The 288358-nt window shown below is 46.6% G+C and overlaps 1 protein-coding gene across 1 annotated transcript; it reads right to left on the bottom strand.

Annotated features, from left to right (window-relative positions):
• Positions 1-92934: 92934 nt before the first annotated feature.
• Positions 92935-258186, bottom strand: NPTXR (neuronal pentraxin receptor). The gene is made up of 6 exons (XM_069652957.1): positions 256911-258186; positions 162925-163000; positions 153952-154110; positions 145347-145591; positions 144919-145098; positions 92935-103518 (listed from the first exon to the last, which is right to left on the bottom strand). The coding sequence occupies exons 1-6, from the start codon at positions 257517-257519 to the stop codon at positions 103294-103296; spliced, it is 1494 nt and encodes a 497-aa protein (XP_069509058.1). The 5' UTR covers positions 257520-258186; the 3' UTR covers positions 92935-103293.
• Between the last annotated feature and the right edge of the window lie 30172 nt (positions 258187-288358).

Here is a 288358-nt window from a genome sequence, read left to right as displayed (position 1 = left end):
ACATCTACCGCTGGCATTACAAATAACTGTGGAAACAGAGGATTTTTGACAAGCACAAAGTGGCTGTGACCATCCTGGTTTCCTGAATGATTTGCCAAATGGCTTTCCAAACAGCATTTTAAGTGAAACACAGTTCTGAGGATTAAAATCTCCAATATAAAGTGACATAACACTATGATTGATCGCAAAATTCATTATGGAATGAGCACCAGTGGAAAATGACAGACAAAGAGGCTTTGAGGACAGCGCAAGCCACATCAACATTTGATGAACAGATGTCAACATTAAGAAACAAAAAAAATTACTACAGTAACTGGTGATGCTAATAAAAACAAAAAGATGAAACAAAAAATGTTGGCACTAGAAAAAACTGCACAAACAGGAAAGATGTAAATGGTGGGAGGCAACATCGCCACAGAACTATATAGATATGCGTAGGATTCCAGGAGGCTTGAGGATTCGGACCATTCCGTCATATGAGATACCTGACCCAGAAATGCTAGCAGAATGGGCAAAAACGACTAATGATTGCTCATTCATATTCTTGGAAATGCTAGTGAGGTATGCCAAAAAGGTTCGGGAAAAGATATTTCATCAAATAAAAGATATAGAGGAAACCATTTATACAGGGCAACAAGGAAAAGAAGCACAGATGCTAAAAATACAGATGGAAACGAACCCACAGGCATATGAAAAGGAAATCAAGGAACATAAACAAAGAACCTTTTTACGTGATAAAGATGATTATGAATTGGGCCGAATACATTCGCAAAAAAGTATGATCAAGCACGTAAAAAGAGAGCTGGAACTAAGCAAAACAAAATAACATCAGAATCTCGGAAGATCCATCAAGCTTGTCGGCAGCCACATTGGAAAATGATGAGGAACAAACTCCCATACGCCTGTATTTTTTAGAGGAAATGAGACTATTATACCTGGAGGTAAAAAAACCGACAGCTCGTGTACCCAAACAAACCAGTTGGAAATCGAGGGACAAAACAACAAAAACAAGGCAAAGCAGGAACAAAAGAACAACAACCAAGGGATATAAAACTACAAGGGCGACAAACTTGCTATGGGAAAAAGAGGGACAATTGGAATTAATGGAAGAAGAACTGCAAGTAATCAATCTATCAAACAGACCCTTGAACATTCGCGAAAAAGCAGTCCTGTCGAAAGGTCTGAGCTACTGCCCAAAGTCTGGCCTGAACTATGCACAAAGACACATTGACCTATGTAAATGTATATGCAAACTTAAGGTTGATAAAATATCATGCAACCCATGATAAAAGTATTGAAAAGGACATAAGAACTGTAAGGCCATCATTACTAATGATCAAAGATGTTCCAGCTCTCAAAGTATTGCAGGATCTAGCAACACTAGAGGAAGCAGAACTCAACCTAAAAGACAAAGAAGACATGTGGGATGATGTCTATGTAGCACCATGTGGAATTAATACATATCTTGCGAAAGATAGTTGGTTTAAACCACAGTCAAGATTCAATCCAATAATCACCAACAATGCCAACATAGAGATTTTTAATGATCTTGTTGTCGATGATTTTAAAGGATTGGCAACACGGACCCAACCACTGATCCACAACAAAAGACGCATCAATCAATTATTGACTTCCCAAAATCTCAGAAATGACAACAACATAATAATAAAGCCCTACGACAAAAGGGACGACATTGTAGTAATGAATCTAGAAGGCTACACCCATGAGATATCAATTACACAGCACTACCCACTATCTGAAATTAACAGAAGATCCCATGAGACACTACAAGGAACTGATTGATGAAAAACTAAAAGAATGGCACGAAATGGGACTCCTGAAATGGGTGGAGAAACAATACCTTACTATTAAATACCCAGTAATTCCCACAATATATTTTGTGCCTAAAGTACATAAATGATTAATCAAACGCTGTGCAGACCTATTGTGGCATCCATAGGATCACTTTTGGAAAAAACGTCATGCTTCATTGATAGATTTCTGTCACCGTTTGTACAAGCCCTACCATCATATGTACAAGACACAACTGGTATTCTACGCAAAGTGGTTAACAACCCATGGGAAGATACATATTTGCTTACCACGTTGGATGTGTTTTCTCTGTATACAAACATAGAACACAAAGGGGGAATCCAAGCCATTAAATCATAGTTATCCACTAAATCTCGAAGTTACAGAGAACACTCTAGAATGCTTGTGGAGATGCTAATATTCTGTCTTGAACATGTTTTTCTGTTTGACTGGACCTTTTTCCTAGAAACTTGTAGAACTGCAATGGATACAACATTTGCCCATCATACGTGAATTTGACAATGGGAATGTGGAAACAGGAAATGCTGCACACTGAAGAATTTGAGGAATATGTCAACAAAATAGTCTCCCGGAATCGCTATATAGACAATTTATTTATAATCTGGAATGGAAATGCCCAAGAATGGCTGATCTTTGTAGAAGCAATCAATCAAAACCAACACAACATCAATTTTACGGAACATCACGACAGAAAACAAATCATCTATTTAGATGTGCAAATCTATGTGGTAAATTGACAACTAGAAAGTACCATATACAGGAAACCTACGAGTACCAATTCTGTGTTACATGCGAGTAGCTGCCATCCAAATAATCGCATTAGCAGCATACCATATGGCGGAATGATCAGAACTCGCAGGAATTTCTCTACAGAAATAGTTCCAGAAACATGCCAGATTAACTGCACAATGATTTGAGGAATGTGGCTATCCGAGACCAGCAATAGAACAGGCATGTGAAAAGGCAAAAGCTAAAAATCGGGAAGATCTTTTACAGCACAAACAGCTCAGATTCATCACCATATATCGTGGGCAAGCAACAAGTGTCAAGAAAAATACTAGATGCACATTGGAACATTTTGAAAACGGATCCAGACAATGCATCCCTTCTGAAAGAGAGAGCACAAATAACATTTTGTAAACCTCCATCCATACAAGCGCAAATAGTATCCTCGTTTTTTCAGAGAGATGGGACCAAAACCACTAAACAATGGCTCATGGGACCTTTTGCAGGTTTCTTTGTCAACCAATGGACAAGGGAAATGGTGTCAATCAAAAAGCACTTGACATGTGAAAGCCCTTTCTCCATATATGTCATACAATGTGGTTGCGAAACACGGTATGTAGGGAGCACAAAACACATGGCCAAAATGTGCATCCTACAGCACATCCGAGCCATCAATAATAAAGATTACGCATGCACCCTGGCCAAGTATTTTCAAGAGGTACATCATGGAGTTATATCCACTCTACGTTACTTTGTCATAGACACAATTGACAATCATCCACGAGGAGGGGATAGAGAGAGAAGATTACGCCAGCGGGAGTCTCAGTTTATTGTGGACTTGGATACAAAAGCTCCCAATGGACATAATATGGATGAAGAGATGTATATTTTTCTAGGGGACTCATGACCATCTTTATGTTATGTTATGGCTCTCCAGTACATTTTGACCTAGAACATTTACAAGAAGAATCACAATAGGTTAATTAGGCTTCCAAGTCCTCAGACATGTATGAAATAACAGCCCGGAGAGGTTCACCTATTGATATGAAAGATACTAGGTTATTTAAACATGATCATCTTCTAGTTGACAAGGGCTCACGATATACATAGGACACATGTAATAATACATTTTAAAGGTGATTGGTGTTTTAGGTGTTTGAATTAGAAGCATGTCACGCATTTTTGTACCTAATGACACAAACTTGTAAGTACTTTGAATGTTATTTGATACTTAGTGCCTCACTTAATGAGAAAAGTTGGGGATGCGCAAGTGCATATTCTGAACATTCTTTCAGAGAAAAATCTTTTCTCCCATGCAATATATTTTCCGACATACTTTTAACCATGACAATTTTGCACTGAATGTAAAAGATGCTGCTTATGCACCGTCACACTTTATTTATATGATGCTGCTAACATATTGTTCACCTGATTGAGACAAACATTGAGATATGTGTATATCGATTTTAACAAAGTCATTACGGCACATATGCACTTTACATGAGAATTCAAGTACACGATGCTAAATTATGCTGTTAATGCACCATGAAACCAAAGTCATTTTGAAATGTATATAATGGCTGCACATCGAACTCAATGGATTAGCCATTTCCATAGATGTATCAAATATAATATAAGAAAATGTGTGTATGTGTATATTGATTTTAACGAAGTAATTACTCCACATACGCACTTTAGAGGAGGATTTAAGTGTCATGCATGCTGGACGTGGTTCTAATGCTGGACGTGGTTCTACCTCTTACGCTCATAGAACAGCTAGACCGTTCTATTCCAAATGGCGGTTGTTCGATGCATTGCCGGGAAAACGACGTCTGCACTTTTCACGTCGCTAAATTCATGTGAATTCTGCTTCGTCACGTGAACTACGGCATTACGTATATAAGTAGCGTGGAAACTTCACTCGCTGCTTCTGATCGAATCATTTGGCGTTGTGTAGCTGAACCTCCGATCTGCGTCCTTGCAGTTTTCCTCAGCTGCTTCTTGGGCCTTCTATAGCGTGTTTTCCGCCACACGCTGATTCCTGGAGCTGTTTGTTCGCGTGTAATTCCACACGCGCACGTTGTCTTCAAACGCGGCTGTCCTGGGCTGCGTGTATTCTGTTAGCGTGCAAATCCACAAGCGCACGTTGTCTTCAAGCGCGGCGGACCTGGGCTGCGTGAATCCTGTTCGCGTGTAATTCCACACGCACACGTTGTCTTCAAACGCTGCTGTCCTGGGCTGCGTGTATCCTGTTCGCGTGCAAATCCACAAGCGCACGCTGTCTTCAAGCGCGGCTGGCCTGGACTGCGTGAATCCTGTTCGCATGTAATTCCACACGCACACGTTGTCTTCAAGCGCTGCTGGCCTGGGCTGCGTGAATCCTGTTCGCGTGCAAATCCACAAGCGCACGCTGTCTTCAAGCGCGGCTGGCCTGAACTGCGTGAATCCTGTTTGCGTGTAATTCCACACGCACACGTTGTCTTCAAGCGCTGCAGGCCTGGGCTGCGTGAATCCTGTTCGAGTATAATTCCACAAGCGCACGCTGTCTTCAGGCGCGGCTGGCCTGGATTTCGTGAATCCTGTTCGCGTGTAATTCCATACGCACACGTTGTCTTCAAGCCTGCTTCCAAGACTGCGTGAATCCTATTCTCGTGTAATTCCACACGCGCACACTATTTTCTTCGCGGCTGTTCAGAACCGCATGTACTTTGTTTATTCCACAAAAGGGCGCTATTTCCAACTCCTGCACCTGTGAAATTAACAGGTGGATTTATTCATTTCTATACTTTTCTCTACGTGGGAAGGAAGCTTTTCAAGGACTTTTGGAAGGTGATAGTGAACAGTAGTTTGGACGCTATCCTGTGGTGCATCAACCCGGTATCTAGCGTGAGCCTCGTTCCGTTCGGGATAAGTCTCCCTTACTAATCTTCCCTTCCTTCTCATTTGTTCTACTTCTGGATTTTCCTCAAGAGACTTATGCTGGATTCTTCTACCCTAGTCATAAGGTCAGTGTGTGAATTAATTCCAAATACTGTTCTATCATAGAGAGCCGATTTGGGGCAGTTTCTTATGATACTTTATTTTGTTCTAGGCTGACTTCCTATACTTTACCCACGCCCTTTCCAGTGATCCATCTCTCTGCCTGTTTCATCAGTCAGAGAGTTGTATCATTTGGAAGGTCTAAACTTGACTTCACAACTATCAAATCGTGTGACCAGGGATCCGGAAGACCCTACCATCTGTATCCTTTTGAGTACCGTATCCTTTTCAGTCAATACTTTGGTGCTTTATGACAGAATCAGAAGCCATGGAGGGTACGGATCCTTTAACTGTTTTGACTCAGTTGATCAGCGATTTGAGAAATGAAATGGTTACGGCACAGGACATGTTACGGCACCGTATGGACGTTATGCAAGACGCCATGCACGCTAGTCCTCAGGGAGCACAGGTTCCAATGGCCACTGCATCTGGATCTGGGACTATGACACCCCCACAGGAAACTATTCATGTGGTTATGCCCACTCAGTTTCCCTTGGCTCCCCCGGAACGGTTCACAGGTGACCCCAAAACCTATCGAACCTTCGTTAATGAGTGCCGACTCCATTTTCTTTGTCGTCCCACATCATTTCCTGACCTAACCACAAAAGCAGCATTTGTGCTTTCCCATTTAGGGGGTACAGCTGCTGCTTGGGCTAACCCTTTGTTGGAAACAAATATCCCTTTGTTATACGACTGTGATGATCTTGTGGCTGCTATGAGTAAAGTCTTTGACATGCGTTATGCTACTCAAGCCATGGATCTGGAGTTACTTAATCAACAACAAGGCAGTCAACCTCTTTTGCCTTACATTGCCCGATTCAATCAACTAACAGCCGAAACTCAATGGCCTGAAGGCAAGAAAACGGCTGTTTTCTAGAAGGGTCTTTCAGAAGAACTGAAAGATGCCATATCTACGGTTCCGGTGGTTCCTACGGGATTCACAGATTTGCTCGATTTGGTTCTACAAATCGATGCCCGAAGAAATGCTCGGAAAGGAGAGAAAAAAACATTCTTACAAGCATCGGTTCGTTCGGAGGCACCGGCAGTTCCCTCGAACGACCCTGAACCAATGCAGATTGGCGCTGTGAGAGGCCGGTTGTCCAATGCAGAAAGAGAGAACCAAAGAAAGAACAATTTATTTATGTATTGCGGTTCATCCGAGCATTTATTAGCGACATGTCCTAAGAAACCAGTCAAGCGTTCGGGAAACGCCAAAACTCGACAGTAGCAGGAGTCCCTGTGTCGAGTGTTTCATCGGACTCCAGTACCATTCCTAATCACGCACCTATAGCTGTCGAGGTGACGTTACGTTGTGCTGACCAAGAATTGGTTTCCAAGGCCATGGTTGATTTCGGAGCCACTAACAATTACATAGACATCACATATGCCAAGAATTGTTCCATACCCCTTGTAAACAAGAACAAACCTGAAAAAGGTTAACACCGTGGACGGATCTGTTTTGACTTCTGGTATGGTAACCCAGGAGACGGTACCTGTTCAGATGACATTATCGAATAGTCATTCGGAAGAAATCGTCTTCGATGTCATAGCTGCTCCGCAGTACAAAATAATACTTGGTGTTGCCTGGTTAACCCTTCATAATCCCGCCATCGACTGGGTTTCGGGATTGCTCCAGTATCCTTCAATTTTTTGCAATGAACATTGCTTTACCAGTCAGGAGGTGTCAAACAATTCACATATATTGGCCTCTATGGGGGGAGCTTCAACTATTAGTGTGGTACATCAAAGCGATACTACCATACCATGCGAATACACTGAGTACGCTGATGTTTTTGATAAAGGCCAGGCAGAACAATTGCCTCCACATCAACAGTATGACTGTCCGATTGAATTGATTCCTGGAGCTAAAATTCCTACAGGTCGTTTATATTCATTGACTCCAAAAGAAGACGTTGGGTTGAAAGAATACATCGATAAAGCTCTAGCGATGGGATTCATACGGCCATCGCAATCACCTGCTGCGTCTCCTCTATTCTTTGTTCCGAAGAAAGAGGGAGATCTAAGGCCTTGCATTGATTACAGGGCACTTAACAACATCAACATAAAAAATCAGTATCCTTTACCGCTGATAAACGTTCTATTGGATCAATTAGGTACTTCCAGGTACTTCACTAAATTGGACTTGCGAGGAGCATACAATTTAGTTCGCATTCGTGAGGGCGATGAATGGAAGACCGCTTTCAAGACGCGGTATGGTCTTTACGAATATTTGGTGATGCCTTTTGGTCTGTGCAACGCTCCCGCTACTTTTCAGTTCTTCATGAACGATATTTTCAGGGATATAATGGACCAGTTCGTGGTGATTTATTTGGATGATATTCTGATTTATTCATCGTCTTTTTCGGAACACGTCAAACACGTTTCTACAGTCTTACAAAGACTCAGGGAGAACCTTCTTTTTGTGAAAACCGAGAAATGCGTCTTTCATTCACAGGAAGTGGAATTCCTGGGTTACGACATTACCAATCTAGGTGCTCGAAAGAGTCGTTCCAAAGTGAAGGCCATATTGAATTGGCCTATTCCGCACAATGTCAAGTCATTACAGTCTTTCCTAGGCTTTGCGAATTTTTATCGCAGGTTTATTCGTTCCTTCTCCAAAACAGTAGCTCCTTTGACGGCTTTAACTAGTTCCAAAGTTCCTTTCTGTTGGACCCAGAATGCACAAGCATCATTCGAGATGTTAAAGGAAGCATTTACCACCGCACCCGTGCTTCAACATCCAGATCCAGATCGCCAGTTTATCGTTGAAGCGGATGCATCCAGTGTCGCTACTGGAGCGGTGCTCTCACAAGTTTGCACAGAAACCAAGGAGGAGCACCCAGTGGCTTTCTTCTCTCGCAAACTTACCCCATATGAACGAAATTACACCGTCACTGAGCGGGAATTACTGGCTATCAAGGATGCTTTCCGAGAATGGCGACATCATCTTCTTGGGGCCAAACATCAGGTGTTGGTGTACTCTGACCATAGAAATCTTCAAGCATTCAAATCTATGAAATGTCTTACAGCTCGACAGGCCAGATGGCATGTCTTTTTTGCTCAATACGATTTCCAGGTCACATATCGTCCTGCCAGAGAACACGTTAAGTCGGACGCTTTGTCTCTTATTGGTGAGGAGGCTAAGGAAGAAGCACAGGTGCAAAATCAGTTGTTGGCAGATCATGTAATATGTAGTTGTTCTGTTCAACCATCCTTAAAAAACGAAGTACAGGAGTGGGTGAAAAATCATCCACAAGTTATCCAGGATATGAATCTGGACCTACATAACGGTTTACCTTTCACACAAGGAGTGCTCTACTTACCAACGTTTTCGACGCGGAATAAGGCCCTCTAGTGGAATCATGATTCCTTGATCGCAGCCCATCCTGGACAGAAGAAAACACTAGAGCTGCTTAAAAGATGGTGTTGGTGGCCATCCATGACAAATGATGTCATAAATCATGTATCAACATGTTCTGTATGCATCCAATGCAAAAACACTCCTGGTAAACCAGTGGGCTTACTCCAGTCCCTACCTGTCCCTAACAAACCATGGGACATGATATCTATGGACTTTGTGGTAGAACTCCCACAAAACCAGGAATACGATACCATATGGGTTGTAGTGGATTACTTCACTAAATTGGCTCTTTATATTCCCTGTATTGGTTTACCAACAGCTGCTGTTCTGGCTGACCTATTCATTCGACATATATTCCGTTTCTTTGGTCTACCATCAGTAATCATTACGGACAGGGGCTCACAATTTGCGTCACGCTTTTGGAGAGCACTAACTTCAGCATTACTGATTGATGACAGAATGTCCAGTGCTTATCACCCTCAAACTGATGGACAGACCGAAAGAGTCAATAGCACTATGGAACAATATCTGCAGTGTTTGTGTCTGCAGTTTCAATCAGATTGGCTCAAGGTCCTGCCGGTAGCAGAATTCGCCTACAACAACTCCTATCATAGTGCCATAGGCACTTCACCTTTCTATGCTCTTTATGGACAACACCCCGATCAATACCTTTGGATTCCAGTTTGTCTTTGGATACTCCTGCCGCAGGCCATACTTTTCGTGACCTTAAGAATCTACAGAGGAAAGTGAAGCAGCAATTGGAGCACGCTAAAAGACGCGACAAGTTCTATGCCAATGCTCATAGAGTACCTGCACCTGTCTACAAGGCTGGTATGAAAGTATGGTTGTCCACTAAGAACTTGAGGATACCAGGCAAAAAGAAATTGTTGCCTAAATACATTGGTCCGTATGCAGTACTCCAAGTAATTAATCCGGCTGCTGTCCGTCTGGCTTTACCACAACGATGGCGAGTGCATCCTGTATTCCACGTGTCACTCATTAAGCCGTGTTCTGAAGCTACCAGATTGCCTGTACGGCCTGTTGCTATTTCTGTGAGGGGTTCAGATGAATACGAGGTACAGGACATACTGTATATGAGGCTACGTTCTGGTAGGCCGTATTATCTGGTGGATTGGAAGGGCTATGGTCCCGAAGATAGGTCCTGGGAACCTCTTTCCAATATACATGCTCCTGCTTTATTGAAGCGTTTTCACTCGAAAAGGGGAGAGGTTGCCCCTTTGGGGGATGGCACTGTCATGCATGCTGGACGTGGTTCTAATGCTGGACGTGGTTCTACCTCTTACGCTCATAGAACAGCTAGACCGTTCTATTCCAAATGGCGGTTGTTCGATGCATTGCCGGGAAAACGACGTCTGCACTTTTCACGTCGCTAAATTCACGTGAATTCTGCTTCATCACGTGAACTACGGCATTACGTATATAAGTAGCGTGGAAACTTCACTCGCTGCTTCTGATCGAATCATTTGGCGTTGTGTAGCTGAACCTCCGCTCTGCGTCCTTGCAGTTTTCCTCAGCTGCTTCTTGGGCCTTCTATAGCGTGTTTTCCGCCACACGCTGATTCCTGGAGCTGTTTGTTCGTGTGTAATTCCACACGCGCATGTTGTCTTCAAACGCTGCTGTCCTGGGCTGCGTGTATCCTGTTCGCGTGCAAATCCACAAGCGCACGCTGTCTTCAAGCGCGGCTGGCCTGGACTGCGTGAATCCTGTTCGCGTGTAATTCCACACGCACACGTTGTCTTCAAGCGCTGCTGGCCTGGGCTGCGTGAATCCTGTTCGCGTGCAAATCCACAAGCGCACGCTGTCTTCAAGCGCGGCTGGCCTGAACTGCGTGAATCCTGTTCACGTGTAATTCCACACGCACACGTTGTCTTCAAGCGCTACTGGCCTGGGCTGCGTGAATCCTGTTCGCGTGCAATTCCACAAGCGCACGCTGTCTTCAAGCGCGGCTGGCCTGGATTGCGTGAATCCTGTTAGCGTGTAATTCCATACGCACACGTTGTCTTCAAGCCTGCTTCCAAGACTGCGTGAATCCTATTCACGTGTAATTCCACACGCGCACACTATTTTCTTCGCGGCTGTTCAGAACCACGTGTACTTTGTTTATTCCACAAAGGGGCGCTATTTCCAACTCCTGCACCTGTGAAATTAACAGGTGGATTTATTCATTTCTATACTTTTCTCTACGTGGGAAGGAAGCTTTTCAAGGACTGTTGGAAGGTGATAGTGAACAGTACTTTGGACGCTATCCTGTGGTGCATCAACCCGGTATCTAGCGTGAGCCTCGTTCCGTTCGGGATAAGTCTCCCTTACTAATCTTCCCTTCCTTGTCGTTTGTTCTACTTCTGGATTTTCCTCAAGAGACTTATGCTGGATTCTTCTACCCTAGTCATAAGGTCAGTGTGTGAATTAATGCCAAATACTGTTCTATCATAGAGAGCCGATTTGGGGCAGTTTCTTATGATACTTTATTTTGTTCTAGGCTGACTTCCTATACTTTACCCACGCCCTTTCCAGTGATCCATCTCTCTGCCTGATTCATCAGTCAGAGAGTTGTATCATTTGGAAGGTCTAAACTTGACTTCACAACTATCAAATCATGTGAACAGGGATCCGGAAGACCCTACCATCTGTATCCTTTTGAGTACCGTATCCTTTTCAGTCAATACTTTGGTGCTTTATGACATTAAGAACATGCTGTATACTTATGCTGCTAAGGTACGATGGGACTTTAGATGACATCTAATTCATTATGAAATGTATACAATTGATGTACATTGAGCTCAATGGGTTAGCCATTTTCACAGTGGTATCAAACTTAATATAAGAAATATTAAGGCCATGCTCTAAAATCAGGCTGCTTATGTACGGTTGCACCTCCATAGAAAACGAGGTCCACATATGCCTAGAAACATATACTGATGAGCTCACATTGATTGCAATACACATACTGCACCAATAATGAAGTAAATAGAGCTGCTTAGCACAAGTGCACTTTAATTGGAACGTGTATAATAGACCACTAGGGAGATCATTGCTTTAACTCAGACGTATCTCTGGCAGGAAATAAAACTGCAAAACATTGTTCAATTTTTATTAGGCACATGAGCCAAATATTTGGGGGCAGGAAGAATGGCTAAACCATCACAAAGGGGTAACTAAACATCTTCTGTGTATACATGAATATGGGAAAAACATAAATTGAGCGCACTGAGATCTATTAGGATAAAACAAATGAAGTGCATAGACCATATAGGCAGCCAAGACACTAGGCTAAGATGATGCTATGTTTTTAGGCAACCTTCACATAGGAATATACTGGGCAACATATGGGAAAGCATAAAGGGACAACAACACATCCCCACAGAAATACTATAAAATATGTCTTCTTATTCACACCATCAACTATGGTGAAGCCTTGCAAAATGCGTTGGTTGACTCAGTCTCTTTGTGTCACCTCACTGGTGTTTTTTGATATTTTAAAATTAGGAGTTTATCCAAAGAAAAGCACAATATATATTTTTAAACTCATCAGGGGTTTTTGCCGTTTGTTTTGGATTTCACATTGTGAACGTTCTCGAATGGAGGAGAGAGAGAGGAGGGGTCATTGTGAGTGTGGAGGCAAAACAGGGAGTCGTCCCTGGAGTATTCTATCATGTAGGTATATTACTGAACCTTATTTATGTAAAGAAGCTGTGTTATCACCTAACATAGTGTGTGGACATTCCTTTATGGGGGATTGGGGACTCACTGTACTTAAGAACCAGCCTGCATCACCTCCTGTGTGCTTAGGCCTTGCTTGCTCATGCAAGCTACCATATAGAGAACCTTGGCTGGGTGCTCTTTGCCTTTGTCCCAACCATATAGAGGGCAGAAGTACAGATGTCACCTCCAGTCTTTACAGGTGAATTACCGGCTTTTTGTGGCGTGTGTTGGTTCTCCTGCGTCAAGCCTGCAGCGGCTCTTCGGCGTCCCGCTCTCTTTCTCAGAGTTCACCACCTCTGCTCTGTGGCTTCTGTGCACCTTGCGGTTCCCACTTGCCTGCTTTTAGGCTTTTCCATGCTTAAGTAGTGTGGAGGCTGCCTATAGGTACCTGTGAACGCTCGGAAGCCGTCCTTCTTCTGGAGCCCTCGCAGTGTGCTATCCCCCTCAGTCTGCTCTTCTCTGCTTCTTCCGCAAGCTGGTTGGCTCCACGGACCTCGCACCAGCCCAGCAGTCCCTCGGTCGACACAGAGAGGACAAGACTTTTCCAGCCAGCGTCTCCCTCTTGTCAGATGGTCGACTGGTTTAAATCTCCCGGCATCAAGTATGCTCTCGCAACAATTAGAGCACAGCTTGTGCTCTTGGTCTTCATTGATCTTCATTACTCGGCTCAGCTTCCTTGATACAGTACTTTTGTATTGAGGGCAGGGGAAGTGTGTTCTTGATGACTTGTATGCAGAGTTTGGGAAAGTATTTTCAGTAGTCTTGACAGGCAAGTCAGTTCTTGATTACTTGTATGCAGAGTTTGGGAAAATATTTTGAATAGTCTTAAAAGGCAAGGCAGTTTTTGATGGCTTGTTTACGGAGTATGGAAAAGTATTCTCAGTAACCCACATAGGTGTGTGAGGGGAGTTATGACAATATGCCATTGAGGCCTGGGGAATGCATGGGGTATCCTCAAAAGAAAAAGGGGACACAATGTCCTGTCCAATGATGTCCGGTCACTCCCCTGAGGGTTTCCTCCGCCCATGCAATCCTCTCTCATATAGCCGCCCCAAGGGTCAGGATCATGTAGCGGCTGCTGTTCCCTGGCCACATGGGGGGAGGTCACCGCTGGGAAAGGAGTGATGACACCATCATATTCATCACAATAACTATACATTGGACGAGGCAGTATCTCCTGACTCAGTGGGAATGGCTAAATATGGCTCATGAGATCTATGAAATGGAAAGTGTGACGACAATGCTCTCTGAAACGCATAATCACACAGACAAAGAATGGCTTCCGTTCATTTATTTATTTTTATTTATTTGCATTTTTAAAGTGCTCACACAGCCCGCGGGCATCGAGGCGCTGTTACAGGAATTGTTTTTGTTTTTTAGTTGCGTAATTGTTTTTTTTTGTCTTAGTTGCATATTTATAATGCGCTTCAATACCCAGAGGTTTCTAAGCGCGGTCTCAGGGATCGAACATGTGTTGCTTCGTGTCGTCTTGCTTCCAAGGCGAACACGTTGCCGCTGAGCTATCATTCCCTCATGTCACATTACAACAGGCTAACCTCATAGGTGGAAAGGTCTCTACAACACACATTATCTCAGACAGCAGGTATGGTCGCATATTCACAACGATCATTTCATTTTCAGGCGTTAGAGACGCCAGCACTGGCAGGGTTTGCTTAAAGTCTGTCACCATTTTTACAGGCTCCTAGTCCAATTGTATTTTAGTCAGATTAGTTCCCTGTAAAGAATTGAGGTGGCGCAGTGAATTAGAGGTGGGGGTAGATTGGGAAAAAGGAGTTGTTGGTATATGTTAATGGATGTGGATGGTTCGTAGTGGGGGTATTGGACGATTTTCTTGAGACGCCAATCTACTAATGTTTGTCTATCTAAAACTATGTCACCCTATTTGCTGTAATATTAGCTCCTTAAAACTTTTAATATATTGCGTTTTCAAGAGACCTAAAAAAAACATGAATCTACGCTATTATCTATATGAGCATAAAAATAATGTTACCTTGGATACTTTAAATAGAGCATCGTCAATCTATTTGCATTTTACTATATTTGTTTTTTTATTGTAGACACAAAGATACAACTGTGTGACTTCCACCGTGAAAAGGCTTAGAGGAACAAAAAATATCATGCCGTATTTGCCAGCAGAAGCATGGTTTTAAAAATGCTTTGCAATGTGGCACATGCTGCAACCATGGAGGATCACAAAACGGCTATAAAGAAACTTACAGTAGCCCAATATGGAAGACATGGAATTAGTTTAGACCATAGTTCTCTCACAAGTGAATGCCTAAAGTTAAGGTAATATTTAATGAAGACTTCTTAAAGATTTCTGATCAATATTTCTATGAGATGTAATATAATAGATTACCTACATAGTGCTTCCTGAAAGGAAAGGACAGGCTCCAAGCTTTCTGAAAAACATGGCAACTACATTATCGACACCCATGACCTTCTCTATAGAAATAGATAAGGCTTTTAGAAGAGGGGCTTTCCATGAAGTCCAGCTGGAAAGTATCCCTCAAAGTCGAAGGGAAGACCAAACCTAATCAATGAACAGCCCTCTCACCACCAATCGCTCTTACGATTGAACATAAGATCCTCAGTGGCTAATACCAGTCGAAATCCTTTAGGTACAGTCAAGTGACTGAGCAAGACATTGAAGGGAGGAAAGAATTTGAAGTTAATCTACTCTTAGTAGAGCACAATTTTTTAATATTCCGGGAAATATATTTGTTTGAATAAGTACATAAATGAATTGATTTGTTGTGTCTAATACCTATATACCCGTATCTTTTTATTCTACACTCCCATTTTATTATTTAAATAAATGTGTGTTCTAAAACAAATCCTATGCCATTTTTCTAAGCAGTTTTTAGCTGCAGTCTTCAAAGATAAGCAGACCTTGAGCTAGTGTCACCTTTTTATGAAGTGAGCACATTCTTTTTTTAATCTTTATTTATCATTTTACCAAAGCATAACATAATAAACAAGACAGTCAATCCCACGTATGCACCACCCATCTGTCATGATGCCCGCTCCCGGGGAGCCGGTTCAAGCCCTGCGTCCCCGAAAGCGGACATCCAGTCCCCAAGGAAGGACCCAGCAACCCCATATAGGGGCCCTTTGGACAGTGTCCTGGCGCCTATGGCGCCAGGCTCATAAAAGACATCAGTCCTGGCGCCATAGGTGCCAGGCTCATTATGGGAGTGCTTGGGCGCACTTACCTGATGCAGACCATGCTGCAGGATCCCGGCCTCCTTGAGGCCTGAAAGGAACTACTTAACCTGTGGGACTAATTTACCATCCGGGCGTGGTCGGGGAAGGATACATACCTGATTGGAGGAAGGATACATACCTGGAACTTCTTCCAAGGCTATTTAAACCCCACCCGAACAGCCTCACGTGCTTTGCGTTGTTCTGCATCTAGCAGCTGGACGCTCACCGTGTCTGCTCCTGCATCCTGACTTCTGCCACGCCTGCAAGCATCCTGGATCACCTGCAAAGGACGAGAAGAAGAGAACAGAAGAAGGAAAAGTCCTTACCTGCTAAATTCCGCATCCCGGAGACATCTCGCCGACAATCCTAAAAAAGGAAGACTTTTATTTAAAAGCTCATCGTGTCGATCGCTGCAGCGCCGCATTCCACGCACCTTTACAGGGTGCCTCCATGTTTAGCAGCGATCATCCGGATTCGCAGTCACGCCCCAACGCCTATGGAGAAAAAGACCAGAACAAAAGGTGAGAGAGAGAAGGGAATAAGGAAAGCTAAATCTCCATGTTAAGACTTACCTGTTGATTCATTCCCTCTTCATTTCGGGTCCGCGCCGCATCCAGGCATTTCTGGACCCCGGCCCCTAAGGGGAAAAAAAGACATCAGCTTTAATGAGCGAATGAAAAGACATTACCAAAAAAACGCTCATTAAAGACTTACCTGATTTCTACAAGGATTTCACCTCTCATCTCGGGTCGGTGCCTGTTCCCCAGCATTCCGTACCCCGGCCCCTATGGGGAAAAAGACCCTAGCATTAGTACATTAATGCATGGACACAAGGGGAACCTCTTATAAAAAAAAAACTTACCTGGAAGCCAAGCAAGTTTGGTTCTCACCAATCCGAAAATCCAGTGAAGTAACTGGATACCAACGCGCCCCTGCATCAGAAGCAGGATGGAAAGCTCGTCCTTCCAGACCCTAAGGTGAGACGCTACGAGGAATCACAGAAGGGTTTCGAGGAGGGTTAGAGGGGAAAGTGGGAGGCTGATTGCATTACCCTGCAGACAGTTAATCCCCTATTTTCGCCTACAGAAGGAAACTTCTGCGAGCCAGACAAGCCAGATTTGGGGGCCCGGTCCAGTCCGTCTTCCGAACCCTGCGCATCACCTTAGAAGAGGTCACAGCAGCATGAATCAGGCCATCACCTCCGTGGGAGTCAGGTGAGCGTTACACCATCCTGCTCCCGCCCACAGTCCAACCTACTACTCCATCTCGCTCCAGTTACCCGAACAGCATTTATATCGGGCCGAACCCCATATACACAGTCTTGAGTCCACTCTGCATATGCCAGAAACATTAGAAGAGGAACAGCAGCTGCCACAATGGTTCCCCCTCCCGCCACTAAAAGTCCCCATCTATACTCTGATTAGGACTATCAGTTCCAACCGGTGACCTCAACAGATAACCTCTGTGTGCCCCAAATATCTTTCGGTCAGCATCGGTGTGACAACATGCTTCCATACTGGGTTTCATATGCCAAATGCTGCAAGCATTTTTGTGAAGTAGGAAGCCACCTACCATGCACCCACAGCCAAGGTTCTCGCTGAGATGGAGGCCATGTTCAGAAAACGTCCCATACATATACTTGTTTTTATCAAATGGGCCCAATAACCATATTTGTGGGAACTAAGGAATTGAAATATCTTTCATGTCATGAGTCAACGTAATTATTTGAGCCAGAAATTCCCGCACTGCAAGGCAATTCCATGCTAAATGTATACAATCGACATCTTCCTTGTTGCATCTATCACACTGAGTCAATGTCTTCCGATAGATTTTCTCTAGTTTGGCCGGAGTGTAATAGGTTTGGTGGAGATATTTGTAGTGCATTTATCTAAATTTACTATTCAGGGCCGCTGTTTTAGTAAGTGTGTATGTCTGTTTCCATTGCTCATCCCCACCCCCTCTAGTCCCCTGTGATGTTCCCTTGTGTCCCCCCCTTCTCGCACAAAGGTGTTGCCTGTTTTGCTTGATTCTTCTACCCTGCTCCCCCTCAAACTCCTCCAGCGTACTTCTGCAGGAGTCTGTCCTGATACATTCTGGTTTCACCATCACCGTCTTGTGGCCAATGCTGGATTTGACTTTTACGGACTTCATTCATTCACGATGCATCACTCTTTCTCAACTCTCATACTGGACTTCCTTTGTATCTTGTACTCATGGTGGCCCTGAATCATGCTGTTCCCATCTTCATCTTGTATCCTGGCTTGCAACATTATGTGTTACTACTGACTTCTGCAATTGTATTCGCTCTCCACTCTTGCTTCTCCACTCCTTTTGACTGCTTACTTTCTGTTCTCTCCTCCTTTCCCTTCTCCCTTTTCCTATCTCCTCCCCTTACTGTATTCTATGCACTTACTCTATCAGAATTGCCCCTGGACCTAATATGATAGCAACCTTGTCTGTTTCCTCCACCCTCCCATTACTGTTTTTTTCCTCCCCAACCCCCCCTCCAGCACTATCTGAAATGTCGTCAGGCCTAGTATGATAGTCGCTTGTTTTGTTCCTCCCCTCCCTTTCTGCACCCCTCCACCTCACCTTTTGTTTTTCTCCAGCTCTACCAGAAATGTCGTCAGGCCTAGTACGGTAGTCGACTGTCTGTTTCCATTTCCTTCCCACTCTCCCCCTCCCTTCCTTATCTATGTCTTAGCTCCTGCACTATCTGAAATGTTGTCAGGCCAAGTACGATAGTTAATTTCACATCCTTACTGTTCATGGCCTATCAGAATGTCATTGTATTTTCCCTTGTTCCCTCCCTTGACTTGTAGCGCTTTGAAACACATTATGTATAGACGCTATATAAATAAACTATCATATCTTAACTATCATATCCGTGAGCGGTCCTCAAAGAGAGGTCTCCCATCTCACTATAACCTTTAATCGGGGCCTACTAGTGCCAGCATTAACATTCTGTAGATAGTTGAAACCAGCCTAGTGTACCGGGGAGGTGAGGTATATGCCCTGCAGTAGGAGAGAACAGAGGGGCATCTGGGGATCTATGGATGTTTCCCTACTGTGTGCTTAAGTTGCATGTATAGGTAAATTGCGAGGTCATTCACTGGGCCCTTCTCTCTCAGCTGCTGCAGTGTTAGCAGTTGGCCATCCGGGTATAGGTCCCCCAACGTGTGTAGCCCCAGCTGTTTAAACTTCTGTCTGAATAATTTCTCTTGGTTTAGGGGTATCCCTTCGACATTACAGAGCTAGAATGCAGTGGAATATAGGCCACCCACCTAATTTGTTTGCCTTTTTCCTCCAAGCCATTTGTGTCATGGTGACAGTTTGTATTGTGGCCCTCTGTGGGGTACAGGAATCCTGCAAGGCGGCCCTCAGGTTTAGGGGTGTGCAATTGCCATCTCGATACTGTGAGAAACCAGAGGGTGTCTCACCGTCTTGTACCCGGGGATCACTTGCTCAGGTGGCCAGGGCACGCTCATCGAATTTGTATCCAGACCCTGGGTGTGGACCAGTGCTGGAGGATCACCTGGGTGAGGGGTTGTTGGGTAGTGGGGATGAGATACCTTCAATTTTCAACACCTTTACCCCATCATATTTTTTAGGATATTCTGATTTTCCAACCCCCTCCTCCTTTCCTGCACAAACACTGAGCCGAGGAAGAGAGCGAAGAAAGACTAACATTCAAACATTACACTGAACATGTCCCGTTAGCACGGTTAGGCAGAGTCAGGGAATTGACCAAAATTGCATACACCTGATACCTATTGACTTTCCCCAAATGATAAAAGGTGGAGCACTGGGACACACTCTGAACAAGACAAGACACGAGAAGGAGCAGCTCTTCCGGGGCAGCAGCAAAGCAGGTGGAGCAGGATGGCAGGGCGAGAAGCAGAATCAAGGAGAGGAGAGACGTTCAGCATCCTAGCGAATGATCGTTACCTCCATAGAATCTTGAAGGCTGCACAAGTGACCCCGACGAAAGAGAAACGTAAATCCGGCATTGTATGCAAAAGATACCAGCAACCCTCCCGGGTGAGCGACTGAGTTGGGGAGGTGAAGCAGCAACTGTGGTATCAACCTTGGCTCCTAGATCAAAGATGCGAGCACAGTAACCAGCACAGCCTTTGAGTTAAAGAAAGCAGTGAAAGGCCGGTCTGTGTGGAAGTTAACATTTACAAGTGGAAACAGTGTATCACGAGAATGAAGGTTTGCGTGTATATTGAGAAGACGCGAGTGAAAGTAAAATGTGATTAAGCCGCCAAAGTATTGCTGAACTGTGAAATGAACATGGGAAACATGGAAAGATAACAGAGTGGTCCGGCATAGCGAATGTGCCCAATCAAAGGTCTGTGTTTAAATGTGCATCCTGTTGCAAGCTGAAAGGTGAAAAGCAGAGAAACCCATGAATGACAAATTTATCTGACATCAGCGAAAAAATGAATAGGAAAAGTGAACTGTAATCGAAGTGGACATGCTGAGGTATTCGTAAAACCCTGCACACCTTCGAAAGTCTTTGATGAGAAAAATAAATGGTGAGCAATTGTGATTTGGATTGTCCGAACCCGACAGAGGGAGACATGTAGCCAACTGTGAGAAAGTGTGATTGGAAAGTCTGAGCCCGACAGAGGGAGAGCTGTAACAAACTGTGAGAAAGTGTGACCTATGTGAACTATAAAGCCTGAAGTTTGTGAACTATGAATCTTGGAGGTAAGGAACTTTTGTTTTGTTGAACGAACCCAAGGCATCCTGCGAATAAGAAACTTTGTGCGAACAAAAGACTTTGTGCGATCAAGAGATTTCTTTTCATGGAAGGCCCTGGTCTGCTTCCTGAGCTGCATCCTTGAGTCTAAAGCCAGAGTGTGTTCTAAGACCCCAGTGTGCCATCTTATCCGGTGCTAAAAACGTGGGGAAGGGAATTTTGCTCAGTTACCATGAAATATTGGTTTGAACACTGCTTATTCCATTACATATACATCTGTCCCTATACACATTTATTATAGTAGTGTAAGGGCAGGCAATAGGTTTTTAGTATAGGCTATTTTGTTTTGACTGACAAATGACTAAAACTGTGTTTTTTTACTATGATGGTTGAGAGTACTCCCATCTTTATCTATAGCGCAAGATAGGAGTTTTTAAACCCCCCACTTTCAAGTTACTATAAAGGTTTTTGAACTTGCCGATCTTGTGTCTGTGTCTACTTGTGATACCATGTCTCCCTTACATATGGTGTCAGAAGTGGGGTGTGACTCAATTGAAACAAGTTGGGGAACCCTACAATTTCAGGAATGTAGCCACCGAGCCTCAGACTCTATTATCACTGAGGAACCCATTGCCTTTGATATTTGTAGCAGTAGCAAAGCTACCATCCCTCCTGGTAAGAGAGGATTAATTCCCACTGATTTAGTACTAATTCCCCCATCGGGGTGCTATATCAGGTTAGCCCCAAAATCTGGTTTTGCCTCGGAAATTTTGTCTGGATGTCCTGGGAGGAGTTATAGATCCAGACTTTAGGGGAGGCATAAAAATACTACAAAATCATGGAGAAAACCCTTTTGCAATATGACTTTGGGATGCAATTGCCCAGGGAATTCTTGAGAAGGCCCTATTTCCCCGTCTCGAGGAGGAAATTGAATCTGAGGAAACTAAGAGAGGCGACTTAGGTTTTGGAGAGGCTGACAAGGAGCCAAACATCAACGCCAAAAAGGATGACGAGCCCACCATCCTTCCTGATTTAGCCTTTGCCCAACAAAATGATCCAGTACTCGCAGAAGCCTTTATACAAACTATTCCTGAAGAGGAACTCCTATATAGGAAAGAAATGTCTGGGGAAGGCCTAGTCAAAACCCAATTGGTAATACCTAAAACGCATAGAAAAATAGTATTGGAAATTGACAGGGGGACATTTAGGACAATCTAAAACCCAAGCCCATATCAGCGGAAAATCTTATTTGCTTGTATACATGCAGATATAAAAACCTATATTCAAACATGCAAAATATGTCAAAAGGCAAGTGCACATATTTCTTTACCCACTCCGTTAAATCTGCTATCCATAATAGAAATTAACTTCTCTATAATAGGGATGGATATTATCAGACCCTTGGAAACCTCTAAATTGTGCAACAAATGTATTCTTGTAATTGTAGATTATGCCACCAGGTACCCAGAAGCCTTCGCCATGAGAAATAGCACCACTCGGCAAATCTTAAAGCATTTGTTACCCTTCTTTTCTAGGGTTGGATTCCCCAAGGAAATTCTATCTCCTGGTTGAAATAAAGGAATTACTTGTAGTGAAATACAAAGTGCCATATTTGCATATTAGGGCCTTAGATGGCTGCATTAACAGCTGAGACTAATAGCTTATTCAAAGTATGTGCTAAATGCCGAAAGTAATGAGTTGGTAGTGCCTACATTATGCATTAGTGAGCTACAAGGAATATGCAGGCCTAGGAGGGGTGGAAGGTTACATTATGCATTGTGCATAGAGAGGCCCCAGTTTAGTAGCTAATAGAGACCTGTATTTGAGTGTTTGGAGCATTATAGCACCTATATAGCACTTAGATAGCCAGTCTTTGAAGCACTATAGACACTAGCTAGCAGAGTGCAGCCCTGGTAAAGCTTGCTCACTAGAGGTTAATAGCAATACATATTATTTGAGCTCCTCTCTTTGCCACAGTGGGTCTGCCATGCTTTGTAAACATACCCTCTTTCCTGAGAAGGCCTGGTACGGCCTTGCACACACTGATAAGACATTCCTGTGCTTTCGCGGACAGGGCTCCAAGTAGGGAGGGGTGAGAGCAAGGAGCATCTCAGAGAGAGTTGGGTTTTTCCATCGGTAAACATATTTTGCACGTAGAAGGTTCTGGCGCTGTGCGTCATGTTGATTGACGGCACGAGAGCACAAAAGGTGCAAGCACCCAGAACTGGGTGGGAGATTCATCCGCGGACCGAGTGTGCCCGGAACCTGATGAGGCCTTGTGCGGCACCTTGCAGCGCTGTTATCTCAAGGGGCTGACAGGAGCTCGCTTAAGACAACCAGGGTCTCCTAGCGCTGAAGATACCATCTAAGGGGCGTAAGACTGTGTTTCTCTAAGTTTTGTGATTTCTCTAACTGACATTTCCATCATTGCTAAATTGCTGCTATATTTACTGTTATGTTCTATTATGCTATTTGCCCAATAAATGCTAAATTTATACTGAAGGTGTCATTTCTCACGCATGAGTTCATTGCTCAGCACGAGTGGACCTGTATGTGGGTAATTTATGCTAATAAGGGCTGGTCCCGGGAGCAATTACCCCTTTTCAAGATATTACTCCACATTACTACCTTGAGAACCTCAGTTTATCACCCCCAGATCGACGGATTAGTGGAAAGATTTAATAAAACCCTCAAGACGATTTTGAGAAAGTTAGTAGATAAGGATGGAAACTATTGGGATTTCATGGTCCCATGGGCCCTGTTTGCATTGAGGAAAACCCCCCAAGCATCTACCGGATTCTCATCCGTTGAATTACTGTACGGTAAGGAGCTGAGAGATGTCTTAGACATGCTCAGGGAGACATGGGAAGAAAGAGAAGAAGCACCAATACTGTTGTCACATACAGCTACCTGATTGCGAGAACACATGAAGCTAGTTACAACTCTAGTTCATACTCATATGGAACAAGCTCAAGCCTAACAAAAACAGGCCTATGATAAGAGAGTGAACCTTAGATCATTTTCAGTAGGTCAGACAGTGTTAGTCCTTTTACCCACCTCTGAAAATAAACTTGTTTCAAAATGGCAAGTGCCCTATGAGATACTAGAACAAACAGGAACCTGTACCTATAGAGTAGCCCAACTTCATAAAAGACAAAAAACCCATCTGTATCATATAAATCTCCCGAAGGAGTGGAAAGAAAACCCAGCTTCCGCCAACTCTTCCATATTATCCTGTCTAGTTACTGGAGAGATGGATATATTGGACCTAATTCCACAAGAGATATCTAAGGTTAAACAGAGAGATTTAAATAACCTTGTTAGTACTTTCCCTGATGTATTTAATGAAAAACCTGGACCGGCACAGGGTACTTATCACTACATCAGGACCCCAAGAGGGAAGGTAGTACATCCGAAACCATACAGACTCCCAGATGCACAATAGAAAATAGTGGTTGAGAAGGTTGAGAATTTGCTAAAAGCCAATGTCATTGACCCCTCTTCAAGCCTGTGGTCCTCCCTATCGTTTTTGGTAACCAAACCTGATCAATTTTGGCGGTTTTGCATAGATCTCAGGGAGGTCAACGCCCTCTCTGCCTTTGACACCTATGCCATGCTTCGTATCGATGATTTGATAGATAAGCTGGGAAGTGCAGTATTTTTGTCAACCCTGGATATAACAAATGTATATTGGCAGGTCCCAGGACATGACGTGATCCGGAAAAGGCAGCTTTTTCGACCCAATAGGGCTATTCCAATTTATGTCCTCCCTTTAGCCTACATGGGGCCGCAGCAACTTTTCAAAGGCTTATGGATAGGATACTCCAACCCTACTCCGATTTCTGTGGGGCCTACATTGACAATATCGTCATATATAGCAAAACATGGGAAGACCATCTCTCCATCATTGCACTAATCTGAGGATACTCCAACAAGCCAGATTGACGGCCCACCCAAAGAAATGCAAATTAGCTTAATTGGCAGTAAACTATCTTGTTGGGATTGGTAGTGTTCAGCCGCAGCAAGAAAATGTAAAAGCTGTTCACTCTCCCACACCCAAGACCAAGAGAGATTTTGGGCATTCTTGAGTTTGATTGGATATTATCATAGGTTTATCCCAAGGGTCTCCGACAAAACATCAAGGTTGACTGACAAAGTAAAAAACGCAGCACCTCAGAAAGTTCACTGGACTGAAGAAGATGATACCTAAAACAGACCCTATGCCAGAACCCCATACTAAAAGTGGCAGACTTCTCCAAAGAATTTACATTACAAACCGATGCCTCCTTGACAGAGTAAGGAGCGGTATTATCCCAGGTACTGATGGTCTGGAACATCCCATCCTATTTGCTTGTCGTAAACTATTCCCCAGAGAAAAATAACTTTTCTGTATTAGAATTAGAGGCCATGGCTATCAAATGGGCATTCCTCTATGTTCAATACTATGTACTGGGTGGAAAATGTACACTTGTCACTAACCACTCACCCTTAGTATGGGTAAGTCAGAGGAAGGAGTCTAACCCTACCCTATTGGACCCACAACCCTACTGTTTCATTGTGGAAAACCGTAAAGGTAAAGATCAAGGGAATGTTGACTTCCTTTCCCGGTTCCCTTGTGAAACAGATGCATCCACATCACATAGGGGAAGGGCATGTGAGAAACCAGAGGGTGTCTCACAGTCTAGTGCCGGGGACTCTTGCTCAGGTGTCCAGGGCACGACCATCTTCTTTGGGTCCAGACCCCAGGGGTTGGCCAGTGTGGGAGGATCACCTGGGTGAGGGGTCCTTGAGGAATGGGGGTGAGATACCCAATGGTGAGACGCAGTATCCCTCCCTTTTCAACACCTTTACCCCATCCTATTTTTTAGGATATTCCGATTTTCCAACCCCCACCACCTGTAGTGCACAAACACTACCTGATATCCTTGCCCCTGTCATGAGAATCCGCCTGAAGCCCAAAGCCAAATCTAACTCCTGGTATGATTCGGATCTCGTCACCCTAAAACGCAAGTGCAAGGTGGCAGAGAGGAAATGGCGTGCTTCTTGTTCATCCTCTGACAAACTGGCCTGCCGCCTGCTCCAAAGGCAATACCGTCTCTCCGTTCTCACCAAGAAGAGAGCCCTTATCCAAGCCCGCATCTCTGCGGCATCTAACAATTCGGCCAAACTCTTTAAAATCTGCAAGGAGCTTGCCACCCCTGCTGCAGTCTCTACCTCTCCTGTCCCCTCCCATGCCCTCTATACTGCACTGGCCTCTCACTTCATCTCTAAAACTCAGGACATCCTGTCCTCACTCTCCTCCTATCACCTCCCTCCCTCGCTTCCCTGCTCTTCCTCCGGCCCTTCTGCAGCCACCCCTCCTCCCTCCTTCTCTGCCTTTCCCCTTTTCTCTGCTGACGAAGTTTCCAGACAAGTCCGATCTATGAAAGTCTCGTCTAAACAGGTTCACCCCTGTTCCTCCAAAACTATCAAGGACCACATCGACTCCCTGGCTCCTGCCGTGGCTGACTTCTGCAACCTCTCTTTCGCCTCTGGAGTCTTCCCATCCCCCCTCAAGCACACCGTTGTGCACCCTCTTCTTAAGAAACCCTCTGCCGACCCCTCCTGCCCGGCTAACTATCGCCCAATCTCCATCACTCCCTTCTTGGGCAAGCTCCTGGAGAAACTGGCCATCTCCCAGCTTAACCTCCATGCTGAAGCTGTTGGTGGTCTTCATAACCACCAATCCGGCTTCAGAGCGGCCAGAAGCACGGAAACGGCTCTCCTGAACATCCGTGATGACCTGCTCTTGAACCTCGACTCCAACACTCCGTGTGTTCTCATTCTGCTCGATCTCTCTTCTGCCTTTGACACTGTCAACCATGCCATCCTGCTCAACCGTCTCCGCGATAACCTGGGTATCACTGGTCAGGCTCTGGCGTGGCTGACCTCTTTCCTTTCCAATCGACCCTCCCAGGTCCAACTTGGGTCCTTCCTCTCTGACATCTTTTTCTTCACCTGTGGTGTTCCCCAGGGATCTAATCTCTCTCCCTGGCTTTTCAACCAGTATCTGGCACTTCTTGCCCACCGCATCGCCGCCCTCTGCCCCAACTTTCAGTGCTATGCGGACGATACCCAGCTCATTTTCAGGCTACCCTCGGCCTCCTCCTCTCCTGCCCTCATCTCTGACTGTCTGTCTGCTATCCAGGAATGGTGTGCTGCCAACGACCTCTGCCTTAATGCTAGTAAAACTGAGATTCTACTCATCGGCACACCCACTCCCTCCTTCCCTGCAGCTCTCTGGCCAGCCTCTCTTGGGCCTCTTCCTGCTCCTATCTGCAAGGCAAAAAACCTCGGGGTCATCTTTGACTCCACACTCTCCTTCTCTCCTCATATATCTGACGTCTCTAAGAAGTCACACTACCAGCTGCACCTCCTTAGAGGTATTCTTCCCTTCCTCTCCTTCCCCCAGAAGCTCACTGTCTCCCGAGCCCTGGTTCTCTCGAAGCTAGACTACTGTAACAGTCTCTATCTTAATCTGCCTGCCTCCACTCTCCGCCGTCTGCAACTCATCCAGAACAGAACTGCGAGACTTGTCCTTGGTCTCAAGCCCAGGGACCGCATCTCTCCAGGACTGAAATCTCTACACTGGCTCCCAGTGGCTGCGAGGATTAAGTTCAAAACCCTCTGCATTGTTCACAAGGCCTTCTGGGGCCTGGGGCCTAAATACCTGCAACTCTCTCTTCCTAAATATCTTCCTTCCCGAGCCCTTCGCTCATCCGTCTCCAACTCCCTCAGGGTCAGCCGCTTCTCGAAGCAACGAGCTGGGGGTAGATCTCTCTCCGCGGCAGGAGCCTCCCTCTGGAATAGCCTTCCTGCCTCCCTGAAACTTGAGGAGAACCATCTCCGGTTCGGAAGCACCTCAAAACCTTCCTCTTTGCTTCTGCTTTCTCTCTCCCTCTCCCCTGCTAATTCTTCACTAAATTCTGCGCTAAATCTGAAACCTGGCTAATCTCAATGACCTCGGTCCTGGGCCCAGCCACTCTCCACTTGCACTGCCTCCCTGGCAACCCCTGCACTGCGGGACTGTTCTCTGTATCCCTACAGCCCCCCCTTCCCAGCACTTGTCTGCACTTACCTTGCACTTGCCACCAGCTGGCCCTATTTATTTATTTATCTATTTATTTCTATTCTACTTACCTTGTACTGCACTTTTCCCTTCCCCCTACCCCTGCACTTGCGCGGTCTGAATGACACCTGGCCTAGTAGGATCGTTGTCTGTCCTCTCCCTGTTCCCCCCTTCCTGCCTCGTTGCGCCTTGAAACACTTGTGTATAGGCGCGTTACAAATGCCATATCATATCATATCATAACACTAAGCAGAGGAAGAGGAGGTCAGAGTGAAGAAAGACTAACACTCAAACATTACACCGGACATGTCCCGTTAGTACGGTCAGGCAGAGTCAGGCAATTGACCACATTTGCATACACCTGATTCCTATTGATTTTCCCCACACAAATAAAAGGTGGAGCACTGGGACACACGCTGAGCAAGGCAAGGCACGAGAATGAGCAGTTCTTCCGGGCCAGCAGCGAAGACGGTAGTGCAGGGCAGCAGGCCGAGAAGCAGAAACAAGGAGAGGAGAGACCTTGGGCGTCCCGGCGAACAATCGCTACTTCCAAAGAATCTTGAAGGCTGCACAAGTAACCCAGATGAAAGAGAACCGTGAATCTGGCATTTATTTATTTATTCATTTATTTATTTATTTATTACATTTGTTACACACCCAGAACCTTGGGTATCACTGCGAGGTTACAGACAGCTAGTATATAATTCAGTGGGGAACATTTACAGAAAAATTACAGTCAGAATAGTCATAGCAAAGTGTTTACATACAATGAAAAATAGAAGCGTCACAGAGTATTTACAGGTGCTGAGGTAGTGGCATTATTCGTATTGGTTGAATAGCCAAGTTTTGAGTGACTTTTTGAAGCCCATGAGGGATTCCTCTTTTTTAATGCTGAGTGGAAGGGAGTTCCAGTGTTTTGGAGCTAGGCATACGAAGCTGCTGCCCCCCCTCTAGATTTTCTGAAGCGAGGTGTGACAAGAAGTAATAGATTATTGGATATTAGAGATCTGGTGACTTCTTTTTTTGCAAGAACCTTGTTGAGGTAGGATGGACCTTTGTATTGATTACATTTAAATGTGATGTATAGTGTTTTGAAGATGATTCTTGCTGCTATGGGCAGCCAATGGTGATCTCTTCTGGTTTTGGAAATGTGATCTGATTTTCTAATTCCTAGGGCAGCCGTTAAGGCTTTATTTTGTATCAATTGGAGTTTTTTTTAGATTGGTGCTGGAAGTGCCTAGCAGAAGGACATTGCAATAGTCTAATTTAGACAGTATCGGGGATCTGGCCAATGTGATGCAGTTAGCAGGGGAGAGGAATTGCCTGCTAAGGGTTATTAGTTTAGCTGTGTAGGCAGTGAATGAAGAGAGGTTACTGATGTGTTTAGTCATTGTGAGATTTGCGTCCAAGTAGACTCCTAGAGTTTTGACTTGCCTCAGTACTGGTATCATGGAGCCGTCAATGTTAATGAAGGCGTAGTCAGGATGTAGGGCTCCTATTTTAGATTTTGACCCCACAATGAGAATCTGTCTTCTCATCATTAAGGCATAGACTATTTAGTGCCATCCAGTTTTGGCTAATGGCGTAGATTTTGTTGATCGTTTCTATGTCTTGGAGATAGTTCCCTGAGAGTGGAATGAGGATCTGGGTGTCATCTGCAAAATTTGTGTAGATGACACCCATATCATCTGGGGTAGAGAATAGAAGTTTAGTGTAGGCATTATATAAGGTAGGGGATAGGCAAGAGCAGTGCTCCAGATAAGATTTTGAGGTGGGAGTATTTTACTCTCTATTTTTAAACTTTGAGAGTAAATGTGATTTTAAGAGAGTAAAAATGACTTTTCTCCTTCGCAAGGGAGTAAAATGTTTGCGACATCCAGCCGACGTGTGAAAGAACTGTATGGAAATCATTACTATGCTGCAGCTTTCTGCATTGTGACAGAATACACCTTTCATTATTTCTGGCCATTTGAGCTCTCCTGTATATATATTTAAATGTTGAAATCACTAAAACCTAGCCAATTATATAGTAAAGCATACATGAATTTGTATTGTGTGTTTTGAGATTCGATAACAGAATTGTCTTTTGATGTTTAATGAAAGTCCTAATTTCCTGGAGCTATTACTACCTAATGGTATGCCAATGTTATGATACAACGGTGCAGGGAGGCAAGGACTCCATGCTAAATTCTATATCTAATCTAGTGGTCAAATGGATATATATATATATATATATGTATATATATATATATATATATATATATATATATATATATATATATATATATATATATATAGCTCTTTTGGCAAAGTGCTATACATAGAACATATTTATTTTATCACAATTAACACCAAACCAAAGTCGGTACTATGCAGCAGCGAGCGCTCAAGCGGCTTAGCTATCTTATTGGCTAACATCCTTCAGAGGTTGGTTAACCTAGTATCGACTGAGTTATAATGATCACAGTACCTAGATGTATGACTAACCATTCATGAAGCACTACATAAAGTTAAATACCTATCGGGATTATCACATGGACAGGTTTTGCTGAGTTTCTAGTTCAATTACCAATGTAATTTTCATTTGTTTGTTTTTGAACAACGCTTGCACTTTCTTGACAGTCAGGTTTTGGATGTTTTATTTGTAGTTTTGAGGATTTGAGAGGGTAGAACACCTGCGATCAGTGTAATGACAATTACTCACCCTTGAGCAAAGACTCTTCTGCCACTGATCATTTATAGTCATGTACCCCATTGACTGCAAGGTTGAATGGATGTAAACTAGACTGTGCATAGTCGTCATTTTACACACTGTTTTTATAATTCCACTGTAAATTAAATTAGAAGTGTAGAAATGATCTGCCTCTGCATGATTATGCACACAGAACCGGAACTCTGAAAAATACAATTGTGCAATACTGGTTTGCTTTCATAGGAAAAAAAGCATAACGTGTTAAACAAAAAAAAACAATTCTCAATTGCAACTTAGTTTTCCATCTTATTACTTATACAATCCTAAAATTCTAGGAAAATATGCACAGTGCTTCTGAAGCTGAATGGAAAGAAACCATTCCTTTTATCAGTGTGCAGTTTATTTTTTTGAAAGGCTTCAGAGAAATACATTCTGTTTCAGAGGTCGCTTGCAATTACATCCATGTAGATAAAAATCACAAGAAGCCTTCTGGTTTCTATCAAGTAACCTGACCTTTGCACTGCCCTCTGCTCTAAACCTGTGTGTAAATGTACCCAGGAAAATAATAAAGCTTGCGTATTTACAGGATTTTCATGCGTACAAAGGCCTGGTACTTGCCTTATCTGGAGCCCTGGGCAAGAGCCTTGAGGTACTCGAATAGGGATTGGAATGGGGTCAGCGGCTTCTTTGCCTATAGCGACTCTAGAGATTTGTTCATCTAGGAACGATTTGATCCACATGGTGGCGTTGGTGGAGAAGTTGAAATCTTTAGCTAGGGTGGAGCAGAGTTTGTCGTGGTCAACAAGGTCGAACGCTGCAGACAGGTCTAATAGTAGGAGTATGCAAAGTTGACATGAATCCCTGATAGCGTCCATCTGAATTTTTACGGGCCAGTAGGGCGGTTTCGGTGCTATGGTTAGGCCTGAAGCCAGATTGTCTGGACCCTAGGAGTTGATTTTGTTCCAGGTGTGTTTGGACTTGATTGTATGCTATTTTATCGAGGCTTTTCAGAAGGAAGGGGACTGTTGTTATTGGACGGTAATTGGTGGGTATCGTGGGATCTAGAGTGTTTTTTTTTTTTTTTTTTTAGTAGGGGAGTGACCCAGGCTTAATAAAATTGGTAATAATGGGTGTGAGAGAGTGGACACATGATTTGAATATTTGGGCAGGGGCGGTATCTCCTTTGCAATTAGATGCTTTGAGTTTGGAGATGGTGTCCAAGACTTGGTCTAGACTGGAGCTAGGTTATCATTGGGTAGTTTGGTGGCTAGTAGTTGCTTTTTTATTGATATTTTGGTTTGTAGGAGATTAATTTTGGTGGCTAGGGCGTCTTGAATAGTGGTGTACCATTCTTTACTGGTATTTATGGCGGATGAGCTCGGTATGGGGTTTTCCAGTTCTCTCAAAATTGAAAAGAGCTCTTTGGAGTCAGAGGTAGAGTTACTGATTCGGGCATTATAAGCCTTGGCTTTGCAGCTGATGATGGCTGTTTTGTAGTTTTTGTTTGCTAATTGAAAAGTGCTTTCAGTCTCTATGGTGGGGTGTTTTCTGTGTGCATGTTCGAGGGCGAGTTTCTTTCTCCTCATTGCAACAAGTTCTTTGTTAAACCAGAAACATGACCACTTCTCCGAGCGTTTGCTTTTGGTGGTTAGAGGGGCTACCGCATTAATGGTAGAGGAGAGGCATTTTTGGTGTCTGCTAGAAGACATGGGTTGTTACTGGTAATAGACAAGGAGTCTAATGTTTTACTAATGATAGGGTTGAGATATTCAGGGGTGAGCTTTCGAAGGTTTCTAGCTTCATATGTATTTGGGGCATTGAGTTTAGTGCATGTGGGTGTGTCAGAGATGATGGCGAATTGGACATTGTGGTGATCTGTCCAATCTAATGGACAGATGGAGTCAATAGTGTCTGGGGTATTGAGAGTGAGGATCCAATCTAGGGTTCTTCCCTTAATATGGGTGGGAGTGTTCACTAGCTGAACGAAGCTCATGTCCTTAAGGGAAGAGTGTAGGACTTCAGCTTTGTAGTTTAGGCTGTCATTAAATCCTAAGTTAACATCACCGAGGATCATACATTTGGTGTTGGGTTTGATGAGTGGGGTTAGCACTAGAGGTATGGCTATTTCGGAGTGGCTATTGGGGTTGGGTGCTCTGTAGATCACTGTGAGGTTTATAGTTATTTTGGCATCCATGGCTAGTTTAGCTAGAAGAAGTTCATAGCCTGTGATGTTTTCAATGGGGCAGGGTCTCAGCAGGAGTTTAGTTTTGGCTATAATGGCTACTCCGCCTCCCTGCGAGTGCGTTCTGTCGGTTCTGAAGATGGTATAGTCAGGTGGAATAGCAAGTAGAAGGTTAGTACTTGGTTTCAGCAGGGGCGTGACTGTTACCGTGGAGGTCTCATGGCATGAAATAGTGGGATTGATTTTGGGTGTGGGTTTGGTGAGCGGTGGGTCACAGCAAATGGTGACTGCTCCGAGGATGTGGGGTGTGGTTTTGCTGCATAGGAGCGGAGAAATGTACGTGATCTAAGGCGCAAACGTTTGGTCCTACCTGTGACCGGACGGGGAAGATTGTCTTCCATATTGCTGTGATTGGTAATATGCTCTGAGGTATGTGCCTGAGTGAAGGTTTTGGTATCAAATGTGGTGACATTAGGGCTAGTGGTGGTAGGCTGGTTGGGGATGGGTGGGAAGGGAGGAAGAGCTGGCAAGAACGGTATGCGGCAGGGGATGGGGTGGTGCTGGGGGCAGGCCGCTTTGGAGGGTCAATTTTTGTGACTTACATAGCAGCCTCCTAGGCAGGGCACACTGTCATGGATGATGCAGAAGGGGACCATGAGGACGATCATAAAGCTTAGCATAGCGAAAGGACACTCTACATAGGCTATGAGAGGCTAACACAGTTTGAAATCCTAGCGTATAGAGGCGTCGAGATAACAATGGCCATGAACAAAACACAAACCAAAAGAAGCTGATTGCGGCTATCTGTTACTCTCATAAGTGAACATAAGCATTTGATTAAGGCAACATACAAATACTTTGGCTATATACCCCGTGTCGCTAAGTGAGACTGATTGCAACAAAGACCAAGTGGGTTGGGTGCCTTAATAGCGATATAGACTCTGGGACATTTGTTCAGGTGTACAAAGAGTGCTAGTGGGGTTCGTTTCTGCTAGACAGATATACACATTTATGCTTTAGGACAGTAAGCTGTTGTGCAAAGTGAGACATGGACAAAATGGAGGAGGCGAAGAGAAACTTGGCAGAGCGTGGCAGTCTCACGTTCAGCATAGGCATAGGGGAGCACTTTCTTTCGCTGTGCGAGTCACCGTGTGTGAAGAGTAGCTGAATTAGTTTTGCAAGAGTCTGAGGTGTGCTGAAACGCAACGTTCGCATTGTGTGTGAAAGATACCAGCAGCCCTCCCAGGTGAGTGACCGAGTTGGGGAGGTGAAGCAGCAGATGTGGTATCAACCTTGTCTCCTGTATCTGACATCAGTGGAAAAATGAATACAATAAGTGAACTGTAAAGGAAGTGGTCATGCTGAGGTATTCGTAATTCCCCTCACACATTCGAAAGTCTTCGATGAGAAAAGCAAACTGTAAGCAATTGTGATTTGGAGGGTCCGAGCCCGACCGAGGGTGACCTATGTGAATTATAAAGCCTGATGTTTACGAACTATGAATCCTGGAGGAAAGGAACGTTTGTTTTGTTGAATGAACCCAAGGTATCATGCGAATAAGAAACTTTGTGCTAACAAAAGGCTTTGTGCGACCATGAGACTTTTTTTCATGGAAGGCGCTGGTCCACTTCCTAAGCTGCACCCTTGTTTGTAAAGCCAGAGTGTGTTCTAAGACCCAAGTGTGCCACCTTATCCTGTGCTAAAAATGTGGGGATGGGAATTTTACTCAGTTACCTTGACATATTGTTTTGAACACTGCTTTTTCCTTTAGATATACAGCTTTCCCTATACACATCTATTGTAGTAGAGTAAGGGCAGGCAGTAGGTTTTTTAGTATAGGCCATTTTGTTTTGAACGACAAATGATTAGGAATGTGTTTTTTTACTTTGATGGTTGAGAGTACTCCCATCTTTAGCTATAGGGCAAACTAGGTGTTTTTCAAACCCCCTTTTCAAGTTACAATAAAGGTTTTTGAACTTGCCAATCTTGTGTCTGTGTCTACTTGTGATACCATGCCTCGCTTATATATGGTGTCAGAGTGGGATGCGACTCAATTAAAACAAGTTGGGGAACCCTAAAATGTCAGAAACTTAGCCACTGAGCCTCAGACTCTTCTATTACCACTAAGGAATCCATTGGCTTTGATATATGTAGCAGTAGATAAGCTACCATCCCTCCTGGGAACAGAGGATTCATTCCCAATGACTTAGTCCTAATTCCTCCATCAGGGTGCTATATCAGGATAGCCTCAAAATCTGGTTTAGCCTCGAAGATTTGGTCTGAATGTCCTCACTGGAGCTCAAGAGATACAAACGTGGAGGAAACCCTTTTGAAATATGACCTGGGGATAAAATTGCCCAGGGAACTCTTGAGAGGGCCCCATTTCCCCATCTTGAGGAGGAAATTGAATATGAGGAAACTGAGAGAGACGACTTAGGTTTTGGAGAGGCTGAGAAGGAGCCTAACATCAACGTCAAAAGGGATGACGAACCCACCATCCTTCCTGACTTAGCCTTTGCCCAACGAAATGATCCAGTGTTCACAGAAGCCTTCTTACAAACTATCCCTGAAGAAGAAGGCCAGGAAAAAGGCAGCCCCTTTTTTTTCTGATACTGGGACTCCTATATATGAGAGAAATGTCTGGGGAAACCCTAGTCAAAACCCAATTGGTAATACCTAAAACTCATCGAAAAATAGTATTGGAAATTGTACATTGTCATTTGACAGGGGGACACAATAGGACAATCTAAAACCCAAGCCCATATCAGCGGAAGATGTTTATTGCCGGGTGTACATGCAGATATAAAAAATCTTTATTCAAACATGTGAAATATGTCAAAAGACCAGTGCACACATTCCTTTACCCGCTCCGTTAAATACGCTACTCATAATAGAAATTCCCTTCTCGGGAATAGGGATGGATATTATCGGACCCTTGGAAACCTCTAAATTGGGCAACAAATGTATTCTTGTAATTGCAGATTATGCCACCAGGTACCCAGAAGCCTCCCTAGGAGAAATAGCACTACTCGGCAAATCTTAAAGCATTTGTTACCCTTCTTTTCTAAAGTTGGATTCCCCAAGGAAATTCTATCTGCCCTGGGAACGAATTTCACGGGTAAGCTCCTGGTGGAAATAAAGGAATTACTCCACATTACTACCTTGAGAACCTGAGTTTACCACCCCCAGATAGATGAGATTTAATAAGACCCTCAAGATGATTTGAAGAAAGTTAGTAGATAAGGATGGAAAGGATTGCCATTGCATGATCCCATGGGCCCTGTTTGCAGTGAGGAACCCCGCTCCTCCCCCAATCATCTACCAGATTCTCCCCCTTCGAATTACTGTACAGTAGGGAGCCGAGAGATGTCTTTGACATGCTCAGGCTTATGATAAGAGAGTGAACCTTAGATCATTTTCAGTAGGTCAGACAGTGTTAGTCCTTCTACACACCTATGAAAATAAACTTGTTTCCAAATGGCATGGGCCCTATGAGATACTAGAACAAACTGGGACCTGTACCTATAGGTTAGCCCAACCTAATAAAAGACAACCTATCCTTATCATATAAATCTTCTAAAAGAGTGGAAAGAAAACCTATCTGCCTCCAACGCTTCCATATTATACTGTCTGGTTTTTCAATTCTTTGAATCTGTTTGTTTCCCCTTCGCTCTCACCTGATGAGGTTGCTGAATCAGACTAGTTGGAATCCTCAGCAGTGGGGTCCTTTGAACGTCGCAAAGGATTTCCCTTCTTTCGAAGAGGTAGGGTCTGTTCCTAGAGGACGCCAGACTTTCCTATGTTATAGACAAAAGGAATGAATGGATACAGCCCAAAATCAGAGAGGCTGTTGTTGGAGCATGCCCAGTGAACAGACATTATCAGTGTCTGCTTTGATGGCCTGAAGCGTGTCATCAACCTTTTTACCGAAAAGGTCCTCCCCATCAAAGGGCATATCCACTACCTTTGACTCAACTTCTTGGCGGAAATGAGTGGCCTCGACCCATCCTTGTCGCCGGAGAATTGTGCGGTTTCCCATCTGTCCGAAGCCAGTGTCCGCAACAGCTACAGAAACTGCACAGTCTGAAACGACCTCCAGTTCTCGAAGGAGGGCGAAACTAACATCCTTTTGCCAACCAGAAGAAAAACCAATACAGGGCCCAATTCATACTATAATTACCTGTCATAGTAGCACAAACATTTGCCCAATTTGGCCAAGTGAGGGCTTGTTGGCTCGTGTGCCAATGCCTCCCCAGAGAGAAAAGCTGTAACGCAGCCCAGCCAGAGATCTAGGACGGTCGGGGCTGCTGCCCCTGGCCTTGGGCACCTGTCTCCCATGTTGGGTGACCGTCCCAAAGTCCAGCATCAGTCCCAAGGAGCCCCAGCAGGGTCCCCGTCCTTTCCCGGAAGGAAAAGCTGTAACGCAGCTGAGCCAGAGCTCCGGGACGGCCGGCTGTGCTGTGTTCGTCCTTTGATGCCTGTCTCCCATGTTGGGCGACCATCCTCAAGTTCAGTGCCGGTCCCAGGGAGCCGTGACAGGGTCCCCATCCCTCCCTGGAGGTAAAACCTGTAACGGAGGCCAGCCAGAACTCCTGTATAGTCGGAGGTGATGTGCCCAGCCTTTGGTGCCTGTCTCCCATGTTAGGTGACGATCCCCAATTTGAGTGCTGGTCCCCATGCCGCCCTGGAGGGAAAAGCTGTAAAGCAGGCCAGCCAGAGCTCTAGGACGGCCGGGGTGCTGTCTCCCGGCTTGGGCACCTGTCTCCTTTGTTGGTCGACCATCACCCAGTACAGCGGTGGTCCCAGGGAGCCCTGGCAGTGGCCAAGTAAGGGCTTGTTGGCTCGTGTGACAATGCCTCCCCAGAGGGGAAGGCTGTAACACAGCCCAGCCAGAGCTCCAGGAAGGTCAGGGATGCTTCCCCTGGCCTTGGCACCTGTCTTCCATGTTGGGCGACCATCCCCAAGTCCAGCGGCAGTCCCAGTGAGCCCTGGCAGGGTGCTCATCCCTTTACGGAGGGAAATGCTGTAACGCAGGTCAGCTAGGGCTCCGGGACAGCTGGCGGTGCTGCCTCAGGGCTTGGGCACCTGTCTCCCTTGGTGGTTGACTAGCCCCAAGTTCAGCGACGGTCCCAGGGAGCCCGCCAGGGTCCCCATCTCCCCGTAGGGGGAAAACCTGTAACGTAGACTAGCCAGAACTCCTGGATGGTCAGGGGTGATGTGTCCGGCCTTTGACGCCTGTCTCCCATGTTGGGTGATCATCCCCAAGTTCAGCTTTGGTCCCAGGGAGCCCTGGCAGGGTCCCCATCTCTCCCTGGAGGGAAAAGCTGTTACGCAGACCAGCCAGAGCACCGAGACGGCCGGGGGTACTTCCTCTGGCCTTTAGCACCTGTCTCGCATGTCGGCCGACCGTGCCCAAGTTCAGCAGCAGTCCCAGGGAGCCCTGGCAGTGTGCCAATGCATCCCTGGAGAGAAAAGCTGTAACACAGACCAGCCAGAGCTCCAGGACGGTCAGGGATGCTGCCCCTAGCCGTGGGCACCTGTCTCCCACGTTGGGCCACCGTCCCCAAGTCCAGCGGCAGTCCCAGTGAGCCCCAGCAGGGTGCTCAATCCTTCTTGGTGGGAAATGCTGTAACGCAGGCCAGCCAGAGCTCTGAGATGACCGGCAGTGCTACCTCCAGACTTGGGCCCCTGTGTCCCATGTTGCTCCACCGTTTCCAAGTCCAGCGGCAGTCCCAGGGAGCCTATGCCTAGCTCCAGCCGGGTACCCATCCTTTCCCAGAGGGAAAAGCTGTAACGCAGCCAAGCCAGAGCTTTGCGACGGCGAGGGGTGCTGCCTCCGAGTTTGGGAGCATGTTACCCATGTTGGGCGACCATCCCCAAGTCCAGCGGTGGTCCTATTGAGCCCCAGCAGGCTCCCCAGACCTCCCTGGAAGGAAAATCTGTAACGCAGGCCAGCCAGAACTCCAGAATGGTTGGGGTTTACGTCTCTGGCGTCTACAGACTACTTCTTGCTGTCTTCGTTTTTATACTCCAAGCTTACCGTGCTCTTGTTGGGTGCATCAATGATGTGATCACTTTTGTCCAAGATCCTAAAAATGGACCGGCGATTAGACGATTATTGGCAGCAATTATAGAACAAATCAGACAGCTACATGAGCATTTAACGAGATTGCCTGATTAAAGATGCTTTTACTTCATTAAAAGCAATTACAGGCATAATGTGGTCTATTGAACATATTGCAATTCCATAGAGTGAGCAGAGTCAACAACGTGTGGAAGGACACCGATGGTGGGGTCTAATGTATTGGTGCATAATATATGCCTGTTCAGCATCTATTATCGTTCTTTCTATTTCTATTGATCCACACTGTTTACTTTAATGCTCCAAAAAGGAAAGAAGTTCAGTTCATCCTTCCCACACTAGTCACCTTTGCGGAACTAGACAGTGTAAGAAGGCCAAGGCCACATGGTATTACTCCTACACCAGTAGTACATGTGAAGGCACCGATTTCTCTGCCAAGTGTCCCTATGATTCCCCCAGAAGGAAGAATGTATACTGATGTATTTCATGAGTTGCTTGTAGAAGCTCATTTGACAAGAAAGAGACCTAAGAGAAGTGCAAGGGAGGATGATTACAAATTAAATGACTATTTTGGACAGTACTGCGCATTTGGGGAACAACATGTGGTATCAGCACATGAAAGACGTGGGCAAAAGCACTTCTAAGGAGGATTGCTATGTATGTTCTCTCCTGGCTTATGCTATGGGAAAGTCTAAGATATTCAAGCTGTTAAGATAGATGTCCAAACAGCTCATTGCCGACTCATCTTGCACTCTGTCATACAAGAGGTCAATTCCAGGGTTGAACAGTATCCTTGGTATGGGCAACAGAATGGTCCGCTCCAGAAGAAGATGACTATGTCCAGGATTTGAAGACGGGGCAAAGAGTACACACCAGAGATTGTGTGATAAGATATGAACAGCCTGGCATGAAGGGAGCTGGAATTAGATGGGAGATAAACAGTAAACTCAACTGCCAAGGAAAGACTGATGAAGAAGTTTGAAGCTGCAAGGAAAGAGGCCAGATGCAAATCTGGGGAACAGTACTGTCTCCAGATGGTTGGGAAGAAAGCATAGTCATATGCAGAGCTGTGGCAGTACCTGGTCATACAAGCCAGTTATCAAACGAGTGGAAAAATTATGCAAACCTATCTGGCCGAGGCTTGCAAAGCTTCTAACGTGGGTCGAAGACAAAGCAGGCCCTTTGCAGATAGTGCCTTTGGCTAGTGCAGAGCTATGCTGCAGAAACAATGGTACGAGAAAGGTTGGAGAGAATCAGCAGGCGGTTGAATTTTCATTGTGCCAGGAATGAAAGATGGGACACAGGTGATAATGGATCACTACTGGGCCTGTGGAGCCAGAGGTTACATGAAGCTGCCCAGAGATTGGGGAGGACTGTGCTCTATGGTGATTGTTCATGTTCCAGCGTTGATGATTCCAAAGAGTGACCTGAACATTGGCGAGTTTCCAAAAGCAGATGCTTACCTGAGGAAGAAGAGATGTGCTGAACTCCTTAATCGAATGACGAGAGAGAACTGTTTCTCAGACAAATCGATAGAAGCCTTTGTTGCTATTCCACATGAACACAGATTGTTCAGCAAGACTGCTTCAGTTTTTACCATTATTTATATGCCTGGGATCCAGGCGATGGCGAATGCCAAGTGGTTGCAGATCACCAGATGGGAGCTTGTGCAGACGATTAACACCACTATAAAGGGATTCAATTCTATCAAGGAGGAACTAAGAGCCATACGCCCGATGACTCTTCAGAACAGACATTTCTTGGATATGATTACAGCTATGGATGGAGGTGTTTGTGCCAAAATCGGAGAATCATGTTGCACATTCATACCTTCTCACGATGACGAGAATGGCGCCTTAACGATGCTGACAAACTTGTATGTCAAGATGGAAGACGAAGTGGAAGACATTGCTGATGACATATGGTTTGCATCAATCTTCTCATGCGTTCCATAATGGATGGTGAACATTTTCAAGTTCCTTGGAGCCTTGTTAGTGATGATCATGTTTGGATTCTGTGTGATTAGGAGTATAATCACACAATGCAAGAACACTGCAAAGAAAACAGTAGGAATGAAGATTGTGATTGATGTCGAATCAGGATTCAAACCTAAAGAGTTAACAGATGAAGAAATCTGAGACTACGTAAAGGCCAGTATTCATGCACCTGAGCGAACAAAGGTCTTGTATCCGAAGAACCACAAGAAGTATGTGGGAAGATGGATATACTGCAGTCCAAATAGACAATGTAGCCTTATGACCTGGAGTGTTGATGAACATGTGAAATCAGCAGGATACCTGAAAGGAGTCATAAAGATATGGACTCCAAAGAAGCACTTCTTCAGACGCGGATGTCTCGATGTAAAGATTGATGAGAGAGTGGTCGATGAATCGCCCAAAGGGGGAGTGTAGAGGAATAGCCAAATACCCCTACCAGAAGCTCCTCCACCATGTTGCCTATATGTTGGGAACCGATAATTGCGACATGCGCAGTATCAGTGAGGATGCCTATACCACAAACAATTCTTGAGACAAGGTATCCATTGAGAAAACCCTATATGTATTCACAAAGAAGTAATGGTTTTCTGGAAAAAGTCCCAGAAGAAGTATGAAAATGAATAAGAAAGAAGACTGGAGACGTCACATGAAGCAGAATTGACACACCCAGAATAGACACAAATGAAGAAGGAATATAGTCATTCTATAGGAACTGAGGATGAGGTATCAAAGAAAAGCAACATTTCGGGATCGAAATGAAGATTGCTTGTGCAAAGAAACCCTGAAGAAAATGCAATGTCATTTTACAATTGAACAGATGCTGTAACGCAAGTAGACAAAGTAATCCTAAGGCTGGCTACACTGTGAATAGATTGCGGCAATGCGCCAAAGTATGTACATAGGAATATATAGACTCTGGATGTTGCACAATGCAAACTTGATCCCTGTGAATGGAAGTGTGGCGCAGTTGAAAATAGCTGATGGCGAAGGAGAATGCAAGAAAGGCTGGCTGGCCTAGCACCAAGAGTTGAGGCCACTGTGAGCCTGGTTGTCTGTCAAGAAGCTACATGAACATGAGAAAGAAGCAAACTTCTGTTTGAGGTGTAATGGAAAAACACTGAAGGTGCCAAGAGTTCATCATTTAATACTATTTTATGCAATGAAGAGCTCGAAAACGTGGACTCCGGTCACATGGTCAGATAGAAATAGACTGTGGGTCGAGCTACACTGAAACCATAAGATAAGACCATGCCACACTCCCTTTTATTCTCAGGCACAGTGACCCTCTACAAAGCCAAGTTCAAAGCCTAATTGAATGACAGACCACAGGAGTGATGATAGATGCTGTGCTAATTGGGTGGGGAGGTATGACCAGGCCAATCCTCCCAGGTCCTGGGGTAACCAGCTTGTGTGCTGCTAGCAAGTGGAATATTCCAGAGGGGTACAAGAGTGCCAACCAATTATAGAGGGCCACGTATTAAAGAGCAATATAGCTTGTATAACCAATAGAGTGTCGATTATTAGTACGACACAGAAGATGACTGGCACTTGGGATGGGCTTAGTTGTCCACTTGATCTTAGAGACCCAATCACAACCCCCGTTAGTATGGAATGTATACCTAGATGTTCCCTTTAAGCCTATCACATCCCCTAGTAGGTTTTCTTAGTTTGCCACGTAGGATGACGTCAGTAGTGACACATTTTTAGTATAAGAATGTTGTTTTTACATATGATGCTTTGAGAGAAATCGAGCGAATGTCTGTTGATGTCCGTTGTAACTCCCTGTTTTAGATAGTTGTTAATAAAACAGTACTGAGTTTTGCCAAATACCTCGTCTTAAAGGGCGCCAGGTCCTGGGGTTCACATGTTCATATCACCCATGTCTGTTCCGTTCTTCAGCACCTAAGAGAGAATCAGTTGTATGTAAAAGCAGAGAAATGTGTGTTTAACTCTACGGAGGTCGTGTTTTTGGACTATGACCTTACCAACCAAGGCGTTCGGATGAATAAATTCAAAGTCAAAGCCGTCCTTGATTGGCCTACCTTGAGTACCTACCTCTACGAAATTGTTGCAGTCGTTCCTTGGCTTTGCCAATTTCTATTGGGTTTTCATACATTCATACTACTCCGTCGCCGCCCCTTTGATGGCAGTTCTAAGAGGACCTTTTGTTGGAACACAGAAGTGCAAATGGCGTTTGATGCCCTTAAGTCAGCTTTCACTTCTGCCCCAGTCTTGCAGCACTCTAACCCTGAACTCCACTTTTTCGTGGAGGCCAATGCCTCCAGTGTCGCGGTGGGGGCCATACGTTCTCAACAGTGCCCCGATTTGGGTGAAATCCATCCGGTAGCCTACTTTTCCTGTAAAATCACACCCGACAAGCAAAACTACACCATTACGGAACGCAAGCTTCTAGCAGTCAAAGAGACGTTTGCGGAATGGAGACACCACTTACTGGGTGCAAAAAATACTGGACCACCTTATAAGTTTCCCGGTCTGGTAACAACGGTACCGGTAAGCTTGACCGTACCATTGTTACTGGACCAGCAAACTATGAGCTGTGCTCGTGGGTACCTTCCCGCCCGCCAAGCCTGACCTTCACCCACGAACAGAGCATGTCGGATGCAATGGCACCATTCTGAATGGTGCTGGTGCATCCAACCTCCCCATTCCAATTGAGCCCTATGGGTCTCAAATGGGAACGGGGAGCATTTTTTTCCTGCGCCCGCAAATGGGCAATTACCGGGTCCAGCGGGGCTGTAATGACCCAGTAATTGCCCATTCGCGGGCGACGGAAAAAAAATGATACCTGCGACAGCCGTGTCTGTTATACCGGCACATCTACCGCCGGTATTGTAATGACCCCCATTGTCAATGTGTACTCTGATCATAGCAATCTCTTGGCCTTCAAAACCATGACATGCATAACTGCCAGGCAAGCACGTTGGCATGCCTTTTTCTCCCAGTTTGACTTCTCTATTACCTTCCGCCCTGCACGGCTACATAACAAAGCAGACGCTCTCTCCCGTCTGTATGGCGATCCACCTCCAGGACCCGCAACCCCTCCTCTTGTCCCACCCAAATCGGTTGTGTGCGTTTGCACACCACAACCTACATTCCGATCTCATCAACCCTGTTGCTGTATGGCTGAGGTCCCCTCCCATTGGCGGGTGCACCCTGTTTTTCACTTTTCGCTTCTCAAACCTTGTTCTCCGGTCGCTTGTTTGCCAATTCACCCGCCGTCAGTGGATGTTCAGGGCTCTGAAGAATATTAGGTGCATGTGCTACTGGACTTGAAGATGCAGGCGGGCGTGCCCTACTACCTGGTGGAGTGGAAGGGACGGCTCTGAGGAAAGGACTTGGGAACCTCTGGAGAACATTCATGCCCCTTTGCTGCTGGAAATGTTTCACGCCTCCAGGGGTGTGTCAGTGCCCTTGGGGGAATATACTGCCACTGCTGTCCCAGCGATTCCTTCTTCGCTTACCGATGCCTCCACTCCACCCTCTTCTTTGTAAAATAGAGAATCACGCTCCCCCTGGCTTCGGGCCTCCCCGAGCCTGCAATGTTGGAAGTTGCCATGGCGATTGGGACACGGGCGCCATCGGGCTGTTCTGCGTTCCTTTTCTGCTGGCTTGCATTTCACATGCCATGTGACCCTGCGTTGCTCCGCGATGTAAGCTCCACCTACTACCCTTCCCATAAGACGCTCATACTTTGGAAAGCAATTGCTTCTGATTGAAATTAGCGTCTTTACTTCTGGGTTAATGTTTGCTCCGATTCTGTTCTATATTACCTCACTCCTGCTTGCCTAGTGTTTCTGCCCGTGTTTATGATCCTGCCGACGTCAAACCTTCTGCTTGCCTTACGGACTGCCGCTGCTGTAGCTAGCTGTACTGATTTGGTCCTCGCTCTTTGGAACTCCCGGTAAACGAACCCATGCGTGTGTAACAGACTGCTCGAGTTCTTGTCCCTCATTCTGTTGCCACTTCTGAGTTCATGGTTTTCTTCTGCCTTCCAATTTTCACCCTGCCCGCCTTTTCTCTGTACCCTTGGGTCCAATCATTCTCTTCCACGTGGAACTACCATTACATGCATGGAATTTTCATGGATGATATGCAGCTTTGTGCACTAACCCGTTGCTAGTGCGTCCCTCATGCTGCTCGGGTTTAGCTCCATACTAACCCTTCCTTTCTTGCCGTTGTCTTCTCTGGAAGTATTACCTTGGCACCTCGCCCCAAGTGGGGACCTGGACATCGTTTCTCTCATCATCCTACAACGTGTTTCCTCTATCCAAGTAGGTAGACCCTGTGCTGTTCTCCTTATTTTCTCTAAACCCTCACTGCACCATTTTTTGGTGTTAAAATCTTGGTCCTTCATTCGTAGGGGCATCACCAAACGGGAAAAGATGAATCAAGCCAACCTTCAGGGGACCTTCCCCTCAAGCGACTACCCACATAAGGTTAGTGGTAATAAAATGTTTTGTTTTTCTTGCTGGTTCCACGGATTACATCTAAATTACGCCCCCTTCCCTTTTTCATATGCTTCCTTGTAGACTTACAGAAGTTTGGGTGCTATCATTGCTCTGTATTTTTTGTAGAACTGTCCCCAGAAGTCCGTCTGGGCCCGGGTCTTGGCCGTTGCTATTACTGTTTCCAGTTCCTCTATTGTTAGAGGGGCTTCGAAGGCTGCTGCATGTTCTTCAGTCAGTTTTGGCAATCCAATTTGAGTCAAGGCCTCTGATACCTCCCCATCCTCCGTACTCAGGTTATGGGAGTATAATTCTTCATAGTAATGGGAAAAAACTTTGTTGATTACTTTTTGGGTCCTAATAATCTCCCCTTCTTAGTTTCGTATTGCACTAATCGGGTCTCTCTGTGCCTCTCTTTTAGTATGCCAGGCGAGTAGTCTACTCAGCGTGCAAATTCTGTGTATATTTTGTGTAATCTAGTTTCCCTAGCTTTTCCCAGGTGGTGGTACATTTTAATCTTACTAGCTCAGCTGGTTCTACTCCCGTTTGTCCTGCTTCCCTTTCTGCCTTCGCTATGTTCTCTTCTATATCTGATATTTCCTTCTGCATACTCTTTTTGAGGCCTCCCATTTTTTACTTCTCAGCGCCTCGTACCACCACCTTGAAAGCATCCTATCTACACTTCCTGTGTTCAGCCGGAAGTACTCCTCTATAGCGTCTGACATTTGGCTATGGAATTCCTGCTTTAACAGTGCCTCTGTGCGTAGTCGCCATGTTGGTATGGGGGGTGTTGTGTCAGTGTGCCTCCATGTCGCCATTAGCGGGGCGTGGTCTAAAAGGGATTGTGCCTTAATTTCTATTTCTGTCAATTCTCCTAGGATCTCAGTTCTTGTGAACACGTAATCTATTCGCGTATGTGTACCATGAGGTGCGCTGAAGTGGGAGTAGCCACGCTTTTCGCCATGTTTGTATCTCCAGAAATCAGATAGGCTAAGGTGACTCAGTAGGGTGTTTTCACTGGTGGGCCTGGCTTCCTGAATATGGTGTCTGATCTGTCTAGTAGTTAGTTAAATGTGCAATTGAAATCTCCGCCCCAGATATATGTCGCACCCCTTTATGGTGAGATTTGGGGACCCAAGGATCTAAAAAAAAACAGTGGTGTCATGATTGGTTACGTACCTATTTACCAGGCCATGTACTATCACCAGCCTTCCCTCGCTGTCCTTATTGGCTTCTAAAAATTGGAAGGGGACATTGGGAGCTACCCACGTCAAAACTCCTCTGGCGTAGGTGGAGTAGGTTGTTCCATATATTTTACCCCCAACCCCTTATTTTCTCGCTCATGTGGACTGTTTTTCGCTGGTCAAGTGTGTTTCTTGTAGCAGTGCAACTTTCACTTTCATCTTTTTCAACCATGTGTACACTCTTAATCGTTTAACATAGTTATTTAGTCCTCTTACGTTTCACGTAACTATGTTTACACCGTCAAAAGGTGTCACTACGATCTGTCCAGGGGCCTGCATTTTCCCATGGGTCTGCCAGGTCCCTTCTTTTCGCTGTCTGCTTTGTTGCTCCTAGTGATTCACAGTGTGTTTGTCTGCCCCTCTTTGGAGCTGTGATTTTAGGATTTATCTCCATGTGTCCCAGAGTTGCATAGTGCAGTGCTGGATGGGTTTGACCCGCTCCTTGGCCGTCATGAAGGCTTCCCTTGTTCTTGTTTTTTAGACATTTCTTTTGCTGTGCTACCCATATCTGCTCTTTGTGGAGGATGTATTCCCCCGCCTCAACTTCAACTGTCAACCACCAAACTTCAACTTTAAGCAAACGCGCAGCTACCCTCCCTCCGCTCAGGGTCTGCTGATTTCCCTGCGCAGTTCCATCTTCCTGAAAGAGGCTAGCAGCAGCGTGATGCCTTGTAACTGGCATCTAAACATTGTCCAACGTTTTGGGTTCCTTTCTCCATCTCCAGCTGCTTAGTCACTTCAGTCCTTCCATCTAGATTATGGTAAGGGTTCATTGTTTCGTCTGGGGCTCTCTGGCGCTTATCATCTTGTTTTATTACTCAGGTGCTTTATCGTTGTTGTGCCTTCCTTCCGCATCTTCGGCTCTATGTTCTAGGGTCTGTATTTTCCCAAGCATATTCGAGATTTGGGTTTGTGTACTGGTAATGTTGGTGTCATTTTCCTGTACTTGATGTTCCGCTGTACCCATTCTGTCTGCCAGAGCCTGCACGTCTTGGCGTAGTAGGCCCACATCCACGATTACTGCATCCATTTTATGCTCAAGTGCCGATTTCAACGCTGCAATCGCCTTTAGGATGGGGCCATTTTCTAGGCGCTGCGGGTCTGTCAGCGTTACATTGGTGTCTGTGGAGGTGTGCGGGCCACTTTTGCCTCTTGTGCGCGTAGGAGTCCATGCTGGTCTGTTTGCCTTTACTTCCTCTCTGCTTATCCAGCATTTTGGCTCTGGTGGGTTAATAGGTTGCCATGCCAATGGCTGCTCGAAGGAGGGTAGGGCGCCTCCTGTGTTCAGGCTGTCAAGGGTTTTGTCCTTTTCGCTGGCGTTTTGGAGCTGTTATGAGTTCCGGTTTGTCCGGTGCGCTGCTCTGTTGCTTGGCCCTGGAGCGGTGATGCAGCGTATTGCCCTGTATAGCTTGTGGTGGTGGGTTTGCTTTCCAGGTAGCCCTTCTGTCTACCACAGGGCTTAGTTGTGACGGTTCTGAGTGGGGCGCCAGGCAGTGTACTTGCTTTTGCAGGGTGTGCGCTGTTTGTTCAACTTCTTGAAAGGAGGAGTTGCAGTTCACTATGCGCGTTCGCCGAGCTTTCTAATTACTGGTGCCTGTTTTCCCCATGTGTCCGTGTGGATTCAGGATTTTGTTGTCAGATCCTGTCAGCCCACATGTTGATGGTTTTAGGGCCCTGTCTTCAGCATTACTGTTCATCCTTCAGTGAGGCTGGGGCGCATTATGCTGTGGTCGCGTGTCGACCTGTGTGGCTGGGGCAGAGCTATAGGGCTGTGCTTAACTAGCACCAGTACTGCTGCGGGCACTATCGTTGTTTCTGGCGAGGAGCGTAAGCTGCATAAAGGCATACAGACTTCCCTGGACTTTTGCGCTTTTTCCACAGGGGGGGGCTGGTACCTGCAGTGTACTTGCAACTATTAGCTCCAGTTGTAGCTCCGTCCGACCCTGGGCGGGCCTGCCGTGTGGCGTGGATTCTGTCTCCTCAGTACTGGCCGTGGGGAGAGGCGGCTCTGGAGTGTGCTGAGCTGCGGCACTCATTGCAGGGGGCTGCACAGCCAACGCGGTCTGCTGATATCCTGCTGCGCCGGGGTTCCTGCTTGCAGTCCCTACAGTCTCCCTCATCTGGTAGCTCTCTCGTCACTGGGCCATCCTGCTTGCCTTACGGCTGTCACACCGTGCTGGTGCTCCCTACAAGCTGGTCAGCGCTCTGCCGCCATCTTGCCTCTCCTCTTCTCCGCGATGCTGGCACTTTTCTCTCCTCTAGCAAAACAGAAACAAGATGGCTGGAAGGTTTTGAATGAATCATAACCACGGGCAAAGCTCTAGGCAACCCTCCAGACCATCGTTTTTCAGCCTGCCAAGCCATTACAGAAGGGGAAAATCCATATGCAAATCAGGCTTGGTCCTACCTCAAAAGGAGCAGTCCAGCCCGAACTGCTAGGTCACATCCATTCTGCATGAGACCACAAGCATCCCCAGACATGTTTCAGCCTTGTTGGGCGTCATCAGTGAGGAGTAGCTTGGATCTCTAGGCCCGGCAGACTCGGGACCCACGTCTGGGCATACCCGTCCCACTCGGGGTGACTTTAGCAAAACAGAAACATGATGGCTGGAAGGTTTTGAATGAATCATAACAACGGGCAAAGCTCTGGGCAACCCTCCAGACCATTGTTTTTCAGCCTGCCAAGCCATTACAGAAGGGGAAAATCCATATGCAAATCAGGCTTGGTCCTACCCCAAAAGGAGCAGTCCAGCCCGAACTGCTAGGTCACATCCATTCTGCATGAGACCACAAGCATCCCCAGACATGTTTCAGCCTTGTTGGGCGTCATCAGTGAGGAGTAGCTTGGGTCTCTAGGCCCGGCAGACTCGGGACCCACGTCTGGGCATACCCGTCCCACTCGGGGTGACTTTAGCAAAACAGAAACATGATGGCTGGAAGGTTTTGAATGAATCATAACCACGGGCAAAGCTCTGGGCAACCCTCCAGACCATCGTTTTTCAGCCTGCCAAGCCATTACAGAAGGGGAAAATCCATATGCAAATCAGGCTTGGTCCTACCCCAAAAGGAGCAGTCCAGCCCGAACTGCTAGGTCACATCCATTCTGCATGAGACCACAAGCATCCCCAGACATGTTTCAACCTTGTTGGGCGTCATCAGTGAGGAGTAGCTTGGCTCTCTTGCCCCGGCAGACTCGGGACCCACGTCTGGGCATACCCGTCCCACTCGGGGTGACTTTAGCAAAACAGAAACATGATGGCTGGAAGGTTTTGAATGAATCATAACCACGGGCAAAGCTCTGGGCAACCCTCCAGACCATCGTTTTTCAGCCTGCCAAGCCATTACAGAAGGGGAAAATCCATATGCAAATCAGGCTTGGTCCTACACCAAAAGGAGCAGTCCAGCCCGAACTGCTAGGTCACATCCATTCTGCATGCGACCACAAGCATCCCCAGACATGTTTCAGCCTTGTTGGGCAGTCTAAAGCTTCCAGCCATCACCCCTTTGTTTTTGCTTTGTCACCCCGAGTGGGACGGGTATGCTCAGACGTGGGTCCCGTGCCTGCTGGGCCTAGAGACCCAAGCTACTCCTCACTCCTCACTGATGAGCCCCAACAAGGGTGAAACATGTTTGGGGATGCTTGTGGTCTCGTGCAGAAGGGATGTGACCTAACAGTTTGGGCTGGACTGCCCCTTTTGGGGTGGGGCCATGCCTGATTTGCATATGGTCTTTCCCCTTCTGTAATGGCTTGGCAGGCGAAGAACGATGGTCTGGAGGGTTGCCCCGAGCAATGTCAGTGGTTAAGATTCAGTCTAAACCTTCCAGCCATCACCCCTTTGTTTTTGCTTTGTCACCCCGAGTGGGACGGGTATGCCCAGACGTGGGTCCCGTGCCTGCTGGGCCTAGAGACCCAAGCTACTCCTCACTGATGAGCCCCAACAAGGGTGAAACATGTTTGGGGATGCTTGTGGTCTCGTGCAGAAGGGATGTGACCTAACAGTTTGGGCTGGACTGCCCCTTTTGGGGCGGGGCCATACCTGATTTGCATATGGTCTTTCCCCTTCTGTAATGGCTTGGCAGGCGAAAAAATATGGTCTGGAGGGTTGCCCCGAGCAATGCCAGTGGTTAAGATTCAGTCTAAACCTTCCAGCCATCACCCCTTTGTTTTTGCTTTGTCACCCTGAGTGGGACGGGTATGCTCAGACGTGGGTCCCGTGCCTGCTGGGCCTAGAGACCCAAGCTACTCCTCACTGATGAGCCCCAACAAGGGTGAAACATGTTTGGGGATGCTTGTGGTCTCGTGCAGAAGGGATGTGACCTAACAGTTTGGGCTGGACTGCCCCTTTTGGGGTGGGGCCATGCCTGATTTGCATATGGTCTTTCCCCTTCTGTAATGGCTTGGCAGGCGAAGAACGATGGTCTGGAGGGTTGCCCCGAGCAATGCCAGTGGTTAAGATTCAGTCTAAACCTTCCAGCCATCACCCCTTTGTTTTTGCTTTGTCACCCCGAGTGGGACAGGTATGCCCAGACGTGGGTCCCGTGCCTCCTGGGCCTAGAGACCCAAGCTACTCCTCACTGATGAGCCCCAACAAGGGTGAAACATGTTTGGGGATGCTTGTGGTCTCGTGCAGAAGGGATGTGACCTAATAGTTTGGGCTGGACTGCCCCTTTTGGGTTGGGGCCATGCCTGATTTGCATATGGTCTTTCCCCTTCTGTAATGGCTTGGCAGGCAAAGAACGATGGTCTGGAGGGTTGCCCCGAGCAATGCCAGTGGTTAAGATTCAGTCTAAACCTTCCAGCCATCACCCCTTTGTTTTTGCTTTGTCACCCCGAGTGGGACGGGTATGCCCAGACGTGGGTCCCGTGCCTGCTGGGCCTACACACCCAAGCTACTCCTCACTGATGAGCCCCAACAAGGGTGAAACATGTTTGGGGATGCTTGTGGTCTTGTGCAGAAGGGATGTGACCTAACAGTTTGGGCTGGACTGCCCCTTTTGGGGTGGGGCCATGCCTGATTTGCATATGGTCTTTCCCCTTCTGTAATGGCTTGGCAGGCGAAGAACAATGGTCTGGAGGGTTGCCCCGAGCAATGCCAGTGGTTAAGATTCAGTCTAAACCTTCCAGCCATCACCCCATTGTTTTTGCTGTGTCACCCCGAATGGGACGGGTATGCCCAGACGTGGGTCCCGTGCCTGCTGGGCCTAGAGACCCAAGCTACTCCTCACTGATGAGCCCCAACAAGGGTGAAACATGTTTGGGGATGCTTGTGGTCTCGTGCAGAAGGGATGTGACCTAACAGTTTGGGCTGGACTGCCCCTTTTGGGGTGGGGCCATGCCTGATTTGCATATGGTCTTTCCCCTTCTGTAATTGCTTGGCAGGCGAAGAACGATGGTCTGGAGGGTTGCCCCGAGCAATGCCAGTGGTTAAGATTCAGTCTAAACCTTCCAGCCATCACCCCTTTGTTTTTACTTCTCTCTCCTCTCACAGGTGACCTGCTTCTCTATTCGCCACAGCTTTCGGGATACTTGCTCTTGGAGTATTGCAGTACTGTGTCTGTGAATCTCTGATAAAAACGGACTGGTATTTACGGATCTAACGGGAGCTCGCAGGTTTTGCTGCCTCACTGCATGGCTGCTGGCCACGCCCCCTTCTTTGCACCTAGTTATTCATGGCCATAAAAAGATACCGTTTTTCATCTTCCCATCAGGCCGTAATAATAGTAATTTCTTCCTGTGGCACTATGTTCACTACTGGCCCAAACATACCCATGGAGCTTTGAGGGTGAAAGCTATTTTTTGTTGGGAGTATTTTGACTCCCTTTTTTATTTTTTGAGAGTATTTGCCTATTTTTAGGGAGAAAAAGTGGCTGATACGCCCCTCATCTGTAGGGCTGACTGTAGGTCAGATTTTGGGGTACAATGTGTGATGCTTATTGCAGATATCCAGGGTTAAATCTCTCTCTGGATAATAAGTGGTTGTCATCATCATTGATGCATGGTCCCAATAAAAAACATGAAAGATGGGGTCCAAGGTGGTGAATTGGTGTAGGGCAGGGATTTTAACTTGATATTAACCTCTGTCTTGGACATCACAATCAGCTATTACAAACACATCACCCAAATCAACATTACTAGTCAAAGACATTTCCGATTTGAAACTCATTGATAGCTGTCATTATAGAAACCCATGGCAAAAGTTCTTATTCTCACATACATAAGTGTGACTCTAGGTTGGGTGTTTTCTCATTTATAGACCCCCCGATCCACCGTGTAGCTCAACTGAATTGTTTTGCAGAGCTCTCTCAGATGATTCCCTGGTCTCACTGGTGGCAGATTCTAATTTAGGCTTATGCTGAATTAGGCATTTCCCTTAAAAGCTAGACTTGGAGAATGTGTGGAAAATACTTTACCTGATGTTTCTTGAATAACGTTGCCTTCTCTCCATGGCTAGAGGATGCCCACTTAAAATCTTGGACACATGGAGGCTTACACAAGTTGGTATAACTTTATGCCCAAAGTGACTCCATTGACTTTAAGACATGTAAACAAACATCCCACCTCATGGAGATGGATATGCTCAGTTACTTTTAACTCAGTCCCCAGATCTCTCAACTGCTGGTTAGGAAGGAGGGAATGAGAGAGACAACCAAAATCGGAGACCTTTTTTCGGAGGTCCCACCTAGGAGAAGAATCTACTTGCTCGTGTCTATCTTTGATATAAATAATGGGACACCTTTGCATCCCTACCTGGTAAGATGTGAGGCTGACCTGTGGACCTCTTCTTCCAACTCCTCCTGATTCAATATATTGTCTAAGCCAACCAAAACGTTCTCCTGTTTGCAAATAAAAGCAAACGTCTATAAACTTACCTTTATGTGGTACCTTACTCCAGCACATCTACAGAGAGTCAATTCCCTGGCCTCGCCTTTTTGTGGACGTTGTTTGCTCACCAATGTTTCCTTTTTTTAAATGTGGTGGGGTTGTTTCATGGTTTTACCAGATAAAGGCAGAGTTGCAAATGATTTGTCACAAAGCTGCTGTTGTTCTGTCTGTCCCTCAGCAAGAACTGTTTCCTTTTAATAGGGAAAGTATCACTAGGGCAGCAATGGTGTGCCGCCTATCTAAAAGGGATAGTTAAATAAAGAAACACCCTATCACTATCCCAGCAGAGGTGCGGGGCTTATTCAGTTGCAATGTGGAATAATATGAAAATAATTATCTACTCCAATTTAGATCCACAGAGAGGATTGAAGACAATAAAAAAAAGTGTTAAAACCTAAGTAGACTCACAATGCTACATTCAATCAGGGATTATTACTTATTATACAATCACTGGAGTGTGTAATTAGTCAAACTTCCACCAGAAAGCAATATTCTTTGCAGCAATGTCAAATTTCTTTCACTCATCTTACACCTTAATTGATATCCGTAGTTAACGAGGTCGACCAGTTTCAGCGACTTTTTGAAGTGCTATTGCTTTCATCAGGATCGAACGTCTACTTGCCACATATTTATACTGGGGTCTGAGGAGCATATTTTTCCTCTACTGTCTGTGTCTCTCTACAGCTAAAGACTGAAAATGAGGATTGCATGGTGTGTGTGAAATTACCTTTTAATTGGCTAACTCTGTCTTGGCACAAAAGGGAAAATTCATGCATGGTAGTGGTATTAAGTACCTTTGTGGTTTAAACCAAATTGCGTGCTGGGATGAGTTGAGCGCCATATGTGCTTTGCTTTCCCCTCTCTATTTAGAATCAAAAGAATTGTGTCGTGTACTATATTACTAAATTGCATAGGCCACTTGACTTTCTAAATTAATCAAAGTAGTGGGGCTGTAGTGAGCCCAGGATCTCCATGCACGTTATCAGTGCCTGCCTGCTTGCTTACCTGAAATTCCAATGAGCCATACCTCGTCGTATTTGTGTTTGGCACTTTTCAGGAACTAAATTCACTCTGACCTATGTATTCATTGGGCTCCATCGCGTCAAGGGACTAAGTATCACATGAGCTCTGTGTCTCAACGTAACATGTCTCGATACGACAAAGCAGTTCTGATCATGATCAACGGTATGAAAGACTCCCGTGAATTTAAGCGCCATCTTGAAATGACATAATGTCATGCAATGGAAATGTATGACGGTTGATTCTGCTGAGTTTCTATGCTCAGTGTAGTATGTTTCACTGCATCATTTAAGTCCAGCTATTTATTTATTTATTTGATTGTTTTTATTACATTTTGGCAGGTTTAAACATAAGAAGAACTTCCCTCCCCAGTCTTGCCCCACCCCCTCAAACGCCCTCACCCCAGGTTACATCAGAGGTTTTAAGAAGTACAGATTCCACAACAGCAAGCATCGCCAAGGCAGTTTTACAGAATATCAAAAATTCTGCATTTGTGAGGACACCATTGAATCATATAATCACTTCAAAGAAAAGAGAGAATGAGTCCCCAGTCCTTCTTAAACGCAGTGTAGGTAACCCATTCCATCGTCAAGAAATGCCAAACCTTTTCAAGCCAATCAAATTATGTTGGTGGTTCCTTTTGTTTCCACATTTGGGCAATAACTAGCCAGGCAGCTATAAGGAGAATCATAAACTTTCCTATGTGCTTTAAATGATAATTTGATTTCCGGCACCGCAAGCCCCAACATCCATCCTCTTGTGTCTTCCCCCTTATTGAAGGGGAATAGGTCACCTAGCTGTGCGGTAATGCTGTCCCAAAAGGACTTTAGCACTGGGCAACCCCACCACACATGTACCCAATTCTCTCTCTCCGTGCACCCCCTTCAACAAAGCGGCGACACATTTGGATAAATATTATGTAAGACTTCAAGAGTGTAGTGCCATTGCAACATCATTTTGTACTATGCCTCCCCAGCTGTATCGACCAAGTTAATTTAGGTACATTACCCCACATGTGTTCTCAATGATCCCCCTGAATCTCTCTCTAACTCTAACGACACCTCCCATTTTCTCAAGTATGCCCATTATGTTGGCGGGCCCCCTCCACAAGTAATATATATAGGGAAGATATTAATTTTTTCTCTCTGGTTTGTGTCGTAATAAACTTCTCAAATAGAGTCAGCTCTCAGGAAGCTGTCGCTTTCAGCTTTGGCTCCGAAAGCCAATGTCTAAGCTGCGAATACCACAACCTTTCTCCCTCCTTCACCCCAAAGCTCTGTTTACAATCTTCAAACGTTTTGACCTTAGTTCCCTTCATCATATCCCTTAGTTTAAGGCATCCCGCCCTCTGTCACTGTCTGAATGCCACATATTCCATTCCTGGGGAGAACTGGGGATTGATTTGATCTGAAGCATTTATAAGCGTGCGCATAACAAACTAAATCATATAAAGGTGCAGCTGGTATACATGGGAGACAGAAATAGAACTGACAGACAGTGCCAGCGACCATTCTGTGGATGAGCCGATACTAAGCCCCTAAAAAGCTCCTATCTGCCCTTTATTCGAAGAGGAAGGGTTTGAGAGCTCTCTGAAACTGATACATGGATTCAAGAGCTCTAATTTCTCGAGGGAGGCTGTTCCACAGTTTTTGCCCACAGATAGCAAACCTCTGTCCCCCCTTAAGATACAACAAGAAGACGGGATTGTCAACACCAGTTGATCCCCTGAACACAACATCCTAGTTGGTTGATACCAACTAGGTTTATCCCATAGATAGGGGTCAGCAAGACCCTTCAGGCTCTTGAAGATCATTCAGGCCACCTTAAAGTTAATTCTGTCTTCCACCGCCAACCAGTGTAGTGTCTGGCGAGAGGCCGAGACATGGGAAAACCTCCCCAATCAACAGACCAGTCTTACAGCAGCGTTTTGTGCCCTTCGCAGTCTCTTTGCAATCTCTGATGCTGTTTGACCAGAATCCAACCGAAAAGGCTGTTGGAGTAGTTCAAGTGTCAATTCGATCATCGTCTGGAATAAACAGCAGAATTTGTTGTAACATACGCAGAGAGTGAAACACTGCGTGACCCTTGGCACTAACCTGGCCTTCACTACCGAGACTATCCTGCCAGATGCACCCGAGGTATTTAATTTTGGAGGCAAACTTTAGCTCAGCCCCCAAAAAGCAAGGAGTATGGGGACACTTCCCTGCCGCAAGAAGATGTTTCCGTCCAAACAGAGCAAACTCTGTGTTAGTCGGATTGAGTTGCAACTGATTTTCCAACATCCAAAGACTCACTTCATCAAGGCAATGTTTGACCCTGACAAATATTTTCTGAACATTCCCCATTTTAATGAAAACCTGGGTATCATTATGAAAGAGTGGAAATTAGTCCCATGAATCCTCAGGATATCCATTAATGGCCGAAGGTAAAGATTAAAAGAGCAGGGGCGACAGAGAAGATTCCTGTAGTACTCCCAGGGAAATCGGATTCCCAAATAAATGGATGAAAACAGCCAGATGTGTTGGGAGTGCCCCCTGAATTAATAATGAAGACCATGCATCAATGCACCGCAAGAGAAGTCCTCGCCACGGCCCTTTTCATTTTTGCCCAACTTTTGGACTGATGCCCTGATAACCATTCCCTGTTGTGTTATGTTAATTGCTTTATAAAGCGCATGCTCGGCGAAGCATCTTGGCGCTAGAAGAAAACCGAACTGAATGGAAAACTAGATTGATAATCCAGAAAGGAATTAGAACAGATACGTTTTTAATAGCTGGCGAAAGGCCAAAAGATTGTTGTTCGCTCTCAGCTGAAATGGTAGCGAATCCCACAGTTTGGCGGCTGCCACCCAAAAGGAGCGGCCCCCCACCCGCTCAAACTGATAGCGAGGAACAAAAAGAAGACAGGAGCCCTTCAACTGCAGTTCATGAGCGGGCACATAAGATTGAAATTTTTCTTGGAGATATTCAGCACCTGAGCCATAAAATGCCTGGTGTACAATCATCAGTGATTTGAAGCGAACCCGCTGAAGAACCGGGAGCCAAAGCAAGGATCGGAGAATGGGAGAAATGTGGGCACCATATGGCGTACCAATGCATATGCGTGCAGCATAGTTTTGGAGAAGCTGCAGGCGATGAAGGAGATACAGGGGCTGAGCCAAAAATAAAGAGTTACAATAATCCAGCCAACCTAAAACTATGGAGGCCGTAACTAGCGGCCTCAGTCGGACAGGAACAAATGATAAGATCGTCCGGAGCACACAAAGTTGAAAGAAACATGCCTTACAAATGGCCCCAACTTGATCCTCCATAGACAGCGAAGCAGAAAAGATTACTCCCAAATTCTTAACCTCTGAGGCTGGGGGAGGACATGCTCCAAGTTCTTTCGGCCAAAAGGCCGAAGACCAAGTCGACGCAGGAGCAGAGCCAACCGCCGAGGGCCATGCCGGGGGTACACCACCAGACTCTCGGTCTTGTCCCCGTTCGATTTCAGCCAATTACTGCCCATCCACTCACTCACGGCCAACAGGCAACTCCTAAGCTGAGATGCGAGGCCCGGCTGGGTAGAATCCAGCTGGACGATGATTTGCGTATCATCAGCGTAGGAGTAACACCTGAAGCCGAAGGAGCAGATGAGCAAAATAAGAGGCTGAATATAGATGTTAAACAAGGCAGGGGACAAGGACGAGCCCTGGGGGACCGCGCACAGCAAAACCGCATCGGCTGAAAAGAAGGAGGCAAGCGTCAGAGTCTTGCTGTGGTCGGCCAAGAAGGAGGCAAACCACGCCAGAACCAGGCCCGACAGGCCAGCTGCTGCTAGCCGATCCGGTAGTACCCAATGGTCCACTGTATGGAACGCCACGGATAAGTCCAATAGAATAAGGGCTCCTGTTCCACCTCCATCGGCGAACAGCCGCGGGTCATCGTACACTGAGACCAGGACGCTTTCCGTCCCTCGTCCCGGCCGAAACCCTGATTGGAACAGACTCAAGAAGGAAGAATGCTCTAAGAACCACATAAATAATGGGGAGACCAGAGATTCCATCACTTTCATAAAAAAGGTAAGCCAGGAAATGGGCAGGAAATTCGCCGGCAAAGAGGAATCCAATGAGGTCTTCAGAAGCGGAATGACAGTAGCTTATTTCAGCTCTGGTGTAATAGATCCAGATTGACAGGAGTCATTGACTGCTTCCGTCAGCCATCTAGAGATACGGGGGATAATCTATTTCAAGCTTCTTAAAGGGATGGCATCCAAGGGTGAAGCAGATTTTAGTTTATCAATCGCCAACTCCACCTCCTGTCCTGGGCTGAGAAAGTTGGAAATACCGACCAACTAAGGTCCAAAGAGCAGGAGGAAGGCTGCTGCTCAGGAGCAGGGAAAGCAGCTAAACGAATTTGATCCTGTATCAATTTAACTTTATTGATAAAAAATGCTTGTGAGCGGTCAACCTGTGCGGCAGTATCTGGAGAAGAAGAAAGCAACCGGACTACAGAGAATAACTCACGCGGTTGTTTCAAGGTATTTTCAACTTTGTCAGTATAAACATTGGCTTCTGGATGGCAATGTGGTGGTTCACCCATAACTGAGCAGCTTCATAGTATTTCATACAATTTGGCAGGCCCAGGCCTCCTTTGGTTCAGGGGGCCATTCATGTTTTGATTGCTATAGAAGGTGACTTATTCCGCCAAAGTAATGTCATCAGGATCTTGTTTAATGACTTGAAAAAGGAATTGTGGATTGGTATAGCAAGGGCCTGAAAATAGTAAAGGACTCTAGGCAGACCACCAATATTTATTGTAGCTATCTGACCTAACCAGGAAATGGTGAGAGGGTTCAATTTTCGCTATAGAATTTAGTAAAGATGGAAAATGTGTCTCATATAACTGATTGAGTATTTGAGTGACGTTCACTCCAAAATATCTAATTGCTCCTTTAGCCCATTTGAGGTGGGAGCTCTGCTTAACCATAAACTTTGTGCTTTGCCCTAATGCAAGATTGAGAATCTCTGTCTTTTGCATATTTATTTTTACCCCGCTATCTCCCGAAATCCCCCAGTTCATTAGTGCCTTAAGGGAATGGCTTCTAGCATGTCGCCTGCAAACGCTAACACTTTATGTTCTTCTCCTCCAAATTCAATCCCCCTGATGGCCCTAGAGATCTGTATTTTAGCCAACAAAGGTTCCAAATATATAGCAAAAAGTGAGGGGGACAACAGACATCCCTGTTTTGTACCGAGCGTAAGAGGTATTTGTTAGACAGTTGTCCATTAATCAACAGTCTGATTGAAGTAGCCCTATAATTCGCCCAGACGATGTTAAGAAAATTGGCACCAAATCTCGTATGCTCAAGCATCTGGAAGAGGAAAGACCACTCCACCCGTCCAAATGCTATTTCAGCGTCTGAAGATAACAAAATGGCCAGAGTCTCCATAATGATGATTTTCCCATAAGATTACACACTTGTCGTATATTGTCAAATGTTTGCCAGTCTGGAATGAACCCAGATTGATCTGGTGCAATCATTTCAGAAAGAAGCAGGGTCTGGCGTGTCGCTAGAACTTTAGTATGCAGTTTGGCGCCTATATTTATTAAGGCTATGGGTCTATTAGACCCACAGCATGTCAAATTCGACGAGGGCTTTGGAAATATTACCCCCTTTGCCTCCTCCATAGAAGGAGTAATTATCCCCTCTGCTTTAAACAAATTAAATAATTTAGTCAACCAAGGGGTTAGTCTAGAATTATATTTTTTTATAAAACCAAGCCAGAAAACCGACCAGGCCAGGGGCCTTTTTAAATGGGAGAGAATCTATTGCTGTCTCTATTTCCTCCTCTGGATTGCAGTTTCTAATATATCACTACCCTTAACTCTGGCAGGGGTATGCTATTGAGGTTTTTAATTTGTGCGGGAGTCAGCTGGGCATCCGATGTGCATAGGGCCTCATAATGTTATTAAAAAGTGTTCTCGATGGCCCCTGAGCCCGAGACTGTAGCCTCCAACTATTGATGACTTTGAGTCATCTTTGGGCTGCAGTTTGTTCTCTCAGCTGCCTCGCTAAAAGACGACTTGCCTTATTTGCACTAATATAATATCTGTGTTTCGCAAAGAGCAGGGAGGTCTCCATCTGAGGTGTGCAAATAAGATCTAATTGTCCTTTGATATGCCTTTGAGACTTCTGTAGCAGTTTTGAATGTTTCTTAGTAAAGGCTTCCATGATCTCCCTCAACTGCTCTTCCAGATCCTTTTCGAATTTCTCCCCCATTGTACCCCAGAGATTTGAGAGCAATTAATTTTCCCCTAATGACTACCTCAAAAGGTATCCCACTGAATTTCTGGTGAGTCATCATCCACAAAGTATGTTTCTATTTTTTCTCCAATATCCTTGGCGATTGCTGGGTCCTTCAATATCTCATAAAGAAATCTCCATTTTCAGAGGCCGTTTCCCATATGTGTCACAGGTTTCCCCCTTTCTCATCTGTTTTCGTTGCCTGATGACTTCCTTAGGAGGAGTCTTCTTTCGTATGGTTCGAGTCTTATACAAGCCCGCTCGGCCGTCCTCGGCTTCCAGTGTTCGTTCAGCTTCGATGCCCGGGATCAAGGGGAAACTCCAGGAGACTCAAGAAAGGGATAAGAAGCATGCAGAGGCGGTGAAGGATTCCGGGAAGGCTGGATAAGAAGGAGGAAGGTAGGTTGGAAGAAGGGTTTCCTGGAACCAGTAAACAACAGAATAATACAAGGAAGAGTACAGAGCACACGTCTGGTCACAGCTAGCAGCAGCGTTGAGACGCGCAGGGCCGCGGGGGAGTGGCCTCTTTATAGAGCACGCTGTATAGAACGCGAAGACTGGTGAGCGGCGTTCTGGGCTTGCCGCCATGTTGGAAGTATTATGGAGTGTAGCCCCTGACGTGGGACCAGGAGGCCCAGAAAGGGCAAGTTCGATGGTTCATGACAGCATGCCTCCTCCGAAAACCCGTCGGTTGCCCGGGTGTATGAGATGGAACCTTCTGAGTAACCTGGGGGTATTTAAGTTTGAGATAGGTTCCCAAGTGCGTTCACTGGGGGGATATCCCTTCCATTCCACCAGGTACTGGAGTTGGCCACGTCTATATCTGGAATCACAAATTCTGGAGACCTCATACTCCAGTTGGTCATTGATGAGTACTGGATTAGGCCGGAGGTTAGTTCGAGAGGTCTGGGCATAGGGCTTCATTAAGGATGTATGGAAGACTGGGTGGATTTTCTTCCAGGAGTCTGGTAATTTGAGTCGAAAGGCCACTGGGTTGATGATTTCCTTTAAAGGGAATGACCCATAATACCGGGGAGCCAATTTATTTGGCCGCAGATGCCGTGGCAGCAGCTTCGAGGATAGCCATACCTTATCCCCTATTGAGTAGGAAGGGCTCAGCCTTCTTTTGGAGTCCGCATACAGCTTGGTCTGGGTCCTGGCCTTCTCTAATTGTTCTTTGGCTTCTCTTTGTACATTAATGAGTGTTTCAATCCAGGAGTCGACTGTTGGAACTGGTGTAGGATGTGGAAGGACAGTAGGTAGAACCGAAGGGTGGAATCCATGGCTACAGAAAAAAGAGCTGGTCTTAACGGCCGAGTGATCCGAGTTGTTATAAGCGAATTCAGCCACTGGTATTAAAAGGGACCAATTGTCCTGGACCTTGGTAGAGAAGCAATGAAGATATTGTCACAGGGTTTGATTTACTCGCTCAGTAGCTCCATTGGTTTGGGGATGGTAGCCTGAGGAGAGGGCACGTTGAATTCCTAGTATCCGGCAAAGGTGTTTCCAGAACTGAGAAATGTATTGAGGCCCTCTGTCCGATATGATCTTGGAAGGGAGTCCAAGTCCATGTAGTAGAAAAATGTGTTCTAGGAAAATTCCAGCAAGTTCTGACGAGGATGGAAATTTATACAGGGGTGTAAAATGAGCCATATGAGTGAACAAGTCAATGGTGACCATGATGGTTGTGTATCCCCTGGAAGGCGGTAATTCCACAATGAAGTCTGTGCCATGACCCACAGAACGCGCCCCTTCTGGACTTCCTGGTCCTTGTCACGGCGGGGCTTGCATTCATTGGTTCTCCCAACATGGCCGTATCACGTGACACGCCTCGCACCAGCCTTCATGGCGGACGTAGTACGTTCCATAAATATGCCACGCCCCCGCGCGTCTCAATGCTATTGCGAAGTAGCGACCAGACGTGTGCTCCGCAGCTCCCGGTATTGTTTCCCTTGCTTCTTCCACTCTAACCCAATTCTAGTCCCTTTCCTTCCTTTCTTGATTCCTGGACTCGTGTGCTAGTTGCGCACCCTGTTATTTCCTGGATTCCTGGACCCCTGCATCCCGGTACTTGAACGCACGCTGGAGTCGGAAGAGACTCGTTCAGCCTTATTCAAGACTCGAGCAGTACGCAAGAAGGCATCGATCAAGAAATCCATCAAAGATCGAACTCCGGTGAGAAGGGGGGAACTCCTTGACAGTTTGAGACACCAACCGACCGAACCCGATATGGACATGGAAGCGGCCGTCCAGTACCTGATGCGTGGCATGCAAGAGCCATCAACCGAGGTGCAGAATCTAAAGGCGGAAAACGCCGCTCTCAAACATCTAGTTCTATCCCGCGATTCTGCCACAAAAGAAAGTGTATTGCTGGGCGGTATAGTGGACAAATATGATGGCTCACCAAAAACCCTTCGAGGATTCCTGGATTCATGTTTGGTTCACTTTACTTTTAAGCCCTACTACTTTTCAACTCCCAGGGCTAAAGTGGGCTTCATAATTTCCCACCTTTCAGGAAACGCCTTAACCTGGGCCACGCCCCTCGTTAATTCCGGCGACGTTCTTCTAGTTGACTATGATGGCTTCATACAAGCCCTTAAAACCATGTTTGACCGTCCAGAACAGTTCTATAGTGCCCAGGAACGCCTGTTAGACTTTCAGCAAGGATCCCAGGATATGCTCACCTATGTTACCTGATTCAAGCAGTTAGTCAAGGAAGCTGATTGGTCCCCGGAGGCGAGTTTTACCCTTTTCAGGAGAGGACTGAATGAGGAGATTAAGGATGAGTTGGCCAGAGTGGCTCGCCCAAACTCATTCCAGGCACTAATGGACCTTGCCATGCAAATAGATTTTCGTATCCAGGAAAGAAAGGCAGAGAAGAAGAAATCCAAAGCTAATCCTCCGAAGCCGTCCTTTGAGAACACCTAGTTAGGTAGTGTCCTCTGGCCCCTCCTCGGCGTTCGGGAAACGCCAGCTCCCGATCCTAGATGGAGCAGAGCTTCGGGAGAGAGATGTTTGCTCCACATCAATTCCATCCTTGAACTCTCCTGGACAAAACAATTTGGTGATACTACAAGCCTTCCTGTCGCCCTCCAAGAATAAGACCTATCCCATTCTGGCCTTGGTGGACTGCGGAGCTATGGGAATTTTCATTGATCAAGACTGGGTTGTTAGTCATCATATTCCGTACGAGACACAAAGCACTATGCAGCCGGTGGAAGCAGTCGACAGAAGACCCCTCTCTTCAGGACCCATAAGCCTGCAGACAAAAGAGATCCAACTTTCCATAAACCATCACCAAGAGCGGATTACATTCGACATCATTAAGTCAGCCCATTACCCCATGGTATTGGGTATGCCCTGGTTACAGAAGCACAATCCGTATATGAATTGGACAGCAGGATCACTATTCCTAGGCTCAGAGTTTTGTATGTCCCACTGTCTAATCCTGGATCCCTCCTCGACACCCCTTAAAGAACCACCAAGAGACCTGAAAACACCACTCATGGTTTCTAACATCATACAAATCCCAGTGGCCTATCAGGGATATGCTGATGTATTTTCAACTGCCATAGTTCAGGCCTTACCCCCTCACAGACCCGAAGACTGTGCCATAGATACAGATCCCTCAGCAGTGATTCCTTTTGGCAGAAAGTGCATTCTTTCCGAACCTGAGAAAAAGGCCCTCAGAGAATACCTGGATGCCAACCTTGAAAACAGCACCGTAAGACCCTCAAAATCTCCAGTGGGTGCTTCATTGTTCTTTGTTCCCAAGAAGGACACCAAGGAACTCAGACCTTGCCTCGACTATCGTGGCTTAAATCAATGCACCCTCAAAGATCGGTACCCACTACCCCTGATCTCGGATATCCTGGAAGCTGTGAGAGGCGCCGTAGTATTCACAAAGTTGGATCTCTGGGGTGCCTATCATTTGATCCGTGTCCGGGAAGGAGACGAATGGAAAACAGCCTTTAGAACACCATTTGGTCACTATGAATATCTAGTCATGCCCTTTGGACTAGCTAATGCCCCAGGGGCTTTTCAACGTTTTATGGACAGGGTGTTTTCTGACATGTTATTTCTTTTTGTCACTGTCTATCTGGATGACATATTTATCTTTTCCAAGGATCCTCTAAAGCATGAAGAGCATGTAAAGGCAGTACTGCAACGACTCCGTGAACACAAACCTTTAGCCAAACCCGAAAAATGCTTGTTTCACGTTACTTCTGTTCACTACCTGGGATTCATCCTTAGCCCAGAAGGTATTGGTATGGACCCTTCAAAGGTAAAGGCCATACTGGCATGGCCTGCTCCCACCTTCGTGAAACAAGTTCAATCCTTCCTGGGGCTTGCCAACTTCTAACGGAAGTTCATTTCTACCTTTTCCGAGATTGTCCAGCCGATTGTTGCTCTCTTGAAGAAAGACACTTCCTTTATCTGGTCTACACCGCAAGACAAAGCATTCCAACAATTGAGGACAGAGTTCACGCAAGCCCCCATTCTGGCCCAACCAGACATAAATCGCACATTCCTGGTGGAAACAGATGCCTCTAACTACGCCATAGGAGTGGTCTTGAAACAGGAACTTGAGGATAAACTGGAACACCCCATTGCTTACCTCTCACGAACCCTGACTCCCAGTGAGACACACTATTCCGTCCTGGAAAAGGAACTGTTAGCCATCCGCCAGGCCTTCACTGAATGGCGACATCTACTTCTGGGTGCTAGATATCCAGTTCAGGTTCGCACGAACCATCGGAATCTTCAAATTCTACAATCATTGGAGTGCAGGAACAGTCGTCAGGCACGTTGGGCCTACTTCTTTGCCCAACACCAATTCCAAATCACTCATGTTCCCGGATCACAAAACATGATTGCTGATGCCTTATTGTCATGCATGCTGGACATATCTCTGGACCTGGAACAACCTCTCCATGCAGAATGAGTTACGCCCATAGAACCGCTAGACCGTTCTATTCTAAATGGAGGTTGTTTGATGCATTGCCGGGAAAACGACGTCTGCATTTTTCACGTCGTTAAATTCACGTGACTTAGTTCCATCACGTGTGTTACGGCAGTACGTACATAAGCAGCGTGGAAACATCACTCACTGCTTCTGATTGAATCATTTTGGCGTTTTGTAGCTGAACTCTTGACCTGCGTTCTCGCATTCCCTTCAGCTTCTTCTTGGGCCTTTTGTAGCGTGTTTTCCTCCACACGCTAATTCCTGGAGCCGTGTATCCTGTTCGTGTTCATATCCACACGCGAACGCTGTCTCCAAGCGCGGCTGTCCTGGGCTGCGTGTATCCTGTTTGTGTGCCAAATCTCCACGTGGACGCTGTCTTCAAGCGCGGCTGTCTTGGGCTGCGTGTATTTAGTTCGCGGGCGGGGAAAATCCACGCGAATTCTGGAACTCTGCTCTAACTGCGTGAACTTCTATCATTTACACGCTGTTTCCTGTATCTACACGCGCGGCTGCCCCGGCTGCGTGAACCTTGTCGCGTGCACTCCTGCATGTGGATTTCTGAACTATTTAAACGTTTATTCGACTAGCAAGGACTGTTTTCCTTTGGAGTGAACCTCTGGCACCTGTGATAGTTAACAGGTGAACTTTCTATTTTCTGTTCTTCGTGGGAAAGGAAGTATTTCATTAACTATTGGAAGGTGATTGTGCACAGTACTTTGGACGCTATCCTGTGGTGCACCAACCCGGTATCTAGCGTGAGCCTCGTGCCGTTCGGGATAAGTCTCCCTTACTAATCTTCCCTCCTTTTTCGTTGGTTCAACTCCTGGAATTTTTCAAGAGACTTTTGTTGGATACTTCAGTTCTAGCCATAAGGTCAGTGTTTTGAATAATGCTAATACTGTGCTATCATAGTGAGTTGAGTTGGGGCAGTTTCTTATGATACTTTATTTATCCTAGGCTGACTTCCTATACAATACCCACGCCCTTTCCAGTGATCCATCTCTCTGCCTGTTTCATCTGTCAGAGAGTTGTATCATTTGGAAGGTCTAATTTGACTTCACTACTGTCAAGTCATGTGAACAAGGATCCGGAAGAGCCCTACCAACTGTATCCTTTTTTGGTTACCGTATCCTTTTCAATTGATACATTGGTGATTTATGACAGAATCAGAAGCCATGGAGGGTACGGATCCTTTAACTGTTTTGACTCAGTTAATCACCGACTTGAGAAATGAAATGATTACGGCACAGGACATGTTACGGCATCGAATGGATGTTATGCAAGATGCCATGCATGCCACTCCTCATGGAGCACAGGTTCCAGTAGCCACTGCATCTGGATCTGGGACTACGGCACCATCACTATCACAGGAAACTCTTAAAGTGGTTATGCCAACACAGTTTCCCTTGGCTCCCCCGGAAAGGTTCACAGGTGATCCTAAAACCTATAGAACTTTTGTTAATCAGTGCCGACTCCATTTCCTTTGCCGGCCTAATTCGTTTCACGACCTAACTACTAAAGCAGCATTCGTGGTTTCCCATTTGGGGGGTACAGCTGCTGCTTGGGCTAATCCTTTATTGGAATCAAATAGCCCCTTGTTGTACGATTGTGATGATCTTCTGACTGCTATGAGTAAAGTCTTTGATATGCGCTACGCTACTCAAGCCACAGATCTGCAGTTGCTGAGTCTACAACAAGGCAGTCAACCTCTGTTGGCTTACATCGCCCGATTCAACCAATTAACAGCCGAAACCCAATGGCCTGAAGACAAGAAGACGGCTGTTTTCTACAAGGGTCTTTCAGAAGAACTCAAAGACGCTTTGTCCACGGTCCCAGTGGTTCCTACAGGTTTCTCAGAATTTCTCGATTTGATTCTACAAATTGATGCCCGAAGAAATGCTTGCAAAGGAGAGAGAAAACCTTTCCTGCAGGCACCTGTTCGTTCTGAGGCACCGGCAGCTTCTTCGAATGATCCTGAACCAATGCAAATTGGTGCTGCGAGAGGCTGGTTGTCTAGAGCAGAAAGAGAGAACCGAAGAAAAAACAATTTATGTATGTATTGCGGTTCATCCGAGCATTTACTGGCGGCATGTCCTAAGAAACCAGTTAAGCCTTCGGGAAACGCCAAAACGCGACAGTAGCAGGCGTCCCTGTGTCGAGTGTTACATCGGACTCCTATACCATTCCAGCGCACGCACCTATAGCTGTTGAGGTGACTTTACGTTTTGATGATCAAGAATTGGTTTCCAAGGCTATGGTTGATTCTGGAGCTGCTAATAATTACATCGATATCACATATGCCAAGAAATGTTCTATACCCCTTGTAAACAAGAACAAACCTGAAACAGTTAATACTGTGGATGGATCGTTCTTGATTTCCGGTATGGTAACCCAGGAGACTGTACCTATTCAGATGACTTTATTAAATGGTCATTCGGAGGAAATTGTCTTTGCTGTCATTGCGGCTCCGCAGTACAAAATATTACTTGGGCTTGCTTGGTTGACTCTTCATAATCCCGCCATTGACTGGGTTACGGGATTGATCCAATATCCTTCCGTTTTTTGCAATGAACATTGCTTTGCCAGTCAGGAGGTGTCAAATAAATCACATATTTTGGCCTCTATGGAGGGAATTTCCACTATTAGTGTGGTACATCAGAGAGGTACACATATACCAAGTGAATATACAGATTTTGCTGATGTTTTTGACAAAGGCCAGGCAGAACAGCTGCCTCCACATCGGCAGTATGATTGTCCAATTGAACTAATTCCTGGAGCTAAAATCCCTACTGGTTGAGTTTATTCTTTAACTCCCAAAGAAGATGTTGTCTTGAACGAATACATCGATAAAGCTCTTGATATGGGATTTATACGGCCATCTCAATCGCCTGCTGCCTCTCCTTTATTCTTTGTTCCGAAGAAAGAAGGAAAGGAGATCTAAGGCCCTGCATTGATTACAGGGCTCTTAACGACATCACCATAAAGAATCAGTACCCTTTACCACTGATAAATGTTCTGTTCGATCAATTAGGAACTTCCAGGTACTTCTCTAAATTGGACTTGCGCTGAGCTTTCAATCTGGTTCGCATTCGTGAGGGCGATGAATGGAAGACCACTTTTAAGACGCGGTACGGCCTTTATGAATATTTAGTGATGCCTTTTGGTCTTTGTAACGCTCCCGCCACATTTCAGTTCTTCATGAACGATATCTTCAGAGATATGATGGACCAATTTGTGGTGATTTACTTAGATGACATTTTGATATATTCATCGTCTTTTCCAGAACATGTTAAACACGTGTTAGCTGTCCTACAAAGACTCAGAGAGAACAAGCTCTTTGTTAAAGCCGAGAAATGTGTCTTTCATACACAAGAAGTGGAATTTCTGGGTTACGACATTACCAATCAAGGTGTTCGAATGAGTTGTTCCAAAGTGAAGGCCATATTGAATTGGCCCATTCCACACAATGTCAAGTCATTACAGTCATTCCTAGGTTTTGCGAATTTCTATCGCAGATTTATTTGTTCTTTCTCCAAAACAGTGGCCCCATTGACAGCTTTAACTAGTTCCAAAGTTCCATTCTGTTGGAACCAGAATGCTCAAGCATCTTTTGAGATGATAAAGGAAGCATTTACCACTGCACCTGTACTTCAACATCCTGATCCGGATTGTCAGTTTATTGTTGAAGCAGATGCTTCCAGTGTCGCTACAGGAGCTGTACTTTCGCAAGTTTGCGCAGAAACCATGGAGGAGCATCCAGTTGCTTTCTTCTCTTGTAAGCTTACCCGATATGAACAGAACTATACTGTCACTGAGCGGGAATTACTTGCGATCAAGGATGCTTTCCGAGAATGGCGACATCATCTTCTTGGGGCCAAACATCAGGTGCTGGTGTACTCGGATCATAGAAATCTTCAAGCATTCAAAACTATGAAATGTTTTACAGCTAGACAGGCCAGATGGCATGTCGTTTTTGCTCAATACAATTTCCAGATTACTTATCGCCCTGCCAGACAACATGTCAAGTCGGATGCTTTGTCTCGCATCGGTGAAGAGGTGAAGGAAGAACCATCGGTGCAAAATAAGTTGTTGGCAGATCACGTGATATGTAGTTCTTCTGCACAACCTTCCCTAAAAAACGAGTTACAGGAGTGGGTGAATCAAAATCCACAATTGATTCAGTGATTGAATCTTGATATACACAATGGTTTGGCTTTCACACAAGGAGTGCTTTATCTACCAACTGATACCACTCGGAACAAGGCCCTCAGTTGGGGTCATGATTCCTTGATTGCAACCCGTCCTGGACAGAAGAAGACCCTAGAGCTGCTTAAAAGATGGTGTTGGTGGCCGTCCATAACACAAGATGTTATAAATTATGTTTCAACATGTTCTGTATGCATTCAATGCAAGAACACTCCTGGCAAACCAGTGGGTTTACTCCAGCCCCTACCTGTTCCTCAAAAACCATGGGACATGATATCAATGGATTTTGTGGTAGAACTTCCAAGAAATAATGGCTACGATACCATATGGGTTGTGGTGGACTACTTTACAAAATTGGCTCTTTTTGTCCCCTGTATTGGTTTACCAACAGCTTCTGTTCTGGCTGATTAATTCATCCGGCATATATTCCGTTTTTTTGGTCTACCTTCAGTGATAATTACTGACAGGGGCTCACAATGTGCGTCACGTTTTTGGAGAGCACTAAATTCGGCATTACTAATTGATGGCAGGATGTCTAGTGCTTATCACCCTCAAATGGACGGACAGACTGAGAGAGTCAATAGCACTATGGAACAATATCTGCGATGTTTGTGCCTGCAGTTTCAGTCAGATTGGCTCAATGTCCTGCCGGCAGCAGAATTTGCCTATAATAATTCCTACCATAGTGCCATAGGTACTTTGCCTTTCTATGCTCTGTATGGGCAACACCCCCGATCCATTCCTTTGGATTCCAGTTTGTCTTTGGATACTCCTGCAGCAGGACGTAATATTAGAGATCTAAAGAGTCTATAGACGAAAGTTAAGCAGCAATTGGAGCAAGCTAAAAAACGAGATAAGACCTATGCTGATGCTCATAAAATCCCTGTACTTGTCTACAAAGCAGGTATGAAGGTATGGCTGTCCACTAAAAACTTGAGGATACCCGGTAAAAAGAAATTGTTGCCTAAGTACATCGGGCCATATGAAGTGCTCCACGTTATTAATCCGGCTGCTGTCCGTCTGGCATTGCCACAACGATGGTGAGTGCATCCTGTATTCCACGTGTCACTCATCAAACCGTGCTCTGATGCTACTAGATTGCCTATACAGCCTGTTGCTATTTCTGTGAAAGGTTCAGACGAATATGAGGTACAGGACATACTGGACATCTGGTAGGCCGTATTATCTGGTGGATTGGAAAAGGCTATGGTCCCGAGGATAGATCCTGGGAACCTCTGTCCAACATTCATGCTCCTGCTTTATTAAGGCGATTCCACTCGAAAAGGGGAGAGGTTGCTCCTTTGGGGGGTGGCACTGTCATGCATGCTGGACATATCTCTGGACCTGGAACAACCTTTCCATGCAGAATGAGTTACGCCCATAGAACCGCTAGACCGTTCTATTCTAAATGGAGGTTGTTTGATGCATTGCCGGGAAAACGACGTCTGCATTTTTCACGTCGTTAAATTCACGTGACTTAGTTCCGTCACGTGTGTTACGGCAGTACGTACATAAGCAGCGTGGAAAAGTCGCTCGCTGCTTCTGATTGAATCATTTTGGCGTTTTGTAGCTGAACTCTTGACCTGCGACCTCGCATTCCCTTCAACTACTTCTTTGCCTTTTGTAGCGTGTTTTCCTCCACACGCTAATTCCTGGAGCCGTGTATCCTGTTCGTGTTCATATCCACACGCGAACGCTGCTCCAAGCGCGACTGTCTCTGGGCTGCATGTATCCTGTTCGCGTGCCAAATCTCCATGTGGACGCTGTCCCCAAGCGCGGCTGTCCTAGGCTGTGTGTACTCTGTTCGCGTGCAAAATCCACACGCGGACGCTGTCTTCAAGCGCGGCTGTCTTGGGCTGCGTGTATTTAGTTCACGGGAGGGGAAAATCCACGCGAATTCTGGAACTCTGCTCTAACTGCGTGAACTTCTATCATTTACACGCTTTTTCCTGAATCTACATGCGCGGCTGCCCCGGCTGCGTGAACCTTGTCGCGTGCGCGCCTGCATGTGGATTTCTGAACTATTTAAATGTATATTCGACTAGCAAGGACTTTTTTGCTTTGGAGTGAACCTCTGGCACCTGTGATAGTTAACAGGTGAACTTTCTATTTTCTATTCTTCGTGGGAAAGGAAGTATTTCATTAACTATTGGAAGGTGATTGTGCACAGTACTTTGGACGCTATCCTGTGGTGCACCAACCCGGTATCTAGCGTGAGCCTCGTGGCGTTCGGGATAAGTCTCCCTTACTAATCTTCCCCTCCTTTGTCGTTGGTTCAACTCCTGGAATTCTTCAAGAGACTTTTGTTGGATACTTCAGTTCTAGCCATAAGGGCAGTGTTTTGAATTAATGCTAATACTGTGCTATCATAGTGAGTTGAGTTGGGGCAGTTTCTTATGATACTTTATTTATCCTAGGCTGACTTCCTATACAATACCCATGCCCTTTCCAGTGATCCATCTCTCTGCCTGTTTCATCTGTCAGAGAGTTGTATCATTTGGAAGGTCTAATTTGACTTCACTACTATCAAGTCGTGTGAACAAGGATCCGGAAGAGCCCTACCAACTGTATCCTTTTTTGGTTACCGTATCCTTTTCAATTGATACATTGGTGATTTATGACACTTATCTCGACGGCCTGACTATGTAACTACTGAACTAGCAAAAAAAGGGTTGTAGGGGTGCACTCGTATCCATTAAATTCAAAATTAGTATATTACTCAATTCAATAGATAAATAACAATTTCTTGGTGCCAACCTATTAGGCCTGTGCCACCAGGTCTATAACAAATGAAAAACAAAAAATTAATATTGCTCAAAATGTTCCTCGAATTAATTACTCATAGGTTATTTTCACACACGTAAATCAAAAAATAAATGAGAACTTTTATGTTATTTAGCAAATCGATAACAATTCATCACACAAAGTGTCAACTCAATTGATCATTACAGATTCATATCACAGTGTCAATTACAATAATAATTTCGCAAAACAACAATAAGATTCACATAACGTAAATTGTTTACAGTCGCAGGTAACTGCATTCATTCAACAAAATCAAAATTAACTGAATTTCTGTTCATTAGCTAAACTCAATATTCATAATACGATATCTTGACCAGGGGCCTGTTATTGATGTTAAGTTTGACCAACTCCTCTCAGTCTATTAATACTATGCGTTTCGGGCTAAGTGCACTTCTTCAGGTATAATATCGTGTTCAATTTCATAAAAATAAATAAAATAATACAAGATGTCAGGATCTATTTCCATGCTAATATAATATTAAGGTTTACAATCAATTCATAAAGATCTAAACTAAAAAGAATCCTACTCAAGTTCAATACACTAACCTGTGTCTCATACACCCATCTGCTGGACAGGTACATCAATATCTGGCAAGTTTCTGGCTTGTTTCACCGAAATCAAATCAAAGTGATCTGATTATTACCCTATAATTAATTCCTAGTTCAAGTAAGCCAACTTTGTCAACCAGCGGTTCTGAGGCGGGACATTTTGCTTAATGCCGCGGTGTCCCGCACAATAAACAGAACCACTGTAATATGTTAACTTACTATAGTTATTAGCATACATGCCGTCATAAATCCATCATGGACTCACCTATGAGTCGATGTTGCGCCCTCAAAGGGATGTGTTCTAGTGATTTTCTGTTGTTTCATGGACAGCCTTTTTCTATTGGTCGAAGACCTTTCCAGCTGTAAATAAGATATATATATATATATATATATATATATATATATATATATATATATATATATATATAATTTTTCTGTTTCAATGTGTAACTCGGTTGCTTAAAGCTAACCATGAAGCGGCATACCCTCTGGTGACTGGAATCAATACTGTAGATGCGGGCATCAGTGATTGGCAGTCTGATATATACGATTTCACTCAATTGTGAATTACCTATACATATTCAAATAGAAGAAAGCGAATATCGCTATTCAGTTTTGAGTCAAAAAAATGAATAGACATTCTCTATAGGCATAGTTCGATTTGGATCTGAGAATAAGTATATACCTGTTGTTCGTTTCTGTTTCCCCACTAAGTTCTCGCTTCCGTGTCATGAGGCCGTACTCTCACGCCGTCCAATTATTAATTACCCCAGCTGCAGTCGTCAGATGTTATGTTACCGACTAGCGCCATGGCAGCAACTCATCTTCGGTTCCACATCCCGTAAACAAACTCGTTCTCTACTACTCTTCAATGTATCGGAACTAAGCGTATGTTAGTTTCTCCAGCATTGGATCTTTCATGGATTCACATGCTTAGAATATTCCCCGTCGTCAGGCTGGGAATCCTCGGTAAGTTATATAGACATTTTCCATAGGAAAAATTCCGACACTTTTGTGTCCTATCTACGCCGTTTTGGGCCGCGCACGCCGGCGCCACTAGAACGTAGGGGTATATATAGATCCGCCCCCGCGGCTCCCTCAGATTTCAACCGTCTTCCAAAGTGGTGGGATTACCTCGCGTATCTGCTATTTGGTTAGGTTGTACTTTCTACTTCTGCGACTGTTTGTTCTTCTCAAGAGAATGTCTGGAAAGGCGTTGTTTCGTCCGTGTGCTACGTGCGGTCTTAAGAAGGTGTACGAAGGGGATGGTCATATGGACTGCATTTACTGCCTTCATCCTCACCACATGGCAGACACTTGTGAAATCTGTCAGGGTTTCTCCCAGAAAACCCTCAAAGATCGAAAAAGACGCCTGGTCGATTGGCTCAATGACGGAGCGGGTGCGTACCCGCCATCGGAGGTGGGCTCCACGGCCTCAAAAAGTAAGTCGGAACCCCCGACGAAGAAGGCACATGCTGCCGAAAAACGACCCTCGGAGAAACATTCAGAGAAACATTCGAAGGCCTCCTCTTCACACAAGACGCCGTCTTCTTCCTCCTCATCTAAAAAGGAGAGAAAAGAACCATCTAAATCCTCCTCAGGAGACCATCATAAGTCTACCTTGAGTTGAGAGGCCGCGGCCAGCAAGTCGGCCCCAAAAGCGGTGGGAACACCTGAAGGCCCTGCGCCACTGGCTTCGTCGACGACCCGCTCGTCGACGCCTGCGTCATCGGCGGCTCCTCCCACATGTCAGACTGCGGCGGTAGGAAACATATCGTCGACGGTGGTCCCGTCGATGGGATGGCAACCGGAGGTTTTCGATCATGTTCCGCCGGAGGCCCTGCTTCAACCAGAGGCGACTTTCTCCATCTCGGCTGGCGAGGAACGCAACACGGTCGCGCGCCCAACCGATCTGGGGCTGCAGCCGACCAGCGCGATGTCGCTCTTGGGTGTGGGTACCATCACTACAAACTCGTCATTACGGAACCCCCAGGCGGTTCTGTCCTTGGAGGTGCTAAATACGCTACAGAAGCTATTACAGTGTTTGGACACACAAATACCCCAGCCTAGGGCCCCGACACAGATACAGTCTACGCCATTCGTCGACGAGCCGGGCCCGGCTCCTCGCTCGGCGACCAGGATTACGGCCGCTTCCCACGTGCCGGAAGATTGCCCTATCCTGCAAGAAGAAGGAGAACTACAGGACTCTGACCGTGAAGGATCAGGTTCAGACATCTCACTATCCCCCTCAAGGGACCCAACTTGGGACTCCGAAGCAGAGATGGAAGCTCCGAGAAGCACAGCACAGCCATCGCCACCTGACGACGTGGGTGCATTCCATGCCATGATGAGTAAGGCGTGTTCGGAGTTTGGCCTAGTCCCTGAAGAGGAGAAACAGGATCGTTTTCTTTTTGATCATATGGGCAAGAGAAGGAAATCCATATTCGCCATCCCGATTTTGGATCATGTTTGGCAAGATGGCCTGAAGACCATGCGGCACCCGTTCTCTGAACCGGCAGTGAAAGGTCGTTTGGAGAAAAAGTTCAAGGCTCCGGAATCGACTCCCGAGTGCCTGACGTCTCAACCTTCGCCAGAGTCGGTGGTATCTGCGGCGGCGGCTAGAAAGGCCAGGTCTCAACATAAATGCACAACCCCTCCAGACAACGAGGCCAGGAGACAGGACGCTTTCGGCAAGAATGTGCTGTCCGTCGGCGCGACTACAGTTAAAGCGGCCAACTCCTTGGCGATTATGTCTAGGTATGACAGGGAAATGTGGCACCGACTGGCTCCTATCTTGGAGCATTTTCCCGAGGAACATAGAAAGTCCACCATGTTGCTAGTGCGGGAAGGAGAGGAGGCCTCCAACCATGCTATAAACATTGCCGTCGACCTAGCCGAGTCCGGTTTTAAGCAAATCAATAATGGCGTAGTTCTACGTAGACAAGCCTGGCTCAAGTGCACTACGTTCAGACCGGAGGTGCAGTATAAAGTCTTGGATATGCGGTGTGAAGGGGAGCAACTGTTCGGTGCAAAAGTTGATGAGGCCTTGAAGGGCATGAAAGAGGATACTGACTGCGCTGGTCGGTTGCAGCCCCAGATCGGTTGGGCGCGCGACCGTGTTGCGTTCCTCGTCAGCCGACGAGATGGAGAAAGTCACCTCTGGTTGAAGCAGGGCCTCCGGCGGAACGGGATCGAAAACCTCTGGTTGCCATCCCATCGACGGGACCACCGTCGACGATATGTTTCCTACCGCCGCAGTCTGACATGTGGGAGGAGCCGCCGATGACGCAGGCGTCGACGAGCGGGTCGTTGACGAAGCCAGTGGCGCAGGGCCTTGAGTTGTTCCCGCCACTTTTGGGGCCGACTTGCTGGCCGCGGCCTCTCGACTCAAGGTAGACTTATGATGGTCTCCTGAGGAGGATTTAGATGGTTCTTTTCTCTCCTTTTTAGATGAGGAGAAAGAAGACGGCGTCTTGTGTGAAGTGGAGGAGGAGGCTTTCGAATGTTTCTCCGAGGGTCGTTTTTTGGCAGACTCCGCGGTCACTCGGAGCCCTCCAGAGTGGTAGGAATTTTCGTTCCTTACGTCCTTTCAGAGGAGCCTCTGGTAACTCCTGGTTTGGGACATCTAGAGACCGAGGTTTCAGCAGACCCTCCTACTCGTCCCAAGGCTATAGGCATGCGGCCCAATCTTCTCAGAGAGGCAGAGATTACCAAACCTCCAGAGGGCGGGGTGCCTACCCTTCATCGACGAAAGATAAACAAACCAAGAACCAACAATGACATGTTTCAGGACGTCCTGGGGAGCCGAGTGTCTCGTCGCATCGACGAGTGGGAGCGCATAACAACAGACCGATGGGTTTTGGACACGATTCATCTGGGCCACTCTCTACAGTTCAAGGGCAAGCCACCACACATTCCACCGGTGTTCTCGGCCCAGCCCCACCTTCAAATACTACTACAGGAGGTGGCGCTTATGCTGCAGAAAGGGACTATGGAACTGGTCCCGGTGGCAGAAAAAGGACAGGGAGTGTACTCCCGGTACTTTGTTGACAAGAAACCAAATGGAAAATGGCATCCCATTCTGGATCTACGAGCGCTCAACAAACTGCTCAAGAATTTAAAATTCAAAATGCTGACGCTTCAGGAGGTGATCCGATCGATACAACCCGGAGATTATTTGTCGTTGCTAGACCTTCAGGACGCATACTTCCATATCCTGATGCGTCGACGGCACAAAAGATTTCTGCGGTTCGTCGTCGGACGAACCCACTATCAGTTCAAGGTCCTCCCGTTCGGCCAAAAATCGTCCCCCAGGACGTTCACCAAATGTCTGGCTCCAATAGCAGCCTGGTTAAGAAAGGAAGGTCACCATGTGTACCCTTATTTGGACGATTGGCTAGTGAGGGGACTGTCTCTGGAAAGGGCACAAGAAAGCCTAGATGCCACCCTGTCCCTCCTGCAACGTTTGGGCTTCGCAGTGAACTTCGACAAGTCCTTGTTAAAGCCTTCAAGGACCTTGGTCTTTTTGGGGACAGAGTTCCACACACAGTTGGGGCTGGTGAAGCCATCCCTCGAAAGGATTCACAGACTGCAACAAAAGGCATCGGACTGGGAGGTCGACACCAGAGTGTCAGTACGAAGGTACATGTCCCTGCTGGGGACCATGTTGTCCTGCATACCCTTGATAGACAATTGTCGCCTCTTCATGAGGCCTCTTCAGGAATTCTTGGCGGATCGATGGGCACAAAGTCGAGGACGCTGGTCGGACAAGTTGACCATCAACGGCCAGCTCGTGCAGGCGCTTCAATGGTGGAGAATCTCCCGACACCCAACGAAGGGAATGCCTTTACTGGAACCTGCGTTCCAGAAGACAGTGGTTACGGATGCTTCTCTAACTGGGTGGGGAGCTCATCTGGACTCCTTACAGGTTCAGGGTCGTTGGTCATCGGAAGAGTCCTCCCTCCACATCAACCTGCTAGAGTTGAGGGCGGTGCGTTGGGCCCTAAAATCCTTTCTGCCACAGATAAAGGGCTCAGTGGTGAGAATCATGACAGACAACACGACAACAATCTTTAATCTACAAAAGCAGGGAGGAACTAGCTCCAGGAGCCTGTCGACGGAAGCCCAGGAGATCTGGCATTGGGCCCTACAACACGACATACATCTGTTGGCGTTCCACTTACGAGGAGTAAAAAATGTGCAAGCAGACGCTCTCAGCAGGGAGATGAATTGTCTACACGAATGGGAACTGAAGATCAACAACTGCACCATGTCTTCGCGGAATGGGGTCATCCGGCCCTCGATCTCTTTGCGACGAGAGACAACAAGAAATGCTCCCAATACGCGAGCAGGTGGCCACAACAAGACTCGCTAGGAGACACGTTCTCCTTCCCATGGACGGGCAAGTTTCTGTATGCCTTCCCCCCGTTCCCTCTCATCCGTCGGACTCTGCAATGGATCCACAGATATCCTTGTCAGGTGATCCTGGTGGTCCCGTAGTGGGCCAGACAAGTGTGGTTCTCCGATCTACTTCACCTCTCAGCGGCAGAACCAATGAGGTTCCAGAGGATCCCCAACCTTCTGTCTCAGGAGAAAGGGACCGTTTGGCATCACGACCCGGACAACCTCAGTCTGACGGCCTGGCTCCTGGTTTCGCCGAGTTTGGCGCGTTAGCGATTCCAGCGGATTGTCGTCGTATTTTGCAAGCTGCAAGGGCACCTTCCACGAACACTTCATACACATACAAATGGAAAAGGTTCTGCATATGGTGCGCAGGTCAACCAGGTCTGGTCCCGCGGGCGATCACACCGGAACAACTCCTACCATACTTGTTGCTCTTGACAAATAACGGTTTATCTGTTTCATCCATAAAGGTGCATCTAGCTGCCATCTCGATATTTACTCGGAAGAGACATTCCACTCCATTGTTCAGTGACCGCCTAGTTAACCACTTCCTTAAAGGGTTGTTTCGAACCTTTCCTCCCAAGAAGAAGTTTCCTCCGATCTGGAGTCTGAACCTGGTCCTGGCAGCCCTGATGAAACCCCCTTTTGAACCAATGTCGTCGACATCATTAAAAATTTTGTCTTGGAAATTGGCTTTCCTGGTGGCCATTACTTCTGCTCGTCGCCTGTCGGAAATACAAGCTCTAGTGGTCGACCCTCCGTATTTGAGGTTTTTCAGTAATAAAGTTTTGCTAGCCACTAACCCGCATTTCATACCTAAAGTACCTTCCATGTTCCATAAGCACGCTTCTATAGTGTTGCCTACATTCTTTCCAACACCGTCTTCAGTGGCAGAGAAGACTCTCCATACATTGGACGTGAAAAGAGCTTTAAAATTTTATCTCCATCGCACTCAAAGTTTCAGAGACACGAGACAACTCTTCGTACCTTATGGTCCTGCGGCTAGGGGTAAAGCGATTTCAAAACAAGGACTATCCAGATGGGTGTCTTCGGCCATTTCTTATTGTTATTCCAAGGCCGGAAAGCTGCTAGAAAAGCGTCCAAGGGTCCATTCGACGAGATCTACATCGTCATCGACGGCTTTGTGGTCCGGAATTCCGCTGGGGGATATCTGCCAGGCGGCTTCCTGGTCGGTACCACACACGTTTACTCAACATTACTGTCTTGCACAGCAACATGCTGAGGATACACAGATGGGGCGGGCAGTACTACGTCACCTGTTCCAATGAGGTAAACCCCACGTGGGGTTGCATCCTTCGGCAACTATGCTTTAAAGTGTTGTGTCTTTTACGGTTAACATGCTATAATGTAATGTGTTGCCATAGTAAGTGGGCACTGTGATTATTGTGATGTTGGTTTGCATACACGCCTCCAATGTTGGGGGATACTGCTATACAATCTATTCTAAGCATGTGAATCCATGAAAGATCCAATGCTGGAGAAGGGAATAGTTTCTTACCTGTAACTCCATTTCTCCAGCATTGGTATCTTTCATGGATTCACATGCGCCCGCCGGCCTACCCTAGGCATGCAAACCAGAGATCCCCCCATACTACTTTGGGGGCTGAAATCTGAGGGAGCCGCGGGGGCGGAGCTATATATACCCCTACGTCCTAGTGGCGCCGGCGTGCGCGGCCCAAAACAACGTAGATAGGACACAAAAGTGTCGGAATTTTTACTATGGAAAATGTCTATATAATTTACCGAGGATTCCCAGCCTGACGACGGGGAATATTCTAAGCATGTGAATCCATGAAAGATACCAATGCTGGAGAAATGGAGATACAGGTAAGAAACTATTCCCTTCCTTCGAGTATATCTCAGGAGTAAAGAAAGACTAAACCTATTCACAACGATTTTCCGGGCGCCATCTTGCTAGAAAAAATGGCGTCCAATTCCTCGTAAGCATCGAATTCATCTACATAGTCATGGCCATCTTCAATGGTCAGAAACCTTACAGGTTAAACCCGTATCCCTCTAATATCGCTGCACACCTATATCTTATCGGCCGTGGCAGTACCTATATATAGTTTTAGGCAGATATTCGTTTAAGCCGTGACAGTTTCAACATCAGACAAGATGTAATCTACCTCCGTTAGACCATTAACTGTTATTCTATGTCCTTTTTTAATTTCTACAGGATCTTTTATCTTACGGGCTATCCCAACTGTTCGCCGCTTATATCAAGTGAACGCATAATTGTTTACAATCACAGTCAGCTGTTAATGACAACATTGACTTTTCTATCCACAACTAGAATCAACATCCTTATATCGCGTTGGTAATGTATGCCAATACTTGATCAACTTAATCACTGGAATTTTTGGGTGTATATACATTTACGCTATCCACTATATACTCAATCGGAAAAAGATGTTCATGGGAGAAAACATGCTGTATTACAAATTTTGAAGAACAGGTTACCTACTTCTTTCTATAAAAAACAAAATATAACAACCAGTTCACAAATGAAATAAAAAAAAACAACTTATAAAAATTATAAAAATTATAAAAACATAATAAAAAGCATGTCGAAAATTAAAGGAAACAATATATATCCCATTCCAAATTCATACCCCTTGAGAACATTGAGTCAAGATGTTTGATCCAATATGTCTCTCTCTGTTGCAGAAGTTTCTGTAAGTTCCTTCCCCGTCTAGGTAATACCACATGCTCAAGGATAACAAATTGCATCTGTGCTACAGTGTGTTTATGGTCTTTAAAGTGTTGTGCTACTGGTGACTTTATCGAACCTGTCCTTACATTAGACTTGTGTTCTACCCATCTTTTTTTTGCTTTTCTGCCCGTAAGGCCTACATAATACAGTCCACACGGGCATCTTATGCCGTATATGACACTCTTAGTGTCACATGTTGATGTGTGCCGTAGCAAGATTTTATTTCCTTTATGTGGGTGATGGACGTAATTGCCTTTAATGATGTTATGACAACAGTTACAGTTGTTACAGGGTAGAGTACCTCTGAATAACGTCATCTTATCCTTTTGGTACCCAAAGTCTGATTTGGTCAAATGATCCTTAATGGACTTGCTCTTATTGTATGCAAACAGTGGTGTTGTCGGAAACAATTGCTGTAGTTTTGGATCCAATGATAAAGTTTCCCAGTTCTTCTTAATAATTTTCTTGATTTGGTAACTCTGTTGTGAGTATGTAGTTACAAAAACCAATTTCTCCTCCTCACTTCTACTCTTTGTCTGCAACATGTCAGACCTCGATTTCTCCTTTACTTTTGCAAGATCTCGTTGTACTTGAACCGGATCATATCCCCTCAGCAGGAATTTAGTGGTTAATTCCTTCGCCTTCTTGTCAAACTCATCTTCTTCAGATACTATCCTCCTGTATCTCATTAACTGACTCAATGGTATACTCTCCACTGTTCTCTTTGGATGGAAACTCGAAGCTAGGAGTAAGCTATTCCTGTCAGTCTGTTTTGTGTAGATGGTAGTTGATAATTAGTTTTCTTCAACATACACTAAAACATCCAAGAATTCTAGTGATGTAGTACTGGTCTTGTATGTAAATTGTATCCTGGGTGCCAAGTTATTTATATATTCGAAGAAGATTCTCAATTCCTCCTCCGTTCCCGACCAGATTCCAAATAGGTCATCAATATATCTCACATAGAATTTCAGGTTTTTACTCCATGTATCATTGTTCAGTACCTTTGTCTCTTCCAGATACCTTATATACACATTCGCGTAACTTGGGGCCATTGCCGCACCCATTGAGGTACCAGAGATTTGAATAAAGTAACGATCCTCAAACATGAAGAAGTTATTATTAAGTACAATTGTGAGTAGCTGTATCACAAACAATTTGTTGCTGCCTATTTTGTCATTAGTATTCAACAGTGCCCATTCTATTGCTTCAATTCCTGATTGATGTCTAATATTTGTGTACAAACTGGTCACATCCATTGAAAAAAGGATATCCATATGTGATGCATAGTCAATTGTTGGAAGTTTAGTTAGAAAGTGATTCGTGTCTTTAACATATGAAGTGGCTTTTTGGGCTAGTGGTTGAAAATTTTTATCCAAATACTGCGCCAGAGGTTCCAATAGACTGTTGGTAGCTGCTATTATAGGACGTCCCGGTGGGTTTTGTAAATTCTTATGTATCTTAGGAAGCACATATATCACCGGCATGATTGGATGTAAATTGGGCAGGAAAGCTTTGGTCTTATAAGAGATATATTCTTCAGTTTCCGCATCATCTAAGACCTTCTTTATAATGACCTGAACCTGTTCAGTAGGGTCATTACAAACTTCCAAATATGTGTCTCCATCATTTAATTGTCTGACAACTTGCGTCATTCATTGCGTTTAGTGTGCACCTATTTGTGTCTCAGTGTGTTTATGTAACTACTGAAGACAAGGCCTATCCTAAGATGTTTCCCCAGACGATCTTTGTAGCTCAAGCAGTCAACCTCCTGGAAGAAATTCGAGTACAAACCCAATCCTCTGACCTCTGGAAGGATATTTCAAGGAAGAATCCATGGAACCTAAGACTTAAGGAAGTATACTTATTCAAGGACAATGCACTGGTCATTCCTACACAGAAATTACAACAAAGAATGATAAACCTCTGTCATGATACCCTTCACTCCGGACATCGTGGCATAACCAACACCCTCCGTCTTATACAAAGACAGTTCTGGTGGCCTGGAATGAAGACCGACGTACAGCAGTACCTCAAAGCTTGTGCTGTCTGCAGTCAAAACAAACATGATAACAAGAGACCGGCGGGTCTTCTAATGCAACCATCACTGCCAACAAGGCCATGGGAATTCATTGCTACAGACTTCATTGAAGAATTACCACCTTCCCCAGGGTACACGACCATCATGGTTACCATAGATTTGTTCATATGGCTCATTTTACACCCCTGTGTAAGTTACCATCCTCGTCCGATCTTGCTGGAATCTTCCTGGAACACATATTTCGTTTACATGGACTCCCTTCCAAGATCATATCTGATCGAGGACCTCAGTACGTCTCTCAATGCTGGAAACATCTCTGTCGCATTCTGGGAATCTAACACACCCTCTCATCTGGTTATCATCCCCAGACCAACGGGGCCACAGAACGTGCTAATCAGACCCTGGAACAGTATCTTTGATGTTTCGCCACCAAGGTTCAGGATGACTGGTCGCTCCTGATACCCGTGGCTGAATCCGCCTACAACAATTCTGACCATTCAGCAATTAAGACCAGCCCCTTTTATTGTATCCAAGGTTTCCATCCATCAGTTCTACCCTCTGTTCTCCCTCATCCTACACCAGTACCTACTGTCGACTCCTGGATTGAAACCCTCATCAACGTACACCAAGAGGCCAAAGAAAATTTAGAGAAGGCCAGAACACAGACTAAGAGGTATGCAGATTTAAAAAGGAGACCAAGTCCTTCTTATGCAATCGGTGATCAAGGCTGATTGTCCTCGAAATTACTACCCCGGCATCTACGGCCAAACAAGTTGGCCCCTCGGTAATATGGTCCATTTCTCATCAAGGAAATTATCAACCAAGTTTCATACCGGATTAGTCTACCAGACTCTTGGAAGAAAATTCACCCAGTATTCCACATATCCTTATTAAAACCCTACCACCAATCCTCCCGGAAATCCCACCAACCTCCTCCTCTACTGGTCGACAACCAATTGGAATATGAAGTATCTCGAATATGTGACTCCAGGTATAAACAGGGTCAGCTTCAATACCTGGTTGAATGGAAAGGATATCCTCCTAGTGAAAGAACCTGGGAACCACTTTCTAATCTCAAGACCCCTCGACTACTCAGAAGATTTCACCTTATAATCCCGGGCAAACCTGGTGGAACAGGTTTTCGGAGGAGGCATGCTGTCATGACCCACAGAACGCGTCCCTTCTGGACTTCCTGGTCCTTGTCACGGCGGGGCTTGCATTCATTGTTTGTCCCAACATGGCCGTATCACGTGACACGCCTCGCACCAGCCTTCACGGCGGACGTTGTACGTTCCATAAATATGCCACGCCCCCGCGGCCCCGCGCGTCTCAATGCTATTGCGAAGTAGCGACCAGACGTGTGCTCCGTAGCTCCCGATATTGTTTCCCTTGCTTCTTCCACTCTAACCCAATTCTAGTCCCTTTCCTTCCTTTCTTGATTCCTGGACTTGTGTGCTAGTTGCGCACCCTGTTATTTCCTAGATTCCTGGACCCCTGCATCCCGATACTTGAACACACGCTGGAGTCGGAAGAGACTCGTGCAGCCTTATTCAAGACTCGAGCAGTATGCAAGAAGGCATCGCTCAAGAAATCCAGCAAAGATCGAACTCAGGTGAGAAGGGGGGAACTCCTTGACAGTCTGTTGCTATGAATTCCCAAGGCCTTGTTAGTAGTGGAGGTTGCTGTAGTAGACCCGCCGGTCTTTTGTTGTCGTGTTTGTTTTGATTACAGACAGAGCATGCCTGAACGTACAGTTGTACGTCAGCTTTCATTCTGGGCCACCAAAATTGCCTTCGTATTAGTCGGAGGGTATTGGTAATAACACGATGTCCGGAGTAAAGGGTATCGTGACAGAGGTTTATTATCCTTTGTTGTAGTTTTTGTGTTGGAATAACCAGGGCGTTATCTTTGAACAGGTATCCATGCTTAGTCTTCAAATTCCACTGGTTCTTGCCCGAGATGTCCTTCCAGAAATCAGAGGATTGAGCTTGCATGCAGACTTCATCTAGGAGACTAGTTGCCTGAGCTACAAATATTGTATGGGGAAACATCTTAGGAAATGTTCGGTCTTCAGGAGGTTCATAGTCCGGATGCCGAGACAGGGCATCAGCGATTATATTTTGTGTTCCAGGAACATGGTGAATCTGGAACTGGTATTGGGCAAAGAAGAAGGCCCAACGGGCCTGACGGCTGTTCCTGCATTCCAGGGCTTGTAATACTTGGAGATTTCGATGGTCCGTGCGAACCTGGACAGGATGTTTAGCTCCTAGAAGTAAATGACGCCACTCGGTGAAGGCTTGACGGATGGCTAGCAGTTCCTTTTCTAAAACTGAGTAATGGGTTTCACTGGGGGTCAATGTTCGTGAAAGATAGGCAATAGGGTGTTCCAGTCCGTCATCGAGTTCCTGTTTCAGAACTGCTCCGATGGCATAGTTAGAGGCATCTGTTTCCACTAGGAAGGGTCGATTTATATCAGGTTGAGCCAGGATGGGGGCTTGTGTAAATTCTGTTTTCAAGCGTTGAAAGGCCTTCTCCTGGGCAGATGTCCAATGAAAGGGAGTATCTTTCTTCAACAAGGCAATTATCGGGTGAACAATCTCGGAGAAGGATGGTATGAACTTTCGATAGAAATTAGCTAGGCCCAGGAAAGACTGGATCTGTTTTACAGTGGTCGGAGTTGGCCAGGATAGTATGGCTTTAACCTTCGACTGATCCATTCCTATGCCGTCTGGGCTAAGGACAAATCCTAGATAATGGACAGTGGAAACATGAAAAAGGCACTTCTCCGGTTTTGCTAGAAGCTTGTGCTCACGTAGTCGTTGTAATACTGCCTTAACATGTCCTTCATGCTTGAGAGGGTCCTTAGAGAATACCAGAATATCGTCCAGGTAGACGAAGATAAACAGCATATCTGAAAACACCTGATCCATAAAGCGTTGGAAGATCGCCGGGGCATTAGCGATTCCAAAGGACATGACCAAATATTCATAGTGACCAAAGGGTGTTCTGAAGGCTGTCTTCCATTCGTCTCCTTCCCTAATGTGGATCAGATGGTAGGCACCCCTGAGATCCAATTTGGTGAATATTACGGCTCCTCTTACGGCTTCCAGGATGTCTGAGATCAGGGGTAACGGATAACAATCCTTAAGGGTGCACTGATTTAGACCTCGATAATCAAGGCAAGGTCTGAGCTCTTTGGTATCTTTCTTAGGAACAAAAAATAGTGAAGCTCTGGCTGGAGATTTGGATGGGCGTATGATTCCGTTTTCTAGATTAGTATCTAGGTATTCACGAAGGGCCCTTTTCTCGGGTTCAGACAGAATAAACATCCTTCCAAAGGGAATCACAGCTGAAGGTTCGGTTTCAATAGCACAGTCTTCTGGCCTATGGGGTGGTAAGGCTTGAACAATAGCAGAAGAGAACACATCGCTGTACTCCTGGTAGGCTTTAGGAACCTGGACGATGTTGGAAACCGTGAGAGGACTTTGCTGGGTTGTTGAACGTTCTTCCGATAGTGTTGGAGAAGGATCCAGGAGTAGACAATGAGACATGCAAAATTCAGAACCTAGGAACAAGGAACCTGCTGTCCAATTGATGAATGGATTGTGTTTTTGTAGCCAGGGCATTCCCAATACCATTGGGTAATGGGCAGATTTTATGATGTCATACTTTATCTTCTCTCGATGATGGTTTATGTCATGACCCATAGAACTTGCCCCTTCTGGATCTCCTGGTCCTTATCGCGCCGGGGCTTGTATTCCTTGTTACTCCCAACATGGCTGCAACAAGCGACTAGCCTCACACCAGCTTTCACGACGCACACGGCACGTCCTATAAATTGACTACGCCCCGCGGCCCCGCGCATCTCAACGCTATCATTAGGTAGTGACTCGACGTGTGTGTGTTTTTGCGGCGAATCTCATATCCAAGATCCTGGTTCCCTTCCTCCTTCCTTCTTCCTTTCCCTCTACTCGACTCCTGGAATCCCCATTCTTAGCGACGGCTACCTACTTCCCTGGACATCCTGGAACAACGGCCTTCCCGGAACTCTGAACGCGCTCAGCAGCCGGACGAGACTCGAGCGAGTCTATACAAGACCCGATCCGTCCACAAGAGGAATCCTCCCGTGGAACAGAGCAAGAAGCGATCCCAGGTGAGACAGGGGGAGATTTATGACAGTTTATTGCAAGCTCAATTTCCTTGGTCTGAAGGGTTATAGGTCCAGAAGAGAGAGGCCTGCCATCAATTGCTTCTACGGGTTGCAAGATTGTCCGGGATTCGTAGGGAATATGATGTTTAAGGACCCATTCTTGATCTATGAATATTCCCATAGCCCCACAGTCCACTAATGCCAGAATGGGGTAGGTTTCCTTCTTGGATGGTGATAGAAAGGCCTGTAAGATTACCAGAGAGTTTTGTCCAGGAGAGTTCAAGGATGGTATAGATGTGGAGCCTACATCTCTCTCCCGAAACTGAGCTCCATCTAGGATCGGGAGCTGGCATTTCCCGAACGCCGCGGAGGGGCTATTGGACATTCACTGACTAGATGCTTGTCCGAGGCACAGTACATGCATAAGCCAGTTTGGATCCTTCGCAACCTTTCTTGGGGGGATATGGGTCCACGGAAGGCCCCTAGTTGCATGGGTTCAGGTTCGTTTGTGGGGACAGAAGAATCTTCGGATTTCGAGGAGGTCTCTAAGGGGTTCTTTTGGAAGGGTGACTTGGTCTTCCTTTTCCCTGCCTTCCTTTCCTGGATGCGAAAATCAATCTGTAGAACAAGATCCATAAGTGCCTGATAAGAACTTGGACGTGCCACGCTGGCTAATTCATCCTTGATATCTTCATTTAGCCCTCTTCGAAAGAGAGTGAAGCAAGCTTCAGAAGGCCAACCCGCTTCTTTAGCCAGTTGAATCGAGTCACATAAGTGAGCATGTCCTGAGAGCCTTGCGGGAAATAGAGTAAATGTTCTTGAGCACTATAGACCTGTTCTGGGCGGTCAAACATGGTTTTAAGTGCTTGGATGAATCCGTCATAATCATCCAAAAGGGCATCTCCGGAATTAACCAATGGTGTGGCCCAGGCTAATGCGTTCCCGGAAAGGTGTGAAATAATAAAGCCCACTTTAGCCCTGGGGGTAGAAAAATAATAAGGTTTAAAGGTAAAGTGGACCAAACAAGAATCCAGGAATCCACGGAGGGTTTTTGCAGAGCCATCATATTTGTCGACAATGCCGCCCAATAGCACACCTTTGTGGCAGAGTCGCGGGATAGTACCAATTGTTTTAACGCGGCGTTCTCATCTTTCAGGTTTTGTACTTCGGTGGTTAGTTCTTGCATGCCGCGCATAAGATCCTGGATGGCTGCCTCCATGTCTATATCGACTTTGGTCAGGTGGCGTCTCAATCTGTCTTTCCCCCTTTCTCACCTGTTTTCGTTGCCTGATGACTTCCTTAGGAGGAGTCTTCTTTCGTATGGTTCGGGTCTTATACAGGCCCGCTAGCCGTCCTCGGCTTCCAGTGTTTGTTCAGCTTCGATGCCCGGGATCAAGGGGAAACTCCAGGAGACTAAAGAAAGGGATAAGAAGCACGCGGAGGCGGTGCAAGGATTCCGGGAAGGCTGGATAAGAAGGAGGAAGGTAGGTTGGAAGAAGGGTTTCCTGGAACCAGGGAACAACAGAATAATACAAGGAAGAGTACAGAGCACACGTCTGGTCACAGCTAGCAGCAGCGTTGAGACGCGCGGGGCAGCGGCCTCTTTATAGAGCACGTTGTATAGAACGCGAAGACTGGTGAGCGGCGTTCTGGGCTTGCCGCCATGTTGGAAGTATTATGGAGTGTAGCCCCCAACGTGTCAGGGACGAGGAGGCCCAGAAAGGGCGAGTTCGATGGTTCATGACAATATGAGGTGTCACTATTGCGACCAGAATAGGTGTGCATGATGTGATAAGGAGACGGAACCATGGTCCAATGCTCCTAACCTGCCCATCAAAGTGGCCGAGACCCAAATGTAGTCTATTCTTGACATAGACCTAAGGACATGTGAAAGTTACGTGAATCCCCTGTCATATCCCCTTCAGAACTTTCCATGAGATTGAATTTCTGTTGCAAGCGGGCCGATGGACCTGGCATGCCTCGCTGCTCCCCCTTGCTCTTGTCATCCTGTGGGACACATGCCATGTTGAAGTCCCCTGCTAGCACAATTTCCGCAGTTGCAAAGGTTTCTAAATATGACAGGACCCCCTGTAAGAAACCATCTTGGACCGTGTTTGGCACATAGACAGACACCATGGTATAGGGAGATTGATCTATGCAGATGTTTACCATTAGGTATCGACCCTTAGGATCACTTAGTGTTTTCTGAATTTGAACATTTAGTTTATTTTTCAAAGCTGTAAGAACTCCCTTTTTTTTTCAAGCGCATTAGCTTGGAGAGTCTGAGCATAGGATTTCAACGTATTCAAGTGTCTATCTTTCTTTATAATATAGGTTTCTTGCTGTAGCAACACATCCACATGTTCCCGCTTCAGGAACGCCTCCAATTTCTTCCTCTTAATGAGTCTTAAGAGTTCATACCTCGAAAATGTTATGTAATACATTTGAATGCTGAGTTTAATTGAGATGTATCTACCAATCACCCCCTTTTGCTTGAGATGCTGCAGAAAAACCATAACATCCTCTGAATATAACCACCCTGACCCAAGACGAACCTCAATGTCCCTCCTCCTATCCAACAACCCGGGTCGGATCATAGTTCCTAGCGAGCCTGAAGATATCCCAGCCCCAGCAATTACCCTTTTCCAACCCTGAGTAAGGCTCCCACGGGGAGCCCAAGAGCCCCAAATGGGAAATCAGCTGCAGGTAGAAACACTACGCGGCATGTAAACATAACCGCGTTGTGTTTCTGCCTGCTGTGGCTTTCACTTTGGGTCTCAGGTGGGAGCACCGGAGACCCAAAGTGATAGCCACAGCAGGCAGAAACACACGCGGTTGTGTTTGAAAACGCTGCGGTTTTTCTTTCGGAGTTTCTCAGGCTCCTCCGAGCCGGAGGAGCCTGAGAAACTTGGAAAGAAAAACCCCAGCGTTTTCCAACACAATAACGTTATATTTATGTTTGCGATCGCTTCAAAAGCGACCGCAAACATAAATACAACGTTTTTAAAGCTGCGGTTTTATTTCTCAGTTTTACGGGCTCCTCCAGCCCGGAAAACGTAGAAAAAAAACCGCAGCTAGTCCTTATTTTTAAAAAATAAATAAATAGCACTTACCGAGATTCAGCTGCAGCTTTCCTGCTCTGGTCTCCGGTCCCCGTCCTCTGCCTACAGTACTAATGAAGTGAAAGCCACCCAGCGGTAGCTTTTGTTTACTACAGCTGGCCGGCTTTTCCTTCATTAGTGCCGCAAAAGCAAAAGCCAGCACAGGCGGGCCATCCATTTCACAAAATGGATGCGCCCATGTGCTTGCTTTTGCGAATTTTGAGCTTGAATAGCTCAAAATTTTACATAGGAAGTTTTAAAACGGAGAATGCTAGTATTTTTTTTTATGTTGCCTATCTATTTTTTAAATAAAATTGTTTACTAGACCATCCCTTTAACCTTTTGCATTTAGGCTGAAGCTGGCTCTGAAAATGGGTTCTACGTGATTCGATCGCAGCCGGGAAGTTCACATGAGAATGGTGCAAACCACCAAAGGTTTGCACCTTTCTTATGCAAACACAGGTACATACCCACACCCTCACCCACAACACACTCATGACACACACCCCACCCACACTCTCAACACACACCACACACACCCCCAACATAAACAAACCTCACCTTTTTCTTCACGCTGAGTCCCTGCGGCGCCAGTTCCCTTTCACTTCCGTGATCGGGAACCGGTGCCTTTTCTTTTCTTTTTTTCTTTTACGGGAGCTGCAGGGGTTTCCCCCACAACCCCCCACTCACTATACTATAAAGTATATTGAGTGGGATGTTGCGGGGACACCCCCGCAGCCCCCATTTTTTTTTCCGCGGTTGTGCTGCAGGGTTGTCCCTCTGCAACACCCTGCTCAATATACCACACAGTATAGTGAGCGGGGTGTTGCGGCGGACACCCAGGCAGCCCCCCTTATTTTTCTTATTTTTTTTTCGCTGATCTGCTGCAGGGGAGTCCCCCGCAACACCCCGCTCACTATACCACACAGTGCCCCCGCAGTCTTTTTTTATTTTTTACTTACCTGCAATGCTATCACCAAAGGTTCGAACTTTTGGTGTTCGAACCTTTGGTGGTAGCATTTGTAGAACTTTTTGTCCTTGCGAACCTTTATAGTCGGTAAAAAAGTAGAATCCCCTAAAAGTGTACCTGTTTTTAAGGCTTGAGGATGCCTTAGGCCGTGCTGGTAGGGAGGAGGTTCCCTCATGTCTTGGGTTGTCAGTTTTGCTGGTGTAGGAGGCACAGCTTCTGAGGCTTTGACCTGATTGCCTCCAAAATGTCCCATGCCTCACAAGGGGCCAAAGCTGGACAATTTACTGCAGACCTTCATGGTGTTATCAGGTTTGAATAGGTCATCTGGTACTACAAAGTCTCTGGACCTGTAATTTTGAGCTTTGCCTACATGAGGTTCTAGTGTACGTGGGGGTACCCTGGGGGGTTGTCCCTTAATCTGGTGTTTGAGGCGCCCAAAGTGAATTTTTACATCTTTCAGATAAGCTTCAGTGCTGCGGCTGGTACTGAACCCTCAATCTAGTTAAGACAACTTGTAACCCTTCACAGAGTTGACTGTTTTCTCTGGTGCCCTTCCTAGACATGAACTGAAGGCGCACCCTCAGAGACCTTGGCGCCAACCCACAAAAAAGGCACAAGTTGGATGAAATTCACTGAGACATATCACATGTGCTTGGTGCGGGTCAGTCTCAGAGTAATGTCTGCTAGAACCGATTCATCTCATGAAGAAGGCCACATGTATAGCATGCGTGAAATGAGACAGTGGATAGTCAAATACATTTTTGAAGGATTAATTGGAAAAAAGAATGAAACTTTTCCCCAGGCAACCAAACACCTCAAGGTCACAAAAAGGTGTAAGCAAAGAAATTTCTGTCCTCACTGTATGCAAAATAGACAAGAATAAGGTATGGTCTAGGGTGATATTCTACTAGTAGGGGTGAAGTCTCATGCAGGAGTATTTATCAAGCAGAGCCCTATTCTAAAATAAATTAAGTGACAGTGATCTTTAGACATGCTTTCCGGGCCTGCTTTCAGTCCAGGTCGTTCCCAACCGCTTCTGAAAGAGCAGGGCAAACAAAAATGTTGAATACTTTACATTGATGCATTGACTACCAAGTTACTACATTTAAAGGCCAGGATTAATAGTATTGGACTACTATCTGTGAAATTGATCGCTACTGCAAAAGAACTAAATCAATAAAAAGTTAGCAAAACTGAGAAGAATACAATAACATATTCTGCAAAGACCTTGTAGTGTGGGGCGTGCTTTTGTTCCTTTGAGTTTTCCCAGTGTATGAAGGGGGGACCTGGGCCAATAACTGCTGAAGCAGGGTCATGCAGCAAGACTTTGACCCCTCCCATCACATATCCATTCCCAAATGTGTTCTTTATTAAAGTCTTAAGCAGTAGAAACGTTGGAAAAACACTTCAAGCATATTTTTTCCAAAAATCAGACACAACATCATCTTTATTTTCAACACTGAAATTTACAAAAAAGGACACATTTCACAGATGTACAAAATCAGAGAAATAGGTGGCGGGAAGAGAAGGAAAGAAAGCGAAAGAGGTGTATTCGCGGATGCACTGAGGGAGCTGGTGTTACTGAAATGGTGCTGATTACTGGGGAAATAGAAGGTGAGAACATTGCACTTTGAAAGGGTGCTCTACATTGTTTTCCATCCCAGTCCTGTCACCCAGCCAAAAGGGCTTTGCCCTAAATCGCCTTTTAATACGGCCCAACCTTCCAGCTGAGAGGCTTCAACTTGCTCACCTGCACTATACCTTGCTAGGGATGATGCCGCACCACACTCTCCATCAATTCACCTTGACAGCTGAGAGGAGCCCCCACCTCACTCCCTTGTGCTCTACTTGCCAGCTGGGCGACCTTCACTCTTAAGCACTTTGCTTCTTAGCAAAAAAGCCACACTCACCCGACTCAACAGAACTCAACCTTGTAGGCTGTGAGGACCCCGCCACACTTCCCTGCACTCCACCGTACTGGCTGTGAGGACCCCGCCTCACTTCCCTGCACTCCACCGTACTGGCTGAGAGGACCCCACCTCACTTCCATGCACCAACTCACCAGCTGGGAGGCCTCATCTCACTCTTATGCACTTTGCTTCTTAGCAGAAAGACCACACTCACCCTCCCTCACAGAACTCAACCATGTCGGTTGTGAGGACCCCGCCTCACTGCCCAGCCCTCCACCATGCCAGCTAAAAGGGTACCCACCTCTTGATTTCCATGCACTGTACTCGCCTGCTGGGAATCCTCCTCTCACTGTCCTGCACTCTACCTTCAAGTTGAGAGTATTCACCTAAGGTGCCTGCACTCTGCTCCGCTTCCCAGTGGAAAGGTCTCACTCACCTCACTCTGCTGAACTCTTGCTCTCAGATGTAGGCCTCACCTCACACCTTTGTGCATTTCCCGTTTACCCACACTGGGTTTAACTTCACTCCCTTGCATGCTGCCTTCCAGCTAAGAGGCCTTGCCTCACTCTCATGCACTGTACCTCCTAGACAAAAGACCACCACTTGCCTCCTGCTGCCGCTATGGTCACTATTTCTTCCAGCTTCCTATAATAGAGGCCAGCCTTTACAACATTGAAATTGTTCCCAGCTGTATCCCCCTGCCTCCTTCTTCTGCACATTTAGCTAATTACTCATAAAAATACACGTTAGGTGTACCAGGATCGGAGACCCTCAGGTCTTACACAGTGAAAGAGTGGTGGGGAGTCTGCACACCAGGTAGCGGAAAAACACATATCAAAAGCAGAGGTGAGCATTAAAGTACAGTAGGGGAAGGCACCAGATTTAGAGAGCGAGAAATCAGAAGAGGCCAGTGGGCTCTGTAAGGCCCTTAGGAGGATGTGGGGGACATATGAAGGTTTAATGGAAAGTTTTATGTAGAAATTTGGCTATGCGATCTGATTGGCTGAGTTGCAGGCACTGCAGAAGGAATAAGACCCAACATGAGCCTTCATCATGCACAACCAGCTCAAGAGGGTTTTTGGGGGATATTTTTTAGGCGTGTGTGGAGGTTAAGAGAGACTGAAGTGTAACTGTCTCTGCTCTGGCCCTGCAGATTTTTCAGAGTCATCCCTCTGCTATGGGGAATCTCCCACTCTCCCTACTTACATGGGGGGCCTGTTCACCCCTGGAGTCTTCCAAGCATAAGCCACCCCTCTTTGGGGTCTCAAATGATATAGGGTATACAGAGTCGGCAGGAGGCGGCAGTGTATCAGTGCAAATGCAAGGCATGTTCTATGGTGGTTCATCATTTTTCCTATGGCACCTTGGGTAACACCTTGTAGGTGCATTTGGCAACTTCACAAAGGCATTAGAGGTTGAATTGGAATCACCCGCCCATCTGACCACCATTATTTACCACTCTCATACAAGGAGCAGACATCGAGCTGATTGGCTGAGAGGTTTGACTCAGTAGAGCTGATGTGAAGGCAGAAGTTTGCGATAATGTCATTGTTTTTGCGTTTGGGCAGGGATACATTGAAAGATAACCTTATCCACTTGTCATTGATGTCACTGTGCGCCGTGGGGACTTCAGTGTGTTGCGTTTAGTGGCTGACAACTTACTTAGGCACACTAACTATGCTGAGTGATGTGTTCGCCAAAGGGTGTTGCCCTGCCTTTAATTCCAGGATTAACCCTTATAATGACCAAATCTCACAACCTAAGGTCGACGGAACAGAATTACTAGTTGCTCCTCAAACTAATTACACATATTTCACCGGTTTATGCCTCGGGCAGCAAAAAATCATGACGATGCCCTTTTCATCCCCTTCTAATTTTCCTATTTGTATTCCAAAACTGGAGACCACAGATAGCTGAAGCACCAGGATGAGCAAAGGGGGCTTCAAAGGGCATCATCTACTCCTCAAACAATATGGCAACAACATCAATGCAAATTTAAATGAAAATCGTACCAGAGAAGGCGGATGGGATTATGTGCTTTTGAGGCAAAATCTAGGGCCTAGGTGCTGAAGAAACCCTATTGTTTGCCCGGAGCACCGCTTCTGGTAACAATTTATGGGTCACCCGATCAATTCAACCAGCTTCTCTGACATCAAAAGACAGTCTAGTGCAACAGATCACCTAGTAGACGATGCGTAAAAGGAACACTAAACCCATACCAAAAGGATCCCTTAATAAGAGGAGTGGGTGATGAACTGGAACCCCTAAGACTAAATGAAGTTATGATCCTAGTGGCCAACTCTACACAAAGAAGTCGAGAAAAAGCTGCATTGATTCTGCAAAGCCTTAAGCCCATAGCTTTGCCCGCCATCTCCAATTCAACAAACCAATCGACAGCATACTTCCACGCCCAGGTATCCTCATGTAAGAAAGGCTTTTATTTAAGGCCAAAGCAACTTTCATCCACTCAGTACTATTCGATTGAAAGGTACTGCGATACTATCAGAAATATGCTGGAAGTTCAAATAATTCGTGACCCCCTTATTTTCCACTGCCCCGCATTCAGGCCTTATAGGAACAAATGTAGTCAATGAATTGGTTATAAGAGCCATCCAACAAATGCTGACAGTATTTTTTTTTTAACAAGTGTGACCAGTTCACTGCTGAAGCATGCGTGGTGCATAACAAATGCTAAACAGATTAAGCCACTAAACCGAAAACAGAATTGCAGCAATTGCGCAAATTAGAATCCAAGTGAAGCCTTAAAAGAACTTTAAAACATTTGAGGCTTGGAAGTGGGTGAAATGATTGAATCCATCAGAGTAATACAAACCGTCATTCCGTTGTATTGCTCTTGCTACCCTCTCTCCAGCCTCTGCAGTGTCTTTCCCACCCTATCTCCCTTGTCTTCCCTCCTCCTTGCTCAGATCTCTCGCGCTCTCTCTCTCTTTTACACACACGCCCCAGTGAAAAAGAAAATTTTTATAAAGAGTTGAGGTTACTAACACAAAAAGGTATAGTCCCCTCAGACTGGGGATGCAAAGTTAAGGTGCAAACACTTAAATATTTCCAGAACTGAAACAAAGCCCATCACATTACAAATGAAACCTTAACTCGTACTACACCACTACTTCACAACATTCACTACAGCATTGATTTCAGCTACCTAATATTTAAACTGACACACACTCTTACACACACATGCAGTGTGCACTATCCTAGTGGGGTGTGGTGACCTTGGGGTGAGGGCTGAAAATGTGAGGCAGAAACCGTCATTTTCTTTTGAAACATAGTTGAATTTGGACATATGGTGCCAGACCTTGCATTTGGTTGAGGTAAATGGACACATATAGTTACATCGGAACATGTGAGGCCGAATCTGGCATTTAACAGTGGGGTCATGCCTGTGTGTTGCACCTGTGTGGCAGCCCATGCTGTAAGGTTCTGCATTATAGAGTTTGGTATCTGGATCAATATTGTGCCCGCAGGTTGGGACGCTGTTGGGACACCAGGACTTTCTAGAATGGCACTTAAAGCATTGTTAATAGAATATTGTTCCTCAGGGGATCAGGACCATCATGATGGTGTGGGGTTCCAATGGTATTTTGTCATCGGTGGTGTTGGTTTGCATTTGTGGCTTCACAGGAAATTAGTGCCTGGTAGATGGTGTGTGCATAGTTGTGCTAATAGGAGGCCATGTTTTTTTTTGCTTTGCAACATTGTTCACCACTTGAGCATTCTAACACCATTCTGTTATGGCCCATCTGGTGAAATCCCTCAGACCCTCCTTGTATGTTGCATCAGGCCTCTTCTTGGTATATGACCAATGTAGAGCACTAAGCAGCAGGATGGAGGTGTGTTGAAAGCATTTCTTGAACTTGTCCTTGAAACTCTCCCCAGACTCTACCTATGCTCCAAGTGAATTTTTCACCTTTGACTTTTCCCACAGAGGAATCCTATTCCAGTGGGCATTCTGTTCCTCAGTGTTTGATCATAAGAGTATGACAGGCAACGGTTTTCCTAGTCTAAGAACCAAAAGGGAAAGGGGGATGCTGGTTTGTCCAGGTCTGACAGGTGAGCAGGGCACATATGCCTATAACTGGACTTGAGAAGGTGATACATGGCCATTTATGGTTGAACCCAGAGGAGGCAAGCTGATCCTGCCATTTGCTGGTGGTACATGACTGGACCTGGACTTGCGTGGCGAAACCTGCCATTTGATCATGGCAGATGGGCACATGTGGCTGGGCCCGGACATGAGGTTGATCATGGCATTTTCTGGTCATTAATTGGCATTTAAAGTTAAACCTAGACATGTGAGACTGAACCAGGCATTTGCTTGTGGTACATGGATTCAAAAGACTGACTGCCGACATATGAGGTTCAATCTCACATTTGTTGGAGGTAGATTGGCAAATGTAGATGAACCTGAACATGAGAGTCAGAACCAGCCATTTAGTGGTCCTACATGGGCATATATGAATTAACGTGGACATATGAGGCTGACCCGGGCATTTGACGGTAGTAGAATGATATAAAAGCCAGATCCCGGGCATGTGCATTTGGCATATGAGACTGTTCCTGGACGTACGATGTTTGAACAAGGTTATATGATGTTTTGCACAGGTATTTGAAGTTGTATGTGCCAATGTTGGGCACTAGTAAATCGGTAATTAATGAAAATGGAAATCTTTGATTTAGGGACAAACTTGTTTATTTAATAAAAAATAAAATGCTGGCCTTTGGAGAGTGAATTAATGTATGGTTTGTGAAATTAAACGCTGAGGTTTGAGGACAAAATTGTTTTTTTTGCTTAAAAGGAAAACTGGTATTTGGGTCAAGATGAGTGAATATTTAGAAATTGATAATCAAATGTCTGAGGATAAAATTAGTTTAATTCCAAACAATAATTACCTGATGATCTTGGTCAAAATTAGTCTCTGTTCTACAATAAAAAAAAGATTGTAATTGGAGAATAAATCAGTGTATTTTGAGAACATTGTGAAATGTTGTTTTGGGGCACAAATGTGTTTATGCACTCAAAATTAAAAGATGGTAATTGAGTGATCATTTAAAAAAAATTGGGAATACATTATAGCAGTTGTTAAGGTGTTCATTGATTAACTGGGGGTATGTTAGAGTGTGCATCTGTGTTGCTGTTCATCTCTTCATCTTGTCCCTTCCAGGTAGGCTAGTGCCAACCTTCACGCTATGAACACTTCATTTGCAAATTGCAGCCGAGAAATGATTTAATTAGCTCAAGAATTTCGTGAATGACCCATCTTCGGGAGCAATGATTTCCGCCAATTCAAAATAGAGACATGCAAACCTGATTTGTAAAGTTTAATCAAAGACGTACGTTTATAATACATCACAGCTTACCTTCTCTAGTGAAAATGTCTCCCATTGCATGCACCTGTGGCATACTGAGAGTCACATAACTCATGGGGCTTTTCCTATTCTAGTCTAACATAAAACTAGAGAAAATATTCATTATGTAATTGCTCCACATACTGGGACCACTAATCCCTTGCAATGTAACCCATTCATTGGTTTTGGCAAAAGAAAAGTCGCCATTATCTTAATTATGAAATGTAGCTGAGAAAATGCCAAAACAACAAACTGTAAGCTAACTATGTTAAGACATCATTTTTGGCCCACTTGTTTGAGAGTTCCCGACCCGACACAGATTTTCTGCGCACACACAGAAAGGCCAATGGAGGGGATTCTCTTCTGATATAAGTTCCAGGAGCTAGAGACTCACACACTGTCCATGTCTTAAATGTGTATGTAGTGATATGGTTTAGAGCTAGGGACTTCGACCTGTGACCCTCCAGATGTTTTGTATTTGAACTCCGATGATCTCTCGCCATTGACTATGTGGACTACAGCTGATGGAAGTAGTAGTTTAAAACAGCAAGAGAGCCAAAAGTTGCAGACCCGTGGTTTAGAGCATGCCTCTCTCTAGTGGTTGAGATGCACAATATGGTCTCAGAATAATCTGGGGGGAAAAGAGAAAACATAAACATAGGTTGCGCTTAATTTGATAATGCAAAGGAAATTACTAAGAACAAAAGGACCAGAGTTTATAAATAACCTGACATACTAAATTCTGAGGGTCTTCTTTCATCCCCAGTTCCAACATTTAGAGGGTTGAAACAGGGGTGCATTTTAGCATCCGCCCTGTTCAATTTTTTTATTAATGATGTACGCTGGATCTTTAGCAAAATAACAACTGATGCTCCTAAACTGAACGGTGTAAAAATGCGTGCCTTGTGGTATGCGGATGATCTTGTTTTAGTGTCTAAAACTCCCAGTGGTTTACTTAATCTTTTGTCAGCACTATGCTCCTATTTTAAAGAAAATGAACTAGTAGTAAACACTGGGAAAACGCAAATTGTCACGTATGTTCCTAAAGGTTTACGTAAACACTTGATAGAATGGCAAATTGAGGGAATACCCATAAAGATGGTCCCAAATTATGTTTACTTGGGCCTAATTTTCGATGGTTGTCCAACGTTAGACTTGCACCTGAACAAAATTAAACAAATGCTAGTCGCAGCAATTTGTCAAACACGAGTAATTGTTTCCAAATATTGCAAATTCTCTATCAAAGCTGCCATCACATATTGGAACCAGAATGTTGTAGCATCCATCCTTTATGGTTTAGAAACGTTAATTGTTCCCCCAGGTTTTCTCAATTTATTAGAAGCTAAGTTTTGGCGTCCAACTTTACATCTTCCACAGTGTATTCCTGGTGTGCTGATACACTATGAATTGGGATTAACCTCTTTAACTGCCTTATACAAGTGCCGTCTATGTGCCCTATTTCGCAAATGTTTGTTATCCTCATGTGATAATTCCACACTATCTTCCATCCCTAGCTATTTGCTTAGCTCCGTAGAAAAATTTCCGAGACATTGGTCTACAAAAATGTTATCAATCATGGTGAACGCTGACATATCACTTGAGCTTCTTGTATTTCATCTGGAGCAAGCAAAGAAGAAGGTATATAGGATGGACTGGATTGACACTAGAACTCAGTGTTTAACCTACAAAGACTTTGACTCTACAATCTTTGGACCCAAGCGTTATAAAGACACTGCTGCTTATTTACGCTTGGCACCATCTGCTGCTATAAGAACGGCCATTCTTCGTTTGCGGTTCAACATCTGGCCCAGCCGTGAGGTTAAAACAAGAAGAAAGCAAATCCCCTCTGACCTCAACTGGTGTAGGTTTTGCAAAAATATAACGATTGTCGAAACTCTACAACACTAATTATTGAACTGTCCTGCACTATCCACTTTAAGAAAATTGCACTTTGTTAACCACTTTGCGTATTTTGCACAAATTGATCCTAGAAATAGATGGATCGCCTTGGCAGCCACTGAATGTATGAGCATAAGAATTGCAACCATCAATTTTTTAAAAGCCTTGAATATGGAATGAAGTTAAGAGTCTTTTGCCTATCTCTTTCCGATAAATTGTATGATGATATTTTAGCATTTTGTAAACTTTTATGAATCTTTTTTCTACTTGGATTTGATGTTTATGGATTTTTCTATTTCTTATAAATTGAAAAAGTTGATGTAATTTCAACTATATTCAATAAAAAAAAAAAAGAAATAACCTGACAACCAAACAGAGTTTTCAGTGTTCTTTAGTACTTTTGTTTTTTTAGTTTCATCAATGTATTTTGTGTCATTACTCTAATTGAATGTCCGGGTTAACTCCAGTCAGAAAACTGGGGTCCCACCATTTTGTTAAGAGTGATGTACACTATCTGGTAGGTTAAAGCGATTGTGCACGGTCAGTCAGCAGAATTCTCTCTCAGATTATTTGGGCTAGTTTATAGGGTTATACTTCAGATAACAAAGCTATGTCTTAGGTGACACTGATTGTATGCACTTGGTTGGGCCACGGTGAGCATAGCTATTTGTCAGAGTACAGGTTCATGCATCAGATTATCATTCACGTTACACAGCTAATAAAGGTTACACATATATTGAGTAGCTCAGATGACACAGCAATCTCCCAGGTTGCACAAATCTCCAAACCTCAGCCTTCAGAAATCTCCCTCTGCTGACACAGATCTCAAACGGGTTAGGCCTCGGACAGCAGAGCTATTTCTCCTGTTGCACAGAGCGCACAACCTTCACTCTTGGACGTCAGAGCTATCCATCAAATTAGACTAATATTACAGGCTCAGCCTTCAAGCAGCAAAGTTGTCCCTTGGTTTACACAGGTGCCAAAGCCTCATGCCTTAGGCAACAGTTATCCCCCAAGTTATAGAGATCTCAAAGGGTCAGGCAGAAAAGCTATATATCCGGTTGCACAGATCGAGGAAATATCAGCATGATGATCTCATATCGAGCAGATCTTACAGCCTCAGGTATCATGCATTATAGCTACCAGCAGGTTACTTTGATCATGCAGGAACAAAAAGTAGAACTATACACTAATGCTACAAACTTGTACTCCAGAGCTATCCCTCGGGTTAGGCCAGTTCACATGCTCAGATAACAGGACTCCTTCATTTACTCCGCTGTAACAGAAGTTCCAAAAACATAGGAAAGAAATATATTCTATAAATAGAGCTGGCTTTTCTAAATATGGAAACGTTAACAGGCTGGTGTTTCAAAAAGGCAAGTAGGAATGTGGATGGCCAACTCTGTCCTGTCTCTTACTCATCCAGCGGCTGGAAATATCAGGATATTCAGACCTCGTAACCTGTTGACACGCCAAAGAAAGTAACCATAGATGTTTTCATAAGGGATTCCATTGAAATCAATGGAGATGAGAATTGTTTCGTTCGGTGGTGAAGTTCTGACAGGGGGTTGATAGCCCTGGGGTGTATTGAAGCACTTGGCTTTTTAGGCGGATGGCAACACGCCCTAATGAGGGTGATCTGTGAGTTATTCATGTTCCTAGTAAAAGGGACAATGTAGGAGGGTGTGATACATTTAGGGCAGTGTGCTCTGAAGAGGAAGTGTAGAATAAAGCAAAGCAATTAAGATGGCATCCCTTCGACATTCAGGCAAGGCAGAGATTCATTGATTTCTGAAAAAGCACACCCCAATCCACATCATCTATGAATAAACGCCAAAATTCGTGACTAGCTCCCCAAAGGAAACACTTTGAAACAACTTCTTCAGTATCATACCCACGTCATCAATTCTTGATGGATGGTGATGGGGCTTCTGAAATGAGAGATCACTCCAGTAGCGAGTTGACCACTGTGACAAGACAAAGGATTGTGGAGTGGGGCCAGGACGGTGATCAGAATGTTTTGGAGAAAAAAATATGATTTGGTATGACTGGGAGGAGAAGGCAGCAGTGTCAGAAATGTTAGGAGTGAACTTTGCGCTTAAACCCTAAACCCAAAAGAGGCAAAGGAAGCGGAACAAATTACCACTCCCCTTAGCCAACGCAAGTCAAGTAGTGGGTGCATTTAAAGATGGCCACTGACCTTCAAATGGAATTTCACATAGTAAGATGCTCCGCCTTAATGATGTTGCAGTTTACTACTTGGGAAAAGTTCAATGAGGTCGTTGGCGGGTTCCTGTCTCGGTGGCAGATGGGGCAGGCCTAGGGTTGAAACATTTCTTTAGGTCTTGTCGCAAAGATAAATAGACAAAGTTTGTTACTGGTGCTGGCCGGGAATGTGAGTGCATGGCTGAGCCCTTAAATCAGAAACTTTACAGAGGAAAAAGAAGTTGAAAGAAGAACCCCAACCCCTCCCGTGCAACCCACGTGACACAACAACAACGAAGGCCTGGCGCATAAAGGCGACTGCCATTACTCCCCATGGGAATATTGATTGGCGAGAGGAGGGCCAAGGCGTGATAGGGGTGGAATGCTACGCCACTCCCGGTCGCTCAGGGCTTGAGCCGCTCCTCGCAGCTCTCCAGGACTCCCTTGGCAACGCCGCCGAAAACCTCCACAGTCTTATCTTCCCACTGGATCACATTGCCTGACAGATGGTTGGTGCAGTTGGCAAGGCCCTGGATTTCAGCGGGTGACAGCACGCGGTCCCACATGTTGAACTGGGCGATCTCACCTACGAAGGCCTGAGTGGCATCAAATCGCCCTCCCAGGTTGTCCTGCACACAGTCGGAGAATGGTAAAAAGAGGGAATAAAAAAGAAAGTGTGAGGAGGAGGGTTTATGGAGGGGGAGAGAATAAAAGAGAAACATGAGAAATGTGAATTACATGAAATTAGTTCTCTCTGCATGTGCTGTTCATATGCGAGGGAGGCACAAGACATCTACTGTACAAAGGAGACTGGACAGCCAGTCTAACACTCATCCTGATACAGGAGGCTGAACAAGGCTGCATTGACAGAGAGTTATACAGGCAACAAGATACACAAATATACATATAGACAGCATGGACACACACACACACACGTGACACAGAGACAGAAACACACTTGTGCGTACACAGTGTCAGAATACATCTGCCCAAGCCCTTCTGAGATATTTACATTTTTAATTCCATCGTGGAATTGTGACTTTCCTCTTAGTGTTGCAGGCAGCCTTTCATTTTTTTGACCAAACAGTATCCCTTGAGACTAACACGGCCATCCTGAAACAGCCATAGCTCATTACAAGATATGAATTTCCACGTGTTGTGTCTTCATCTGTGTAGTTTATTGAGCTCCTACCCTCACCTATAGACTTACCTCCGGACTTCCCCTTTTTCCCCCTAAGACTCCCAACCTTGGGGCTCTGTTCAACAGCAATCTAAAGGTCTACCAGTTCATCCCCTCTGCTACCGCCACCAGACTCAAACCAATGAACATCTGCAACATGTACCCCCTTCTCAGGTACCACTCAACAAAAATTCTCAACTCTATCCTTGTGCTTATTCACCTCAACTATTGCTCCAGCCCCCTCCTGGACCTTCCTCCCAACTTTGCAACTTGCACTATATACAATTTTACGTGCTTTTCTCCACCTCTTCCTGCCGGTTCCACACAGTCTGGCTCTGCTGCAATGTGAAATTCATACTGCTCGTCTTTACATCCCAGCAGGGACTAGCGACCCTCCCCCATTCTTACTACTCTTTATCACCTCCTATGCTTCAGAGTTCTCTTCAATCTGTGATGTGCCCCACCCACCCTGTGTGTGTTCCTGCTTTCACTCATTCTTCCTCTTGGCACCTGATTACTGGAGCTTCTTCTCCCAAATATCAAACACACCACCAACACCCTCCCCTTCAGGGTGACCCTTAAGTACCAACTCCTCCACTGAAAGGGTCCCCTGCACTGCCCAGCAAATCTTCCCCTCCACATGAGCCACCCCTGCTTCCCACACCCTATTACAATCCACTCACCCCTCTAAATATCTAAATAGCCTTCAAAGTTCCCCCGCTTATCTGTCAAGTCCTCATTTCCGGTCCCACCCGTTTTGCAACACTCATTTGGTTCATGTTTACCTGCAAACCATTGTGTGTAAAAGAGCTGCTGTGGGATTGCTCTGAACTCTGTAGTATGCTACCCGCCCTCCCAATTAATAATTACACACAAAGGTCTCCTGTTTAGTGTGGTCTCTTACACAAGGGCAGAGAATCAGGTACCCTGCCCATAATTCACTCCAGCGTTCCTAATACCCTTAACGAGGCAGTCAATTGCTATCTTTCTTGGGCTGGAGAAACAGCCTGCACCGTGGATATGAACAGCAAAGGCTTTAGATGAGAGCAAGTGGTTGATTACTAGAATGTTCTGCACTAGAGAAAGATATGGCCACTTGGAGGAGTTTGTATTTTTATGAATTTCTTCTGTAAGGTTTTCACTGATGTGTTGGGAAGTAGTGGGGAGTGGAGAACATCTCAGGGGCACAGATGGGCAGTTGAGGTGGCACTGTTAAGTGGCAGTAGTTGTCAGCATCATATCAGTTGATGTTTTTTTCGGCCATAATGCTCCACTCACACTGCTTAGTGCTTGCACATACGTCCAGCCACTGTTACGCTCCTCACACAGGACAGACATACCATGCACCACTCTCTCCCATCCCGTAGCCAACCTACCACATTAGGAGATCAGTGAATCTCTGAAAACGTGCATATCTCCATGGAAAGGACCCCTTTGCGAGGCTCCTCCCCAGAGTTCCGCGTTCCTGCAGGTAACCCTCATTTTCTGTCTCCTTTATATTTCGCCTGCTCCTGCAAAGATCCTGTGCCACCACCCAAGTCCAGGAAAACCATCTATGAGATCAAAAAAGGCTGCGGAAACATTCTTTCTCGGGGATAGGAGGAGGACAGGATCTCCCACAGAAAAAACTGTGCACCCAGCACAGTTCCGCTTTCAGCAGAATCACCATGATTCCAGTCCATGGCTCCATCAGTGGCGTGCATGTATGTCCTCGAGGACTTCACCCTCCACCTGGCCACCTGTGCCCAGTCCCTTGGGTCCGACATCAACAGACACCTCTCCTTCAAACAGCACATAGCAAGGAAGACACAAACCGCTTGGTAACAACTTTCTCGCCTGCGGAAAATTAAGCCCTCCATCCCAAAAAAACAACTTCTCAACTGTTTTCCAAGCCTTGGACCTCTCCCACCTGGATGGTGCAATGCCTTTTTGGAAGGCCTTCCTACATGCTGCAGCCCGACTCTTCAAATGACTCTGCAAGTCCAGTTCATCTTCCGTCCGGCTGCATCATCTACAAGGCTGTTACCCTGAAGTCCTCAAGCTACCTCACTGAGAAACTCAGCATCTCTGGGGGCCTGCAATCCACCAGGAGTAAAGACATGTGAAGACTTCAACTCTGCCGGTGCAGGAATTGATATTGATATTCATATTTTATTTGTATCACACTCGTACACAAGTGTTTAAGGAAGGAAAGAACCAGAAGACAGGCCTTCTCTGTCTACTCCCCAAGACTGTGGAATCTCCTCCCCATTAACATCGGACTCGCCCCCTGGCTTCTACAGTTCAGGACGAAGCTCAATACCCTCCACTTCAAGGAATGGCTCCTACCTCACATCAAGGTCCACTCCCCTCAACTCCCCACCCTACCGGAGACTGGGTTAACTGATCCCCACTGTTTTCTCCAGTGGTTGCTTGTTGACAAATTGCCCACCTTCACGCTCCCCTGTTGCTAGCACTCCTCACCCTGGTCTCTCTGTGCCCCTCACCACATTGTTCCCAGTATGATTTGAAAGCACTTTGTTGCTTCTCAAAGCTAGGTCTGCACTCCATAAATACCATAATAATAATAATAATAATAATAATAATAATGTCCACAATGAATCCACAGGCATTGGGACAGACCACTGCCACTCTGCAGCAATTAGAGAATCGGCTGTGGCATGTCTGGGAGGGGGGACAGGATCTCCCGGGGAAAATCACACAGCCATGACGGATCGGTTCTAAACAGAATCATCAGGATTCCAGTCTGTGGTGCTGTCAGTGGTGTGCAGCCGTGTCCACACTGAATCTAAGGGCATGGGGACAAACCACTGCCACTGTGTTCCAATGAGACAATCGGCGATGCAAGAGAAAAGTGGAGAGGGCAGAGGGGGCGTTTCTGCATTATTCCCCTAAGAGAAAGTAGGAGAGACTTGCTTGGTACTTCATGCAGCTACAAGCACAGACGTCAGAATTAATACCATAGTTGATAGATGGTTTTGAGAATTAAGTACTGATGGCACAACTTTAAATGCAATTACTTAAATCATATTTCAAAACATTTATTTTCACCGAAATAGTTGTATTTTGTTGTGATGGTGGTAAATGTTTAATATTAATTAAAACGATGGATTGCAATGCAGCGTTCGGGTGGAAGCATCAATAAATCACTGGTCTCCTATGTAGATGATTTTTCGTGTACTCAGACGTCCACAATTTCACAGAATCTTACATTTCCTGAGCCATTTTTACCCAACAAAACCAGTGAGAAAAGATTTCAATTCTGCTCTCTTCATTGCGACAATAGGGACTTTAGTGTGTGACTCGGTCTAAATTATGCACTTAGTTTGCTAGACTGACTTCTAGGACAAAATGTGACCACTAAGCCTACAGGTTTACACATTTAATGACCCCAGAATACACCAGATTATGATCCACTTTCACCCAGGATTATTTAAGAAGGAGGTTCCATATATCTCAAGTATTCAGTTGTGGCGCTGACGCGTCAAATGGTGGGGGAGACGACTTCCAGATACTTTGTGTGGGCTTGTCAAACGTACTTGTATGTGGCCTCCTTTCCGTTCTACCAGCAAAGTGTTTGTGGGAGCTACTGCCAAATTAGCAGCAAATGGTGCAATTTAAAGAGCACTGGGCCAGTGACATTATCCAAAACATGATAGAATTGTAAGCACAAGTTGTACCTTTTTAAGGGTACCTGCCAGCCTGGTGATGCCATAGTTGTGATGTGGTGCTTGATTGTCTTTTTTCAGTTGCAAGTTATTGGTGCATGTCCAGCTGCTTTTTACCATAATCCCATGTAAGACTTAGTGGTGTTACAATTGGAGTCTCCTTGAGGTGTCAGTTGGCAGTCAGAAAGGAGATCCTGAGCAACTGACTAGAAACTGTGGGCCCTGAATTGGTGCATAGCCTAACATGAGCTAATATGCCAGAATATGGCACAAAAGCAGGAGAAACATGTTTTGCATGGATAGAACCAAATAAATGTGACTAACTGTGATGTTTCCAAAGTGAAAACGTTGCACACAGCTGTTATTGGTTGGCCTGTAGGGCAGGGTGTTGTAACAATAATCACTTCAAAATCAATCTACCTCCCACTGTAACTGACAACACATATTGAAACACAACTCCATCACCGAAAAACAACACAGGCTACCCAATGGAACATAGAACACACACACACACACACACACACACATGTCTACACAAAATTTCCCCAAACACATCACTAACCCACCACAGATACACCAACACAACTCTCCACACTTCTTAAACATCACTCTGACAAACACCACAAGCAATTTGTATAGCAATGAGGAGTGCACATTAGCCATTGCTACAGACAACTAAAAAAATTGCTAAATATTTCACACCAGAGAGAGCACAACCTGTTCTGATCTACATGCATCAAAATTGCAGCTGTGCCCTAGTCCCTCTGCTCCTACGCTAGTAGCTTAACCCACCTCTTGCAGATCCTGAAGCTCCAAAAAACGGTAAATATGGACGAAAGTGCTATGAAACACTCAATAACATAGCATAACTAGTGTTGACCTAGACATATTACCCTATACTTTTTTCTCCTTATTAACTAGAATCCACCTCGGTTGGTTTGGATTGCACCCCGTAAGTAGGATGTTAGCCATAGGTCACTAGTCATTTTCTGTCACACCATGAGATGCCGCTTGGCAGAAGGTCACAGGGGTTAAGGGCGCGGGACTTCGACACCATTCTCTGTGATCCAGCTAACGTTCGGGGGAAGCTGATGTTGGGGCCACGCTGCCTTTTCCACAAGAGCTACGGCCTCTCCCCGCAGGGTGAAGCCCACAGGGGTAAGGGCGCAGAAGCTCGGCGCCATTCTCTGTGATCCAGCTAATGTCCGGGGGAATCTGCGGATGGGGCCACACCCCCTTTTTTGCAAGAGGCCCGGCCTCCCCCACAGGGGTAAGGGCGCAGGAGTTCAGCGCCATTCAGTGTGATCCAGCTAACGCCCGAGGGAAGCTGCTGTTGGGGTCATGCCCCCTTTTCCACAAGAGTCCCGGCCTCCCCCCCGCAGGTTGAAGCCCGCGGGGCATGGGCACAGGAGTTTGACGAACTCGGCGGTCGTAGGACGCAGAGGTCTCTTTTCCTCAAATAGCAGAGGCCAACGGGAGACCCCAGGTGAGGGACTGCAAAACTGCAATATTGTACCATCTTTGCCAGGTCTGATGGAATTTTGCCTTTCTGCAATAATATCAATATGGGGGATGACACAGAAACAGTCAGGTGACAGCAGATGGCCCTGTTACACCCAGGTTCTGGCAACCCTTTTAAGAAGAAACCACCACAGAACTCCACAAATCCAAGAAATTAATCAGTTTCTGAGCATAAGCCATAAAACTGATGCGACCAAGACCCAGGGTAGCAAGACAAGAGAGAATCTGCGTATGCCCACCACCACATGCAATAATGTGGAGGCCAGTAATTTAGAGCAGCACATGAGACTGTGGAAAAGATTGTAGACCCATCCCTAAATTCCAATGATAAATTGTGATGTCACGGCTGTGGGGCGGGTGGGTTGGTGGGGCGGAACCAGTTTTGCAGTTATCCGACCCGCCCTAATCTCTGAGGCCCTAATCACTGATACACTGGCCAAAACTAGCCCTGAATTTTCGGGTACTTTTTTTTTAGCTAACAAACATTATGAGGGGCCAGTAGGTGGTATTGTCGGAGCTGAAACAATCCCGGCCCCCAAAGTGCTGCTGACTAAGGAGTCGCCTGCAACTAGCTATGCTTCCATCTCCACTAACACTCATCTTAATAGCCCTGTTGGGGTCCCTAGAAATGTTCCCCCATGTCTGGTTGTAACTTGTGGCTGCGGACCGGAATTTGCTGTTGCCTGTGAGTGTTGAGGTGTCACTCAAGAAAACTGTAATGAATGATCAAAGTGAATTGGAGCCCCCAAAGGTTGAGGATTTGATGGCTCAAACACTGGGGAGTTTTAATATAAACCTGAACCCACTGGAACACTGCCGAGATTTGGAGAGGGGTCCAAGTCCAATCGATGTAACGGTCCCTGAAGAGGCAGAGGCTACCCAGTATTTGGTCAATGACATTGTGCCTGTTACTAACCCTTCCTGGATGGAACAAGCAACTTCGGTGACTGGCAGCAACAGGGGAGGCCATTAATGTTGGTTCTGCTGCATTCCCCTTGCTGTACTAGAATTTCCGGTGCACTGGCTGGCCGGCAAGAGTGTATATCTGCCTGCCATATCAAGTGATATGGGACTGAGGGATAATTAGTGCAACAAAAAAAGAGATGGCTAAAAGTAAGTGGCAAAAATGTGACCAGTCTCCTACGCCCTTGATAGCATTGCAGCAGATCAAATAAAAGACAATTGGGCCTCATTACGAGTTTGGGGGTAGCCATGCCCTTAATAAGGGCATGGCTACCCCCAAACTCGGGTCCAGGTCCCGCAAAAGGGGATTTACAGGGCCATTCTGACCTTGGAGGGCCCGGTAATTCCCTTTCGCGGGACCCGAAGCCAGTACGTCCCCATTCCCATTTGAGCCCCCAATGGGAATGGGGAGGATGGTAGCAGCGGTACCATTCATAACGGTACCGTTGCTACCATCCTGGATTGCTCGCGGGTGCCGCTCTGCACGCCTGGTCTGAACAGGCGTGCAGAGTGGCCCCCGCGAGCAATCTCGTAATGTTGTGGCATGGACACAACGGCGCCGGTAGCACTACCGGTGGCGTTGTTGCCTTACTGCAACAGTTGTAATGAGGCCCAATGTCCGAGGTTGCTGCTCTATCTGAATGAAGTTGCAGAAACTATCTGAGGGGCAAGGGCTCTTCCATCAAGCAAACAAAGTTGGCCAGGTATCCCATTTGCTAAATAAAAACCTGAAGTGCACACTTGCAATTTATCTAACAAGACCTTATCTAACTACCCCTGTAGTACAATGCTCCCAATTTTGGGTGAGGTGGTTGAATGGTGTGTCATTGGCCAGCTGCTACAGATGATGGCAGAACAGGCTTCATTGGAAATCTATGAATCAAATTCTAGTCCCAGCTGTAGAACCGAGGCTGTCTCTCAACTGGTGCCGTACGAATGTCTCTGTGCCCTGGCCGGCAGAGACCCCTGTTTTGACATCTCAGCAAATGGCCAACGGACGGATTAAAGGGTTTTCATTTCCACGTTCATAGTCAGAATTTGCTTTGGCAGTAAGGGCTTGGATTGATTTGTCCACTCCCTGGAAAATAGGTTTAAACAGTTAAGAATAAAGGTTAGCGAGCTGAAACCAACCCACATCCCATGTGTCCTTTGTTCAATTGGTTTGGTGTCTCGTGTGAAACTCTATTTAATATGATGCAAAGTGGTTGTATATTGGGGATGGCATTCAGTCATATATGAAGTAATCCCCGGCAACCTTGTATAAATGTAATCTCTGCAAATATTTGCATGCCGCTCCACCAGAAATTTAAGAACCAACTCCTGGTGGGATTAAGCATTCTGTTTGAACCCACCAATTCCTCTACACCAGCAGCAAATATTGACCAATACTATGTCTACAGCAAAGGTGGGAGGGCTTTTAAAAACCAAATGACACAACAAGCTCACTGGCCCCCAACCACTGGCATGTTTTAAAAGCTTACCAAAGTCAGTGATAGAAAGTGGTATCCTTTCAGTGTCTATGCGCATCTCAGCCCTACGTTGGCCTAAGAGTGTGGCACTGAGGTTGCTAAAGCTAATGACCAAAAAGGGTCCAGCACATCTTACTCGAAATTTAAAACAAAAAAACCTTCTGATTTGGCAACAGATGGCACATGAATGTTAAACCGTCTTCTAAATCTTCAGTATTGACATTGGCACTAGAGATTTCTTCTGCTCGCAGTCCTCCCAAGCATCACAAAAAGCAGAGAAGATAAAAAGAAAGAAAGAGGCTCAAAACGTTCTTCCAATGAGTTCCAGGAAAAACAAGAAATTCTTGCCTGGCACCAACTGATGTATAGAGTCGACAGAATCTAGACGATGGTTCGACTGAATCATTTTCTGTATGGAAAGGTGATACTCACCTTGTACCACTGGAAGCAAACAAACTTTGAACAGTTACAGTATGTTTCTGTATTACCTGGTCAGCCATTTAGTGTGCTTGTACTGGGCACATCAACTCAATCATTGTGGGATTCCACACCAGACGTAATATTGTCGTCTCTGGAGGACCTGCCTTTCTTCAGGCCTTTCCTTCCACTTCCCTTGCTCCTCCCCACCGCTACCTACCTTGGCAGCATCTGCTCTTTATGAATATTCAGTTTCTAAGGCAAACAGGGCCTATTTAAGTGTTTTTTACACAAAGTCACACAATACCTAATGTGCCTTTGGAAGTACCTGAACTGGTAGGCAATGGAGCATGTCCCATTCACATTATGGACAGTCTAATGTGCTGGCAGTACATCCTGAGAAATGTGTTGAGAGGGCGACACAAAAGGTTTTACAAGGCATCATGTTAGATCAGCTTCTGGATCATTTGAGAGATTGAGTTTGGGGCCATCCTGTTCTTGAGAATCGACAGGTGTCATCTCCACATTGGGTCTCCCTTCTCTTGCATCTACTCTGGTGAGCGTGTTGCCAAAGCATGTGTACCAGTCACTGAACTGCTAACTCGTTCCTCTTCCACAGACCCCCAACGGAATCGAATATCTTTGAAAAGATATCTACATCTGACACTGGTCCAAATTCAGATAATGATCAGATGTTTTCAAACTCTTGGCATCCAACCAGGCCTTATGACATGGCTGTTGGATAGGCTATGAAATCTTTCAACATTTTGCCACCAGAAAGACCTCTTTCTTGTGCTCTCCTCCCTCGTTTGGCTCCATCAAGAGATGAGAAACATGTCATGGATTCTTGCTCTTTTGCAATCCCTGATGATTTGGCAAATGTCACATTAAATTACCTACACCTTCGAACCTATGGACCACAAATATAACGCCATTCCAAAGGATTAATCGTTTGTGGTAGTGGGACACTTGCCAGTGCAGTCTGTAAGGGTTTGAACTGCTTTTTGCAACGCTTCTGCTCCACAACCCTCATCAGACCTTAACAAAGAGGAAAGAGACTAAAGGAAAGAAAAGTAATTCCATACTGTTGTCTTTGTGCCAGCTTAATGCTGCCACTGTAATGTCATGATAGTCAATCTTCAAAATTGGGACAACTTCCCCAACTCTACAGACGCTCTCCATCCTTTGCATTTTTGGCTCTGTCAGTGTAGAAAAAACAGCTCTCCAACTGCTGCAAATTAATACGACTTTTTGGATACAAGTCTGAGAGCTGGAAATTTGGTTGTAGGTGTCAAGACTAACAACTTCCCCTTTCTTTGTGCCCAACTCCTCCTCACCTGAATCTCCAGTGGATCCCGTAGAAGTCGACCAATCCTGTCTTCTTCGATACCTTTTCGATTCCGTCTTCTCCTTGGTCTTCTTTTGACGTAAATAAGGACGTGGCTCCTCGGAGGCCACCCTGACCGGATGGGAACCAAGTCCGGTGATCCCCCAGGAGCCAGTCCCAAAACTTCAGGGAAAAAGCCGTCTGGCAAAAAACCCTGTGTAGCAGGTCTTCTCTCCTGTCAGAAGGAGTATCCTATCTCTTATTTGTGAATTCCGCTGTGGCGAAAAAGGTCTTTAAAGGTGGATATATTCTGAAAACTTTGAGGCAATCAAAGGACAAGACCAGATATGTAGTATGGAGAAACTACAAGTTCCAGCAGGCACCACAGGAGACAGGCAACCTTTTGAAGAGTACTGATACCCAGAAGACGCCGTAGAAGGCAGGCGTTGTCTGGGGAAACCGCAAGATCCTAACGGCACCGCAGAAGGTAGAAGATGCGGAGGATCAGTGGCTCCGTGGAGGCTGCGGTAACCGGGGCTTCGGCACAGAACTATAATTATAGCGGTGAAAGAGAGCAGCGGAAAAAAAAGAACTGGAAGTATCAGACAGGCGAGAAGGAAGCAGAAAAAGTTTAAGGTAGGAACAGACAACCGAAGAAAACTAGAAAAGAAACTCCTGTGAACTTACCAGAGTAAACCGCTATTGAGTATACACCTGAGAGGGGTATCACCACGAGTGAAAGCAGAAGGGTAGAAAAAGGCTAAGGCAAGGATAAGGAGGTAAGATCCTTCTGTAAAACAGAGTAGTACTAGCAAGGGGCAATGAACAAAGTTAGAATTCAACGATGATACAACGCACCGTTGTTATTGTGCGTGATACGTATATACGCTCCAGCCGCCATCTTGGTGGGAGGCTAGACCGTTACGTAGACATAGTAGGCTACCATGTTAGGTGTATCTCCACCTATACCATAACTTCCATGGCTGGTGCATAACAGTATGCCCCCTTTTATGCCGGAACCCTCCCGGCTTACCGGGAAACAATCTGTGGAACTTCTTGAGTAGTTCGGGGGCATGTAGATGCGATCTAGGTTCCCAGGTTCTTTCAGAATCTGGGTAACCCTTCCAATGGACCAGATATTGCAATGTTCCCTGTTTGTAACGTGAATCCATCAATCTGGCTACCTCATACTCTTCAGGAATCAGAGACGTCTTGATGTCCTTCTTCCTAGTTCTTCTGTGAAAAGGATCCTCAACATGTTCTTTCAACAAGGAAGTGTGGAATACTGGGTGTATTCTACTGAAACGAGCAGGTAGCTTTAGTTTGTATGCCACAGGATTGATCTTAGTCTCTATCTGAAAAGGACCTATATATCTTGGGGTGAATTTGCCTAGCCTCGCCCACCTGGGTAAGTACCTGGTGGATAGCCAGACTAACGACCCTGGACCCCATTGAGGAACTGGTCTTCTCTTCTTGTCCGTGTACCTCTTGGAGTTTTTTCTGCTCTCTTCCAAGTTATGTAGAGCAGAGGTATGTATTTGTTGGATCTCAGCCAAGGCTTTATCCACAGACGGTGCCTTGGTATCGATAAATCCGATCTTGGGGAAGGAGTGAGGGTGATAGCCGTAGGTACACAAAAACGGACTCATACCGATAGAGGTGTGATAAGTATTGTTGTAAACAAACTCTGCCATGGGGATCAAGGAATTCCAATCGTCCTGTTCCTTATTACAGAAACAACGTAGGTACTCTTCAAGAGTGGCATTGAGTCTCTCCGTCTGTCCATTTGACTGCGGGTGATAACCCGATGACATAGCTCTATGAATTCCTAGCTCCTTACAAAGTATGGACCAAAATTTTGAAGTGAACTGTACGCCCCTATCGGAAATGATCACTCGAGGGAGTCCATGTAGTCTTACTATATCTCTAAGAAACACCGAGGCAGTTTCTGCTGCCGAGGGTACTCCTTTCAGAGAAGAGAAATGGGCTTGTTTGGAAAACGAATCAATCGTTACCATTACTGCTGTTCTTCCCTGAGAAGGAGGTAGGTCCACAATAAAATCCATAGAGATGTTTTCCCAGGGGCGAGTGGGAAGCTCGGGTTGTTGTAGTAAACCGATGGGTTTCTGCCTAGATACCTTTGCACTGGCACAAACTGAACAAGACCGGACATATGACTTGACGTCAGAATTCACCGAAGGCCACCAAAAACTTCGAGTAAGTAGCTCATGTGTGGCCTTTTGTCCTCTATGTCCAGCCAGAGGAAGATCATGACATAAACTGAGTGCTTGTCGTTGAAGCTCTGGAGAAGGTAGAAAAAGGAATGACTTGTAGAACCATAACCCTTTTATCTCTTGTAGATCCTTGGAAGAGGGTGTCTGTTTAGTGCATGTTTTATAACCCTCCTGTACCTTTTGGAGATAAAGATTGACCATGGCTATGAATCGTTGATTGGGTAACAACTTCTCTGCATTGGCCAACGCCGTCCTTTCCTGTCCGGATTCAGGCCAGCTTCTGGAAAGAGCATCAGCCACTCCGTTCAATGAACCTGGTATGTAAGTAATCTGGAAATCAAAAGTTGAAAAGTAATAGGCCCAGCGAGCATGACGTGAGTTATGGCATTCCATTTGCTGGAGAACCTTTAGATTTCTATGGTCGGTACGTATGAGGAATGGATTGGTTGCTCCTTGTAAGAGGTGTCTCCACTCTTCACAAGCCATTCTCATGGCCAACAACTCTCGCTCGAGCACAGAATAATTTCGCTCACTGATGGTAAGTGTTCGTGAATAGTAGGCGATAGGGTGTTCCTGTCCTTCCTTGTCTTCCTGTAAGAGTACCGCTCCCAGAGCGCCACCAGAGGCATCAGTCTCAACTATGAAAGGCTTCGACTGGTCGGGTTGTATTAGAACAGGTGCTGTGGTAAACAGTTCCTTTAGTGTGGCAAATGCCTTCTGGACAGCTGGATTCCAGGAAAAAAGAACACCCTTCTTAAGGAGTGAGGTAAGGGGTAACACTATCTCAGAAAAATGTGGTATAAAGCGGCGATAGAAATTCGCCAGACCGAGAAAGCGTTGAACCTCCTTGACAGATGATAGATCGGGCCATCTGAGAATGGCCTTAACCTTATCTGGATCCATCCGTATACCTGTAGATGAGATTATGAATCCAAGATAAGGTATCTCTGTAACTTCAAATGAACACTTCTCAGGTTTGGCGAACAGATCGTTCTCTCTTAGCCTGCGAAGAACCTCTTTAACCTGGGTACGGTGTTCATATAGTGAGCTGGAGAATACCAGGATATCATCCAGATAAACTACAACAGATATGTTCAGCATGTCTGAAAATACCCGATCCATGAATCTCTGGAACACCGCTGGGGCATTAACAAGACCAAAAGGCATCACGCAATACTCGAACAACCCCAACGGTGTTCGAAAGGCGGTCTTCCATTCATCGCCATGACGTATCCTTAGCAAATGATAGGCTCCTGGTAAGTCAATCTTAGTGAAGATTTGGGAGTCTTTAACAGCCTCTAGGATATCCCTAATGAGTGGCATAGGGTATCTGTCCCGAACTGTAATACTGTTCAATCCACGATAATCGATACAGGGACGGAGCTCTTTGGTACCCTTCTTAGCTACAAAAAACAAAGATGCACCGCCTGAAGACTTTGACCGTCTTATCAATCCGTTGCTGAGGTTGGATACGAGATATTCCTTAAGTGCAGTCCGTTCCAGTTGGGACAATGGATACATTCTTCCAAAGGGCAAGGGTACGTCTTCCTTCAGTTCGATGCTGCAGTCCTCAGGGCGATGAGGTGGGAGGAGTTTAGGCAGTACGTCTTCAAATACATCCTCGTATTCCTTGTATTGCATCGGAATAGCTGATATCGTCAACTGAGGTTGAATTACCAGGCTGGCGGATTGTACCTCTGGGTACGGAACCTTGATACAGTCTTTGCTGCAGAATTCGGAATCGAAACTCAGTCGGTTGGTACTCCAGTTGATGCACGGATTGTGAAGTCTCAACCAAGGTATTCCCAGTATGAGAGGAAAGTGTGCTGCTCTAATCACATCGAAAGTAATCTCTTCGTGATGATTACCCATAGAAACTCGCATGGGTAGCGTTTCCATGGTTATAGGTCCAGAGGATAAAGGACAGCCATCAACTCCCTCTACTGGTATTGCCTTCTCCTTGGGTTGGAGGATGATCATATTGTTCTTAGCCCAGGTTATGTCAATAAAGTTGCCTGCTGCTCCGCAGTCCAACATGGCTAGAACCGAAATACAACTTCCAGTTGTTGTGGTTAGTGATACTTGGAAAATCATTAGACTGTTGTTCTCTACTCCTTTCCCAGATCCTGTGGGGTTGCAAGGACTTGTGCTACTCTCCCCGTTACCTCCCTTGCAGAGGGACGAGGCTGAGCGTTTCCCGAACGTCGGGAAGGAGTCTCGGTACAATCCTTCAATTGATGTTTGGGAGAACCACAGTACATACATAAGTTCAGTTCTCGCCTGCGTCTTCTTTCGTCTGATGTCAAAGGTCCACGAGTAGCACCTATCTGCATTGGTTCCTCGGTGGAGGATCTTTCCCTTGAAATCGTAGGAGGGTTATAGTTCAGCTGGCCTCCTCGTGCTCTCTTCCTCTCATGGCGTCTCTCATTAATTCTGTATTCGATCCGTAGAACCAAGGTTACTAGTTCCGCAAAAGTCTCTGGTCTGGCTACTCGAGCTAATTCATCCTTTATCTCATCTTGGAGACCTCTACGGAATAATGTCTGCTGAGCCGTTTCCGGCCATCCAGCCAAGGTAGCCAACCCTTGGAATTGAGATACGTAGGATTGTACATCTTGATTTCCTTGTCTTATATCCAACAGTGCCTCATACGTTGAGTACTGGACCTCTGGTCTCTCAAAACGTGTCTGTAAATTGCGAACAAATAAGGCATAGTCGTTCACTGACGGATCGTCAGCCGTCACCAAAGGTGTTGCCCATCTTAAGGCATTGCCTGTCAGGTTGGAAATCAAGAACCCTACCCGGGCTCTTCCGGACTCGAAGGTTCTTCTTCTAAAAGAAAAGTACACAAAGCAAGAATCCAGGAAATCCTTTAAGCCCTTTGGGTTTCCGTCATACTTAGGCATGGAAAAAGGCATTGCCGGTAATTCACCTCTTCCTTCATCCCTGATTGCGGCTTGGTTACGCAATGTTTGGTTTTCCGCCTGGAGTGCTTGCATATCGACTCGTAGGTTTTGGATGGCATTACACATCTCCTGTATCTGTTCTGGAGTAGCCATCTGGGTACTTTCTTGGCGTTGTATACTGTCAAGACTAACAACTTCCCCTTTCTTTGTGCCCAACTCCTCCTCACCTGAATCTCCAGTGGATCCCGTAGAAGTCGACCAATCCTGTCTTCTTCGATACCTTTTCGATTCCGTCTTCTCCTTGGTCTTCTTTTGACGTAAATAAGGACGTGGCTCCTCGGAGGCCACCCTGACCGGATGGGAACCAAGTCCGGTGATCCCCCAGGAGCCAGTCCCAAAACTTCAGGGAAAAAGCCGTCTGGCAAAAAACCCTGTGTAGCAGGTCTTCTCTCCTGTCAGAAGGAGTATCCTATCTCTTATTTGTGAATTCCGCTGTGGCGAAAAAGGTCTTTAAAGGTGGATATATTCTGAAAACTTTGAGGCAATCAAAGGACAAGACCAGATATGTAGTATGGAGAAACTACAAGTTCCAGCAGGCACCACAGGAGACAGGCAACCTTTTGAAGAGTACTGATACCCAGAAGACGCCGTAGAAGGCAGGCGTTGTCTGGGAAAACCGCAAGATCCTAACGGCACCGCAGAAGGTAGAAGATGCGGAGGATCAGTGGCTCCGTGGAGGCTGCGGTAACCGGGGCTTCCGCACAGAACTATAATTATAGCGGTGAAAGAGAGCAGCGGAAAAAAAAGAACTGGAAGTATCAGACAGGCGAGAAGGAAGCAGAAAAAGTTTAAGGTAGGAACAGACAACCGAAGAAAACTAGAAAAGAAACTCCTGTGAACTTACCAGAGTAAACCGCTATTGAGTATACACCTGAGAGGGGTATCACCACGAGTGAAAGCAGAAGGGTAGAAAAAGGCTAAGGCAAGGATAAGGAGGTAAGATCCTTCTGTAAAACAGAGTAGTACTAGCAAGGGGCAATGAACAAAGTTAGAATTCAACGATGATACAACGCACCGTTGTTATTGTGCGTGATACTTATATACGCTCCAGCCGCCATCTTGGTGGGAGGCTAGACCGTTACGTAGACATAGTAGGCTACCATGTTAGGTGTATCTCCACCTATACCATAACTTCCATGGCTGGTGCATAACAGTAGGCCTGAGAGGTCATGTGTTGCCTGGCATGTCGTCCTTGGACATGGATATTTAAGACAGGTTGCCCGACTTGCCGTTCAATGGTATTCCGCTCTTTGTTTTTTATTGCCAAGATTGAGGTCCTTCAACAATGCATTACTGGTGCAGTAACTGTCAAGTCCTAACATGCAATCTCTGTCCTTTCTGCTGAAACCCCCATATCATTCTTTCCAGCCTTCAAAGCTAGACAATTGGTGTTGAAGGGCATCTCCCTGGAAACTATGTTCAATGCTTCATGAGCCTCTAAGCAGACTTTAGCTTCCCTCTGTGTCCTCCCATCACGTCGAGCAGCTGTCGTCGAGCTGCCAAAGCACAAATCTTAGGAGGGGATATGGCATGTCAGAAAACATCATATCACTATATTTTGAATATATGGAATGTCCACAGTGAGTTAGCAAAAATTATAGTTTACCTTTGTTGTAGGCAAGTGCGAAATAAATATGTGCAGTAGTAGATAAGTAAATTCACTGTAGAACCTAAAATGTTTGGTACTAGCCTTGCGGACAACCACAAGTAGTGACATATCTTTACATCTGTGCATTTACATTGGTGCAATTACACCTGCAGAGAAACAGTTATGGTATGCTCCGGCAGTGGAGGCAGTGAACCAAAAGGCAGAACCGCAACTGCCAGAAATGGGGGCAGGCAGCAGAAACCCTAATCAGAGTGGCACAGTAGCAGTTGGCCTAACAGGTGAGCAGAGGGCTATGGTGCAGGGGGCCTGGAACGGGGTGAGCAAAGTGGGTTGAGCTGAGCAGAGGATGTCAGATCAGTATAGCCGTAAAGAGATGGACCTGGCAAGCAGCAACACACGGATTGAACGGGGTACCCCCAACTGGGTCAGAGAAGGCAGTGGGACCAGGACATTTTTTGGAGGTGGGCCCACTCCCCTCAAGTGCAACACAGCCGATGTGAAGGGCCCAGCGAGGAACATAAACACGAAGTAAAGATGCCAAAAGGAAGACTGATGTGCTCCTGCATGCCAGCAGAAGGCCCTGAAACCCCACAAACACAAGGTACAATGTTATTAGTAGAAAACCACAGTTCTCCTACGAGGACTTAGATTAAAACCAATACAAGTTAGCTTCAGTTTAGCTTTGCAATTCCCCAAAGTCCCTGTATTCCTCTGATTGATTCATTGTATCAAGCACTTTAATCAAGTGTCCTATTTGCTGTAATTCAGAATCTTGTGGGCTGCATTTCTATATGGTCTGCCGTTTACTCGTTCAAACGTATCTGCAGTCTTTGCTGAAGGTTTTCCTTTTCACTACATTTCTACAGGTGGGCCAATTCTTCTAAACAGACACAGCACTCCCTTTGAACTCGCAGTGTGGCTTTCTTTGAAATGTAGCAGTGGCAGTATTCCGATGAATGACAAGCACTACAAGCACTTATGCTCCAGAAAAGGCCCTTTGCTAATTTTCAGAACCTTGCAGCCTGGTTTTCCTTATAAATCCCCTCAGGGCCAGTCATCTAGACAGTTCTAGTCAACCCAGTAGCAAAGATGTGTTTGTAAATCCATCAGGGGTTTCTCTCAGTACCCCTGGATAGTGTAGTGGTCTTCAGAGTCTCTGATTGCAGAACAGCAAAGAAGTGTGCCGCAGGGATGAAGCAGAAGCTGGGAGATAAACCCCCTGGGTGGTGGGCGGGCAGGTAGTTGGACTTGGACAGCTTCTAACAGGTTGCTTGTACCGCCACAGGTGGCAGACACTGCAGGCTGTGAGTAGTCTTGATCGTCCTGCGTCATTGCCCTCTCTGATCAGTATACACACAGTGATCACATTCTGGCCTCTTAATGAGGGGTTCTTTCAGGCTTGTGTCTTGACTGATCTTATTAAATTAAGGGAAGAAGACACTAGTGCTGGTACTTCTCTGGCTGCTTAAAGAAGTCGTGTGTCCACAGACACAGGCCTACCTTTGGTCTGGCGGCACTTTGTCATGATTCACCTTAAGCTTGGTCTCTTCCTCAGATTTGTGGAACTCGTCCGTTGATTCAATCAGGCATGGGTGCAGAAGGCGGACTGCAGGCTTTGTGTAGATATGGTGGTTGAGGTAGGAGGGTACATCATTGTATATGCAACGTTGAGTAATTGACTGAATATTCAACTCAATGCGTACTTCAATAGGTAGCCAGTGGGCTTCTAGTCTGGCTAGATAGATATGATCCAATCGTTTTAGGCCATTCGCTGCTCTAAGAGCCTTGTTTTACAGAAGTTGAAGTTTGAAGAGGTTCTTAGTAGATGTGCCCATGAATAGGGCATTCCATTAATGAAGTTTCTGATGCTTGTGAATCTGCTTAGAATCACATGATGTGCATATAGTCTTACATCCAGTGGAAATTACGGAGTATTGAATCTTTCTTTCGAAGATCGAAAGGTGACGTCGACATGGGTGTGACTGTAACACTATCCCTACCGTGACGTGTAGTGTACCCGAAATCCCTCACACATCGAGGCCCCTCAGATTGTTTTTTCCGCCAACCACGTTGGTTGCCTATGCGGAACTCGCAAGAGTTTTATATTGCTAACTTTGTCCAATGACCTTTGGTCATAATCTTCTTGACGACTGCCTTGTGGGTTTTCTGCCACCGAAGACATCTACACCTGCTCAGCGACTGTTCAACTGTTCGACAACTGTCGACCGCGTGGCATCGGCCCTCCTGCTAGGCCCTTATAGTAGCGAGAGTGGGGCCCTGGGTTTATTCTTCTCTGAGAATGTATTTCCTTTACCCCTCTCTTTCTCTTCTTGGTCTGGCTGCCCCTACCCTCTGCTATGGAGAGGACACCCTTTAACTTTTGCCCGTCGTGTAACAGCAAGTTTCCTTGGAAGGACCCCCATCGCCCATGCAATCGGTGTCTTCCTCGAGACCACGACGAGCGCTCATACAAGTCCTGTAAGCTCTTTTGACCGAAAACATTGAAAGACAGGCATACTAAACGGTGAGCGGCCTACACTATGCAGGCCCGAAATCCATTCCCCGTTGGCGCCGTAGCTTCGGACGATGAGGAATCTGTCATCAGCCTTGATGCTCAGAATTGGAAGCCATCAACGTCTCAGCAAAGCCTTCAGGCTCCCAGATCCCCGTCCTCTGTTATGGGGAGTTCACACCCCGGTGACAAGGGCACCCACGCACCACAGATACAAAAACACACAATCCCTTAGGCCTCTTAGACGAAGCGCACAACGCCAACAGGGCCACCGAAAACTTTGACGGCACCCTCCCAACCTCACGGTTCGGCGCCCTCCAGGCAACCACTTTCGCGGCATGCAACTGGGCATTCCTCTGGAAGGGCATTCACCCTAAAAAACATACCATTGTCGACACACCGTCCAAGGGTGCACATGCACCTAAAGCCTTGGTGGAGTCAATGACCGTGACATTGCTGTTAGGCGCGTCGAGACCTTTGATTCAACTGCCGAAAATCTGTGAAAGCCTTGCAGCTATCATTTTGGCAGCCACAGAGCACAAGGGCACCCCCCTCTGGTCGGGAGGAGTATTCTGAAGCCCCCAACCTTCTCTCTAAGGCCTTATTGGGAGAATATCCCTCTTCTGGGCAACATTTTCCACCTCCAGACTCTTTTGCCTCTTCCCTACGGACTAGGGAGAGATTTGAACAATACATGGACAAAATGGCCCAGTTTATTAACTTTTCTGAAAGGTACATTACCCCCAAAAGGCCCAGTGACGAGGACTCCTGCCCCATTCCTTACAAAATGCAGACATTTCCCCATCTCTGCACAGGGCCACCAGGAGGATAACTTGGATGTCCCAGAGGACCCAACACAGGAAGATACCTATGAGGACATGAATCCCTTTGCACAAGACACAGCTGATCAGGACCCAGACTGGGATCAAGATCAGGCGGGTGATCGGGGCCCTTGGCTATCAACTACACATACCCCTGACCCGCACATCATCTGTCTAGATCTCCCTTCTTCGCCTCCACAGAGGGATTCATCACCTGTTGACGACCGGATGTTGTTCATTGCTATTTTAAAAAGAGCAGCTTTTCATTTCCAGATTGCAACACATGAGGCCGCTCCATATTCAGACTTTGTTGAGGATATCCTGAAGGAGAAGCTTCCGAATAGTCAACCCATCTCCTCACTGCACTCTATAAAGAGGAACCTGGCCTATTCCTTACTGTTGCCGTCTCTCACACGGGCGGTCAACCCTGGGTTGAACAAATATTCCGCCCATCACCTTCCGACCCACTCTATATAAGGGGTCATGCTACACTGGACTCCCTGGTGGTTACTACCACTTGAACAAGGGAGGGGGTTCAACTGTCCTTGGCGGAAGCCCCTCCGAACAAAGACTGTAAAAGGCTTTATGCTCTGGGTTAAAGGGTCACAGCCTCTGTCGCCTACTCTACTATGATCGCGAACAATACCACTCTCCTGACAAGTTACAGCAATGTCCAATGGGGCCTAGTCCAGGATGGCCTTCAAGAAGTCCCAGAGCACACCCGATCACACCTGCTGGAGGTCGTGGCTGAGGGCTGACAGGTTGCCCGTAACATATTGAAGAACTCTCTGGTGAGACCGCTGGACACACTCTAGCCCAGGGGACCTTACTTAAAAGACACGCCTCGTTAAAGAACTCCGGCTTTAAACCCGAAACTCAGGCCTCTCTTATCAACAAACCAGTTGAGGACTCCAACCTTTTTGGAAAGGCTGTTGATGACCCTCTATAGACTGTGAAAAAAGAACACAAAACACCCACTGCTGTGCATAGGCCGACATCTAGTGGAAGCTGTGGAGTATTACAGTTGTTGTTTTCGAAACTCGAAAAGGGACGTCGACAGGGCGTGCCAGTAAAACTATATCCCTAGTGTGACGTCCACTGTACCCATGATCCCTCACGCGTCGAGGTCCCTCAGATTGTTTTTTTCCGCCATGCAAGACGAACGTGTGTAGCGGAGTTCCTTTGGCGATAAGCCATTGACTTTTACATAATTACAATAGTATTTCTTTCTATCCTTTCTTCAATTGCCGAAACACCATGCCGGTGAAGAAAGAAAACTGCCCTTCAGAGACTACCGTGACAGACCGCTCGGCCGCCCCGGGCCTCGGCCCAGACAGTAGGGAGAGAGGGCGGAGACCATTTTAGAATGCATATTCTCCCCTTCCTACACTTGGTTCGCCAGCTGCCATTTCCATAAACCATAATTGTGGAAAATACGCCATTTAAATTCTGCCCTAAGTGTAACCGTAAATTCCCCTGGGTGGACAAACACTTAGTTTGTAATTTGTGTCTCCCAAGAGACCACGTCCAAATGTCTTGTCGAGTATGCAGGCTCTTCAAGCCTAAGACATTAAAGGACCGCTCCACAAAACGCTGGGCCCACTACGCCTTGCAACTCGAGGCCATGGAGGTAGAGGGAACCATTAGCGATGGCAGCAACAACGTACTTTCAGATGACGAGGGCAACGGAGTGGCTTCTGCTACTCAAGCACAGACCCCCGAGCCCGTAGGACAGGCCAACGGCCATGTTGTGTTGTGGGGACTACACCCGGCAGCACTACAAAAGCACACACCACCAAGCACACAAGCCCCAGTCAACATTCGACAGATGAGTCGAATACTCGACAACGTTCGACACCCCGAGAAAGGTCCACCGAGTCCCGGTCCTCTGGGCAACCTCGATGAAGATCGCCACACTGCAGGGTTCAACCGTCGAATGGCGGCAAGGGTGTCGCTTGAAAAACTCCTTCTGAAGGCCGATCGTCTGCGGACAAAGCCTCTGCTCCCACATCCGAAGTTCGACGTTCATCGTCAGATAAAGCGGCAGGCCCCAAGAAGTCTATGAAACACTCGTCTGGGCCCCAGGGTGGAGAAAAACATCATACAAAGGCCTCTCAGACCCCTCATAGGGACAAGAGCCCTCCTAAGAAGAAGACATCACAAAAGGGAATATTATCCAAGCCCATAGAGAAACCTAAGGACTCTAGACCTAAGACTATACCTCCCACTGATGAGGACTTGGGTATTTCCTCTCAATCTATTGTGATCCCAAGCTCAAAGGAATGGTCATCACAAGATATTGATAAGGTAATGCGGAGAATGACTTTCATGGATAATTTTTATGAAAAAAACACCAGATTACTTTCAAAGTTTCCACGCCACTCCTCCCACCTCAGCCCCTGCGGCTCCCAAGCCTCTGCCTTACCCACTCAACCCCCTTCTAAGAGATCTCACTCTAATGTCCCCTTACAAAGTACGGTTATAGATCTATATGACCCCGAATTAGAATCAGAAGACCAGGAGGGTCTCTCTTTTGTGGAAACATCTGACCCTCAACTTAATGAAGAGGATAGATGAACTTTATTATGGGGATGATGAGGATCCAGAGGCAGACCAGGAGGCTAACATGTACTCCATAGATTCCCCTCTTAATCAGGACACTCCAGTGGTCGATTCCCCTGTCGATAATCAACCCCTCCTCAATGAAGTCTCAGTATTTGAAAGACCTGAATCTATTTAATTTGTGGAAAACTCTATTTGGTATCCCATTGGAATGATCTTACTGGTCCAATGTGACAGTTTGCCATACGCCTGGGAAAAGCGGCACTTCATTTGAGAGTGTTGAATACCACCCTTTCCTGCTGGTCTATATCATTTGTTGAAACCCTGATGAAAGAAGTCTGACAAAAACTTAATGGCCTTGGTATAATTGCAGGTATCTTGGTTTTCTTTCTGAATGATGACAGGTGTTTGTAATGTTTCAGTGCTCTACAGTGTTTCTTGTAGCTGGTTCCCAGTGTATCCCTTTAACAGGGTAACTTGCAAATAGCCTTGTTCTGGGAAGCACCCGTTTAACATTCCTAGAGTCAATATGTTCCCATGGTGATACTGATGACACCATCGGCATCTAGGAAGGTCTGACTCCATTGATTGCCAAGTCAGTCTAGAGCTCATCTTGCTGGTGCATCATTTCAGTATAAGCGCCCAATCCGTACCCTCTTCAGTTATGGTATACAGTTTATGAATGTCTGGTAACACTGGTTTTGATATGACGAAAGATAGATGAGCCCCAGCTTAATTCATCTTTATGGCTGATTTTATCTTTTTATTCACTGGGTCCCTTAATGAGACATCATCTGAAGACATTTCAGAGCACCCCTTTTTCCAAAGCCCCCTGAAAGCTGCAACATGTTGGTGTGCTGCCCTAAGTAGTCCAAAAGCCTAACAGGGCCCAGTTCTGTCCCTCTGAAAAGGTTTCCTCACCCAGAAAATGTGTTTTGCGTCATAGGATGGTGGCAGAGCTGTATACTTTATTTTTTGCTGTACCATTGCGTAGACATTTTACTGCTTTGGTAGTGTTGGAATGCAAGTGCAGTGTCCCAGCATGGCCAAAAGATTCAGACTAAGGAAAATCAGAAATGGAAGGTGCACAGCAGCAGGCATAGTGATTGTAGTTGAGAGCTGGCCATATGATAGATTTGCATGTGAAAATATGCAGTAGGCAACAAATGTATCTTTAAGTTAGTTATAGAGACTTAGGTAGGCCCAGGTATAGGGCACGGGTGGTATTGTGTAGCAGTAGTGAAATTACATTTATAGTAGAGGTGATAATGTGTAACATTGGTGGTGCAGACACGGGGTCAAGGTAAGGGAAATACTGAAGCACAGCCAAATCGAAAGTGAGGCCTAGCATTTTGTATTCCCTGTTGTAAGTGCAGTAGTGTGGCATAATGAAGATTTTGAATTATTTCCCTTTCCCAAAACCCAGTAGTAAAGCTGAGAACAGTGGCATTCATGCCGAATAGATAACGGTTTAATTGTATCCAGCTGCAGGCCCTTGGCGGACCAAGATTGGAATGCGAACGGCAGAACAAGGGTAGGGCTCTGGCCTTTTCAAAGGACAAATCAATGGGAGTCAGGTTAGAGGTCTTGAAATGCCAACATGTTAGGTTTAAATTTAGGACGCTAGCGCCCCATCAGAAAATTCATAAGAATTTGGCTGATTCGTGTGGTCCTCGTGAAAGGGGGGTGTACCGCGGCTGGGCAACAGATATGGGGGAGCGAGGATCAGAACATCCCGAACACAGGAGGTGACGCCAAAAAATCTAGTTCAGTGATGTGGTGGCATTGCTGGGGCGCCTGCGTGTCTGGTATCAAGAAGAGCGTTGGCCTTAGAGTTGTCCACTGAGCGCACACTAATGACCAGGTACACACCATGTGACTCGGCCGATGGGGTGGCTAACATCCCAGGTAACTTGCCAATCCAGTAGCTGGGAACCCAGGTAACGGACTATGTGGACCACGTGTTAAAGGGTAGGGAAAGATTAGGCTGGGGCCAAACGATCAAGGGACTATAGAGGGCTGTTAGTATGTATATAGGTGGTAGCCAATAAGGGTGGTGGGATAACACTATATACATATTTACCATCTGTGAAAGGTACAGTGAGCAAAAAGCAGATGGCTGCGAACTCTCATAGTGGGGAAAAAACCACTGAACAGGTTATCATGCTGTGTTCTTTCTGGAAAGCGGCGCCTGCTACCATTTTTGAAAAATGTAACACTGTATATTGTTCACGTCATGAATGACGATCTCCTTCCTTAAAATCCATGTACCTGCTTTGAACTAACTCTGTGTCAGTTTGGTTCTATGGGACCTTCTGATACTTTTTCCTTTTTGTATACAAAATAAACCTTGCTTTCCTTGCAAAGCGGTGCACCACGCCTTTTTTCTTAGAGGAGTGTTTTTAGTGTCTGGTTGTCTGGAGGTCTTGCCTTACAGTAGCCACTTGCTCCCTGCACAGGAGCAAAATGACTACCAATGCATGTTTGAGTCCTGTGAAGTGACACCATGTATACCATTTACTGCTGGAACAGCAATTTTGGCCATTCTCCTCGGTGAGCTCTGGCCAGATCTCTCAAAGGCTACTATGTGCGACACCTCAATCGTGCCACACACACAAGAGTGGATTTTGGTCAGCCATTCCTGATTGGATGGCGACCAAAACTTTGAATTGTGAACAGATTGTGATTTGAGTGTTGGGATGGCTCCCGACCCTCTGTGTGTATATCTGTGGTATTCCGAACCATCTACTGGCATCTACCTTCAACTAGGTCCTTTGTAACTGACGCTGTAGACTTTGTTGTGGCTGTGCTGGTCACTCATGAGCCTCGAGGGGTGAAGCTCTGATTCTCTTACATCCAAGGGAATCTTGATTCAAGCTCCTCCTCATCTTGATCAAGTGGGAACAGCAAGGTACTCCTGCAATGAAGCCCTGCATGCAGCCCTAGAAGCTGCTGGACCTGGCTGTTCAGCTAGAAAAGGAGTGTGCACCCATATTGCCTATGCAGGAAACCAAATGACTTGCAGCTGTTCTCACATGCCCACTCCTTTGTGGGACATCCTGCCTTGGAACTCTGCAACTGTCCTTCCTCACGGGACCCTCTTGCATAATGCCATGTAGCCATCTGGTGTCCTGTCATCCACCACCATGAGCATCATCTTTAGGGAGCCAGCTGACCCTGCTTGCATTGCTGGAGCGTCCTTCTGTGCCCAGGGGATTTCTGTGTGGTTCTTGGTTAGCCAGGAGGATAGCTCAGGGGCAATACGCTCAACTTGGAAACAAGACTATATTAAGCTGCACAGGTTCAATACCTAGTCCTGTGCTTAGAGGCTAGAATCTGACAAGAAGCGTGATAGAAAGAAACCAGTTTAATTATTATTTTTTTGGATCAGGAACCAGAACTGCAAACTGCAGAAAACCCAACGGTCGAACTCACATACGCACCCCCGAGCTGCACGCCGTTCCTTCAGTGCTCATCAGCGTTTTCCACATCTTTGAGGTCTTTGGTCCTCAAATCCATCACTAGTGCTCATCTTTAGTGCCTGGGGTTCCAGTCTGCAGAGCTGCTTCAAAGGCTCTGCCACCACGACTCTGCCTGCTTCTTATCTTGTGGTTCGCTTGTGAATACTTCCTTTTCGGGGCCTCTAGTCATCGAATCTGGGCCTTCAACATGTCTGGTGGAGTCCTCCTTCCTCCTTGGACCAAATAATGCCTTTTCTGCAGATCTCCTGGAACTATGGTGACAAGTACCTGTATTTTGACTTTGTCCTTTTAAAGTCTATGGACACCTTTTTTTAAAACTTTGGGCCTTGTGTTCCTAAAATGAATAATTTAGAGGCAGAAAGCTTTTACGTTAACACTATAATGTAATCAGCTCCCTACTGCTAAATTGTCATCATTTGCACTGCAGGGTGCAAGTGTAAAGGATAAAAGGCGGTGTACAAGGTGTGGGCCGCCTTTTGCCCTTCACATTTGCACTACACAGTGCAAAGTGAGTAAATGCTGCCTGGCATGCTGGCAGCGTTTACTTTTCATTGTGAGCGCCGTTTGCCATTAGAGAGGGTTTCATTTCAATTGGGAACACTGCGCGCATGGTAAGCAGTGTTCCCAAATTAAATGAAACGCTCCATGCATGTCAGTGAGGGTTTAGTTGCAATTGCATACACTCCCTGCCATGCTCACATGGCAGGGGGGGTGTACAATGGATCCCTATGGGGTGCACCCGCTTTACCCATAGGAATCCCCAGCATTTGCACCAGCATGAAAATCCATGCCTGGAGTATTTGTATGGTGGATAAAATGGGAGCGGCAGAAACGCAAGGTGCGTTCCGACGCTCCTCTCCACCATACAAATAACTGACAATGATCCGTGGCATGAATGCAAGGCATTAAATGTGTGTTCACGCTACGCCTTTTCTTTTTTCTAAACCGAAGTGCTGACACCTGCAGGCAGCAGGTGTAACCGTACCGTCTGGGCTGCCTGATGTCTATGCACTCGAAACAGGAGGAGGGCTGGACTGCCCAGCTCTCCTTTTGTTTCAGAGTAAATAGTAATCACCCAGCATGAAGCCTTTTCTTCATGCTGGGTGATGACTATTTACTCTGAAACAAAAGGAGAGAATGGGTCTTCCAGCCCTCCTCCTGTTTCAAGTCCAGATACACCATCAGCAGGCAGAGCTTTCATTTAAGGCGCCTGTGGTTAAAGCAGGCTCCTTGAATGAAAGGGCTGCCTGCTGCGTGCGAGCCGGGGCATACGGGTGTCACAACTTTTGGTGCGCGCAGCCACTTCTTTTGTTTAAAGGAGGGGCTGGGCGCATTAAAGGTAATAATGCCAGTGTGACCGGGCTCCACTTCTTTTCCCAGTCACTCCTCTCCCGGCCTTAATTGAGGGGGGCTCTCATTAGGGGGCATGTCCTTAGGCCACACCCCGTAACGAGCGCACCCCCCCCCTCGATTTCCAATCCCACTTAAAGCACTGGGTGTGTCTTGGGGGAAGGGCCGCTCAGCACTATAAAAAGTGCCAAGCAGAGGCAGAGGTTACTTGTCGACATTGGGGCATTCATATCTCCCACATTCCCACCGTGAAGTTGGTCCTGTAAATAGTTATGCAGTAACGTTGTTATTTCTTTATACAACTTCTAACAATGCGGTTCCATGTTTTCATTGCTTCTTAGGGCTGTCGCATCAGTGTTACATGGTGCATCCAATAAGAAATTACTGTCAAGACCCACAAGGGTAAAGCACAGCCACTAGTTTAATCATGTAACTTTGGGGTGCTAGACCTCTGTGAAGCCACTGGATGTTGAGGAGCGAGGCTATAGCGTGAAAGGGAAGTTAAGCAGAAGTGTCAAAGAAAAAAACGTGAGATTAACCAAGTAAAATGACAGTGGAAAGTCGAGGTGAAAGTTGAAATAATGGGAGGTCAATGAAGTGATGCATAGAGAGGGATGTTGAGGGAGTTTTAGATCGGGGAGACCCTTCTCGGGGAATAGGAACCTATTCTTTACTCTGTGCAGTTAGTACACCAGCTCAGCATAGAACCACAGACGCTGTCACATTAAGTTACGGGTCACATGTAAGGTAACGCCTGCTTAACAAAGCATTTTCTCACTCTAATATTTTGTATTTGTGTTATTTCATGGGTGGGGCACGAGCTTGTTAAAGTTTCATTCATGTATTAAGTGTGGCCGAAGGTCAAGTGTGGGCTGTCACTGCTATGCTTTCTTCCGGGGTTCGACCATTCGTACCTTTCTGGGGTTCGACCATTCGTGCCTTTCTCTTGTGATTCTTGAACAGCTTAATCCTTTTAAAGGTCATCAGAATGCCTGCGAGAGGATAGAGCTGAGGAAGAGGAAGGCTCTAATGCTTGTGCCATGCCTCCGCTGTCCCCCTTTTCGTGTAGAGCCTCTCTCACTCGCCCCTCTGAGACTTGGCAGGAGCTTGTTTTGTGTTTCTTCCCCCTTCTGGGGAGAAATATGATATGCTATGATAAGTCATTTATAACGCGCCTGCGCACACATGTTTCTAGGAGCGACAAGACAAGGAAGGGAGGACAGAAAGACAAAAGAATGATCTTACTAGGCCTTGTGTCATTCAGATTGTGCAAGTGCGGGGGGTGGAGGGGAGAAAGGGTGGAGAAGTGCCAGGGGGAGGGGGGAATGGGTGAGGCGGGAGGGGAGAGTGCAGAGTAACTAGTAAGTGCAGCCGGGAGGTGGCTCACAAGTGCAGAGAGTCAGATGTGATGATGAAGAGGAGGAATAATCAGATGGAACATTCCTTTCATGTGTCCTCTTTGAAGTTCATTTTCTTGTGACGCTCACCATGAAGCCACCGCTCCCGTTCAAGTCTTGGTACAAAGGAACAGACCAACCTGTGAGCAGCTTGAAATATATCTCTGATGCGGGGGAACATGCGCGGTGCGCCCAGTGAGGTTGACGCTCCACTATGCACATAGTAGACACAGAGAAATCACTGGATAAAAAGGCAGCGTGAGGATGTATTGTTCCCCCTGGAAGGAGCTACCAACTCACCAGCCTTTTTTTGGGGGTGGGGGTATATGCAAGCTACGAAGCCAGACATTCCGGTGCAGCTCTTTCGGTGCAGGCCGTTTCTGCGCATCACCTTGGGCACAGGTCCCTTTTAGGCACACCCTGTTATTTGCAGGCAATGCCCATTGATATTAAACAATGTGCCATGGAGCGCACACCTTTGTAAAACAGTGTATCTGAAATCCTTTCACACAAACTTCCAGTTTGTTGTTAGGCATTGTGTTAAGAAAATTTGAATTTCGAATGGATTGTGTCCTCCCTCATATTCCTCATCTTTGATATCTCCAATATCAAGCTTCAGCTGCTTCAGCAAAACATTTCGTCAGTGGGCGTTGTGCGTCGATGCAGTCGACTCAATGTCCCTCGAGGATCTCCATCTCGAGGATGATGTCATTGAAGACATATAGAGCATGTGCTGCGCCCGTTGGCTTCTGTTCTGTTTTTCTGAGTAAGCTTATGCTTCGTGAACTATGGCGTGTTTCAGAAATTTCTTCGAGAAATATCAGAAAATGTCTTCGTCCTCAGCACCGACAACTCCGAAGACCGGGTTTAAAAAGTGGCAAGACTGCAATGCCAAGATGTCGCTGACAGACCTGCATCAAGTATGCTTGTGGTGTCTTGGTGTGTAGTACAAGACCTTGGTCTGTTCAAAGTGTCAGCCGATGACCGGAAAAGCTCTGAAGCAGCGTAAGGGGAAATTAGAGGTAGGTAGACTCTCTTAGAAATCCCTTTCGACTACCCCGTTGAAAAAGCTTTCTTCCGACGAAGCGAGAGGCGACTCCGTGATGGAAAAAGGCAAAAATGTCAAGGTCACAAAGTGGCTCCCACCACTCCTCATCGTTGTCGAGGAAGTCGAAGAAAAGACATCCCAAATCACCTACTTCGACGTCCTCGTCTGACTCCTCTCTTGAGAGGACTATATCTTGTCCCACTGAGGCCTCTACTTTGGCTGAATGGGAATCATTCAGGCTGGAAATAATTAACATTTTTGAGAGCCAGAAACCCTAGGCCATGCTCCAACTGTGCCTTCTGAAGCAGGTAAGGAAAGGGCTTGAGCCAAATCCTGCACACCCTCAAGCCTGGGAACGAAGGACAGATTCTCATTGAGAGCCGTCTAGGCCTCGTCACGATAAAAAGTAATCAAGGAATTATTTGAGCCATAAGTCAAAAGACAAGTCGATGTCAAAGTTGTCGACGCCAGCTGCGCCATCAACGACATTGATGCCATCGAAGCCACCGGTGGCATCAATTCAAAAACGTCTTCATCGAAGACATCGACAACTCCATGGGCATCTGGCTCGAAGCCTTCAAAGCCATCGACACCTTTACCTTAGATACAGAAAACCTTTACTCTTTTACCAAGGAAGGGTTTCTTTAAATCTCTCACTTCTAGTCCAGGTTGAGAGACCTGCATGAAAAGGTACAGACAGCCAGTGGAGTGGACACTTCACCGGAATTGGAATTTGGAAAGCCTGAATCAGTTGAGCACGCAGATGCCTCTTACAGGCAACTAATGACCAGGGTAGTGGATTATCTGGGATGGAGCAGACCTGCTCTCCCATTCGAACGGGATGACCTCACAGATATCCTGGACAAAGGTCCTCAAAGGGATCCTATTCTACCCTTTCATATCGCTCTTCAGAAGAGAGTAAGTGCTAACAAGGAATCACCGGAGTCAAGTCCAGCAGTAAATAAGAACCTGACCATGAAATACTGACCATCAAGCAGTGACCCAAGTTACTTGTTGAAACACCCTACCCCAGAAAGTCTTGTGGTGCAGGCAGCAACCGCTACCCCTGAGCATGCTGCTTATCCGACCATCCCACCGGATCGGGATGATAAAAGGGTAGATGCATGGTCAAGAAAAGTCTTTTCTGCTGGGAGCATGGCTCTTAAATCAGCCAACTCTGCATGTGCCCTTGCGAAATTCACTTACACTCTATGGGACTGTATTACCATGGCGACTGAGCATATTCCCAAAGGGGAAGAAAGAGACGGTTTCTTGGCCATTGTAAAAGATGGCAAAGATGCCATGTGCGAGTCGGTGAGCCCGTAAATGCAGGTTTGCGTGGTTAAGGAAGTCTGGATTTGTAATGGACGTGCAGTCTAGACTCCTTAACATGCCTTTTTATGGGTCTCATCTTTTTGGCAGCAAAGCTGCAGACCTCAAAGGCAGAAGCCAAAACTTTAGGTGCCGCTATTAGGCAGCCTCGGCCTTTTCACTCCAGTGGAACATTTTGGAGAGGTAGATCTGTTCGCTACTACTCCTCAGTTGGGAGAGCGAGAGGAATGGCCAGTCAAAGAGGCCAAAGAAAATTCCCTCGTAGTGTGCGAGAGGGAGGTGCCTAGCCCGCCCAAGCAGCTGCATCTTTACTAACAGCCACTGCTTCAGCCACCTCAAAACCTCTTTGACTGTCTAAGCATCTGAAAGAATGGTGAGACATTTCTTCGGATGCTTGGGCACTACAAACCATAGCCCAAGGTTACTGCCTCCCCTTCATTCAGAGACTTCACAACCATCCACCGGGGAGCCATTCTTTGAAGGTTCCAGATCTGTTCCTTGTGCAGGAAATGTTGACACTGCTAGTGAAAGGTGCTATAGAGACAGTACCTGTAACAAAGAGGAACAAAGGATGGTATTCTCCATATTTCCTAATCCCCAAGAAGGACGGAGGACTGAGACCCATCTTGGACTTGAGATACTTGAACAAGTTCCTCAGGAAGGACAGGTTCAAAATGGTCACATTTTCTCAGCTCCTTCAGGCCCTCCAGCTCCAAGATTGGGAGATGTCATTGGACCTTTAGGATTCTTATTTTCATGTGCCAATCTATATCAAGCACAGAATGTACCTGAGGTTCGCTGTTGGCAGTCATTATCAGTTTCGAGTTCTGCCATTCGGGCTGACCTCTGCCCAAGGGTATTCACCAAGTTGATGGTGGTTGTGATCGTGAGTATCATGAGAGGGGGGATTCACCTCTACCCCTACCTGGACGATTGGCTGGTCAGGGCGTGTTCTCTCCCGAACAAGTCATGGATCATTTCAGCGTCACCTGCCACTCCCTCCACAGACTGGCCTTCTCCCTCAATTACAAGAAGTCCCACAAGATACCTTCTCAAAAGTTCCAGTTCATCAGGGCTGTACTGGATACATCATTGGGAAAGACCTTGCCACCCGAGGTGAGGGCTCAAGACATTCGGCAGATGATCATCAAATTTCAGAGTGCCCAGCATCTTCCGGCCTTCTGCTCGCTTTCATGGCATCCTACATTTTTCTGGTGCCAAAGGCTCACCTTAGAATGAGATCCCTTGAATGGACTCTCAGGACACATTGGTCTCAGTTCTTGGGCAACATGTCAGACCTACTTTAGGTTCAAAGCAGGGTCGCACAGGATCTCCTGTGGTGGGCCTGCCAAGGACAATATTCTGAAGGGAGAACCTGTTTGGCAACCATGGCCGGAGAGAACAGTATTGACGGACGCCTCACTCACGGAGTGCAAAGCCCACTCCAACGATCTGACAATCGGCGGTCGCTGGTCTCCATCGGAGTCCAAACTACACATCAATCTTTTGGAGCTGAGAGCAATCAGACTTGCGCTGAAGGCTTTTCTGCCCTCTGTACAGGGAAAGAATGTCTTGATAATGATGGGCAACACAGTGGCCATGCACAACCTCAACAAGAGCGAAGGTGTAAGGTCACTACCACTGTGCAGAGAGGCAATGCAGCTCTGGTTCTGGGCAATACAAGAAGGAATCTCTCTATCAGCAGTACACCCAGCCGGAGAAGAGAAAACAGGGGCAAATGCTCTGAGCAGGCAGAGCACAGTCTCCCACGAGTGGGAACTAGCTCAGGAAGTCCTTCAAGAGATCTTCACCCTTTGGGGAACCCCTCAAGTGAATCTGTTCGTGACCAGTGTCACCAGAAGTGCGAACTGTACTGCTTCAAGGAATTTCCCCCAAGAGGAGCTCTAGTAGATACGTTTGTGGTGGACTGGAAGATCCCAATCCTGTACGCATTCCCTCCAATCCCCGTCATTCCTCACATGATCAGGAGGTTGAGATTCAAAGTTCAGGAATTCAATGATCCTATGCTCCAGATTGGGCCCGGAGGATGTGGTACCCGGACCTTCTGGACGTGTCCATCTGCCCTGTAATAAGTCTTCCACAAAGAGCGGAACTTCTCTGGTGAGACAAGAATCTGGTTCTCCATCCAGAGGTCAAGACACTCAGCCTTCACGCATGGTTTATGAGAGGCTCTACAAAGATTGGGACCTCCAGGATGACAAAATGGAGATTTTGCTTTCGGCCATAAGGCCAGCATCGAAGTCCTTGTAATGCTGCCATTGGAACAAATTCTGAAGCTGGTGCAGGGACAAGAATGTGGACCCTTTGCTATGCAAAACACTGGAGGTGTTATGTTTTCTGCTGTACTTGGCCAATCTGGGGATCCAGGTTCGGACCATTAAAGGTTATTTGGCGGCGCTTTCCATCTTAAGTGCTCGTCTGAGAAAACTTCATATTTTAAGATACCTTTGGTGATACCATTTCTGAAGGGACTCACTAATGTGGTCCCTCCATCTCCTTTTCAGGTTCCTGTTTGAGACTTTAATCTTGTTTTAAAGTTCCCGATGTGTGCACCATTTGAACCACTCCATTCATGTCCCTTGAGACTACTAGCAATCAAGACCATCTTGTAGGTAGCGCCAACATCAGCCGGTAGAGTGAGTGAGTTGCAGGCACTATCCTCTAAACCACTGCTTACAATATTTCATAAGGACAAGGTCGTCCTGAGGGTCAAAACTTCACTCCTACCTAAGGTATCAGACTTTCATTTAGGACAAAAGATAGTGTTACCCACTTTCTACTCTCAACCTCATCCTGGCAAGGAGGAGAGGTTACACAGACTCGACCCGCAAAGGACTCTGAGTTTCTACATTTCAAGGTTGTCAAAACTTTGTCTGGATGACCAACTATTCATAGGATACATGGGCCATAGACTGGGACAGGCTGTGACAAAACAGACCATATCCAGATGGATTAATTTAGCTATTTCCGAATGCTACAGGCTGGCGGGCAAAGATCCCCCAGAAGGCCTGAGAGCCCATTCTACTAGGGCTATGGCTACTTCTTCTGCTCTGCTGAGAGATGTTACTATTAAAAACATTTGTGAAGCAGCCACTTTGTCTACAATTCACACTTTTACTAAGCATTACTGCCTTGATTCCACCTTAAGTCAGGAAGAATCTTTGGGAAGGCAGTCCTTGATTCAGTTCTTGGAAACAATTAATGACAAAATTCATAATTCCTCCTCCAAAACAAACACTGCTTTCGGAGTCTATCAAAGATGAGGAATACGTGGGGGGGAACATCCAGCCACAAGAACGTTACCAGGGGTAAGTAACTTGTTCATCTATATTAAATGAACTAGCAGATATCATAGCTGTAAACTAAGCTTTCGAAGGGAAGTTTTATTATTGCTCGCTCTCATTGCAAAATAATGAATTTGATAGGTAACTGGAGGTGTGAGTGAGTTTTCAGTTGAAAACGTTCCATCACAACTCCAATTACTTAAACATCTACATATTAGAATAGGCGCTGCTAATAAGTAAGAAACATCTTTAAAAAGCAATTTCCCAGGCTTTCCAAATCAATCCCTGCTCCATCAAAGGACACCAATTGTAATAGCGAAGTATAGTTCTGCACCTAGTGTGCTGAGAGCAGAGTTAATGCATGTTTGTCTCTCCTTTTGTTGTGGAGGGTGGGTCATAGGCCCTAAAGGAGACATTATGGTCTCTGCGAGTGGCTGAGAGAGAAGGAGGGAGGGGGCACTGCTTTCCCCAGCAAAGACTGCAGAAGCGTAGTCCTTTAAGTTGCGATAAAGTGAAATGAAACGCTTTCATTTACAACTCACAAAATAGTTGAGTGCCGTTACTATTTTTCAGGCTTTAAGAAGTGCATGTACTCAAATGTAAAAGAATAAGAAGTGCAGGTGAAACACTATGAAGGGCCACGAGACCATTCTACAACACATACCTGGCGCTGCTCCATTCACCCTCCTCTGGGACACATACATGCTTGCTACACTGGTGTTGCCATGGTCCATTTGCCTCACCTACCACACGTGATCGGTGAATCTTCTCCCATGCTGCCGCCAGCTCCCATTTTTGTTGTTGTTGCTCATGACAAACTTGTGACCTAACAGGTGTTAGTTCACCAATGAAAATCTCCCTATTTGTACCTCCACTTCAGAGGTGCATGCAAACATTTTAAAAGGTGCTCAGTACTTTTATAAAGTCTGTTTCCTGTACAGGAGGGTAGTGCAAGCATTTCCCTGCAATACAGGGAAAACATTTTAAATGGTAACATTGCAAGGGGGTTGGAAAATGGACATCTCTGAGACCTATTGCCCACCCTCTCACCACCTTATCCATGTAATGCAGAAAATGGTAAGCAATTACACTTTTTTTGCGCATTAGTAAAAACGTACAGAACTGGTCGCACTACTGTACAATATCCATTTACAACCGTAGAATTACAAAATAAATGCCAAGTGTATTTTCTGGAATACCACTGGTAATATTCCCGTGAAACCACTACCCTTACCACTGCACCAGTGTTAGTGCTCTAATTAGGGTTCTATGGCCTTTGAGCGCCCCCTAGCCCACTGCTCGAAAGTCACTCCCCCAGGGCAGCCTCTCTGTCACTGGAGACATCATTCCTATTACTGATCTGATAATAGCTCTTCATGTTTTTCCTTCCTTTCAGGCCTCTTTTCCCAGTGCAAAACCTCATCCGGCAGCTCCTTCACATCGCTCCATGAATCCATCGCCCAGGACCCTCCTGCACAACCTCCAGTCCCCCTTGCCCCTTACCCGGTATTTTCTGCCTCCTCCCTCCGTGCCATTGCAATCATCGTGTATCTCCCATGGATCTGTCCCACGTATGCATGTGTGCCCTTCTTCTGTGTGTGCGCCCTTCGTGCTGTGCTCATGCGACATTTGGAAGCACCTTACAAGATGGGCGGGTGCGGCCATTATTGTGAATAGCGCGTGTCTCACACGCTTTTCACCTGAATGAGTAGTTGGGACTGACTACTCGGATAACCAGTGGTGATAGTGCGATTTCCCTACTGCTGGTTTTCTGCAGGAAATACTTCAGAAGCTGCAATGAGGTCCTAATGTGCACATGAGAGGCGATGTCAGAGCATGCAGACTTTTCTATGAAGAAAACTACATTTTTGATACCGAGGAATGCAGTTATTGAGGCTGGCATCGGAAAACCTCTGACACTGGCTTTGTGATGCTCACGTGTACGTTAGCCACTTCAGATAAACCGACTGCTGCCACTGCTGGAAATGGGACAAATGTACTGAAAGAACCCTCTCATCCTTGGAGGGGCGGGCCGTGGGGGCAAGGGGGCGGGGCCGACGGGCGTGGTCCCAGGCAAAGTCAAGTAATACAGTATATCTTCTTAGAACCTAATCCTGGCGGTTTGCATAAAAACAAAGAGCATCATGGGAACATAAGTATGTCCAGAATTTTAACTTTGAAACATGTCTTATAGTGATTCAGTATGCAACTCTTTTGAGCAAATAACGAAAGTGCAGTTTTAATTGGTCACACTACTCACCATAAGAAAAAAAATGCTCTACATTGCAGGACATAGAAATGAGTCTTAGCAGGTACCGCAGTTATATGAGGCTTTGACTGCTACTGTTTATGTATCCAGTTGAGTCTATTGAAAATGTCTGTTGAAACATGATTTGCTAGTCCGTGCTGAGATATCACACGCACAAGCAACCCCTGTTTCTGAAGACTCGGCTGTGCTGCAGGGTCTTCTGAAAAGACCTCTGCTTGTAGAAGTGCAGGTGTGAGAGTTGTAGGCAAGCCTCTGGGTAGGACAGGGCGGCAAGACGTGTTTTGCCAGAGCCCCGCTGGGTCGTGTTCCAACCTATTTCCTCCGTTGACTGTTGCACAATGGTGCAGTGACGCCGAACTGACACCAGCGCAGAATCTTTCCATCAGTTGAGATAGGCTATCACTGCTTCCTAAATGCAGTGATGGGGCAGGAGGCTTAGTAAACAGACCACACAATATGGCAAACTTCTAGAGCATACGTGAACGCTGTGGTTTCTTTCATTTTCGCCTCTGTTAACACTTTGCTAACAACCATGTAATACACGGTTTGAATGTAATAGCCTCCATCATGTCATATGTCTAGCTCACTGAATCAAACTAGACATGGGCACCCACAAAATGGCCTTTCTGTTTTCACCAGTCTCTAAGGGGGCGCAAATGGACGATCCCCGAGAAGTCTGGCAGGCGCGGAGGGGGGCTTGTGTATCAGTTATATGGTATGGACTTGGGTATGCAGCTGGTGCTTTTGCCTTACTCGGTGGTGTTGCCCATGAGAGTCAAAATGAAAAAGAACTCAACCCACACATTTTCAAAGTGCACCTCGTTCACTACCACGAAACTCCAAAGCTCCCACTGTTTTGCCCCCTCCCCCCTTGTCCATGGCATTGAATTGTGCTATATGAAACGAAAAATACAAATGTGTGAAACAAATAATGATGGTGTTCAGGGCACACTTTTTCTTGATTAAATTGCATTATTTTATTTTATTTTTTTATTTACACTTGTATCCAGCTTTCGCCATACTCAGAGCATCTCGAAGCACTTTGCAAAGTTCAAAAGGGATGAGTTGAAAATGAAGTTACAATATTTTCAGAATAGGATGGGAAGATTAGGATAGACAGGTAGGGGAGGTGGTCTAGCTGGGCAAAGGGGTCATTTTTGAGGCTTTTTCATAAGGTAATGATGCAAGGTGTCATATAGATGAGGAGTACGAGGGCATGTCAGGCTCTAGGTGCCCTTTTGGGCGAAGGCTTGTTTTTGTTTGCAGGTTAGCTTGCAGAATGGAATGTGCTGGAGATTTTGGCTTGCTTACCTGGTCTTTGTGTGGATGAGAGATTCAATTCTGTTCTGGAGGTAATGATCGACTTTACAGGTGGATAGCCCTGTATAGAATTCAGATGGACTAGGGTGATGGTGGGCGAGTCAAGCCTGGATTGCATTTCTGGAGTCCATCTTGCAGAGAAATAGTGCCTTGTCTGAGGGATGGTAGTCGTCAAGGGGTAAGGTTGAGTTATGTGTAGGAGGTGTAGCTGTTGGTAACAGGTTTTGGTGATGGCAGTTATGTGATCCATAAAGGGTAGGTGGGGGTTGATGGTGAAGCCTAGGAATTTTACTGGTATGTACTGGTGGGAGATGTGTGGGTTATGAGTAGTCAGAACTTTGATCCAGGAGATGAGATGGGGTTTGTGCCGGGGCGGGGGAGGGAGGGCAGATGAGGAGATATTGCATTTTGGATGGACTGAGTTTAAGGTAGGGGGTGGCTATCCAGGTAGTGCTGGCGAGAATATTCTTTGAGGGGTAGGAGATTTTGAAGCATATTTATTGGTGAAAGTGGATATTGAAGTTGCTAAGAGTCTGTCAACGTGTAGGTTAGGTTCTATGTGAAAATATCTCATTTTAAAGGTCTCAAGAGAAAGACTGATTTATGATGCCAGATTTTCTTTTGATCATAAAAACAGCACTGTAGAGGTCTTTTTCTCTTGAGACCTTTAAAATGCGTTAAAAAATATATATATTCGGGGGGTTTCACCCCCGTGTCCCTATTGTTCCTCAACCACCCCCTCCCCTCTTCTCTCGTGGGATTTCAGCCCTAGCCCCCAGCCTCCACCCCCTCCCACTCCACGCCCAAAGGAAAACACATACATACACACAACACGCACACACACACCCACACACATACCCGTTCTCCTCACCCTCTGCTTCTGTGTCCCACAGCACCTGTCAGCCCATGCGCGCAATCGTGTGCGGCAGGGGCGTGACTGTTTGATTTAGAAAGACTGCTTTGTGCGGTCACAGAGTAGTCTTTCTAAATCGATCTTTCAGTGAAAAGATCTTTATAAAAAAGATCTTTTCATTTAGGACCGTAGGTTAATCAGCAGAGGAGATAGAGGACATCCTTGTGGATCCTGTATTTGGCTGGGGTGGAATCTTTTTGATAGGTTGCATGAAGACAAAGTGTGTCCTGTCAGTTAAGAAGGTAGTGAACCAGTTGAGAATAGTGCTTGAGTGTTTTATCCTGTGGAACACAATGTTTAGGAGAATGGTGTGGTTGATGGTGTTAAAAGCTGTGGAGCGGCCAAGGAGGACTAGAAGAGCTCTTTGTCTTTTGTCAGTCATGTTGTGCAGGCCATTTAACATGTGAAGGGATGTGTGGCAGTCTCAGCACTTTGGCGATAACCTGATTGGGAGGGTGGAGGAGATTGATTGTAGTGATGTGCTGTTGGACTTAGCTTATGAAAAAGCATTCCATGATTTTGGTGAGGCAGGGCATTATGATGATGGGACAGTAATTTTCAGGGACTGTGAGGTTGAGGGATGGTTTCTTGAGAGAGGAGATTTGTATTGTTTTGTACCTGGAAGGGATTGTGCCCTGTGAGAGACAGGAGTTGATTTTGTTGCCCAAGTGTGGAGCAGTAGGGTGATGCAGTATTATGCAGCCTCAGGTATGTTTGCACTATGCAGGAAGCATGCTGCTTTTTTTTGGTTGTGAGGGTAATGACAGTGTCTTGGTCGGTGGGGTGGAATGTGTCCTATGTGTTTGGGTGGGGGGTAGTAGAGGGATTGTGTTTGTATATTTCGAAGTTGAAGTTGTCCATTAGGGACTTCTTAAGTGTATTTTATCTTCCCTAATTATCGCATGCATGTTTTTAGTCAATTAGTGCAATAAAAAAATGTACATAAAGGGTTTGGTTGGGAGAACTATCACCTCAAATCCTCATAAACATCTATGCGGCTCCTCCCTGGCTCGTCCCCACTCAGCAAATCTCACTCCCTTAAATAAAGCGCTTCCTGCTTTTGTCTGCTAATCTAATTAGCGGCAAGGGTCTCACACAAACACAGATATATTTTAAAAAACACACACACACGCATAATGATACACCGTTATACATACACACAAACTCTATCATGATATAGATGTGAACACACAGACATATACAGACACACACACATGCACACACTCATACATAAATACAGTTACATACAGAGAAACGCATTAATAGAGGCAGAAACACACATATTATCCAGACCAATACATGTAGACATTTTAGAAGCTGCTATTTTCTCCCAGGAGCTCAGTACCTTCCCCAGCCTCTGACGTTGCCCCTAGTGGGGGCCACACATATGCCCGAGACTCTGCCAAAGTCCCCAAGTGGCACTCTACTACCACCCTCCTTCAAACCCTTCCTAAACACATTCATTGTCCCAGGGAACTATTCACCTGCACCAGAACGGGCTTTTGCCCTGCCCTACTGTAATTATTTTGCACCTAGGGCCCCTTGACCTTCCCCATAGTATTCTTCTTGTCCCAGGTTGCACATCACTACTTTGGACTGTTGGCTTTGGCCCCACTGATGCAAAGCCACCAGCCCTTGCTTTTTGTCCCCAGGTAGCCCTATACTTTTCCCATAATCTTTGCCTATAATCCAGTGGGCATTGTACATGCCTTACGTGCGCATAAAGGTCCTCACCTTTATTCTTTGAGGAGCTGTGCCTGGCCCCAACTCTCCTACTTTTCACCCAAAGAACTCAGCACATATTCCAACCACATGCCTTTTGTCCTCCATGTGTCAGTTACCTACCACAGACCTTCAGGGAAACACCTTCTGCCCGCTCCTTTCCTCTGGCCTCTGTGCAGCCTGTATATACCTCACACCCTTCCCTTTGCTCGAAGGTGCCCCAGATCTGCCCCAGACCTGTCTTCAACTAATGGGCCCCATACCTTCTCCACACCTACCGGCTTTAGATGTGCCTCAGCCTTCCCTCATGTCTCCAAGGGTCCTACCCCTTTTCCCAGATGCTTGTGTTTGACCCAACAGGATCACTTAATTTCCCTACACACTGCTCTTGATCCTCATGGGTCAAGAGCAGTGTGCAGGAAAACCAGATGGTCATATCTAGTCCAGAATGGGCCATTTGGCCATACATGATCTGTGCATGCACCATGCTCTACTGTTTGGACGTTTGATCTTGTACTTGTATATCATAATAGTTGGCAAGGTGGCCTGGTGGCCTGGTGCATGTGCCAAACAACACTTTTGTTTCTGTGAGTCCTCTCCCTGCCACAGACCACATCTCTTTGGGCCAATGGCGGCACCTACCTGCTCTTGGCCCAGGATAATAACCCCGTTAGGTTTGATGGGGTGCCAGGCTGCCAAGTTCTCACGGGAACCACGCTTCGCTCCATCCTGGAAGGCGGACCACATGCCATCACGCGTGGTCCAGGTCACGCACACATGGTGCCATGCGTTGTCCTTCAGAGTCATGGGTAGCTGAGTAGCCTGCAGGAAAAAGACATGTGTCAGGGCTCTTCTGATGCAAATGCTGTTCAGTCCTTCCTTGCAGCACCCACCCCTCACCCCCCGCTATTCCTTGTACTGGGACCTGCACACGACTTTTTCAGTGTGCCTCACTTCTACCCTGCAGCATCAACCAGTGTTATTTCTGCACTGAGGATCACACACCCACCCGTGATGATGCACCTTGGTCCTGCTCTGCAGTGCCCACTGAAGCTCCAGGCCTCACTCACCTTGTCGTTGATGATCAGCTCCATGGGATTAGGGCCCCACTCGATGAGCACAATCTCGTTGGGTTGGCCAGGAACAGAATAGGAGAAAGGGGTGCCTGCCCCGGTGGCACCCTTGGACTTCAGCCAGAGGCAGAAGGTGAAGGCATACATCTCAGGCAAACTCTTCTTGATTCGGGCATACATGTAATTGGTGCGCACGGGAAAGGCAACTTTGAAGCCATCAGGCTGCGTGAACGTTGGTGCACCTACAAAAGAGTGGAAATTACAGCTATTACAGTCTACTCGCTTCAGCTTCACCATCCCATTGCCAACAGCGTGCAGGAAGCGTGTGTCTCTGCAGCAACCCGACACTTTCTTCTACTTTTCCCTGGTACCGCTACAAAGTAATTTTCTGTGCATCTCACTGCGCGGTTCATAAAGGCTCTTTACAAAGCATTAGATATTTGCCAGATATTTTCTCAAGAAAGCTTGATGTACAGACATCAGAGCCGCGGGTAGAGTATTTAAACAGAAATATGTTAATGCTAAGCACACATAAACTATGCCGGCAAAGTAGCTACAATACAACTCCTATTATTTGCAAAACATTAGGATTGGATGAACAAAATCTCTGGAGTTGTTTCTAAGAGTCTTGATATGGATGCTAAATTAGCCACTAATAGGCAAAATAATACAAACATTGAACACATATTGAGGGTGTTTCTAGGAGTCTGGCAGCTTGTGTTAGGGTTTGAGAATCACTGATCGCTCAAAGTGGGGAGGAATTCTCTTTTGTAAGTGAGTTTCTATATAAATCTTCTTAGGCTTCAGAAGTTAATGGTACCTTGTGTCTTCGTTTACTTGTAGTCCTTTCTATCCAGGCATTGTATAACTTGTCAGAGGTTAGGATTTTGTGAGTGCAAAACAGAGGCTTCTTGGCAAGGAAGGGGCTCTTGGAGAGGAACAATTCCATTGGTTAATTCGAACTTGGCTCCACTCTTTCCTCGGGTGAGAATGTATAGCTTCCCAATGGGGCCACTGATTAGGAGTGGGGGAGGTGGAGCAGGAGCGTACGCTGCCCAGGAGAGGCTCTGCTGCCTTCTAGGGGGTCCGGACTGGCACAAGCTAGGGCAAACTTGGCTGCAGCTTTTGGAAGCCAGCAGACCCCTGTGCTGCTTCATAAAGAAGCATTAACTCACAAAAGAACTTCCGAGTTCTATGCGAGTACAAAGAAATTAGCCAGGCAACAGCAAGGGGAATATTTGTATCTGATGGATGCTCCATTTCTTGATCTGTTGCTGAAATATTGGTACATTAACAGTAATTACCAGCATTAGCACTTAAGCGATGGCTGAGTGCTGTTGCATACGAAGCGTTGAGGTGATATGCACTGCGTTCTCCCCATGGTCCAAAGTGAAAAAGAGGTGTAAAAAACGCTTTCTAATTTAATGTATTCCTATAATTTTAAAAGTGAGAGGAGGGAGACATAGGAAAAGTAAGTATTGACATTCATGTATCCAGCTTACATTAAAGCTCCCTTAGCAATCTCATGTCAAATACATTGGTGCCAATGTTATGGTATGTTACTTTACTTTTATACTGCTTCAAATCACCACCATAGTAGTTTGAGCACCTGATCTTTGTACGTGGCACATTGTGCCCCGGCCGTGACGCTCCAGACCTTAGTCTGCTTGAGGAATAGTGAGCAAAACTGAGGAATACAAGAACGGAAATTGGGAAGAGAAGGATATTTGGGTAAAGGGAAGTGTTTTGTGTAAGTATAGGTGTGTGTTAGGCCATTTTATATTGATTGGCTTTTGGAGAAAGTTGGAGAACCGTTATCTGTGGTGAGATAGCATAAGTAATTTGGTTCCTAGGCAGTTTGGGGGGTCTACAAATTAAATATTGAGCCGTGTTGGATGTGTGAGGGGCTCGAGAGCATGCTCAGGCAATCCTGGTGGAGTTGTTGGCATAATATATCTGTTGCAGCCATTTAAAGTGCTGCAGATATTCAACGGATTGTTCTTCTAACACTGCCAAGGCAATCTTAATACATAAGACTAGTCCAAGAGTGGAGCAGTCAAGGTAAACGTTGGTTTTGTGCAGAGGAGATAGCAAGGGAAAGCAAGGTATGTAGAAACATCCCCCCCCTCTCTCTCTCCCTCTCTCCCTCTCTCTCACACTCACCCTCTCTCGTTCTAAAGCTAATAATGAATATAGTGAATGATGGAGGGAGTGCCCTTATGAAATAGCCAGTTGGAATGTTGGTTCTCCTTGGGATGGATTTCAGCATTAATACACTTACATACGAACACAGCACACTATTATTCGGCGAGACCTGAATATATGTGAAACTTACTTTACCCGTCACGATTCATGTACATTTAGCTTATCGATTATTACCTGCTTATTTTTCTAAACATTCCAGTTTTCCTTTTTTCTTGTCATAAGTAGTTGGTAACCATGGATTGCTACGCGTTATAAGTAAACCAAAAGGATGTCTGCTTTGTCTGGAATTAGTGTTTTTACACTGAATCAAAATGAAGGAATACACCATCATTTTACATTTGGGCGGTTTCTCACCATACAGGAGGAACAGAAGCTTTTCAACAATGTAGCCCCATTCACAGACTTGCAAATGGTGATATAACTGTCAGTGGCGTGCCGACCCTGCCGGCAACTATTCACAGGCTCAACCCACCAACTCTGATCAGATGGCCTCGTTACTTCAGACCTCTATCTGAGGGGCAGTTCTGATTTTCAGACTAATAATGTGTGCACTTTACTTCTTTATTTCATTTTTTTTTAAAGCATTATGACCAATGCATTAGATGTGTTAATTAAAACATGTCCTCTATCACACTCCAAAATGTCAATCATTTCAACTCTCCAATAGTTGGGGCATTCTGTTTCTGTTGTTGGAGACACATTCCTGCGCACAATTTCAGAAAGTTAAAAAGGTAATTTTGGGTATAAAACATTTTATTGACCTGTGTTTTTTTGTAAAGTGCTCAATCTTTGGTATATCCAAATCCTAAAGTAGCAGGGTGTAGCAAGTGCCCCATTTAAAAAAATGTGCATAGTATATTATCCATCTTGGAGGGATGAACGTTTAAGTTAGTCCTGAATGAGTTAAACTGTGATTAACCGAGTACATGCAGAACAAGAGCAGCAAGTACATTACCCTATGAACTGGTTTCTAGGATTTAAAATCATTTCCTGCAGGCTATGTGTGGATCTTGGCAGAAGACACATTAACCCCATATGTTATCTTACCGGGATTGGAACCCTGGCCTTCCTGTCACATGCACAACCCTGTAGCAAGTGATTTCCCCCATAACCTTCTCACTGGTATTGAATTCAGCAATCTACAGGTAATACAGCAAAGATATGGGCAAAATACAATATTACATGTGCCAAGACGTCTCGCACTATTTGATTGGAATTGCTGTGTGCGCACGAGTAGTTGTTATGCCCAATGCCACAAATTCAAAGTATGTGTATGGGTTTTATACATGTACAGTCAGGTATATTATGCCATAAATTATATATGGAACATAGTTGATTTTGTCATGTAGTGTAATTTTATTCTGAATATTTAGATTTGATTTTTATATACTTATGCTTGTACATCAATTCAACCGTAATTTATAATCCGTAATTCACTTATTCGGTTGCAAACAACATATTATGCAGCATTAATAAAACAATGTATGTTGCACGCAGTATACATGTGTTCATGCATCAAATTTCCCAGACTACATAAGTCTCCTGATATATCCCTTACATTTAATGTCCAAAAGTTCTTATAGTATTTTTCAAAATTCAAAAGACCACTTCACCCTAATGTAGTTATATGCATATGTTCATAGGTCAGCTTGCCCAAAGATCATAAATCAGTCATCAATCAGTTATTCAAATAAAATAACATATTGGACCAATGGCTTATTTGACAGTAAATGTAAGGGATTTATCATCATATCTTATCATGGCTACACCCCTGATCGTTTAAGGTAGAATCCTATTTGTTTGTATTGTTGGTAACTAAAATAGCCCTTTACATCAGTGATGTCACTTCCTGTGGTGATGCCACAGTGGAAGCATACATGCCAACACTTTCTCTGATGTTATTTCCTCTACCTCTGGTATTTTGGCGAAATGATGTGCCTGCCAGCACTGGAACACATTCTGTTCGTGGTATGGTTCCAGAGTTCTCTTGCTTCTCTTCTGAAAGCCCCTACAGATTTTGGATTTTTTGAGGGCTTGGTTTGGATGGGACTTTTTTCACCTTTAGGTTTGAACTGCTTGCTATGCTATGCAAACATTCTGTGAGGCCTATGCTGGCAGAGACGTCTTTATGGGAGGGCGAAAGGGGCACTTGCCCAGGGCCCCCACCTTGGAGGGGGCCCCCACAAGGCTGACTGATCTAAAGTAAGATTCCATTGTTCACCAGGCTTAAATAGCACACGCCAGGAGACTTTATGGCATGCTGCCGAGGCGCTAAAGCTATTTTCTGTCTGTTTTGACAAGTACATTCTGCCTTGATCAATTAATCATGTAATGCTTTCTATGTTCAATGTGAAATACAAAGTTTGTGTGTTTCATACGGCACAACTTCTGTAGCATTCTTTCCTTCTTGTGGGAATTTTGTTCATGTGCAATAGCCAAAGTTGAAATCCATATTGATAAATTGAGTGCCACAATGGTTCAGACGTTAGCTCAGTGTGATAAGCACGCATTGCAGAGATATGTGTTCCTATGAAAGATTAGAAGAGCACAATCCAGCAAGGCTGGCTGAACCTTTCCTATGTCTGGTTTATAAACCTACCTGCATATGTACTTGGTTTTGCAACATAAGAGGTGCTATTATCAGCAATGCTCATGCACCAGATAGGGGTTGCTATAAAAACTGACATGTCATTCCTATGGTGATGGTCTAGAAATTGGTTTGTTCAGATGGGGCGTTCTAAAACCTAGGCAATCCCCTCCAAAGATAAGCATAAACTATTAGTCCAAAGGGTGAATAAAAGACTGTAGGACCAAAGCATTCATGCTTGTATCCTGGCTTTGCCAGCAGACGATACAGTGATCCTGGTCAAATCATATATCTCTTGCATTACTGTGCTGTCTTCTGTGAGGTTTGCCTTCTTGCATGCTGGTGGCATTCTTTAGCTCATTACTTGATCTTTCTTCTTATGTAGGCCATTTGAGAAGAAGGGGTGGTAGACAGGAGAGAGTGGACCAGATGTTGTAGGCATTGGGCAAGCATATTTTAAGGTCTGTTCGTTTGACAAAAACTTTTTGCTTTTTCTTTAAAAGTCAAAGGTTTTTCTGCACGTTTATGAATGACAATTTCACAAACCATTGTTTTGGAAGTATTTAAAGCTTAAAAGTACAAAATATATACCTAGATTAAATCTGTTATATCACATTGATTGGTATGCTGGTACTTATATACTTCCCTTGATGATGGAGAGAATGTAGCTAGAATCATTCCCATTTTTGCGTAACACCCTTCTGTGATATTTTGGTTTTAAAAATGGTCAGGTTTGGAAATGTAATTTATGTACTTTGCAAGTCAGTTTTATAAAATTAGATTGTTTTAGTACATGGTGGGATCTGGAAAAGAAAGTGTTCAAATGCAGAAATTGCAGAGTTGGCACAAATCCCAGCTTCACCCCGTAAAGCAACATGTGATCCTGGGCATCTCATTTAATCTTGTATTGCCTAACCTCTCAGTGTTGCCAGTCCCTAAACCTTTCAAAATTGTCAGACCCTCAGTGTGATTTCCTTCTCAGGGTATGATCTTCATAAAAGCCTCACTCATGGTTTCACTGGCTATAGGTTTGCTTCCACTATAACAGTGAGCATTGTTGATAAACTGCACACCACAGGCACTTGTTCCCCTGAGCTCTAATGGCAACGCTATTTGACATCCATGTCCCACTTCTAATCTCAGTCTGTCTGGATAGAGGCATCTTCCTGGTAGCTTCTAATCTGCCTCCACTATCCATGCTACGGTATGTGTAGCTTTCTCCTTCCTTACAATTGGTCTACTCTATCCATGCTTGAGCACTTTTGCATTCTCTGAGTCAGCTAATGTGTGCTCTCTGCCTATTCTGGGTTACATGTACCTTTTACATACAGCACTGCATTAATACTACAGGCTGCGTACCTTCCTAGATGATATTGATAAAAAGTATCCTGTTTCAATACTAGAAGAGAGGTAACCTCTTCGTAGATTGCTAATGTTGGCCTTCAAATGCTACTTGTTTATCATTCTGATTAGAGCAAGAATGAAGAGGGTAAGGGGACTTAAAGGGAGTAAACATGCTTATTTTGAATGCTGCGAGGTGGCATGTTACCTATGGTTTTTGCTCACGGTGTGGGGGGTTGCCACCAGATATACTTGATCACTTAATTCTTTTGGTTTGATTGATGGGGGCCCCAAAGATGTCCATGCCCAGGGCCCCAAAAAAGCTTAAAATGGCCCTGTATGTGGGCACAGATTGCTTAGAAGTTCACACCAAGCGTCTTCTCCACGGTTTTGACCTATCACCTATTCCACCCTGAGATTGGCCTTTGTCCTCAAATTCCAAAGACAAACCCCTTTGAGCATCTAGTCTTCCTTGTGTCCATTATCTCCGCTCTGCACTAATCGCTGTATTCAGCTCGTCCTCGCGGGTTAGCGCTTCAGAGCGCCCTCTCGTTTGGCCCCGAGGTGGGGCCTGATTTCCACTTCAGCCAGGACATTGTGCGTGCTTGTTTTCCCCCCAATGCTGAGCTGTGAATCAGGTGTGTTCTGCGATTTGTTGGTGTGGCTACAGCTGACAGCATTTACCTCCGCCGCACTGGCTCCCTTCAACTTGCTCAAGTCCCTCTTTATTCCCTTTGGACCTGGAATAAGAAGGCTTCCGCTCCCCCTCTTGGTCATTGGTATAGATTGACTATTTCTCTGCATTATGAAAACTAACATTCCTCTTCCTCTGTATACAGGGTCGCTCAACCAGGGACATAGCCGCGTCTTGGGGAGGCAAGGGGGTGGGGGGCGGGGGGAGGCGTTCCTCATTTTGTTATGTGCAGTAACGCGACGTGGTTTGGGCGCAAGGGGTTTGAGAAATAAATTTCAGACACACGGAAAAGTGTGGTTTTAATAAATGAGAACGAGCCGGTGTAGCTTTTGATCGAGAATTTCGCCAACGGGGAGCACTATTTTTAACTACTTGGCGATAAAGAAGAGGAGAGGTGTAACATTATATCAAGCTGAAAGCGTTAAATGAGGGGCTAAACGTGTTTCTTTGTTTTGCACACATTTTTCCTAAAGTGCAGTACGTAATTCTGCCAGAAGGCGTCGCAAGGAGCTCTCTAATTACGGCAAGCTGAACAGGAGCAGGTGCTCCGCTCCGAGGGTTTCAGTTATTTCAGCTTCCCTTCTAGTTTCAGCTAGAGCGTGTCAGTGACCTTCAGCACTTTCCAATCCCTGCTCATAGTGTGTGTGTGTGTCACTGGTCCTTCCTCTCATGTGGTGCAATTCATCGGCAGCATTACCAGGCATGGCCAACAGGTGACACTGTTAGAGCTGTACTTAACTTTCCCAAAGGCGACAATAGGTCAGCAGGCACTCACATTCACTGTGCACAACGCCCTCACCTGCAACTAAAGGCCGAACTTTGCGTCATGGAAGAATCGGAATTTTGGTGAACTCGACCTTTGTCATTTTTAAATGGGCAAAATTAATGCCTTTTTAGGTATACGAAATTGTGCATGTTTTTAGTTTCGGGCGCATGAATATTTCCTCCAACTAGCTAGGCTTCTCCGACATTGTTTATCGCCTTGATTGGGCGTAATGTTCATGTGCCCTGAAGCAAGAAGGGACCAAAAAGAAATGTTGCCCAAAAACAGCAAAATCGGGATGCAATCTGCTCTGCAAGGAAAGTGTTATTTCTAGCTTTACCTGCACCTGTTGTATATGGCTGGAATGCTGTGAGTGTTTGATGTGGAATGCAGAGTGAGAGAATGTTGTGTGATGAGGGGGTTCCATGGATGTCAGTTGAGAGGATGTGATCACTGAGTGAGGATGCTGGTGGATGTTTCTTGTCCCTTATACTTACCTGACTTGATGTACTGGACTGATGTACCCGGAACAGAGTAAAGAAGTTGTCTATACTGCCAAAGATGTCAGAGTCATTATTGGCCAGGGACCCAACTTAACAGAAAGCCGAATTTAAGGCAAATTTCCCCCACCTTCCTTCACTGTAGTAATCACACACACCCCTACTGCCTGTACCCCTCCAATGCCCCCTTCCTTCACAGATAACACACTGGGTATCCCGCCCATCCTGCTGCTCCTTTGTGCGTTTGTGCACATAGCTTTAGAGTGATTGGCTCGGATACATGTCCTCGAAGAAGAATATTCATCAAATTAATTTGGACTGGTTGTTTTTGACGCATATATGGGAGACCGCCCACAGCCCCACTCCCCCTTAAACTCCCTACATTGATTTGTTCCCCTAAACCACCCCCACATATATATGCAGCCAAATCCGGTGTAAAAAAAACTGGGCAACTTCTCCTTCGACGAACTGTACTGCCGCAGAACCCTGCACATAGCTTGTTAGCCTCTCACCTTGCTCCAGTTCCGCGATGCGGCTCTGAAGGGCGGTCAACTCCTTCTCCACATCCACCCGCTGCTTGTCATCGTGCGCAGATGCAGCGGGCCGGTCCTTCTCCAGCTCTAGAAGCTTGGCCAGCAGCTGCCCTTCCAGTTCCTCGAGGCGGGCGTGCATAAGCCTGGAAGTGTTTTTGTGCTGGGGAGTGGCATGCGGGTGACACGGATGGATGACAAGTGTGACAAGACAGGCAATACGGAATGTCAGTTGCAGAAATGAGGAGACTGACGACCATGATGTGAGGTGGAAAAAACTTTGGCCACAAGCTTTATTTTAGTACAAGCCATGGTGCAAAAGAAAAACCAGCCATAACATCACATAAGGATAACAATACTATATTTTGGGGACAGAGGGAACAGGTGAGCGGGGGGGCCCTAATCCCAATTAGGGGCCCGCTCGAGGCTGATCCCCGCCGCCATTCATATGAAAGCTTGTGACAATTGTTTGGCCACAGCGTGTGAGCTGTGACATGTTCATAATTGCTTGTCTTTGGAGCAGGTTCATCCTGCTTTCTCTTGTCCTTTCCAAGTGAGGTGGGTAGGTGTGCGCTTGTGTGCCTTTTACTGATGTCCAACCTGACCAGGTTTAGCACTTGCGCCCTCTCTTGCTCACAGGGTGATTTTCGCTGAAGTTATGGCTCTTGATCCGTATTTCTTGATAAAACAAAACCCCGCATTGTGAAGCCATTCACCTTATCCTCCGCGGGGATGTGTTCTTGGAGCCATTTTGATTTTTTGGTCATGTGTTTTGTACTTTTCCACGGATGGAGGCGTTTTAGCCTCTTGGTCCACTCTTTGGAGATGAATTTGGCACTTTCTCCACACATGATCCACTTGAGTTTTTGAAGCCCCCACGCTCCGTTTGCGGGCTAGTTGTTTCCTCGGGGGTGGGTTCTAGGAGCCTTACTAGGGTCTTCCCTGCTCCAGATCCACTTGTGCTACGAGACCCCTTCTGCGCATCAGGCTGCTTGTTTTACAGCCGGGGTGGGTTTAAAGAGCCTTACTGGGTTTTTTCCCTGCTCCCAATCCACTTGCATTGTGAGACCCCTCAGCGCTTAAAGCTGCTTGTTTTTACAGCCGGGGTGGGTTTAAAGAGCCTTACTGGGTTTTTTCCCTGCTCCCAATCCACTTGCATTGTGAGACCCCTCAGAGCTTAAAGCTGCTTGTTTTTACAGCCGGGGTGGGTTCAAAGAGCCTTACTAGGTTTTTACCCTGCTCCCGATCCACTTGCCTTGTGAGACCCCCTCAGCGCTTAGCGCTGCTTGTTTTTACAGCCGGGGTGGGTTTAAAGAGCCTTACTGGGTTTTTTCCCTGCTCCCAATCCACTTGCATTGTGAGACCCCTCAGCGCTTAAAGCTGCTTGTTTTTACAGCCGGGGTGGGTTTAAAGAGCCTTACTGGGTTTTTTCCCTGCTCCCAATCCACTTGTATTGTGAGACCCCTCAGCGCTTAAAGCTGCTTGTTTTTACAGCCGGGGTGGGTTCAAAGAGCCTTACTAGGTTTTTACCCAGCTCCCGATCCACTTGCCTTGTGAGACCCCCTCAGCGCTTAGCGCTGCTTGTTTTTAACAGCAGGGGTGGGTTCAAAGAGCCTTACTGGGTTTTTACCCAGCTCCCGATCCACTTGCATTATGAAACCCCCTCAGCACTTGAAGCTGCTTGTTTTTACAGCCGGGGTGGGTTCAAAGAGCCTTACTAGGTTTTTACCCTGCTCCCGATCCACTTGCCTTGTGAGACCCCCTCAGCGCTTAGCACTGCTTGTTTTTACAGCAGGGGTGGGTTCAAAGAGCCTTACTGGGTTTTTACCCAGCTCCCGATCCACTTGCATTATGAAACCCCCTCAGCGCTTGAAGCTGCTTGTTTTTACAGCCGGGGTGGGTTCAACGAGCCTTACTAGGTTTTTACCCTGCTCCTGATCCACTTGCGTTGTGAGACCCCCTCAGCGCTTAAGGCTGCCTGTTTTTACAGCTGGAATGGGTTCAAAAGGAGAGCCTTACTAGAATGTACCTTGCTCCCGATCCACTTGTGTTGTGAGACCCCTTCAGTGCTTGTGTTGTACTAATTTGCTGCTGGGGTGGGTTCTAAGGGCTTAGCTGGGAACTTCCCCCGCCCACGATCCACTTGCGTACCCCAGTGCGCTTATCTTGCATAAACAAAATTGTGAGGGGGTGGGTTCCGGAGCCTTACTAGGAACTTACCCTGCTCCTGATCCACTTGTGGTGAGACCCCCCCTTCTGCATGCATGGAGGTGGATACTTGAGGCTTACTAGTACATGTTTCTGCTCAAGTTCCTCTCTCCTTTTCACTTTTGTTATACCCCTAGGGCTCCCATCTGTATTGATGTTCTCTGGTGGATTCTGAGCGCCTGGGTCTTCTATAACTGTATTTTCCTGGAATATTAACTAATAGACAAAAAGACCCCCCGGTATTTTAAGAAGGCCCTTCTTGGAGTTTAATTTTTATGATTATTTTTTGAAGTGAGGCGTTTTAGCCTCCCCTAATGCTATGATTGTGTTCCATTTTCTACCTGGCCCTCGCTATAGCTTTTCCTTACGGTTATTTGTAGGGTGGGAGGGATGGTTTTTTAGACCTGCAGCCGTCCTGCTGCTGTTCGTGGCTGACGGGGAGGAAGCATGAGAAGGGCCACCTTGCCCCCGCCAGATAAAGGCAAAATTCGGCCTGGGGGCAAGGCGGCCCCTTCTTTGAACTTCAAAAGGCCCCCGCTCAGCATCCGCAGGATGGGAAGGGGGGCCTTTGAAGTATGGAGGGCGAGGTGACAGGGGGCAGCGACTGCCGGTTGTCACCTGCCCCTCTCACCTCACCCTCCTGTCTTGGAGACGCGCTGTCTGGGTTCCCATTGTAAAGGGACCCAGCAGCCCGACCCCACCATGTGCATGCTAAGTGGGGCAGCGCCAAAAGGCACTGCCCCACCGGACTTAGCACAAACCCCCCACCTCCCAGCTTACGGCCCCGGGCCTCCCATCCGGGTGGGCCCGGGTGTATAAGCCTGGAAGTGTTTTTGTGCTGGGGAGTGGCATGCGGGTGACACGGATGGATGACAAGTGTGACAAGACAGGCAATACGGAATGTCAGTTGCAGAAATGAGGAGACTGACGACCATGATGTGAGGTGGAAAAAACTTTGGCCACAAGCTTTATTTTAGTACAAGCCATGGTGCAAAAGAAAAACCAGCCATAACATCACATAAGGATAACAATACTATATTTTGGGGACAGAGGGAACAGGTGAGCGGGGGGGCCCTAATCCCAATTAGGGGCCCGCTCGAGGCTGATCCCCGCCGCCACCCTGAGGGGATGCTGACCGGCGTCTCCCAGGTCCCCCCAAAATAAGAGCTTATGAATTAAGTACAGCCTCTGGCTGCCAGGGACCAGAAAATATTCCTGGTGAAATGTCCATACCTTCAATGGACAGGTGAACCCTGTCATTGCAGAACATGGCCTGGTTGTGTACCGAGATCCCATGTTTAATAAATTTGAGGCCTGATAAAAAAGGCAGAAATTGGCCACGGCTTTGTTCAGTTTGCGCTTAGAAATCTCCATGGCTTTGCTGCACTCTGCCTCATGCCACTGTTGGCGAGGGATGATTTCTGACCTCTTCACTTCTGTTCGAAGTCTTAGCATGCGTGCCAGGGATCTGAGGGAGGTGCCGATTTAAGCCAGAAAAACGTCCTGCCCAGCTAAGGCAAGTCATTGCCCCCGAAATGGGTGGATGATGAGGAGATAATCGGGGGGTGGGGAGGGAGGCAGATAATATTAAATCAAGTATTTCCTGATGTATCTTTTGTAAGCCCCCGATTCCAACCCCCACTCCCTTTTATGGCTTTCTCTTGCAACCCCCCCATCCAGGCTGAAGTGGCTGCTCCTTTCCTGAAGGAGTGGGATCCAAACTCAGTAGGATTCCATCCTATAGCTATTATAGTCTTCCTGAGGACAGACCTCACCTGGAATCTACTGAGGGCAGACCGAATTTTGTGTGTGAATAATTGCCCCCCCCCCCGGCTGGGGCGCTTGTTCGTGAAGGCCCTGGTGCTGCAGATAGGGCAATATTCTGTTTCCTCAATGCGGTACAGGTTGATGATCCTCCCTTTTCCTAATTGGTCAGTTTTGGGCCTACGCAGTTTCACAGCCCTACCTCTGATCCTGTGTTTTTGGAGGCTATCTCGCTGATCCTGAACGCCCCAGAGTAGTTGAGTGTGAAGGCAGCTCTAAATAGTGAGCTCTCGTAGGCATTGTTGCATACTGCAGGGAGGGTGTCTAGCAGAATTTTGTAATTTAGCAAAATTGAGGGGGCGCCTGGTGTCTGTCTTGACCCCTTCCATTTTGGACCAACCGTTGAGAGCATATCTGGTTAGTGCGCCGTGGGTGGGGTCGGGTGCCACCGCTAATCTAGTGTAATATGAAACTGCTGCCAGATGGGAGAGCTGGCTGGCGGGGGTTGCCTTGGATTTGTCCATGGTGGCCCAAACCTCTTCTGGAACTGCTGTCCTCCTGGCTTCTGCCTGTGGGTTTAGTGCCTTGCAAGTGGAGAACTGAAAAACGGGACAGAGCGTCAGCGGCCTTATTATCTTTGCCTGCAATGTGCCGCCCAATTATTACCATGTTATTTTCCAGGGTGACTTTTTGTCATTTCTCTCAACACTTTTAGCACCAGAGGGCAGGAGGCAGCACCCTTGTTTAACATGTGTACAACCGCCATGTTGTCTGACCGTGTGACCAGTTCTGTGCTGGCCAACAAGTCCCCCTTTAAATAGAGTGCCATCCATTATGGGGAATATCTCTAGCAGTGTGATGTTCCTGAACCAGCCCCCCCTCTGCCAGCAGGGAGGCCAGTGCTCAGCGCACCATTTGTTACCAAAACATACCCCAAATCATTTGCTGCCAGCCGCATCTGTGAACAAGGACCTTTTGTCTGCTCCATTCATGGTTTTGCGCCATATCACCTGGCCATTAAAATTGTTAAGAAATGCTTCCCATATGGCCATGTCTAGTGTTATTTCTTTGCCCAATCTGATGTGGTGGTGTGGCTTAGTAACCCACCCTCATTTTTAGTTCCACGTTCTTGTTAAAGATCCGGCCTAGGAACATGATTCTGGTAGCAAAATTGAGCTTCCCAGCAAGGGACTGTATTTCCCGCAGCGTCGCCTATTCCCTGCCTGTCATCAACCTTATTGTCTTTAGAAGGTCCTCTATTTTGTCTATGGGTAGGCAGCATTCCCTCTTGGAAGAGTCAATCTCTATGCCTAAGAATGGCAGGGTGGTGGAGGGTCCTACCGTCTTCTCAGGCGCCAGTGGAACCCCTAATGCCTGCCTGGTTTCACTGAGTAACTTAATGGATGCGCTGCCTATGGGAGACCCTGCTGGGCCAGTGAAGAAGAAATCATCTAGATAGTGTACCGTTCTGGCTCTAGGCGTGGCCTGTTGGAGTACCCTTTGTAGGAAAGAACTGAACTGTTCAAAGTAGGCACATGCGATGGCGCAGCCCATTGGGGGAGGGGGGGGGGCGTTTATCAAAACAGAATATGTTGTCAAAAAATGGAAACGCGGCCACTGGTAGGTGTTCTTGTGCACAGGCGGCAGCCTGAATGCTGACCTTGTGTCGGCTTTCGCCATGAGAGCGTGTCTACCTGACAGTTTTACTAGGTCAACCGCATCCTGCACGCCGCTGTAAGAGACAGTAGCCTCAGTGGCAAGGATGCCAACATTGAAAGAGCTTCCGGGTGAGTGAGATAAATGGTAGATCGTCCTAACTCCACCTGCTGTTTTTTGGGCACAATGGCCAGGGGGAAGCATAAAAACTCAATGAAAGGAGGGAGTTGGAATGGACCCTCAATCCTCCCTAGGTTTGGCTCTTTACCACTTTATTCTCTTATTATGTTGGCTGGGGAAGAAGCAGATTTTTGGTTTTGGGTATAGTGGGAGATCCCTGGCCCTTGAATGGGATCTGAAACTCATCTTTGAAGCCCTGACCCAAGAATTATCTAGCTGCAGGGTCAGGCTAGTTCTCTAACATTTTTATTAGTTGGTCAATTTCTGTTGGTGAGGCTCCCATTTTATTACTAGTACATGTTTTACCCTCTGAGACTTTTGGGCTGGGCCTGGAGGGAGAGGCTTTTGTGCAGTTGTTGCTGCTGTGGCCTCCATTGAATGTGCTGCATAGGTGCTTGTATCTGCACTCAGAGCCCTTGTTGCAGGACCCTCTATTGAAATACAAGCAGGTCCCCGGGGTGCTCCCTTTGGCCCCACCGGTGCTGCGGTTGGCCAACTGCCCTTGGTTTTGCCCCCCTGGGGGCGATCTTCGAAACAGGGGGTTTGTTTTTGTTGGCCTGTGCACTGTCTTGCTGGTGCCTGCGCTGGTTATGCTGCCTATTTCTACCTCTTCTGTTATACTGATGCTCATGGTCTTTATTTCTCTGCGCGCTCCTAGCCGAGATTTCATTTAATACATGGAAAATATACAGTTTGGGCTCTTCCTCCTCCCAGCCCAGATCAGGGAATTTCTGCATCTCCTTCCTGAACTCTCTATCGTAGTTCAGCCATGATTCCCCCCAAAAGGTATTGTGAATCTCCAAAATTCTGTGGTGATAGGCAATCAGTGCAGTGCCCTCTTCTGGGAATTTTTCTAAAATGATTGTTGACAGGATTTGAAAAGAGGCCTCCCATTTCTGGATATTCTTTTCCAAAGTAGGCCTCTTCGCCCTATCTTTCTCTTCTTCTTTCTTATCTTTTTTTTTTAAATACCAAAACCTAATTCTTCTTATTCCAATAGGCAAAACATATCAATAAATGGCTTCTTCCAAATCTTTCTCTTACTTTTGCTCTCAATGTGCCATGCAATAGTCTTTTTTAAACTTCTATTCACGCTTTTGCCGGCTGTGCGCCTCCCATATTTAGTCATTTCTGGGCTTGGGAACACAACATCATTGCTAGGCCCAACCCACGCTTTAAGGTGGCCCTGGACATCCTCGCCCCCAGAATCAGACTCTGTATCCGTGCTGTCACTCTTGCTGCTGGAGCTGCTCGAGTCATCCCTGTGTCTCTTCTTTCTTACAGCACCCCCATCCTTGTGCCATTTAAAAAATGGTTCTAGCATTGGCCCCAAAACATTGCTTTTCACAGTACCTGATTTTGCTTTTCTTTTGGTGTCGGGGTGGGTTTCTGAAGAGGCGGGCATGCTGCGGACATCGAGGCGCTGCTTCTTCCTGGTCGGCTGCTCCATTCCTGCTGGCTCATCATCGCCGACATCTTCATCACCTAGTGCGCCTGCGTTGTCAGCATTGAAACTGGTTGATGCGAGCTCCGCCATTCTTTCCTGCACCAGATCCATGCCATGGACAGCTTCTGCTGCTTTGGCCCAGGGATAAAGCGTCAGCCATCCCTTTCCTCTTTGGGCCTCTGTGTGCTGGTTTGTAATAGGTGGTTCATGTGTTGCCCACTCGGCGTGCCTTGCTCCTGTGTGCGCCAAAAATGCTGTATGGCACCTTTTATTCTCCTTTCAGTTACCTGTGTTAGGTAAGTTTCTTGCTCTGTATCTTCCTGCTTACACAGATTTGCGGCTCTCGCAGCGTTGCGCACTGTAGGGGTTCTCATTAACGCCTGCCGGTACCGTGGTTTGTGAAAGAAAATGGCCCCGGTTGCTCCCCTGTGTGCTTGCCCTGTGATGGTGTGGCCTGCTTAAGGTAAAGAGGATTTGTCCATGCAGCTCCTCTCCCCCCGACCCCTCGAGGGTGCTCTGCGTCGACCTGCTTCCAACCAGGTGCCTTTATAGCTTCTGCTCTGTCCGCGGGCTGCCCGATTCTATAATTGTTCGAGCAGCGTTCCCTGTGGGTTGTCCTGCGCTGCTGGCAGGCTTTCAGTGGTGCTGGAGGGGCTGGTGAGAATTCCGCCCTACCGCTCGCTTCCATGTATGTAAAGTGATTACCATCCAGTGGGAGATGCCTCGGCTGCGGTCCGTGTCATGCGTGTGACCGGTTGTGCCCTCAGAGTGCCTCACACTGGGCAGCAGCAATCTTCACCAGACGTGGCCTTCCTGTGATCTTAAATTCCAGCTTTGCCAAAACGGACTTTCCAGAGCACTTTTCCATGCAGACACAAGGGCCAAATGCCTCCTTACTGCTATTAGTATGCTGAATGATGACGACACTGCAATGTGACTGCTGCATGCATAGAAACCCAGTGCCAAAGTCAGGAATGCCATCTGTTAATGCGCCGCACTCGGCCGATCTCTTCTCCCGTCTCCTTTGGAAACTTTTACTAGAGCGCTGCCTGGTCACTGGAAATCGGCCTGCCAATCTTAGATATGGCAGTAATTTCCCCTATTTCCTCCGTCAGCAGTGTTCTTCGCCTGCTTTGATGATGCCTGCGTGGCTGAGCCGACGCACGCACCGCATGATCCCTTTGATGCCGGTATTATGATGACGGATCCAAATTGTGTTCTCTGCTGCAAAGAAACGTCTGCTGAGCTACTTCGTTCAGTGCTTCGTGTCGTCCTGCTTCAAGTCTCCCTGCAGCCGTCCTGCTGCTGTTCGTGGCTGACGGGGAGGAAGCATGAGAAGGGCCACCTTGCCCCCGCCAGATAAAGGCAAAATTCGGCCTGGGGGCAAGGCGGCCCCTTCTTTGAACTTCAAAAGGCCCCCGCTCAGCATCCGCAGGATGGGAAGGGGGGCCTTTGAAGTATGGAGGGCGAGGTGACAGGGGGCAGCGACTGCCGGTTGTCACCTGCCCCTCTCACCTCACCCTCCTGTCTTGGAGACGCGCTGTCTGGGTTCCCATTGTAAAGGGACCCAGCAGCCCGACCCCACCATGTGCATGCTAAGTGGGGCAGCGCCAAAAGGCACTGCCCCACCGGACTTAGCACAAACCCCCCACCTCCCAGCTTACGGCCCCGGGCCTCCCATCCGGGTGGGCCCGGGTGTAGGGAGTCGCGCCCCAGCAGGGGCGTGCCCGTTGTGGACGCAGAGGTGGCATTCCGCAGACGTTGCTGGATCTCTTGCTGCCGGAGGAGAAAAGGCAGGCGTTAGAAAAGGAACCGTGTCCCATAACACTTGATTTTATTGCTATGCAGGTTAAAAATATTTAGTAATAACCTCAAAATAGCGCCACAAAGTAACACAAACTACAATAAAGCATCACTAACCACCACAACATGACATATAGCCCTGACTAAGTGGTTGACAATGCAGTTTCTAGACAATGTGGCGCTCTGGGCGAAACACCAAAATGTTCTCCCCTACCACAAACTCTGCACTGCAACCCTACCCCAATATTGTCAACTAATTCAAATAAAAAACAAAAGCTGGTAACGTTGTAACTTGCAACACACAAGTACGTAAATGTAATACGTAAATACCCCCAAGTCCACGCAAATATTTTTTAAGGTATTCATTTTCAGCATCTCATGGAATTACTGCTGCAGTGCAATCTATTTTTTCAATCATTTTGTCCTCAATTGAAAGCATAACTATTGGTGCAAATACTCTCTCTTCAGCCATTTAAGACTGCACATGTGTTTTTCTCAGTTTTAAAGAAGCTGCTCTCAACAAGCAGTAATAGCAACAGGAACCAAAACTCCCAGGGTGCTCCACACATTTGAAAATAGCAAATATTTCTTGTATGGTAAATATATTGCAACATTGCAATTTTGCAGTCACGCGGCAGCAGAAACCCGTTGTCGGCAAATATCATGGCACCAATAGGCCAGGGCTTGGGCCTACACCTCCACACATCTACCATGGCTGATGGCATGAAGAAAAGCCTCTTCAGGGCTGTGAAGGCTGCGGCCTGAAGAACATCTTTGTCGAGGACCGGAACCTCAAGTGCCTTTATTGCCTGCACCCCATCCATGACACAAATGGATGCTCCATCTGCCCATCCTTTTTATCGGAGACCAAGAAGGATGACCACAAAGGTAAGTGGCTTGGATCAAGGAAGGGAAGGCCTCTCATGTAGCCTCCAGGCGCAGTCATGCCTCTTCCAGGACCGGCAGGTCCCATGAGCGTACTCCCTCTAGTAAGAAGTGGTTGAGGTCCTTTGAGGATGCTTCTTCTGCAAAGATCCAAAAGAAGGCGAAATTCAACGCTCCATCGGCGTCCTTATCAGCGGTCTCCACGGCTGCAGGACCAGGTTCTAGGAAGGGTCGGTCCCCGTCGACAGTTATCCTACTGCCTGGTGCATTACCTCTGTCCGCAAGGAAATCCCTGACGCCATTCAAGAACAGATCATCAAAGACCACATCTTCTAAGGACCTGTCAGCAACTGTGTCATTGGCGACTCTGCTGTCGACAGGGGCAGCGTTGATGGCAACCTCGTCCACCAGGACTGTTGCCCCGTCGACAACCACCCCATCGACGACCACCCCATTGCCAAAATCAGAAAACAGTCTTTCTTCAGCAGCAACAAGTTTGTCAACGACCATCATCTTTACCTCATCAACGGTCAACACGCCCAGGATCTCTCTGACTCCCAGTCCCCTGTCAACAGTCCCGACGACCATCCTGTCGACGACAGCTCCTATTCTCGATCCGCCTGCTCCTGTCGTAGCCTCTTTTCTGAGGGGCTCTGACCTGGTGAGAGACTTGCCTCTGGCTTTGGTTTTCCTGCGCAGGTCAGAAGGCCCAAACCATCTACACCAGTTATGAGGACCAGCCAGAAGATATTTATTCAGATGAGGAAGAGGACCTTGAGAAACTTGACCCCATTCTGCCTCTGCCTCACCGGAGGCCACTGACCCGTAAGCTTTACCAGCTGTTTAGCCCTCCAAGGGGCTCAAACCCGGTTCCTAGTCCTCCTGCACCGGTTAGACCGGCTCCTGCACCAAGGGACATGTCAGTGGACATCCTAACTACCCTGTATACGTTGGTGGCGGAGATAACAGCAGCAGCGGCCCCTGTGTCTGGTCCAGACAAGAGTCCTTCAAGGCCTCCTCGTCATCAGCTGACACCACCTCCTAAGGCACCTGTTACCCCTCAGACAGTGATAGGGGCCCTGCTTCCTGTGGCAAAAGAACCAGTTCACACTGACACTGACACAGGCTCTGACACCACCAGCACACACACCAATGAGTTTGACGACTACGTTCCCATGGATAGGTAACTCCTGGATGTTGATGAGCCCGCCAGGGCCTCTTGCTTGGACGAAATAGGCTCCTTTGAAGCAATGATATCGAGAGCTACCAAACTCTTCAACCTGGTGCCACAAGAGAAGAAGGAGGGATTCCTTTTTCAGCAGTGGGAATCAAGAAAGCGTACTTCTACATCCCCATTGATCGCAAACACCAGACGTTCCTGCGTTTTGTTGTCCAGGGGCAGTATTACCAATTCAAGGCCCTACCCTTCGGCCTGAAATTGGCTCTGAGGGCATTCACCAAATGCTTGGCCCTGGTAGCAGCGCATCTACGCTGCAATGGAATCCACGTCTACCCTTACCTAGACGATTGGCTCATCCGGTCCCGCTCCCATGCACTGGCAACACAAGACATAGCGGAGACCATCCAACTTCTGACTTAGCTAGGATTCTCGATCAACTTTCCAAAGTCCTGCGTAGTGTCATCTCCGAACGCACCATTTCTGGGTTCACAATAACGTGTCTGGTGACTCCCTCGGAAGACGGGTGAAGGCCATCCTGGGAAAGGTCCAGCGGCTGCCCACAGCAACCGTAGCAACAGTCTAGTCCATTAGATCCCTGCTGGGTATGATGTCTTCCTGCATCCACCTAGTTCCCTTTTGCAGGCTCCAAAGGCAAAACCTTCAAGAATTTGTGGATGCTAGGTGGCAGCAGGCCACTGGCACATGGACAGACAAGATCACCCTCAATCGGGCATTCCGTGAAACTCTGCAGTGTGGTCAGTTCGACCACACCTCATGCAAGGAGCTCCCTTCCACCTCCCTCCGTACTAGGCTACAGACGTGACTGACCGCTCTGTGGAGGGCTGAGGAGCCCACACAGGACATTCTCACGCCAGAGGACTCTGGCTCCCAGAGGAAAAGTTGTTAGACATAAACGTCCTGGATCTGCAGAGAGTCTTCTGGGCCCTCAGGTTGTTGCAGCCTCAGCTGCTGGGAAAGGCAGTGCTGATCTTCACGGACAACACCAACGCCGTGTTTTACATCCGGAAACCGCGCAGGATGCGCTCCCCTCTCTCTCCCTAGAAACCAGTCTCTATGGCATTAGGCCATTCTTCAACACATTTTTCTCGTTCCGTTTCACCTGACAGACGTCAAGTACACCATTGTGGACTCTCTCAACAGAGAGTTTAGGTCCTGCCACGAATTGCAGCTTCAGCAAGCGCAAGTGTTGCGCCTCTTCAATGAGTGGGGTCTTCCTCAGATCAACCTCTTCCCGACTGCTGCCAACTTCAAGTGTCCAAAGTTTGCCAGCAGATATCCTCAGCCGAGGAGTCTGAGGGATGCCTTCTCGTTCCCTTGGGAGCACCTCTTCCTGTACACCTTCCCACCAATTTTGCTTCTGCTACATGTGATCAACACACTCAAATGGTTTGCACTGCAGGATGACCAGCACCGTGCCGGCGTGGCCGAGGCAGATCTAGTACCAGAGAAGGAGGATCAATCCTGCACCACGACCCAGCGTCACAGCCTTAGAATTTGCACACTATTCGCTGCCCTTGGAATGCAAGAAGATCCCGGCCAAGGCTACGGCCCCCTCTACGTTGACTTGCTACAGCCATAAGTGGAAGCGCTTCACAGTGTGGTACCGGGTGCAGAAAATTAGGCCTCTCCAAGGGTTCTTCCCTACCTACTCTCGCTTGCCAAGGCTGGTTTTACCCATGCATCTATCAAAGCCCACCTGGCCACCATATCCATGGTCGTCCCACACCTTCACGAGATTCTACTGTCTCGACAGGGATTCCAGGGAGGCAGCCCAGTCTGTTCCAGGGGTAAGCGTATTGCTTCTGTTGCGCCTTGCCACCGCCCATGGTTGTGTATATGTACTGCTGTGTAATCGTATTTATGAGCATGTGAATTCATGCAAGACCTCCTGCTTGAGAAGGTACAAGTTACTTACCTGTCACTCTTGTTCTCCAGCATGGGTCTTGCTTGGATTCACATGCGAACCCTCCCCCCTTAACCTCTCTGGCTCTTCTCGGTTCATACTGCCACGTTATTTGCCCTACCGAATCTGAAGATGGCCACCAGGGGTGGAGCTTGACAAGTGTCATTGGCTGGGAGCTGTATGACCCAAAGGACACTGATAGGCGGATAGAGGAGACGAGCAGTTAAAAATGTAAAGCTAAACTGCTTTCTTTTTACTGAGGATTCCCAGCCTGACGACAGGGAATATTCATGAGCATGTAAATCCATGCAAGACCCATGCTGGAGAACAAAAAGGTAAGTAACTTGTGCCTTGTCCCCATCCTGAAGAGACTTAAAGAGGCACATCAAATGCAAATGCATGATGAGGTCACCTGCGTGTAGTCATTGGCTCACACTGCATGGATCTTGTTGTGCATCCATACCCTTTCTAATTTGCCAGCAATCAAACGTCTTCAGCAACATCCCATTAACAACCGTCACTCCAATTACCCACTCGCTGATGTATCTGCATCCATGAAGCCTATGTTAAATGCTTTGTTATAACAAAGAGATGCCCTGTTTTATTCTTTGCCCTTGAATTGCAAAGTGAAAGAGTAGGACCAGAAAAAGACCCTCCAAGTACTTGCTTGGTAACAGGAGATCCTGTGTTCTTGAATCCCCTAGGCCCCAGTTAGCCGCTAGTTTTGCCAGCTCAAAAAATGGCCCGAGTAGTTGATGTAGGAGCCAGACTGAAGCACCGGACTGGGACAAAAAAATGACTCTGTGCCAAAATAAACATGGGCCACAAGCACTGAAATGCGTGTGTTTAACAAATGACTGCTTGGGTAGTGACTGTGGTACATTTCTTGGAACTATTTGTGGCAACGGGTGCTTTTATAGTACATTGAATTAACATTAGTTAAAACTACCAATAACACAGTAAAATAAGTAAACTAACTGGCCAGCATAGGCCCATAAAACTGCCCATAGTGGCCTGCTGGGCTGGCTGTTCAGAAACTGCCACGTTCACCTATAGATTAGTCTGAGCTTAAACAAATGACATATAGGGTCTCTATGTGAAAATGTCCCCAGAGAATATTTTACCGGGTAGTACATTTTTTCACTGGCACCCCTAAAAGCCTTCCCCACATATTCTAGGACAGGACTGCCATGGGTTCCCCTAGCCCCCCCAATGCCAAGCCCTTTTTTGGTGATTTTGGTATTTCACCATTTAATGCCTTCTAACGTTTTCGGTTTCATTAACCCCTTAAGTGCCAAGGACGAGGTATCTCGTCCTTGGCAACAGAGAGGTAATCCCAAGGACGAGATACCTCGCCTTTGGCACTAAGGGGTTTAATAACTCCGGTCCTAGAATATTTGGAGAAGGTGCTTGATTTTCACTGCAGTGCACATTTGGGGAAAGGTTGCCCTCTGGCGGCCTGCTCCCTTGTGACTTTATCACTGGATAGCCATATAGGTAAAGCGGTAGAACTCATTTGGTGTAATGTATTGTTTAAAATACATTTAAAAACTCTTTTGACCTTCGAACCAGCAGAATTTCTTTTTAGTTCGTGCATCTGACCACTCTAGAGCTCATAGTAGAGTTACTAGCTCTACACCACCGAGCACCTAGTCTCTGCAGCTCTACAATGAGCCACATAGGCCCATGCAGATCTACAAAAATGAAGAGTCCAAGCCTCTGCCACTGAGAATGTGGAGGCAATGCAGCTCTACCACCGAGGCCCGTGCCCAGAGAGAATTCCCCTCAGCACTGTACCACTGTGGTTCTTGCAATATTCTACTGGCACCCTTTCTCAAAGAGCCCCTGGAGTCCCTGCAGCTCTACCAATGATCAATTCAAAAGCTCTACTCCCTTGCCCTCCCTGACATCTCTTCAAAACCATACAGCTCTACTTCTTCCCTGACATCTCATAACCATACAGCTCTACTCCCTCACCCTCCCCGACATCGCCCCATAACCATACAGCCCTGCTCAGGCACCCTTCCTGACGGTATTAACATAATTGTTCTTTTTTTTTAATCGAATTATACATTTGACCGAATTTGGCCAGTACCATTCGATAGAGAAAAAAAGCTAACAATTAGGCTAATACATACCAAGCAGGGGTTGCAGGGGTGTCCCCCGTTCCCCATGTTCGGTATGTATTAGCCTTGGGGGGTTGTGGGGGTGTCCCCCATTTCCTCAATATTGGAGGCGGGGGACCAGAAAAAAAAGAAGAAAAAGGTACCATGCGGTGTCGGATCCGACCTGCGTATGATATGATATGATATGGCATTTATAACGCGCCTATACACAAGTGTTTCAAGGCGCAACGAGGCAAGGGAGGGGAAAACAGTGGAAGACAGACAACGATCCTACTAGGCCAGGTGTCATTCAGATCGCGCAAGGGTAGAAAGAAAGGGAAGAGTGCCAGGGGAAGGGAAAGGGGAAAGTGCAGTACATGGGAAAGAAGAATAAATACGATAAATAAAACAGCCTGATGGTGGCAAGTACAAGGTAAGAGCAGACATAAGTGCTGGTAAGGGGACTGAAGGGATACAGAACGAGTCCCCAAGTGCAGGGGGTTGCCAGGGAGGCAGGGCAGGTGAGCAAAAGGCAGGACCTGGCCCCTTGATCAGAAAGGGTGGCCAGGTAACCAGTGCAGAATCGGCAGGGAATTTCAGCAAGGGAGAGACACAGAGAAAGCAGAAGCAAAGAGGAAGGTTTTGAGGTGTTTCCGGAACCGGACATGGTTCTCCTCAAGTTTCAGGGAGGCAGGAAGGCTGTTCCAGAGGGAGGCCCCAGCCGAGGAGAGAGATGGGCCACCAACTCGTTGCTTGGAGAAGCGGCTAACCCTGAGGGAGTTGGAGGCAGATGAGCGAAGAGCCCGAATAGGAAGGTATTTAGGAAGAGAGAGTTGAACGTAATGCGGTCCCAGGCCCCAGAAGGCCTTGTGGATAATGCAGAGGGTTTTAAACTTGATCCTTGCAGCCACTAGGAGCCAGTACAGAGATTTCAGTCCTGCAGAGATACGATCCCTGGGCTTGAGGCCAAGGACAAGTCTTGCAGTCCTGTTTTTGATAAGTTGCAGAGGGCGGAGAGTAGAGGCAGGCAGATTTAGATAGAGGCTGTTGCAATAGTCCAGCTTAGAGGGATCCAGGGCTCTGGAGATGGTGAGCTTCTGGGGGAAGGAGAGGAGAGGAAGAATACCTCCGAGGAGGTGCAGCTGTTAGTGTGACTTCTTAGAGACGTCGGAGATGTGAGGAGAGAAGGAGAGTGTGGAGTCGAAGATGACCCCGAGGTTTTTAGCCTTGAAGGTGGGAGCAGGAAGAGGTCCAAGGGAGGCCGGTCAGAGAGCTGAAGGGAAGGAGGGAGAGGGGGTGGCGAGGAGTAGAATTTCGGTCTTACTGGCATTAAGGCAGAGGTCGTTGGCGGCACACCCCTCCTGGATAGCAGACAGACAGTCAGAGATGAGGGAAGAAGAGGAGGAGGCAGAGGGTAGCCTGAAAATGAGCTGGGTATCATCCGCATAGCACTGAAAATTGGGGCAGAGAGCAGCGATGCGGTGGGCAAGGAGTGCCAGGTATTGGTTGAACAGCCAAGGAGAGAGGTTAGAACCCTGGGGGACGCCACAGGTAGAGAAAAAGATATCGGAGAGGAAGAACCCAAGTTGGACCTGGGAGGGTCGGTCGGAGAGGAAAGAAGTCAGCCACGCCAGAGGCTGTCCACTGATACCCAGGTTATCACGGAGATGGTTGAGCAGGATGGCGTGGTTGACAGTGTCAAAGGCAGAAGAGAGATCAAGCAAGATAAGGACACACGGGGTGTTGGAGTCAAGGTTGCAGAGAAGGTCTTCACGGATGTTCAGAAGAGCAGTTTCCGTGCTTCTGGCAGCCCCAAAGCCAGACTGATGGTCATGAAGACAACCAACAGATTCGGTGTGGAGATTAAGATGGGAGATGGCCAGTTTCTCCAGGAGCTTGCCCAGGAAGGGAGTGATGGAGATTGGGTGATGGTTAGCCGGGCAGGAGGGGTCAGCAGAGGGTTTCTTAAGAAGAGGGTGCACAAGGGAATGCTTCACAGGGGATGGGAAGACTCCAGTGGCGAAGGAGTGATTGCAGAAATCAGCCAGGGCAGAAGCCAGGGAGTCGTCGTGGTCCTTGATAGTTTTGGAGGAACAGGGGTGAACCTGTTTTGACAAGACTTTCATTGAGTCAGACTTGTCGAGAAACCTCACCTGCAGAAATAAAGGGAAAGGAAGAGAGGGAGTGAGGGGGGGTGGCAGCAGAAGGGCCAGAGGAAGAGCAGGGAATAGGGGGAGGGAGTTGATAGGAGGAGAGTGAGGACAGAATGTCCTGAGTTTTGGAAATGAAGTGAGAAGCCAGTGCCGTGCCGAGGGCCTGGGAGGGGACAGGAGAGGTAGAGACTGCAGCAGGATTGGCCAGTTCCTTGCAGATTTTAAATAGTTCAGCCGAGTTGTTAGATGCTGCAGAGATCCGGTTTTCGAAATGGGCTCTCTTCTTGGTGAGAGCGGAGAGCCGGTATTGCCGTTGCAGCAGGCGGCAGGCCAGTTTGTCAGAGGATGAACATGAAGCACGCCATTTCCTCTCGGCCACCCTGCACTTGCGTTTAAGGGTGACGAGATTGGAGTCATACCAGGAGTTACACTTGGCGTTGGGCTTCAGGCGGATTCTCATCACAGGGGGCAAGGATATCAAGAGTATCAGATACAGCAGAGTGGAGCATGGAGAGGGCTGTGTCAGGGTGGGAGTCAGCCAAATGGGGAGGAGGGGGCGAGAAGGTGGTGGCGAAAGCCTCAACAGACACGCGCTTCATGGGTCGGATGACCGCAAAAGTGGGTGGCAGTGATGAAGGTGGCTTGGCATGAAGAGTAGGGAGGGTGAGGTGGGAGGATATGAGAAAGTGATCACTCCAGGAGAGAGGAGTGGAGAGGGGGGCAGAGAGGGGAAGGTCAGAGGAGATCAGAGCATCGAGAGTGTGCCCTGCAGAATGAGTCGGGCCGGAGGGGAGAATGGTTAGTGAAAGAGAGTGGCAGAGGTCACGAATGTGTCCAGGGGGGGATGGGAGGCATCCAAGTGGCTGTTGAAGTCTCCAAGAAGGAGGAGTTGAGTGGTTGAGGCCAAGAGAGAGGAGGAGAGGTCCGGAAGGAGGAAATCTGACCAGGTGGTCGACAGATAGTAGCCATGGTAAGGGAATGGCTAAGAGAGAGAGAGAGAGAGTCGGCAGACAAGGCATTCAAAAGAGGAGTAGGTCTGCGTAGGAGGGACAGAGGCAGGAATCCACTCAGGGAAGATAAGGGCAACACCCTCACCAGAGCGGTTGGGCCTGGGCACAGAGAGGATCTTGTGAAGCATGTAAAAGCTAGTGACAGAGCTGGTCGTGAACCAGGTCTCAGTGAGACTGAGGACATCGAGGTCAAGTTCTTTGAGAAGGCGGCAGATGTCAGAGGAATGTTTGACAGCAGAACGAGAGTTAAGAGTGGCAATGTGGAGAAGGTTGCCATCCTTGAAGGGGAGGGGTACAGATCAGGGGTACGCCCTGCGGAAGTGTAGAAGGAGCCCGAGAGGGGACAGAGAGGGAGGGAGAAGCAAGGTAGCCGAGGAAAGGGGAGGGGGGGACAGCAGGAGAAGGAAGGAAGTTGATGAGGCGTGGGAAGCATCTATCAAAGAGGTGAATGTTGGCCTGAGGGCCTTGGACCAAGACGGTCCCATTAGAGGAAACCTTAATGATGACCTTGGAGGAGTGGAAGGAGGCCAAGAGGACATCCCAACGGGTGCCACCATTAATGGGAGAAGAGGAGAAAGGAGCGAGCACAGAGACCATATGAAGGGTCCATAGGTCAGATGAAGGCACGACAAAGAGGATGTCGGTGAGAGTTTCCTTGGAGGAGGCACTGGTGTAAGTGTCAGCGATAGGGCAGCCTGGATTGGAGACCAGGATGTCCTTTTTAAACTTTTTCCTACCAGATTTAGTGAGGAGAGTAGTATAGTCAATATAGAAGCAATTAGAGAAGATAGGAGAGATAGAGAGCACCATAGAGTAGGGAGAGGAGAGGCAGGGTGGGGCAGAGAGGGGAAGACACAGGAGAGAGCAGGCGGACAAGATAGCGGGTGGCAATCGAGTAGCGCAGGAAGACAGACTCTCAGGGTTAAAGAGCTCCAATGCTGAAGATAAACCGGGGGGAAGCCTCCAAAGTATGAGAATCCTAAAAAGGGGAGAAAAGGCCTAGTTTCACAGCGCAAATTTAAATACTGGTACAGTGCGTATTAAACAACTTTGGAGAGACCACCTAAATATGAGAATCCTAAAAAGGGGAGAAAAGGCCTAGTTTAACAGGGCAAATTTAAATACTGGTACAGTGGGTATTAAACCAAAAGGGGAATGGCACAGACGTGTTAATGAGTCTGAGGAGGGCTAGGCAGGGGGGCGAGTGGGACAAGTCAATGGATACTGGCAGGCAACAGGCGTCCCCTGCGGACACCTGCAGACACAACAGGAACCGCAGCCGTGGGAGCCGCCCTTTGCCTAATGGGCCCTTAGCCGTGGGGGCTGGCGGGCTGGGGGATGCCCAGGCAGGTCAGTATAAGACACAAAGTGCACCCAAGGGGGAGGGGAAGGGGGTGGTGGGCGGGCAGGGAGGCGGGAGGGAGGAGGGGACCAGGAAGAGGATGCAAGAGGAGTGGGAGTGGGAAAAACAACGCGCTCGGAGCGCAATTTACAATTTAGAGGGACGGATCCGACGCTGCAGGGCTGAAGTGGACCAGGCGACGAGCAAACAGGCAATTGGTGGGTGGGGATAGGGTGTGGGGGGTGTGGAACGAAACATTTTTCTGTTTGTAATTCGTGCCGTACATCATACGATCTGATGTTGCATGTGGTCGGTCACCTTTTTTCGATCGGTTTTTCCGCAACCAATTTTGTTTCGGTTAAGCATGCCTAAACCTTCCTGACAACACCCCATAACCATACCACTCTACTATTGAGCCCCGGGGGCAGTGAAACTTCAGCACATGCCCCCTGATCCTACAGTTCTAATGTGGGGCCATTTGTAGCCTAGCAGTGGAGTCCAGCTCTACGAAACAGAGACACACTTGTCCTAAAAGGGACATACATGTGAGCCCCTAACAGGGACACAGAAGTCACGGGTGGGGCCAGACTACGGAAAGCATAAAAACATAATTTGGGGCAAAAAGGATGAGTTTCTCCCTTCAGGTGAACGCCCCTTTTGGGTCAATGAGTGACCCTGTCGTAACCCCCCCCCCCGCAACCCCCGCTCTGGATGAGATCATATTCAGGTCCATCAGTGACACCTGACATTTAATTGATTGTCCTGTTGTGTGCGCCACTGTCCATGCAGTCTTTCCTAGAGGGTGAGTTTCACTAGAGGATAATTAGGCGTCACTTCAAATACAAATGTCTCCTTCCATGTCAGTGAGTGTTCCTCGAGGTTGGCGAGTATCTACGGGTTTGTTAGTGTGCTTCTAGGTCTGGGAGCGTCTTTTAGGTGTCTCTCCAGGTCAGCGAGTGTCTCTCAAGGGGAATGGCCGTCCCCCTCAAAAGTAGAGCAATGCACGGAAGTGGGACAAAGACAACTCAGCAAATACATTTTATTTAGTCAGGCAACATACAGCGAACAAGGGGACAGCTATCCGTATATATGACTGAGACAGATTTACCATACTTATTTTGCATTTACTTCCATGGGCTGAAAGACTTCCAACATATTTTGAGCAAGTCATCCACTGATGTTGAAGCACAGAAGCAAACAGAGAACATACTAGAGTAGATGCAGTCAGCGTGCTTGTGCTTCAAGAAACACATGACTCCACCTTTACTGGCGCATAGGTATTTTTGTAGACGGAGCAATCTTCAGTGTAGAAGTGCCAGTTTCCCCAAAGTACGAGCACATGCTCAAGGCGCTCTCACTTTCCACTGGAATCAATAAAGAGACAATCACAGTGATTGATTGATTTGAGGTAATCGAGACTGGCGTATATAGCTACACCGAGATAGTTTTAAATTCAGAGATTCGAGTTATTAAATCTGGCATAGAATGTCTGGATTTTTGTTTACAGAGATTGAGAGGCCATTGCTTGGGTATCAAATAGTTTTCGAGCACAAACAATGGCAGGGTCATCCTCTCCTGAAGAAAGAACATAACAGATCTGAACACGTGATTACGAGTTTGGCGGTATTACCACCAAATTCATGTACTCTTACTGCATGCCTTAAAAAGCTGTTCTTTTTTGTATAAGTTATTACTTCTGCATATAAACAGGTGTAAAAAATGAATTACGGAAGCAAACTCGGAATTTGACAAAAAATCTGGTATTCTAAAAAAACATGTTTTACGCCTAATGCCAAACTTGTCATCAGGCCAATATAGTGATACACTACAGTGATAATCCTTAAAATTGTATTGAAAAGACTACTAAAAAATCACTATTCATATAATGGATGGCTATTTTGTAATTGAACCGTACGTCTATTATTTTTTTTAAATAAAATGTCTTACCTGATGTTATTTTCTTGAAGAGAATGTCGTTTTTGAAGAATGTGTCTTGTGTTATGAATACTCATGTAGCATAGCATTCGTCAGGATCTTTAGAGCCCTTTAGAGGACGTTAGTTACATGATTTCACCCATTGTAGTACAATCGCCGTTACAAAACAAATAAAATAACATTATCTCTTGGCCTGAGCAAACTTATTACTGAATGGCCTTTACCTTGAATTCTCAAACTCTCTCAATATCTACTACAATGCGTACAAAACACAGTGTCCAGACACATATTTCGATTATAACAGAAACCGTAAAATCCTTAAGGTGTTTAATGGTTGACAAGGAGATACATCTAACAACTCTCTGCCTCACCCACAAGCTCTTGTGTAAGAAAGGCCCAGAATCCCAGAATTGCTTGCGGCCCACATGGGATCTCAGAGGATTCCAAGGGCCCAGCCCAAACGTGGATTCTGTCCAATGTCCTCAGCTCTGGAACATTCCCCCAAGGGAGTCCACAATTATACACTTTAGTAGGCCATTACTTTGCTTTTTATTAGGTGTATATTTATTTTTCAACGGACAGATTTGAAAGGCCATAACAACGAAGTGAAAACTACACATGTGAGGGTGAGTCGCTAAAGATCACCACTTTTTCAGTTAGAGTAGGTCTTGTGATGGATTCCTCCGTTGCGTTTTGTGGTTGATCCTGGTGTTAAGTGCCTTTAAGGGATGGGTTTGTTCAACAAATCAGGTATAACATACATTTACATGGTGTCTCTGTGAGATTAGCCCTCCTCAATGCACTGGGTGTAGACTGAGTGGTGAGCAGCTGTTACTCTGGGAAGAAGGCAAGATTTCAGAGCTATAATCAATAGCGCTGGAGACGCAAAGTGTCTCTGTTAGTGTGTTCTATAATCTTGCTCCTCAGCCTTTACTTTAGCTTCAAACATTTCGGAGAAACCATGCAGTCATTTCTCCATTCGTTTTCTTTAAGACAATCCTTTCTACGGATAGCAGCCTCAGGTACAATATGGGGGGATTCATTCACTGACCTCAGGGTTAGGGTGCACATAAGTGCAAATGCTTTGAGGCAGATAGCTGGCGGCTAATCATAGATCTCAAATGGGAGCCTGGGAGAGGACTTTTAAGTGGATCTGACTGGTTACTTGGAACCACTGAAGATCTTTGCTGGCCACTGAGATGTGGTTACAGTTTTGGAGATCAGATTCTACTAGTAGCACACTCTCTGAAGGCTGGCAGTCCCCTTTTTTGAAATCCCCGCACAGAGAGCACTGCAGGGGTCCACACACACTGGATCCTTGTGTGCCTCCCAGCAGAGGTAAGTGAGAGTGGATGGGGGTGTTTATCCCGATTGTCTTGGGTTAAGTTTCAGCTGTCACAAATGACTTACCTGGGCAGAGGGAGGAGAGAGTACTCAGAGGAAGGGGGGAGGACACTGAAGCCAGGATAAATGTTCACAGAGTACAGGTACAGGTCTGTATAATAATGGGTCGTGACCAGGGCGGACTGAGCATTAATCAGTTCGAGCATTTGCCCGCTGGGCCAGCCCCCATCAAAGGCACCAAGACCACTCTGGTATTGGTATAATGCTGCCTCCCTGTGTGTTGTCACTGCCAGCCCCTCCCCTCTCAATTCACGGTCTGTGCCAACAGTGACAGGCAATTAAAAAGCTCACATTAGCATAACTAAAGGGCTTGTGAGACACTGTAGAGAATCTCCCTCTTACGGTCCTCAGAGTAGACAATAGTCATCTAGATGGGCCATGTTCCCATGCAGGACCGATATCTCACTACATTAGGTGCATGTTGCTGGGATCAGTGCTCACTCTGCAGAGAACGGGTTTGAGTCCAGACAGGTTGCCAGGCACTCAGTGATGTGGCTGTTTGATGAGTGTTGGTCATTGACGTTGAGTATCTGTTGCATATCTGTCTGAGCATCGTCTCCTCTATCGTCTTGCCACCCTTGAATATCAAAAAGCTATTTAGTAAAATAAAACTATAAAGTAAAATACTACTTATAAAGTAAAATTGGCGAAACAATTTTACTTTAGTAGTAGAATTGAACAGGCTACTAACCAATCTAGGGATCTTTTTGCGGCTGTTCAGTCTCTTGAGGTGCATGCGAATCCCAGCCGGGTATTCCCGCTTCTCAGGAATTGTGCAACTCACTCTCTCTCTTTTTTGAAGAGAACATAGTTAGCATTTGAGAAGGCATTGTTTATCCTGCCCCCCTGATTCGCAGAGCCCTCTTTCTTTCTTGGGTTCTATCACTACCGCCAAACCGGCTTCGCAATGGTGTTCATATCCAGAGTTCACAGCGGATGAAGTGCTGGTCGCGCTTAATCGCCTTAAGTCTGCATCTCCCCAGGACTCTGTTCCTCTATCCGTACTTAAACATATCTCTCATGATACTATAACACAACTTACTGAGGCCGTTAATGATGGCTTTACTTCTGCGATCATTCCAGACAATCTAAAACATGTTTTTGTTATTCCACTGCTGAAAAAGCCTGGCCTTGATCCGGCGGTGCGGTCTAATTTTTCTCCTATTTCTTTACTTCACTGTTTGATGAAGGTTTTGGAATCTCCGGTGTCTCCACTTCTTAGCACTTTTCTGGAATCCTCTAATTTCTTTGACCCTTTTCAATATGGGTTCCGTCCTGCCAGGGTCACAGAGTCAGTCTTGGTTTCCGTTGTGGGTGACCTGACTCGCTTGGTTGATCAGGGGGGTTGGTGCCTTGATTCTGCTTGATTTATCGCTAGCTTTTGATACCATCGATCACCCTACCCTGATGTCCCGGCTCTCCACCGATGGTCTCTCCGGCAAAGTACTAGCTTGGTTTTCCTCTTTTTTTGTCAGGACACACTCAGTCTGTCTCCCTTCCCCATTCTGCTCTCGGGTATCTCTCTTCTTTGTGGTGATCCTCAGGGCTACCCTCTGTCTCCCACTCTATTTAATCTTCATATTCGACCTCTCTTGGCTATAATTCATGCTTTTGGCCTGCTTTGCTATTCCTATGTCGATGATACCCAAATCATTGCGCGACTGGATTTCACTAAATCTGAATCGGCAGGCCGATTGAAATACTGCTTGCTATAATTCATGCTTTTGGCCTGCTTTGCTATTCCTATGTCGATGATACCCAAATCATTGCGCGACTGGATTTCACTAAATCTGAATCGGCAGGCCGATTGAAAAACTGCTTGCTATAATTCATGCTTTTGGCCTGCTTTGCTATTCCTATGTCGATGATACCCAAATCATTGCGCGACTGGATTTCACTAAATCTGAATCGGCAGGCAGATTGAAAAACTGCTTGCTAGCCATTGGTGAGTGGATGGCGAGAAACTGGCTTAAGCTCAACAGTGAAAAAACAGAGGTGTTGGTGGTGGGTTCTGCTACTCCCTCTTTGTTTTGGACCCCAGAGTTTTGGCTGGAGAGTCTTGGCCTCTTCCCTCAGCCTGTCTCTTCGGTAAAAGACCTTGGCGTCAAAATCTCAGCCTCTTTGTCTATGGCCGACCAGGTCTCGCTTACATGTCAAAAAGCGCACTTCAAATGACAGGCTCTCCGTAAAGTTCTACCTTGTATTCCGGCTAAGTGCTCCTGTTGTTTCCTCTTTAGTCATTAGCAATGTTGACTATTTTAATGCCCTGTACATGGCCCTTCCTAAACATCTTCTGTGTAGCCTGCAGCTGATACAAAATGCGGCAGCCGGAGACGTTCTGCACCCTCCTTGGGATGTTCATATGACCCGCTGCAACGGAAACTCCATTGGCTCCCTGTTGAGCAACGTATTAGGTTCAAAGCACTGTGTATTGTGCACAAGGCCGTTTAAGGACTTGGTGCCAAATTTCTTCAGAACAAGTTTGGTCTGTATACTTCATCCAGGCCTCTCCATTCTCGGGATCTTAGGACCTTACGACCCCCGAGGTTCAGGCTTGCTCGTATGGGTGGCCGCGCCTTCTCTGTGGTTGCGGCAAAAGCCTGGAACCAGCTTCCTTTCTCTCTGCGCAGCACTGAGTCCCACTTCTTGTTTTGCTGTGCATTAAAGACTCTTTTGTTCTACACTTTTCCTGTGGATTGGACGGACCTCTTTTTGTTAGCGTCAAGATGCCGTTGGGCTTATGTTGCGCTCTATAAATCTCATTAATATAAGATAAGATATCATGAGTATAAAGATGGAAGCATTCAATGAAGGTGTCTGGTATGTTTGCCAGGGACACATATAGGCATCAAAGAGCCAAGGGGTTATGGAGGACACTAGTGGGACACTCTACTGGTCTGCAATGGGTTTAAGGAATTAGCCCAGAGATGTGGGTTCTCTATCTTTCTTTGCAGCAGAAGGCTATTCCCCTACTATCTCTGAATGCTGTAGTGGCAAGAAAGTCTTTCTGCAATGGTCACAATGTAGTTCTCCACACCATCTTCTTCAGAAGATGAAAGCCATCCTCCAGAATAACATCTGGTAAAGACCAGACAACCAGAGCTGGGGAAATTGGGGTTAATGGGCGTGCCAGTATTCCACTGTTGGTAGTGGTATTGTTGTTGAGACGGTTGTCAATGGGGTCTCCATTGACACGTTCTAAAACACTAGGTTTGTACAGCATCATGTCTGTCAATGAGTGCTTGGAAGGTTTTTTTTGGACAATGCTGTAATCGACAAGGAGTATTTCTTCATCAATGAGACTATAGACTTGACATGAAGCTTTATGCTTTATTCATTGGTTAATGGACAGATGGTATTGCGGTTTACACTAAGTTGGTCATTGATGAATTTGTCAACAAGGATGGCCTTTTATTAGCAGAAGCACAAACGTGTCAAATTTGTGGTTTCGACTTTTTCTCCCTTCAGTATGTTCTTTGGACTTTACTCCTTGCTTCTCTAAGATATGGTGAGATCTTTCCTCAGAGCATTCTCTCCCCGAGTCAGGAGCAGGTCCTTGGACTGATTTGCATCTAGAGGATTCATAGCCCTCCTCCTTCAGGAATAAACGGAGCCTCCGCTCCCCATCCTTTACGATTTTATGTTAAAAACCTTTGCTGATTTCACAATCTTCCAAAATGTGGTCCATGTATGGACTACAAATCAACCCATGAAGAACCGCCAGTGAACACATATTAATTCTTATCTTAAACTGGAGATTTTTGTAGAGTTTTAATTTCAAAATTGGTTCTTTTCTTTAGCAAAAACACTGAATACTATGACATGTTGCTAAAGACTCCCTCACACATGACTTGTGTGGAAATAATGCGACAATAGCCCAGTGGGCCACGGTTAGCTGAACCAGCATAATACTATACTGAAAGTAATTTGTTAAAATTAATATGTTAAAATGTACCATGGGACTCAGTTTTGCCATAGAATATTGAAAGCATATTGATTAATGAAAGATCGAATGATCGAGAAGTGCAGTTTACAACAATGAGGTGATGTGAGAACGTTTTTTGGTTGGTTGTAGGTACTGAACCTGCCGCTCAGGAGATAAGAATGGGAGGTAGCCTGATGGGGTACAGGGGTTTTCGTCCAACGGAGGGGTAACAAGCAAAGTACATGGTAAATGCGATCAGTGCTTTTAGGGGTTTGGATAAATGGCTTGGGGTGTATATGACACAAGGGGGCAGAGTTTGCATAGCATTCATGTAATTTGAAGGAATAAAAATGACTCTGTATTTTGGCATTTTCAAAGTTAATTGGTAGATGGTTTTTGTGTTCTATATTTTGCAGTTGATATTTTCATATAAAATGTCCTTCTTTCACCTCCCTCTGGCCCCCACCTCCTAGTCCCATGAAATCCAGGTCATGCTTCAACATGGGAACTCAAATGCAGCATTCTTCCTCAAACGATCTAAATCAGGACCACCACCCTTCTTTTGCCGATGGTCTAGACCCCACCAACCAGAGGAAAGTCAGCTGATCAATGGCCTTTCAACTCTAGATAAGGTATCCATCACTCAATCAGATAATATGCACAACTAATCAATTTGAAAGCTGAGCTTCTCTCAGAACATCCTTTCACCATAGAGTTCGGGGAGAGCTTAGGTGGGCCAAAAGTGTTAATTCCAGTGGCAGAACCAGGGGGGAGCAGGAGGGCCCTCTCACCCCCAGTGCCCAATGTGCCCTCAGCCTCCTGCTGGCCCCCAATTGCCCCCCCCACCCGGCACCAAAAGCTGCCTCAGCTAATGGTTACTTCCAAAGGACACTGGTATCCCAGTGGTCGCATCTACATGGACATGACTCAAAACAGGCAGGTTTGTTTTGGTGTTTTATAGATAGGTGTTAAGTTTCCCAGTCCCATGCATGACACCTCAAGACAGTCCTGTTTCTTCCCATTGCATGCAGGCACTTGTAGGCCTATACTTAAAATGGGAAAAACAAAACTCCCAAGTCCCAACATGCAATGGGAAAATCAGGACTGGCTTGAGGTGTCATGTTTGGAACTGGGAAACTCGGTGGCTGTGTTGATATGGTGCAAACATATTGCCTTCTTAATGCTCTGTGTGCTTTGAGACACTTCACCTTGCTGCAATGCCAGCAAAGGCAATGTTCAGATAGACACAACATACGGAGCCATTGTCACTGGATCTCTGCTGGGGCAGCAGGTCCTAAGCCTCTGATAGGACCCTACTCCCCTGAGCACCCACCAACGTCCAGTTCGATAAATAACTTGCAAACTAGGGGCTTCCGTTGTACCTCCTCTTCCGGCATCCCTCCTGTCCTGCCAGCTTACTTTTGTGGCTCTAGTGGTCTGGTGAAAACATGGTCGCATATTAAACGAGTGCTCGGCAATTCTGAGAATCATCTACCTATGCCACCCCTTCCCAAATGTCCTTCCTGAGCTGCAGTTAGCTCCTTGCAGTAAGAGGGGATAGCGTGAGCGTGTAAGAGACACATCAGAATTGCTATCAGGCCTGCTGTTCATATGAAGACCTGCCGGGGAGATGGGGTTCCAAGTCTGCCCAAGAGAAGGTGCGAGTAGAACATGGGAAGCTTTAGCAGCCAGTACAAAATAAAAAGGAGAGTGAATGCATGAGTGCTAACGTGCATACATATGTGAATTTTGTTATAACTTAAATTGCTATAATGCCGTGTTTAGTCAACATTTAAAGGTACACCTTTTGGCTTTAAGGGCCTTGGGATGGACTGAGCTCCATTTAAAGCTATTATTTATTTTTTAGCGTTTTGTAAAATGATTCCTGGTGCCTTATGCAGTAAAGGGTTTAGACAGTTTTTGCTGTAAGTGCTGCAACCCTTGCCTCTGTGTCCACAATACTGAACTAAAGTCTATGAGACGTTCTGCTGGTACTGCCCCCTCACGTTTGTTATCAAAAGGGCTGAGTTGTGCCTAGAGTTAGGAATACAAAGGAAGACATCATATATTAACCGTTGGGTTAAGATATAGAGCCTCATGAGTTACAGCACACACTCTAGGATAGAGTGAAGTTCGCTTTCGGCAATGTCCTCAGAATAACCTCGGTGCTTGGTCTTTGGTGCACTGCCGAGCGGGGACAGCACACTTGGTACTTGAAAATTAAAAAACAGAAGCTCCATAGGCAGTCCCCTCGTTCTCCTAAAAGTCACCAGTGCTTAAATTGGGACGGATTACCCCGGATGCGCAATATGACAAGGATTGGCTTTACTCTGCTTACCATGTTTTTTTATTTGAGCTAGTTAACGTTAGATTGTTTCAGACAAGGTAATGAGTGAATAATTCGATGCATGCCTTAAATATGTAAATGTTGGGTGATTACAAATGGGAGAGAGCCATAAAGCTGCCTGCTGTGTGACAAAATCACTACAGGAAGGTGATCATATTGAATCTTTCTTTCCCTTTTTCCTTCCAGAGGACAATTTTCAAAGGTTCACATTACTTTGCTTGGTTGTAATTTTAGGCTTTCGTTCAGCATGGGAAAAATAAAGCTAGAATTATACTCTTTTTGCTCAGCTATGTTGTAAGGTGGGTGCATTATGTGGTTTGAGCACATTTTAAGTTATCTCTCTAAAATATGTTGTTTTAGTTCTATGTTTTTACAACTTTTAAAAGCCTATAACTTGCCTGTCATAGCTACATCCCTAATGCCCCCCACCTGTCACCCCCTCTATGCCTACTGGAATCCCATAGACATATTTCGAGGGGATTGGGTCCTCCGACGTATTCCATATCTATGACAGGTAATGTCCACAGCTGTGCTGCTTTGGAAAATCTGTGGCATCTGCGTCGATGACGTTGATGCGCCGTCCCCGAGGACCTCCTCCGAGGGCCGACGTCACCCGATGTGATAAGTAGGACGCACGACGCCCATAGCCTCAGTTCCGTTTCTTCCGCGAACGTGTTCGCTTCATGAATCTCGGTATGCCTCGACTCTTTGAACCTGTTCGTTTTTTTGTGAAGACCTGTTCGTGGCAATGTCTACTTCGTCTTCAACCCCGTGTCCAGGCTTCAAGAAATGAGGGGACTGTGGATCCAAGATGTCGGTCACGGACTCGCACGACGCCTGCCTCTGGTGCCTATGGGAGACCCACGACACGGACGACTGTGTCGACTGCCAGTCACTCACGGCAAAGGCCTTGCGGGAACGCAAGAAGAAGCTGTTGGTAGGTCGGGTGTCTAAGCCCCGGAAGTCGAGGTCTGCGGGGCTTTCAACGGATGACTCGAGGGGCGACTCTCCACGTAATCGTCGGAAGTCCAATGGGTCTCCTTCCAGGAGTCGGTCTAGCCCTCCTCCGCCTCTTCGAGGCATTCCCGGAAGCGCCGGCATCGGTCGCCTTCCCCGTCCTCTTCCGAGGACTCTGCCCGTCGGCGGGTCGCTTATCCCTCCATGCAAGGGACACCGGAGGAATGGGCTTCCTTCGGGAAGCAGATGCTAGCGATTCTTGAATCGCAGGGCACCGGTCCGTCCGCGCCTCCGAGTGGGGTCGGTCGGCACCGGTCGAGAGACACTGCTCGTATGCCTTCGGGCTCAGGTGGTCGGCACGGCTCGCGGGAGAGGTCCCGCTAGGACAAGGGTAGCCGTTCTCGCCATGCCCGTTCCAGGTCCCGGTCCTAGACGCGCTCGAGACCATGTGATCCTGTGCCGTCTTTGAAGAAGACGTCGACGTCTGTGGCGCCAAGGTCGTCGACGATTTCTCTCGAGGCTCTGCCTCCGTGGGGGTCATCGACGCTGTCGGCGCCTAAGTCGTCGAGAGACACGCTCGGAGCTCTGGCTTCGAGGCCTGTGTTGACGCCATCGATGCTGGCAGCGCTGCAGCTGACGTCGACGTCGATTCACTTGACGTTGACGCCGTTTCTGTCGATGCCGGCGCCGACTCGTTCGGCGCCCTCGACGCCTTTCGAGGCGGTGGTGTCGGAGGGGCCCCGTGGCACGGGGTTAGCCCCTAGAAAGGCTCTGGTTAAGGTCAGGCACTGCTTTGTTCCCCAGAGGTCTTCCTCTCCCCGCCTGGAGTACATTTCAGAGGGTGATGAAGGCTCTGATGACGGCTTGGTTCCGGATACGGTACCAGATGAGCTTATCTCGGACCATAGCCAGTTTGATGACCTGAGGCAGTCACTGCAAGATGCCAGTGGACTGGACACCTCTACGGAGGTGGAGTTTTGTAGGCCAGAGCCTGGCACTCATGCCGGTTCTTCATATCGGCGCCTTATGTCTCGGGTCACCGAGTGCTTGGGTTGGTCAGCTCCCCCAGGGGAGTTCGTTCAGGATGATCTCACGGACATTCTTGATCTTGGTCCCCCCACTGACCCGGTTTTGCTGTTTCATATGGCTCTGCAGAGAAGGGTGGCGGCGGCTTGGACTGCTCCAGAGAGTCTCCCGGCAGTGGGCAAGTCTTTGTCGCGAAAATACCGTCCAGCCAGTAGCGACCCCTGCTACTTGTCCAGGCACCCCACTCCGGAGAGTTTGGTGGTGCAGGCGGCTACGGCCCCGGCAAAGCAGGTGTCGTATCCTACGCTCTCTCTGGATAGGGACGACAAACGTTTTGATGGCTGGGCGAAGAAAGTGTTTTCTTCAGGGGGTTATGGTGCTTCAGGCGGCCAACTCCATATGTGCCTTGTCTCGTTTCACACACACTCTGTGGAACTGTGTTGCATTAGCGGCTGAACGTATTCCCGAAGGGGACGAACGGGATGGTTTCCTTGCTATAGTTCAGAATGGCAAGGATGCCATGTGTGAGGCCGTTCAGTCGGGTTTGGACATGGCAGATTGTGTCAGCCAGTCCATGGCGGTGAGCACCGTAATACGCAGGTTTGCGTGGTTGCGGAAGTCTGGGTTTGCTCCTGATGTGCAGTCCCAGCTCCTCAACATGCCCTTTGACGGTGAACATCTTTTTGGCAGCAAGGCTGATGAGAGCCTTGAGAGGTTGCAGACCTCCAAAGCTGCAGCGAAGTCGTTGGGCGCTGCAGTTCGCCAACCTCCGCCTTTTCGTCCTAGGGGACAGCAATGGAGGGGAGGTTCCTTTCGCTATTACTCGTCCTTCAGTAGAGCGAGAGGAGCTAGCAGTCAAAGAGGCCACCGTAAGAGTGCCAGAGGTGGAAACAAGGGTACTCGAAGTGCCAAGGCCGCTCGGGCAGTTGCCTCTTTGCCCTCAGGCAACGCCGCAGCCCCTACCACTCAGTCATGAGGCCAGGTCCCATGGTTCGCCGGTTGGGGGAAGGCTGGTGCAGCATCCTGTAGAGTGGCAAGCCATTACTTCAGATGTGTGGGTTCTGGAGATCATAACCCACGGCTCTTCCTTTTCGGCAGAGGCCTCACGACAATCCACCTGGGAACCTCTCTTGAAGAGTCCGGATCCGCTCCTTGCGCACGAAATTCAAGCCCTGCTGGAGAAAGGCGCCATAGAACTGGTGCCTGTAGCGGAGAGGAACAAGGGATGGTATTCCCCTTATTTTTTGATTTCGAAGAAAGACGGGGGATTGAGACCCATCATGGATTTGCGCGGTTTGAACAAACTCCTCAGGACAAGTTCAAGATGGTTACTCTCTCTCAAGTCCTCCAGGCCCTTCAACTTCAGGACTGGTTGGTGTCTCTCGACCTCAAGGATGCTTACGTCCATGTGCCAATCCATCCCAAGCACAAGAAGTACCTGAGGTTTCGCGGTTGGTGACTCGCACTTTCAGTTTCGGGTCCTGCTGTTCGGATTGACCTCCGCCCTGAGGGTTTTCTCCAAGCTCATGGTGGTGGTGGCAGCGCATCTCAGAAAAGGGGGGATTCACGTTTACCCCTACCTGGACGATTGGTTGATCAGGGGGAGCTCTCCCGAGCAAGTCCTGGATCATCTGTACGTCGCCTGCCACTCCCTTCACAAGCTGGGCTTCTCCCTCAATTTAAAGAAGTCTTATTTGACACCAACGCAGCGGCTCCAGTACATCGGAGCAGTGCTCGATACGTCCCTGGGGCAGTGTTTTCCTCCCCAGGTGAGGGCTCTTCACATTCAGCAGATGGTGCACAAGTTCCAACTTGCCCAGAATCTTCCAGCGTCTGAGTTCTTGAGACTGCTCGGCCTCATGGCATCCTGCATTCTTCTGGTGCCAAAGGCTCGTCTGCGGATGAGATCTTTGCAGTGGGCACTCAAGCTCCAGTGGTCTCAGTCCTCTGGCACGCTGTCGGACCCTGTTCAGGTGCCGCCCTCGGTCGCCCAGGACCTTCTGTGGTGGGCTGTCGAAGGCAATCTGATGAAGGGGGCCCCATTTTGGCTGCCCTGGCCGGAGGTGACGATCGTGACGGAGGCATCCCTCACGGGGTGGGGAGCTCATGCCAACGAGTTGACAGTCAACGGTCGTTGGTCTCCGTCGGAGTCCAGACTCCATATCAATCTGTTGGAGCTGAGGGCCGTCAGGCCTTCCCTGAAGGCTTTTCTGCCGACTGTGCGAGGAAAGAGTGTCCTGATTCTAACAGACAACACGGTGGCCATGCACTACCTCAACAAAAATGGGGGGCAGGGTCACTTCCTCTGTTCAGGGAGGTGATGCAGCTCGAGTTTTGGGCCATCTAGCAGGAAGTTTCGATCTCGGCTGTTCATCTGGCCGGAGACGACAACGAGACGGCGGACGCTCTGAGCAGGTAGAGCACGATCTCTCACGAGTGGGAGCTGGCTCAGGAGATTCTCCTGGAGATCTTCGCCCTTTCGGGGACCCCTCAAGTAGATCTCTTTGCCTCCAGTGTCAACCGGAAGTGCGAAAGGTTTTGCTCGAAGGAATTTCCTCCAAAAGGAGCCTTAGGAGACGCGTTCGTGGTGGAGTGGTCATTCCCACTGCTGTACGTGTTTCCTCCAGTCCCCGTCATCCCGCAAGTACTGCGGAGGTTACAGAGGTTCGGTTCCCGGATGATCCTCATTGCTCCGGCGTGGGCCCGGAGGACGTGGTACCCGGACCTTCTCGACTTGTCCATCTGCCCTCCACGTCGTCTTCCCTACCGAGACGATCTGCTCTCACGGGACGGGGGTCAGGTTCTCCATCCAGAGGTCAGATCCCTCAACCTTCACGCTTGGCTTCTGAAAGGTTGAGGTATAAGGATTGGGACCTCCCTGAAGACGTGTGGAGGTGTTGCTCTCGGCCAGGCGGCCGGCAACAAAGTCTCTGTACCGTTGCCGTTGGAGAAAGTTCTGCGACTGGTGCAGAGTTAAGAATGTGGATCCTTTTGAATGTGACATTCCCATGGTTCTGTCTTTTTTGCTTTCTTTGGCCCACAGGGGCTCGCAAGTGGGGACCATTAAAGGTTACCTGGTGGCGCTGTCCATATTTAAGCGCTCGTCTGAAGAGTGTTCCTATTTTAAGATTCCTTTAATTTCTCAGTTTTTGAAAGGGCTCACTAATGTGTTCCCTCCGTCACCTTTTCTGGTGCCCGGTTGGGATTTGAACCTTGTTCTTAAGTTTCTTATGGGTGCTCCGTTTGAGCCTTTACATTCTTGCCCTTTGAGACTGCTAACTCTTAAAACTGTGTTTTTGGTTGCGGTTACTTCCACTCGCAGAGTGAGTGAGTTACAGGCACTTTCAGTTAAGCCACCCTTCACTGTGTTTCATAAGGACAGGGTTGTCCTTAGAGTTCGTCCTTCTTTTCTTCCGAAGGTGGTTTCGGAATTTCATTTGAGCCAGAAGGTTGTTCTTCCGGCGTTCTATCCTCCTCCACATCCTTGTAAGGAAGAGGAGAGGCTCCATAGGCTTGATCCTAGGAGAGCGTTGAGCTTTTATATTTTGCACATGTCCCGGGTCAGAGTGGACGATAAACTTTTCATTGGTTACGCTGGAAAGCGTTTGGGACAAGCTGTGACTTTGTCTCGTTGGATTATTTTAGCTATCTCCGAGTGTTACCGCTTGGCGGGTAAGGACCCTCCGGCTGGTTTGCGGGCCCATTCTACCAGGGGAGTGGCTGCGTCTACTGCCCTGCAGAGGGGTGTTCCTATTCGTCACATCTGTGATGCAGCCACCTGGGCTTCAGTACATACTTTTGTACGTCACTACTCCCTCGATTCCATCAGTGGGCAGGATCTGGCCTTTGGCAAGGCAGTCCTATATTCCGCAATTTGATTGGGCATGCTAAATTTGTGTTCTAAATTCTTTTCCCACCTCCTTGCTTGGTACTGCTTTGGGAGTCTGTCATAGATATGGAATACGTCGGAGGACCCAATCCCCTCGAAGAACAAGTTACTTTCTTACCTGGTAACATTCTTTTGATGGGATGGTCCGACGACATATTCCATATCGCTCCCTCCCTACCTTCCCCGCTGCAGAATTTCTTTTGCAATTGCAGCTTGCGTTCCGCAAGGCCTTGTGTGTCTGACTGGCAGAAAACTGGTGGCACACGTTCTGGGGAAAAAAACTATAACTGAGGCTATGGGCGTCGTGCGTCCTACTTATCACATCGGGTGACGTCGGCCGAGGTCCTCGGGGACGGCACATCGACGTCATCGAAGCAGGACGCAGACGATTTTCCAAAGCAGCACAGCTGTGGACATTACCTGTCATAGATATGGAATACGTTGACGGACCATCCCATCGAAAGAACGTTACCAGGTAAGAAAGTAACTTGTTGTTCTCCCCTTTCCAGCACTGAATGCCACTCGGTTAAGGAATAAAAGGGGGGGCAGACCAAAGGCTTCCATGATGTAAGTGCTTTGCTCAGAATGTGGCACTTCATGCATTAGCAGTGCATACACAGGCGCCAGAAAGCAAAGAAGCATGTGCCGGTCTGAAGAAACAGGCTGTGGTCTAAAACAGTATGCAGTAGGCACACATTTCCGCAGGATGCCCTCAAATATTTTCCAGACAAGCAAGCTGGCTGGCAAAGCACAAAGTGCTTGATTTTTCTAGGCACGTTAATCCTGCTTCCTGGTTACGAAATTGGCACGTAATGGCACAGGTAAAAAAAAAGGTAGACATTTGAGCTGAAGCTACAGGTCTTAGTGGATTCTTAATGTAATTTCAGCTAGTACCCTCACAGTGTATAACAGGGAAGTGGCCATAAACATGCTCTCCTGTTGTACTAAAGGTTGTCCATTCATACATTTTAGGATCCAACATTCCTGCTCTGCAGAGCGTCTTAATTTAGGTGGGCGACTGCCAGCAAATGTTCAACTATTCTTAGTTACCACCTGAGGAGTGTTTTGACAACCCACTGGATTTAATTATGCAGTCACCTTTCTCTCTTTCAATTAGGCAGCAGCTTTCTACTAAGCAGTGAACCTCTATTGTTACAACCATGCATTCCAAAAGGTGGATGCCTTCCTGGGTTTTCCTCTGACATGTTAGGGCTCCACTGTTTAACTCAATAAATTCATTAATGTATGCACACCTTTTAAGGTGGGCATACATGGACCATGTTGTGATTGAGTTGAAATATCCATTTGGCACTTCCAAAAGGTCCTGAAGAAGGATTACTTGAAATAAACAGAGATAGTCGAAACTTAAGTCAACCTATTTTAAAAGCATTTTGGGCTCATACATGATTTGTTATAAGTTGTTGAGTGTTCGCACACTTACAGAGGGAAATGCACAACACATTGTTTTGATTCATTGATCAGAACAATCGTGGAGCGTCTAATATTTATTTAGAGAGCATCACCTTTACATACATATATCTAGTTTGTTTCATTATTGTGTCATTATTGTGTCTGCTTTGCTTTTTGAATGCTGTCTGTGTTTAGGTTGTGCCATGTTAGGACTATAGTGTAGATCTGTTGATTCATTTATTAATTCTCTGTGCCTGTAAATATTCGCACAATTCATGGCGGTGTTAAGAATTAATCGAACGTACATATTTTTCATGAATCTATCCCTGATATTTGGAATTTCCCTTGTCTGCGTGCTATTTTAGTTCCAGTTCCATCTAGGGGTACGCTGATGCAAAGGTTGGCCCCTTTCCTTTGCTATACATTCCTAGATTTAAACCTTAATGCTTAACACCTTTGTGATGCGTGGTGGGCGCCATGCCTTGAAAGGGACTACTATTTATCTGTCCCCTTTTCACAGAAACACATCAGTCCTCTCACACCCTTCTGCCATTTCTTCGATTGCCCACATGCATAGGTGGGCGAATATCATGGAATTCGTTTCGTGTTGTAGGGGGCACATCAGCAGTCGAGCTAGGACTTTCTGAAAGGCTAAGCTACCCCAGCCCTTGCAGCATTTGAGTCTCCTGGAAATATTAAGTCTCACGCCCTGTATGTTATTGTGTTTCAATACGCATTAACTCTATACACACATATCATCTGGTGCCTGCTTGTGTATGTAATGCTTGCATTCAAATTGTTAAGAGCCTATAGCACACTAGGGCAATGCCCAAAGGGCCTACTTGACAAGCCAATGTGGGCCATTTTATGACTTTTTGCACTGAGCATTGGAAAGTTTTCACCAATGTGACTTGCCTGGTTTGATTTTAATGAACACCATTTGCCACCGTTTTCCCAATACGCGACACGGGTACTGTTCAAACAGGTATAGAAGGTTATATGTGCCACATTTTTTAGTGCTGGACGTAGTGATTGTCCAATCCGATCCTGTTAGGAGCCAAGAGGGCACAAAAGAAAGGTTTAACTCAAACAACAGTTATATCGATCACAGTGGAGATGGGGGAACATTGTTTGTTTTAAAAAGAGTTAATGTTTCTGACCAAAAAAGGGTGAAGTCTACAGATGTTGGGAATAGCAGTTTTAGAGCTACTACCAGCACTCCGTAACAATAACCAAAAAGTAAGGTCTACAATTATGTGGAATGTCCACATTGATGTACCAAAACTATTTGTCCAGAAACAACTATTTCTGAACTCAAAGACCAGCGCACTACAAATGAAACCTAAGCTCAAACTACCCCACGCCTTCACAAGACTCACTTTATCCATAGCAAGCCACCCAAAGTGAGTGTTGTGAAGCATTGGTCTAGTGTGACAAAGAGTTTAAAATGTAGAGGGAATCGAAGTTGTTTATATTACGAAAATGATAGATTTTGTGTGAGTGTTTGAACCGTAGCATTTTTAGTTTGTAGACTTAATATTTTTGTTGTTTTCGAGCGTTGGTAGTAACCTTAACAATGCCATTGCCAACTTTTAAGGACTCTACCTTTTGCTAACCTGAACTCTTTATAAACAATGTTTTTCCTCACGGATGCCCTTTTTTATGTGAGTGGATGTGTCAATGCTGACACACATTTTGCATAGTTGTATATTTTGCTTTTATGTTGTTTTGTAGATTTTGTAGGTAGTAAACATCACCCTTTTAAAAAAAGAAACACATTCTCACTGATTACATCATTTTCTTCTTTGTGTGTTTGTGTCTATCTATATCTATGTGTATATGCGTGGGTGGGTCCGTTTCTCGATGTTGTTGGTGTGTGGGTATTTGCCAATGCCGAGTGTGTGTGCCTGTGGGCGTTGCTGTGTGTGTTCCCAAAGCTGAGTGTTTCTATGTGTATGTCTTAGTGATGTTAAAACATTTAGGAGAGACAGTGTTCATTTAGCCGATTCTACGACATTATTCAGAGCTTCCTATTATGCACCTCTATTTTCATTATTTACATAGCAGTAAGAAACAAGTAGGATTTTCTTTTACCAAACGAATGCTCCCACAATCCCTATCTTATGTCTGCACTCTTTTGCCAATACATTTTTAGTTAGTCCTTTATCAGTCGCCAAGTGTTGAACCACCTCCATATTTCGAATGGATTGTGTCCTCCCACATATTCCTCATCTTTGATATTCAAGTCTGCTTACAGCCTGCTTCGGAAAATTTGTTTTCATAGGTTCGAGATTCGTCGAGTCTTGGTCCTCGATAGCCTCTGTAGCACCCCTCGTGATGTCGACAATCGTATATGAAGCACGCGCCCCAAACGTTACCTCAGTTCTGTTTTTTTGCCGCATTGCTGCATGCTTTGGAGCTATTTGCCTCCATGAAATTTCGATTACGTTTGTCTGCAAATCAATATCCTTCGAATATGTCCTCGATACCGAAGACAGGCTTCAAGCGATGTTTAGACTGTGGGGCAAGAATGTCTATCAGAGACCCTCTATGCATCTGTCTGTGGTGCTTGGGGTCGGGCCACAATGTCGACGACTGTGGCTCATTTCAATCCATAACTGTCAATGCCTTGCAGGTAAGCCCTCTCCCAAATCCCCGGCAGTTACCCCATCTAAAAGAAAATCATCCTCCAAATCGAGAGATGTTTCTGGCGTTAGAAAGCATCCTAAACATCAAAGACATTTGAGGTCTAGTTCACGGCACTTGTCATCCTCTTCTCATAAGAAGAGTAAGAAACAACATCATAGATCCTCGTCATCATCGCCTTCCTCTCCCAAAAAGGTTTTGTCTCCAGAAAAGAACTTGACTCCGGCAGAATTAGAAACCTACGGTTGCTCTTCCGAGTGCCCCTCTGAAGGAGTCTGAGAAAAGAAACCACCCCTCGGCATCTAACAAGACCAGTAGGGAGTCTCGTGTATCTCCTTCTCGCGTGCTTCAAGGCCCAGGAAGCAAGACTCCTTGACACAAGTCAAAAGGGTCTTCCTCGATGCACAAGAAAGAACCTGCGTCTGGCCCCTTGAAGCATTCATCTTCGGTATCGAAGCCTTCTTTGAAGGTATCAAAGCCGTTATGTTTATCGGCTAAACTATTGAGGCATGTAATCCATCTTCAGCTATCGAAGCATACTAAATTGTCGGCTCATTTACCGACTGCTTTGAGGAAGTCGTCAACGCCTTCGACACCTTCAACTTCGTTGGAGCATTCAGTGCTCTCAAAGACTGCTAAACCTATGGCTGATATAAATAAGTGTTTTAAAACCATTCCTCAACCTGATTTCTTCAGGCAAATGGGATCAATATTTAAGAAAGATGAAGAGGTAGATCAGCCCCCCTTTGGGTACAAATATGGGACACCAAATGTCCCAGAGGAGTTGATCTCTGAAGAATCCAAGATTCAAAATCTCGTTGAAACTCTAAAGGAGATGAGTAGGTGGTAAACATCACCAGAGACAGAGTTTGGTAACCCAAAGATAGTTGGCCAGTCTGATCCCTCATACAGAGCTGTAATTTGTGAAGTGGTCGAATATCTTGGGGTGGGGGGTCCAAACCCACAGCTGCTATGGAGACTGATGACCTCACTCATATTTTAGACAGTGGTCCAGTTTGGGAGGTTGTGTTACCATTCCATGTGGCCTTAAGAGCAAGGGTTATGGAAAACTGGCTAAAACCAGATTCAGTTCCACCGGTTAAAATTTGTTAACAAAGAAATATAGAACTGCTTCTGTGGACACTCCTTTTTTGAACAGGCAAACTACACCAGACAGCCTGGTTGTTCAGGCAGCAATAGTTTCTTCAAATGTTGCAGCTTACCCTACAGTAACAGCACATAAGGAAGATAAATGAATTGACTCTTTAGGAAAGAGTATTTAGTGCAGGGAGCATTGCATTAAAATCAGCTAATGCTACAGAGTGCCTTAGCAAAGTGCACTCACACCCTTTGAGGTATAGCTGCTCTTGCAGCAGAACACATTCCGGAGGGAGAAGAAAGAAAAGGTTTCTTAAGCCTAATACAGGATGGAAAAGATGCCATGAGGCAATCTTTGCATTCCAGACTGGATACAGTGGATTCAGTAAGCAGGTCCATTGCTGCCAGTACAATGCTTAGGTGCATACCATGGCTAAGAAAATCAGGATTTTCAGTAAACGCCCAGGCACGTTTGCTTGACATGCCATTTGACAGGACTTCCCTGTTTGGTGAGAAGGCTGATGGTAGCCTGTAAAAACTGCAAGCATCTCGAGATGCAGCGAAATCATTAAGGACGGCAATCAGACAACCTCAACCTTCAAATCAAGGATGGAGAGGACGACCTTTTCGTTTTTATTCTTCCGCCTCTAGAGAAAGAGGTCAATTCTCACGAAGTCAGTCAAAGAGCCGCTCGTGGCGGTAGAGATAGAGGAGGAAGAAAACCCTGTTCAACACCAGCAGAGTAACCCTTAGCTGCAGGTGGTACGGCAAAATGACACCCTCACCCACAGGTCTGTGCTAGGAGGCAGACTGTCATGTCATCTCCGGAGTTGGCGAAGCATAACTTCAGAGGCATGGGTGCTAGAAACCATAGCAGACGGATACTGTCTTCCATTTCTAAAAAGACCTCCCGATTTCCACACAAAATTCAGATAAATCCTGATTCCAGATCCACTCCTCCAACAGGAGATTCTCATCCTATTGGAGAAAGGTGGAATAGAATTGGTACCAGCAGCAGAGAAAAACCAGGGTTGGTACTTTCACTACTCCCTGATACCCAAGAAGGACGGAGGAGTGTAACCCATCTAGGAGATGCTTGAACAAGTTCCTCAGGAAGGACAACTTCAAGTTTAACTCTTTCGCAACTCCTTCAGCCCATTCAACTGCAGGTTTGGTTGGCGTCAATGGACCTTTAGGATACTTACTTTCATGTGCCCATACATCAGAAGCACAGGAAGTACCAGAGGTTAGCAGTTGGCGGTTCTCATTATCAGTTTCGGGTTCTGCCATTCGGGCTCACCTCAGCCCTGAGGGTCTTCACCAAGCTTATGGCAGTGGCAGCAGCAAGTCTAAGGAGGGAAGGCATACACATCTACCCCTCCCTAGACAACTGGTTGATCAGGGCTGTTTCTCCAGAACAGTCTTTGAATCATCTCAGTTGCACCTGCCACTTCCTCCACGAAGAGGTCCCATTTGACACCTTCACAGAAGCTTGAATTCATTGGAGCAGTCCTGGATTCAGGTTTGGGCAAAGGTTCGCCACCCGAGTAAGGGCTCAACATCTCTTGCAGATGGTACAAAAATTCTAGAGTACCCAACATCTTTTGGCTTACGACTTCCTAATGTTGCTCTGCCTCATGGCATCCTGCATTTATCTGGTGCCAGAAGCCCGTCTGAGAATGAAATCCCTTCAATGGGCTCTCAGATCCCAGTGGTCTCAATTCTCCAGAAGAATGATGGACCTCCTCCAGGTCCAGACAAAAGTGGCCCAGGATCTCCTCTCAGGTTCTCCTCTCATCACAAGAGAATGTGATGAGGAGAACCCTTTTGGCAACCATGGCTGGAGACGAAAGTTGTGACAGATGCCTCCCTCACAGGGTGGGGAGCGCATATGAGAGATCTTTCAATAAGCGGACACTGGTCTCAGTCGGAGTCCAGGCTCCATATCAACCGTTTGGAGCTGAGGGCAATCAGACTAGCGCTGATGGCATTCCTGCCCTCAATACGGGGGAAGAGTGTCCTGATAATGACCGACAACACAGTCACCATGACTGATTGTGCATTTCAGCATGAGTGGGTATCCTTCCCGGTCCCCTGCCTACTGGCTGCCTTTGCATTATCGACCAATCAGGGTGGACCGGGAGGCGGGAGCCGGCCTGATGTTTCAAGGCCCCTGTCTGCTCCCTGTCCGCTACCGGACACCAAATGAGGTTACCATCAGAACGTGACCCTCCCTGGCACCTCCAGTTCACTCACCCATGATTTTGGACTGCTAAGACTCTTGAACCTCCCTCTCCATGGGTTAGTTTCCCTCCTTCTGCAAACCCTCTCCTTCTCCCCTCATTTTCCCTTACTCTTCCCTTTGCTTATTCCAACTGGTCTCCCTGGCTGCTCTCAAACGTCCTCGTCTCAGCACCTGCCTCTAACTCATACCTCATTCCCTTCACATTTGTTCCCCTAGTACTGCCTTTGTAAGTCAAATCTGGGTGTGTGCTCAAGTCGAATTTGGGTGTTTCTGTAACTGTAATTTTGGGTGTGTGTTAAAAGTCAAATGTGGGTGTTTCTGTAACTGAAATGTTGGGTGAGTTTTGAAAGTCAAATTTCGGTTGTTTTGTAATTCAAATTTGGATTGTTCTTCTCATTACATAGGCCCTCATTTGTACCTGCTAGCCCAATGACTGTTCCATACCGCTGTACGTGCTTACTTTCTCCTACTGCCTCTTCTCTTTACTTGCTCATGGTATTATCTGTTATCTGTTTCTCCTATCTACTCTAACTGCTTCTCTATTAACTATCCTTCCCTTCTCACCAAGTCTGGCAAAAAGAAATTCTAAAAGGATATCTTGGCTTCCAACCCAGGCCTCCCCGTCGCTGATACCTATTCCAGCATATCTGCCAGACAATCCCTCACTGACATTCTCTTTTTCTTTCCTTCGCTGGATCTATGGACCACTCATATGATCTCTGTGCTCTGTCCTGTCGCCTCCTCTCCCATTAATGGGGGCACACGTTGGGAAGTCCTCATGGCTTTCTTTGACTCCTCCAGAGTCATCATTAATGTCTACCTCAATGGCACTGTCATGGTGCAAGGCCCTCAGGAAAATCTCCTCCTCTTTAACAGACTGTTCCTCCGCCTCATCAACTTCCTCTCTACTCCATTTGTCCCCTACCCTCCTCCCTTGGCTAACTTGCCCTCCTCTCCTTCCACGTCTGCCCCATCTTAAGCTCCCTCCACACCTCTGCATGGCGTAACCTTGATTTGTACCCCTCCCCGGAAGATTTTTAAGGCTGGCAACCTTCATCTTGCCACTCTCAACTCTGCTGTCAAACACTCCCCTGACATCTTACACCTCCTTGAAGTACTGGACCTTGATGTCCTTGGACTTACCGAGACTTGGTTCACGGCCAGCTCTGTCATGAGTTTTGACACTCTCCTCCCTGATGGCTAGAAGATCCTCTCCGCCTCCAGATCCAACCAGCCTGGAGGGGGTGTAGCCCTGATCTTCCCTGAGTGGACTCATGCCTCTATCATCCCCACTCAGACGTCCTCCTCTTTCGAATGCCTTGTCTGCAGGCTCTCCCTCTTGCCTTGCCACTCTCTCACGGTTGCTACTCTCTACCGGCCCCCTGGCCAAATTACCTCTTTTCTCTCCGAGTGGGCAGACCTCTCCTCCCCCTCCTGGCCTCAACCACTCAACCCATCCTCCTTGGAGACCTCAACATCCATCTTGATTCTCCCTGTTCCTCATCTGCACTCTTTTTTCGTGACCTCTGCGATTCTCTCTCCCTCTCTATCCGCCCCTCGCGCCCCACTCATTCTGCCAGTCACACACTTGATGTCTTCATCTCCTCCGGCCTCCCCCTCTCTACTACCCTGATCACTCCTCTCTCCTGGAGTGATCACTGCCTCCTCTCCTCTCATCTTTCCATCTCCTCCCCACAAGCAAAGCCTACCACAAGACTACCACCCACCTTCTCCGACATCCGGCCCATGAAGCGTGTGTGAATAGAGGCTTTTGCTGCCACCTTCTCCCCCCTCCTCCACCCCAATTGACTCACACCCTGACACAGCCCTGTCCTGGCTCTATTCCTCTATCTCTGCTACTCTTGGTGTTCTTGCCCCCGTCATGAGGATCCGTTTGAAGTCCAAAGCCAAGTGTTATCCCTGGTATGACTCTGACCTAGCTACACTTAATCGCAAGTGTAGGGCAGCTGAGAGGAAATGGAGGGCTTCCTCCTCATCCTCAGACAAAGTGGCCTGCTGCCTGCTCCGAAGGCAATACTGTCTTGATGTCCGCTATAAGAAGAGAGGCCACATTCAAGCCTGCGCCTCTGCGGCATCCAACAACTCGGCCGAACTCTTTAAAATCTCAAGGAACTGGCCAACCCTGCTGCAGTCTCCACCCCTCCTCTTGCCTCTCAGGCTCTTTGCAACTCTCTTGCCTCTCACTTTAATTCCAAAACTCAGGACATCTTGTCCTCCCTCTCCTCTGCCCCCCTTCCTCTCCCCTCTCCATCCCAGCCTGCTGACCCTCCCCCTGAGAGTCCCCTTCTTTCTCCTCCTTTCCTTTTTTCTCCCCGGATGAGGTTGCTAGACAAATCCAATCTATGAAAGTCTCATCAAAACAGGTTCATCCTTGTTCCTCTAAAACCATTAAGGACCACATTGATCCCCTGGCTCTGGCCTTTGCCGACTTCTGTAACCATTCCTTTGCCTCTGGATCTTTCCCCTCCCCCCTCAAGCACTTCCTTGTGCGTCCTCTCCTCAAGAAACCTACAGCTTATCCCTCCTGCCCGGCTAATTATCGCCCAATTTCCATTACTCCCTTTTTGGTTAAGCTCCTGGAAAAGCTGGCCATCTCGAAGCTTAATCTTCATTCCGACTCTGTTGGTTCTCTCCATGACTACCAATCTGGTTTCAGAGCTGCCAGAAGCACGGAAACTGCTCTCCTGAACATCTGTGAAGACCTACTCCCCAACGTTGACTCTAACATTCCCTCTGTCATCATCCTACTTGATCTCTCCTCTGCTTTCGACACTGTCAACCATACTATCCTGCCCAACCGTCTCCGTGAGAACCTGGGTATCACCGATCAGGCTCTGGCCTGGCTGACCTCTTTCCTTTCTAATCGACTTTCCAAGGTACAACTTGGGTCCTTCCTTTCCTCTATCTCCCGCTCTACCTGTGGTGTTACCCAGGGATCTAACCTCTCGCCCTGGCTTTTCAACCAATACCTGTTTTACTCTTGCCTACTGCATTTCCATTTTCTGCTCAAACTTCCAGTGCTATGCTGATAACACCCAACTCATTTTAAGGCTTCCCTCTGACACCTCCTCTCCCTCCCTCATCTCTGATTGCCTAATCTCCATTCAAAATTGGTGTGCCACCAACGATCTTTGTCTAAATGCCAACAAGACCGAGATCTTCCTCATTGGTACACCTTCAGCACCCTTTTCCCTTATTCTCTGGCCGGCCTCCCTTGGCCCGCCTCCTACCCCTACCTGCGAGGTTAAGAATCTTGGGGTCATCATTGACTCCACACTTTCCTTCTCCACACACATCTCTGACGTCTCTAAAAAGTCAAACTTCCTACTGCACCTCCTTAGTGGTACTCTACCTTTCCTCTCCTTACTAGGCTTTCTGGGGCCTGGGTCCAAAATACCTTCAACTATACCTCCGTAAATACCTCCACTCTCGAGCCCTTCGCTCCTCTACTTCTAACTCCCTCAGGGTCAGTTGTTTTTCAAAGAAATTAGCTGGGGGTAGATCTCTGTCTTCAGCGGGGTCCTCCCTTTACAACAGCCTCCGGGCCACCGTGGAAATTGAGGAGAACCATCTCTGGTTCCAGAAGCACCTCAAGACCTTCCTCTTCGCTTCTGCCTTTGCCCCTCCACTCCCCTTCTGATCTGTTTTCTATCTCTGCATCAAGCTCCTGGACACCCTTTGTCCTTCGGATCCAGGTACCTGCTCACGCTCCTGCACCGCCTCTTCAGCCACCCCTTGCACTGGGATCTGTACCCATACAGTCCCCCATTTTTCTTCTGCACTTATCAGATATACCCTATCTGATAAATCACACACTTGCCTCTGCCTGTATTTATTTTATTTATTTATTGCACTTATTTATTCTGTTCTCTGCTTTGTATCGCACTTTCCACACCTCCCCCTTCCTCACACTTCCCCCTTTTTCCCTTTTCAATGCACTTGCACACTCTTAATGTCACTGGGCCTAGTAAGATCATTGTTTTTATTCTCCCTTGTTCCCTTCCCTTTGGTTGGTCGCGCTCTGAACCACTTGTGTATGAGCACGATATTAATATAATATCATATCATGCACTACCTCAACAAGAGAGAGGGAGTAGGGTCACTGCCCCTGTGCAGAGAGGCACTGCAGCTCTGGCGCTGGGTACTGAGAGGAGGAATCACTCTTCTAGCAATTCATCTGGCTGGAGAAAAGAACACAGTGGCAGATGCTCTGAGCAGGCAGAGCACGATCTCCCACGAGTGGGAACTAGCTCAGGAAGTACTTCTGGAGATTTGTGCCCTTTGGGAAACCTCTCAAGTGGATCTGTTCGCAACCAGTCTGAACTGGAAATGCGAGCTGTTCTGCTCAAGGGAATTTCCCCAAAGAGGAGCTCTAGGAGACGCGTTCTCTCGCTAGTGGCATACTGACCGTAGGGGAAGAAGCCCCACCAAGCTTTAACACTGCAGTGCACTGTAACCTTTTAGCAAGTTGAGGCCTCTGCTATGGCAATAAACTAGCATAAAAAGTGGGCCGGTGATGCATATTGCAGGGTCCCTCAGTGCCCCATGGTGGATGCAAATCCTTTTTCATTCACGTATCCCCTTTATTTTACCAAATGTATTTCTTTTTTTTTTTTAAATGTATTTATTGGTTTTAACAGATTAACAAAAACAAGTATACATCGCTTGAGTATCAGACGAATAATCAGAAAGTAACGTAACCCTCCCTCCCCCACCCCCCCAACTCAAGACCAAGTAAACATTATTGTCCCATTACGATAGGCCAGATTGATGGCTAGGGAAGTCCGATCCATCCGAGGCATCGTCAGAGTTATTAGGATGCAGAAGTGGCTCAGTCAAGGCCACCCAGCGTTGTAGTTCTCCGCTGGAGTCTAGCCTTTGTTCAAGGATTGCCGTTTCCCACGCGCCAGTCTCCGCCGTTATCCATTTAGTCAGGTCCCCCCACCACAATGCCTCATGCGGGGCCCTAGGGCTCTTCCATCCCATGGCTATGCGCCTCTTCGCAGTTATGTAGATCAAGTCTTTGAGCTTGTTCAGAGGTTTGTTTTTGTGGTTGCGTTTGCATCTGCCCAGGATGCATACTGCGGGGCAGTTCACCTCTAGCTCGATGTCTGCGTCCGCCACCCTCCCCTGAACCTGTGTCCAGAAGTGGCGTATCTCCGGGCAGCCCCAGAACATATGCGTCATACCCGCCTTCGGCTCCCTACATTTGGGGCATAGCTGGACCTCGGCTCCCCTGAAATTAGATATAGCCTCTGGTGTTAGGTAGGCTCTGTTAGTGATGTACAGTTGAATGAGTTGCAATCGGGCATTCCTGGAGACTTTTTTATGGTAATGGGTTATTTTCTCCCATTCGGCATCCGTGAAGTCTAAGCCAAATTCGATTTCCCATTTTGCTCTACATTTAAGCTCGGTGTTAGTCGTGCCCTGGAGCAGGGTTTCGTACAATCGCGAGGTTTCATGGCCGCCCTCGGCTGTGTTCAATAGTGTTTCTATGACCGTATTTTCCGTCATGGGGGTGGTAGCCTCCGGCCATCTGACCCTAATGGCGTGTATCACTGCCCCATGGAGCAAAAATTGGCCAGCGGGTAATCCCGTAGTTTCAGCGAGATCAGGAAAGGGCATGATCTCTTCATCCCGCATTAAGTCTCCCAGGGTGGCCACTCCGTAAGGTTCCCATTGGGTGCGTGATTCGTGAAAGCCCCATGGCTGATGAGCCATAATTGCTGCTATAGGGATTTGAGGTGAGAAAGGATCAGCTGGCCCCACAGTTTTGCACGCTCTGTTCCAGAGCTTTATACCAAGTCTAATTAAGTATGGAAGGGGCTGTGTGAATCTGCCCTGTGCCCACAGTAGGTCCCTCAGGAGGAGGTAGGGTAATGCAGGTTGGAGGAGCCGAGTGTCCGAGGAGGTCTCATCGGCCGTCCATCGCATCACTTGCCTTAGCTGGCTCGCCAGGTAGTACAATTCGAAATTAGGGACCTTAACTCCTCCCCTCTCGTAAGGTCTTTGGAGTGTGTCCAGCGCCACCCTGTGTCTGCCCTCCTGCCAAAGGAACCGTCTGCATAGTTTGTTTATGTTTTTAAAGAAGGAGGGGGGGATATTGTAGGGAACGTTTGTAAAGTTATATAGTAGGCGGGGGAGAGCAACCATTTTGAGTAGACCGGCCCTACCGGCCATCGAGAGCGGAAGCTTACCCCAGAATTCCATAGATTTTTCTAGAGCGTCTTTGGCTCTCACCGTATTAAGTGTATGTTCCGTGAATGGGTCCCGGTGTATGGTGATTCCCAGGTATCTAAAGGAGGTCGCTTGCCATTCTAGATCAAGGGAGGGGAGGGATCCAGGGCCATCTTTATGTAGGGCGGCAAGCGGGTAGAGGCAGGACTTATCTTTGTTAATACGGATACCCGTGTATCTACTGAATCCGTCCAGTGTTTCTAGGATGTAGGGCAGGAGGTGTTCGGGGTTATGTAAGAACAATAGCGTATCATCCGCATACATAGAGACGAGGTGGGTCACTCCGTCGATTACAATACCCCCATCTCCGTATTCCTGCCTAAGGTACGTGGCTACGGGTTCGGTGGCGATGATGTATAGCATCGGGGAGAGTGGGCAGCCCTGGCGAGTGCCTCTATGTAACGCCCATTTGTTTGAGAAGGTCCTGTTCGTGCGCACCCTAGCGGTGGGGTTGGTGTAGACTAGCCGGGTCCATTTCAGGAAGGCAGGTCCTATCCCCATTTTAGCCATAGTGGCATAAAGCCATTCCCAACGCACTGAATCAAAGGCCTTGGTGGCGTCTAGTGACGCCACCGCGTATTTCTGAGGCCTCTGCTCCGTGCTGTACATAATATGGTGCAACCTACGCAGGTTCTCTGTTATGGAGCGACCGGGCACATAACCCGTTTGGTCCTGGTGGATCAGGTGGGGAATTACCCTTCGCAGTCTACTAGCTAGCAGGGAGGTTAGGATCTTGCAATCGACATTTAACATGGAGAGGGGTCTATATGAGCCGCAGTGCGATCCGTCTTTCCCGGGTTTCAGGAGAGGGACAATCACCGCCTCCCTCATGGAGTCGGGGAGGGCACCCCGCTCGTAGGCTTCGTTGAACACCTGTGCCAACAGTGGGGCCAAGGTCTCCTCGTACAATTTATAAAATTCCCCAGGGAGGCCATCAGTGCCTGGGGACTTACCGGTTGGGAGTGACCTAATGATTGCCTTGACCTCATCTGGGGTGATGGGTTCGTCCAAGGCGTCCGTCATATGGGGCTCTAGCCTGGGGAGATCTATGTCGTCCAGGATGTCCTCTATGTCGGAGACGTCCACGGGTGGGGGTTCGGCGTATAAATTGCTGTAAAAGTCAGAGAACACCGAATTAATTTCAGTCTGGGTGTGCACTAGGGAGCCATCTGGTTTGAGTACTTGGCAAATGGGTGTTCTGGGGGCTTCTCTCTTGTACAGCCAAGCTAGGAGTTTACCAGGTTTATCACCTAGAGCGTGGGTACGTTCAGTGTGTTTGGCATAGCTCAGCCTACCCAGGGACTCCCAGTGCGTGAGACAGGTTTGTTTGAGGTCAATCACCTTCTGTAAATGTTCTGGGGATGGGTCTAGTCTGCCTTCGAGCTCCCCCAACTCATTCTCTGCATGTTCTAAGGAGGAAGTAATCGACCTCAGTGCTCCGCCCATGGTTGCAATCATCTCCCCTCTCAGGACCACCTTGTATGCCTCCCAGGCGGTGCCTATGTGTTTAACACTGTTGAGGTTCCTTTCCCAGTAGTCTTCAGTCCTATCAGCAATGTGTTCGCGAAGGGCTATGTCTAGGAGAGCTTCAGCCCTAAGTTTCCAGGTGGGGACCGGGGGTCTAGGCGGGTAGATCTCCCAGGTGGCTACTAGTGGGGAATGATCGGACAGTACTCTGGGCTGGTACTGAGCACCGCCGAACGTTGCCTGTTGTTCTAGGCTCACGAAAAGGTAGTCTATCCTAGTGTGGACTGCGTGAGGAGGGGAGTAAAAGGAGAACACACGTGCATCTGGGTGCTGTTCTCTCCACAAGTCTCGGAGTTGTAACTGCTGTATCAACCTTGACAGAATTTTGGCAGGCGGGGAAGGGCGTGTATGTTTATCGTCCGACCTGTCTCTCAGGGGGTCTAAGGTGCAGTTATGGTCGCCCCCCCATATCATGGTTTGGTCCCTGTAAGGGCCGAGGCGTGGATACAGGGAGTGGAAGAAGGTGGTTGCATCATGGTTGGGTGCATAAGTGCTGACTAGACAAACCTCTCTCCCTTCAATGGTGCCACATGCAATTGCCATCCTGCCCTCATTGTCTGCTTTGGAGCCGACCAACCGGAAGGGGACAGAGGGGTCCACCCAGATCAGGACACCCCTGGCGTAGGAGGAGTAGGAGGAACCTACCAGGGTACCACGCCAGGCCTTTGCCAATGCTTTCAGTTTGTCCGATGTAAGGTGTGTTTCTTGTAGCAGGGCTATTTTGGTTTTGCTTCTTTTAATATAGGAGAGTATGCGCCGTTGTTTCACGAAGCTGTTCATGCCTCTGACGTTCCACGTCAGGATTTTCAACGAATCGGCCATGTGAGATTTGGGATTCTGGTGGCTATGTCCAACGCCCCCGGGAGCACCACCAGTGGCCGGAGGATCGTGGGGGTCTTGTGGTTTCCTGGAGATTCGTGCATGCGGGTCTCAGCCGGGTTACTTGCACCCCTGAACTTCTGCTTCAGTGACTGCCAGCCTATCCAGCGGAGGGTAGGTGCCTCGTCCATGCTGACTGAAATGGATGTTGGTGGTCTTGGTTGTCCCTGATTCGGGCACTTAACAACTGTGCCAACTTCCCCTATCCCTCCCCCCCGTAACTGTGAACTTCCCCAACATAAACCAGGTCGAGTGAGGAGCTCCTCACTATGACAGACCCGTTTCCGCTCCTTTAGACCGAAGGACGGTCGCATGGTGCCCTACGGGCGGGTAATGAGTACCCTTAACAAGAAAGAACTTCCAGGGGTAGGAGAGTGTTCGTCCGGGCGCCTCGTGTTATGAAATCCGGTCAGCTGCGGCGTAAGTGGCCGTTCCATGGTGGGGCCTCCGAAAGGCACCGGGGCCCTGAGAGACGGGGCTCAGCGGGGTTGTCGTTTCCTGACTTCGACCTCTGGGATCTGCTCCCTGTCCATCCAGTCTCGGGCCTCTGCCGGAGTATCGAAGAGGTGAGTTCTGTTGTTTCGTATCACCTTCAATCTGGAGGGGTAGAGGAGCATGTAGCGTAGGCCTGCAGCCTTCAGTCTTGCTTTGGTGTGTATGAACTGTGCCCTCTTCATTTGAACCTGAAATGTATAGTCAGGGTAGATGGATATCTTGGCTGAACCCCTGCAGATCTGGCCGCCTGACCGCGAGAAGGTGAGGATGGTTTCCCGGTCTCTGTAGTTAAGTACTTTTGCGATCACGGGTCTGGGTGGGCTGCCAGGAGGGGGTTTCGATGTGAGGGATCGGTGAGCCCTTTCGATTACAAAGCCCTGAGAGAGTTTTTCTGCTCCAATCTCCTGTATCAGGAGATTCTCTACGAAGTTCGTGGGGTCCGATCCCTCGATGCCCTCCGGGAGCCCCAGGAGGCGAATGTTGTTGCGGCGTGCGCGCCCCTCTGCCTCCTCGACCCTGTCTTCTAGGTTTTTAACTTTTTGTTGAAGTGCATCGACATCTTTGAGGAGCACTGTCTTAGCTTCCGTGTTCTCGCGGACCTGGGCCTCCAGCACCTCTGTTCTGCCGGCCAGGGATCGGACGTCTTGGCGCAGGAGGTTCAAGTCTATGGCGACAGCGTCTATTTTATGCTCCACGGCAGCCTGGGAAAGTTTGATAGCTTCAAGGATCTGTGTGTTACTAGGTTCCGCTGAAGGCCCCAAGGGGTCGGGTAGGTCTGCAGCAAGAGTCTCGCTCATGTTATCTGGCGCTGTGGGCCCCGCCGCCGTGAACGTGTCGATGGTGGTCTGACGTTGCTTAGCCCTTGCTCCTTTGGTAGACATGTCGACTGAGCCTCCGGGCTTCGCTGTTACCGAGGTGGCCGGGGTGAGCCGCGATGGAGTGGCCGAGGAAGCCGTATCGGGTGGGCCGCGATGGCGGATCGCTGTATGCTGTGGGCGGCTCCGTAGGCACAGGGGGGACGGATAGTGTGCGCCGGGGCCGCTTCTTCGGGTTACCAGGCCGGGCACGCCTGTATGTGTCGGTTGCGTTAGTCCCCCCCGCTCACCTCGAAGGGCCTCCGAGACCCTGGCTCCCGGTTCTGTGGCTGGCAGCGCCCTCGTCCGGGACGTTCCAGGCTGGTCGTCCCGTTGGCACCGTCGTTCGCGCTCCAAGCTTCACGGGTGCCCCACAGGCCCCCCTCGTCAGTCCAGCTGGGCGTTCGTGTGTCCTCGGCCCTCAGCTGAGTGTTACGGCGCGAGCGGCTTTAGAGTGCGGGCCGCCGCATCTTGCAGGGCTCGGGAGCCGCCATCTTGGCCCTGGTCCGCGGGATCGTGTCGCACGGTCTATAGGGCGAGACCGGTCCTCCAGGGCCACAGGAATCGACCCGCAGGTGCAGCAGGATGTCGGCCCTCGATGAGGCGGTTCGTGGGGTTCGGAGCCCCCGAAAAAAGTAGTTAAAAGCAGCTTATGATGGTCGCATCAAGCGGAGCGCAAGGAGCGAACGTCCTCTTCACATGGCGGTTAGCCACGCCCCCTACCAAATGTATTTCTAATGAAAAATGGAGGTGTTCCTTTCATTGGGGGTTGCAGCAGACACCAACAAATAGAGACGTACTGACTCGGTTGTGTTTGGCTTGGAAGCCATTAGCAACTATTTCTAAATGCCATGTCCCCCTGCTGTGATATCACGGGAGAGGATTATGGAATTCATAATCCATGGCCGTGACATCACAGCAGAGGGATATGGCCTGTTTTCCCTTTTTGGGTTGCTGTCAGATGAGGGGAGAGGGAACCTTGTTCTTATTTTATGTTTCTCTAGCTCATGGCTTACCTCTTCAACCCATGCAATGCTGGTCCACAGCGCCATACAAAACATACAATTATAGATGGGCAGCTTTCAACTATGCTGTGTATTTCACCTAGCTCGTGCATCTCTCACAGTGTCTTATCAGATGTCACTCGGAACCTGTCGGTGGAATAGATCTCTGTAATTGATAGCTACATTTCCGAGACATCTATATTTTTTCTGACAAGTGAAATATCCTGTTAAATGTCTGCATTTCAAACCCTGCAGGCTCATCAGTCTGTCTCTAATCATATGTAAACAAAATCACAAACAACACAGCTTTTTAAAAGCGGATTGGTCCACACCACCTGCTTGCTTGGTGCACGGAATAGGCGTCACCTTTTTAGTCAGTCTCCTATGCCATGTGTCATTCGAGCGTCCCTTTTCTTCTGTGCGTGCCGGCACTTGTAGTCACGGATTTAGAATAACGAAAGCAAAACGGCAAGTCTCGGAATGTAAAGAAAAAACAGGACTGAAGATTATTTTTTCATGACGGGGGGAATGTTGGGATGTCTGCCTTTTTTATTGACCATCAAATGTCATGCACATCACGAATAAAAAACAAGCTGCATGTCTGTTTCAAACAAAAACTACAGGTAGGAGACATTATCGCACAGCCTCTTTTCTGATGTATCTGAGCCAGAGTTTGCAAAACTCTAAACTCATCCCATGTGCGATTTAAATTAACGAACCATTCCAGGATCTTCCAAGCGAGCAGATCTATTCAATTAAAACATTCTTCTTCCAATCAAGTCAATGGCCCTCATTACGACCCTGGCGGAGAGGGTTTTACGCCAGCGTAGTGCATGGCGTACCTCTCCGCCTGACTACGAGTTTCCGTAGCGCCATGGTGATTTTTACGCCTGCTTTTTGCAAGCGGAAAAATCCATGGCGCTACGGGACTTGTTAATTACGCCACCGTAATGTACGGTGGCGTTATTAACGCCTTCCCCACTCCCATTATACCCTCTGGGGCAAAAATGGGAATGGGGAAGGGTAAATGGGGATTGGGGACTTACCGCTCCGCCAAGGTCGGCATGGCGGCCCAATGTGTTTTAGGCACCGCCCATCTAACATATCTTGTCTCTCCAACGACTACCTCTAGATGCGAGTGTCCCTCTAGGCGTGCGACTCCGAGTGTCCCTCCAAGTCCCTCCAAGTGAGTGACACCTGGCAGCGGTTCTGACACAGATTCTGCGAGAGCAGGCCACGTCAGTCAGTTTTCCACTCCTTCTCAGCAGCCAGAAAATCAATGTACAGCCCAGGGAGTCACGCGCAATTACCGGACTGCTGATGGAAATCCGGAAGCCTCTCGTGGGGGAGTGGGAGGTCACTGGGAGCAATTGATACCCTCTTCCTCTCTCCACTCCCGCAAAGACTAAACCACATGACTCTCGCCCCCATGGGGCATTGTGCACCAGCTGAGGACTGCACCAGAAACACATTTATCAGGCAGGACGAGATGAAGCAGTAAGGAGGGAGGAATAGATACTGTTGCTGGAGGTGGAGTGGTGAATGGAGAGCGGGGGAGAAAAGGAGGTTATGGGGTGGGAGGGACGAGGCAGAGAAGAAGGAAGATGAAAAATAGAGAGGACTGCAAGGGAAATGGGAGAGAGATTGAAAAGGCTCGGAGAAGGTTGGAAGAGGAGAAGGTTAGACACTAGGGCCTCATTAGGAGTTTGGCGGTATTAACAGTGCTCAACCCAATTGACCCAAATGCCATTATCACAGGTGCTAACCAGTGATTGTCCATCCCATTACGAGTTGGAGGTTATTTCCCATTGGTAAGTCCGGCAGGACTTCATTGAGTGAATACAGTTTTACTACATTTGATAATACCGCATGCACATTTAACACCATTGTGTGGGGAAGTAATACCGCCACACGCAAGTAGGCGGGCTTTAGCTGTTTAGCTGCTAACGATCTGAGTGACTGTTTTGAGTACTACTGCAAACTTGTAATGTTCTTCTAAATGTAACTTGAAGGATCAATTCCTCCTCACTATATTCATGTTTCTGCATATACAGTTGTATTAGAACCAGAAAGTAATACCACCTGCCTAGCGGACAGGCATACTGATGGTCTGCAGAGATTCGATCTTCACCAATAATTCCCTTATTGAATATATTTAAAAGATAAAATAGGGTCTGTAGTGAAGAAAAATATTTAAACAACGCCTAATGCAGTTTCCCCAGAGTGCACACATGTCAAAAGCGAGAAAGTGGCATGAGCCCTCCAACATCAGGGAGGCATCTGCATTGTGCCACATGGGGTTGGTGAAAGACAATAGCTGCGTGGACTCATGCCTCTTTACGCCTTCCACCAAGGAGAGAGTCAGAACATTTCAACCTTTTCAGTTGAAATGGACTCGAGCCTCGGGGGGCCCAAGCCATTGCCCCCATGTTGGCAGTCTTATGACAAAGCAAAATACTTCTTCAATTCAGGACATTTGGGGCCTAATTCACGGAGCGTTTTCCAATGGGGTTTTGCCATTTTGAAACGCTTCTGTGAATTAGGCCACGAATGTGTGCAGCACGCTCGTTACAGGCTGCCTGTGTTGGTCCTTTCAGGCCATCCCCTCTCTCGGGCTTTGTAGAATGCAGCAGCGTTTTTACCATCTCGTTAACTTTTTACTCTGGTTTTGACTACATTTGCATGCTTGTAAGAGAGATTAATCGTTTTTCAATGGATGTTTAGCGTTTACGCTCCCTTCTGCTGCCTGTACCGGGATTTTCTTTTTTATTGCTCATTTATAAAAACGTTTAACACCAGTGAGTGGTTTCTAAGCATGGGATCGGGATTCGAACCTGTGTTGTGCAGCATTGCCTTGCTATCAAGACAAACTTCCTCCCACAGCAGCACCTGAACAGCAGCTATTGACCCCCTTACCTGCATTCCTTTGTTTGCATTATAAACTATGCACCTCAAAGGTGCTTTAGACTGGCCTTGCCAGGTATAGGCAAGGTGGCCCCTAAACATCATGGTCAAATAGGCACCACGTGCACTGACACAGCTTCAGCCGGCCCTACTTTCAAGGACGGTCAAGCTGCTTAGAAGCGAGAACAGGAGGGGCTGGAGGTGCAACAGTTAGGGCAGGACGTACGGAAAAAGGCTTGTCACCATGCAGGGCACGGACGGAGGTGAACGAGGAAGCTAAGACAGTGCAGCAAAAGCATGAACATTCCACAGATCTGTCTGGCCCTGGGAGTTTGGACGGTTTCAGTGGAGGATATGGACAAGGCATTCAGACCAAGATGCAAAGGTCATCGTACAACCAAACAATGCCAGTTCAAGTTGAATGAACTGTTTGGGGATAATTTCCTCCAATCAATGAAAGGCGTCCATGAGTAATCCACGAGAGGTTCCTTTGCTATATATAACGGCTGCAAAAACCATTAACCCCAAGTCTGCCCCCCTCCGACTATCCCCCTTACCCCAATCGCTCAATACAATTATTTGGCTGTGTTGTCGAACCAATCCTCCTGTATGCAAGTGAAGTCAAGTGGGACACTAGACAGAAAGAAAGCGTCCACCATTCATGTTATGAACATGTGCTTGACACCCACAAAAAATCTAACAGTCATAACTGCCTGATAAGAACCCACACTCAAGGAAAGCAGCAACCCCTTCCAATGTAAAGCACAACAAACTCAGCAAAGATTAACAAGAACACCTCCCCACTGACTGGCGAAGAATTGCTCATACCAGATGTTGAGCTCTAGCCTAGCAGAAACACACTGCCTCAATCTTATATCGAAATGTTAGGGAGAATTCTCTGTTAAGGCTAATTTCCCAAACCTAGTGAGTCCCCCAGCAGCGTTGCTGGATTTTTGGGGTTTATTTTTTTCTCCTGCTAAGAGTGAGACTCTTTTACTCCCACTCTTAGACATGAGTTGAGGTGTTCCTTTGACTTTGTGTTTTATGGGCTATGGGGTCTTTTACTCCATAGGGCTTCATGTGTTTTTGGTATGTGTGTTACAAAGCACCCTCCGTGCAGTAACACAGGGTTGTCATAGTGACCCCCAAACATGGACTCCATACCCTGGGACTGACTACTGTCTCCCAGGGCATGTAAAGTCACCATTGGCTTTTCTAGTCCTAAATTGTGAACAGAACCAGTACAAACCATCATATTGTGGACGTACTGGTAGGGGCAATTCGATTGCCCCTGAGTCTGTTGTTCAAGGGGGCACTGTCCAGTCCCCCCTGATCGAGTTTTGGCTGGTGGCAGTGGATACTACTTTTTATATTCGACCCATTGTTCGAGGCTACCACTTTTTAGCACAGCCTCAAACATACCGCCGGTTTATTAAATTAATATAAATTCACTGGTTGGGATTTTTTGCCAGAACTCGGTGCCAAAATGGCGTCTGTATTCGCTTTTGTAACTCTAAATCAAGTCGAGCCCTTTGTTCCACTTTTTGGCGGGCTTCTACACAGAAGCCCTCCAAAGTGGTGCCACTCTGTCTGGGTCTACAGGATGCGTGAGAGGGGGGTTTAGGCACCCTGGACTGAGTTGCCTCAGCAACTCAAGTCGCACTCTTTGTGATTGGCCCAGTGGTGAGCCGCCCAGCTCACCACGTAGCATGTTTGAGTGACAATTAGGACTGATGAATGGGTGTTTTCTGCATAAAAGCAGGGCTTTGGGGACTGGAACTTCAGAAGTCGCCACAGGACCTAAAGAATCCGAAGAGGGAGAAGCTGAGCCGACCTGCAACGACGACACCAACGGTGGAGCCCTGCTAAACCGCCTCACCACTTCCCGACGACAGAGAAGATCTTCATCCCGGAGAGTCTTCTTCCTTTGAACTGGTGGGGATAACGAGTTCGCCCTCTTTTTTGCCTTCCTGGATCGTCTCGTGGTCAAATCGCCCATGCGAAGCACCGCGGCGGCCGGATAACCACGCTTCACCACTACCGTGAATAAAAGGGTAGTTCCTTTTAAACAAGAAACTCTGCGGCTGGTTTCTTCCCTGGCAGTGCAACGACCTCCAGCTTTCCTCCACGTCGAGATCCTCTCCTCCCCTGGACGAAGCACCGACTTGCACCCACTGCCAGGAACAACTGCCCCCGCTGGAGCTTTCTCACCATTTCAGGTACTGTGTTCCGCCTGGTCTCCCTTGCAACAGACTGTTCAAGGTGTCCCGTAAATCCTTGACTCTCTATCCTGGGGTGACCTGGGACCTGTTAACTAACTTTTCTGAACTGATCCACCTCTTTTTTGAACTATCTGCAAAGACTCTAAAGGTATAATTCAACTGTGTGATCTTGGACACATTCCGCCTTGCTCTCTCCAAGAGTGGGCCTAGCCTATGAACTTTCTTGCTCTACAGTAGACTCTGCCTTCCTTGCCTTGCTGTGGTTCTTTTAAAAGTGTTGGTATTGTGTGCTTTCCTAACTCTGCCTTTTCCCTCCCTTTTTAACTAACTTATTGGCGTGCCATCTTAGGTTAAGCGCTCACCTCTGTCTGCAAATAAGTGGTTTTTTAACTAAGACTTGTTCAATAAGTAATCAGGGATCTATATATATTGATAGTGACTGTGTTTTGAACTTGCTTGCCATACTTGCTTGCCATATTAGTGTTAGTGTATTTTTACAAGTGTGTTTTTAAATAAATAATTATATAAATTTATACCAAAGCTCTGGTCAGTGTTTGCTTGTGCTACTGTATTTTGGTACCTAATGTGTATACTCTATATACTGCCTAACTCTTCTTGAGAGATGTCTGACTGCTCAGCCACAGCTACCAGGTAAATCTGGGTGGTACAGACTGCTACCAATTGGGTTTACTGCCAACACCTGTATTCTTAAGCCTTTTGCAGTGGTCCCTACGGGAACTGCACAGGTTTCTGCCTAACACGAAAGAAGCTATTCAAAACTACACAATCCACTAGAAAGCCCAGCTGTAGACACACATGAAGATGAAATACTCCAGATGGAAGCTAAACCCAGCAGGACACCTGCTGAAGCACCCCAATCATTGGAAGCGAAAGACCAAGTATATGGTCGCTGGCCACAAGGTGGCAAATAAGTTAGGCCATTAGCAGGACGGGGAGAGGAAAGGCAAGACTTGTTCTGTATGCAAAGTGGCCATTGCTTTGTGGAATATTAGATCCACTTCGTTATGCACAGCTCCAGCTATGCTCTGTTATGCCACACATTAGCTTGTATGACAGGACACTTGAATCTCGCGGCTGCTTTAGTAGAACGCAAGAATCTCTTGCGCAAGCAGCGGATAGAACAAGCGATCTTCTTCATGATGTGACCTGGTGGTGTAACAGAGCAGGGAGGATGGAGGGATTGCATTCCTCTTCCCACGTGGTTGTTCTGCTAGCTAGTAAGGAGAGGAGACGTGGTAGTCTGGAATATAGGAGAGGAGGTGACTTGGAAGAAAGGACTGGAGGTAACTTGAGGGGGGAGGTGGGAGATAACAGGTGAAGGTGGAAGTGGAGACAAGAGGGGGAGAGACAGTGAAGCGCTTTGAAACACATTGTGTATAGGTGCTATATAATATCATATCAGATGGGGAGGTGTCAGAAGGAGAAGAGGGAGACTGGAAGATCGGGAGAAGGTAGAGCAGTGTCAAGAGGAGGAGGAGAGGAAACATGTACAGAGAAGTGTCAGAAGGTGGGGGAGAAGAAGGGATATCAGGAGGACTTGGAGCGAAGCCAGGAGGAGGAGGAGGAGGAGGTGAGACAGACCAAGAAATGTCAGGAGGAAATAAGAAGAGCGCATGAGGAGGCGTCAGCTAGGAGAGAGGGGTGCCAGGTAAATTGTACCCCTAGCGGACCAGTGTGGTGGATGAGAGGGGGCAGGAGCATGTGACAAGGTGGTCATAGAAGCTCAGAGTGAGGAATCAAATAGTAAATAGAGGGGAAGGGGAACAGAAGTGGGTTCCCTAGGAATGATAGCATTGTAGAGGTGTGATGAGAGTAGCCAGAGGGGTGGAACTGGGAGGCAGTAAGACCACCCGTAGACAGAAATCTCCCTAAAACACAACCAACCAGCCCGAACCACATGGGTGGCCACGGGGTCTAGGTTTGATGACCCCCAGCCACCTTTTAGAGGTCTCTGAGATCTAGACATCAATAGGATCCCATCAAAAAAAGCGACAGAAGAAAACAGAGGCCCTTTGACAATTGGAGAAAAGTGCAGAAAAAGCTTAAGCAATGCGATAAATACTGTATGTGACTGAAACCCTGAAGGATTGCTAGGAAGAGGGGTGGATTAGGGACATTGTTAATGCCTTTCATGTGTTGTATAGCAAACAAACCTGATGAATCCCCCACATCTGGGTTATGTCTGTGATATAATTCCATCTGTGAGGATGAGCTTTTTTGATTTTTAATACAAATCGATGCTCAGAAAGTGAGATCTGTTAATCAGACCTCCCTTTCATATTGCTCCATGCTGGAAAGCATCAAGCAAACATGTAACTATACTGGGACTGCATACTGACAGCATAGGCATCTGCCTTGCAGTTTGGCAACATGACAGTTAAAGAGTAAAATGTGCATTCCTACAAATAGCCTGCTGGAATGCAAAGTCCCAACAGCCCTGGGCTTCCCTTAATGGTGGAGAGCCCTGATCCAAAGTATACATAAGTGTCTACCCTCAAGGCCTTGTGGCAGATGAATAAATACATATAAACCACATCTGGTTTAATATGGTGGTCTAGGGGAATATAGAATCACACTGGCAAAAACCCCTTTGATGGCATTTTGTTGTCAATATGATTGCTAGAGACACACTCAACTGCAGAGTTTTGTGTATCATTGTCTAGGCGTGACTTTCACCCAAAACAAACCATTTTGCCTTAAATGCATCTTTGTTCTCAGAAGGCTTTTCCTAACCTACCACCAATATATCATATTTACACAGGGGAGTTGATTCCATTTGCCCGCATTCCCAAGGGGCCTGGTTCTCTTGACAGGAGGCTCTATAATGTGGCGTATAGCCCCCATTCCAAGGGCTGGAATGGGGGTAACGGCCCGGCAGCCCAAGTTAACAGCCTGACGGAAGCAAGGGCGATTTAACGGGGGCTCCGGGCCGTTACCCCCTTTTCAGCACTTGGAACGGGGTCTTAAGGCCATTAGCACCCCAGACTTCAAACGCGGTACCCTGGAGTGCTACATTTAAAAAAAGGATTTTCCTTGGTTCAACAGGACGCACAGCGTCCCGTTGTACGAAGAAAATCCTTTACAAAGATGGCCACCATGGAAAGGGAAGGCGGGGCCCCTCTTGCCTTTCCATGGCGGCCTGCAGAAGGTAAGGGGAAGGAGTCGATGCGGCAGCAGCACCTGCCGCAATAAGGAAAGTAGGGGGTGGCCGGGTGAAAGAAAATAAAAGCTTCTATCAGTGAAAACTGGACAGGGAAACGTTTTGCACTTGTTTTATGTCTACAACAGGCCCGAAGAAAATGGAAATGGTCGAGAAGCTACAGGGATAACTGGTTTCAGGGTTTTTGGGAGGTCAGGAAAAACAGTATCATCCTGGCTGGGGATTTTAACCTGCAAATTGAGCCAATAGGGCCACTAGAGGAACTATGGGAAGACCAGGATACAGTTTGGGACATCCCAGTGTCAGTGGTCCTCCCCCTTGGAAGGTTTATCCTTTAGCGTTAGACATGGCCTGTGTTTTTTTGCCGTAATTTGAATTTGAGGGCATGCAACGGGCGGCTCCCGAATGACCAACCGGTGATTAAAACTTTCATGGGAAACATGGGAGATACTTTAATCGATTATATCTTAATCTCGGGAAACGATTGGGATTGGGTGAGTGATTTTAAGGTCTGGCCACAAACTGAAGTGATCATTATCCCTTAGTAATTAAAATGCAAGGAGGTTGGTTAGGTCTAGGAAATCGCCAGGAGCCCAAAAATGCCCACCGTATCAGCATGATGGGACATGCCCCCAAAACAATCAAATGGGCCAGTCTGATGGACCAGGAACATAAGCCTGCTATTTATAGTGCCATCCTAGATAACCTGGTAACTATCAGTAGAGAAGGAACCTCACACAAAGAGATCCTGAGTGAGTTTGAGAAACGGAAGAGTAATTATATCCCACATATAACATTGCCAGCGGTGGCAGTAAAGAGAAAGACACTATCCCAGAAACGCTGGTACGATCATACTTGTAGGGAAGTGAAGAAAGTAAGAAAATAATTATGATCTGCGTTTCCTAAGATTAAAATATAAAAGCCTTCTTAGAAGAAGGAAAAGAATATTTGCCCAGGACCAATAGAGTGCTTTCCACAATGCACTTGAGACTGGGGATAACATACTATTTTGGAAGCTAGTCACTGACAGGGAGCTGAAGGGTGCGTGTATGCTCCACTGCAGTATCAACGCAGATGACTGGCAACTCCACTTCTCAAATCTGTACAAAATGGTTGAAGAGAACCCAACAATGGCCCAGAAGAGCAATGAGGTTGTAGTTCTAACTTCCGGAACTCCATTCATATCTGTGAAAAATGTGAGGAAGCCCTGAGAGCACAAAAAACTGGGAAGGCTTCTGGTCCTGATCTCATTCCATCAGACCTGTTTAAAGATGAGGTAGGCATGTGGGCCCCGACTCTGTGTAAAGTCTTAACGCAATTATCACGCTGTGCATGGTGCCCCCATCTTGGCAAAGATCGGTCATACTCCTAATATACAAAAAGGGCGGCAGGGATAGCCCTGTCAACTACCGTCCAATATCGTTATTGGGTGGAGTGGGGAAAATCTTAGCCAAGATCATTCTGAGTCATCTACAGGACTGGTCAGATTCAAACAACGTGATCACTCACATTCTGCTGGGTTGAAGGTCCCTCCTTATCCGTCCCTTTCTACCCTTTGGCCATTTTTTATTTTATTTTCATTTTCTTTTCATTTTTCTTTTCATTTTCTTTTCCCATCTCTATTTAAGTGCATTTTTCTTTTCCTTTCCGTTTCCTTGTCACTTGTTCGCATTGGCTCCTTTTTTAGGATGCGTCCACTTATCTTTTCCCCCCGTCCTGCTTCCCTTTTCCCCTGAATTCGCCTTCTTCCCCTTCCCCTTTCTTCCCTTGGAGTTCTCTCTATTCCTTGCCAAATATCCCTCCTCCCAACGATCTTCCCTTAACCTGTCATGCCAGGAATTTCCCCCCTTCCGTCGAAACCCTGGGCTGCCGTAGCACCCACCGCCTTAGCTGGCCCGTCCCCCTCAGGCCCCTCCTTCCCTCCTTCATGCCCTCCTGTTCCCAAGAGCCCCATCCAAAGCTACCTTCACCCATAGCCTAACGGCCCTCCTTCCCCATAATCCTCCCCTTACCTATCGCTTATAAAGGGGTCCTCCCCAACTCTCCCCCCTGCTCCTCTTGATTATCAGGTTGGGTAGAAGAAATCAGGGGACGATCGACCAGTGTTATGTCATGCTATACCTGTTGATCCTGAAGCATGTAACTGCGCAAGATCAGAAATGATATGCTGTGTTTTTAGATCTACGGATGGCTTTTTATTCCATCTCTAGAGAAGCTCTATGGAAGATTTTGTCAAGTTGAAAAGTACCCCTTCCTTTAGTCTCGATAGTCAGGACGCTCTATACGAACTCCTCAGCAACAGTATGATATGGCCTTGGGGGCAAGGATACGGATTTGTTTAAGGTTAATTAAGGTGTCAGACATGGGTGCGTCCTCGCTCCATTCCTTTTTAACGTATATATATATATAGGAAATCATAGATGGCTTGATGAGAGATTGCCAGAATTGCCCCAAAATGGCAGACAAGGAATATCCTGCACTCTTTTACACAGACGATGCAGTTATTCTCTCCACCACGCCCCAAGGCTTGAAACAAACATTGAATGTTTTTCTTTCAAAATGTAAAGAGTTGTCCTTGGAGCTAAATATTGAGAAATCTAAAGTAATGGTTTTCAAACCAAGGTTTGCAAAATGAGTGCCCTGACTATCGAGGTGAATGATGTCCCTCTGCAGCAGATTGCGTTTTTTGACTACCTCCCTGGGAGTTTGGTTTCATGAGATGGGGGCTGGAGCTCAGAGGTGGAAAAGTCTGGAATAACTCTGGGGAAATATAATGGGGACATTAGAACTTTTCATATACGGCATGAGAGTGGAACAGTGTCCCCAGCCCTTTATCTTTTTTTTTTAATATTGCACATTTGTGAGGCACTTATACATAAAGAAAATTGTGTTTAAAAACCAAGAACGTAAGTTCTTGAAGAAATTGCTTATACTTCCAGAAAGTGCTCCATCGTCTTTGGTATATTTAGAACTTGACATTATCCCAGTGTCGTCCCAGTTGACTCTCAAACCTGCTTTATACAGGTAAAACTATGTCGGAAAGAGGGGCTGGGGAGTGATCAGGATGCGCTGTCGTATTTGATGGCCTAGGAGGGAGGTAAAAGCTTGGGCTGGGTGCTCCATGTCAAGAACACTTTGTATTTCCTTGAATCGGGCAAACTCTGGGAAAATCCTACTGCCTGTTCACAACAGTCTGTTGGACCTGAAAAAATCTGCCAAGGACAGGCCAAGGGCCCACTTAGTAACGAAAGCCCCGACCCTTAAGACTTGGAGAGAATACATTGAACTGGGCCTGGATTAGGGATTTCGGAGGTGTTAAGACCTAATTAACCCAGCATACGAAAGATCTCTGTACTTACGGATGAGGCTGGGAATACTCCTGGTAGCCTCCTTCATAAAATCTTGGAAGGATACACAGGGGGGGAAATGCACCATGTGTGGGGCAAATTGTGAAACCCTGATATTTTCTATTGATCTGTCTAAGTACAATAACCCTGAGAAAACTGTATTTGAGACCAGTTTTGAGGGCTATGGGAGTCCGCTCTGTAGCGAAAACAGTGCCATTTCTTAGACAACCAATGTCACCTTGTGTTGTCTTTGCAACTGCGTGATACATGCATAGGGATTGGCTGCAAAGAAAGAGGGCTTTGAAATAGATTCTGAAGTCAAGTCTTTTCATTTTTTGTACTCAGGTATTGTAAAACATTTGACAATGAAGCCGTCATGGCCCGATGGGCGATTACCAGAATGCAGTATGAGGCTGCGAGCAATGCTCTACTCTGTTATTCTATCTTATTGTTTTAACATCATGTGTTTTTTTATTACTGTTTTTTTAAGAATCAAAAATCTCTTTTCGAGAATTTTATTTGTAATGCAAATTAGTAACTTGAAATTTTTATAAACAAATAAAAGTATTCAAGCAAGCAAGCAAGTAAGGCAAACACGGGAGGGGTTCTACCATCTTCAGATTTCTTAGGCCAACCACACTTCCTGTGCCCTCCCCCCCTACCTGCAAACAATTCACCCTGGCACTGACATTACCAGGCAAAGATTCTTGTCACAGCAGCCAGGATTGGACCCTTATGGAAGGCTGGAAATTGATTAATCTGCTGTGGCAAATTGACTATATGAAGGGGTGAGCCACCTATTCTCTTCCCCATTTAGTTGAATCATTTTTGGCCATCAAAAGATGAAGGTTTACACCTGGACCTTTATTAGGGTACAGTCTGCTCAAAGTCCTCTGCCATAGAAGTGAAGATAAAGTCTCCAAAGATTGTGTCAGACCCTTCTCTTGCCCATCACAGAGAACCATTTTGGGTGAATTGCTTTCTGGGAAAGGCCTGCCTACTTCCAGAACACTGGTAATCAGGACCCTGTCAGTAGAGGTGGTAACCCCTGCAAAGTCTCTGGCCATCTTCCTGGCTTGGAAGGGCAGAAGAAGAACTCGCCTCATCATTGGAGACCCGGGATAGGGTCCCTCCGCAACCCAAGAGCAAAGGAACTGCTCTTGGTTCTCTTTTCAACCTCTGAGCGCTTGGAAGCCGACTTAACAGTTTGAGTAATTTTTGAGCTGCTACAGAAACAAACGAGCTCCCTTTAGCATTACACGTTTTTCGAGCTGTCCTGACAATGGCTGAACCGGCTGAGAGCCCTGTCGACTGTCACGATTCAGACTTGACCTACTGAGAGCGCCAACTTGAACCCCTCTCAACCCACTGGGAGAATTACCACCATCTCGATGCCAACTCTTCTCCTCTCTGACTCAAACTGCCTCGTCCCATTGGGCAGTCTGACTTGACCCATCTCATCACCATTTAGAATGCCTGGAAAGTCCTATGAAGCCATGCTTGATGCTGTCGAGGTACCCAAGAAGAAGACCAACAAACCAATAGTAGTTCTGTCCCATAAGACTTCTTTTAAAGGTCTTAGAGACACTTACGACCCCTTTTCTTTACCTGTTAAAGACATATGCTTTGAACTGTCATCTACTATTGCCTTGAGACATAGACTCCCCCCTTCAATTCAAAATTCTGCATATACTGTGTCTTCTGTTACAGGGGTAGGATATGTGTATTTTTATTAATGTGCTTTGTACTTTTAGTTTAATGAAAAAGACTTCTATTTTTCCTAGAACCTTAGTTGGACATTCCTTGACTTTGGTATCACAGTACTATTGTTGTTTGTATGTGTCTTTACTAGCTCACAACCCTCGTGAATGAGGGAGGCATACTTGGCAGGTTGTGGCCCTTTTAACTATTATAATTGAAATAATTGCTGGTTTATGACTGCAATCATTGCTGGTTTAGTAGTAGTGTGCGGCTGAGTAGGAGTTGTACCCACACTACTCTTCCAATAGTAATGTTGTCACATTCTGTCTCAATGATCCACACTAAGTCTTGTTACATGACCCAAGATTCCCAGACAACTAAAGGAAGACATGTTAGTTCTTGGTTCCCTAGGCGTGGGCGAAAATGTTCAGTTCTGCTCTGTGGGAAAATTGGCGCATTCTAGGCAAAATTCAATCAATCCGTCAATTTAACCTTCAGAGATTGGAATTAGCAGTTTGGGCCCTTAAATTTATTTATTTATTTATTTATTTATTTATTTAAATTCTTGATAACGCGCCAAAATGCCCACAGGCCTCACGGCGCACAAAAAAACAGTACAAGACAGGGACAATCAGGAGAGACAGGGAAGATCAGAGACCGGAAGGGGATGACACACTAGTCAGAGGACTAGGGTGTGTTAAAGAGATGGGTCTTGAGGTTTTGAGGTTCTTTTTGAAGATAACCAGTGAGGTGGAGTTCTTAAGGTAAAGAGGGAGCGAGTTCCATAGAGCTGGTGCAGTGACGTTGAAGTTGGTTTTTCCAAATTTGACTGAGGGAAAGCGGGGCTGACTTAGTCTGACCTGCTCAGTCGACCTGAGTGATCGGCCAGGGACATAGCGCTGGATGCACTGTGTCAAGTAGATGGGTGCAGAGTTGTTCAAGCATTTAAAAGTGAGATTGAGTATCTTGAACGAAACCCTATGCTTGATGGTGCAGTTTCTTCTGGGCTTCGGTGATGGAGAAGTGCCTGGGTAAACCCAACACAGCTCTGACCGCACCGTTTTGAGCGGTCTGCAAGGCAGCGTTGTTGCCAGCAGAAGTGCCTGCTAAGAGGCTGTTGCAATAGTCCAACCGGGAATTTACAAGGGCAGATGCGAGAAGGGACATATTGCTAACAGATAAGAATGGACGCATTGAGCACAGTTGCCTATTAATCCAACCACATGCTGCTTGGGTTTTGGCCACATGTGGGCGCATGGAGAGTTCGGCGTCAATTGTGACGCCGAGGGTCTTAACGCTTTGGGCCACAGGAATGGAGACATTGGCAATCGTAAATGACGCATATTCCTTGGAGAGATTCTTTAACATGTGACTAGACCCAGCAATGAGTATCTCTGTTTTATCGGCATTCGGTCCCATGAAGTTCTGACTCATCCAGGAGTGGATGAGGGAGTAGATGGCAGCAATGGCTTTAGAGTCAGTAGAGTAAGAGCCTGAAAGTTCGAGGATGACCTGTGTGTCGTCAGCGTAGTTGGTATTTAGGACACCCAGGTCATCGAGCAACAGAAGCAGAGGAAGAATATAAATATTGAAGAGAGGAGACAGAGAAGGTCCCTGGGGTACGCTGTGGGTAAGGAAGGAGGGTATAGAAGAAAAGTTCTGGATCACCACACAGGCATTCCGGGGACCAAGAAACGAGGCAAGCCATTGCGTTGTAAGATCTGTGCAGCCGACAAGGGTTTGTAATTTTGTTGCCAGGAATGCATGGTCAACTAGATCAAGCAACATCAAACGGGCAGGATGGCCACGATCGATGATGGATCCGAGGTTCGATTTTAAATCTAACATGGTGGTTTCAGTGCCATGACAGGCACGATAGCCAGACTGGTGGGGGCCAAGAATGGCATTGTCATCAATACATTTCTGAAGCTGGAGATAAGCTACACGGTCCATAACCTTCAAGAGGCAGGGCACATTGGTTATTGGTCGATAATGCTTGGCAAGAGAAGGGTCCAGATGATCTTTTTTGAGCAAAGGTGTAATCCATGCTTCCTTGAGGTTCGCCGGGACTTGGCCTTCCTTAAAGAACTGATTGATCAGTTTGGTAATCCAGGGACTGATGGTCTCGATACATTGTACCAGGAGCCTGGAGGGACAGGCATCGCCTTTCCACGAAGTAGGCTTCATAGTCATTATGATCGTGGTAACTTCTGATACGGTAGATGGGGTAAAAGAGAACGAAGGCTTTGTTGTAGAGGGGCTAAGAGTAGGCCCCTGATGCCGGCGTGGGGAGGATTCAGTTACTGCACTGGGGGAGAGTTGGTCTTGTGCTTCTTTTAAAGAAGTCTTCGATGAAAGAGATTGTTCAGGTGAGTAGGGAGGCAAAGGAGCAGAGACTATAGGGGGGAGGTCCAGTAATATTAGCAGAGGAGGACGCACTGGCTTCTAGGTGTGAAGCAATTTTGGCAGAGAAGGCATTGTGAATAGTTTGACACCAGGTGGCGTCCTGAGGTGCCTGCAGGGTAGTCTGGGTGTTAGCATTGAATTCTTGAAGAAAGGCAAACAGTTCTTTAGATTTAGATTTCGCTTGATGGATACGATTGCTGTAGTAAACAGCTTTGGCCTTAGTAACTAAATTTCATTTTTTGAAAAACTAAAGTGTGGGCAGGAAAAGGGGGGGGGGTTGCTCATTTATATTTAGTTTAGCCACAAAATATCATTTTGTGGTGTGTTTAATACCACACAAAGGTGCAATGTCGAGTAAAACCAAATTGCTGTGGCCAAAAAACACAAAAGTGTGGTGGGAAAGGTGGAAAACCACCCAGCTGGCAGAACCAAATTGTTGGTGAATTTTGCCAATTAAGTTTTGCCAGCACCCACCCCGATTCTCTACATCAGCCTTAACCTTATTAAGCAATACTTGCAACTGTGACCGTGGGTGTAGACACCAGGTTGATGCTGTCCCCCAATCCATAGATAAACTTTAAATAGCAGGGGGAGCGGAGCTCAGTCTTTACGCACTCTGCATCTGAGAAAGTGCAAGGTGTTTGCCAGAAAGGGATTTTACTGTATCCTGTAGGACTGATCTTTACCAGTCTCTCTGGAAGGAGTTGGTAGTCCACTGGGTCAAAATCAGTTTACAAATTGGTCAGAATAAGATTCACCTGTTGTCCACCTTCCTCGCCCTCCAGACGTTAATTCCTTACATTGACCAGATAAGAGAAATCTCTGCGGCATTCCCCGACAGATGCTTAACTGCTTTTAGTCCTATGAACCCCTCTAGGCCCCTCAGTTCCCAATTTCCACCTTGACAGGAACACTCACAACACCTTCTTACACCTTGAAAGATCTACTATCAGGAATTCTCTTTGCGGTTCAAGGGATCCCTAATTTCACTCATTTTCAAATTGAACACAAGATTAGCAATATGCTGGAAAAATCTCATCTGCAAAACTGTGGTAATATCCAGGAATATGTAAAGCGTTGAAGAAAAATGTAAATCTGTACATCATGCCAATACAGAATAAGTAGAATGAATTGAGAGAAAGAGAATAAAAATAGAGTGAACTGGACACAAATAGAGTGAGCAAGAAAGAAAAAGTAAAAGAGAGCCAAACAGTGTGAACGTGAGAGACAGATATCATGTTAGAGAGTGAATGGAAATTCAGGGAGCAAGAACAGAGATGTGTGCATATAAGGCATTTTCTCTAGCACAAACCTAGCGTGGAAGGAACAGCTCACTTCACATTAAGGGGGTGGTCACAAGAACAAGTAAGATAACAAACGCAGGTCCTCTTCCGCTGTACCTATCCTGATCCCTGTCTTTGCTCTTACATTCACCCCTCTCCTCAATCTGCGCAGCACTCTGTTGCTTCCTATCTAGGTTTGTGCAGGCATGCATTCTTTTCTCCCTCAGGGATTTCTAGTTTCTTTCGTTGAACCGCCCTTAGAATTAGCTTAATCTTCCCAAGAAGCCAAATGCCTCCATGGACTTCAATTAGATTACCCTGTCAGAAAATCTGGATCATCCTCCTAAAAATGGTTCAACTATATTGACTTCAGTGGGACTGCTCCTCTAAACAACTAGCAGTTACTTTGCACCGATGCAAGTGCAAAGTTGCACGGTATTAGCATTAGGGCAAAGTTTGTCCTATTTCTAAAAACACTGGGTCTTTTTAGAAAACCATTGCACCATGACACGTGCAGGTTGACTTGGCATAAGCACCAGGGCAAAGTTTACCCTAGTGCTAATACCATTCAGTAAGGACTTTTACTAAGAAAAAAGAAAGACGTTTATTGGGAGTGAGGGAGTAAACGAAGGAGGGAATGAGAGAGGAGCGGGAGAAAGAAGAGAGACTACTAGATTATAAAAGAATTGGGGGATGCCCTTTGCTTCTTATTATCAGAGCACATCTCGCACTTCTGGTATCAACTCCCTACTACCAGGACCTGAAAAAAACAATTGGCAGACCTTTCAAAGAATCATTAGGGTAGGGCCTCGCAGCGCTAGAATCCCATCAACGCAAAATCCCAACATGGAAAACCACAGCCAAGAGAATGGGTCGGCCTGGGGCTTAGACAGTGTATTCAGAAACATACCTAGGGCAACACAACAAGCTATAAAGTTACTGATTACTTGGATGAAACTTTAAACTTGAAGACTGTCACACTGTGGTGTAAAATACAACACTGATATCAGGAAATGGATCGAGTGACCACAGACCTTAAAGATAAACTGCCTGGCACAGATCACACCAGAGGCCCACTGAGTGTGACCTGATGCAGCAGTGTGACCTGGGAGAAGTGGAGGCTGAGAGAGTCTCTTTCTTGTGCTGGCCCACATGCAGTCCCAATCAGATACATTGGGAATCTTGGTGAGTAAAGCAGAACAACAGCCCTGCTGCCTCTAGTGTACATGTAGATTTCCAGGCTGCGGGAGGAGCTGGGTATGATCAGGAGTATAAGAGCTTTTAAAGTCGACCGAATACGCAGGGCAACTGCATGCCGGCTGAAGCAACGTTTTGTGTGACACGTTAGTCTTATTGAGTATTTCCGTTCCCATATTGATGGGCGTAGTTTGTTATTTGTGTTGATTCTATGACAATAGAGCAGATGGTGCCGACACATGTTTCCCGCTTCAAGAGCTTTTGGCAAGGTTTAATTTACTGCAACATCGTGCTTGATGCCTGCTGCTCACTACTGCTGGTTGCGGGCGTGGCAGAGCAAAGGGTTCCTGCTAGTTCCTTGATTTCCAGTGAACCCAAGTGGTTTAAGTTGAGTGGTTTTTGTTATGAAGTGGCTCATGGCGATGTAAACCCATCAGGTAACCATCATCTACTCTATTGTCATAGAACCAACACCAATAAAATAGCTACACTCATGGATACGGGCATGGACATGCTCTATAAGACTGTGTCATGAATAACAATACTCCAACTGGTGCATAGGCACCCTCCACTGGTCAGCCTCTCTACTTCCAAGATCCTATATACATGATATGGCAAGCAAGGTTTGCAACTCTGTGCAATGTTTGTGACGTTATAGATATCCTATGTTTGGGAATGTTGGATGTCTCACACCCACGTGCATCTTCATCAGCACCAATCACCCATCTCATGCTAATCAACACTTGAAACATCATAAGCTCACGCCACACACTCTACACCCTCATCCTCTCCTTGATCTTCACACCACACACTGACAAACACATACGTGTACCAATGCTTACACCCCCTCAGGCCTTGATGATGTTGCCAAACTCCTACCATCATCATGGTACCCGACCACTGAAGGACATCATTCTACAATACACTCGTCAACTCATCGTTCATAACGCTTTCCCGTACAGTTCAGCTTTTCTGATCTACCCCGCAACACGACTTCAGCAACTCATGTCACCATAAACTTTCCCAAAATGCAGACGCTTGGGGCAGCAGCACACTATTTCTCCAATCACCACCTTGCCAAAGCAACCTTGCTCACCTCTTTCTAGCCCAATAAACACTCTTCCCCCTGTTTCTCTTACTGGATCCAAAGTGCCAAGAGGACCTGCAAATGTGAGATGTTGTGCTATCTAGGACCCAATAGCATGACATTACTGTCCACTTAGATTTACACCACAGCATAAAAGTAGGAACGTGTTACCCATCTTCCTGTCAAAATATACTCTGACCGCCACCGACAGACCAACATATTCCTACAAAGAGATGTGGGGGTCCTGCAGGCAGCTTAGCCCCATGCCTGATGCCACCACGAATGACTTACACCAACACACAAATCATCTCAATGACACTGACTGATAGGATACCCCTAAAGGTTTCTAATGCCCTGCCAGGAGCCCGACGCCTTCCTTCTCGTGCTCACACATAGACAATTACTAGGCCCTTCCTGGGACCCCTCAACTATTGGAGGTCCAGATCTACTCCACAAACTGCAGGCAGGAATTGGGAAGCACAATACGTTATCCAGCCCCCCAAGATTTACAGTATCCTCCGACACACAATATCACACTCCTACACGGAGATGGGGGGGGTCGTAAAGTGACCCTAGATCCCTGTCTGACACCACCGGAGAGGAATCACACAGACCCACACATATCACCTAAAAAAGTCAGCCTACTTGGAGAATGGGAGGACTAATGGCCCGCTGTAAGGACTACCACCTCCCTCACCCAGACTGCAAGGTGTTGGGGAGGCATTTGTGTTTCCAACCAGAATGCAATTCCACAGTCACACGCAACATGTCAACACCTCTGACTGAGTAAGAGCCTGGAGGCTTTAGATGCACTGACAGGTCTATCCCTTCCCACACCCAGATTGGAAAATGGTGGGGCGGACCGTTTGGTTGCTGTACCTGTGCCAGGACCAACCCCTCACTAGCTCTGAGACACGCACCGTCGCTTCTTACCAAATTTCAGGAATTTCAACACCCAACACGAGAAGATCATCAGAGCCTCGATGGTGTGTGAATGGCAGATCCCAAAGAAAGAGAACAATTACATCAATGTTCTTGCCTGATTTGACATTCTAATAAAATAACTTGTATTGTATTGTAGGGTTAGGAATTTGGCGGGGGTGGGGAAGGAGAGGCTGGGATGGAGGGATAACGAAAAGGTAAATTGTCCTGTACAGAGGCAGTGTAGAAATAATAGTGTGAGTGGTCAGACAACAGTGACAACTAAACAGAATCCACGGTGTCTCAACAAGGTTAGAAAGCGGGAACGTTGGCTGGATGTGGTGGTCCTTTCCTGCAATGTACGAAACCCAAAACTCAGAAGCAGACCTTTTCCTGCTTGAGTCCTAAAAGGTAGTCTTCCCTTGGGAGAAATATGTATGCAAGAAAACATGGTGCAATCGGAAAGCGCTGAATATTATCTTAACCCCCCTAATGGACAGAGAGACTCTTAACCTGACTCTCCAAACTTCCCTCCCCCATGTTGCTCCTGTTCAGTTAGGACATCCTGCACAATATATTTTCTGAGTTCTCCCTAGTTAGTCTTCATTCGTACTTTCTTTTTTTTGCAAAGCGCTTGGTTGCCTCTCTGGTAATGTGAAAGATCTAAAGATACCGGAAATAAATTAATAGCAGCACCTGTCACATGGAGTGCATTCAAGCAGCTCGCTCTGATCAAAGGCTGAATCTGGTGGTAATCGCAAGCTCAAGGCTGCGTCCCCACTTGCCTGGGCATCGTCCCACTCTTCTCCCCCCAACTCTGCCTCACACCCCCTGCTCCCTATCATTCGCAACATCCCTGCATCACTTACTTTTTCCTTTCTCGATCCACTGGCATCCCCCTTTCCCTCTGGCTGTCATAGAAAAAGAAGTAGGGCAACTTTTCAAGGGCCCTTCTCTTGTTGCCATCCCGGCCATCTTTGGCAGGGGTTGTTTTCCTTCCTTGACAAATGCTCATGGATGAGCCACCATTCATAAAAGTAAAATTTGTTTTAAAACACCATAAGTACCATGGCTCTTAATGGCCATTACAGTGGGCTGACCCCGCTGGTACCACCCATAAGCCCCCACTGAAGACCTTCACTTCACTCTAGCCTATCAACTTGGCTTAGAAAGTGATAATGTCATGGTCAACCCACAATGGTGGCCATCACCACCTAAATAAAATACATATACAAATTAATCTTTTCCCATGTAGAGTTTACGGCAAAATGTGATACCAGTGTGCCACTATGGGGCGAAAGAGTTCCATACCCTTTAATTAGGCCTAGTGTTACTAACAAAGTCACTGCTACTGTTTGCCTCTTAAATTGGTGCAGGGAGATGATGACCAAGTGTTATTATGTGGCCAAAATACATGCAGCCAGTTTGGATACATATTCTTACTGTTGCATTACATTTTTATTGGCCATCAATGGTAAAGGAAACATGATAAATGTAAAGTGTCAACATGACAAGTGTTAAGTGTCTAGACTGGCCTACATTACTGCAGGCAGCCTGTCTGAATATATGTTCTTACTGTGGCATGGCATTTTTCTTTATTGGTCATCAATATTAAAGACAACATGATGACAGTAATAACATGGCTAGACAGGCCTACATTGTGCAGCCAGTCTACACATGTTTCCATAACGTGGCATGGCATTATTTACTGGAAGGCTAAAGCCAACCTGTTGAGTGTTGTTATGTAGCTAGACAGTCCTACTTTGGTGCAGCCAGTCTGCACATGTGTATTACTGTGGCATGTATCTTTTTACAGGGCATTAAGGGTAACACCAACATGATGAGTGTTCTTGCATTTGGGAGTGTTTTCTTATCATGGCAAGGCATTTTTACTGGCAACGCCACCATGAGCATATTCTTACGTGGGGATACTGGCAAACAGTGGCAGAATCTGCATTGACATGTTTACTTATAGGATCATTACTAGCATTATGATCAATGCAAAAAATATGTTTGTTCTTATATTGGAATACTGGCATATATTGGTGCAGCCAACATGGACATGTATGGGCACTAGCAGTATGGACATGTTTTTATAATTGCATATTTTGTTTACAACGGCATCATGAAAATCCATTGGAAATGGCTCCTGGGCACGGTTGGTGACTGTTATGTATTGGATTTTTTTCATGTGTTGCCCTACACAAATGATACTGTGTGGGTTTTTACCCAATTTTTCACATCAGGTGTGCTAGAAAACACACCTTTTTATATCATTATTTTAAAAAAAGTCCCAGAGGCGAACTCCCCCGAAGCTCCATTGGTTGGTTCAGACTTCTTTGTTATGCTTGGTTGCTCCCGCATATTCACAGTAAACATTCGTGCCACTCCAAGGAAAAATCTAACAGCTGCAAGCCTCTTCAAAAAGAAAAAATGTTGGTCTAAATCAATATTCAAGATGTAATCCCTTTGAGCCTGTCTAGATTATATTTCAAGTACTTAACGTTTGAATGCATTTCTTTGTTCTGCTTATCTTACCTGGTGGAGTTCACACCTGTATGTTTATAAACGAAATCAGATACTTCAGAAGAGAAAAGTGTTAAGAATACATGTCTGTCTCAGACCTGAGAAGTAACCATCACTCCCTCAGCTCAGGACTGGCCCACCAAACCCTATGGAAACTTCTGTGTAGGTGCACTCCGTCCAGTACGAGGGTACCCACACTTCGGAGGAAGGAAGGAAGGAAGGAAGGAAGGAAGGAAGGAAGGAAGGAAGGAAGGAAGGAAGGAAGGAAGGAAGGAAGGAAGGAAGGAAGGAAGGAAGGAAGGAAGGAAGGAAGGAAGGAAGGAAGGAAAGGAAGGAAGGAAGGAAGGATACCATTTGTCAGTCAGTATTTTTTCATTCTCATCAGCATAGACTTCCTCAATGTAGTGTCGCAGTATATTTGCTACTTGATGCTATAGGAAGAATATCAGATATAAACTGAATAGAACAGTACTTACAAAGCCTTTTCAGTTCAGAAAGATGTTAGAAAAACGTTGGTATGTGCCAAGTGGCGCAAAGTGAAGCAGTGCTGGTAAATTGCCAGAATGTATATGTTCAAAATGTGATCATTTAAAGGGTTCCACGGGATTAAATTTGCCACTAGTTAGTTTGGGGTCTTGTAGTTCGACTCTTGCAAGTCAACTTTTTTTTTAAATGTGAGGGGGGCCTCGTCATACCCCCAAATACCAATACCCTCCATACGACCCCCTGCACACACGTACATTTAAACAACACAATAAATATAAAATGGACTTACTAGAGTCAAACTAGAGCACCACATACCAATTGTGGGCAGTACAATCACTGGAAACTATTTTAATAAGTATATTGTGTTTCCGCACAGACCTCGCGGAAGAAGTTACATTTTTTTAAGAATTGCCCTTAATGAGCAGCTCTGCAAAACAAAATTCTAGCCCGTGGGTAGGTAGGCAATTAATATTGGAGATGGGGCACTTCATACCTTTTCCAATTCCACATAGAGCATATATCTGTTGAGACTACTACGGCGATGATTGGTGCAGTGCACCAGCCTTTCACCATAACATAGAAATGCTCTCTCCAAAAAGAATTCGTCTGCTGCGCAATTCGGGAATTAAAAACATGTCTCCGTGTCATGTTGGCGCTGGCAGAGTGCTTTACAATGTTGCCAGGTGGTGGGTAGCAGATAGGACGCAAAGTCACCTTGTGTTGTTTTGAATGCGTGTATGGTGCCCTAGGCCGTCCTCGGGCCCTCACGAGGCAATGAGGTTGAAGAGTCGCGATAGGGGGGGGGGGGGAGAATGGAAGGGGTCCCAGCTCTGTGTGTAGGGCCTCCTACATGCAGCATGAGTCTCTGCTCCGTGCACCCAGTGTGGGCATTGATGTGATTGGCAAACACCTGAGAAGTGGCAGCCGGGAATGTTTCTAAAACGATGCAAGTACGCTGGATGTTAAGGCTATACTGTAAGTATGCGATAAAGCGAAATTCGAAATTGGGACTACATTTTTGTTTTAATTAAATTGAGTTATTGGATGGCATAGACGTCATTCGTAAAAGTATGGAGATTGTATAATGCGTTATATAATGAACAAGTATTTCTGTTACGGTGCTGATTAGAGTGCGGGCAGTGTGCTTATTAGGAATCATAATTAACTTATCTAACACTGGAAGATGAAAGCGACTGTAGATAAATGACTGTAGTAATTAAAGAGAGGGAGCAAACACAGTGGTCTATTACTTTTCACCACGCGGAAGGACTGAGGAGCTTGGGAAACTCGCCCTTCAGAGAAGGCCTCAAGTCTCTCCTTTTCAAAAATGCCTATGGACTTTCGGGCCTCGCTCTCGTGCACCATGTCTCCCTCTGGTGTCTATCTGGTGCGCTGGTCTCCTTGCTTTGCCTGCCTCAGACAGACTTGAGCTTATGCTCTTGGCGCCTACGACAAGTATTGTCTCTGTCCCTGGGTGGGACTCTGCACTTAGACGTGATGTGTTGTAGATTGCATTGCTGGCACTTGGAACTCTCCCTCTTGTACCCTCCCTTGCGCACTTCTCCTCTTCCCCGTCCCCTTGTGCACTCACCTGATCTGAATGTGCCACAGTTGTGGAGAGCAGAAGAGCCTTTTCCCCCTGTCCTCTGGGGGTGCTACAAAGTGACTGCACTCACAGACGTCACCCGCGAAGGGTAGATGGGTTTCTGCTCATTGTGAATTCTCAGTTCGTGTATCATAGGATTGGGTTTCCTTCTCCTCCTCTTCGCCATCTCCCGGTTCTGAGGTTTTGCAGGTGCTAGGAAGGGTGCTGGTGCTTCGGGTTCTTGTTGGCAGTACTAGGAGATAAAGACCATGACTGGAAGGGCTTCTTATATACATGTGTCCTCCCTCCATGGCCTTCGGGTTGGCCCTTAACCGATTGAGGCCCATTCCCTTTGGGTCTATGTTCCCCAGGCGGTCTGATTTCTCCTGTGCTAACGATTCTATCTATCTGCTTCCTGGGTCTCCGAGTTGTGTTGGCGGAAAGGAGCGGGGTGGGCTTTCTTCTTTGGTTGATGCTTTCCTCCCTTCTTGGATTTCCAGGAAAGCTAGTACCAGGTGTCCTGCCTTCTGCCCGGTTTCCCAGCATCGGGCATGGGAAAACGGAGGTTGCCCTATGCATGACCAACAGGGAGAGTTCCTTCTCCTATGCATCTGTAGGAGGGTTGCGAGGCTCCTGCTGTGTCTGCGCTCCCATTAGCACTGGTATTGGCACTGTTCCCTCGGTGCCCTATCCTCCCTACTGCCCGTGTCTCTTGGCCCTTGGAAGACGCTGGTTGTAGTGGTCTCAGCCTGCACCTCAATCAGCCCCATACTGCACCACTTTATTCATCAAAAATAAACAAACAAACAAATAAGCAGGAATACAAATGACTCGACTGGAGCCAGTGCCTCCTCCCTTCTTTCTTTACATAGACGCTATATCCAGGCCTTTGCATGCCTCTTTCAATATGTCTACATCCTTTCACCTCCGCTGTAGATGTTTTTCTTAGTTTGGGCCATTAGGTGGCATGTTATCACCATCTATCAGCCGAAACTAGTGCATTAGAGTACAGATCGGTTGAAATGGCATATGAGGAGGGACACCAAGCTTGTAAAGCGCCACGTATAATCCGAAATGGTTACATTCTGTACAGATGGGGAGAAATGGCATATGAGCAGGGACACACAGCTTGTAAAGCGCCACGTATAATCCCAAATGGTTACATTCTGTATAGATGGGGAGAAATGGCATATGAGCAGGGACACCAAGCTTGTAAAGCGCCACGTATAATCCGAAATGGTTACATTCTGTACAGATGGGGAGAAATGGCATATGAGCAGGGACACACAGCTTGTAAAGCACCACGTATAATCCGAAATGGTTACATTCTGTACAGATGGGGAGAAATGGCATATGAGCAGGGACACACAGCTTGTAAAGCACCACGTATAATCCGAAATGGTTACATTCTGTACAGATGGGGAGAAATGGCATATGAGCAGGGACACACAGCTTGTAAAGCGCCACGTATAATCCGAAATGGTTACATTCTGTACAGATGGGGAGAAATGGCATATGAGCAGGGACACACAGCTTGTAAAGCGCCACGTATAATCCGAAATGGTTACATTCTGTACAGATGGGGAGAAATGGCATATGAGCAGGGACACACAGCTTGTAAAGCGCCACGTATAATCCGAAATGGTTACATTCTGTACAGATGGGGAGAAATGGCATATGAGGAGGGACACCAAGCTTGTAAAGCGCCACATATAATCCGAAATGGTTACATTCTGTACAGATGGGGAGAAATGGCATATGAGGAGGGACACCAAGCTTGTAAAGCGCCACGTATAATCCGAAATGGTTACATTCTGTACAGATGGGGAGAAATGGCATATGAGCAGGGACACCAAGCTTGTAAAGCGCCACGTATAATCCGAAATGGTTACATTCTGTACAGATGGGGAGAAATGGCATATGAGCAGGGACACACAGCTTGTAAAGCGCCACGTATAATCCGAAATGGTTACATTCTGTACAGATGGGGAGAAATGGCATATGAGCAGGGACACACAGCTTGTAAAGCGCCACGTATAATCCCAAATGGTTACATTCTGTACAGATGGGGAGAAATGGCATATGAGCAGGGACACACAGCTTGTAAAGCGCCACGTATAATCCGAAATGGTTACATTCTGTACAGATGGGGAGAAATGGCATATGAGCAGGGACACCAAGCTTGTAAAGCGCCACGTATAATCCGAAATGGTTACATTCTGTACAGATGGGGAGAAATGGCATATGAGGAGGGACACCAAGCTTGTAAAGCGCCACATATAATCCGAAATGGTTACATTCTGTACAGATGGGGAGAAATGGCATATGAGGAGGGACACCAAGCTTGTAAAGCGCCACGTATAATCCGAAATGGTTACATTCTGTACAGATGGGGAGAAATGGCATATGAGCAGGGACACCAAGCTTGTAAAGCGCCACGTATAATCCGAAATGGTTACATTCTGTACAGATGGGGAGAAATGGCATATGAGCAGGGACACACAGCTTGTAAAGCGCCACGTATAATCCGAAATGGTTACATTCTGTACAGATGGGGAGAAATGGCATATGAGCAGGGACACACAGCTTGTAAAGCGCCACGTATAATCCCAAATGGTTACATTCTGTACAGATGGGGAGAAATGGCATATGAGCAGGGACACACAGCTTGTAAAGCGCCACGTATAATCCGAAATGGTTACATTCTGTACAGATGGGGAGAAATGGCATATGAGCAGGGACACCAAGCTTGTAAAGCGCCACGTATAATCCGAAATGGTTACATTCTGTACAGATGGGGAGAAATGGCATATGAGCAGGGACACACAGCTTGTAGATGTTTCCTGGTTATTTGGCCACCCATTGACTGGCCGTGCTAATCCCTATGACCCTCCCCGCCCAAAACAACGCCTCGTGGGAACTCTTTCAGCTAGCTTTAATCATGCCAATGTTTTATCAAAGCAGTCTTCTGAGAGTTAATGACTTATTAGGAGCTTTAAACATGCTACTGGTGTAATAAACATTTCTTGACCAGGTCTGTCTTCAGCCACTCGATTTATAATCACTATGATTGTCCTTCACTGAAGACAAGCATTGGCAAAGCCAACAGTTTTGACTTGTTTAGAAGAATTAGGCATTTTCCAGGCACTGCTATTAGATGTTCAGGTACTTGCACCATTTTACACTTGCCACTATCACTGGCCAGTTAATACTACTGCAGAAGTGCCTGGCAAGTGCCTTTCCCATGCCTACACAAAATCCCAAACTGTTGCCATTCCCAATGCTTGTTTCAATAAGTGACCATCCACACCCTTCTGGCTTGGTAGGATGAAGGGCACAGCTGCCAACCCTTTCTTTGTCTCACTGCCCATTGAACACAATTCTCCCGAGATCCACATAATTTGAATATGTTATAAGTATTCAATTTCCTCATCCTACAACTCACACATATCTCTAAAACCAGATTTTGTCAGACACGAATTTAAACGATGATTAAGTTATAGCTAAAATGATAGACACTGCTCTGCAAGAGAATATTTTGAAGGTTATTGTGCAAAAGGATTTGATCAAATATTTTACATTTTGCATAACATTGTTGAAAGGATATTAAATCTATCCTCCTGATAACCATGAGGTCGCCTGCTGTGGGGGATTTGTGTGTATTGTAAGGTGGTCAAAGATTTTACAGGTATGTTAGTTGGAAGAAGGGTGCAAGGGGTACATGTACTAAGGAATCGATCAATGTACTAGGGACAATTCCATTAAGGTGACATGTTGCCGGACTTCAATTAATAGGTTCTCCAGTAATTCTTTGCTGATCAATTGAGTGTTGGTTCGTGGTAACTTCGTATGTCTCTGTGCTGAGTTCCCTCAGGTCGAAATTACAGTTAGTGGGCGTCTTTTGTTTGACATTTTTGTGTTAGCCTGTTCCGCTGTTAGCTTAGTTACCAGGTTTTTAGCTACTTCCTGAAGGAAGGTCAGGTGGTTTTGTCCTGTACCCCGGTGTTTGTGCAGAGAGTTCCAGAGTGTGGGTTATAGGTAGGAGAAGGACGATCCTCCCTGGCACTTGCAGATGAAGCTTGGGCCCGTTGCTAGGGCATTGGTGCTGTATCAGAGCAGTCTCAATAGTTGGTATTGGTTGAACTTCCTTGTGATGGATTCAGGGGCACTGCCGTGGAAGGCATAGTCCAAGATGCTCAGAGTTTTAAAGTGACTCCTCCATTGATCAGGAGCCAGTGGAGTGTTCAGAGTGCTAATCTGTTCATATCTTTTAAGTCTCAGAAGCAGTCCGGCTGCTGAGTTTTGGACCCATTGTAGCGTGTCCAGAAAATAGTCCGAGAGCCAAGGCCAAGGTAAAGCTGTTGGCGTAATCTCGTCCTGCGAGTGCTAGTGTATTAGGTGCCATGGCTGTGTGTGAAGGTCAGGTGGGGCACGATGCACCAGATTGTCTGAAGCTGGAAAAGTGGCTCCTTATGTATACTGGGTTTGTCACCACTGTAGTGGTCTTACAGCGAATAGCCTTGTCCGAATGATAGTGTTTCTGACAGCTGTTGTGGGTAGAGGGCAAGTTCCCATTTCTTTAGGGCCAGGATGAGGAGGTGCAGGATATGGTGATGTGGGCCCCCAGATGAAAAGCTCGAATTTAATTGGGTTGAGTGCCAGTTTCTATGTAGGTATCTGGGAGTCCATGTGTGCGAGACGTGGTGAACTCAGGTGAGTTTATTCTAGAGTCACTAGTGACTAAATCTGTTCAGTGTTGAGGAAGCCCTTTATATATGGCTATAGGAGCATGGAGGCGACTCATTATATGTGAGCATACGAACTCCCAGGAGACCCATTATATTGTGTAAAGTAGTGCTGTAGAGACCTTAAATGTGTGTGTGTCCATGTGTGTGTTTTTAGGCAGACTGTGGGCCCTCTTACATGTTTAAAGGATTATTGAAATGGCATATGCTTGTAAGAGCACACCGGGAGCCTCATATGTGTGCACTATAGCTCCAAGGCCCTTTTTTGCAGTGTTTACAGTATGTTTACAGCAGGACATGGGGCCCGTATACATACCTACTGCATGTATACGAGCAGCATGGAGCGTGACAATGCCTTGTTCAGAACATTGAATCACCAGCCTTTGGCAGATTATAAAGACTTCTCCCTGGTGAGTTGCGGCGAATCGTACCCATGTCATTTTCAACAATATTTTTAAAATGCGCTTCTGAATGTTTCTTATTTTCTTATGCGGTTGTGCAAGATCGGCGTTTCTGTGCACACGAGCGCAGAATACTGATTAGCTTCACATCTCCCCCCTCGGCCTCTCCCTCGTCCAACCCCAGTCTGAACACTCATGAAAAATAAATGAGGACGATTGAATAATAAAGTAATTGACAAAAAAGAATAGTCTGGAACCGTAGGAAGACACAGTAGGCCTTAACAAGCAGGATGTCTGGCCGTGCCTTTATACAGATGGGAAGAGAAAGACATGGAGAGCGAAAGAAAGAGTGACAGCGAATGACAGTGTGTGCTCATCGCTTTGCTACAGAATATGGCCATCTTTGAGAAACATGACCCAATTCAATGCCCGGACTGCAACACAATCAGACAAAATATGCCCTTCCTCAACGACCTGCACGCCTAATTCTGTGACTGCCTTTCCCCTCTCCCTGCATAGGCCATGTATTGTGCTCTCATTTCCCTTTCTCCTCCAGCCCCACCTCCGTCTCCTATGCATCTCTTCTTTATGGCCTCATAATGTCTTCTTACGCCCCTGAACATTGAGGCCAGGTGTAATGTTATTTCATACCACCAGGGTTTTTAATCAGACATACGCATATGTATTAACAGTGCGACAGACACACAGCCCTACAGGGTTTACTTTTGTGTGGAACTTCTAACCTTATGCGTGATAACAAGTTGCATGCTAGTGCCATTCACTGCGAGCAGATGAGCCTGTCCCACAGTGTTGCTGTGTGTCTTCAAGACTTGAAAATACCGTTAAAGAAACACGTTTTTTTTCGGTTGACAAAACGTTACATTCTTGTGCTTACAGGCTCCCCTGGAGGACGGGAAACAGACTTATATTCATACTTCTTCTACTTGATCTTGTTTTGCTTAGTGTTCGCATTTACATATTTGTTAGAATGTGAATACTGTGATTTGTGAACCTTTCAAGCTATTACAGTGCAAAGAAAAGTGAATCGCTGTGTTCGTTCTGTTTTAAAATCACAAAAGATGCAGTTTGTGATGTCTTTTATTGGACTAACTGAAAATGCAACGCAGAAGTGGAACAATGCATTAGCTTTGGAAGTCCCGCAGACTTCTTCGTCGCATGGTGATTTTACTCATTTCACTCAGCAGCAGTCCCAGTTTAGCTTAACGGTCTTGTACGCCCCTTGGAAGCAAGACGACATGAAGCAACACAGGTTCGATCCCCGGGTCCGCGCTTAGAAACCTCTGGGTCTTTAAGTGTTATACATATGCAACTAAGACAAAAAAACAATTACACAACTATAAAAAAACAATTCCTGTAACAGCGCCTCGATGCCCACGGGCTGTGTGAGGGCTTTAAAAAAGCAAAATAAATATGTTGCAGAAGTCTGGGAGTTGGAAAGCTAATGCAATGGTCCTTCTCTGCATAATATTTTCAGTTAGTCTAATAAAAAAAACATAAAAACGTTATCTTGTGTGAAATTATCACATTAAAAGAGTGTGCTATTTTGGTGTTCCTCTCTTTTGCCCAATGGCAACTTTACCAAAGAGTGGGTGATCCTAGGCAAATCTTTTGCTCTCACTGCGCTGTATCTGCCAAAATTTACATATCAGGTTTTGCATTTTGGGGTCTAGGGAGGCAGTGTTAAGTTGTTCTTACTGTATTGTGTTGTGGGGGATGTGGAGGCAGGACACCAGGCATTGGTTTTGTGTTGTGGGGGCTGTGGAGGTACGACGTCAGGTATGGCTATTGTGTTGTGTGGGCTTTGGAGGCAAGACGCCAGGCATGGGTATTGTGTTGTGGGGGCTGTGGCGGCAAGACGCCAGGTATGGGTATTGTGTTGTGTGGGCTTTGGAGGCAAGACGCCAGGCATGGGTATTGTGTTGTGTGGGCTTTGGAGGCAAGACGCCAGGCATGGGTATTGTGTTGTGGGGGCTGTGGCGGCAAGACGCCAGGTATGGGTATTGTATTGTATGGGATAAGCGGAAAGATACCTGGTATGGCTCCTTTGCCACCTAAGCTTGCATTTGGTCCTTAGAGTCAAGCAGACGCTCTGGCTTGGCTCTGAGGCCCTGCAAGGCTTGTCCCCTCACAGCAAAGGGCACCATAATGGTATTTGTCTCTGAGACCCAAACCAGCCAGTGCAGACTGCTCTCATTTTTCCCGTTTCAGTATATGGTTTCACTGCTCCTTTTGTGTCCAGTCCTGCTATATTTGTACTTTTATAAGGATTGTTTAGGGAATCATCTCACGTGTTAACTCTGTCTTAACTGGCGAGGGGCAACATTACCCAGGAGCATTGGCATAGCAGGGGGGTGCAGCCCCCTATGTGCAGGGGACCACGCCGCCACATGTCTTTTCCCACACCATGGACCTCAAAAATAACAAAAAGAAATGGTTTCTTCCCAACGGTCCCGTAATGGAAATCATCTCTTTACGAAGGCAGAGTGACTTCAAAAAGAAACTTTTTCTTTCTGAAATTGTAGGGCTCCCCCAATCCCATCACATGGATGCCTCCAGTTCCATGCCAGGAACAACCTGCCTGCTGCAGGGAGCTGGAGGCCTCCTTCCCTGCACCAACAGATAAAAAAGGTAAGAACATGTATTTTGTTTAAATGTGTGTGCGTGCATCTAAGTGGGTGTGTATAATGCAATGTGTGTGAATGACTGCACAACGTATGGGTGGCTGCCTGGGTGTGTGTGTATGAGTGTATGGTGAAAAGGTGCACATGTAAATGTATCGGTGGCTGGGTGTGCGTGTGTCTGCGTATATGGTGTGTGAATGTGTTTGTGTTTAATTCCTGGATTACTTATCGGTTATCTTCATTACTTCTAGCCCTACTCTTCCTCATCCCAGTACTGGTGTGTGAGGCATATACAAGTACTGGGACAAGGTAGAGGGACCTGGAAGTAATGCTTGGCTTAGTTACCTGTAATCTTTCTTCATTACTCCTAGCACTTCTGTTCCTTGTCCCAGTACTTGTGTATGAGGCCCATTGCCTCATACACAAGTACCGAGAGAAGGTAGAGGGATGTGGAGGTAATGCCTGGCTTAGTTGCCTGTAATTTTCATTACTCCTAATCCCACTTACTGGGGCAAGGAAGAGGGAAGTGGAAGTAATTCTGGGCTGAGGAGCTGATTTTGGGGTGAGAGGGAAGGGGATGGGTGGTGAAGTGGTTATGCACTAAATCTTAATGGTCAACCAGGTCCAGGCTAAGGAGGCATGATATGTGTTATTAGTGACTGGATTGGCATTTGGGTGCAGCCAGTCTAGCCATTTTTAGTGACGCCTCGTCCATAACGGGCAAGGGGGCATCGACCCACCGGCCCCTTCGCCCATTATGGAGGAGCTGAGGAGCCTGCTCAGTGAAACACTAGGCGCGCCCTCAGCTTCTTTTTCCAGCTGAGGGATCACTCCTGGGCTGGTTGAATTGTCAAAGGGAAACCTGGTTTCCCTTTAACATTTCAGTTTTCCAGTTGCTCATGCTCAATGAGCCATGCAAGGCCGGGGGCGTTTTGCTTCCCCAGCCTTCCATAACCCATTGGAAATGCTGGCTGGGGAACTGCATGTCTAAATGTTTGGTGGGGGGGAGGCTCCTGCACCTCCTCACACATACTAACAGAGGAGTTGGAGCGCTGGGGGGAAACTTCAGGACAGGGGTAGAAGGTAAGATTATGTTAATGTATTTATTGTTTAGATAGGTGTGTATGCTTGTGTTGTGAGTGAGTGTGATGATGGGTGCTTGTGTGAATGAGCAAATACATGCTTTGTGAATGTGTGTGTGTGTGTTTGTGCTGGTCTGTGGAGCTGATTTTGGCGAGTGTGGGGGAGGAGGGTTGTACAACAAAATAATTTTTTTAATGACTTTGTTGCACAACCCCCCTCCCCAACGGCCAAATTCAGCTCTCCATCTGAGGCGCTGTGGGTCCCAGGGGACAGGGATGGTATTTTGTTACTGGACATCTATCATAGATGTCTTGTTAAAAAATACCATGCGTGCCCCCTGGACCTGCCAGCGCCTTGCATACATACATAATCACATTGATTGTATGCATGTGTTAGGCTTGGTGGGGCCCAGTGGACAGGAATGGTATTTTTTTAATGGACATCTATCGTAGCTGTCTAGTAAAAAAATACCATGCGTGCCCCTTGGGCTCCCCAGCGCCTTGCATACATACATAATCAGATTATGTGCATGTGTTAGGCTCTGTGGGGCCCAGGGGACGGATGGTATTTCTTTACTAGACATCTATGATATGTCTAGTAAAAAATATCATGCCTGCCCTGGGCTCAGGGGGCTGACATGGCATTTTGTTTTACTGGAAATCTGTGATACAGCAAGCCATGATAAGGGTTATTATGTAGCTAGACTGGCATTTTAATGCAGCCAGTCTAGCCATTTCTTACTGTTGCATGACATTTTGTATTGGGCATCTTTGATAAGGCAGGCATGATAAATGTTATTACGTGGCTGGGCTGACATGCAACTGTCTAGCCACTTCTTAATGTGGCATGACAATGTGTGTTGGCATCGTCAGTAAAGCAAGCATGATAAGTGTTATCATGTAGCTAGACTGGCATTTTAATGCAGCCAGTCTAGCCATTTCTTATTATGGTGTGACATTTCTTATTGGGAATCTTTGATAAAGCAAGCATGATACGTTTTATTATATTGCTAGACTGGCATTTGGTGCAGCCAGTTTGGATATATTTTCACACTGTGTCATTCATTTTGGTAAAGCCAACAGGAGTATGTTGTGGGGGTACTGGTATATATTGGCAGAACCAGCGTGGACATATATTCTTATAGTATCATTGCTGGCATTGTGCACAAAGCAAACAGGAGTATGTTCTTATATGGGAATACTGGCATATATTGGTGCAGCTACTGTGAAATCGTTTGCCTTTTTCCCAAATTTTTCAAAAAAGTGTGCTATAAAATGCACTATTTTAACCCATTATTTAAACCCATTATTTAAAGAACAAATTGCACGAGGAGAACCTTCAACCCGCCCCCCCTATTTAATTGGTTTGGGCTCCATCGCTATACTCGATCACTAAGACATATTTGGTGGAAATATTTACACCCCTCCACTTAAAAAATTCACCCGCCACCACTGCTGTTTCTTACTGTGCCATTGTATATTTTTCTGGGCATCTGTGCTAAAATAACCATGATAATTGTTATTGCTTCGAATGGAATTTTCATGCAACCAGCATATGTCTTAAGGTGGCATGGCATGTTTTACTATAATATGCTCATTGCGTGTCTAGACTGGTCTACATTGTGCAGCCAGTTGGACATGATTTATTGTGGCATGGAATGGTTAATAGCAAAGCATTAAATTAATGAATGCATTAATGTACCTGTGCACTGTTGGTGACTTGCATGCATTGGATTTTTGTATTGGTGTTAGTCTACAAAACCACTGCAAGCGCTCTGGCTCTATAGACAATTTTTCTCAGAAAGTGTGCTTCATAATGCATTAAAACACAAATGTATATCTATCTCCTACTTGAGTGTGTGGCGTGCCCCTGCAGCAGCATGATCATTGTGTGTATTGCGCAAGCGTGGTAGTCTGGGCCGGCACAGAGTGTGGCGCGACCTGTAATTTGTTGCCGAGCTTGGTGGGGAGGGGCCCTCAGCATGGCTTCCAGGGCGGGCACATGTTGTGCTACTCCACTGCCAAAGAGCACTATTGGGTGCTATTATACCCCTTCCTTCCAAAGACTTCAAACTCAGCGGCACGCCTGAGGCTCGCTGAGGCCCCTTAAAAAGCCGGAGAAACGACACACTGCAGCAGTGCAGCTCAGCTACGGTGATAATGTGAGGATTCAGGAAAACAAGTGTCCCTGACAGGACCCTTGAGCTGGGACAGGCCAAGTAATATGCTAGATGTATGTCACTGACGTAGCCCTACCGGCCTTTCCAAAATAACGGTCTGTCAGAAATAACACTGATTTTCTTCATTATCCACAGAAAGTGAACTGAACATGTATATGATACAGGGGAGCAAGATAGCACAAAGGGCCGAAAGGTACCTCCACACAAGACACAGTAATGGCAATCACTTATGCCAGTGCTTTTAGTGGGCCGGGGCAAGCTGACAGAAGTGCCAGCCATCTACTGCAACGCCGTGGCCCTGCTGGCACTTATGTCCAGGGGCATCAACTTAATGTTTTCCCGGTGGGTGCCGGCGCCCGTAAAGCAAAACAAAAAAAAGTCCCATTTAAAGTATAGGAACTTTTACGCAGATGGCCTTTCCCGGGGGGTGCCCGAGCCCCAGAGCACCCGCGTACCAGGCGCCCCTGCTTATGTCAGTCACTGTAACTTCCTCTGGTGACCCATTGCGCGAGGGGTCACAAGAGTAAGTTACTGTCCTTTTGTTTTCCCTCCCCAGGTCACCGAGGTGCGTTTAACCTTCAGCGAACTTGGGAAATGCGTGACATATCTCGAGGTTTCTATGTGTATAAAAGATGGCTTGAAAAATACACAAACCACAGTAAGCTGCGCACATAACATAGCATTTATATATTTGTGTGGATACCTTACTATGGTTTGTGTACTTTGCAAGCCATTTTATATAAATATAGAAATATGTTGCATAGTTCTATGTTTATAAAAATGGCTTGCATAGTACAGAAACCATAGTAAGGGGCGCACATATATATGAATTATTACATTTATATATTTGTTTGCGTGCCTTACTGTGGTTTGTGCACTTTCCAGGCCACGCCCATCATGCAAGCCATGCCCCCCAATGAGGGCCCCCCTTAATTTCTTACCGCAATTAAAGCTCTGATTTATGGCCAATGCATATTGTATGTATGCTACGAATACGTACTGTTATCTTGTATATTGCTTGCTACAGCAGCAGCTGAAAATATGCTTTTTTAAACGAACATAATGGTAACCAATTCCGCGAACCCAAAGGAGAAGGATGGAGTTGGCCCAGCCAGTAGTTTGAAAACAACTCTCAGGAGCGAGTGTTGGTCTCATCGAGCTACCTGGGTGGCGTAGCTCAGTGGATTAAGGTGCCTGCTGAAGAAAACGGTGATAAACTGATGGTCAATGTTCTACATGACAGAGGAATACTCAGATCAATAAAATGCACACTACTAGGCTGGGTAGCAGAAGCAGTTTTGATTAAGAGATCTGCAAAACTGTGTCAGCAAGTGCTTTGTAAAAAAGCACTGGTACAGCCAGTATGTTTGGTTTAAGCATGGTTAGACTCTTGAAAGACATTCCCATCAAATACCCACGCCCTCTCAGCATACAACAGGTATTGGCAGCATCAGCCTCATATGCAGTAATTCCAATTAAGCAGCCAAGTACTTTCTATCAAATGCTTGGTATTGGCATCTGGTGCCTTGTACTCTCAACATGACCTGTTTATTCACTGTCTAGGTAATACACTCACATCGTATGAAAGCCTTTGCCATTCAGTACCCTGCTGCTCGCATCATCTGCCAGATATGTATCCACGATTAGATCACAGCCAAGGGTTCCAATCAATGTCCCGGGTAATCACAACATTGGGACGGATTTCCCCAAAATGCCCAGGAAGGTCCAGTTACTATTCCAATCCCATGAACTTCCATCTAATGCACAGGCACTTCACCCAATCACCGGTCATTGAAGGGGATATAAAGAAATGGAAGGCACGCAACAGCATACAATGCACACTACATGGGATGAAATACATGGCACTATTAATGGCCTGCAGGGCCCTAAAAAGCATGGAGTTCCTAAAAGACATGGGAGGCCTAATAGGCATCTGAGCTATGGAGAAACATTGATAGTCTAGAAGGTGCAAAGACCCTGGAAGAAATAACACTTCTGGAAGGCGTAGGAACTCCTTGAAGGACTGTTAAGGCATAGAAACAAATGAGAAAGACCATGGAAGACATAAGGGCCTGAAAGCAAGTTGAGGCATTTACAACATTAGGAGCACTTAAGTCATAAGAGGCATAAAAGGCCTGGAAAAAACAAAAAGGCATGAAGGAATAAAGGGTGTGGGGGCATGAAAGTCTTAAAAGGCATAGAATATATGGAAAAATATTAGGCATGTGAGGTATTGAAGTCATGGACGGCATAAAAGGGATGCAACGGATATGGCATAGAAGGCGTGGATGGACGAATAACATGGAATACATTACAATCACAAAAGGTTTAAAAAGCATTGACAACTTAAAAAGTGAAGGTATAGAGGACACAAAAGTCATAGAAAGTAAAGAAAGGCCTGGAAAGTACAAGACAAAGGTGTCAAATGTACAAATGCATCAAAGTAATAACAGGCATAAAATGCATAGAAGTTATTGCTGCATGGAGAAGGTGGAAGAACAGGAAGGCATAAAGGTGTTTAAGGCAAACAATGAATAGCACAGTCATTGAAGATTTAGAAGGCTCAAATGTCATAGAAGCATAGTCTCCTTAAAAGGCATGTAAGGCACAGGAGTCATAAAAGGCATGAGACGTATGTACGAAATATAAGGCATAAAGGCGTAAACGGCATAAGGCATGGAATATGTAGTGAAGACACAATAGGCATGCAAGGCACAGAAAAGCATGGAATGCATAAAAGGCTTGCCCTACATAGAAGGTGTTGATGGTGTAAATTACATGGAATTCTTACGTAGACGGTATGGAAAACAGAAAAGATATGGAATGAAGAAAGGCATGTATGGCACAATGGCATGAAAGGCATAAAAGGCTTCAAGGCATCAAAGGAATGCAAGACAGCAAAGACATAGAATGCATGGGATGCATAGAAGACATAATGACAAAAACGGCATGGAAGGCCCAACAAGCATGGACGGCATAAGAAGAATGGGATGACTGGTGTAAAAGGCAGGCAAGCACAAAAGCAATGGAAAACATAGAATGGATTCAATGTATGCGTTCATGGAAGGCACACACGGTTTGGGTGACTCGGTATATATGTAAGGCTACAAGGTATAGGTGTCATGGGAGACATAAACGGTATGGAATTCAGAAAGGATGGGGAAGGCATAAAAGGAAACGGAGAGCAAACCGACCCTGGAAGGATTAAAAAGCATAAATGCATAAAAGGCTGGAAGGCATAAAAGGCACAGAAGGACATTAGATGCATATAACGCTATACATGCCTGGAGGCATCGAAGAGACAGCGGGAATGGAATAAAGAAAAGGCATGGAAAGCATAAGAGGAAGGGGAGACAGAAAATGCATGGAAAGCATTGGCAGCATAGAAGGTATAAAAACGTAAAAGGAAACACAAGAATGCAAGACATAACAGGCATTGAAGGTTTAAAAGGAATGGACGGCACAAAGGCATGAACGGCAAACCGAGCCTAGGATGCTAGCGTGCAGAAAGGCATAACCTGCATGGAAGAGGTACACGCCATTTAGGTTTATTTATAGAACGCTTTAAGCCAAAGCATTGCATAAAACAAAATAGTCCCATAAAACAGACAACATTGAGCAATGAGTTGCTTTAGGCGGGGGAAGAGAGCAGGATTGATTTTAACCCAGAGCGGATCATATAGAGTGAAGTAGAAATGAATAGAAAGTGGAAAAGTGTTCCAATGTTCAGGAGCCAGTAGTGAAAAATAACAAAACCGGGACTGGGCATGGGGTGGCTCGGGAACGGAGGAAAGGAAGTGCGATTGGGAGTGCAAGGGTTGGGGTGGAGTGCAAAGAGAAATGAGTGAGGAAAGATAAGGTGCAGCCCGGCCATGAAGACACTTAAAAACCACAGAAAGCAAGTGAAGGAGAAGATGGGATTCAAAAGAGAGTCAGGATAGAGAACGAAGCGAAGAAGTAGAAATGCGGGACGAGGAGGAAGACAAAAGAGGCTATGAACTGTACATTTATAGATGGAGCGGAGAGGCAAGGCTGTTGAGCAATTTAAAGCAGTAAACGAGTCGAGACAATACAACACGCACAGAAAACAGTTTTAGTAACAGTGAAATAAAGTCGATTTCAGGAATGTTAAACAATTAAAAACGGCAGATGCGAGAAATGTTGGAGATGTGAGAAGAAAAGGTGAGAGAGGGATCAAAAAGAACAAGAAGGTTCTGAACAGTGACAGAGAATGGCAGAAGAGCGGGAGGGAAGGAGAGACGGAAGAGATGGGGGAAAAAGATCTTCTCTCTTAGCTGGATTTAAGTGAAGATAGTAAAAGGAGCATCCAGTGTTGGAATTGGTGAAGACAAGTGGATAGAGCGCAGTGAAGATTATCAGCGGAGTCACCTACGTAAAAGTGGAAGGAAAAGGGCCATTTCGCAATAATGTCCGAGAGTGTCGAGAGAAAAAAGGAGAGGGCTGTGGTCAGAGTCTTGGGGGATGCCGAATTAGAGAGGTAAAGATGAAGAGCAGGACATCATCCCAAGAGACAGAGAAGGTGCGGTCCGATAGATACGAGCAGAACCTGTGGAAGACAGTGCTAGAGAATCCCAGAATGGGGAGTGTATTAAGGAGAGTAGGGTGAGCCACAGTATTAAAGTCAGCAGAAAGGTCAAGTAGAATTAAAATAAATGAAAGGTTGGCATGGCGGGCTGTTAGTAGAGACTTGGTGATATAGAGTAGAGCAGTTTCAGTCGTGTGTATGGGGGAAACTGGATTGGTGAAGAGGAAGCAGGGAGTGCTTTTCAAGATGTATGGAGACCTGAGAATAGACCACTCCCTCCAGACGTTTAGATGGAAAAAGAAGAAGAGTGGGAGGCAGCCCAAGAGATGGAGAAGGTACCGGCCCATTAGATAGATAAGAGGGGGACCAGTGGAAGACAGTGTTGGAGTATCCCAGGGAGGAGAGTGTGTTAAGGTGAGTCTGGTGTTCGACAGTATCAAAGTCAGCAGAAAGGTCAAGTAGAATTAGAATAGATGAAAGTTTGCCACGGCGGGCTGTTAGTAGAGATTTGGTGATATAGAGTAGAGTAGTTCAGTCGAGCGCATCGAGTGGAAACTGGATTGGTGGAGAGGAAGAAGGAAGTGCTGGTCAAAATATGCAGAGACCTGAAAATAGACCACTGCCTCTAAACATTTAGATAGAAAAGGAAGAGAGAACGGCCCAAAATTAGAGCTAAGTGAAGGATCAAGGGAGGGACACTTTTCAGAATAGGAAGGATAGTAGCATGTTCAAAGTCGGAGGGGAAGATAGAGGAAGAGAGGTAGGAGTTAAGAAGGGCAGTCAAGAAGGGGATGAGACCTAGCCAGGCTCTGGGAACTACAGGCAATGGTAGAGATTCATCCCGGGCAACAGTGGCATGAGCGTGTGGGAGAAAGAGGGCAGAGTCAGAATCAGAAAGCTGGACGAGGGAAGAGAAGACATGGGAAGGTGAAAGAAGGATAGGGTCAGTAGATGGGGCACAGGGAAAGGGGGAAGAGAGGAGCGTCATTGAAGGCCTTTTCCAGAGAAGTAATTTGTAAGCTAAGTGGAAGAGAGTTAAGAGAGTAGGGCAGGATCAGCGAAAGGGGGGGGGGTAAATGGTCAACAAGTTGAAAGAGACGACAGGGATGAGGCAAGTAGCCTTGGGAAAGATTAGACATTTTTTTATTTTTTTGCAGCAATTACAGCCAACTCATAGGAAGAGCGGCGAGATGAGAGTAAGAGGAGGTCAGGAGTAGAATGTGATTTCCTCCATCGATGCTTTGCACGACGTAGAGGGGAACGTGGGGAACGAATCTGTGGAGAAAGCCAACGATGGGAAGGTTTGTGTAATATGGAGAAGGGGTGCACAGGTATATGGAGTTCAGAGTAGAGTTAAGTGTAGAATGGATGCGAGCCAGGCCTTCATTAGAGGGGAATGAAGAAAAAGATGAGAGATAAGGTGGGGAAGAATTTAGCAAAGAGATACGAGGAGTATCAATGAAGAGGGCTATAGATGGGTGAGCTAGGAGAATGAGGAAAAGAAGCGGAGGGGGGGAAATGGAGAAGTGAGGAGAGCATGATCAGAAGAATAAATATGGGAGGCTGACATTCGGGAATACATGGAAAAGAGGGGAACAAATGTTTGAGAGAGACCCTGAGATATGAGATGGGGGAGATGAGTATTGAATAAGATCGTAAGATTGGAGAAGAGGAAGAAAAGAACAGGAAGGATGAGTAGCAGAGAGATGGAGGTTGAACTCACCAAGAAGAAAGAAAGGAAAGGGAGGGTAGTATCATGGGGAGAAGAGAGTCAAAATTCATCGCAGAAAGAAAATAAAGAAACATGGTGGGCAACAGATAATGAGGGTAGGGTTTGGAGCATGCCACATAGTGCTATTCGAATGAGAAAAAAAGGGGGAGAGGCTGAAGGAGAAAGACAGCTTAAGGATGAATAGAATAGAATGCTGGTGTCGCCACCAATCCTGGAGGGAGGACGGGGTGTGAGAAAAGGATAGAGGGAGACAAGAAGGAGGCAGGAGGGACAATGTCAGAGGAAGACATCCGGGCTTCAGTGAGGCAGAGAAAGTGGAAATTGAGGCAAAAGAAAGTATCAAAGAATGAGTGTGTTTTGTTGCAAACAGAGCAAGCTTTAAGTAGACCAATAGACAGAGAGGGAGGAAGTTAGGGGACATTAACATATGATTGTTCGGAGAAATTAGTGTATTCCTTGTTACCAACGAGCCTAGAACACGGTGTACGTAGACTACAATCAGACTAACAGGCTAGGAGATGCCGCCAGGCACTGGCTTAAGCTGTAGAAGAGGCCTTTCACCTCTATGCTGCCAGGCACAAGGATTATGCAGCCACATTTCTGTGATTATGTGGCTACAGAGATAACTCCAGGTTTAGATGAATGAAAACATACAGCAGTCCTATGGAAACATTAGACTTACCTGGTTGTGTGATTTATAGCGGAAAACATTCTTGATTCAAGCTAGCATCGTCCTTGAAATTACTCAGATAGTCACAGGACATCTAAAATGATCGCTAGCCGAAGACCTTTGATTATGGGGCCACCCATTGGACCTTCACAGCTGTCTCTGGTACAGGATCTAGGAGGTGGATCTAAGACACATACAGGTATAGGGCCTGATTCACAGGACGTTTTCCGATGGGGTTTTGTCATTATAAAACGCTTCTGCGAATTAGGCCCATGCTCTCAAAGGGACACACAAGTGGACTGCCCCACGAGACAAAATCTGATATATACACAATGTCACACAGGGCAAGCATCATGTGAAACACAAACACGGGCAGACCAAATACTGCAGGGGGGATATCTCAGTGAGTTAAATGCTGGCCAAAGACACGGTGGCCTACTTGCGCTTTGCATGTTTGAATCCCTTGCAGGACCAGCTCAGCCTTTCATCATTCTAAGCTCCATTGAACTGACTACACTGAGGACCCTTGAATTGGGTAATAGTAACCATTATTACAGCGATTGGAAGCCAGGGGAATTCAGCATGAAGCGCTATGTAAAACGTGTTAGCATTATTATTCGTGGTGCATCCATCAGATATAAAGCAGTTAGAAACAGATATAAAGACACAACGAGATAGAGTCATTCACAAACATATGCAGTGGCAGAGCCATACAAAAAGACTCATGATTACACCGGTACACAAAATCACACAATGAGATTTGTACACAAAATTATACACACCATGACATTTCTGACACTCAAACATACTATGCCACAACTGTAGATACATTCACAGATGTGTGGACATAGCCACATTCGTAGACACAGTGGGGTCTATAGAAAGTGACAAAGAAACACAATGTCATAAAGAGAACAGGTCATCAACTGGGACAAAAGAACACAATGACGCACAGGTTATGCACACAGCGACTCACAGCACAATCAGATATTGACATTGACAAATAGATATGTGCTGCATTGTCACAGTGACACAAAGCTGAGAACACACACACAGAACAGACAGAAACCAAGATGCAAAGATACAGTGACACACATTAGTGTCAGACTCAGTGGAAACAAACGTACGCACACAGAAAGGCAGTGAAACATAGCACAAACACGAAGGGACAAACGCAGACCAGAAACAGAGTGACGCACCCCCATGCCACACAGTGACACTGACAACCAACACATACGCAGGGTGATACACAGCGCATGTAGTGGGACACAGCACAAACGGGGGCAGAATATACACTGAGCTCAATGTGGCTTGTATCAGTGGCAAAGTGACCAACAGCTCAGACCCGATAACACACATAAGACACACACACTGCAGCCTTGCACACCATATCCATACACTGCAGCCACAATAACCACAGCGACACACACTAGAGATTTGTATACCACAGTTATACACTGCAGACACACACAGCACACCATTGACACACGCATCATAGTCATGCACACATAGCCATTCGCACCACACTCATACGAACCACAACCAAACCCATAACCATATACACTACAGCTAACCATGCCACAGCAACACCAATAGCCACACAAACGTACTTCCTGGATAGGAGTAGTAATCTCACCTGACCTTACAGTTACACCACGGGACTGCACAAACCTCTCCTTTGTCAAATAGACAGGGGCCCTTTCACCTCAGGTCGATAGCCCGCCCCATGCTCCGCGCACCTGCCATCCCGCACTCACCCTAGTGAGTTCACACCCGTTGAGAGACCATACATTTAGGCTCGCCTCTTACGGGCTGATTTCACTTCCTCGTTCCTGTTCCCTCTCTCCCACGGACCACGGTGGTCCCTGAAGCCATCTTTTTACACAGGCAACTCCGGTCTCGGCACCTGAAGAACTCTTCTGGCCTCTACAGTTAAAGGGCACGCATGCGCACATCTTGGGTCCATCACACCACCATGCTTTCACTAATTCTAGTCCTTCCCTCCAAACTAGACACTGCCGCCACTGTGAGATTCTCGTTACCGCGAGTTGTCTTATGCTCCTTCTCTGTGATCAGCAGTCTGTCCGATACATGTGCACCCCAACCCCTCTACCTCAGGCGCCTCTTATCTTCCCAGTGTTTGTGTGTCCCTGTCCTACTCCGCTTCTCGCTCCCCCTCACGTTTACCCTTTCCCTCCATAGACTAGGGTCTGGCCACCCCAGGCGGGGGCACAATAAGTACATTCTCGAACAAGGTCTCGGAACCATAAGACCACTGCTGTAGTGACTGTCGCAGCATACAAGCTCAATATCATCACACAACATAGCACCACTGCACACACCACAAGCGCGCACACACAGCAGCCACACAGAGGGACATCACACAGATCAAAGAGCCAGACAGGACAAAGCCAGATAGATCTCAGCCCTACACGTCACAGTCACAAACAGACACACAATGGCCATACAGGCCGAAGCCCCATTTTGCACAGTAAAACACGAAAGACAATCAGACACCACAGTCATGCACACTACTACAGCTAGGTACACAACACGCCCATGCGCAGATGAGGCAAAGCAAGCACGTGACAGAGACAATAGGAGCCTGCAGAGAAACAACGTTCCACCTCCACAGACTATCCCTCGTTTAGAAGTAATGAGCACATTGGGGCATTGTTCTGATCGCACATTCCTCCAAAGTCCTGCCAAAGTTTACTACAAGAGCAAGCCTCGGCTATTATACGAGCAGCCCTTCACTGCCCAGCCTGCCCCGCTTTTGGGAGCAATTGATAGTATAAGAGTAGGCTTCCACTGCCGAGCCTGTCACTTTTCTAGACGCAGTGGATAGCATAAGAGCATCCCTCCACGGCCAAGCCTGTTCCTCTACTGGCAACAATGGCTAGTATAAGAGCATCCCTCCACGGCCAAGCCTGTTCCTCTACTGGCAACAATGGCTAGTATAAGAGCATCCCTCCACGGCCAAGCCTGTTCCTCTACTGGCAACAATGGCTAGTATAAGAGCATCCCTCCACGGCCAAGCCTGTTCCTCTACTGGCAACAATGGCTAGTATAAGAGCATCCTTCCCATGCCCAGCCTATCCCATCCAGTGAAGCTTTCTCTAGGAAAAAAGCATCTCTCCAATGTCCAGCCTGTCCCTCTCCTGGAAGCAATTACTTGTACAACAACATGCCTCCACTGCCAAGCCTGTCCCTCTTCTGGAAGCAATGACTAGTATAAGAGCATGTCTCCACTGCTCAACCTGTCCCTCTCCTGAAAGCAATGACTAATATAAGAACATGCCTTCACTGCTCAGCCTGTCCCTCTTCTGAAAGCAATGACTAGCCTAAAAGCATACCTCCACTGCCAAGCATGTCCCTATTCTAGAACCAATGACTGGTATAAGAGCATCCCCTCCACAGCCAAGTCTGTACCTTTTCTGGCAACACTGGCTGGTATAAGAGCATCTCTCCACTGCCCAGCCTGTCCCTCTTCTGGAAGCAATGACTAGTATACGAGCATCCCTCCACAGCCAAGCCTGTCGCCCTTCTGGTAGCAATACCTAGTATAAGAGCATCCATCCACTGCTAAAGCCTGTCCTTCTTCTAGAAGCAATGACTAGTATAGGATCATGCCTTCACTGCCCAGCCTGTCGCTCTTCTGAAAACAATGGCTAGAATAAGAGCACCCCTCCACTGCCCAGCCTATCCCTTCAAGTGAAGCTATCTGTAAGTTAAGAGCATCCCCCCTACCCCGTCTGTCCCTCTCCTGGAAGCAATGACTAGTATAAAAGAATGCCTCCACTGCCCAACCTGTCCCTCTCCTGGAAGCAATGACTAGTATAAGAGCATGCCTCGACTGTCCAGCCTGTCGCTCTTCTGAAAACAATGGCTAGAATAAGAGCACCCCTCCACTGCCCAACCTATCCCTTCAAGTGAAGCTATCTGTAAGTTAAGAGCATCCCCTCTACCCCGCCTGTCCCTCTCCTGGAAGCAATGACTAGTATAAGAGAATGCCTCCACTGCCCAACCTGTCCCTCTCCTGGAAGCAATGACTAGTATAAGAGCATGCCTCCACTGTCCAGCCTGTCGCTCTTCTGAAAACAATGGCTAGAATAGGAGCACCCCTCCACAGCCAACTCTGTGCCTCTTCTGGAAATAATGACTACTATAATTGCATTCCTACCCTGCTCAGCCTGTCCCTCTTCTAGAAGCAATGCTAGTACAGGAGCATCCCTCCCCAGCCCAGCCTATCCCTCTTCTGGAAGCAATGGTTAGTATAAGAGCATGTCTCCATTGCCCAGCCTGTCCGTTGTTTGGAAACATTGGCTAGTATAATATAGTATATTACATATAGTTTAGTATAGAATAACGGATGATATTCTCTGGACCACTGATAAGGGAGATATGAGCATGCTAATCATGCTCGATTTGTCGGCAGCGTTCGACACAGTCGACTATAGCATTCTTACATCTAGACTGACCAACGTAGCCCAGATATCTGAGGATTTGTTGAAGTGGTTTTCCTCTTTTTAGTCAAATCGGACTCAACAAGTCGAAATGGGAATGTACTACTCTGACTCCTTACCAATACTTTGCGGGGTACCATAGGGTCCTACCACTCCTCCTATTGTTAAATATTTACATCCAGCCACTGTTAAATATTGTTAATGAGTTTAAGCTATGTTATAATTCCTACGCCAACGACACGCAAATCTATGTCACGCTTAATAATACATCGGAAGCCATCAATTGGGGGCTAGCTTGCAGGCAAAAATTATTTTAAAATGGACGCCGAAAATAAGATCCAACTTAATCCCTCTAACCCCAAGGTTATTGTGTTTGCCCCAAAAAAATCGATCAACCAGCTTCCAACCCTGGGCTCCTTGCCTAGCCCTTTTTGATGTTCCTACCATTTTTTCCCTAAGCTTAAAAACTGAGGCTGCATTTGGCAGGTAAATTTAACTTCCAACTACTTCCAACTCAGATTGGTGAGACTTGTCCTGTCCCTCATTTCAGAATCATACCGTCCTGCGGTTATAGGGTCCCTGGTCAATTCCAGGCTGCATTATTGCAACAAACTATTACTGGGCATTCAAACTGGTCAGACTCATCGCCTCCAGGTTGCCCAGGACGCTGCATTTAGACTTCTTTACAACCTCCCTAGATCTGCTTTTATCTCACTCTATCTCAGGAGCCTTCGTTGGTTGCCTGTTCGACAGAGGACTCTTTTTAAGATCCTCTGCCTCATTTTGAAATGTGTTCAGGGCACTGCCCCTAGCTATCTCGTCTCCAAAATCTCTCTCCACTGTTCAACTCGCTCACTTTGATCTACTGGTCAAAATTTCGTAACCATTCCCTTTTCTCGTTTTCGTGTATTGTGGAGACAGATGCTTTTCTGTTGTGGTCCCCGTGTTTGGAATATGTTGCCTGACAAACTCCAGAAGATAAACTCTTTGTCTTTATTCCAGAAGAAGCTGAAAACCTATCTGTTTCAATGACTTCCTTTACCTGAAAAGTCTGCTTTCCTACCTCCCACAGATAGTATTTTAACATCTGAGCAGATGTTAGATGCAGTTTCTGCTTGGCTCCTCACAGATTTCCGCACTACAAATTCAAAAACAAACCATAAGAGCATCCCTCCACTGCCAAGCCTGTCCCTCTCTGGAAGCAATGACTAGTATAAGAGGATGCCTCCACTGCCCAGCCTGTCCCTTTTCTGGAAGCTGGGAGAATAGCCCAGTGGCAGCGTGCTCCCCTTAGAAGCAAGACGACATGAAGCAACACAGGTTCGATCCCCGGTCCGCGCTTAGAAACCTCTGGGTATTTAAGCACGTTATAAATATGCAACTTAGAAAACAACAAACAAAAAATTCTGTAGCAGCGCCTCGATGCCCCCGGGCTGTGTGAGGGATTTAAAAATGCAAATAAAACAAAAAAAATAATGACTAGTATAAGAGCATGCCTTCAGTGCCCAGCCTATCCCTCTTCTGGGAGCAATGACTAGATTAAGAGGATGCCTCCACTACCCAGCCTGTCTCTTTTTTGGAAGCAATGGGTAGTATACCAGGATGCCTGTACTGCCCAACCAGTCCCTGTTGGAAATAACTGCTGATATAAAGCAAAACCTTTTGTCTGGCCTCTCGGGGTCGTATGTCTGGAAGCAATGCCTACTATTCGAGCGTCCCTGCACCCCCAGTCTATCCCTAGAGCACCCAATAAGAGCACACCTCCACTGCCCAGCCTGCCCCTTCCGTTGAAGCCATGCCTAGTATAAGAGTGCCCCATCACTGCCCAGCCTTGTCCACTCTCATTGCTGTGATCAAAACTTTCCCCTGGTATGGCCACCCCATTGCAACTCAAACATGCCTCTAGGCATGAAAGTCTTTGCTGTTTTAAGACCTTTGCCTTGAAGGTAAACGCCTCATGAACACCTCCCTGGCCCAAGAACTACGCATGCCTTGGGCTTTAGTTCAACACGTGTACATTTACAGCCCAGGAGGCCTTCAAGCCCGTGCCCTGGGCTGGCGCACTGGGCACTCACCTCGATCTTCTCGGTGCGGTCCTTCAGGGTGCGCACGGACTCCTCCAGGTCATGCACCACGTCCGAGGAGTCGTGGGGCAGGTCTCCCATGGTGTCCTTGCCCGTGGCCCAGCCGTGGGCGGCCGCCGAGTCGTGGAAGCTGCGCTCCAGGCCATTCTCGCAGCGGCTCAGCTTGCCGGTCAGCTCCCGGATGGCCTCCTGGTCAGTGGCGATCTGGCCCTTCTGCTGCAGCACCGTCTGCCGGAGCTGCTCTGCCGTGGCCTGCAGAAAGAAGAGGTCCTCCCTCGAGGGGACCCCGGTGCCCCCGCCGCTAGAGGGCGCATCCTGGGGAGTGTCCGAGGGGCACTCCAGGGCAAGCGGGGTGCACACCATGCGGCTAAAGAACTGGGGCGGCAGCGGCTTGGAACCGGAGAGGTCCAGCGTGGCGCCCTTATGGCCGGCGCGACCGCCGTACAGGGTCTCGGCCCGGTGCAGGGTGCCCAGGTCCTTCTCGTTGGGCAGCAGGGCGCTGGAGTCATTGTCGGGGCCGTGAGAGGAGCCCCCGCCTCCGCGGAAGGCCGGGTGGACGCTAGCGATGATACAAATGATGGCACCCAGGAAAGCCAGCATCCCGGCGGCCAGCAGGACAGCCAGAAACTTCAGGGTGACGGATTTAGGGGCAGTTCACAGGCAAGAAAATATATATATATATATATAGCCGGGCAAGGGGGCGGCCTTCCGGGGTGGGGGTACCCACTCCCCACAATCCTACGTCAGACTGAGGGTGGAAAACTGCGGTCCGGCTTCACATCTGTTGCCAGAGGAACAGCTGGAATTATAGGAGTGGGTGCCACATGTAAAATGACCCCAACTGTATACTGCGCCTAAATAGTGGGGTCAGGTGAAACCTGCGTTTAGGCGCTGTGGATGTGGACTGAAACAGGAATGAGGGAAACGGGAGATCGAGTCGGGGGGGGGGGGGGGGGCGGGATTAGATTCAGGCAGCGGGACCGCGAAAGTGCATCTCCCACGGCTCAGCTGCTGGACTGGGTGGCAGCGCGCTAGCTCGCTTCTTAGATGCGGGGTTCGGGTGGCATTGCGAGTGTTGGGGCGCTCAGGTGATAGATACACCGAGCTTGGGCCGCTGCCTGGACGCTGCTCGTTGCTGCTGGCGTTGCACGCGTGCCCTGATGCTGCCGGGGAGTGTCGCGCCTGTGCTGCTGCTGCGCTGCTGGCGGCCGCGAGTGAGTACCACTCCTGTCAGGCTGGGATGCTCAGCTCTCGGGTACCCACGTCAAGAGCCTCCTTCTCGCCGCCCCTCCTTTCCACGCGGCCCGTCCTTTGTTAACCCCTTTCTTGCTCATGAGCCAATTGTTTATGATGGTTGTGTTGTGTGACGGTGGAAAGGGCGCGGCTCTCGCCGTCAGCCGACGATGCCGCACGCATCTGCCCAGGATGTAGCGGGAGTGGATAAAATAACCCTTGTTGCGTTTCCCACCAATGCAACTCCGCCGAGGTACCCCGATCTGGAACCGCAGCACTCCCGGCTATGTCGCTACTGGATCCAATGCACTGCTCAATCAGTGCACCTCAATCCTGACCAGAACATGCTGCCCCTGGGCCCCTTGAATGATATGAGATGATAGTTTTATATAGCGCCTATACACAATGGGTTTCAAAGCGCTTCAAGGCAAGGGAGGGAACAAGGGAAAATACGACGACATTCTTACAGGCCATGAACAGGAAGGATGTGAAATTAACTATGTACACGGCCTGACAACATTTCAGATAGTGCAAGAGCTAAGACATAGATAAGGAAGGGAGGGGGAGAGTGGGAAGGAAAAGGAAACAGACAGGCAACTACCGTACTAGCCCTGATGACATTTCTGGTAGAGTCGGTGGAAAACAAAAGGTGAGGGAGAGGGGTGCAGAAAGGGAGGGGAGGAACAAAACAAGCGACTATCGTACTATGCCTGACAACGTTTCAGATAAGGCTGGGGGGGGGGGCAGTAAGGGGTGGGGGAGCGACAGACGAGGTTGCTATCATACTAGGTCCATTGACAATTCTGATAGAGTAAGTGCATAGAAGAAAGTAAGGGCAGTCCATGCTGTCTTCATACTGAGGTGCGATGGAAGAGCGGCCTAGGAGCTATCACAACATTTTTACCAATGCTGCACAGGTCTGCTAGTGCACCTGAAACCCAACACGCTTAGCATGGTCTAATGATAAAGCACAGGCACCCACAAAGCTCTGCGAAGTCACACAATCCTGACCCGCAGCAGCAGCCCTTGCTAAACCATTACAGAGTGCAGTCCATTCCTCTGTCAGTGCCTCTCATGTGTGACTACAATTACCCTGTAACTGCAGTTGTGTGGGCTCATGGTACCAATGCACCCCATTCATGGCCTTCAGCCTACCCTGCTGCTTCTCCGGTAGTAGGACTGGCACTGCTTTTCCAATGCTCATCAATGACATGCAGTAGCCACTGTTATTCCAGTACTGAGGCGATCACAGCTCTGCCATGCCAACTCAGTCTGAGCCTTCAGCACCCCCTGCCATTTCGCCATTGCAACACACACACACACAGCTTTGCAAAAGCACCGGAATCATGACCTATAACACCAAATACTATTCCAGGAACAGGACCCAACCACGGCTCTGCCAAAGTACTCCCATTGTGAAAAGTAGCACTCATTTCTGTCACAGTACTAGGACCCACAGAACTCTGCTAAGGCACCTCTATCCCATGGCTCGTAAAAAGTAGAAGGCCAGGTGGGCTTTTAAAACTCTTGATGGGTCTTTACAAGGACTCTGGTATTTGTGTTAGGTTGAATAAGGAAGGCGTCCTATCCGAGCGAATTAATACTTTCGTGGGTCTGAGGCAGGGATGCACTTTGGCGCTCTGGCTCTTTAACCTATATGTTTCTGGCGCAGTGAAGTACTTGCAGGCTTGATTGCTACCAAGATTGGGCCAATACGAGTGGAATGGTTGGCTTATGCCGACAACTTCCTTCTATTTGATCATTCCCGTGTCAGCCTCCAATGCTTGCTGTCTAAATTGTAATATGCTAAAGATAACGGACTTGTAATCAATCCTAGTAAGACCAGGATTTTAGAAATTTCCTGGGGAAAAAGCATAAATCTAAAGTCTGGTCGTTGAAAAACAAGTCGATAGGGTCAATAGATTCCCTGGCTTACTTGGGCTTCCAGATAAGTGCTCAGCCAGGGTTAAACAATTAACCGAGCTCAGTGCTTTAAGTGGGCCGGGGCCTGCCGGGGCCGGGCCCCGGCAGTCTCCAAAAAGTGGGGGTGAGCCGGGGCCCTGCCGGGGCCCCCCGACCTCATCACGCCATGGCAGGACGCATTATCCCGCCGCAGCCGCGACGGGAGATGCGCCCACCACTTTAACGTCAGGCAAGCTGACAGAAGTGCCAGCCAGGCACACCGTTGCTGTGCCTGGCTGGCACTTCCGTCAGTCACTGTAACTTTCTCTGATGACCCCTCATCTGAGGGGCCATCAGAGGAAGCTAGAGTCCTTTAGTTTTCCCTCGCCAGGTCACTGACCCTCAGCGAACCCGCGGGCTCCATGATCAAATATGCAGATTAGATCACGGAGCCCGCGGGTTCGCAGAGGGTGAAAGACGCCTCAGGGTCTGTGATCTCTGCTCAGAGCAGAGATCACTGAGCTCGAGGCGCCTTTCTCCTTTGGCAAGGCTTTATAAAAGATGCCTTCAACTGTGTACGTTTAAGCCATCTTTTATAAACGTAGAAATATGTCTATGTTTATAACAGACTGCTTGAATCGTACACAATTCAAGGCATCTTTTATAAAGCTTTGTCGACGGACAAAGCCACCCTGGGTTTTTTCCGTCCTCAAACGCTTTATAAAAGATGCCTACTTTTCAAGCAGTCTTTTATAAACATAGACATATGTTACAAATGTCTATGTTTATAAAAGGCAGCTTGAAAAGTACACAGACCATAGTAAGGTAAGCACACAAGTGTGCGTAATTTACTATGCTTTGTGCACTTACAAGCCACCTTTTATAAACATAGAAATATGTAACATTGCTATGTATATAAAAGAAGGCTTGAAAAGTCACAAACCATAGTAGTACGCAAACAAAGATATAAATGCTCAAATACATTTATATATTTGTTTGCGCACCTTACTATGATTTGTGCACTTTTAGGCCACTCCCACGATGGAAGCCACGCCCCCAAACGAGGGCCCCCCCTCAATTTCTTACCCCACTTAAAGCACTGACCGAGCCCTAAAAATTGATAGGAAATATGGCCGCTTTTCGATTAGACCTGTGTTAAATTTCTTTGAACGAAAGATCATGCCTAAACTGATAAATGGTTTGGAATTGGTTGACGGGTCAATTTTTAAGGTATTAGATAACATCAAGGCAAACTATGGCGTAAAACTCTGAAAGTCTCCAATGCAATACCATTGGCAGTGATTCGATTTGAATTGGGGAGCACCTCATTGGGGGCAAGGGTGCAATGGCGGTGTGAGGGATTTGACCATCCACACGGGGAGTGTACGCTAACCTGGGCTTTTTTATTTTTTATGAAATGGAATGATGGGAGATCAACCTCTGAAAATGTGTGGGGCTAATCTGCACACATTTTCTAATATTCGCCGCACAACAAACACATAGTCCAGTGTACTCTGGGGGACGCAGCCTACAGGCGCAGTCCTCTCTGTCACATTTATTTGACAAGTGACAGCCAGGGGTGCACGAAAACATCCAGAGGAGAAGGGCAACACCTTCCTCCTCCCATGGCCTGCCTAATTAAATATCAAAGGCTCCACGGATCCACCCTGTTCCATTGTCTAAGTTCTGTGCGGTGGTGGTGCATACTGATGAGAGTTAATTGAAGCAGGCATGCAAATAGGCCTGGTCACAGAACTTAACAATAGGCAGGAAAACTAACACCTCTATGATATGAAATGTGTCACCTTGAAGCTAGCTTCTAACCCTCTGTATGAAGGACATTGAAAGTCATGTCTGGGACAACTGTTTACAGTAGGCAAACTCCCTTTCAGAGGGACGAAGTATGTGATTTGAGGGAGACCGAAGTCTGTTCTCACCACAAACTTCAAGGGGGAGCTGCGCTTTGATCAAGAGCCACAGAGGGCTCAGTTAACCAGAGAGACACTTTGATCTACAACAGAGAGGAAGAAGGGGGGGACGTAGGAGTACATGTTGTCACTGCTTACCTTTCCTGTTACAAAGCACTCTGGTCCTGACCTCACACATAACAGAAGATTGTTGGTGGGGACCCCGGATTGGTTCCTTAAGGTAGGCTTAGCATACACCAATCACTGGGGCCCATTTGGGTTTAAAAGAGGGCTGAGCCCCTCACTTAGCAGATCATCTGATGGCTTCATCAAAAGCAGGAAAGAAGAACTCAGCATTGGACCCGGGCTGAAGGCACAGTCTACCTTACAGCTTCCGCCAGTGAAGGAAGGCCAGGATTTCCAAGTGGGAAGCAAGATCCCTCCTCTAAACATCTCCCAGGGAACAGAGGAAGATACCGGACTCAGAGGACCCGTCCAGCAGATCCAGAACTGGGACACACCAGCACACAGCGTGCCCTGCTAGGTTCTGCCAGCAGGCTTCCTAGGTGGGAAGTGCCAGGGAGTCGCTGAAACAAAGGACAAGGCCATTGCCTGCAAACACTCGCCTCAGCTTTGGGCCGTCCGCCTTAAAGGACGTCACAAGCCCTGTGAAGAAGCTTAGAAGAATGCCACAACAAGCATCAACCAGCGTCCATCTTTTAAGGACATTTTTGAGGCAGTTGAGCCCACGAACTGTGACCGGCTGCACCACTGGCTATTGTCACGCTGCAGTCACTCAAGCCATCCGAGATGCCTTGACCACCATTCCAGATCCACCAACCAGCAGAGAGACGACGATTCTTGACCCTGAGCTGCTGTGTAGGCCAGCCTGCAGTCGTCCGTCCAGACTCGCTTGCCGAGCTGCCTGTCGCCTGATACCCAGAGCTGTCTCCCGTCTTGAACTCTGTTGCAGAAGCTGGAAAGCATCCTGGAACCGACTCAACGCTGTCGAGCATCATGAACATCTCAAGCACCAGGTACATTGTGGTTCAGTCCCCCTGGTCCTTCTCCAAGGGCCCCTAGTGACACTTACGACCCCTTGTTCCCTTGGTGCTGAAACCAAATAACCTTGAACAGTTAAGACTAATTGCTTTACCGACAACCCGACTGTCAGTAGCCAGAGTGCATCCCTTTCCTTCATGAAACTGTCTGTCCTCTGTGTTCCTTTACAGGGTGGGTTGTATTTTGTAGTTTGATAGAACTGTCTGTTGTAATAATAATAAAGTAGATATTTTAATACAACCTTTACTGGACAGTCCCTTTTATCATTGGGTAATAATTGTATTGTTGCTGTTTTGCAACTAACCAATGATCCATGACCTTGCAGAAGTAACATGTTGTTCCGTCCGTGTTACCAAAAATCGGACATGGTGGTTAATAATTTACTTGCTTTCCAATCTGTTTGGATCCCTTTTGGTGTACTAGAGGTGTGGGGCTGATTGATGGTTTAGAAACATTCATCCCTGGACCACTGGTGCCCCGGAAGTTTATTCGTCACAGGCGGCCGCTCTCATTCTCGAAATTAATCACCTCAATGACAAATTCCTTATATGAGGACTTGGGTGCACAATTGCTGTTTACGAAGGATCAACGGAACAACAGTGATTTTCTCCTAGTGCTTTGAGTGGGGTGCTCTGGTATTTTAACGAATTTGCAGATGGATACGTACACCTTGTTGGCTAATCCGGAGAAAGTAAGGAAAGCTCTCTACGATTAAGACTGGGCGAGCACCACTGAATTATTCCATTCTTACCCCTCTCTGAATGATCTGGTATATGAACATAAAAGGCGTGGAGTGCTATTGTTTATGTTGTCTCAGATTCCAAATCATTTCTATCAGCCCTCCAGAAATGGTGTGTTTGAGGCCTTTTTAAGCACATAAATTGTGATCGTGTCAATACGGCCCTTTTAATTCTTCCTTGTGTACTACTTACACAGGCTATTTATGGCAGCACCCCCATAAATCATGGTGCTCACTGGTGCCAGCTTGGCTAGCAGCAACTTGCAAATCCACTGGTTACTTTAGTAAAGACACAGCTCATTGAAAGAAGCAACTGGGATGAGTCGTGGTCTGTTTAATTTTTTTAACACCCTCCTCTGTTAATGATTCTATCAAGATAATACTTTCTGAGTAATGTAAAAGGGAATTTGTGTTGTGTTCACTTTGTTCAACTGCCTGCATTTTGTAGGTTACTGTGCTATTAAAGCATCTTGAATCATGGACATGCTTTTCGCTTTGCTTTAGGACATGGGTAGTATTGTGTAAAATTAAAATTGTCTTAAACAAGGGCTGCATTTCTACTTCATTGGCTTTTGCAGCAGCATGGGCATTTCATACTTTCTTTTCATCACAGAAGCACACCAATTGCATAGCTAGGCATGTGGTCTGAACTTTAACTCCCTTTCCGCTCACCCACCGCAAGCAGGTATAATGGATACAGGTAGAAGCAGTGCTGTATGTATTTTCAGTGGCACAGATTGTACCTGTACCTCTCAACAGGACTGCTATATATTCAGGCAAAGTAGCCTAATTTATCAATGGAGCTGCTATACCGTACATATGTCAGGGCACAATTACAAATATTCACAGCAGGGCTGATTGCATCATGCCCAAATGTCTTATCAGGACTGCTATGCTTTGGAACAGTACCTGAATTTATTCACAGAGCTGCTTTTAAGAAAGCACGAACATGTGTTGGCATTTTTTTGCAGCAAGCTAAAGTACAGAGTACGAACAGTGTCTGAGATCTTCCCACAAACCTCAGACAGTGCGAGAAGATGGCATTGCTGTCATATACTTCAATCCCTTCTACTCGGTTTTGAGCTTTTCAAAACTTCTGCTTCTCCCATTTTCGATTACTGCGTCCCACTGCCAAAAATCTAGTACATTTCAAAGCCTCCTTATGAATTGTCTGACTAATGTAGGATAGTCCAAACTGGCTTAGAGCCTTTGACAAGCCATTTATGTTAGGCAAGCCTCACATGGAACTGCCAGTGCCCTAACCCTATGTGCCTTTCAGTGTCAACAGCCTGTTGGGAAAGGCAGCTCATTGGGTCAATAACTCTGCTGCAGAGATTATTGTGTAACATGTTACGTCAAATCCTGGTAATAGGTGAGTTAATGAGTCTGCATCAGAGATATGCATTTAAGTTGCAGGTAACATTCCATTGTAACACAGTTGACTTAACTTTCGACTTATCAAACTGACTGCTAAATGTTCAGTGTTCAGAATACACATTTCATCCGAGATGCTCTACTTTTAATGCCCCATAAGACACAACTCATCAAGACTGCTATACCTGTGATTGCTCAGAACACAACTCTTCAGGGTTGCTATTCTTGTAATGGCTCAGAATACACAAACCTCACCAGGGCTGCTGTAATGGCTCAGAACACATAGCTCTTCACGGCTGCTTTACTTGTAATGGCTCAGAATACACAAATCATCAGGGCTGCCATACCTGTGATTGCTCGAAACAGAACTCTTCAGGGCCGCTGTGCATGTACTGGCTCAGAACGCACCTCATCAGGGCTACATGGGATGGCTCAGAACAGACACATCTCATTTGGACTGATATACTTGTAATGACTCAGAAGAAACACATCCCATGAGGACTGCTATATGTTTAATGGCTCCAAACACACGCCTCATCAGGGCTGCTATACCTGTGATGGCTCAGAAATAGAACACACACATCCCATGAGGACCACTATACTTGTAATGGCTCAGGACAGACATCTCATTTGGGCTGCTATACTTGTAATGGCTCAGAAGAAGCACATCCCATGAGGACTGCTATACTTGTAATGGCTCAGACCACACAACTCATCAGGGCTGCTAGACCTGTGATGGCTCAGAACACACAACTCTTCAGGGCTGCTATACCTGCAATGGCTCATAACACACATCTCATATGGGCTCTTGTAATTGTAATGGCAAACAGTGTTGGTAAAGCATCTGCATTCAAGCAAGTGCTGTATCTGGTCAGACAAACCTCTAACTCTATAATTCCCACCCTAATGGCCAAAAGAAGGTTGGCACACATCTAAAAAGGAGCACCCAATGGTAAAGCTGCACTAGATTTTTAAATAAAAAAGGAATTTTCAGCTTTTTTGGATATTTATTGGTGCTATGTTAAAAGACAAACAGAAAAACAGGAGAGGAAGAGCAACTCTGAACCTAAGCAAAACAGAAGAGCAAATGGGTTGCGGGGAGGTGCGGCGAAGGGACAGAGAACGTACTAGACAATCCAAAACATGAAGTCAATCAACAGGAAGAGAGAGCAATGAGTTACACGATAAGGCGACAAAGAAAGTGAGAAGGGAAACAGAGTTAATAATAGGACAAACACACAATAGGAGTTAGGGATAGAAGCAGAGCAAAAGAAACATTTGGAGACAGTAAAATAAAACACAGATCAACAGCAGGTGGGGAGCAATGGAAATTGAAAAGCAAGACTAGAGAAGGGCAGGCCAATAACATAAGTGACAGTGCAAGAAGTATAATCAAAAGGAGTAGCAACCACAACCGAAAAAATGAAAAAACAGATATAGCCAGAGTAATGACATAAGAGAGGAGGAGTTATACCAACCGATACAGCGAGATATAGGAGGGGAAAAAGCAACAATAGAATGCAGAGATGGGAGAGGCAGAGTGACAGAGAAACAGCCAGCAAAATGTGGCATCGCAACACTTAATGGTGTCAGAAAGTGAGAGACAGGAAACAAAGTAGCAAAGGGAAGGAGAGATGGAGCAAATGCATGGGGTGGCTGTCAAGCAGGTAGTGTCGGGAAGCAACAGTAGGCCCAAGAGGCAGAGAAGTGATGCTGGTAAAGAGAGGGACTTGATTTATGAATCACCAGATGTAACTAGCGGGCATCTGTAGTAACTCTTAACAGAGTTTGTGCCCAAGTATCATGACAATTAAGCTGGGTAGTGTGCATCTACAAGGTTCTTGTGTGGGGAAAATGTTTTCCACTGATGCAGTACATTATTTAGAACCACGTTGAAATACAGCTGTTTTGTTACTTACGTTTTCCAATAAAGGTTTAATTTAACACACAAATTGGATAATTGTCAGGCACTTTTTACTCTCTTGCAAAGGAGGAAAATCATTTTTACTCTCTTGAAATTGGATTTACTCTCTAATTCTAAAAATTGGGAGTAAAATACTCTCACTCCAAAATCCTATCTAGAGCACTGATTACTATAGAACGATTCACTTCAGATTACGCTGGAACCTACTTTTAACAAAAGAGATTTTATTTAGCAGACATATTATTACTGAGCAAGAGACTGGCTTTAGGTTTTGTAATGAAGGCCCCATGGAAACCTCAAGACGTTTGTTATTAGAATGTGTGATACTAAATAAGTGTAGAAAGAAATGTATTAAATTGTGTGATCAGAATAATACGAGTTTAGTAAATTGTGATTATTATTGGATGAGATGTATGAATAAAACTGTGTATCCGAGGGGTTACGGTGGCCGTTTTATTAAGACTATGAATTTGATGAATTGATGTATTGAAATCGTGTTTTAGATGTTTTCGTGATTCATTTATTGTAACTTTTTTTTAAACCAGATACAAATAAATAAAAGAAGTAGAAGGGGCCTTCTTTTGCACAATGTTACATTTTGACAGGTGGACACGCCCCCTGCTTCAAATCTTAGTCCCACCCCCTTTTGGTGTGCTTGGATATAAACTTAATATAAATTCGATATCAAAATATCAAAGCTTTTTGATATCAATTTTATTACAAATGTAAATTGGATAGAAGTGTTTTCAATTTCATATCAGTTTTGATATAGAGTTTATATACATTTTATATAAAATCTATATACAGATTGGAGAGGCACTTGCCAATGTTGCTCGATTGGGCGCTGAGAACGAAGTAAGCTCTGAAAACAGGGACCGTGAATCTAGGATTTCGCAGGACTTTATTTTTTTTCCCAAACTTTATTTATATTTTACAATAACCGGTCGGCATGGCTCCAACAGGGAGCTTCTGAATGCAATATCCCACAACAATTCCCCCACCCCACCGCCCCCCATCCCCCGTTTCCACAGTATCTTTGAGAGTTCCTACTCATTGCCTTAGTCACATGGACTTTTTCTCTCCTTGTCTTCCCGCTCCTCCCTCTTACGGACCTGAGTTCTGGGTGTTTGGATTATCAGGGTCCGAAGCTACAGATTTGTTCATCAGGTAGGTGATATATGGTCCCCAGATATCAGGAGGGCGTGCGTGTAAAGGTAGTGTACGAATAAATTCAGTGTCCATATCTTGGCAATAAGTTATATCCTTTTCCCAGTCAGCTACCCTAGGGAGTGGGCCCCTGCCCCACGACATGGCTATTCTCCTTCGTGCTAGCACCATGAGGAGTGCCGCCAGCTTGCGTGACGATGGCTGCAGATGTCTTGTGAGGCCGAGAAGCGGGCCCAGCGGCAGGGGGGTCATCTGCTCTCCTATAATCTCGGATGTTGTTTGTATAACGGTGGACCAGAATTGCTGGATACCGGGGCAGACCCATGCCAGATGAAAAAAGTCGGCGTTGGGACAAACGCATCTCTCACACTGGGCCGACGCCTCTGGGTGGTGCCTGTGTTTTTGGGCGGGTGTGTAATATGTTTGGTGTACGAAATTGAAATGAATCAGTTTGTAGCGAGAATTTAGCGCCACTTTTTGAGTTTGTCGCAGAATGTAGGCCCAGTCTTCCTCACTGATTGGTTCCTGCAAAACCGATTCCCACCTGTGTTGCACTTTAGGTAGGAGCTTCCTCGTGTCACTCACCAGGGTTTTGTACAGAGTTGACACCAGTCTGCCCTCTCCCTGTGCTAATATTGTGTTGTGCAGCAGCTCCCACGTGGGGGGTTGTTTAGGGAATGAGGGGAATAGCTCCTGCAGGGCGTGACGGAGTCTAAAATAGAGAAAGATGTCCAAGGATGTGTTCCCTCCCTTGTCCTTGGCCATTTGGGTGGTCAGAAAGGAGCCCTCTGGGAAGAGGTCTCCTAGCGTTTTTACTCCTATTTTGTCTACCCATAGCAGGAATACCTTTTCGTTCGTGAGAGGGATACCGGGGATAAATTTTATAGGTAGTATGGGGGAGAATCGTACAGCCACTCCACATGCACTGGCGATCTTCTTCCATATCGCATATGTAGACAGGACCGTGTTCAGTGTCTTATGCGGCACGGGGATGTGGCTGATTATGACTGCGGATAGTAAATCGGGGGAGGCCAGGGCTCTCTCCACTTGCACATGTGGTCTTACATAGTGGATTGAGTACCAGTGGCTCAGGAATTGGGCCTGAGCCGCCCAGTAATATTTCTCTATATCTGGGAGCGCCAGACCTCCCTTCGCTATGGGTAAAGTGAGTGTGTCGTAAGCCACCCGAGCCGGTTTCCCCGCCCATATTAACTCTAGGATCGTGCTCTTGATCTTTGACAGAAAGGACTTGGGGAGAAGTAGCGGGATATTTGTGAAGAGATATAAGAGTTTGGGGAGAATAACCATTTTCGTCAGCGAGGTCCTGCCCCACAGCGTCAATGGGAGTGATTTCCATCTCTGAATACGTTCAAGTAATAGCTGCAGTGCGGTTCCGTAATTATCTCTAAATATCTCGTGATGGTTACGTGACATCTTGATCCCCAAGTAACGCACTTTCGAGCTTTCCCATTGAAACCCATGGTCGTCGGCGAACTCTGAGGTACACGGAGTCAGGGGGAATACTATCGATTTGGAGTGGTTGGTTTTGAGCCCTGACATTAACCCGAATTTTATCACCTCTCGCATTACGGGGTTGAGGTTGACTTGGGGGTCGCTAATGAACAGCATGACATCGTCCGCGTAGAGGGAGACGATTAGCCTGTGAGGACCCAGTTTTAACCCTCGCTCTAACTGCTCGGCCCGTAGCCTCGAGGCCAGGGGTTCCATCACCAGGGCGAAGATAAGGGCCGAAAGAGGGCAACCCTGTCTCGTCCCGCGTTCCAATGTGATCCCCGATGATTTAGTGTTCCCGAGTGTGATGTACGAGCGTGGTTTATTGTAAAGCAGAGCTACTAGTTTCAGGAAGAAGTTGCCCAGACCCATCTGCTTCAGTGTCGCGAACATGAAAGGCCACTCAACAGAGTCAAACGCCTTCTCGGCGTCCAGCAGTACTGCTATCGCCTGCTGTGTCGAGTCTAGTGCCTCGATGACGCCAAACAGCCTCCTTATGCCGAACGTTGTGCTACGCCCCGGGATGAACCCGGCCTGGTCACCCAGCACTAGTGCTGGCATCAGAGGGAGCAGTCTGGCCGCCAGGATTTTGGCCAGGATTTTGTTGTCCAGGTTGATCAGAGAGATCGGTCTATACGAGGCGCAGCTCTCTGTAGGTTTTCCGGGTTTATGCAGCATCATCACGTTGGCTTCACGCATCGTGGGGGGAAGTGCTCCTCGACCCACTGCCTCTTCGTAGACCTGCAAAAGGAGGGGGGCCACTATGTCCATGTGCGCCTTGTAGAACTCGCCGTTGAGCCCATCGGGGCCGGGTGCTTTGATATTAGGTAGGGATTTGATTGCCATCCGGATTTCTTCCAGTGAGATGGGCGCATTCAGGGGTTCGCGCAAGTCTTGGCTTACCCAATACAGTTCTGTGTCATTCAGGTATTCTTGTATCGCTTCGGGGTCTGATGTTCCTTTTGAGCTGTACAGGTCTTGATAGAATTCCCGGAAGGTGTTGGAGATCCCCTCCTCCGTGTAGACTATCTGTCCCTGCGCATCTGTGACACATTCAATATGAGGTGGGACTCTGTCTATCGATAGTAGTCGGGCCAGTAGTGCACCAGGTTTTTGCCCCTCACCGTACTGCCTGATCTGCTGTCTACGACCCATGAACTTCAGTTCGCGGTCCGCTGTCTCCTTAAATTTCAAGAGTTCCTGCTTGAGTTTGGCTTGCGTGCATGGATCGGGGGTGTTGAGGAGATTCTGTTCCAATTCCTTTAAACGGTCCTCTATGTTGGACAGTTCCCTTCGGATCATTTTTAGTGTCCCGTTTTCTTTGGTCAGGCAGATTCCTCTGACAAAGCACTTGAATGTTTCCCAAATGGTGCCTGCGGAGTCAACCGAGTTTTGGTTGGTGTCTATGAAGGAGAGTATTTCTTGCCGCAGTTCTGCTGCAAACACTGCGTCTGTGAGTGAACCGGGTTTAAACCTCCAGTTGAGGCCTGGCACTGCTGTGCCCGCTAGGGTGGCCTCCAATACCACCATCGAATGGTCGGAATAGGACCTTGGTAGGATCTGACACGCGTCCCACCTGAAAGGGCTGTGGGAGGACGCCAGGATATAATCGATTCTAGAACTGGTGTTGTGCACAGCAGATCGGAAGGTATAGTCTCTCTTGTCTCGGTTGTGTCTTCTCCACATGTCGGAAAGATTGAAGGCCTGACAAATCTCTCGAACCTGAGTACTTGCTTTGGACGGGTTTCCTGAAGTGTTGTGGGACCTGTCGAGCCTGGGGTCGAGTGCGGTGTTGAGGTCGCCCCCCCACACCACAGTCGACGCGTCGGTCGTGGCTAGATGGGACATTATCCAGTTAAAGTTATCGTGTCCATCTGTGTTTGGAGCGTAAGAGTTGACCACCACCACTTCCCTTCCAGCGATTATTCCTTTCACCAGTAGGGCCCTTCCTTCGGTGTCCTTCTTTGATTCGATGAGGCTGAAATTGGTCCTCTTATCGATCAGGATCGCCACGCCTCTGGCGAACGATGAGTAGGACGAGAAGTACCGGTGGCATCCCCATGATCTGGCCCAGCGCTGTTCCGACGAGGGTAGTAGGTGAGTCTCCTGGAGTATCGCTATGTTGATTTTGTGTCTCCGCAGATATTGAAGGATTCTCCTCATTTTCGTAGGCTGGTTGCCGCCGCGTATATTCCAGGTGGCGATTCTCAACGTTATCGCTGCCATCTGAACGGATCAGTGTAATCCTGTCGGGCCGGGGCCCGCGGAGTTAGCTGGAGTCGCTTTCGGAGAAGGAGCCAGGAAGACTTGGCGATTGGTAGGTACATAGTTCCTCGCGTGGCTGTTGTGGATCGGGGGTATGTGGGTTGAGGCGGTATTACTGAATTAACTTCCCTCCCATGCACGGGCAACCCCCAACAGGCCCGTGGTAAACAGTCCCATAGTAACGAAACAACTTGCATTGCTGTGCTCGGGGCGCAAGTGGCCCTCCAAGAGAGGGCTAGCTCCCTTCCCCGGATACAATAGTGGTCTGCGGTGGTCTCTCCTTGTCAGCCATGCAGACACTCGCCCTCCCATTAGGTACCTTGTAGGCAAATTTTATGGTGGATTTCTTCTCGGTCTCTCTCCCCTTTGAGGCCTTCCGTTGGAGGAGGCGGATCTGCAGCCCGAGCGGTCCAGATAATCGCTCGTCTCTTCCGGAGAGTTGAAAAACCGGGTCGTCCCCTCATGTTGGATTCGGAGTTTGGCAGGGTAGAGCATGGCGTATTGTATCTGGTTCTCTTGAAGCCTGCGCTTTACTGCCGTGTACGATCTTCTTTGTGCTTGGACCGCCTGGGAGAAATCCGGGAAAAATTGGATTTTATCACCGTCGTACTGAAGATCGCCTTTCTCCCTGGCCGCCCGTAGGATGGCGTCCCGGTCTTTGTAGTTGAGTACTCTCGCTATGATTGGGCGAGGATTAGCCCCCGGGATCGGTCTGGTGTTGGGAATTCGGTGGGCTCTCTCCACAACAAACAGTTTGGACAGGATGTCTGTGCCGAAAAGGTCCACGCATAACTTCTCAATGTAGTCCTCCATCTTTATGTTGAGTTGTTGTTCCCTAGCTCCAACTATCCTGATGTTGTTGCGTCGAGAGCGGCCCTCCAAGTCTTCATTCTTTGCGTTTACCGCTTTCATTTGCACTTCCAGGGAGGCCACTCTGGAAGTCAGGGCCGCTGCTCCGTCGTCGAGGTCCGACACCCTCTGCTCGACCGTGTCAAGTCTATCGGCGTGTTTGTCTAACCGGTGCTGGAGCAGATCAACCTTAGAGGAGAGGGTGTCGAGTTTGCTCCCAAGACCGCCAATTCCGGCTTTCAGTTCTAGGAGAATTTCCCTGATGTCGAACCCGTGGGCCTCCTCCTCGTCTTGGATGGGAGATGGCGCTCTGCCATTTGAGGTGGTTGGTTTGGTCACGGAGCTGCCCTCAAAGTTTAGCTTCTTTTGAGCTCTGTCCATTTTCTTTGAGGCCGCCATTGGCGCTTGTGTAGCGGGGGTCCGGGGTCCCGGTTGGGGTTTCTCTCCTGATGTTTCCCTTTGTGATAGGGTATAGTGGAAGCGGGAGTGACGCCGGGTCCAAGCGCTATCTACTGCTGGTTCTCGGCTGGGTGGCCCGTACGTTGGGGGTTCACGCGGACCCCGGCTTGCGGTTTCCCGCGCCCCGTGCCTTCACACAGGCTGAGATTCACCCCGGGGAGTATGGACGGGGGCGCACGGGGGCGCGCGTACCTGATCTTCGGGGTTCGTTCAGGACGGCTCCTCTGGGATTCTGCCGGATGTCCCACCACTTTCGGCCGCTCAGGCCGTCCCCCTCCGGGCCCGCTCTGTCTCCGACTGCCTCGCGTCTAGCCCGCGCCGGCGCTCCACTCGGACCGGGGAGGGGGAGGGTTTCTCGTCGCTGAGGAATCTGGACCCAGCATCCGAATTACGACGAAAGAAGTACTTCGTTTTGTTCAGAATCGCTTTGGCTACAAACTGGGGGTGGCTGCATACACAATGCCCAGCGCAGATGCCTCGATTCGTCAGGATTTCTGAGGGAGCTCCGTGGAGCTCACAGGGAGGCCGCCATCTTGGACGGCTCTCTAGCGCCCTCTTCGCAGGACTTTATACGAAGCGTAAAATGATATCAAGCAATTTTGATATCTTTTTAATATAAAAATGTATATACAAATATAAACATGTTTTTATATATTTTTTTATTTGTATATGGTTAAACAGTAACCTTTACAAAATTATATAAGAGAGAAACTTACAAATTTACATATTTACATATTCATACATCCATATTATCCAACATTTTACAATTTTCCTAAAATAACTTCTTAACAATTCATTTCTCCATGTAAAGGATACATAGCGTAGAATTTGATTGATACATTTCATTTCCAATCCTTTACCATAACCACTAAAACATACTAAAATACTTTCATAAGAGTATTACACTTGGCCAGTCCTCCGGCATAAAAGTTCAAGGCCCTGATTCACGGATTATTTGCGCCGAAAAAAATGGGATTTGTGCACCATTCTGCCTGCAAATCCATGTTTAACAAATGGGTATTTGAGTATTTGAGTTTTTCGCCAAAGATCACACATGTTGCGCAAACGCTATTGCCAGAGATTTATCGGCTTGACAGATTTGTAAGGGTGGCGAGTGTCAGAGTGCTACATCTTACTTGATATGTTGATGTGCGATGTATTGATAGATTGTGCCAGTGCATGTTTTAGATTGTGGCAGATTTGTTTTGTACTTCCAAGTAGGCACTACATGTGATTTCATTCTGCATGCAGAGTGGCACAAAGTAAAACAAAATGTGTCTAATCTCTGTCTACAAGGGAAGCATAGAGTGTTGCCCTGCATCTTTACATGTGAAAACGGCAAGGTCTGCTTTAAAACACAATTGTGAAGTAAAAATGTGCCAGGACTTTTAAAATACTGTTCTAGGTTTTGCACTGTTTTATACAATCTTGACACGCCCCAAGATGCAGCGGATTTGATTTTTTGCCAAAGATCACACCTTTGATGAAGTGGTGTAGCCGTGATTCTTTTATATAACCGTATTGAAATTTCAATTTCTTAAGGACCTGTACTTGGTTGTTACATCAAATTTAATATGTTGATGCTGACATTGCAATACAGTTGTAACATTGTTGGTGAATATTGTAATGTGCTCATGCTCGGTGTGTAAAAGACGACCTATCCTGATTCTATATTTTTCTTTTTTTTATCGAAATGTTTTCCATTTGGATGTTACAGCGGGCCGCCCCAAAAAAACAGCCCGCGGAGCTCAGCATTCGACGCCCATTGGTTTTATGAAATTTCTTTACATAATTCAACCATTTCTGGATGTTTTGTGGGCCCGAGAACGGTGTTTGGGGGCCCAACAAACCATCATGGTCTCTGTGCTGTTCCTGCACTGTGTGTGGCATGCGGCCTCTCGCAAACCAACATATGCTGACACCATGGATCTAGGAATACCCATGGATGTGTCTTATGGGTTCACACAGTCATTGAGGCTTGGTCTTCGTGGCAATGATTTTTGGAAGGGGCTGGTACTCAGGGGGCCTCAAGCCACTAAGGCCTGATTTTGCCACCAACAATGGAGAATGGCTTTTGCGCTAGTTTAAGGAGCCCCAGTAACAAGGGTTATGGAAATGTCTCAAGAAAAAAGCACGGTTTTGGACCCCGTTGCTTTCTGCAAGCAAAAGCTATAGAGGGGGTGATGGCGCTCATTGCTTCATCATCGCCAGGGGTTATACACCAGAGGGGCTGCTGCTACCAAAATATCAATCACGGGGTGGTACAGATAGTGGTTCTGATCTCCACAACTGGCACTACAGAATATGAAGCATTGTTTCGCAGGCCTGAGGATGGGTCATCATTATTGTTGATCATAAGGGCTGCTGGATTGCCTGGGGGCCCCAATGCGTGGGTTGTACTTTTTTCTGATTCATCAAATGGCCAGAGGAATGCCTGGGGGGGTCCCAGCGAGCGTAGTTATTCTTTGTTTTTGTTTCATCAAGGGCCATGGAATGTCTGGCGGCCCGACAAACGGAGATGTTATTTTGATTTATCAACGGGCCTCGAGAACAGTTGTTTTGGGGTGTCTGAGAAACAGCAGGGGTGATCGGATGGGGGCACTATATGTTGGATGATTCATTATAACTTCTATAGATATGTTGTGTGTGATATACATTGCATGGTTTTTATACAGTTTTATGGGATGTATTCTATCATGTTTCTATTCGCCGCTTCTAGGTACGCTAAAGAAGACCATGCATTTAATTTGTAGGTTTTCATGTGGTGCTTAAGCACCAAATATACACGCCCTGATACAGCGATGTTTGTTTTACCAACCGCTACAAGGTTGAAAGGCTAATCAATCCCTGTGATTTAACCTCACCCGAGGCGCTCACACGTGGATATTTTTACATGGTTTGTTAGTACTCAAGTATTTGTCATTATGGATACCAGGCTATATCTATTTGTGTGTGTGTGCTGTGTGGTGGCAACAGTAAAGACAGACACAAGTGATCACATGTCAATGGTGTTTATTAAACTGTATGTGCAGGTTGGAAAAATGCCTAATCTAAACCTAAATCTAAGATTGGAGCAAGCTACGACCATCAAATAACAATAAAGCAGTCCTAGTGGCATCAAAAACTATTGCCAACCCTTACAACTAAATACAAAAAGAGTGTGGGAAAAGATTCACAAGAAAGAAAGAAGTGTTGACAAATGATAAGTCAGGATGTGGTAGCTGGGGGTCGCCCTTCTCCACGTTTTGAGCATGGGACAAGGCGGGACTCCTGAGCACAGCACACTCTTGAGCTTTCCATGCACCAGACGACAGTTCTGTTTTCAGCTATCAGGACCTTCAGTGGTTAAGTCTCTTTTCTACAAAAAGTCTCTTGCCTCCGAGGACCTGATTTGTTCAACATAACAAAAAAAGGTTCCTTTGCAAATGTACGTTGGGTGATGACTTTTCACCCTGGGTCCCTCTCTTCCAGGCTCAGACCCGTCTCGAATATCAGCCTCCTTCTGTCGGGTTCACTACGGCTTTTACTCAAAACAATTTCACCTGTGGCATTCACAAGCCTTAATGTCTTTTAAACAGTTCACTGTGGACATCCCTCTGTCGGCTTCACTCCTGTCAACACACTGTTCACTGGGACTTCAGACTTTACCCCTTTCCATCGGCATCCCTCTGTCGGGTTCACTCTTGCCAATCACACAGTTCTTTCTCTTTTCCCACTATGCAGGATTCATCTCCCTTAGCTTTCATGCAGGTCAAAGACTTTCAACTGTACAGGAGGTTTTGCTAGACACCTGTATGACCACTTTGACCTTTTCCTTGCAGCTCTCCTAGGGGCTTCTGGTATTGGTAGTTTCAACGTGGGATCAACCAGGGTCTCTCGAATGAGCACCCCCCTGGTGCCGGACCCCTCTGCAGCTGGTTTTCCGTTAATGTTAACAGTTCTTTGAACGTTCCTTAATTTGCCATTTGCTACTTTAGTTCCACACGGTTCGGTTTCTTATCGGTTCTCCCCTCGACTCACTGGCTCTGATGAACCGCTTGGCTTTTTTTGTCTCTGGAGACAAGGCCGGTACCAGGGTAGCAAGCGTCTCTCCCTGTTCTGATTATCAATGTAGGCGTGCTCCGTGTACTGTTGACATCTGCTGCAACACACGCTGGCTATTGTTTGCGACCTTACGATTCCTTCCATGGAGGCTTCACAGGTCTGGGTCGGAAAGGCCAAGGTCGCATCTCTCCTTGCCACCCTTTCAGTTCTCGCTGCCCTTCTCCTCCTCTTGAACTGCTGTGCTTGGATAGCTGTCTCGTTGTGCGGTCTACCTTGCTCGTATTGTGCTCTTGTGCTCCACCTTTTATCCCTGTGGGGAAGGGAAAGGGCCGTCAGGTGTGTGGGGTTCTGGTCAGTTGCCTGACTCTGCCTGACCCTTTTGTTGGGACATGTCAGGTAAACGACTCTAGTGTTAGCCTTTTGTCTTTCGTGGTGTGAGAAAGTGTTTGTGTCGGAAAGGGGGGCGGGTGGGTAGAGTGTCGCAGTATCCTAAGTGGTAGGCTAGGGAAAAAGTGTTATAGGAAGGGGGATATCACATCTTACCAGTTGGTGTCCTGCTTCCACTCCCCGAGGATCCCCATCCAGATGATCCTCCCCCACTGGTCCACCCACAGGAACTGGATCCAATAGCGATGACCGTGTGCTGGCCACCTAGATGACCGGGGACTAGTCAGGGAGACATCTTCAGGTTTCTCACAGCTGGCAAGGCTTTCCAACTGCGGCTAGAGTTTTGTTGTCAGAAAACATTTAAAAAACACCCACACCGCGATAATATTATCTGGTTTTACAGGTGCTGACAACCTCTATACAACCTTGCAACAGCAGCTTAAACAACTGTGGTTTGTAGAGGTACGCCCGACAGTCTTAATGACGATTGTTTACTTCCACCTAGCGTGGTGAATATGATCATCATGGATTATTTGGTGACAGAGGGGGACCAGAACGCTGAGCTAGAAAGAGCCTTTACTCAATACTCCCACCACCGCATTTGTTACATTGTGCATAACTTGTTCAACAAGGGCACGAGTAACAGATCTATAATACTAAATGCTAGTTACACAGTATTATTTAAAATCCCCGAGGATAAACATCTAGCTGTGATAGCCTGCCATATGCATCCGTCCAAAATGCCCTTTTTATGGAGTCTTGTGAAGACGCGACCAGTAAGCCCTACGGATATCTCCTGGTTGATTTAAAAACAACCATTCTAGAGGATTATCGATTGTGCACCGATATATTCTGGCCGGGGTTCGCTGCTGTGTATATTACTAAAAAGACATCTAAAAAACAACATTAATCACATTACAGCGTCAGTAACCGGTTATGCTTTCACCATGTTGACACGCATACAAAGAAACATCGACCTGCTCAAAATGCTTGTATACGCCACCCCTCAACAATTTAAGGCCATTCTAGCCGCAGCCTCTGATGATCTGGTGGCCGCTATTTCAGAGATTGCTCAGAACACTTTAAAGGGGCACGTGCCCCTAACACACCGTCAAATAAGTGTGTTGAAAAAGAAAAATAAGGTAATCAAGAAGCTGGTCAATAAGCGAATATCGCTAAGGGCTAAAAGAAAAGCGGTCTGGCAGGCTTGCAGATTCATAGGGTCTTCGATAGGCATAGCCCTACCAATAATCACCAGCTTCCTTGTGGTCAGTGATGGAGCACACCCATAAAATGTATTTGGTGGACAAGCGTCAGTTAGAAAGCCTGACGGCTCCCACACCATGACAGATTGGGATATATGAAAGGTTGTTACCATGGGCCTCGACTCACAAACAAAGAATGTCTTAAACCTGATTTAGCGGTGCATGATATATATGAATATTCTGCATAAATACTTAAACCACGCCCGACACAGCGATGCAGAGAAAAACAAACTAACTTTATACATGGGTTTGTTTAAGAGCCTGGGTCACCTGGGCGCTGGATCACTGGTAGAGTGGTTGCTAGGTTTAGCTTAAAATTGGTGACGCAATAAATGACAAGTCATGTCACTAGTTTGTTTGTGAATAGAGTAGTGATTTAATAGTACACTTGAGGCGGTTCCGTGTGATAATGTCCCCGCAAAAATGTTGGAATGCAAGAATGGCGCTGTTTCTTTGCAGAGACATTATCATAAGGAACATGCGGGGGACACCCCAGGATATTTCTTTTTTTTTTTTTTAAAGGGAGCAGTGGACACCCTGTTACGCTCACCTTGTCTCTGCGGCGACCTCGGGCGCTAATGTGTGGAGTGTCTGCTTCCCTGGTTAGAGGCGCTGCATTTCTTTTGTTCCCTGGAATGGCCTTGGGTGAGCTCCTACGACCGGAGAAAAGGTGGTGAGTGAGACTGTGCCTGCCACCTGTGACCCCCACCCTGCTCCTTCCACAGGTGTTCCCCACTCTGGGGCGCTCTCACCTTGTATATTTGGTTGGTGGGCTCTCCTTCCTGCTTAGTCTCAGCAGGGGTGCAATGTCCTGTAGGATCCTGATACTTCACTGACCATTGAAGTCAAGTGGCAACCCAGTACTGCTGTGGTCGCAACTTGTGTTGCTTGTGTTGCTCTGCTTGTTATTGTCCATGTAATCCATTGTATTGTATGTTGTCCATGTCCAGTTATCTGTGTTGTCCTTTGCTGCGTGCCTCAGGGCATGCTCTTTTCACTGTTGTGACTCGTGTCGTTGTTGTAGCACTAAGCCCTCTTCAGTGTGCGTTGGTTTTGGTGAAACGCTTGTGAGCGACTGAACCAGTGGGTCAGGGTGGCCTGCCTTGTGTCTAGGGGGCCAGAGCGAGCTCAGGTGCGGTTTGTGTGATCTAACCTGTTCTTTCTTTCTCTTTTCCAGGTGTGATGAATGAATCCGGTCGATGGTGACGGAAGCGGTGAGTAATGCGCGGCAGTGACATGGCGCGATGAATGAGCTCAGCGGTTAACCTTGTTTTCCTTCTCTTGCTTCTGCAGGTGCCGGCGACTGATGAAAGCTGGAGTCCTTAATGAAAGCTGGAGTCCTCGACGAACAACCGGGTCGTTGCTGGAGGCACAGGTAAGTCAGAGCAGGTGAGTATGTGAGTCACGATGGTCTGCGGCTTTTCTTTGCAGGTTTGTAGAAGATTGCTGGCAGGAGTTCCTTGGAGTGCGTTAAGCTGCTAACTGCAGAATAACGCAAAGCATTCCTTAGGGCTTGGGTTGGGCTTATATAGCCAACCACGTCCTGCCACTCCCATTGTGCAATTAATTCCAGAAGGTCTCTGCCACACCCATGGTGGCAGACTAATGCACAAGCTAATGGCTTAGAGCCATGCCCTTAACTGCCATTAGCACAGAAGTGAATCACTCAGTAGCAGACCGACTATTCCTGTCTTTTCCTTGAGGTTAGCTCCATGAGCCTGGTGCCAGAGGCTCCAGGACTAGGTCCAGGTGGCCCTCCTTTGAGGCTTGACCCAGTCAGGTCCCTTAATATGCCCCAATGTTCCTACTGCTGCTGGGCTGGGACGATCTGGTCTGCTCATCGTGACACACCCCCGCTCCCATTTACCCCATATATTGTCCCCATAAATAATGCTGCCTATGCCGTTTCCCGGCTACTATATGTACAGCAACATTATATACGGGGACAATATTACCTGATACCCTTGAGGCTTCAAGACCCAGGCTTTTAAACAAACCCAATGTAAACCCATTGAGACCTATGAGAACAGTCTCCCCAAGAACCCCTCACCGGCTACAGGATCAACTGTAACAATTCTCCAGGATCAGCACAGTGATCTGTACATTCTAGGGCTCTATCTCTAGCTTTATACATGCCTATCGAAGAATCTAGTGGTGGGAAGGCTCCACCAGAGGCAGATCCAGTTGTGGCTGATGTGGTGAAGACTCTTAGCCAATGCTATAAACCTAGCGTGGAACATTTGTTACATAAACTGAAACTTGCAAAGAATGTGGCCCCATGGACTGATAGAGGAGAGTTTATCTACGGAGGCAGGGTTTTTAGTGGCTCGAACTTGCACAATCTAGTATGGGATGTTACAAATCGCCACCCTGCTTCTATAATAAATTCCCACATCGGCTGGAAAGAGTTTATGGAACCGGTCGTGGGTAATGTCGCATAACGACTCAGTCTGGAGCGGCTAAAACTGGTGCTTCCGCAACTCCTCGCCTACAAGACAGCCCTTTAGTCACCCATATAAACATTCCCCAGCCCCCCAGCCCCAAAAAGGAATGGAATATCAGCTGGTTTAAGGAATCTTTACCCACCCCCGCCATGCATGACTCTGAAACGTCTAGGCCATGTCAAAAACGCAGCAGACCTATATGGTTGTCCGAATAATGCAGAGAGCCCCCCATTGTTGAATGTATAAGTTTCCTATTTGCTGTATTGTGGTATCACATTTTTTATTTCTTTATTAAATGTCTTTTTTTTAATTAATAAATGTTTTCAATTCATTAAACCGACTGGTTCTTTATTACGTTGTTTTATTTATTATGTATAATAATGCACAACTCATGATGAATTTAAAAAAAAAAGTTATTTTATTGATACATCTATCACTGGATAGACGACCCGCATTTACATTTTTGACACATTTTGCGACATCTATGCACACTATGCACCTGTTAACGAATCTGGCCGCCATTTGATTGTTTTGATTGTGATTGCGCGAATGTATTTTCAAAACAGAAGACAGCAATCTCCATTCAGACATTTGACTGATAAAATATATACAGTGCTGACCACAGGTCATGGCTTTAGAGTCTTGAACTGGCACACTGATATAATGTAAATACTTTGCATGGCTTTTCACATAGTCCATTGAAACTCTGCCGTATATGGGTGCTGCGGGAAGTGTGCCAAACTATTAAACACCATTAGCACGTCCACCTCCAACTACAAAGCTCTCCAATGTGTTCCACCATGGGTCTGCGGATCTGTGTTCACCACCAGGCTAACCAGATGATTCCTAGGTAGGCGATTGGGACATGTATCGCTGGCATACACACTGTGAAATGTTTTCCGAGCGTGTCTATGCTTAACCAAAAATCCTTTTATCTGTAGAGTATCCGTTAAATATAAAAAAGTATGTTTCATTGTGCGTTGATCTCGAGAACGCTATTGAAAATGCTCCAGACTAAGCAGCAAGTGCGTGGCGGTTAGGTTTCTTTCAAACTTTATTTTAGCACGTAGGTTTCTGCTTCTCATGAGGTTGAAATGACCCGCTGATGCCTTGTCGGGTCTTAGATCGAAGGCCAGTAGGGTATAGCCAAGCGCATACTCGTTGTGTGTGTTTGAAACCGGTGTATCATGCATGTGCTTCCCTGTGACAGCCACCAGGCCCACGTGTTCCCTGATTATGTTCGGAATTCCAAAGTTAGCAGCGTATGCTTTGGCAGGGTTAATGACACCGTCCCTATGCACCGCTGCATAGTTAATGTTACAGTGTTTGACATCAAAGGGATTTCGATCATATGTGCCGGTCATCAATACTGTTTCAACAATACCCATGATGATTATTTTTGAAAGCTGGCCCAGGAACAGGTTGTCTTGACTGGTGCCCCGGCTACCGGTAGGAATGCTTAAGACTTTAAGGGCGACTCTCTCCACAGGATACTTCATGTTAGATATCTGCAGCACCTCTGCATGCGCCAGTCTAATGGTCGGCAAGACGCTTACACATTTGACAAATAAACTAGCCGATATTAGGACTAGTTTGTATTGTTCAGCGTCTCTGCTCATAAGACAAAAAGCATCTGTTTTTCTGGATAATTTCACTTTATGGTCAACGCCGTTGATCAATAGTTTATCCTGGAAGAAAAGGTCAGTATGTAGACGGCCAAGTAAATGGAATACTCTTCTGGTTCTGGCGTGAAGGGCGCTCTTCGCAAACCCCTTGTTATCACCGTCCAGAGCGGTGTTGTCGAAATGCCCCGCATTGTCACGATAAAAGTGACGCGCCAAGAGCTGCTTATCCAGGACATCGTGGCCATAATTTAGTAGGCTCCCTGTACATATTATCGCTCTGCGTTATCATTCGATCACCCAATGTCACGTCCAACTGGTTCAACATGCTGGCTATCGGGTAGGCAATCATTCCCACTCACACTTGAAATACACGATGCCTATCCCATCCGCCTTTGTTATTTTGCATGTTAGATGCAGGAGCATGTCATTCAAATCCAAATACATGTTAGTCAACCGCGGTACAAAGAACTGTATGGGGGCTAGCAGTGCTAGAGCCACCAGAGGCGAGTCCACCATGTAGAAACTGTAATCGATGCTTGTTGGGGACGGGGGTACGGTGAAGAGATCGAGCACCGATTTCACACATTCTCCAGAGGCTCGGTGTAAGAAGGTAATTGTTCTTTAAAAGATATCCCCACCCTTGTGTCTTCTAGTGATAACATGCTTCTTCTTCTTACTCAGCTATCCGTGTCAGGCTTTTGTTCGGCTTTTTTGGATGGGTTTCGGGGGCCACGCTGCAGGTATGCTGACCTCTTACTCAATGCTCCTGCATGGTTTATGAATGATTCCAGATCCATCCTGGCCCTCCTTTTTCTGTTTGGCGAGATGCTCAGCAACCGCCGTTGTCACGCTTCCTATGACGTCTTTTGCAATGTTGGTGGCTGCAGTTTTCACGTGCGGTTTGGCCAATTTAAAGCTGCCACATATGATGTGCATTGCGCGTCTGAAAAGACTTCTAAAGATACCGCTGAGCCCCGCACCAAACATTACAGCGGTTCCACTAAAATACGGTTGATCGCCGTAACCGGCCTGGTTCATGCAATATTCCATATAGGCACGGGGTATCCATAGTTCTTCACCACCATGTTGTTTTATTAGTCTTTCAGCCGGAGCTGTCTGAAGTGCAACCGCAGCTAGATTTTTCCATATTTAAATGATACAAACTCCCCTTGGTCATCTCTTACCTGTATATTGATGGTGTCGAAATGGTTTTTACACACAGGGACGTGATCAGGCTTTTTGTATTGAATGTTCACAATATCGTTATTGTTGCCTTTAATCTCCACAGTTGTAAGCAGTGGGGCACAGCTATCCCCCACCCTTTGACACTCCACAATATTGTGTAAAGCAGTAAGCTATAAAACTCCCGTTAATGTTGGTGCAGGTATTGCCCCACGTTCTTTACTTTCAATGTGCTTCACGCTTCCCAATATGTTGCACAGTCTTCCCGCTGTTGAAAACCTAGCGGATGCATCCGGACCCTGTAAAAAAAGTTTCGCTGGTGCGGGTTTAAGTGTAGCATCGTATCACTGTACTCAGATATGATTGATACTGCTTTGTTGATGACTCTGACAAGTTCCTGTATATTTGGGTAATGCCCCTGGGGGAACCCGCCCCGGCCAGTGCATCGGAGGGTTTATTTGTTTTAAGATAAATGTGGCTTCCCCCTAGGCTAAAGTGTCCCACGATCGGACGTACTGAACTTCAGTGAGCGCCAATGTCCATTGCCCTTGCAAATTTACGGGTTTGGACAGCTTTACGATTAACTTGAATATTTTGTTCCCTGGGAATGTCTCGACTGAAGCATTGCTATGGAGCATAATATAGAAAGGTGCAGACTCCATGCCGCCCTGTTACACACCTGTGGCCTCTAGGGATATGGCAGGCACCCAACTGTGGATTGTCAGGCCACCCTAGAAATTTGACTAGATACTGTTTCCTGGCTCCACAACCTTTACTCTTTATGACTTTCTCAATTCTATAAACTCGCTGTTGGTCTTTAATGACTTTGTGAATCTCTTCCCTGTAAAAAAAAACCTTGAACACCCTTGCCCGAATAATCAATTAGTGTGTATATATAGATGCCCTCCCGTTGAGTCACTCCATCTACTATAAAGATTGCGTTGCTGTAGTTCTGCTCATAGCCCTTTATAAAGACGGCCTTGTGTTTTGAGATACGCACATGATCTCCTTTGTAAGGAGCATAAGCTTCGTATTTTTTAAATGTCTTTCGCTATACAGTTTTTTCCAGACAGCCAGGGTATTCTGCGGCGTTACATCAGTGGGGGTGATTTTAATACATCTATGTTGCGTGTTGTTGTACACATTTATAAAAGTGGGTAACACCTCCACATATCTATGGGTGTTTTTAGCCATGAAAAATCACCAAAGCTGTGTTTTAAAAGTTTGTATAAAATGTTCTACAATAGAGGCTTTAGCTTCAGAGTGTTTTAGGAAGTGATGCACACTGTGTTGGTTTAGAAGACTCTAGCAGCTTATTTAAAAACTCCTTACAGGCATGCGATTGTAGTTTAGCTGTGGCTCAGCCTTTGTTAAATAGCGTTCAAAGGCCGTTGCCATGTTGTGACCCATCATGTTCTTTAAAGCCTCAACATAGGTGTATTTTGATAGAACGTCAATAACAGCTAAAATGTAGCAAGCCCATTGTTGTCTTTGCGGAACTGGCTCAAATCCATAATATCTGCCTGACATTGTTTGTCGACGTCAGATACCATGGTCATTCGCCATTTTAATTATTTTCTGGTCAGCTTGTGTATCATGTAGGCTTCTTCCCCTGAAAGCCAACTCTTCACCGCTCCCCGTGACACAGTCTCACCATCGGTTCGCAGTTTACGGAACATGTTGTCAACTCCGCCATAGCTACCAAGCCTCCTTTATCATAATATATTTTCAACAGCTTCAGGCCAGCCATGCTCACCCATAGCCGCTCAACATAAAGATACAACCAGGTTTTTTAAGCAACAGATTTTTATTAACATTTTAAACATGTACTTTTATTCAAAATGTATTCGCATTAAAATACTAGAACAATCGGTCCTGCTATATGCTCTGTAGTGCATGCAATTATACCCAGATACATTGCACGCCACCGCTGCGATAAGCAAACATGTCGACATTCCATTAGGCGGTCAATTAGATATCCTTTATTCCCGCCCACTTGGGAACTGTTTTCTCGAGGATGTTTCTAACAGCATCAGACACACGCCTCTAAACTGCTTCATTTTCAAAAGGGGGTTATTTGACGATTCTATACCCCATAATGTTTTAGACATTCATTGTTCAGTCCCTTAGCCAGTCCTTATCTGTGTGTCAGCGGCTGCGTCAAGCGCAGCAAATCTATTAGACGTTTAGGGCACAACACGTGACATATTTTTTGTAGCAAATTATCCGCATGAGATATCTCCAAACATTTGTGAGCATCCTGCTGGGGATCATCAATTGTATGACTGTAACACCATCTGTAAAAGTGTTATTTCAAAAACGACCCAGCCACTATGGCCGTAAACCCCTGAATGGCCCGAATATCAGTGCGTAGAGAGCTGGCGTGCCCGTATCAGTCTCCATTAGCAAGATACTTTCCTTACACCTTACTCAGACTGCTATCCCCGGGCTTCCAATTCGTTTTGAACAGCAGGCGCAATGAATAATAACATTGTGTTTAACGCTACCTGGCTCCATTCGGGAAACACATTCCTTACATAGGTTTTCAAGTTGCTTTGAGCAACAAACACTATTATTGCTAGTCTCTGGTACAGCTTGGCCCTCACCGCCCCCCTCCGCACACAGGCCCCTGTTTTTCATCAAGGCACCCGGGGGCTAGATTAGTCTCAGGCATCATTACTGCCTGCAAAACCCTAGTTTCACAGACCCTGTCTTCGAAGCCCCCGTTGCCCACGGCTGGTTGCTCCAAAACCACATTGTCGTCATCCCAAAACTCTTCAGGTTCATAGTCGACCATTAAATCCTGGGCATCTTCCATCCCATCCTACGCTGTAAAACAATCAGAAATATGACTATTGTCATAACCCCGGGGAATTCCAGGGGGTGTTTTCCCCTTGTCGTAACTGTAGCGGTTCATAATCGTAATTTCCTGGATAACTCCTGAAAAGCTGAAAGAGCTCTGTGTTTCCCAGGCCTACCACAAAGGCTGTATATCTGGGTTGTAAGCCCGTGCCCCCATGCCATCCTAGCCTTAGGGCCATCCCTTTAGATTACAATCTATATAAAACATTCTTGGGATTCTAACATGTACATACAAATTATTGGGGTTAAATAAAATTGCTATCAAAAACTTTGGGGGGCTTATCAATTTGATATAAAATGTATATTTTCTTCCTATCGCAGCGGGTGGAACCCCACTGTGAGGTCATCACTGCGTCGCAAAACCCTAGATTCACAGTCCTTGTCTTCAGAGCTCACTTTGCTTTCTGTGCTCGATCGAGCAACATCGGCGAGCGCCACTCCCTTCCATATATAGATTTTATATAAAAGTGATATTCGCTTTATATTAAAACTGATATAAAATAGAAAACACTTATATCCAATATACATTTGATATAAAATCGATATCAAACATTTTCGATATCAAATTTACATTACGTTTATATCAAAGCACATCAAAGGGGGGGGGGCTAAGACTGGACGCAGGGGGCATGTCCATGTGTCAATATGTTACATTGTGCAAAAGGGGGCTCCTTCTACTAATACTCGTACCAGCGCAGTGTGCCGTTTGGGCACATTGGAAGAAATGTGTGTTGCTGGGTATGGTACCCGCCGGTAGTGGTGCGCTGAATACCATTAATCTTCATTCGTTTTTAGTCCTACTCTTCCTCATCACAGTGCTTAATTTTAATATAGCGACATCTTTGACAAGAATGTTTTATTTTTAAATTATTTAGGTTCCACTTCTTACCACTTGGGAGGCACACGTCCTCCAATAACCCACAATTCCTCCCTTACATATCTGAGAGGACCACTGCCCATCCATCCATTGAAGGAAGTGTGAGGTGGGTGGTAAGTACAGTGATGTGAAAGAGTATGACTGGGATTTATTAAGTTTAATGGGAAGTAATAAGAGCACGCCCTCCCCCTTTTTTTCTTTGTCCAAGTACTTACCTTTGAGGCATACCAAAGCTACCAATGGATGGGGCCCCTAATGCAACCTACTCACTGAACATGGACTGCACACCCCTTCACCAGCTTTATTTGCATGCTGGATGCTGTTGCCCCCACTTTCTTCAGTCTATGAAGAAGTACCCCA

This window comes from Ambystoma mexicanum, chromosome 3q, assembly GCF_040938575.1.
Source record: "Ambystoma mexicanum isolate Mex_15411 chromosome 3q, UKY_AmexF1_1, whole genome shotgun sequence".
Taxonomy (NCBI): domain Eukaryota; kingdom Metazoa; phylum Chordata; class Amphibia; order Caudata; family Ambystomatidae; genus Ambystoma; species Ambystoma mexicanum.
The sequence above is the reverse complement of the archived record's forward strand: the minus strand, read 5'-3'. Positions and strand labels throughout refer to the sequence as shown.

Coding starts and splice junctions, on each gene's coding strand:
- NPTXR (XM_069652957.1), bottom strand. CDS start 257,519: ATGCTGGCTTTCCTGGGTGCCATCATTTGTATCATCGCTAGCGTCCAC. Junction 145,592..153,951: donor CATCGCGGAACTGGAGCAAG/GTGAGAGGCTAA, acceptor ACTCTTTTGTAG/GTGCACCAACGTTCACGCAG. Junction 145,099..145,346: donor AGCTGATCATCAACGACAAG/GTGAGTGAGGCC, acceptor TTTTTCCTGCAG/GCTACTCAGCTACCCATGAC.